Consider the following 215,533-nt stretch of genomic DNA (forward strand, 5'->3'; position numbering starts at 1 on the left):
TAGTATGTTGTTCAAAATTGCATAAAAACATCATGGTATAGTATGTCGTTCAAAATAGCATAAAAAGGTCATAGTATAGTATGTCATTCTAAATTGCATAAAATTGTCATTGTATGGCATGTCGTTCAAAATTGCATAAAAAGGTCATTGTATAGTATGTCGTTCAAAATTGCCCAAAAATGTCATAGTATAGTAAGTTGTTCAAAAATGCATAAAAATGTCATAGTATAGTATGTCGTTCTAAATTGCATAAAAAGGTCATAGTATAGTATGTTGTTCTCAATTGCATAAAAATGTCATAGTATAGTATGTCGTTCTAAATTGCATAAAAATGTCATAGTATAGTATGTCGTTTTAAATTGCATAAAAAATGTCATAGTATAGTATGTCATTCAAAACTGCATTAAAACGTCATAGTATAGTATGTCGCTCAAATTTTTTTTTTTTTTTTGGTTCAAAATTGCCCAAAAACATCATAGTATAGTATGTCGTTCAAAATTGCATAAAAAGGTCATAGTATAGTATGCCCTTCAAAATTGCCCAAAAATGTCATAGTATAATATGTTGTCCAAAATTGCATAAAAAAAGTCATAGTAAAGTATGTCGTTCAAAATTGCATACTATAAAAACGTCATAGTATAACATGTCGTTCAAAATAGCATATAAATGTCATAGTATCGTATGTCGTTCAAAATTGCATAAAAACATCATAGTATAGTATGTCGTTCAAAATTGCACTAAAACATCATAGTATAGTACATCATTCAAAATTGCATAAAAACATCATGGTATAGCATGTCGTTCAAAATAGCATAAAAAGGTCATAGTATAGTATGCCCTTCAAAATTGCCCAAAAATGTCATAGTATAATATGTTGTCCAAAATTGCATAAAAAAAGTCATAGTAAAGTATGTCGTTCAAAATTGCATACTATAAAAACGTCATAGTATAACATGTCGTTCAAAATAGCATATAAATGTCATAGTATAGTATGTCGTTCAAAATTGCATTAAAACATCATAGTATAGTACATCATTCAAAATTGCATAAAAACATCATGGTATAGTACATCATTCAAAATTGCCCAAAAACATCATAGTATAGTATGTCGTTCAAAATTGCATAAAAAGGTCATAGTATAGTATGCCCTTCAAAATTGCCCAAAAATGTCATAGTATAATATGTTGTCCAAAATTGCATAAAAAAAGTCATAGTAAAGTATGTCGTTCAAAATTGCATACTATAAAAACGTCATAGTATAACATGTCGTTCAAAATAGCATATAAATGTCATAGTATCGTATGTCGTTCAAAATTGCATAAAAACATCATAGTATAGTATGTCGTTCAAAATTGCACTAAAACATCATAGTATAGTACATCATTCAAAATTGCATAAAAACATCATGGTATAGCATGTCGTTCAAAATAGCATAAAAAGGTCATAGTATAGTATGCCCTTCAAAATTGCCCAAAAATGTCATAGTATAATATGTTGTCCAAAATTGCATAAAAAAAGTCATAGTAAAGTATGTCGTTCAAAATTGCATACTATAAAAACGTCATAGTATAACATGTCGTTCAAAATAGCATATAAATGTCATAGTATAGTATGTCGTTCAAAATTGCATTAAAACATCATAGTATAGTACATCATTCAAAATTGCATAAAAACATCATGGTATAGTATGTCGTTCAAAATTGCCCAAAAACGTCATAGTATAACATGTCGTTTAAAATTGTATGAAAACATAGTATAGTATGCTGTTAAAAATTTCATAAAAACATCATAGTATAGCCTGTCACTCAAAATAGCATAAAAACGTCATAGCATAGAATGTCATTCAAAATAGCATAAAGACGTCATAGTATAGTATGTCTTTTGAAATTGCATAAAAAAGTCATAGTATAGTATGTTGTACAAAACCATGAAAAAAATCATAGTATAGCATGTCATTCAAAATTCGATAAAAAATGTCATAGTTAAGTAAGTCATTCGAAATTGCATAAAAACGTCATAGTATAGTGTGGCCTTCAAAATTGCATAAAAACGTCATAGTTTGTCTTCCAAAACCATGAAAAAAAGTCATAGCATAGTATGTTAAAAATTGCATAAAAAGTCATAGCATTGTATGCTATTCAACAAACATAAAAACGTCATAGTATAGCATGTTGTTAAGAATTGCATAAAAACATTTTAGTATAGTATGCCCTTCAAAATTAAATTAAAAGTCACACTATGGTATGTCATCCAAAACCATGAAAAAAGTCATAGTATAGTATGTAGTTCAAAATTTCATGTTAGTATAGTATGTCACAAAAAGTCACATCATATTATGCCATTAAAACGTCATTAAAAAAAATCATAGTATTGTATGTCACAAAAACAGTCATAGTACAGTGTGCTAAAAAGTTTCCATAATACAGTGTCAAAAAATGTATTATATGTTCTAAAAAATGTGATTTTTAAAAAGTCACAGTATACTATGCCAATAAAACATGAAAAAAATCATAGTATAGTATAGTATGCCATAAAAATGTAATATAAAAATGTCATAGTGTAGTACGTCATTGAAAATTTCATGTGATGTTATAAGAAAAACAACCTCATTGTACAGTGTGTCACAAAAAGTCACAGTATACTATGAAAATGTCATTAAGAAAAGTTTTCATAATATAGTGCCACACAAAATGTCGTAGTATGTTTTAAAAAATGTGATGAAAGAGTCATCGTATGTACCACTGTCATAGTATAGTATGCCGATAGAATATGATATATATATCACAAAAAATGTCATAAAAAGTTACAATATAGTATTACCATACAATTTTCATAATATAGTCGGTCAATAAAAAATTCATAGTATAGTATATCATAAAGATAGAAAAATTCATAGTATAGTGCGTCATAAACAAGTCATGGTTTAGTGTACTTTTTTTTTTTTTTTTTTACAACAAGCTATAAAATACCTTGGGGGAATGGCCTTTAAGACTTTTAAGACTTTTTAAGAGTATTAATTGTCACTAAATTGTATTATCAAATTCCAATACTTCCTCAGACCCTGCAGACACCCTGTAACTTATTAAATGTTTACCTGAGCCTTTGCTTCCTTTGCAGTCAGTTTTCGTTCTCTAATGGTCCCAGGTTGCCACATCCAATCTTTAAAAGCTGTGAGAACATCAATTACAATGTTTATGCTTAATTAAATTTTGCTATTTAAATTAAGAATGTGCACTGGGCTAATCCATATTGCTAACAAGGGAAAAGACAAGAAACAACTTGAAACTGATTTTAAAACTCTTTTGCTGCCCTTACTTTCCTGTCCGTCCTGGTTTAAAACATTTAGAGTAGAAACTTTCTGCAGGTTCTGTATCTCAATAACTCTTGACTGAAGGGTCCCAGGGCATCTTAAGCAGCTGAGAGTCTTACCTGAGATTGCAACAGTAGTCTTCAGTCTGTTCCTTGGCTGTTGCAGCGAGCCATCTTGACAATATTTTCCTATTGAAGCGCTATGCCTGCTGTCATCCTACACACACTGGCACTGGCAGGTTCTGCATTGGTAAATATAGACGCACAGGGCTGCATTTGGCTCGCCTTAGTCTTGTGTCAATCCCACACGATGCAGCATGAAAAAATGGCCCAATGGGAGACTTTTCTCTCTTCCTTTATCGATCTCTCCGATCTCACTTTTTCCTCACACACCTGTGATGAGACAAAAACAGAAATGAAGGACTGTCACTGCATGAAATTCTTTTAAACGAGAAAAACAGGGAGAAAATGAAACTAAGGTGACATCTATGACTTTGATGAGAGGCATTTTTGTCTCATGGGACTGTGTGGTGGGCGTGCAGACAGGGAGAAAAGAGTCTGAGCCACATTTGAACCATTTCACAATAAAAATAATTGTGCGATACCTTATTGATTACAGTAAGGGAAACTCTCTGCTCATCTTCCCCATAAAAAGCAGGGTCAGCTGGGGAGCAGCACCTACTGGGAGTATGTTTCTCATTTGGTTGGAGGACAGTCCCTCTACCCATCAGGCATTTGTTTCGTTTGGTGCAGCCTTGGGTGGAGCCCGCAGTGAGGGAATCTAAAAGATTTATTGATGCATCAGTAAGACATCCACTGTGGTCTTCAGCACATCATCATCCATCTTTCATTTCCCCCACATGTCTTCTCTATCAAAGCCCGAACATATGGTGACTTTCAAAAACTCAGGAGCAATTAGAGGAGCAAACCTCACGGTCCAAAAACAGACACCCGAGGCAAAGTTCAGCTCATTCGGTGCCTCGTCTTCATCAGCCGCCCCCTCCTCAGTGGTGCTCTCGCTCTTCAAAGCCATCTTGAGTGATTCATGGGCTCCAGTTTACAACAAAGTACCCGTCCATTTTACAACATCAAGAGGTGTCAACCTTCACCAGAATTAGCTCCTGAGAGACTCAGAGGAGAACAAAAGACTTGCGTATGACATGTTCACTTGCTGAGACTGCTTTTCACCAGAAATAGAACAAAAGATTTTGATGTGTATGTGTGTGTGTGTGTGTGTGTGTGTGTGTGTGTGTGTGTGTGTTTGTGTGTCCTAACACAAGAGAGATGAAGGTGGTTTATTGATATAAAGAGGAAATCAAAAAAGACAATGCAGTGGTGGGGTTTGACTAAAATGTATATGTTTTAAAAAGAAATTGAGTGAGAGACAAAGATAACAGGTGAGTGTGGGACCGTTTTAGCTCTGTTAGATTCTGTTTCTTCTTGACAGGTGTGTTTCCTGCAGGAATACGAGAAAAGGTGCAGGAAAAGTAAAGGTATTTTAGAAATATAGACACCACAGCTCTTTAGCTATTCAAGCTCCCATAATTAGAAGTCAAACACAAGTTCTGGATGAAGTATTCCCCAGCTCACATTACTTTTTTGACAGCATCTTTCTCAAACTTTGACGAGTAAAGACCTGCTTAACGTCAGAAATAGGGAGTTTGCTTTCCAAAGTCAAGAATGGACTTTGAACCACAGCTTTTAATGGTTGAGTATGAGCATTTGGAGGGGATATATTGGCAGAAATTTGATAAAATCACAATATTTGCTTTAGTATATAATCACCTGAAAGTAAGAACTGTTGTGTTATTGTCACCTTAGAATGAGCCGTTTATACCTGCATAGGGAGCAGCTCCTTGTTCATGGAGATCGCCATGTTCACCACCATGTTTCTTCAGTAGCCCAGAATGGACAAACCAAACACTGGCTCTAGATGGGGCCATTCACATTTTTCGTGTTTTTGCATTTTGCTGCGGCCACTGTAGTTAGAAGCCCATCTGCAACGAGCAGTGTCGGATAAACACTGATTTGTAAAATGTGATCACCAAGTTCATTTATTTTTGGAAGACAAAAGGAGACCGCTGGATAATTCGGCTCCCGGTTAAGGCCTCCTGAACGTCTGGGTTCGAAGTTATCAGAGAAAAAAGGCGAGCACATATTAGCATATGGTCGACAAGCTGCCCGTCTCCAACATGGCAAATAGTGTCTGAGACACTGATTTGTAAAGTGAAACTACTTTATTTAGTGTTTTTACTGGTTTAAATCAGCCATTTGTTTTGGAGAGGAAGAGACACTCCTGATATAAACCTTCTGAACAATGAATACTGAAGGAATTCCAACCAGGAGAAGTTTCAGCTGGCTGCAATTCTCCAATCCTCACCACTAAATGCCACTAAATCCCTCTAAATCTTACACACTTAACCTTTGAAGGAGCAGAATGTTGGGTTTAGAGGCATCTAGCGGTGACGATTGAAGATTGCAACCTACTGAAACTTCTTTCATGTGCCAAGCATGAACTCCCGGTTAGAATTCCTTCAGTGTTTACCAATCAGGAAGTTTTACAGTTAGCTGAATTATCTGCAGAGGTCTCTTCCTCTCTAAAGCAAACAGACCAGGTTATTTAAACCAGTAAAAACACTGATTGATTAAGCAATATCACACAAGAGGGAGTGATGTTATACTCGTATATCGTCACGGCTGTGATTTGGTCATAGGCACGAGGCCGAAGGTTGAGTGCCGAAGACAATCAAATTTCGTCAGCCGTGACGAAATACAAGTATAACATCACTCCCTCTCGTGTGATATTGCTTTTATACAACAGTTAAATAAGCAAGGCTGATTAAGAAATGATGAAAAATGAGGACAAAATAGATAATTTAAGCATTTTATTTGTCTTCTGTCAACAAAAATAGTTCCCTGCCTTCTGATCTGACAGTATGTTGCTCCATCGTTTTCTGCTCTCCATGGATGGCTTCCAGTGGCTTTTTAAACGAGCTCTCAGACCTGCAAGACTAAACGTATATTTTAGGGCCCGACTGCTAATTAGAAGACTAACTTTACACATAGGCTGCGTTAAAACAACATCATACCTGTGCCCACTCACTGTCATGATCTCCCTAGCTTCAAGACCCGCACCTGACAGCTTCTGTATGGCAGTCGCCCTGAGGCTGTGATTGGTGTAGATAGCTGTTGTCCCCGCCTCTTTACACATCTTCGACAGCATCTGTGCTAGTGAGTTTATTCCCAGCGGAGCTTTAGTGTACCAGATATTGTCTGTGTGGGCTGCTGTCATCCTGGGCTTCAGATAAAGGGCATTTGCAACGCAACTGCTGACCTAACTGACACTAACCATCAGCTTTGATTTGATTGTTGATTGCAATCAGCTGTGAGGCGGAGTGATACATACACAGTGAAATAACCGTGATGTTGTACTCCATTATTGTCACGGTTTTACTGTCTCTCGACCAATCAGATTGCAGGGCCGGAACTAACTGTTGTATAAAGTAGTTTCATGTTAAAATCTGTGTTTTCCTGATGCTGTCTGTCTCTTCGAGGAGGGGCTGCTAACTGTAGTGGATTAAACTCAAAAACCAAATGGTCACATCTAGAGTCAGTGTTTGGTTTGTCCATTCTTGGCTACTGTAGAAACAGGGCAGACTCTTTTGATGAAGATTCGCTTCCTAGATATAAACAGCTCATTGTCATGTAACAAAAACATGACAATTCTTATTTTCAGGTGACTATTCACTAAAAAAACATATGTATTCCATTTCTACCATTACAGCCTCCTAAATACACACTGGACTTTTAAGCCAGAAAGATAGAAGTCCTAAAAGTGCTCTAAAAAAGAAGGAAATATAGACTTGCACAAATCCAGTAATATCATTGACAGTTCCAGAACAGCTCCATCTCAAGATAAGTTTTTTTCCTCAACTGCTTATTCCAGTGTCTAGAAAGAAGAGAGAAGCTTGTGTCTATTCGGCAATTGGGGATACAAATCAACTTGATTTCCTCTAATCTACAGCAGTTTTTCACTCATGCAGAGTGAATGCATCTTGGCAGAGACTGACTCCTCTCGCCACCCATTAGAAATGCATTAGTCCTGGTGCTGCTTGTATAACTCTTGTAAACACTGACTGACTGCAGCAGCGTCTTCAATCAATCACCCAACAACCACCAGCGAAGATAAGACTTTCAGATTCATTACTGAGATAGCTGAGATTAAGCAACTGTTGGGGTGGACACAGAAATCAATTTTAGAGTTGTATCCGTTTATCTAAATCACAGTTTCCCACTCTGCTGGGATGATCTTTGTCTGGGTTAATGCAATCATTTCGCCCTGCTAATCCTGGCCCAGGGCCCCAGGTGCTGCAGCTGGAGGAGCAGGGAGACACTGCTCATCTGCCTGTTCAGGAAATGTACCTACCAACTCTATGTTAAAGCTGTTAACATGCAACTTTTGTGTGTTATTTATCTAATTCATTCACATAATTATCATTAAAATACAAAGCAGAACTATCCTTGAAGAGTAACATAACACAAGGCTGAATATCAGGGCCCCAAACTAAGAGGGTTCCAACTATTCTAGTTTATTGTACCCCAAAATAACTTATAAAGTGCCCGCAAAGCACTTAGACAAAGCAACTGTATAGGCCTACTCTTCTACTACTTCAGAGGAAAGCATTGTACAAATTTACCTGATAGATGAATGTTACTGGTTACGTTGCAGATTCAGATTTTTACTTACAAAATACAGCAATTAAAATATGATGCATTATTATTCATTAAACTGTCCAGCATCATATAAGAATTAAAGCTCCACCAACAAAGTTTTTGAAAATTTAAGTTTGGGAAAGTATCGGGACTGTCTGGATGAATTTAGACATTGGATAGACATTGGCCTGAAACCAAACAAACAGCCCTCAACTGTGGTCAGATTTCAGACCAGTCACCAGAAAAACATCTCAGCATTGTATGTTTCTGCAAACCCTGGATATGTTTCATTTGTAGGTTTTACATGTATCTTATCAACATTCATAAAGTGATTTAGTTCAGACTACATGTATATGAGCTGAGTTTCTCATCAGGAGGAGGGTGGATCAAATAAGACAGGAGCAGCTGAGCAGCAGACAGAAGCAGACCACTGTTTCAGACCAACAACAAAAGCAGTTATTTCTAAAGACATGTTGGGACATTCCCAGCCATGTTTGTGGCAACATGATGTATTTCTAATCCTAACTGAATGACTTTTGTGCCTAACCCTAACCACATGTTAACCACAGCACTGTCACAATACCAATATTCTAGTGATTGGGTTGCAGATTCACATCATACCATATCGTATCGTCTCATCTCGTCTCGTCTCGCATCTTATCTCATCCTATCTTATCTGCTCAGACATTCATGACATGACCTTTTTCCAACTGAGCCTTACCACCTCAAACCAGCAAGAAGAGACCCGACAAATCAAGACCGAAATCTATGGAAATCTATGATGTGAAATAACCAAATCTGTTCTAACTTTGGAAAATGTAATGTCCGTGTACTACCACATTGCCCATTGTGACAGGCTGATTGAGAAAATTGATTTTTGGGCCTTTCCTGAGTGGCTTCATTCTTTCTTTTTGTTTAAATGAAAAATAAAAGACACAAACATTTGTTTATCAGTGGTCTAAATGTGAGTTATAAATCAATAACTCTCTGCCCAGCACCTGGAGGTGTCTGTCACATTGAGATAGAAAGTGCTGCACCCAGCATTGTTCTGTCTGCTCCACACTGACTGAAGAGTGTTGCTCTTGGGTCAGGTGAATAATAATGTACAAGGGATATGGATCTGTCCCGCCAGTAATCAATAACATCATGTAGCAGAGCTCCTCCCTGCGGTCTCTGATGGGTCTACATTGGACAAATGTCTCCTGTAATGAGAGACTCGGAGAGAACAAGCTGAGAAAACAAGTCAATACAAATGATGAGCAGGAAAACTTAGAATAGCTCTCACGTTTTTTTTCCCTTTCTGCCCCTTTAGCTGTGATTTTGGCACCATTAGATTTGTGATTTACTCCAGTAAGACGACATTTTGTCGATTGCACCCTCGGGGAATGGCTGAACTATGGCAGTCGATAATAAAAAGACGACAAACAGCAAGTATAGTTTCTTTGTTTGTGTTTGTTTCACCCTTAATCCTTCCCTACTTTGAAGATGCCTTGATGGAGCAGCAAAAAATCTTTAAAACGTGCACAAGCCTCCTGGCCTAAAGTCTGATGCTACTATAATGTAGATATAGAGGCAAGAAAGCAACACCAACCTGTACAAGCTCTATTATGGCTTTGAGAAGGGTTAATGGATTAGTTGCCCATATAACAGCAACAACAAAAACATGTTTTCAGAATTGGAAATTTGGTTTGAGATTTTGGTATTATTTGTAGCTGACACATCTGCTGCCTCTCCAGTATGGGAGTGAATTAAATTTTAAATGAGGCTCACACTTACAGTAATGAAAAACGAGACAATGCCCTGGATAATCCACAGGCCTCACTATCAATTGTTTTAATTGAAACTTGCTAGAAAGTCTTTCTTGTTTGGCTGAATTTGACCCTACAAACAATATCAAGTGGTCACTAACGAGCGCAGAAGGCGGACGAGTCTGGATGCCTTGCCAACTTGTCTGAGAGCCTGCTGTAGAAGAATGCGTGCCCATATAATCAGTTCAGGCCTTAATCTGATTTGATTAGTGTGTCCTGCTGGACGAGGAGAGGAGCTGCACCCTGCTGGCTGCAGCCCTCAGGCTGCTGTCACACTCCCTGCGTGAAGTCTCAGAGAACCTGTAATGAGGCCAGCCAAGTCCTTTTCTCTCCTGTCTTTCACAGGCGAGTGTCTGCATGGAGTCACACATACACACAAACACACACACATACTCACACACACTTGGAAACGAGTACCTCAGGGAATCAAGATATGGTAAGCACCTAAAAATAGCTACTTTGCCTTCACTGAAGCTTTGCAAGATTGTTTTCTCCAGCAGCGAAGAGCATTCACATTTACATACAGTTAAAACACACACACACACACACACACACACACACACACACACACACACACACACACACACACTTTGCCAAAGGATTCCTACAGTGACGTATAATAGGATTTCAGAGGTTAGTGTGTGTCAGACAATCTTGCAGTACTCGTTGGTTTAATTGACACCATCAAAGGTTTTTATTAAACAATATTATAGTCTGAATTTTCTTTTCCAATTCCAGTCTTTTTCCCATCCTTGGCATTATGTTGTGATGATCCTCTTGTCACATATATCAGCTCAGAACTGATGCAACAGCAGGTATGTGGTGTGTGTGATTGTTTTCACTGTCGATCAATCTGCTGCTTATTTTCTCAATTAATTGATTAGTTGTTCTGACTATAAAATGTCAGAAAATGGAAAAAATCAGTCCAATATTGCATTCAAAGGAACAGTATGTGAAATTTAGTGCGACTGGCATTGGCAGAGCAGTGAGGGCTGCAGACTGCAACCAGCTGAAACTTCTCCCAGTTAGAATTCCTTCAGTGTTCAATGTTCAGGAGGTTTTTACAATAAGCCGAATTATCCACAGAGGTCTTTTCCTCTCCTAAACAAATGGGCCGGGTGATTTAAACCAGTTTGTTAGGGATTGATACATTTAGAAAATCTAAAGTCAATCTTTTAAATAAAACAAAAATCATATTCAGTGCGCAACCTTTTTATTCTAAGTTGTCTTTGTTTTTTGTCTCATCTCTCAACAGAATTCCTCTTCCTCCCTCCTTTCTTTTCCTCCGTTGTTTTTCCTCTTACATCCTCGCTAACGAGTGGCTAATAGAGTTTAATCAGCTCCAGTGAGTAATCCACTTCACAAAGCGGCTCTGCTTGGCCCCCAACACACCACAGCTTCCCCTCACAGGAATGGAGCCATTTAAGTGTGACTGTTGACATATCTGCATGCTGTGAGCGAGTGAGAAGCGGGGTGAGTGACTGAAAGACTGGGTGGTAGGCAAGAGAGAAGTGTTTCCTTTTTTGCCCAAGAGAGTGCAAGACAGATGCTGTTAAGAACTGGCTTACATTTCTAATGAGCACAGGGGCATCAGTATCCATTGGTGAGTGAACAATCTTCCCCTGAAGACGATGCTCAGTGGAGGTTCCTGGGCTGGGTGGTAGATAGAGCCGTCAAGCAGGAAATAGTGTCACACACTGAGGAGTAAGGGACTGCTACGACCTGTGTGTGGGGGAATAAATATCCTGTGACACAGCCAGGCATGTAATGGGAAAACCCAGGCACCAAAACCCAAGGACACACACACACACAAAGGCAAACTGAGCTGAAGTATTCAGCAGAAAAACAAAGGCAGCTCCTTTGTTCATTCTGGGTCATCAAATCAATAGTGTCTGACAGATTTCTTTCCACATAAATATTTAAGATGACAGCTTTAGCAGTGAATAATTTGAGTTTGTCATTCAAAAACCTTCCCATAGTGTTGAGCGGGTTCTATGGATGAGACCTAATATTACCTTTTGTCCACTTAAACATGTTGAAAAATAAAAACTGAATAGATTTATATGGAGAAAATTTTGTTTTGATAAAGATGTAGGAGGATGTTTGAGCTTGAAGTCTGTTTCCAAAAAGTGTTAGTGTACAGGAGGGTGTCTTTTCAGAAATGACAGCCCCGCAAGTGACACAACAGAGGCGACATGAGGGCATTTTCATCAGACATGATTACGTTTTGTCTGGGCCTGCCGAGGCCAGTGCTGCGTTTTGTATTGCTTTGGCTAGAGGACACCTGCGGGCTGTAAAAGGTGGACAAAAGAAGATGAGCCTGAGGTCTCCGGAGGAGGAGGAGCAGGTGATGGGATGGTGAAGAAACTGTGTGTGATGAGAAGCACCTTCAGTGACCAGACAGTGTCTGTGTTCCCTGTTACTACAGACTGAATCAGTGAGCAGTCATCAGTGAACCACTCGGGCTGATGATGCTTTCTTAAAAGTATTTGATTTTTCATCTACAGTTCTGTAGACTTAGTTTAACTTCAGTTACTGTTAGCAGTGGATAAACTAATTTCAGGGAAGTTCTGAGTTGAGTTTGAGTTTCATAGGTGCTTTTTACATCTGGCTTTGTGCATTAGATTGGCTATGATTTACAATAATACCTGAATGGGTGCTGTTTGACCCAGGCCAAACAGCTAAACACAGACGATCCAGATGTTGACTGGCACTGACTGTTTGAAATTGCATGGGGTACGAGTGACAACATGGGAACATGGCAGATAATAATTTAATGTTTTTAGTTAATTATGTTTCTGTTGCATTTCTGTGAAAACAAAAGTGGATCTGGGTTGATTAAAATCCTGATTTATACACCATCTGTTACTCAACTGTCAAAGGGAAAATCTGTCCACATCATAGACTGTATTTAAAGATGGTCAACATGGGAGAAGTTTGCTTTCAAAATTCAAATTTACTAATTTTAACCCCAAACATGATTTTGTCCTTAATCAGTAGAACCTAACCTGGAAATCCAGATGCCCCGCACCCAGTAAATTCGAATTTGCTCTGCACGGGGATCTGGCCCCGATGAGCAGAGCCCAGTGAATCCCCATCGGACCAATCAGATCAGTCTATCTGACAGAGGCGGGCTCTGGGCAGGCGTAACGTGATGAAGACAGCGCTGCGCCATAGGAGCCGGAAAGTAAACAGCCAAAATGGCAGCTGCCGAAGGACCGCGTCCATTCAATTTCGTTTTGGAAGAAACACTGAGCCAACTACACTTTTTCCTTGAGAGAGGAACAGAAGACTGCCCTAGAAGCTTTCGCTTCCAGGAAGGAAGTTTTTGCCGTTTTGCTGACGGGATTCTGCAAAAGCATAATATATCAGTTAGCCCCACTGGTCGGCAAATAAATGGGGCTTACTGCAATGAATATGTCACCTTGTTTTTTGCTCTGATTGGCTGTCGTGCTATCCAATTGCGTGCGGCGGCATTTAATATGCCTCAGTTAGTGCCGCCCCTTGGGTAGGAAGGGTGTATCAGTGAGGGCCAGACTAAAAATCTTTCTAGAGTTGAGTCTGGATTTCCAGGCTATGTAGATCCCTTTCTGGCAGAAAACCCATGGATGTATAAAGAGAACTGGATACAGCGCTGGAGGTAGAGCTCTTTCATTCCTATGAAAGTTGTTCAGTTGCACATGAAGCCAAAAGAGTGTAAAATTACCCAGATCTTCCACATAGTTGGGCCCATAGAGCAAGAGCACCCGAGACTTCCGCCAGCCAAGCCCCTAGCTTGTGGTTTAACCCTTTGCTTACTTGAATGGGGATAAAATGGTTTAATCATACAGCTCCTCTAGATTTTCAGAATGTTATCAAACCCATGGATCAAATCCAGACGGGGAAAACTAGTTATTTCGTGGGGAATGTGACACTCAGTAAAATTTGTCCACTGATTTACAAACGTCTCTTACACAATACAAGTCTATAGGAAAAGGGCTTTTTGGGCTCAAAAGCATCACATAACGGACCCAGAAGCTGTATTTCCTCTGTTTGGCCACTATGTAAATTGGCTTCAAGGCCCAATTGACATCCAGATTGCCTGAGAAAGCCCTGAAGGAAAACTTATCCCAACGGCACGACACATCATCTCCCCAAAAGTGAAGTCACAACATCTCAATCACCTCCTGGTGGCTGGCTGCAGTATAAGTCATGTCGACAGATGGGACATGGGCCAAACTAAATGATCAAAGAAAACATTAAATAAATTTTCCTAAAGATGTTTGTCAGGCTGATGTATGTTCAAGTGTTTGTTTTTCTCACAAGTTATATAAAAAGGGTGTGTGGCATCATGACTGTGTCTGCCAATCACCATGGTTCCACCCACCGACCATTACTGCGCAGACTCTGGCTCCAAATGACATCACCAGCACAAGATGGCAGCGCCTGTATGTGGATTATTTTGGCTTTATTTTTGTACAGTGGGATTAAGTGGAGACACATTGTCCATGTTTATAGTCACTGGTCCACACAAATCAATTTTAATAGACAAATCAGCACAAACGACTCAATGCAATGTAACGGAATAATGAACATCAAACAATGTTGTGAGGTTTTTCTGTTCTTAATCAATGAATAACATTTCACGCTCATGTTCAAAACACCCGTATGATCCTGTGAGTGTATGCGATTTGTGAATGAAGAGAGGACCAGAGGGAAGAGTAGTTACAGTTCTTAAATCTTTAATGTAAACAGCAGTTTTGAGGGGCTTTGAAAAATTCTAAAGAAAAACATCTGAAGGTATTAAATAGGAAGGGGAAAATATATAAATCATACTAGAAATAACAACCATGATCTGTTTTTAAATTAAAAAAATACATAACTTTCAATTTTGTGGCCATATAGTCCTGAACACACAAAAAAAAGACAACTTCCCTTGACCAAAAACACTAACATCCTCTTTATATTACCGACCACTAGGCAGTTTCACAATTTTAAAATCCCTAAATTATGACCATCTTACAAATGATGAACAAAATAAGCTCAAATATTGCTTAGGAATGTTGTGTACAGCAGTCATTACAACGAGAGAGACTCAAATGAGGGAGAGACGAGTGTGTGTGTTTGTATGTGTGTCTCACAATGGTGGTGCTTTTACAGTTGTTTCTGGCAAAGCCACTGTGTAGGTGTGTACAATATGCAAGAAGCAGCGGTGGGATAGTAACACTTACATCAGGATATTTAAAAGAAAGGCTTTTTACTGTTGTACAGTGCCTTGAGTTTTGAGGATCGACTTATTCTAACAGTCTTCAGTATATGTGTAGCAGGACAGAGCGGATATAAGAGACTATTCTCATGAAGTATTCCTCGTAAAATGTACTTCAACCTTCCTTTCAGCCTCTTGGAGAACATTTAGCTGCCACAAATACTGTAATTGAGAATGTGACAGGAAATACTGCTGGAAAGGTGACGACAAAACACAAAACTCCGTCCCTCCCTGCTCCTGAACTACACAATCATCCCTCTCCCCACAGAAGCCCTGAGGAAAAATAATAAAGTAAACATAAAAAAAAGGACAACAAGTAAGCTGAATTTCTAAGCATTTGTCTACAACAATCTTCAAGCAAAATGACAGCGGGCGCCGCGGTCGAGAAGAAGAAGAAGTGAATGTCTCAAAACATCAGACACAGGAGGAGAGTGAGGAAAAAGACGCAGGACGACCAACGACCGGCCAAACAAATACTTCCTGGTTTCTCTTCTCCATGGCAACCTGATGACTCTGCATTGAACCCGAGTCCCCTCAAGTACAGCGAGCCTATTAATACGCACCATTTTCACTCTTATAAAGGTCTAGCAAGAAGCAAGAGGAAAATATCTCAATAAATCCTTTTTCTTTCAATCACAGTTCATGTTTTGTATAATACGGTTTTATTTTGTTTTTTTGTTCCAGTTTATAAGAAAAGGGGATTGGTCCAGTGAGTACAGTAGGTGCTGGGTGGGGTTGGGTTCGGGCTCGCAGGGGTCGTTCGTCTAGTTACAGTCGTAAACAAAGTCATAGTTGCTAGGTTCTTTGGGAATCGGGGGCGGGGCCTCGGGAATCTGGATGTTCTCTAGATCCAAGAGGCGGAGCTTCATCTCCATGGAGAGCAGGGTGTCCATGTCAGATTTGGTGTAATCGCTGGTCATCTCCTTTCCCAGGAGGGCGTTCAGACCATCTGTCCACACGCAGTACTGCAGAGACACGGACAGAGGTAGAGCCAAAATGAAATCAAATCATGTACCAGCAGAAAGGAACTGAAGTCATAACCACATAACTAAATACTTCCAAAATCTACAAACTATAGTTCAGCATGATATGTCTTTAAAGAAGCACGTTGACAGCGTACAGACTCCACCTGCTACTGAGGCATGCAGGCATAAAAGGAGCTAACCACAGAGGGAGGAAAGTTTGTGTACACTGTGACTCAGGAGAAATAGAGCAGGGACACCTTCTTCTCTTTTGTCCTAAATACAAACTTCTATGTTTAAAAAAATGTTTCTGAAAAGTTTCTGGAGTCAAGCACCAAGAAAAGGATGTGAATCCTTAGAGGAAGTCTGTGAGTATTATATATCTGTATGAAATATGTAATATTACATCATAACCTTCCCTTCTATCTGCCAAGCTGTCAGGCATTATAGTCATAAGGGAGGCTGTTTCAAAAAGTTTTGGGGGTAAACTCCAAGTTATGTCTTAATTCAATGAGACAAGTCAAGGTGGAAATCCAATCGAAATGTAAACAGGGTTGAGTGATATGACTAAATATACACTGTCAGACCATAAATTTGTCTACCACCACTGATTCTTTTACACAACTTACACCATGACGGATAAGCTTTAAAAGGGACAGTTCACCCCAAAAACAAAACAGTGCTATTCATCAATCTAGATTCTTTTTGTGTGAGTTGCTGAGTGTTGGAGATATCAGCCATGGAGATGTCTGCCTTCTCTCCAATACAACAAAACTAGATGGCACTCAGCTTGTGGTGCTCACAGCGTAAGAAAAATAAAATTTGAAAAACTCAACATCAGTGTCTCTTTCCAGAAATCATGACCCGTTACTCAAGATAATCCACAGACCTTGTTGTGACCATTTTCATGTAGGAACTATTTTCTTTCTACCAAACTACACCCACCAACCGTATCACTGCAAATAAAGAAGCATGCATCTACTGCTAGCTCACCTAGCACCACAGAGCAAGCTAATGTTACAGCTAAGCCAAAGAGGATGCCATTAATATTTACACCTCACGCCGTCATGAGCACAAGCCACTTATCATTGAGTAGATGCACTCTTCCTTCTGCGCAGTGATACAGTAGGCAGGTGTTGTTCAGTAGAAAGAAAACAGTTTCTACTTAAAACTGCTCACAATAAGGTCTGTGGATTATCTTGAGTAACAGGGTAATGGTTTCAGGAAAGAGACACTGCTGTTGAGTTTTTCAAATATATTTTTTTGGCTCTTTGAGCACCACAAGCTGAGTGCCATCTAGTTCCTTTATATTTGAGAGAAAGCACACATCTCTATGGCCGATATCTCCAACACTCGGCAACTCACACTTAAGCAATCTAGATTCATAAATAGTACTACAGGTAAGCGAGAAAATATGAATTTTTCATTTGGGGGTGCACTGTCCCTTTAAATAGTGTATTAAGCCATTACGGACAGTGTGTTGTAAATCAATGAGGAGAAGTGCTTAATGAAAATATTGGATTTCTCTCACTTAGATTTTCTCAAAATTTACTATATCATGATAAATATTGATACTGCAATATAAAGTTACAGATGCCATGATAAGTGATTTTCACCACATCCCAACTCTTAATTGAAAATTCGTCTGAATTCTTACTATTAAATGACACAGCAAACAGTTTCCTTTTACTCCTGTGTTAGGGTGTGAATTTTTATTTTATCTTTTTATTGCTTTCATGCTTTTTATTCATATTTATTTATATTAACATTTTGCATCTTGCATTTTTGTCTCCTCATTTTAACTTCATCTTGACACCTTAAATTTGTCTTGCTTATGTTTGGTAGGACTGTTTGGCTTTCTGTTGTTACATTGCCTTTTGAGTATCCTGTCTCTACTTTTGCTTTGTCTGTCAAAGCACTGTGTACACATTATTATCAAGTGTTTTATTATACATTGCTCAGACTAACACATATACATTTAAACCACTGTGTATGTGTTAAAACAACACTTAAATACACTGTAGTGATAATTTCCAGTACATATCTGACTCCTACACTATATACTATCATATACTATGCACTTGTACACTAAAGAAAAACCTCTTTCTTTGTGCGATCACACGTTCATTCTGTCTGACACTGTCAACAGCCGCCGGGTTGCTACTGTTGGCTTACCTCATGCTTGTCAGGAGCAATAAAGTTTAAATACTCGTCCGACTCATAGAGGACAGAGAAGGCCAGCTCTAACACCTCCTGGAGAGAGGACAGAATGAAAGGCAGAGAGGGAGGAGTGAAGGAGAGAAAACAGTGTGGAGACAGAGCAGGAGATGCAGACAGTGACAGAGCGGAGGAGGCGGGATGGAGAGATAGGAGAAAAAAAAAGGGTGCAAGAAAAAAAAAAAGAAGGAACAGGTGAGATTTACACCACAATGCTGCCATACCAATGCAATCTCTCTCTCCTCCTCGCGTCTTGTCACCATCTGTTACATCAGCCGCACATCAACTCATCGGGTATCAGCGAGGTAGAGCTCAAAGAGACGAATGCCTGGGATGCCCTCAGATGCTAGATATTGAAAAATGCCTGGGGAGGCTGGGAATATGATGTGATACGATTTCGGGTTCATTCCCTCAGAATCCACTACGGTCTAACTGAAGTAAATGAATTGAACGCAGCGTGAGGACGGAACTGGTACACTGACAGCCACATTTGTACACATGAAAGCAATTCATCAAATGCTTGCTTGCAATCTGCGTGAAATTAGCGTCTGATTTACCACGGCAGCAGGTAATTACACAGTCAGAGAGTGGGACTGTAGCCGAGGTGCACTCTGTGAGGGAGAGCTTTAAAGATGTCGTTCAGTGGTGGGATTTGTCTCAGATCAGGAGGCTCAGAAAAAAAGATGTAGTGATGCTGAAATGGAAATACTTATTACTGAAGCAATGGGAGTTCAAAACATTGAATGCAGCCAAAATTCAACTCAAGAAACACTTATTTGGACATTTATTCATCAATATATACACTTTTACCCATTGAAATGTTTATAAAACTGATGTTTTATTTTGTTTTTATTAAATTAGAGTGATGAAAAAACCATTAGGGACACAAAAGGTTGCACAAACAAGACTACATGTCCAGACACACTAAGTCGACAATTGTCTGTTGGTCAATGTTGGGCTGTCAGTGAACGTCTGTTGCCCTAATGTATCCAGCACCGTTGGCCCTAACCGGCCCTTGTAGCCTTTATTTTGGTTTATTCAGCAGGTTTATTCAATAGGTTCTGCACCCTAGTGAGAGTTATTGTCTCACGTATGTGGTAGTTGGACGGTGGCTGTAGCCGTTGCGGTGTGTTCAAGTGCAACAGTTTGTCGACACAGGCGACACATCAGTCAGGCTTCATCGCCGTTAGTTCTTCGATGTCTGCTTGTTGTGGCCTTAAAGAGACTACAGTCACGCCAGCGGCTCTGTGAGGGTGTGTTTAGGCACAGTGATACTTTCATTAAATGCTAACGTCAGCATGCTAACATGCTCACGGTGACGATGCTAACAGTCTCATGTTAAGCAGGTGTAATGTTCACCATCTTACTTTAGCATATCAAGATGCTAACATTTGCTAATAAGCACACAACACAATGTACAGTTTTGCAGTACTGTAACAAAGTATTGGTCAAATTAACATTCTGTCTTAATGATGAAGTCAGGGGATCACCAAAATGATTCCAGTTTATTCCAAAGGGGACCACAAATGTCCATGCAAAATTTCTCGACAATCTATGTTGGGATATTTCAGTCCCAACCACATTGCCACCTTGCCGCTAGCTTGGCTATAACCACATAAGGTGGTGGATGTAGATGATACCAATACAGAAGTCTCCACTGAGAAAACTGCAGCCAAATATGCTTTTGTAAATAAAACAAATGTAATCCCCACAGTGCATTACGAGTCTTGTTAGCAGTTCAACATTATGGGCATAAAGCTACTTATTTGGTGTAATAAAATGGATATTGTGCTCCTTTATCAATGCTCTTTTCAATGTTTTTTTTTTTGTTTGTTTATGAACTAATTAAGTGCAGCCCCCCCCCCCCCCCCCCTTCTTGCAGCAGTTTCTCTATTATTGAGATTTCAGTGAAATACTGCTTAATTAAATCTTCTATTCCCCGCTGCACAAATCTGAAACTGCTCTTTAGATGCAGAGGATTTTCCAAACAAATCGGACCCATTGCAAATTGCGTAAACAGTAGTAAAAAACAGCAGAACACATCATCCACACTTATTACATATCCTCCAGTCATCTGGGTGATGCTCCCTTTAAACGTATGCACAGCACAAAGCAGAAAGATGTGCTTCAGTAATGAGATGCAATGTGCCACACAGATGACAAACTGCACTTCCAGGTCGGTGCGCTTGCTTGCTAAATAACATGCATGACTTGAGGCACAGAAGGAGTCCGAAACATGGTAAATATGGCCCTAAGGATATATATGTGTAGGGAACAATTACAAAAAATAATGAATCTAAAGAATTATAGCTTATGATGTATACATTTAGAAGAATTTGGGAAACACAGTCAGAAAACGCTGCTCTCCTCATCCTGCTGCCTCTGCCTCAGTGTCCCACAAATGCACCACATGGCAGCTCCGCTCTGAAGCCTGCAGAGGTGACTTTGGCTGGCCTTGTAACAGTGAGTAATGAAATGTGCTTGTGTTCTCATTCACAAGGCTGGGACAGGCCTGCTAGACGGCCTGCAGACCCCCCTTAGGTCATTCTCCTAGACCTGCGCTTATCGACAAGGTAATAAAGGAGACAAAGCAGGGAGGAGGCATGCTCCTTTGTCTTCAAGGCTATTTATCCAACATCCAATATATCAGAGTCCCGGGGGGGGAAGGTTTGCAGAGGCAAAGTGCAGGAGAGGAAAGGCTGATGTGTACACAGACGCAGACAAGACGGCTCTTTCATCCTGGTTAAGGCTCTGCAGAGGACACGCCGATGTGTTACTTTCAAATTTAAACAGCAAAGAAATGATGGCGGCATGTTTTTGGCTGCTCGTGTGATTTGTGTCTGCACTTAAAGGACTATTCTGCGATTTCTTCCCCCCTGCACACTACCGCTGATGGACACGTCTCTCTGTGCTGAGCACTGAGATGCAAGTTATTGTGTTATTTCCCAAAGCAAAATTATGTAACTGACATCGTGTTATGCAACTCTCACGCACACAGGAACACATTCTCTCGCCTGGATACACACCCACCCACCCACACGTATGCACGTGTACACAGGCGTGTGCGCGCAAACGCATACATGCAGACACACACACACACACCTTGTTTTGCTTCAGGGCTCCCTTCTCCTTCATGTGAGGACAGTCTTTGCCGGTGATAACAGCTTTGATATCAGCCACAGGCACTGCAGAGAGGACAGAAGTGAGTTCACAACAACAATTACAACGGCAACAACAACAACAACATCCTGGTGACAACTGTGTCATCCCAGATGGGTGGCTGGTTTTTTCAAGTAATTAAAAGTTAAAAAATTCTCCCCAGATCTGTCACTGCAAGCAATGCAAGTAAAACTGATGTTAACACTGATTTTTATAGCCAGCAGTCAGTGTCAGTTGCTTGTCACTGCCCACACTGTGTTTGGGGGCTTCAGTGAGGACAGAGACTGTGGAAATACATATTTGAATGAATGCTGTGAGCTGCAATAAAAAAACAAAACACTGTATCAAAGTAGTGGGTAAAGACTATCAGATATTTCAGTTGACACTCACGTTTGTCCTGCAAAGAGTCATGGGGCACTTCGCCCTGAGGACTCTCCTCCAAATCTCCATAGTGCAGGACTTTATGATTCGGAGACAGACGGCAATACCAAAACTTATCTGGAAGAGAAAATGAAGAGAAAGGAAGCCAGAGGGGAGGAAAAGGAAGAGAGAGAGAGAGAGAGAGAGATTTAGAGGAGTTATGAAATAAGTCAGCGGCTGGCATAAGACATCATATGGGATTGCATGAGTCATCAACAAGAGAGAAAATTAGCATGGCAAAAAATCTGTGACAAAAAAGAAAACAGCCTTGAGGAAAATCCACAGATGGGCAATGATGCTCTGCATGAGGGAGAGATCTTGATGGGCAACAATACAGACAGTTGGCCTTCACCATTTTAATAATGATCCAACAACATTCCTCACGCTTGTGTCGAGCTCACAGGACAAAGACGTCCAGGGCTTCCTTCTCTGGCTCAGATGAGGCAAAGATGAAACCCTAACTGTGACATGTTGAAATGTATTTGTACCAGGTGCTCAGGAGCGCCGCGAGGCCCCAAATCCCTTCTCTACTGAAAGCACCAACTATTACTGAGATCAATTAATTAAAAAAAGACAAGTCTTTGGTGTTGCCACTTTTTAGTTTTAATAATAGAGGCTCCGTTTACAAGTTAATTAATGTGACCCCGAAACATTTCATTTTCATTTTTTGAGACTGGGTAGAAAGGTGAGAATGCAACTGTATGGCAATTTTGGTGACAGTTTTGTATTGGACCATGGGCAAGACGTTAAAGGTATACCATGCAGGATTGTCGGTTCCTGTGTGTAAACATGCTCACCAGCAAAACTGTAAGAAAAGCCGACCCTAGATTTACTCTCATTTGGCGTGTCACCTCACCATATTTGCGTTCCTTCAGAGCTATGTCTTTTGGATACCTGCTGCCTACTGTCTGGCACCTGGTCATTACCTTTTTATAAAGCCCTGACGTCACCTGAGCGCTGTGGGGGTACTCGCCCATAAACGTCTAAATACCGAACATAAGAAAATAAGAAAATACATGCAGAGGGCAGAGTCTCTGCAGAAAAATACACCACCACACACTTCTAGAGGGTCATACGTGATGAGTGAGCAGGATTACTTCTGTATGAGTTTTATTCTTTATGAAAATCCTGTGCAGTATATATTTAGAAAGAAACAAGGGGCACGTAAAATGATGTGGTCACAAGTTCATCTGGCTGTATTACTCATACCAGACTTGTAGCTATAACACTTTCACATACACTTCCTCAAATCAAAAGGAGTTTTGAGACGTTACGTGTTCGTGCCTCGACAAGTGGGGTTACTACAAAATGCCGCCAACTACTTCATGTTTCACCCAAGTCTAAGTTTGAGCAGCTCTTCAAACAGGTTTTATTATAACATTATTGGTTTTGTTGTAAAAAGCTGGGCAGAATTAGAGCAAGGCATCAAACGCTCAAAAATATGTAATTGCTGATCAAGTTAAGTGCTTCTCTCCTGGCTGCTGTGATGTGTAATCCTCCAGCAGCTTGTAACTACCAGCTGCGTCTGTAAAGCGCTGCTCCGCCGCCAGCCTCTGCGGCCAGCCCGGTGTTCTTTAGTGGTTCCCTGCCAAGGTGGGCACGGAGCTGCGCTGGCAGTGAGCGGGCACAGACTGGGGAGGTCTGTCTGGCGTGTGCATGGGTGGCACAGTCCAAATCCTAATTGCTGAAAATAGACAGTTGGCGGTGCCAGGCTGGTGCAGAGTGGCATCGGTCCACAGGGAGCGGCCAGGGATGTGTGCGGCGGCTGCGAGTGGAAGGGCGTTTTGGGGGAGGACGCCATCAAAATGTTCAGCTTAACCGATTTATGTGTGCATGTTTGTCTGCACACAAGCACTTATGTTCCTCCTTTGGCTTCTAGACACTGTATCTCTCTCTTAGATTGAATATCATGCTTGTATCTTTTTGACTATAGTTGCCTTAAAGGTCTAGTGTGTAGGATTTAGTGGCATCTAGCGCTGAGGCTGCAGAACTGAGACCCTATCCAGATCCCTCCAATTTTGATTTCTTCGTTCACTGTGGAGGCATGCAAGAATAACGATGTTGTCTTCACACATTCAAGGTAACACAGGGTGAGAAATTGATGTATAAATCATCATTTTGTTGGCCAAGTATTACTTTAGTCCAATTCAGTTGCCAAAACATGGGCGAACGGCACAATAAGATTCAGCAGAATCAGGACAAATACCCACGTTTACTTTTGCTTTAGTGCAGCATTTACACAAGGTACACTCCACTGAGCCCCCCGTGCCGTTACCTGCCAGCACCCTGCACTTTAAAGAGTGTACAGATAGTACTTTCTCTTCCGAACTCCACAACACCATCAACCTGAGCTTTTACAGAGAGAGGCATCCCCTGTAATGGGCAGAATGGCACTTTGGAAGGTAGAAAGAAGAGTCATCTGTACTGAAGTCAGCCAAATTAATATTTGATGTAGGTACTTGAGTCCCTGCAGGCTGGAGGACTTTGAAATAGTCGTACAAGATGCTGAGGGAGAAGTGGGAGAAGGAGAGGGAGGAGGGGAGCGTGTTTTTCGTATGTAGAATAAGACAGGACACGACACATAACAGTGGATTAAGAAGCATAAGTATTGTCAAAGTTTGTCTGAGTGCAAGAGACGAGAAAAAAATGACACTAATAAACCAAGTTTCGACATTACGTATGCATCACCCTGCTTTTGATTCAACGTCTCGTTTCATGTGATCCCCAAGTGGAAATTGAACTTGCTATAGGGCTCCTTTCATTCTTGTTCGGCTCGCTTAAGTTCTGCAAGACAAAGGGCTCTCCACATTGGATAGACACATGGATATACTGCATATACGTACCAACATGAGAACAAAGGCTCAGAGAGGAGAGGGCGGAAAGGATGCATGGGTGGAGGGAAGAGAGATGAGAGTGAGGGGAATGGATGGAGGCGGTTTACATTCACACATGCATGAGGAGAAAAATACAAGCAAACCAAAAAACCCCAGAAAGAAGTGTTGTTGAGAATGTCCTTGACTTCTTCAAGAGTCCTCAGAGGCAAAGACAACCGCAGCTTGTAGAAGGCAGACTACTTCCCTACAGTCAGCGTGCTGTTGCAGCAGATTAAAGCCAGTGTAACCCACAGGCTAGTGTGCTAAATTAAATCCAGTGAGGCTCATGAACTGCTTCATATATGACTGTGCGGGTGTACTGCTCCTGAATGCAGAATGCTTTTCTATCTGTTTAGTATGTGTGCTTGTGGCTGTATATGTCCTCCATTTCTTTGACAAGGAATCTAGGATCTCCGAAGTAACAACCGCGACATGGTAATATGAGACTTCTCGCAGCATGTCACTGCGTAAAAGCCAGACAAGCATAAATCAGCCGACCATATGCAGCGGAGACGATCAGACACTCAATCTGGGTGATGCTTTCCACCTGAACATCTGTCCTGCAACTCTTTTCTCTCTACACCCCCCCCCCCCACTGGCAACTCCTACTTTTTTCAGTTTTTTCTTTTGTTTCTATAATCGAGTTTTGACAACATCTGGGTGACAGCTGCCAAGACAAATCGTGATCAGGCTTTAAAATGCCAGAATGCATTGGTGCTGATTAGGAAAATCTCCACCTGATTTTGCTCAATTTGACTCGAAGTATTGGAAGCACAGTTCCTGCGGGGAAGCTGATGACAGTAATGTAATAACAACAAACCAAGTCACGACCTGGGCTTGGCGCTGTTTTTTTTTTATTTCACGCATTTGTATGTGTAGACGGAGAGGGGTGAGGGAAAGGGCATGAGGGAGGACAGAAGAGTGAAGGGATCAGGTCTCAACCGGTTTAAATCCTCTTTGACCGAGGAGCAGTATATTATACAGGCTAAATGCTACCACCGTACCCCTCTCTCTTCCCTCCTTCCTTTCTCTCTCGTGGCAGCGAGTGTGAAACACGATATTAGGGCGAATGATTCGAATGCGCTACTATCTGAGCTGGCTGCTGGGTTTTTACTCTCTATCCTTTTCTCACTCTTCTTCAATGTATCACTAAAGAGGAAAACCATCATACTTAGACTAAATCAAGTCAAGAGTATGTCTATAGACGCACATGACGTATGCTTTCAACATATCATGACACCACAGAAAAATCTGACATCCTCATGCTGGTACACACGAATCAAGACAGAATCAAGAATCAAGAATCAAGACAATCGTCAGCAAAGCTCCAATTTTTGATGATTTAAAGATCATCGTATCAAATTTTCCTTTGGTGTCAGGTATGTTAGGAGTGTTTTTCACATCCCCTGATGTGCTTCAAAGCCCATCCCAGCTGCACCGATTTTAAAAGACAAATATTAAACATGTTCAGAATCTATTTTATGAGTGAGGGAGGAGCCCTGAGGATTGCCTGCAGTTCTGTGGGTCTGAGAGGATTTAATGCGATATGGTATTCAATTGAGAATTTACTCACCTCCAGCTCACACAGTTAACAGGTACAGTCCATGTTCATGCCTTCTCCTTGACTTTAACCATATTTCTTTTTTGTTTTTCAGGGTTTCCCACACCGACATTTATTTGTAGCGGCCTGCCACAATATTAGCAATTGCCTCCACATATTGATTTTCTATTTTTGGGGCTGGAATGTTCATTAGGAGCACTGTTGGAACATATATGTACATAACGCTCCACACTCTCACAGTGCAGCACGTACTTTGGGCACAAAAACACAAAAACTCACAATGCTCTCATTTTAGTGTTGTCCATCATTTTTCCAACCTATTTTGGAGGAAAATGGCGTTTCCATAGAAACTGTGCCCCCTGCGGTCCAGCGCTGGGTGTGAAACTGTGCTGTTATTCGCCTCTGCAGTAGCTGCTCCTCTAATCTAATCCATCGATCAGATCAGGTCTGATTGATCCAACCACAAACCGATCGACTAATCAATTCTGTATCCCACGAGCCCCCCTAAGAACTAACAGCTAGTTCTTCCAACCCGTCATCTGCCAAGTTTGTTCAATCAAAAGTCTCGTTTGATAACAATATTTGCAAGATTTACGGTTTTGAGAGTCAGGATTATTAATGGAATCTGTTAGTGTATTTGTTGGGTTGTTTTGGCCAAATCGTTGCTCTCCACACACTACAGAAACAAAACTATTCCACTTATTGTTGCATGTCATTATGTGCGAGGTCTCACACATAATGTCACATGTGGGCCAGCCTTTAATGATGTGAAATGAACATCTCAGCTCTGAAAGTTGGAGCCTTCGACATCCACCATGACACAAACAGTCTGACTTGTAAATGTCTCAGCAAAGCATACACTGCTTTATCATTTCCACTACACCCTCCATACTGCACTGTAGAGCCCGGGGTTACCGCAGTCTGCTCTTTTGTTATTCTTTCATTTCTATTCTCAAAGCTTTCTCGAGAATTTATCGTGACAAGTGTGTATAAATGTGTGTTCACCGTGCTCTTTGTAATTCTTTGCATGGCTTATATCTGTATGCCGGGGCAAAGGAAGGGGAAGATGGTGTGTTTGTGCATCTCGGGAGAAAAAGAGGTGGTGTGTCACGTCGCTATATGTTTCTGTCTCACAGGCTGACAGAGACAGAAAAATGTGTGCGAACGACCACGACAGCAGATCCACAGCAGCCCAAAGCTTCAAAGATCCCCTGTGATATATATTTCCTGTGGGATTCTCATAAAGCAGAGGGAATACAGCAAAAGAAGGGGAGCAGGAGGGATAAAGAACAAGCAGGAGATAAGAAAGATGTGAATGTCGATGCCTGCGTGGTTACGATCTGCGGATGTATGTTAATACATGCGTGCATGCATGTGAGTGTCTCACCTTGCCTCCTGCGACTACTGATTTTCCTGAAGCAGGTTCCCTCACACAACCTGTTGAGCCTCTGCTGTTTGATCAGCTCCATGATCTCAGGTTGGATCTTCTCTCTCAGCTCCCTTTATTCAAACAGAAAATGAACACATTATTGGTTTAAGAGAATCATTTAAACTCTTATAAACCTCAACCTTGCAGAGCTTTAAGATCTGGAAGTGAATTATTTTACATTTACCAGGGTTTCTGGCAACGTGCAATATTCATCTGAATGACAAAATCCCCTGGATTACGACTGACAGGAGGGAACAGAGAATGCCAAATACACTTCTACACATGCATGCACATGTGCATAAAGTCAGAAAAATGTCGTATAGCATTCCCAAAAGGCTGATCAGTGGGAATCTGTGCTGCTTCAGCTCTCGCTGTCATTTATTCATGCGTCTACACATATGTGACTGTGTTGCATATGAATGTGGAGCACACAGCACTCGTCAACATGAATTATGTATATTATCTGCCCGAGCAGTGCTGCTGCTCTCCATCTTTTATTTTTCATCATAATACTTCGATCTTTTCCAGTTTACCTTTTTATTCTTTCTCTTTCTTTTGAAACGTCCAGACTTTGATGAGATTTCAGGTTTTTCTAGTCACATAAAAGCTACGTGTTTCTATCAGTTTCTAGTATGTCCCCTCGTGGGTGTTCTTGATCACATTTTTGTCCTTCTCTCTCTCTTCCTCCTCTCCTTCAGGCTCATCCGCTCCCATCTCCCTTCATCTGTCTCCCCGCTCACCCTTGCTGCCTTGTGTTTTTGCCTCATCAGTGACTCCAGTCATTACATTGATCTGTGGTCGGACCTTCACTCTGGCATCTTTAAAGAAGCAGCTAGTGGGGAGGGTGTGGCTCATCGCAGGGAGGATGGATGATGATGGCCGGGCTTTGCCGCCTCATGTGCTATCCTTCTGACTGAGCTCGACACACGCGAGACTGTTCTTGTCTGAGAGTTTCAGACGGTTTAGCTGCGCTGTGTTTTTAGGAAGTGGCTCCAGTTTCAATTTAAATAGATTCTTGCTGGCAAATGCAGAAAATCGCAGACAATTGAATCAAAGGGCTGAGGTGCTGTACTGGTAGACCTCTGTGAAAGGAAGCACTCTGGTTGGAATCAGGTTTTCAAATGATGAGAAATGTGAGTCACAAAAGAGCACTTCCAGCTTTGTAGAATTGTACATTATCTACAGAGTTTATCAGTGAATTATTGAAGCACAGGTTGAGAAGGGAATCAATAATGAATAAAAACCACTTTTCATCCTAATTTCCTGCAGACTGCATAAACATTAAGTTGTGTATTAGCGTTTTCTCTTCAGTGTTTTCTCAGCAGTTCTGAGCTGACCTGCTGCATAAATTCTTTATGTGGTGTTGATTTCATTTTTTGGTGTAAGCAACTTTTGGTAAGTACAAAACTTTCCACCTACATAGCAAAAAAACCTGCATTTTACTAATTATAGCAGAAACACCTCAAAGAGTCAACATGATAGAAAATATAAAAGACGCTCTACAGGAGACACAGCTTTGATCCGAGGCCATAATAGCTCCTCTTCACCTTCTTTTGATGTCTAAAGTCATTCTCCAAAATAATTGATAGCAGAAAACTGGCAGCACTTAGAGGAGGCGATACGGAGCTCCTTTAAATCTGCAGTCTGACATGCTCTGCTCATTATGTTTACAAGTCATGACTGTGGTGTATTGATTAGAGGAAAATTCCACCCTTGGGTAGTCTCACGTTGTTAAAGAGAAACTCATCAGCCTGCGATGTTCTGTGATAAAATGTTAAAATGAGCTTTTTCATTTCAGCATTTAATTCAGCCTGAACATGAGTGTGAACTTGTTGCATTCTGCTATACTCTTATTTCTCGTGGTTAATACGGGAAATTCAGCGCATTATACATAATAAAAGGGTTTATAATCTCATTCTAAATGCAAATAAGGTGACTATATCATTATAGGGTGCATTTTACCTCAACTCCTTTCACTTCTGTTCTGCTGTCTCCATCAGGATTAATTGGCTGCTAAAGTTTGGTCTCTACCCTTCCAATATCGATTGAATAAGCCCTTGGCTCAGCATTGATTACTGTTCAGAGGGACAAGCTCTCTCTGTGAAACGATTTTCCAATAGTGCTAGCTACTTCATTAAATACAGGCCGGACAAAACAATGTTCTCCATTACAGGCCCTGCATCCATGATCAGTCAATGAATGATCTATTACAGACTAGCTCTCCATGCTTAGTGAGCTGAAGGGTGGTTAATGGAGTATTCACTGGGAATGCCATTTGCAGAAAATTTGAATTTAATGCATACTTTCAATCACAAGAGGAGAGCGCAGATGCAACCTGCTTTATGCCAGTCGCTGGTGTTTGGTTGACAAATGGAGAGGGGAAAAAAAAAAGAAGCAATCACAAGCTTATTAATGACCATGGCTCTATTTTGTGGATGCAAATTGTGTCCTCATTTGAGTCTTAAGACCTGCTTAGGTGGATGAGGAGAGGGGAATATAGGAGAGGCAGAAAATGTCTTAATTTTCCTTATCACCAGAGTGGATTTTCCTATAAACAAAGCTGTCAGACCCACAGTATGCATGAATAAACTTTAAGTCGATATTATTCAGTATTTTGTTGCCTTCTCAACTTCCCTTTATGCATCACAGCAATGCAACCAATTGCCTCTCATTATTTAGAACATGTGTATTCGTTCTCCCCAATAAAGACATGAAACAGCAGAAGAAGACAATATTTCTATTAAGCTGTTTATATGGGTGATGAAAACGAATATAACAAAAATATTACCATTTATATGCAGCCGTGCATGATCCTATGCTCTAACATGTTGTTCATCATGTCAAAATATGGAAGAATGGAACGACTGGAGCTGCTTGTGCCATTTTGATTTTTGCATTAAAACAGGATTTTTTACCGGTGGTGGACATGTTGGACTGTGCAAACACAGCCGCCCTCTTGAGAAGGTTGGTGTTGCGACATTTGTGCACATCCATCAACCTGTTAGTGTACAAAAGTAGGTGTGTTTCTTTCGTAAGCTTTATTTTGGGCATGCTACCCAAGCCTTGTAACCTGTTGGCTAGTCGGTTTGGCACAATGTGTCCATGACAACACACAATGTGACAGTGAAAAGGCTATATGTCGCAATCTGTGGTAAAAACCCCAACTCAGACTGATATTCTGAATGTTCTGGAAACACGTCCAAAGAATGCTCCTAAAATCTGAATAACACCGGCATATTTCACGTCTTTATTGGAAAATGCTACATTCGGAAAAACACCTATTTCAAAATATCCAAATGGAATATCCTGTCTACATGACCTGTATTAAATTAAAGTGAAATACTAGAGTGTATGTAAGTACAGTGATTGATTTTTCGACTCACAGGATGGGGCGGGACTGGAAGTCTTCCTGATTCATCCTTTCAGACTGGCGTATCTTCAGGATCTCTGTGTAGCTCAGGTTCTGCAGGCGACTCTTGAACTGGTCCAGGGAATTAGGCTTGAGAGTCAGCGCTCGCATGATCTGCTCCCTCACCACCTGCATTACCTGCAGAGGAGAAGAGGCACAGGAGGGCGGGGTGAGATCATCATGGATGCAGGAGCTGTACAGGATGTAGAAAGTGTGTGTGTGTGTGTGTGTGTGTGTGTGTGTGTGTGTTGGCCACAGACAGTCGGTACAGCCAGGAAGTCAAAACTAAGCCCCTCCCTATTTGGGGAGATGGGGGTCAGGGGAGCATATAAACTTCTGTTCAGTTCCCGACAGGATTAATGTGTTTTTTTTTTTCAGAACTGGAGCCTGTAATCCAGTCTGGTGCACTGAGCCTTAAGAGGAAAAGAGCAAAGCAGAATAATTCAACAGTGGCTAGTCAACTGTTCGCTCCAGTATCATGCATCAGTGAAATGCATGACAGAACTCGCCTATAATACCCCAGCTGGCTAATACCATTAGTCTGACTGTGGCTGCAGAAGCATGACACGAGTGGTGTTCCAAGTCATCAATCCCACTTGAGGGGTCTTTGTGATCAACGGAGCTAACGCTACAATAGGAAGGCACTCCACAGCAACACATAAAACACTTCATGCATGTCTGGATCAATTAGCCTGCCGTGTATGCATTGCTGTCAGGAGATAATTAAAGTCTACACGCAGAACTCTCTCTCTGTGTGTGTGTGTGTGTGTGTGTGTGTGTGTGTGTGTGAAAATTAAATGATAATCGGCAGTGAGCAAACAATATCAATCCTCTCAACTAACATAGACCACAAACAGAGTGAAAGAAGATACCATCCTGCGTTCATGCAGATAAAAAAGGAATTAAAGTAGAAAACAGTGGTCAGCTGGTGAAAACCAACAAGGGGATTTGACATTCGCTCATTAAATCAGATGTGAGCAGACTCCCAGTTGCTATCAATAAGTAATACATGGTTAATGGATTGTGACTTTTTTTTAATCCTGACACACTTGCACAAATATTACTTCATATTTCAGTGTTATCTTACTTAAACTATGAAGAGAAATGATCGTCAACAACCTTTTTTTCTAAGACAAAGACAGATCTTCGATAATAAAAACTATGATGAAATGTTTTGTTTTTGATGGTAAGACATGGCGGTACTAAAATGTTATTGGTGGGCTATCAGGCATTCAAAATGCATGATATTTTCCCCCAGTCGTGCCTCTGTCAAAATATAATCAATGTCATCAGTTGGATTGGTTGAGGGATGTGTGCAGGTTCCCAGAATCCCAGCCATACAGGTGATGATGTTCCAAACAAACAGTGAGTTAATGGCGCCAACACGATGGCTTCGAGGGGACTGAAGAAAAAGGATCTATGGACACACTTTATTTGTAATTCAGCAGAAAGAAAAACCCAATGTACTCTAGTAACAGGAGACAGAGAGACACTCTGTGACTACAAATTAGGTGGATAGAATATATGCTATTTATATGATATCAATATATTAACATATTGCCCAGCCCTAACTAAAACTAATAAGCTGCCAAAATTAACACTGCATTTTAGCTCAGGTTTTTGAGCCATGAACGCTCAAACCCAAACCCAGCGACCAAACAAAACCAAGGGCCTTAACTGAGCTGTGCTTAAACTCATTAAGATGCGAAACGGTATTAAACTTCAGGTTGAGCTACTTTATGACAGGACTACACTGATTTCCACACAGTTAATGAAGCACTCATTCTTATCAAAGTATAAAATCTCCTCATCCTTCCACACACACACTTGAGCCTCCGGAAAATGAGTCCTAAGCTGAAATCTTCAGTGACAGCTGCTTCCATTTAGCTCTGCACTCTGACAATCTGATTTGCAGTCTGCATAATTAGAATTTGAACACTAATATAACTCAAAGGTAGATCTTATTTGTGAAGGCATTCAGCCCACACACAAGGGACTCGACTGAATTGCTAATGCGCTGAGATTGTTCAAACGCAACACCTGCAACAGTGGCTTCCCCTCAAAACTGAGAGCAGCTTACAGAGCTCGGGTAGATGTGGGCTTGTAAATCCTGCTGAGGCACTATATGTGATATTTGGCCATAAAAATAAACTTCAGAAGATTTCTCCAGCCAGGTTGAGCAGCGCTGTTCCAGTTAGTGCAGACGATGTGATGGTAGACGTGACAAGCAGCCCTGATTATGGATCAGCCTTGTTAGCAGCCACCTCCGGGGCTGCAGATGCTGATTCACTGGATGAAATCATACCGAGGTGACAGAAAAAAATAGACTTCCCTTCTGTTCTCTTTGATTTTACTCTATTGTGCTTCTCTTTTCTCTGAGTGCCTTGTTGATCAAACGCTTGAGGACACACGAGTATTTCCAGCCTCTGCAAACACTTCCTCACAGTGCGCTGACTCTCTCATAACGAGAGACAATAAGAGTTTAGTGTGCGTATGTACTCAGAAGTAGATGTTTTTGGACTTTCCTTGGTGTGTTCTCCTGTTCTGCACTATTCTGTTTCATCTGGGCTCCTCAACCTTAACAACCGTGCCAAAACCCAGCGAGCCAAGATCCCAAACATACTCTTACATAATATTGTTCTCGCTGTTTGCGTTCACTGCAAGGCGATTACTCATCAACTTGCTAACCTCTGAACTCTCACTAGTCAGACTAAGCCAGGGGTGAGAGCATTAAAAATAGGTGGTTTGAGCTGCCAAAAATGAAATATGAGCAGCATAAACCTCCAGCCGGCATCAAAAACCCAAGACGACAAAGGCGATCGAGGATAATCCTCTTGAATCAGCATTCGCCGTGTAAAAAATGCATTAAGAAGTGGCCTGGGCTCAAAGTTCCCTGTTTGAGACGCTGGTGTTTTACAGTGAGAGTGCCACAAAAAGGAATTAACCCATTTCTAATTCTATATCTGATAAGCCCTGAAGGTAACACTAACACACACACACATACACACACACACTCACACACACTCACACACATACACACTAAAAAACGGGGGGAAAAAAGTCATTTTCTCACTGATTACACAATTTAATCCAGGGATTATCTTTTGGAATGCAAATATGTTCGGAGGCAGTAATTACAGTGTATTTTCTAACAAACGGGCAACAAATTGACCTTGAAAAAACAAACACATGACAACGGCAACAGAAAAGAGGACTGTTAGGTCAAATGGAGGGTTATTTAGAGGAGCAAACATGTGGCTTTTTGGCACCAGCTGAGCTCTAAAATGATCTTTATTACCAAACATGACAACCCACTCGCATCCTCTGTTGATATATATCAAGAATCACTTGCGGAGTCTAGACTTTGACCCTGCATAATATATGTAGTCTGACTGATTGATATGTACCACACTGCACTGCAGTTATCACATATGTTACAAATCACAGAGAGTATAAATACCATGAAGGCTTATCTCCATTGTGGTCCTCAAATAAACACCTAACACACCACAAGATAAAACCAAGCAGCAATCTCCAGGGCTGAAAAATGAAGCCAAAAACTGCAGTTCCTTGAATGGCCACTTGAGGCTGGCTCCAGAAGCCATTCAATCCACATAGACCCCTGTGTTAAAATGGCTGACTTGGGGGCCCTCACCAGTTCACATTTTGGTAGGTTTTCAAGTTATGCATATTCAAGGGTGGGAATGATAGTGGCCACTGTCTGTGAGGCATCACTACATGCACATTTCTGGCACCAAAAAACTAAGATGGCGACGGCTAAAATGCTGAACAAGAGGCTTCAAAATGGCAGTCCACAAGCCAATAGGTGATGTCACAGTAGCCACGTCCATTATTTCATACAGTCTATTGATAAAATCAACAAGACATCAACAACTCCCTCAACATATCAATAAATAGCAGGCTCGGTAGCTTTGCCCGCATGTTCTTGCTTTCTTGGTCATAAAAGGTTAAAAACTAGAGTTGAATATGCTGCTTGGTACTTTGCAGCTGTTTATTTTAAGGCCACTTAAAATGTGCTCTGTGAAATACAGTTTACCTGCAACGCTCAGCCACAGACCCACATCTGTGCACACGAGGTGAGGTCTCGTCTTGTGTGATCCAAATCTAAGTGGCATTAAGGTTGATGCAGAACATCAGTGACTCAGCACGACTACGTTCTTCAAATCCCCTTTGACAGCGGCAGACAGAAGGTTAGATCATGATTTAAAAAGAAGCTATGCTCTTGGCCTTGTGTGCAGAATATTAACCTTTTGGAAACCAGTGTGTGATGGTCACAGGAAACGACCAACCACTAGAGGGCGAGGGTCGACACACTTTCCCCTCCCCTGCGGTCAAGACTTGTCTCTAAGTGACTACGTGCAGAGACTATGAGCCAAGAGGTAGACGTGTGGTAGGCAGTTATACAAAGGAGGATTTTGACTTTTTATTCATGCGTGTGTCTCTCCTCTCATCCCTCTATCGGTTTATCCATCTATAAAGACAGCTGTCCATTCCTCTCCTTCGCTGAATCAGCTAGGAACATATTTATGTTAACTCTCACCGCAAGGCTGTTGTCTGTATTCTCCCTGTAATATGTATGCCATATTGTCATGGGGAGAAACAGGTGTCCTGCTAACAGCAGATTTACAACCCTCAGGACCGGCCTTTCGGCCTCGGCCTCCCCTCCTCCTCCTGTTAGAGCTGAAAAATGAGCAGACAAATGGATGAAGCCACAGCTTGCAATCATGCTAAGAGAGATTCATCACTCCTGTCCACTACTTTTAATCACAACTTTACGGAGTTGCCGATCATAAATTTTCACAGACGCACCAACACACACATGCACGCGCACACGCGCACACGTGCCCGCACACACACACACACACACACACACACACACTCCTATAATCCTCATAATTAAGCCCCAAATTAATTTATTTTCCCATTAAGATTACAAATGGTCTGTCAGTGTGTCTGGAAGGAACACTCTTCTTTTAAGAAGCTATTTAAAAATAAAGGAAATTATATGACTGTATCACAAAGACTGAGCTTTGTTACCTTAGATCACCCAAATTATCCCCTGAAGTCACAAAAACAGCATGAAACTTCCATTTTTGTGCGTTTTAGTAGCAGATTTCGTCTTCACCTGCAGCCTGCTCCCCAACCTCTTCCTGTTCCCTGGAGACCGACCGCCACCCCAGTCAGGATGGCAGAGCAATCCCAGGGGAATGGTCATTAATATGCCTTGTTTGCAGTCATGTCTCCAGCAGGAAAACAATTCTGTTGGCCCATGTGGCTGCACTCATGCTAATTAACAGCGCGAATATTCATCACATTTAATACGAACACATGGTCCTTTCACAACAGGGTGGAGGGGCATGATGAATATTTTATATTCATCCTTCTTTTTCATCCGCTGATTGCTCAGAGAGCACCTTGGTAGAGGTGAGATGACGTCAGCGCTGGAACAAACTTTGCAGACTGAGCTCGGGGTGAATCTAGGCGCAGTTTTGGGCCGCGGTCATCTTCGCTGATCTAAATTGTTCATTGTCGGAGCTGTTGACCCAAGATTTATCTCTTCTATCTTGTCCACCTCTATTTCTGTCTTTCTCTACATTCCCTCTCACGCTCCCTAATCTCTTGCAGACAACAGGCCATCATTCTTTTCTTGTAGCTCTTTGGAAGGGAAGTTAGACAGCAGAGCAAGTGTCAGCAAAAGTAATTAAACGCTGTCCCATGAGCCATCGAGTACACGTAATGAAGAGCCAGCAACACAGACTTGTCTGCCACACTCCTCCACCCTCGCTCCCCTCCTCGCTTTCCTTTCAGTCTCCCCTCAAACGGGACAGTTGGGCAGTTCGTCTTTCCTGGAGTCGCCCCGCCATCCATCATCGACAACGCATCAGCCGTGACAAATTACCGTCCTCTCTCTCCTACCAATCCACTACCGCCGCTGCTCCATTTACCTAAGAGGATGCTAATGACATCATTTACCAGCTGTCAGTCAAATGCTCACCCGCCACTCAAGCCTGAGTGGGGAAATCTGGAGATGGTGCTGGAGAGGCACTTTGGTGGGCAAATAAGGCGGTAATCACAGAATAATGACTTTGCTGATACTCCCTGAAAGCAATCAAAAAGTCTATCTCACATGGTGATAATGGGAGTGTCGGTGGTGTGTTTCTGCAGTTAAAGCCCTGAAATGGACAAAACATGTATGCCTGCACACGTATAAAAGGATGCATCCACACACATGTTAGAGCACACGTTTATTTGTGTCAGAGTGCCTGTTTTTAATAAGCATGGAAAAAAAAGAATACAGGGAATCCATTTCCCTGTTATTGAAATGGTAATTATATTTTCCCTCCCTGCCACCGTGTTCAATTAATAATTATCTCCTTCAAAGTTGACCATGATGCCATTAAATATAAAACAATGCCACAGAGATGGACATGAAAGGATGCCTGTCTCTCATCATGCTGTACAGAGGGAGGAGTGCTGCTGGTACGGGTTGTGTTAAATTTAGAAGCAGATGAAAATGCATTGAATAAAAGATGCATAAAATGTGTTTTGGAAGCTGACAGGACTAAAAAAAAAAAAATGCCAAGCTGTAGCTGAAGATTTATGGCTCCAATACCAAACTTCAGGCAAAACTTCTGCTGTACTATTCTAATACATTAAACAACTGGGCTTACAACCAGGCGTACAGATACCAGAGTTTAGGCTGCAGTGAATCAAATCAAGCACCTACAAGTTTAAGACGAGCTGTTTACCTCTGGTTTCTGTTTATGAAATGACAGTGACACTAATCTGTGCCAACAATGCCAACTGCAGCACAGATCTCCGTCTGACGGGTGTTAGACAGCACACACACACTACGGCTGCACTTTGGTCACAACACAGTGCAGTGCTTCAAAGGCTTCCCACTTGAGCTATGGAAAGCTTGTTCTGAAACAACATGCTGCTCTGCATGTTAGCTGCTAGTTAGAGTGGTTACAGAGACACTGTACATGACATAAAGACGGGGTCTTCATTGTTTTTCAGGCCAAGGAGCCCTTAGCTGAAAGAGAGATGGAGCAGGGACCCTTTACATTATATACTGTATAAAACTGCATTGCAGGCAGAATGCCAAATGAGCCTCAGGCTGAAGTTTTGACCTGTATTTGCTTTTCAGGTCGATGAGGGGTAATAAAGATAAGTTGTTACAAAGGGCAAAAAAAATGGATAGATTTTATTGTGCATTTTCAGACATATTTTAATTATTGAAAATAAAAAAAGGGTAAAAAAAAAAAAGATCGAACAATATTTTTGCGGCATCCCTGCAGTAACTCTGAGGACTCCATATTGAAGACTGAGGACACAAAAGTTATGTCACAGGACAACCTTTATCTCTGAATGTCATATGCTGCCTTCAAAATGGAACATGATTACTGTGTTCAAGAGCAGAGTCCATATGAATGCTCCATCTTGAGGTATTCACAGCCTCCTCAGAGGAAATTTTCTGACCCGCTTGCTACAAGCCCCCAGGAACAGCGCTGGGTTTTGAAGCCAATTTGACGAAAGTGGCCAAAAGTGGAATTACAACGTCTAAGTCCATCACGTGATGCCATTGGGCCTAAAAAGACTTTCCCCCACGAACTTACATTGTGAAAGAGATGTCTGTAAATCATGGATATGGATAAATATGTTTGAGTGCAACAACCCCTGTAAAATGACTTTACTATTGAGATATGATACTTCAGTTTCCAGTGCTGTCTAGGGCGGCAGCCTGTTAGGGTTGCTCCTTGTCATCTGTTAATTCTGGTTGGTACTGATTTGTGAACGTTATTGTTGTTACTGTAATTTGTTTTACTGCAGTTGAAGCATTCTCTGGCACAAGAATTTCCTTCTGGATAAATAAAGTTCTATTGAATTAAACTGAATTTAATTTGGTCCGATAACATTTTGAAAGTCTAGACAGCTAAACCAGAAGTTAGCTGCTCAGCCAGTGGAAGTTTTATGTGTGCCTGCTCTTTGGGCCCCATGATGCAGAAGATCCAGGTAATTTAATTCTGTGGAAATCTAAGTGCCACTGAGCAACTTTCATAGGAACGAACAAAGCCCCGCCTCCAACACCACATCTATCTATCTATCTCCATCCATGGCTCTCTAGCTTGCTAAATTGTAAGCCTCGTTAGCTTCTTGAAGCCATGTTGCCGTTGCCTAGCAGCTCTGTTCTCAAGACTTAACCATTTAAACCCCAGGTATGTTGTGTACATGGCTTCCAATGTCGTAACACAAGCTCACAAGTTCCATTTGAAGGCAGTAGTGCTGCTATAAGCCGGGATGGGGACTGTCTAATGTGACAAAATCAATATAGATCACATAATAATAAGTGGCATGAACAGTAGTGGTCAGGATTATTTTAGAATATTATTATTTTAGAATTCTTTGTTTTAGAATCCTAGCTATGCGTACATAATGATTAGAGTTGAAATCATAAGTCAATTAACTGATTATTCTGTTAAATTAGCTGGTTGTCTTTAAAAATGTGAGGACTGGCTGCTTTTAATAGTTATAACATGAATATAACTGGGTTTTGGACTGTTAGATGAACAAGATGAGCAAGTAGAACCATCACCATGGGCACTGGGAAAAATATACTGGGCGTTTTTCGTTAGTTTCTGGCATTTTAAAGACAAAATGATCAATTGGTGATGAAAGTAATGGTTAGTTGCAACCCTAGTAATGACCTTTCACAGCGTAACGTTAAATCTATGTAATTTAGATATTTATCCGGTGGCACCTTCACACTGCTTGTTTTTATTGTATGAAATGTCAAACAAAAGACAGTCAGGGTGCCATTTTACAGAGGGTTGAGAACAAGAGGTGAATGCTGCAGACAGATTCCTGGATTATATTTAGTATATTCAGCTTTCTTGTTAGACTCTTCTGACAACCCTGCCATGGCTCTATGATAAGTCTGCTGAGAGCAACTAAGTGGAAAGGCACTACTTTCCTCCATTAAAATTTCAATTATGTATCTTACCCCCCACGGCTGGAATGTAAGGAGTCAATGTATCTGCCTATTTCAATAAAATAAATTAGAGTGGTATGGGGTAAATGTAACTTGAAAGTGCAGTGAAAAGCAGCACTTTTCTCTCTTAGCGAATGCCTCAGGGACCTGTTTGACAGCATTAGTGCACCGCAGGGAACAGCACACACTGTATTGTAGGCGAGACAGATATACACACTCTCAATGTACACACTTGTACTGTACACAAACTAATTCATTCCCTCTTCACATGCATTATACAACATGAACAAGCACCAACGCACACAAAACAAAACAAAACTATTCAATGTAAAATTCCAATATTCCCATGTACACACACAAACACAACATCTGGAGACCTTCCTCCATCTATCCTTTTGTTCCTTGACGCAGGGTCGACGTCGGCTCTAGCTGCTAGCTGTTGTTGCCATATTTAGAGTGCTAGCACTGCACGCCCAGACAAACTGTCAGAGGAGCTCTTTTTCAACAACCGGCTCCATGTGTGGTGCAGCGCGGCCCATATGGATGACTGGAGAGCAAAGTCGCCTGGGAAATCGCCACTTACTGAGAGTCAAGAAATGCTGATGAAAGCCAAGTGCTGACCTTGGCTTGTGCACAGCTTTGCATTAATGAGTGTTTTATTATGACACGGTTGTTGCAGGAAATATGAACATTCTGCATTAATTGTCCCAGAGGGATGAGTAAATTGGTTGTGATTAAACATCCATTCAAGGACATCAAAACAGGTATTATTTCATTATATCTCAGATACTAACACCCATCAGGGACGAACCCCATCCTAGAGTCTACCCATAATGCATTATTGCTGAGTAGATATTCTATCTAGGAAAAATTGGATCTGATTGAAGTTGTCTGAAAAACTTAAGTCAGTCAGGTTCTCCATGAATAATGCAAACAGCACCCATTTAGGCCAATTACGGGGCTTTCACACTTAAAGTTTGACATTACAAGTCCACTTTTGGTTTTGGGGAGAGCTGCACAAGCCAGAGCAGAGGACACTACGCAGATTTTCACCAGGTTTTGCTGCAAATTCACCGATTTCTGTAGCAGCAATTCAACTCTAAACTAGAACTGCACTTGGACAGTGCAGACCTCCGTCAAGGCCAATGGTCCAGTCTTCTATGATGTGCATCTGCACACGCAACCTTGGATATATTTCCAAATCTATCACAATTGCAACGACATGTGTGGGCTTTCCAGAGGGTTACTGGTAGCCAAGAATGTGGATTGCAGAGTCATTGTATTTCAACAACTGGTTCTGTTTTGTCACAGCTGAACTTTACAACCATCTACTGGCTTTTAAGATGTACGACATTTATTCCACTAAGGCCAATTGCCCTATCTTGCAATGTTAACCAATGTGAAAAATAGTCTGTCTACCAGCCTCGTGATTCAGATCTACTTAAAAATTCAATGTTTTTTTACCCATAGACTGTATGAAATAATGGACATAGCTATTGTGATGTCACCTATTGGTTTGTGGACATCAGTTTGAAGCCATAAGTTTGGCATTTTGGCCTTTTTTTCAGGGCCAGAAGTGACTGTATCTGGATGGGAGGATGGAACTGTAGAGGAGCGAGGCTTGGCTTTGACTCACAAACTGTAGTGACGCTTCACAGACAGTCACACTCAAGCAACCCCATCCTTAAATATCATAACTTAACACCTCAATAAACAGTTAATGGGTGAGTTTGACCCCCATACAGTCCTCATGAACAGGGAAATAAGCTATACAGACCAAAAACTTTTTTTGTACCAGGCTGTAAAATGTTTATTTGTGCTGTAAAGTTGGGTATTTTAACACAGGTATCTGTGAGGATTGACTCAGTTTTGTAGCCAGCCTCAAGTGGCCATTCAAAGAACTGCAGTTTTTAGTACTTCGTGTTAGCTTCATTTTTTAGCCCCGGCGTTTGCCTCTTGGTTCTTCCTTGGCCCGTGCTACACCTTCCCATCAAGTTCTACTGATATCGGGACCAGTAGTTTTTCCAAAATACTCTGAACCGATAACATAGTTCTCCTTCTACACCTCTTCTCTTTTAAGATAACATGAAGCTCTCAAGCATGGCAGAAAATATCAGAGTACAAAGATACTACAAAACTAATATTGTGATTACGTACAGTCTGATGTTGCCCTTAGCATCTAGTTAGCTGCTTTGTACAATTATGTTATGCTCTTTATTCTGCACAATGCCTTTTGCCCATTATTTGCTTTCATGTGTTTGGTCTGACACACTGAAGCACAACTCAAAGAGCATTTTAATTACACGAGTGTAGCTTTGACCCAGCTGACCTCTTGCCTTTTTGCTGCTGTGTGAAAGAAGTGGACCATCTAGCAACACCTTGACCCCCAGACAGAAAAGTACCGGATATCTTCCTTACACACTTCATCACCCAGACACAGACAGATAAAGTGCTTCAAATTAAACCAGATTCAAGCAGTGAAACATAAAAACTGGATTATCAGGTGATGCTAATGGTGAGGACGACAGCAGCCATATACCAGCACGTATCCATATTAAGACACACCCACACATGAGAGCCTTTATGGAGACTTTTCATTGTCTGCAAGGAATCTGAAGTATATACTGCCTGGACTGCTGTGCACAAAAATGATCACACACACATATTTTTATAACAGAAAAGCACACTAACATATCAATAAACCAACAGATGTAAATAAATGAAGCGAAAGATAAAAAACTAGATCAAAAGACAAGAAAACTTGAGTTTACTCGTCATCTTTTCCCCAGTGAGCTGCTGTGAAGACGAGACAACAGTATCATTATCTTGAGAAACAACAAAACAAAATGTTAGCTCTGCATCTCTGCTCATGCAACGCTGATGGTTTGATGTTAATGGCTGATGATCTCTCTGGTCTGATTAGTGAGCTTAGCTTCTGCGATCTGAGTGTGAACGGGCCAACGCTGCCTGAGATCAGAGATCTCCCCCCTTAGGCACACACACAAAGCGCACACTCATAAAAAACTAATGCACAGAGCAAAAAGAAACAAGGCCCCACGTAGAAACAAAGTACAGCATTCACACTCTGCTCCTGCTACACACTCATATACAACCCCCCATACAAACAAAAACAAACTCATAAAACCATACACACCCCTACAAGGACTCAAGGACTCAAACACAAACACACCAATTTGTTGCGACGCATGTACAAACACACATTCACGCACTGTCCGAGTGCGCATACACACGTGCAAAAACAATAAAGCAAACCTTGTTAAGGGAGTGGGAGGTGAGGCAGCCAGGCAGAAAGATATAAATAGCCTGTCTGAATTCAACAATAGAGGTGGAGGGGGGTCGAAAGACAAGAATGAGGAGGAGGAAAAGAGGGAGAGAGACCACAGGAGGGAGAGAAAGAGAAATGAGCTTTAAGGGACTGGGGGAAGGAAAGAGGTAAAGAAGGATCTAGATGGCTGTTGAGGTAAATAAAACCAGTATGGAATAAGAAAACAGCAGGTCTCATTGCAGGAGAGAGAGGAGTGGGGGAGGGGCCGGTTCCCTGTTTCCTGATACGAGTCATAGATGTACCGCTTCATGCAAAGCACGACAGCAGCAGTCACAGTTGTTGGCATATGGCAGCGCGTGCAGCGCTTTCACCAACTGTCCCAGGCTGCCAAACATGGCGTCCACCCAAAACCTTTGGCACCTGTGCTTGCATTATCATTGTCACATCACTTCTGACCGGACACACTAGCACCCATTTCATTAATCATGTATGCATGCATGTTAACCTTCTGGCAAAGTGGCAGAATTGTCCCATTGTTAAAGAGCAGAGTCAGAAGTCATTTGCATTGATTTGCATTAAGTGTCCTTAATTGATTTGCGGTGACGAGCCTGAAGTAAATTGGAATAGCAGCTAAACGGCAAGTCAAAAATAGTCTTTAATGGTAGCATACAGTGATGTGTGATGAGAGGGCTGGTCTGCTGCTGCTGCTGCTGCTGCTGCTTTTGAGGATTGCCACGTGAATAATCCCACATGGGACAGGTCAGTCTTCAACATGGTTGAACAAAGCAGATTATCTGCTCTCCTCTATCACCTCAGACCAGAGCAGAAATGTCAAACATTGATTTAAAAATAAAGGCTGTGCTTTACATCTGTGTGAGGGTTTATATGGCTGAAACGCTGGGTGACCAGGTTCAAGGTCTCTTGCTCAAGGGCACTTTTACAGGACACTTTTACAGACACAGACAACAATGTTTTTTCATTGTGACTGACCTTAGCTTCCATCGAGGGCAACTAATGTTAATATTTACTGTCGATTAAAGGAATAGTTTTACATTTTGGAAAACATGCATCATTAGCTTTCTTGCTGAGAGCTGGATGAGAAGATTGATACCATGCTCCTATCTGTCCTTTCATTATGAATCTTGAGCCAGGAGACAGCTGGGCTACATCCACACTAATGTGTTCTCATTTTAAAATGAAAATAATTTCCATACACACAAGCACCCTTTCAGAAATAATCTGTCCATACTAACATGCCTGAAAACGCATATCACATGATGATTCATGTACACTGGGTATGCACGTGCTGATATAAACAGGAAGCAGATTGTCTATTCTGCATTTGGTTGCTTTGTTACAGAAAATATCACGGAGGAGGAGCAGCAATAGTGAAAAGTAAGACCAGAGATTTCTTTGCTAGGGCCGACGACAAAGTGGAACTATTACTGAAAGTAACACATGAGTATAAGGCGTTGTTACAAAGCAAATATTAGAGCGATACATGGAGCATTATCCATCGCTGGGGAACTGATGGCAACGGGAAAGATGTCCCCACACAAGACCTAACTATAATGTTTTGGTTTGGCATGTTTTGACCAATTTGGGTGCATCATCATCTTTAAAAGTCTCCGTGTCTGCCTATCCAAACTAAAACACAACCCCAGAGTTTTAAACTAAAATGGGGTCAGCTGCGTTTTCAAAAGTCTCCATTAATGGGTTTGGGAATGCCATTATAGTGTAAAGGCTGGGCGTCAATACAGCAACAGTTAAACAACAGTTTACAACAAAAACGTGTTGGTGTGGATGTAGCCTTGGTTTAGCTTAACATAATGACTGCAAACAGCGAGTCTGGACTCGCAAAGAAATAATCCAGCACTCCAGTAAAACCACAATGGTGTCCTTTTACACTTTGGTTCTTTCTATAAATAAAACAAATGATACATTGGTTATTAGTGAGCTCAAGAGGTGCTGGTATAGGGGGATTTTTTTTTCACCTTTGGACAGAGCCACGCCAGCTGTTTCTCCGTTCCTCCAGTCTTTAACCTGCTAACCTGTTTTCTAGCTGTGAGAGTGGCACTGAACTTCTATTTTCTGCAAAAGTGTATTGAAACTATTCCTTTAATTTAAAATGGCCATCTCAACCTCCAAAGCCCAGGTTAGCCTTTTAAAAATGTTTAATATCATAGTAAATTGAATGCAATGCAGAGAAAAGCAACAAAACTATACATCTGAGAGGCTGGAACAAGCAAATGTTTGCATTTTACTCTTGATAAATGACTGATGATACTGCACTTGTAGTAAAAAAAATGCTGGAAAATATTTCTTTTAATTAATCTACTAAACAATTCAGCACCATTCAATGCAGCCAAGACCCAGTTCCTTCATACAAAGCCAGGTTTAAAAGCACAGCAAGTGGATGAAATTGTACTGTTTATTGTCCAAAACAAATGAAATCAGGTTCTGGCAGCGTTTCACAGACTCCCGCTCTACAGTCTGGGGCTGACCCCACTCTAATCCTGTGTCAAACCCCTCTGGCTAAAACACTGGTTGAAGCTCATCCAAGGCTGAGAGAGACGGTGTGGACTGGAGGAGATCAGTGGTAGTGGCATTGAATTCCTCTGGTGACAAATGGTGGGTGTTGGTGATGTGGAGTAATCCCATTCACAACAACAAAGCCCAACCCCCCACCATACACACACATACACTGTACACTGGAATACAGAGTGGAGTGTGATGGGGGGGAAGGTGTGTACACATGCATGTGGATGTGGGTCTGCGTCGGTGAGGGTGGAATTGTAATCCAGCAGATTATATGTGTGTGAGTATGAGTGTGTGTGTTAATGAAAAGGCTGTGATCTGGGTCCTTGTCTAACTTGCTTACGCCTCGCTGAGTCTCCACTGAGCCCCATCTGTCCCTCCTCTTTCTCTTCCCCTCTGCCCCTGTCCCATCTTCTCCATCCCTGCCTTTTCTTTTCCTCTCCTTGCACTCTCCATCCTCCTCCCTCCCTCCCCTCCTCCTCCTCCCACTCCTCCTCCGCAGCCAGGCAACAACACAAACAGTACCTCTTCCTCCTTTACTACCACCACCCCTTACTCCATCCAGCCATGCTAATTGAAAACCACTCTCTCTTTATCTTTCCCATTCTTGGTACTTACATGTCACCTCCATGTTTCCAAGTGAAGTGTGATACTCTCCACAGTGACCGGTGAATCCTCCTGCTTTTGCCAGAGAAGGACTTTTTAAGCGCCCGACGGGAGACAGGGATGGATGGCAGGATGGATGGAGGAAGCAGATGGCTCCTTGGAAGAGTGGTCTAGCTGATTGTGGACAGTTAGCTTTAGCGTTAGCCACAATAAGGGAAGACTCATCTGTCAACAGAGCTCGTGCACCTCCTCCTTGTGCCTCTTCCTTTCTAGGCTGTTCCTTCAGGTTTCCTGTTTGACTATCTCTTTTAGCATATTCCCTTTAAATAAATAAAAAAAAACTAAGAACAAACTCTCCCCGTTTTTTCTCTAACTCTCCCCCCCCCGGCTATAATATTTCTGTATGCCTCTCTATCTGCCTTCCTCCCTCCCTCTGTGACTCTAAGAGCATCAGCCAGGCTGCTCTGCTTCGCTTATGTTGATCTCCGGGCTTATGCCCTGATTGGACACACGCCACGATCAGAGACGCCAATGGTGGTGCAGCAAGTGGATCACATGATAAGTGTGTGTGCGTGTGTGTGAAGGGGGGGGGTGGGGGGGTTTAGACGGAGGGGGAGGGAGGGAGGGATGAGAGAAGAGGAGGAGAAGAAGGAGGAGGAGGGGTATCATGAGTGGCTGCAAGCCACTACATCAGTGAGGGATTTTTTTTCTAAGCAGAGAGAGATGGAGGCTTTTTTTTCTTCTGGTGGGGAGGTAGAGGAGGAGGAGAAGCTCTCAGCACAGACGTTTGGATGAAGAGACAACAGGCAGCCGTACAAGAAAGAGTCTGATAGACGCACACAATCACTGACGCAAATAAACACAAGCGTGTACACATGCAGCGGAGAAGTGGCTCCATCTTACCGAAACAGAGCCAGAGTAGTGCAGCGCAGCAGCGGTAATTGGACAGGGGTTGCTATGGAAACAGGGGAAACGGTTGCCTGACGGTCGGAGCTGTGCCCTGGGAGCATCAGACTTGCCTCCATTAAACACACACACACGTCACGTACACACAGCACACACACCTCTTGTTCTCTATAACCACTTCTTTACTAAACACTACAGTCAGAAAGCAAACAAGACAGACTGTATACTGGCTCTACATGATGTGTGTGTGTGGGGGCATCAGTGCCACAGTGTTTTTAAGCTTCATTTAAGCCTCTGTGCCTTTGTCTATAATGAGCATAAATTCATGTACAAGCCTGTGTGTGTGTGTGTGTGTGTGTGTGTGTGTGTGTATGTATGTTCATGTCTTTGTGTGCAGGGGCAGATGCTCAGTGAGCCATGAAGAGCCAGCGGCTGAGAGAGCCTTCAGCGTTTAAGAAATGCTCACACACACTCACAGGCCACAGCGCCGTGCACATCCAAATATCGATAAAACCCGAGCGAGGTGTTTTAGTATTCCACACCTCAGAATGCTCGGTGCTGTCAGTGTCTGGCAGTGACTGTGGGAGCTGCAGGGAAATCTAACCGTACAACGAGCCACGTTTTGAAGTGGACGCCCTCAGGATTATCCTCGATGCAGCTTATTATCCTTCCACACACCCCAGAGAGGATATATCCTCATTTACCGTATGTACATGAAGAATTGAATGCGGCGTTGCATTTACATTCACACACTAGAGACTAGTCCTTTTACAACACAAATCTGTCAGATTGTTGCTTACCAAACGCCAAAGCATATTTGTGTAAATCATCATTTCCTACTGATGACTAATGGCTGCTTAAGACTCATTCTTCATCAAGACCATACATTTCTTAGTCGACTGAGACACCAATAACCAATTACATGACTGATTGCCTAAGACGAGGCAGCTCAACTACAAAGTTCAATAGTCCAGTTTAAATGACCAATTGGTTGCAGTTAAAAGGACGATAACTGTGCTTCAAATCAGCGGAAGTGGGATGGACGGCATTAATATTATGTATTACTGATCCTAGCCTCTGTTCATAGTTATGCCTACACCATCCATCATAAGGCGAGTCAGCACTTTGTGTTTATATAAATCAGTATTATCTTTGACATTATTCCTCCAAACTTGCTCAAATGTTATAACCTTTGTGGAGATACACTTTCATCCCTTTAAGTTTTATTTATTCTCTCCTTCTTCCTTATTTCTATCCCTTATAGACACAGGAAAGGTTTAAAAAAAATTGTCCAGGTTCTAATCCCTGTGTCAAATGTTTAGTTATTTCTTGATATATTCCATTAATATGTAAAAATGAAAAAACATTTGGTAGCAAAACCATCCATTTTCCGCCTCCTGTAAAACGTTTAAATACTTTTGATGTCTTATTTTAAATTTTGGGCATATGCATTTTTTATCTTATCAAAAGTGATGAACTCACTAAACTCAGAGACGTAGGTGTACCGTGGCAGATGTGGGCTTCTGTCGGGAAAACATTTCCATTCCAAGAGAGTGTGGTTGTGCTTTTATTCAAAGCTGTAGTTGGTAACTTTTATAAAAATAAATCATTGTCATATTTGCTGAAACTGCCACTGTATCCACACAGCAGTAGATGAGATAAGAAATTGTGCTCCTCAAACTGTCAAACTAGGCAGCACTGATCAAGTATGAATCAAGATTCTGTTACTGTACTGTTTTTTCTCACCTAAAATGTTTTTGGAAACATATTTTAGTGTACTGTTTAGCTGTAAAATGAGAGAGCAGTTTGTTGGTGGGTGGTAAGTATCAAGTTGGGTGATGCTTGGTGCTTTGGACGACTGTTTTCAGCTTGGTGAATGGGTCACAAATGTTCTCATTGTACAGCTAAACAGTACACTAAAATATGTTTCTGTAAAAATTTAAGGTGATAAATAGGCAAGGCAGTAACAGAATCTTGATTCATATTTGATCAGCGCTGCTGAGTTTGACAAATTGACCACAGCTCACAAGCAGTGACTAATATGATTGACAGCTGTGTCACAGACTCCTTGGCTCTGCCTGGTTGTTTCTGATGCACCGTGGTAGTTTCTAGGGAACGCCATTAGAGGCAGGAGAGGAAGGAGGGACGCAATTTTTTTCACAGACTGACTATCTCATGTAATACTTTGTGGATACAGTGAAAGTTTCAGAAAAAAATGACAACAAAAAGTTATTTTCATAAAAGTTACAAACTGTAGCTTTAATTGATTGCTCCGCACTTTTGTCCAAACACGTCCGAAGGATTTAATCCAAAGAAATATTCTCTGACAAGTCATAGAAGAAAAGCTAAAGACACTTTTGTGATTTGCTTTTCCTTTATCCTCTCATTTAATTACTCAATTTACTGACCCCATGAAAGCACTTTGATTTAAAACTAATTTCTTCTTCTTGTCATTAAAAACATTTTGTCATTTAATGCTAATGCTCAGGCTTTAGATGGATTTACACTGCGCTTTCCCAGTGTGCGGAGAAGACATCTTCCTCCTCTCCACCTTCTACACATTTTGTTTTATAAAATGTGCAGTCAACGACTGTTTCAGTTACAGATAAACAACTCAGTTCCTTGTTGACAGAATTCGGTACAAAATGACAACTTTCAGACATCATCAGAGGGGCTGATGTCTCCAGAGTATTTCCAAGTTCATAGCGGATACAAACTGAGACACTCAGCGTTCGAGGCTGGAAGCGAAGAGCACCACACGCACCATTTAGCTGATAGGAAGCCCTTGAGACCAAACAGTCTTGCTATCGACAAGCTGCTGCTGAATTTCAAACTCCCAAGGTACCGTGTGATGAAAGATGAGGTCGGGGAGGAAAGAGGGGAGAGGGAAGGGAAGCATCATCTATCCCAACTCAATCGAAACTGACTCTCGCCTTCAAGGGAGGGGTGTGAAGGATGGGATTGGATAATAGGATCGCTTGCTATGGGAGGTGTGTGTACGGTACGTGTGTTGAATTCTACCCCAACATGAACTAGAGATACACCTCAACATGTGATGTGGCAGTCATCCCAAGCCTATTAGAGATGGTTGCATCCTCCCTATATCTATCATAAAATACATAAAGTGTACAACATGTAGATCATCAGACTGACAGACTGAGGTGACAAATTATCCGTTTTCGTCTCTAAATTCATTAAAACAAACATAAAACCATGCTCAGAAGTGATGCTACTACCAAAAGTTTTTTTTTAGTGACTGGCCAAAGTAGAAAAACAGATGGTGGTGAGGATTCAATAGACTGTAGGTGTGTTCAACCGCAGCGACAGTGGATGAATACATTTTTCTGTTTTTCATCTCCACAACAATATGTTATGATTCTCTATCTGTAGCCTCCTGCAGTGGATCAAAACGCTGTACCAAATCTCAGAACAACAACAACAATACATTTCAAAATCACTCAGTTATTTCCTTTGTGAAAGTTGAGAGCCAGACTTTATTCACAATCTCGCATCCGAGGAGTGTTTGTAACAGCAGACTGGCTTATGAAACCCACACTGCCGTCTTCCATCATTTTACTCGTAGTGAAATAACTGAGGATGATGCAACTCCAGCATCACTCCATTTATGCACATGAACCATCATTCCATTCACAAACAAAAATAAGATGTGCAAACTCCTGAAATTTCATTTTCCAGGATGCTGGAGGCTGAATAAGCTATTACAGACTCACTTTCATGTGGCACAATATGTGTCCATTTACTGTAGTGTGACATATTGGACTTGCAGAGCAAATGCAAGGGCGAGGACTGGCTCATTCATGTGTGAGGAACCAATTCATTGCTGATCAAAGCCAGTAAATGTGAGCAAAAGATTCAGACCAAAGCTTGGACACAGGGTGGCTAGTAGTTTGTGAAAGTAGGGTACTTGACACTGCAAGATAATCATGATTTGTTTGACAAATGATGGGAAAAGATACGGCATCTGTTGACTGCTACATCTGATGCCCAATTGAATACACAACATACAATATCTGTCATAAACACCTCATTACTATTGCCGTCTGGCAGTGTGCACACACTCATATTTCCTGTGCGAGCCGACTCAACATTAGCCAGCTTACAGGAAGTTTTTCATCTTCATCCAGACTCCAATGAGCTCCAAATGAAGATGTAGTAGCTTAATCAGGGGCTCAGCCAATAGAGGCAGCTAATGTTTCATATCCGAGAGGGGGAAAAAACAATGTGGGAAAAATTCAAATTCTGAAAAAGCCCCCGAGATGTGTATGCAGTTCCCGCTCTCAATCTGTGCCCTTAAAAAGGAAATGCCTAAAGCAAGTTCATCTGTGCAAACAGGGGAGAAAAACCCTTCCATGTCTTTGCGTTTTAATCAGGCCTGATATTTGCATGGGACTCTTGGCAATGCCATTCTAATAACTAACACAATTTGAGATATGATTAATACTGTTGTAATTATGACTGAGCTGTGCGGCTGTGCTTTCTGCCAGAGTCTACAACAGAAAGTCAAAAAAGCATGAAATCCTACTGTGCCTTAATTCAGTTTAGTTCACCTTAATCCTGGAAAAAAAACAGTTTGGTCTGCAGTGTCATTGACTATTAGGCTTCACTTTCAAGATTCAAGGGGCAGTCCACCCCAAAAACTTACCTTTAGGGCTATTTATCAGTGTAGACTGTTTTGGTGTGAGTTGCTGAATGCAGATATCAGCCCTAGAGATGTCTGGCTTCTCTTCAATATCATGGATCTATATAGCTTGTGGTGCTCAAAATGCCAAAACATACATTTGAAATCAGAAATCATGACCTGGTTACGCAAGATAATCCACAGACCTTGTTGTGAGCAGTTTTACGTAGGAGCTATTTTCTCTCTACCGAACTACATCCACCAGCCGAATCACCACGCAGAAGGAAGCGTGCATCTACTGCTAGCACCATTGAGCTAGCTAACGTTGCAGCTCTGAGATGTACAGTTATGAGCTGTGACTCATCTGAACCATGCATGTCATAAGTATGAGCCTCTCATTCATGAGTAGATGCAGGTGTAGTTCAATAAAGAGAAAATAGCTCCTACATGAAACTGCTCACAACAAGGTGTGTGGATTATCTTGAGTAATGAGGGTCATGATTTCTGGAAAGAGACATTACTGTTGAGTTTTTAAAATGTTTTTTTATGGTGCTTTGCGCAACACAAGCTGAGTGCCATCTAGTTCCATTATATTGGAGAGAAGGCAGACATCTTTACGGCCGATATCTCCAACACTTAGCAACTCACACCAAACCAATCTAGACTGATAAATAGCAACAGAGGTAAGAGGAAATATAGGTATTTTTGATTTTGGGTTGAACTGTCCCTTTAAAGCTCATAAGAGGAAGCTGTCCAGAACTATTAAAACAAATTTAAACAGTATTTGTTTGATAAGACCGTGTATACTTGTCAAAGCAGCTCAAATGCAAATGCATATACGTCCTAATATGGGGCATACCAGCCCCCCAAAAATGGATTTCATTGCAAAAAAAAAATCACGCTGTGATTTCTTGTAATGTTGCATCTTTTCCTGTTCAGTTCTTTTCATGTTTTTTTAATTAGTCAAAGACATGAGCTGTGTCCCAAATCAACAGAAAATTATATAAAAAACAAACTGCCAGGGATCAAACTGGGACTCCGAAAAAGCTACTGCCAATTTCAAATTTGGAAACTTACTAAAAAATGTTCCTGTCGCTGTCTAATCCGTGTTTACAATGTGTTTTAACTTTTTCCAGCTGCGAGGTGTCCATCAACAACACACTCAATAATCAAACACATTTCGTATGCATACTGGCACCAAGTGTACCCAATTTTGTCTCTTTCTAGTGTGAATGCACCACAAGCTCAAAACTGAATGATAATCAGTATGCCTCATGGAAATGACACACAGCGATGTTTCTCACTCATCTCAAACCTGCCATCTCCCAAAAAAAACACACACACACACGCTGTGTACCTTGTTGAAGTCTTCACTTGTGGCTCTCATCTCCTTCCAGGTTTTGTTGAGCAGCTGGATGCAGGTGCAGAAGAATTCCTCGAAGGAGCGATCGTGGGTGAAGAACATGGGGTGGAAGTCATGGCAGTTTTCACTGGCTGTGGAAACAAGAGATAAAAAAGTTGTCACCTACAGCAGCAGTTAAATTGAGACCTGATACCAATGAGTCACAGCCATCTATTTTATGGCAACACTTAAATTATCACAAGTTTAATTACTTGTTTATTTATACTAAACTGTAATCAGTGCCCTTAATAATGCTCTAATGGGTGTGACAATTACTTATTCATTCTATAATTATGAGGCTAGAACCAGTATTTATTGGTGTTTGGCACTATCATAAAGTTATTTACAAAGTAAATGGTGAGCGGTTGGTTCCAGCTGAACATTGTGTTTCCAGATCCAAGCAATTACAGTTTAACAGACATTGTCAGTTCCACCATTTTGTCAGATCTATGACCAAGAAAATATAAACAAGCATGATGGGATTATTTTTAGTGGTAACTTGTAAATTAGCTGTGTGTGTAAATTGTGTGAGAGTTTGTAAATGTTTTGATATAGTTTCGCTGCTGTCAAACACGGATCCCTGGGATCCATCAAGAATGTTCACTGTTTTTGTAACTGACACACAAATGGTCATTTTGTGGGCGAGGTATTCCTTCAACGTTGATCTCTATTGTTGATACTTGAGGGACAGTGTACAGTAACAGTGTTATCCATCTCCTCATTTAACTTACAGCTAGAAATCAAAAAGCTAATATCCCAAAATGACAAACCTTTCCTTTAACAGAGTAGTGTGTAGGATTAGGGATGCACACTGATATTGGCACGTCATTGGTATTAGTCAATATTGGCTTTTAAATAAAATATCAGAATCGTCCAACACCCTGATAATGTTAGTGTGTCATTGTTATCGGCCAATATCTGCATGGTATTTCTTAATTTGCACAATGAATGATTATTACATACATTGAAAAGTATAGTATAACATGTCTCCATCTGCTGGTTGACTACCATTATAAGAGCATGCATAATATGATGTTACTACTACAAAAGAGACTTCATGATCACTAAAATTAAGTGGGGGAAAAAAGTGGATATATAGATAACGGTCAAATGAGTTGTTATATATGCGCATAACGGATATCGGCAAAAAATACAATATTTTGCACATCCCTTTAGGATTTAGTGGCATTGCAACCCACAGCATGCCCCTCCATTTTCAAGCATGTAGAGGAACATATGGTGGCCTCACTTCAACATAGTGAGGTTTTCAAAAAAAACAAAAGGCCCTCTCAAAGGCTGGCGTTTGAGCTGTTCAATGCAACATTGCAGGCTCTGTGGAAGAGGACCAGATCCCTTTGTAGATATGAAGGACTTAATCTACGATAATGACAACAAAATGATTTTTAGTTTCAAGTGATTATATACCAATGTAAACTTATTATTATCAATATCATATTCCATTTCTGCCAGTAGATCCCCTAAATCCTACACACTGGACCTTTAATACACATATTGTATCAGTGACTCATCTGACCATAGTCTGCATTCTTTTATTTATTTGTTACCTCTGCACTCTCTTAATTAAAAGCTCAATGAATCTAATCCCAATAAGCCTGATCCTGCCTCACATCACTACATGTCCACATACACTGACATATAAATAAAACACGGCCAGTTGGACAGCAGAGGTCCATTTACTTTTTACCTCCTCCTCTAGAGCGACTCATGCCATATGGTGGCCTTCAATTTATAAATATGCAATTGGGCCTGAAGGAATGTAGCCTCGAGCCTGGACCTGAACACCTGACTAATGCACAACAACAGGCCCACACACACAGCGACTGCAGGTAAACATCACTTAGCTAGAAAATGTTACAGATGAAGTCATCAAATAGCTGCTGCTGAAAGGTTCTGCATCACACTTAAAGTGACAGTCTAATGATCAGACATGATCGTTCTGACACTGTGGCTTGAAAGAACAAATCATCAGACTTGTGCATACTGGAGTCACATTCATAACAGAGCATTTTCCTGAAGATAAAGTACAGACTGCTCATGAGAGATAATCTAACTAGTCTGGGAGGGATTTTCAGATTCTGCGTTACAGACATGGCAGAAAGTTGATGTGTTTATTTCACAGAAACAGCCACTGAGAATGAGATAGAGTTCTCCCGCAAAGGAAGGCTGTGTTATTGAAAATTTAGCTCCTCATCAACTTCAAACACAAAATACCCCTTGGAGACAAATTGTGACCAGCAAACACCGTTCCAACTGGATTAAGTTTAGATTTTTCATTTTGCAAAGCCAGAGGTGGTTTATTTTCTTTATTGGCAGTGCACTGAAGCGCTTCAATCCCCACTATTTGTGTGAGAGTGTGTTTGAAATAAGAATGAGAGGGAAGAGGGAAAGCAAGAGCTCTTCAGTGCCCAAACCATATTAACCAAGAGGTAGAATAACAAGGCTTGACATTCACTGGAACTAAATTCGTCTCCCTCTCGTCGTCTTGCGGAGATGAGTGGCAGCCCTTGAGCCAAAGGTTGGTTCATTTAAAGAGTTTCAGAGCAGAGCAGCAGGGGCACCGGCCCACCATGAGCAGCCATGAAATTGGATGGAAGGGGTCAGGCAGCAATTGAAACTTCAAGGTATAATGAGTGATGCCCGCAGGCCATGGGCACGGCGACCTGAGCCTTGATTTGGAGCGATGGATGGGAGATTAAGGGGAGGGCAAGATGGAAAAATCCGGAGGGATGTGCTACCGGTGCCGTTAGTCAATCAGGAAACTAATGGAGGTGAGCCAAAACAGATGCTGACTGCCTGCTTAGTCAACAGTACACTGCCCCTCGGGACAAAGCGAGAAAAAAAAAACCAAAGATGAAAGAGACAGGGTGAATTTTAAAAAAGTCAAATATCCTTTAGGCTGACTGGTAAAAGTTGTTGGGAAGGTTGAAGTTTGGAGTGACCTCTGAGCTAAATGGACTGTTTATTGATAGGACCAACAGAGCCCCGAGGTGTCAAGGTGAGGGGAATTACATGTCAAGGCTTATTTGGGAGATACGGACAGTGAGCGGTCTCATGTGGCTCGGCAGAAATTTCTCCATCCTCAGGTTTTGCAAGGCACGCTGACTCGCAGACAGTTTTATTACCTCTCACAGGACCCAGCAGGACCTGAAGCAGCACAGCGATGAGGCAAAAAAAAAAAAAAAAAAACAACAAAAAACATTATTGTGATTTGACGCTCAAAATAGTTCCCAAACATTGTTCTGCATTGTAATACTCTGATCGCAAGCCTACCCAAATGGTTACAGAGTGTGGATCACTGAATATTTCATCAAACAAACATAATTCATCCAAGCTGAGGAAATAATTTAAGAGGCGGAAATCTGGGCGCAGCTGCTCTGCATTTCAGCAGACTCCTGAGATGAAAACACAACAGTATGGTGGTGTAATACTTGTATCTATGGAAGTAAAATCAAAATATAGTCTAAATCACACTAGATTTCAAATGACTTGTAGACATTTCATTTTTACCTTTGGGGTTATGGACTGTATAAAAAGCGCTGCAATTTCACTGGTTCATTAAATGTTGATGCAAACACCTGCAAATAAAATCTGCTCTTTAACCTCGTAGATGTTGATCCTTTTAAATTCAATGCAGATGAAAACAGTCCTACCCAACGTACACTTAGAGACTGCACTGTATTTCATTGAGCCTTTCAGAATTACCAGCTGTTTGTATTGTTTTTGCAGAAGAATAGTCCAGATGGAGCAAAATATATTTTTCAGTACTTCCTTTTCCAGCATTTCAACTGCTTTCCAGCCAGCTGAAATGTCACATCTGAATCATTCTCACCACTGCACAAATGCACTTAAAATTATCCCCCTGAATGGAGATGGCACTGTGTGAGTGCAAAGTCATGTTACTGTGATTAGGTAACTATTGCTTTAAGCCTTACTAGCCTTAAATCTGCCCCTGTTTTGTTTTTTGTTTATTTTTTTTACTAAAGTGATGCTTCAGCATTATTCTGGAATAGAAACATCTGCTATACAATAAAATACTGCACCACCCATCACGCTGACTGATGGAGCTTAGTAGCTGGATTGGCTGTACTGAAGGAGAAAAAAAGGAAACACAGAACTCCTCGCTTCTCTTGCCCCAAATCGTTCAGCTGCACATGACCTTAATCTGGCTGAGCGCAGTCATCCTGTTTGTGTGTGTGAGGCAACAGGGAATCATTAGGAAACTTTCAGTAACGCACACTGTCATTACTGTCTTCACGGACAAAGAGATGAGTGTCACTTATATATAGAAGACGCATAACGAGAATGTTCTGCCTTTAGCAGAGACGCCATGAGCTATACCCATTTCTCCTCATTACATGCTATTACAGCCCTGGACATTCAGATAAATGAAGCTGATGTAGCCACCATGATGTCACCCAGTGGTTTGTGGACTCCAGATTGGCCTTGTAGCCATCGCCATCTTGGACCTTTGGAGCCTGAAGTGACCATATTTAAACAAGAGGTTGGAGCTAACTCTAGATTGGATGTCGCATTGCATTTACAGTCTGTGGTTAACTGTGATAATGAGAAAATTAAATGTCCTTTAGAAAAATTGATGATGTGACCCGTTAAGGCCAAAATACGCTGGTGGCGAACGTCAAAAATACAGCCCTGTTATTTTTTACACCAGCAGTGGCTGAGTGCGTGTCAGTGCTCCTGGACATGCCACCCCAGTGGCACTTTACCCCACTGTCCAACTTATTGCTGTTCCAGGAATTAAACGCATTTTTCCCCACTCGCTCTCTGCTTGTACGCAACAGCTCCCGTAGCAGCTCTTTTTCTTTGCTCCTATGGCAGCTCGACTCCTCTCCTCACCATTGATGCAAAGAGAACTCTGTTGCTCCGGCTCATGTGTGACAAAGAAGAGATAAGGGGGAATCGTTGAGGTCGAGAAATATTCAGAGCAAAACGACCCCCAATACCATCATTATAAAGACAATGGCCAAAAAGATATTGCCTGGTGAGTCATAACTCTGGAGATCATCTCTCCAGGTGAGGAATCACATTTAATTAGGGCTCGCCACATGATTTTAAGCTAATGCATAGGTGGAGGAAGTACAGATTCAGTAAAAGTAGTGATAACTTTGTGTGGTTGTCTGTGAAAAAGCAGCAACTGACACTAGGGGCTACACTCAACATGACATGTCTTAAGCTTTAGAGGGTTTTTTTAGGGGCCAAAATGTAACAATTATCTTTCATACACGGAAAACACACTGAAATAGCAACAGCTTTAAAAAACATAAAATAAAAAACCCCTAAAAACTAGAAACTGTCTCTCATGTAAGGAGTAGTAAATGAATGAATCAGTGAATGATTTCAGACACAGCGTAAAGTGGGTATACCGTCTTTGCAGTTAATGGAAAACTGCTTCTGTAACATCACTGATAGAGAGTTGACCACAGGAAGCAGTTTTCTTCCGGAGTTAAGATGTATTCTACCAGCACTTTCGTCTGGTCTTTTCCCACGCAGTCATTACTTAGAGATCTCTTCTTCTATGTGGAAATAAATAGATATTAAAAAACTACATCCTGGCATGACCCATGTCCCTAAAACAGGTTAGAAACCTGAGGCTAGTGCTCCTGAACCACTGTGATCTGGACTCTTAATTGGCTGAAACAAGGTTACGTAAAACCTCTATACCTTCCTTCCCTCCACTGAGGAACGGCCTTCTCTCCCACAGGCAGTCTAACATGGTGATGGAGATGGGGTGGGCGACTGGACGCATCGAGTGCCTGAGGAGTCTGACACTTCTCGATAGATGAGTCACGCAGCCAGGGACACGGACACACACACACACACACACACACATACACACACACACACACACACACACACACACACACACACACACACACACACACACACACACACACACACACACATTGTACTCTGCTTGTGACTGGATGACACGCCACGAAACAGCAGGGTAGAGTTGAACTCTCGCTCAATTTAAGTCACAATTTATGACTCTTTCTGGCCGAGCATATGGGACCACAGCAGACCCCTAAGATGGATGGAAAATGGGCTGCAATGAGTTTTCTTTGTCCTGTATGCTTTTCATCCATCTGCACAGCCAGATGTTCAGAGCCTGTACCTCCCATAAAGTCGGTAACAGGACACTGTGACGACCTGTTTAGGTTATGCCAGACCATATGCCCATATGCAGAACAACTTTTTTACAGTTACGGTGCAATACTTCGTGACCATATGTCACTAGAAAATGATGACGCATAGATGTGATTTGGTGGTACAACTGTTCACCTTTGTTCTGTCACTTCAGTTAAACAGTGTCACAATAGGGCAGCAAGAAGAAGGAAGTAATGATTACAATGAGTGTAACAGCATAAAGAAGCACTTTGTACTTTGAAAAATCACCAATAAAAGCTTATAAACACAACTGGACATGTTTCAGCAGGAATATAATCCGAATCTGGGACAAATTTTCCTTCGCTAAGTCCTGCCCCCAGACGCAGACTGGCCAATCATAACGTAGCATCAGCTGGCCCAGACCAGGGTCTGACAACAACACGGCTGCGCTCCATTGACTCTAATGCAGTAGTTTCAGATTTCCTTCAGTTTCAGGCTGGTTTTGTGGATTTGGAGCTAAATGTTGTGCCTGGGGCACGTCGTGTATTAATGACACTCTTTACCTGGAGAGGTTGGAAAAATATATACGTTTCTTCCCTGTTCCAAAACCAAAATCAAACCCTGAGAAGTGTAGGGTTAGCTAGCTAGCTACTGAAGATATAGCCTACTGAATGTATACACATGCTGCTTTTGCTTTTTAATGATTATAACAGTGAAAAAAAGACCGACCCTGCTGCATGGAAACCAGTGAAGGGAAGCAGGGAAACTCTGCTAATATTCAACCAGCTCCGCCCATCCGGCAGCGGAGGTGTAGGTGCTGAAAGTGGTACAGGGGTGAAGGCAAACACCGTTCATCTGCACACACTGCGATGCCACACAGCTGGTTCAATATCAGCAAAGTTTCCCTTTATATTCATTGTCTTCTGTGGTGATCAGCAGTGATGTGTTTGGTTCACTTTTACACTGTGAGCTGTAACCTATAGTTGGGCTTTAGCTTCTAACTATCTTTGTCTTTTTAACCTGTTGTTGCTGCTGAGTCAGTTTGACATCCTGGATATATCCTTCAAACACAGACTGTAGACCCCTCTGTCTGCTTCTCTTTGGAATAACGCTTTCATTTTTTCCACAAATATGATAATATTTCTTCAGGGAGTGCAGTTAGTTACAGTGTGGGCTCCATGCTTACTGCGACAGCTTGTTGGACCATTGCAAAGGGGCGGGGCTTAGCAAAAGGTCAATTAACAACATCAGCAACCAAGATTACATGTTTCCCTGACATTAGCATGTAGCTAAATGTGTCAGTTTAATGTAACACTTGCATTAGTGTGCCTGAAGCAGATGACCATGTAAAGAATGTTATAAGAGTGAGTGTGTTCAGAACGGTCTATAGATTCAGAATTTTGCTTACGGGGATTATTCGTACACATGTACATCTCATTGTTTGAAACTTGGCCATGTTTAATATGCTGCTTTCCACTCCTGTTGCTCATGACTATGATCTTAACAACCTGATGTGAACGCATCATAAGCTCTGTGGGCAGAGTGGAGTTTCAAGTCAGTTCCATCCATCCATCTCCTGGGACGTGTCTGGTTGCTCTGAGGTCAGGGGTCACTGCCGTCTCCCTGAAGTGACTCAGTTTATGTAAATGTGAAAGTATGCGTGACTGAGTGCTGGACAGCTGTCGTCTGTCACACTCTTATCAAAGTCCATTCAACGTGAGGCCTCTGTGACGTCAACTGAGAGCTAATTACACAACTGGCCACCACACAGATGAGTCCTGGAGATGGGAGAGGTGACTAAGCTTGTATGTCAAAAGAGTATGTGTGTGCAGCTGTGTGTCTGCGTATATGTGAGGATAAGAAAATAGAGAAAGAAACATGAGGGTTGAATGCCACCCTGACATCTGTCAAGGTCCGGTGTGTATTTGTTTGTGTGTATGTGAGTGTGCACAAAGTAAGCGAAACAACCCCCAGAGTCACCTTGCAGCTTTGCCACATGATGAATACACAGCAAAAAGTGTCATCCTCACTCTAATTACAATACCAGCATGCTCTGATGTCCAACAGTGACAAGGGGAGTGAGTGTGTGTGTGTGTGTGTGTGTGTGTGTGTGTGTGTGTGTGTGTGTCCAGCGAGCAGCGTCAGCACCATCTTTCCGGTCCAGTCACTGTTTGCATGTGTACAGGATGCCAAGGCAGCAGGTATACAGAGATGCAAACCACGGACAGCTAGATGACTTAGCAGGCTGACTGTGTACTTCTTATGCCACAGCAAACAACACCACAGATACTGGTAATGCATATGTGGCTTATCCCAGGCTAAAATAAGCTCATAGTAAAGTCATACATCAAGCGAACCAATCTATTTATTGTCGTTTTCACTGACTGTGCTGCTCCAATTGGGAAAAATCAGATACGTACAGTAGATGGCTCTCAGTGGGTTAGGATCATCCTACACCTCAGCATGTCTTCAGGAACAACGCTGAGCAATTTTGTCATAACAGCTACATATACAATTCCAGGTCATGTGACACTTTTGTGCACAAAAAAGACATTTTGCGTGCACAACTTTTATTGAAATGGGGAACGACCTTGGAATACTGCATCATGTTCAAAAATAGGTATTTTTCTTTTTATCTGTAGTGCTTTTTTCCAATCTAGTGCAGAGTGTTAAAGATTTCGGCTGTAGAGATGTCTGTCTTCTCTCAAATGTAATGGAACTAGAAGACACTCGGCTAATGGTGCTGAAAGCGCCACAAAATACATTTATAACAAAATTTAACAGCGATGTCTTTTTCCAGAAATCATGACTCGGTTACTCAAGATAATCCACAGACCTTTTTGTGAGCAGTTTCATTTAGGAACTATTTTCTTTCTACCAAACCACACCAGGTGACTGTATCACTGCGCAGAAGGAAGTGTGCACCTACTGCTAGCTCACCTAGCACCATCGAGCTAGCTACATGTTACATCTCAGCTAAGATGGACGCTATTATTGTACAACAAAACAATCTAGTTTAATACACAGCACTACAGGTAAGAGGAAAAAAATTGTATTTTTCATTTTGGGGGTGAACTGTCCCTTTAACAACACATAGAGACGACTCACACAGATGCTCAGTCAGCCAAACATATAAATTGGCTAGCAATACGAGAAGCACAACTACAATGAGTAGCCTGAGTTCAGCGAGGGAAACTAATAAGCTTACAAGCTAATTTATATCTTGCTGACCATGTTAGGGTAGAATCTGGGCCAAATATGTCACATTAAAATGTAATGTCTCTGGGTTTTGAAGTTTGGCATCTGTGTAATGATAAACCAGTTTATAATGCTTGGGTCACACCAGCAGTGCCGCTGGGTTGCGGTTGCTCTTCCAATTCGAGTATCTCTACCCGGAAAACTAATGATCATTATATAATGAAGCCAGAAGAATGAGGTCACTGGTTCAAGTTGCAGTGGAAGATAATATAATGCTGTGCAAAATAAACTATTTGTCCAAAGTAATGAATTTGTTTTTTAATCTATTCTGAGTTTATTTACACCAAGTATTCCATTTCAGGGAGGAAAAGAAGCATATGGAGAGACTTGATTAGATAAGGATGAAACCAGGGAGAAAGTCAAAGCCTTATATTCTCTGTGGTTTCTAATTACGTAACTAAACCATTTTAGCATGCAGTCCCCAACAATGGTCAAGATGCATTAGAGAACAGAGGGAGAGCAAGGGATAGCAGAGCAGCAGATGGAGAGAAGGGAAGATGAGACCGAGGGAGGCATGTAGCGAATCCATCAGCACTCCGGACTCAGACACGCTTCCAACAAATTTAGCATTACATCTGCTTTCACAGACTCGTGTTTCCGCAAATACAATAAGACTTGTGCTCCCGCATCAAGGGTTTTGTATCAAGTCAGAGCTGCCTTAGGTTGCATTTATTAAAAAACACTTAAACACAACTCAAGTCTCCGTACATCAGGTATGGGAGCAACACTATGGATTATGATATGCACATCATGGCAGATTCCTCTGAAGGAAAACCGCAGATCAGACAGTGTAAGTCATGCAAACAAACACACAATCTGTCTGAGTTTGCCCAAACAGAAAAACAGAATTGTTTAATCATAACAAAACAACAGAAAATTCTCTAGCTTATGTGCACATATGTGTGCGTGCACACGTACACATGCACATGACAGCACACAAACACAGCCTGTATATGGGCATAAATGATAATTATACTTTTAAACTACAGATGCAGTAGGAAATGTATACACAGGTACTGTCCTAAACCCGTTAAACTTAAAAACAGAGACTCAGGGATATGTCTTGGAGGTAAAAATGAAGCATGGGGGAGGGCAGGGACAAAGTAATACACTACACAAATTTCCCTCTTTGCATAGAAATGCATTTATTTAGAGTAACCATATTTTTGTTGTGTCCTCTATCAATACCAACCATTTTTCACAATTCTGGATAAATGACTCAGATGCAGTCAGTGTGGAGTTTAGAATGAAAGAAATATAGGAGCAGGACAAAGGTAACTGTTGGATAAATCGACTCCAAACAAGTCAGTCTGTAATATTTCTGGTATACAAAGCTCAGTAATGCTTCAGTTAGTGCTCCACGCAAATGGCCATGTTACTCTCAAATTAATTTATAAGTTGAATGGCAGAATTGTATGGAATTGGTCGAAAGTGTCAAACACATCTAAGTATATAACCACCATTTTCTCTGATGAATCAAATTGGGCTGGAATAAAATGTTTAACCCTCTGGAGTCCACGGAGGTGACGTAGCAGCAAGACGCAGCCTCGCTGAGTCTCCGTTTCAGCTTGTGTCGAAAGTGCGAACTTCAAATACATACTATTAAATTGTGTTGATAGGCCAAGTAAAACCAGACTCATGATAAATAATTTAAGCAATGCCTGAATTGTTGTCACGTTTGGTGCGCGTTTGGTGCAGAAAGAAAACGGTAAAAACGGGCTATTCCAACAAAAGTGATCGCAAGCAGAAAGTGCTTGCAAGCAAAGAAAAAACATGACACCCCCTTTCCTATTGGTGGTTTTTAAAAAACTAAGTTTTTAAGGTGAAATTTAAAGGTACAATCAAAAGTGGTCCAAAACAGTTAATTATACCCTTGACCACAAAGGGTTAAACCAAACTAAATCCTTAACTATCACGTGCTCCAAGTCTGGCTTTCTTTTTTATTTGAAGCATGGATAGTCTTAAACAAACCGACCAGTAACAGTGTTGCTTCCGTTCCTCCTGTCTGTCAACTTCACCCTGGTTAGCACTAAAGATAGCAGTAGATTTCACTGACACTTAGCCTACGGTCAGGTCTAAAAGGTAATATGCATTTACAATATCCAATCAAACATTACCTTAAAAGGGAAATTTCGGTTTATTTCAACCCGTCTCCTATCGTCCTAAATTTGTTTCAAGTGACTAGTGACATAAAAATAATAGTTGTATATATAATAGCCGAGATACGCATAGTAGCGTCAGACCTGTTAAAACGTAAGTGAACAGGCACACTTCAAGTGCAAAGTTAGTCCACTAAACAAGCTTTTTCTCCACAAAAACCGCCTCATATCGTTAAGATAAATGTCAGAGAACATATCGAAAACGACATGTAAACGTGTTGTCTTACCTTACCGGTGTGCTGCCATGTTTGTTTACCATCTAGCTCTGCTTTCCAAAGCGCGGCTGAAATATATCTTGCGAGCTCTAGATAAAGCCCAGCTGGATACTACTCCAGGTGGAGGTGTCTCGTCCTCGGTTACATCCAGACCTTGAAAATAAGGCTGCAACCGGTCCCATTCCTTGCAACAGAGGCATTGGGGCACAGCATTCACAGGTACACCACCAATCTCCAGAGCTACACAGCCTGGCAGCAGCCATTCCTCCTCTCTCGTCCTCTACCTGTTGCGCTTCTCTCTCTCTCCTCCTCCATTCTTCAATTTCACGAAGCTCTTTGTCAGTGTATTCTGGCTCAAATAAATAAGGGCGGCCATCAAACTCTACAAAATCAAATTCGTCCTCCACAAAGTCGAAGTCCGGCAAAAAGTCAGCCATTATTCTATAAATCTTTCATAAAATAAATGAATGAACTTTTCAGGCTACTGTCCGGTTCTGCCTTGCAGCTGCTGTGGCTTGTTCTCGCGAGACTTCAGGCACGGTATGAGATCGCTGCTTGTTCTCACAATATTTTGGCCACGCTTTGGAAAGCAGAGCTAGATGGTAAACAAACATGGCAGCACACCAGTAAGGTAAGACAACACATTTACATGTCGTTTTCTATATGTTCCCTGACATTTATCCTAACGATATGAGGCGGTCTTTGTGGAGAAAAAGCTTGTTTAGTGGACTAACTTTGCACTTGAAGTATGCACGTTCACTTACGTTTTAACAGGTCTGACGCTACTACGCGCCCCAGCTCTATCTAGGCTAACGGCTAACATGCTGACTATTATTTTTATGTCACCAGTCACTTGAAACAAATTTAGGACGATAGGAGACAGGTTGAAATAAACCGAAATTTCCCTTTAAAAATGGACAACACTTCCATATTCTATTTTTCTTAATGAGTGAAAAATCCGTTTTTCTACTGTAACACTGGCAAAACTGATCTAATCGTGCTTATTTTTGACTGCAGACTAAACTGTGGGGCGTTCCTCCTCTTGACTTCCTGCCAAGTTCCTGACTTTTGTATTACAAAAGAAAAGGTCTGTGTTGCAAACCTCCCCAATTCTTTGTCCCTGCTCTCCCTACTTCTTTATTTATAATGTACTGAATAAATAATAAATTAATCACAGATATTGCGTCCTTTGAATCTGTGATTGCAAGAAATGATAATTATCAAATGGAAAAGTTTGGACTCAGTTGCCCTTTATTGGTTTCTGTACCCAAATATATTCTGTTCTGTATCTGTTCTTAAATAATTTACTGTCAGTAATTTACTGCCTGCTAGTAAAGGGCCTTTAGGGAAAACAACTTCAGTTAGTTGAGAGCACAGTGTGTAATTTCTGGAAAAGGAAAAAAAAAAAAAGAAGTTTCAAGGAGACAAGTTGGGGAGAGTTTGATGGTAATTTACATCCAAGGAGCTCAGAGTACGGCAGCGAGTGGCAGCACTGTCATAGGCTGGGCGATGTTTCATCCACCGTGCCACTTCAATCCACCGAGGGTTGCTGAGAGCTGACAGGGGACATGAGCCTCTGAAAAACTCCAAGGATGCTGAAAACTTGAGATTCTCGAGCACCCATCTGTCAAGTTTGTTGTTATTTGTGCATTCCAATTTGAAAACATTTTTTGCTGGTGTATGCCTGAGGCTACCAAGTGGAAAACCCTGAAGACGGCACCCCTCCTTTAACACAAGGCTGCAACTGACAACTGTGTGAAGTGGTTGCTGACTGCCAAACAGATACTCATGTCACGACTTGAGGGATACTTGGGATTCTCTGCTTGGCCTTTTTCTCCCCTCGCCATAATCCACTTCACTTATGAATCATGGAAGGAGACCTACGGGAGGGATTAGCGCCCGAAACCTTGAGACTTTACGAGTCATTTTAAATGGGATCAGTTTTCAGGCTAATGTTCAGCTCACACTTATGTTAGCATACTAATGCATGATGTCGGATATAAATTCTCATCCTGCTGATACTTCATTAGTGGAAGCAACTGTTTACAGAGGGAGCTCACTGAATATAATAAATGAGACAAGACACAAACATGTTAAAGGTAAATTTCATGCACCATAATTCAGCATGTCCTTCCTTCGTGTTTCATAAAACTCTAAGAGGTGGCAGTGATTTAAAACAATATGGAAAATCAACATGAGATTTATTAAGGAAACTCTTAGAAAGTCATATCTTGGTTCCTTTTTTGTCCTAAGCAACTGCTCATGTATCATATCAATTACTGGATAATGCAATGACTTGTCAGCATGTGGGGAAGAAGTCTCTCCCTGTGGGTCAGAAATGTAATTAATCTTATTAAAGTGATTCTCCATTCAAAATCTATTGAGTGTGAAACACTAAGTTGCTATAGTCTTGAAAGGTGGATGTTTTTATATCAGTTATCTTGTAGTTATTGTGCATTGTTGCAAGTTTTAATGGCTTAAAAAAATGCTCATCATGATCCACACAATATTTTCCCCACAATCAGGCTGAATTCACTGCCACCATATCATAGCTCTCACTAGAGCTGCAACTAACAATTATTTTCATTATCAATTAATCTGCTCCTTATCTTAACAACTAATTGTTTTGTCGAAAAAAATGTCAGATCATAGTGTAACACGCCCTGTGCAACTTCCTAGAGCCCATGGTGACATCTTTAAATGGTAGGTTTTATCCAGCCAACAGTCCAAAAATCCAAAGCTACTTTTTTAAAAATATCATTTATGACAAAGAAAATGATCAAATCTCACATTTAAGAAGTATGCAACCAGTAAATGTTTGGCTTTTTTGCTTAACAGCATGTAAAGGCCCTGACACACCAAGCTGATGGTCAGCGGTCAGTCAAAGTTGGGTCATTGGTGAAAGTCTGCCCTCTGTTGGCCCTTGTTGGCACTAGTTGGCCTTTTTTATGCCAATGTAGCATGTTGAATCAGGGTTGGCACAGTGAAGCCCGTCGGTGAATGAAATTTCTCTGATTGACAGTTCAGTTCAGCACACAAGAAGAGAAATTAAAGTGAGGAATGTAAACAAAAAGCTAAAGTTGAGAGGGAGAGAGATCAAAACAAACTTGTTATATGAGGTAAGACTGTCTAGACAGTGAGCTCTTCAGCAAAAACATTTCGTGATGGTTTGTGTTATTGTTCACTGGCACATGAAATATGCGCTTTGTTCTTTCAGCATTGGATTGTGTTGTTAATATGCTAACTGGCTAACTAGCTTTAAGATAGTCTTCAGGTTTCCATTTTTGAGTGACTATTACAGATGACCGACGTCTGCTGGTATAGAGGGGTAAATCTTTTCATGCAGACGCAGAACAAATGCGCTTGTTGGTGATTTTTGTGTGTTCATGTGCAACTTTTTGGCTGAGACATGGCGAAGAGAGGCAACACAGCAGGGGACTCTTGTCATCGCTAGTTCTCTGATGTTGGTTTGGTGTGTCTGAGCCGTAAGTTTTAAGGGGATTTAGTGGCATCTAGCGATGAGGACTGCAGATTGTAATCAGCCTAAACTTTTCCAAGTTAGAATTCCTTTAGTGCTCTTTGTTCAGGTGGTTTCTACCAGGAGCTGAATTATCCACAGAGGTCTCATCCTCTCCAAAATAAACGGACCCGGGGATTTAAACCAGGGAAAACACTAAGTAAGAAGGTTTCACACTATAAAATCAGTGTTTTTGCAACACACTTGTCGTGGAGAGGCTCCTAACTACGGTGGCTGATGTGAACACACGAAAACGCGGACTGCCCTATGCAGAAGCAAGAGATAAGATAATGACACTGGAAAGATAATGTGATGCATAACTATTTTAAAACAGTGTTTGTATCATTTCTTTAACCCATTTAGATTGACACATTTTTAAACTTACAACATAGTCGGAGAATCTGAGGTGTGACATTTTCAGGTTGCTATTTACTCTTCAACCCCAATGTACATCATGACATTTCATTTTGACCATGACTGTGAGTGTGTACAGAACGTGTGTGTTAAAACTGTGTCTCAGTGACGCACTTTGGGCCAGTCCAAACACATCACAGCATTTCGGTCTCACACTGTGCCATATCTCAGATGTGTGTGTGTGTAAATGAGGTTTTGTTGTTGTTTTTATAGCAGCACAGCGGGCAACGCAGAAATGTCATTACAGGGGGAGTTGTCCAGTTAATGAGTTTGGATGACTCTGAATCACCTGCTGGGTTTGGACATACTGTATACACACATGGACCAGCCACCCAGGAACACACACACCAATGACATAAAAAGACACACCATGACAGTGCCAATCTTGACCAGTAGCCCTAAAGTGGGACTTCCTGCACACACTGAGCTGTAGATTTTAGAAATAGCAGGTCATGGGATTTATGAAGTCTTTGGAAAAGAATAAAATCCCCACTATTGTCAAAAGCCAAAGAGGCAACAGAGAAAGTGAAGAGGGATCAGAGGGGACATTTGCAACATCCCATTTTTAACTTGCCTGTGTCCAGACCTTTGAATTCGTCTACTCCATAGAGTTGACTGATTTGTCTGGCATGGTGACATGAAACAGCGGTTTCTCAGTTGAAAAAGCAATATATCCAATGAGCACCACAGAAGGGACTAACACCATTCTCAAGCTGTTGACAAGCTTTGTCAAGCTGTGCCAACATAACCATCGTAGTTTGTTTTTCCTTTGCTCTACTCAACGTTAATACCCTGTCAAAACCAGCAGGCTACTGTGGCACAGCTACACATCAGTGTGGACTAAATGGCAAAAACATGACGTTCGATTTGGCCAGATAGGTTGGTCTCTATTGGTTAGGGAAAATCAACCCCCCCCCGCCCAGAAAACTGACAGGACCCTGACAAACCAAGCCAATGGTCGGACATGAGTTAATGTCAGGCCATCGGTCAGCAACAGTCACCCTAGCGTTTGTGGTGTGTCCTGCAGTGTTGGCACTAGTCTGCCCTTGTTGGCTGTTTTTTGACTAATTTAGCATGCTGAAATGACAACGGAGACAGCAAGGCATGTCGATCAGAGAAATCCCTCCGACTGGCCGTTCAGCTTAGTGCGCAAGTGGGGAAACAGAAGTGAGGAAAGCATACAAATGTCTAAAGTCAAGAGGGCCAGAGATCGATCGCTTGTTATTACGTGAATTTTATTTTGTTTGTTTTTTTTTTTGCAGAAATGGTGCGTAATTATTTTCACACGGTAATTTTGTTCTTTCAGCATCAGGTAGTGCTGTTAATGTGCTAATTGATTAACTAGTGTCTTGTATCCGTCCTGTCCATCTTCCAGTTTCCCTTTTTTAATGCCAAATTCAGACTAACCCTGCCTGCTGCTATGGAAAGTTATTTCCTCTCACAGGCGCAGAACGTGCATACTAGTTGGCCGTTGGCTATAGTTTGTGCGACATGTTCAAGCGCAAATTTTCAGCCCAGACACAGGCAAAGTAAGGCGAAGTCGGTCTTCATTGCCATGAGATCTTGGATGTTGGTTTGGTGTGTCTGGGCCTTGGGAATGGAGGCAATGTCAGACTGAAGATGGAAATGGAAACTAACAAGTTGGCTTTTCTGTCTGATATCAAGCAACTTTTTGACAGAAAGCTGTGAGTTTATAGAAAATGTGAGAAAGAAACAAAGATACCATTGGCGTAAGATGACTGCTATAAATCGTGTCAGTATTTATCTTATTTGTTTATAGTAATTACAGAAAAAAATCAGCTTTATATGGCACTGTCAGACTGGTGTGTAAAGATACTAAATATAGCACCTTAGTTCTGACAATACAATTCTGTCTCCTCTGATCATGTAAGGCTTTTTAACGAAGCAACAAAAAGGAAGAGATAAGCCTTAATACTGTGCTCAAGGAGAGAATGTTAAAAAAAAAAAAAAATCAATAAATACAGCCAAATAGAAAATCAATCCAAATATTCTGCATGATGTCTTGCGATCATGAATTTAGATGCACAATGGAGCTGTCTGTGGTGCAGAACATGGGTCTTTGTTCTGACCTTGGTTCTCAAACGGGAGACACAAATATGAGGACATCATGTGACATCAGTTCGGAGCCTGCCCAGATCTGCCTCTGTGTGTGTGTTTCTACATGGCCGGGTCTGCTCTCCTTTGGTGTTTCATGTGTGCGTCTGTTCGCATATGCGTGTGTCCATGCCTGGACCTGCCATGGTTCACCACCCAGCTCTCCATCTCAGCAACGACATGCCACACCATGAATCACCAAGCAGGGCCATTACTCACGATGCTGGCCCTTCCCAAATAACTTCATAAATATTCCATGGGCCCGCTTAAACAGGAGAGTCTGAAAAGCCGCGGCTTGGTGCCTCACCGACGCAGATTCCATTAAGCCCGGTGCTGCAGCAAAAACATGGCGGGACAATTAATCTTTTAGGATCTGAAGGAGGGCAACAACAAATGCAAGAGTGAGAGAGAGAAGCAGAAAAGGTATGAATTAATGGAAGAGGGTGAGAGAGAGGGGAAGCTGCCAGAGAGTGACACCTGGATGGATTTATGAATTATGTAGAATCCAGCAGCATTGACAGCTGATTCAACCAAACAAGCTCCCTTACCTCCTTCCTCCAGACCACGTCTACATAGAAATTATATATCTCAACAGCAACTAAAAGGTAAAATGTCAAAACATCTCAGAACGAGGACAGCGTTCAATGGAAAGAGCACTGAGACGACTGTCGTGCAGGATTCTTGAGTGGTGTCTCTGCCATTTATTTGAAAAATGCTAAGATGCTACTTGCTTGTGTTTTGGTGTCATCGTTTTTATATATATATTTATGGGCCAGAAAAAGAGAAATCCAAAGCATGAAAGCCTGAGAAAGGATTACAAGTCTGAGAGGGACAGATGTTCTTTAGAGCCACAGAGAGAGGGGAGAAAAAAAGACAAAGTATGAAAGAAAGAGCATGAAGACCGAGAAAAATTAAGCTGGAGAGAGAGAGAGAGAGAGAGAGAGAGAGAGAGAGAGAGAGAGAGCTTGAAGAGGAGAGCAGGGAAGAAAGGCAACTTCAACAGCCACCGGCACATCTAGAATCCCTCTGTGTTTTCATCCCCGTGAGAAAATAAGAAGAGTGTTTGGCCTCTGCCAGAGCCGTACTGGCATTTCACACAGACAGAGAGAGTAAATGAGCCACTAAGACATCAACACCGTCACCATTAATCTGCTGTCTCTTTCCTCTGCTTTATACACAAAGGGATGCGGAGAAGAAAGGGGGAAAAATGTAAAAAAAAATAGGCTCAGATGAACTTTGTTTTCCACACAAGGGGTTTGGACTGCTTTAATAGACTGTGTCTGAAGAGCAACCATGACTTGTTATGGAGAATTACAGAGTGCGTGTGTTCTGGTTTGCTTTCATAAAGTTTTGGGTGTCCACTTGAAGCTTTGTGTCATGGTTTTCTATGCACATTCAAAGCATATCTGTGATTCAGAGTCTTATTAACATTGTCTGCACACGGCTCTCAACATGGAGGCTGCTGAGCTGGTGGCTAGCAGCTAACAGAAATTACTTTAAACAGCGCTAAGGAAGGCAACAATGCTGACAGAGCTTAAAGTGTTAAAGTGGAGGGAACTAGAGGGTGGGCGCTACACTTTAACGATGATGCTGAGGGTCAGGAAGGCAGTTTAAGCGGTAACCACTGTATGAACATTATGCAGAGCGGCGGAGATTAGCTAGCCAGTGGGGTAAACACGCCAGGACTCACATGCACTAACATGCACGCGCAGTCGGACCCTCAACCTCAACGAAAACTAGGAAAGCTCAGATTACAACACACACACACAGAGTGTGACTTCATTCTCTGCTCAGGATGCCATTACTATACACACACGCTATATCTTTACACCTTTACATAGCGAATAGTTGTTTACTGATATATTAACGCTCTGAATGTCGTATACATCTCCTTCAAACATCTAAAGGGTGCGGCTATACCACCTAGCTCTTGCATGCTTTGTATTTCCTGCAGCATTCACAAGATTCCCGATTACAATCAAATCTGTTAAGTTTCAATAATCAGAAGAGTCTTCAGCCATGCTAACATCTCTGTTAGGCTGCACTTAGGCTCAGCAGGGCTTTGAGCTTAATGCTAGAATCAGCATACTACACCATGCTCACAGTCACAACGCCTTAATGCTTGTGTTTAACAAGTTTACTAGGTTCAGCCTCTTTGTTTGTCGTGTCAGCACGCTCACATTTGTGCTAAGTTGAAGCTAATCACAATGTCAGTCAATGACATCAATATTTTGCCTTGTAGATGGTGCTATATGAAAAGTCAGAGGATCACCAAAGCTGTTATACACAAAGGTAAACTCTGCAGCGATTCACCCAACAGGCCTTTTCCCACAGAAGACACTTGACATGTTACAGGAAGAACTCAGGTGTCAATAATGAAATCAATGATGGATGACCCGCTTTTAGCTGAGCATGCTGGCTCACTGTCACACTCATACAGAACAGAACGGAGCTGTTACTAATGTTATTGGTAACACCTGTGCTTTTCTTAATATCACTATAAAATGGCTGCTGTAAAAAACGTCTGTTGGTTACATTGACTAGGCACAGTGGATAGCCGACACGGCATGGGACAATATGAAAATGTCATGTCACGATTTTCTTAGCCAAAATAATTGCGATTCACAGTATTGTTTGATAATTGTCAAAACATGCTATAAACTCTTAAAATGACACTAAAACATGCTGGAATCACTTTAGCTGACATTTTGTTTAGAAACTAACATCTTTATTGCATCACAGAGACAACACACATCTTTTTTATAACTAAACAATCTTAAAAAGCCAGACTTTTCAACTAATTAAAATTGTATCATATCTTTGTATATGATCTACACTGATGTTTTATGAAGATCTTTTGCGTTTTTTGAAGTTGCAGCCTGTTTTTGCAGTCTCTGTTATTGTTGGCTGCCCTGCAGTCTCGTTGGTCACTGCTGGACACAATATTCAAGATTACCCAAATAATGGAAGTTTACCACAATCAACTTATTGTCTGTGTTTTTTTTTTTTGTTTTTTGTTTTTTCATCATGATCCTCGATAAAATTGTATGTCATCCCATTCCTCATCTTTTCAAAATTAAAAGGGAATCCATCACACAGTTGCTATTTAGGTCTAAAGTAGAGTGGCGGACCGACCAACTGGCTAAAAATCATTTCAAGGTGCTTCATATGCAGAATGAAACACAAAAGAGCCTGAAATGTCATTGTTATACTTCAAGTTATTGGGGAAATAACGCACCACACTTTCTAATATTATTCTGACTCAAATACCACACTATCAGTACTGATAAAACGATACAGACACACAGACACACCCTCCAACATTCTCATTAGTGTCAGGTATTTCATTGCTTCGCTGTTGAAAGGTCAACCGGATGATGACAGTCGGCGTGGAAGCAGAGACTCATTTCTCTCCCTGCTTTCCTCTGGGAAAACGTACACTCGCCCTTACATTACACACACACACACACACACACACACACACACACACACACACACACACACAGGTATACGGTTTTTCTAACCACCAGCAGTTACTCACAAAGCATTTACAACACCTGCCTGGCCCATATTACATCCATCCTACTCATACATTCATTAGTGCATGTTAATATACGCAGGGCTAATGGGATGTGTGTTGAAAATGCACTTAGCTCTCCACAGGAGATGATGCAGTGCGGCTTATGACTACTCTAAGGCACACTGGCTTCCTCCCATAAGGGCGAGACGCATATAATGCACTGTGAGTGCTCGTGTGCGCAAATATTTACTGGAGGTTGTGACAAAGACAGATGGGAACATAAGGATTTGGGACACCGTAAATAAGAATATATCAAAAATGTCATCTTTCCTCTCCTGTCCCCAGTGACTCCCTGCATGGATTTGTTTTATTTTATTCCCTTTGCACGTAATTTTTTTTTAACCGTGTGCCCATAGATGACCTACTTGTGTATATGAGAATCCTGTCAGGTCTTAAACAAGGTGTATGTGCGTGTGTATGTGCTGTTATTATGGCAGCGGACAGTATCTGTACAGATAAGTCATTCTCGGCAGGTTATAAATTCATCATCCCCTCATTTCACACAGACCCACACACACATAAACACACTATGCCACATCATAAATATTAATGGTAGGTTTAGTCTCTCTGGCTAACCGCCTCAGTAAAGAGGACAATATACAGCCACTGGGAATAAAAAGACCCAGAACTATAAGCCAAGGTCACTGCTACGGATTTGACTCCAGCATCTAGTATTGCAGAGAAATTTCAGTGTCATAACATAACGCAATCCCCATCTTAATAGCAACAATAATAATAATACAAAATGGTATTTGCTAATGGAAAAAGTTTGGAAAATGTTATCACGCAAACGAGGGAGATTACAATATGCTGGGGCAGAATTTGTGGGTCGGGTTGCATATTGTGCTCAATAAATCCTGCGCTCGCCTTGGCTCTATTTATTTGAACAAGCAAGTCTCTCAAAAACAAAGTCTTATTCGTAATGATGGCCTGGCATTCATCCTGGGGATTTAGCTCTATTGCATAAGCCTTCAACTCCATGCTCAGAAAAGCCGCAGAGAGATAAAGATGTTTCCCCATTTTGGGACAAGTCTGGTTCTTTAATCTGCATTTTGATATGAATGAGGTCAGAGCGATATTTCTAAGAGGGACTAAAGGTAAGCAATTTCAGTCCGCTAAGAGAGAAGATCAAAAGGGCATGTGCATTTGGATGGAGACTAATGAGACACTCTGGAAAAGAAATAAAGCCCTGAGACACACTGCACGGAAAATAAACATAACAGACACGAGTAAATGCACAGAAACGCACAGAAGAAGGAAGAAAAGAGCCACTAGATCAGAGACAACACTAAAAGCTCAGTGTGTGTGTCTACATGTCACACAGCACCACAGGAGACATTACACATCCCGCTCACCTGTCCCCTCGGCTGAACTACAACCCTCTCCTCACCCTCCCTGTCTCTCCAGGTCAAGGCACTCCTGTCATCTCACTATATTTCTGTAATAAAGTGGTGTAAACAGCATCTTTGTGGTGAAAATATCTAAATCCATTTGCCTATGTGCTCAGAATTTGATGTGGAAGGTTGAGACAGACATTCTGCATTAGAGCCGTCTGGAGGAGATAAGAGCATATTAAAAGAAGAACAGGGAAATTACAATATACTTAGAAGGGTTAAGAAAGTATTACCGCACCTTCTTATCTTGTATTGAAACTTAGCTCGGTACTTTTATCAGCAATGTTAAAGACAGATGAGAGACTTTGGATGACATTTCTTTGAGTACTTTTAAAGGCACAGATACAGGAATGCACACTATTCTTTCATGGACTTAAGTCTAATGTCCCCTCGCTGCAATTTGCAGAACAGTATAAAGAACCCCGCAATACAGCCAAGTTTAAATCCTCTGTGAAAAAGAAAAAAAAAAAAAGACGAGCAGATGAAAAGGGCACATCAGTTTAAAACTGAGCTAAGAATGCCGTCTCCCTCCCTACAGGGAGCAGCAGGGGTCAGTCTGGAGCGGAACTGAGACCAACTCGCCCATTTAAACAAGTAAAGACAAATGAAAAGGGCACATCAATTTGGAGTGGACGTGGGCACAGCATCTCTTTCTCTGCGCAGTGTGCCTCCCAGAGGCGGTATATTAGGCTGAAAGGGGCTCGATGGGGGCGAGGTGCATCACTAAATAATGAACTCCTGGCGGCACAATTACTGAGCATAATGACTGCTTTCATCCTAACAAGGGGGGATGTGTGCATTTCTGATTATGTGTGTATGAGGTTTGTATTTTTGTGCACGTAAGTATATGCATCACTGTGGGTAAAGCAGTCTCTGAGCTCTTTCGTCTACTGTCTGTGAACTCGTCCTGAGGATACTGTGAGCAAAGGTAGTGAGATGGAGAAGAGCAAACAATAGTGAACGATAAGTCGGCAACTAACGATTGTTGACTAATCTGTTGATCATTTTCCTGATAAAGTACTCACTGATTGGTCTATAAAATGTCAGAAAATGGTGAAAAATATCAATCAGTATTCCCAAAGCCCAAGACAATGTCCTCAAATGTCTTGATTTGTCCGCAACCCAAAGATAGAGTTTACTGTCATAGACGAGTAAAGGAAACCACAAAATATTTGTGTTTAAGAAACAGGAATCAGAGAAGTTTGACTTCGGATTAATCGATCACCAAATTAGTTGTCAATTAATTTAAGAGTTGACAACTAATCTATTTATTGTTGCAGCTCTAGCAGACGCAGAGTGGAAGGTGTGTGTGTCTGGTTGCTGATTTAGACTTACGAAGCTCGCCCACTTTGAGAATCTCACAGAGCATCTTGGTCAGCTCGATGCTGCTGCGGCCAAACGGACACTCGTGCTTGTCTTCTCGACTGCTGTTCTCCAGGACGATCTAGAAACAAATAAGCAAGACAAGAAATATCAGGATCATATCTCCTCAGGGGTAAAACATGGTCAAATATTTGATGACATGACTACAATGGCTAACAGCATTAGTGACACCAAGGTCTCATAATATTAGATACATATATGGAAATTCTTGTCCGCACTATGCATTAATTTTGTCCATTTTTGTGCACGTTTTCTTAAAGTTCATGGATATGGATGAAACAGAGCAGCACCACCACATATCGTGGGGGCAGTGTAGGGCGGTTCAAGCCAGATTAGACCTTTAAAAAAGGCGGAAAGGAACAAATCAGTAATATAATGCAGATAATTGTCCGTCCACCTCTTTTAAAAGGTGCAATATTACAGCCTCCTCCACTGTCGCCTCATTTGTTGTTGTGTCAAACTTTTGATTCTGCCCTCTAGTGCCATTTATTGGCTCTATATGCCACCATGAATGATGCATGGATGTATGGGGGCAGTGACATTTACAACGTTTGAAATGGACATATCTATTTTTGTATGTGAGGGGAGTATAAATCAGCCTGAACACTGACACTGAGAAAAACAGCTTTAAAGTTTTTTGACTGTCCAGCCAAATGTTAAAGATAGAAAAGAGGTAATAAACTAACAGCTATATCATTTACGCAAAAGCAAAGTGCAATAAATACAATATTAGTTTCTTATCTCTTTCAGTGTAAGCAAAACTGTTTCCAGGGTTTTCGTTACGAGAAACATTTCTTGTTATAACAATATAACCGATCAGATTATATAGAAAACAAAAATTATGGTATAACAAAAAAGAATTTTGTTTTATAACAAGATAAATAGTATACTGTTAAAAAATAAAAGTTCCTTGTTAGAATGTGAAATATCTTATAAAATCAAACCAAAAAACCCCATCTTGTTATGACATTGAACTTTTCTTGTTATTATCTGCTACCGTGTTTTTATTTCCTAGCGTGGCTCCAAGATGCCTCCATAGATTTAAAAGTAGTAACAGCGAAAATTTTAAGCAACCCTCAAGTATTATTTTGTTGTAACAGTCATTTCATCAGGTTTCACCTAGAGTACGATTACTTGAGGTCATCATATTCATCACTGATCTCGCTATGGTCACTGTCATGTTATTAAAATATTTTTCATTGGCACCATCGTCCTTCTCATGTTCACTTAATACACACGCTGTGGTTTTCCATGGCCTGATAGAATGCAGTTAACGGAGTCAGAGTTAGCTTTTTGGTTGGATTTTATAGTTACTGCAGTTTCTACAAGCTATTTTCTCAACATAAAAACAAGATCAACCCAGGACATTTTTATCACAGGACAGAACAGATATCCAAAGGTTTAATTTCAGTCATAACTCAGTTTTGACCAACACTGTAGTTACTGTCATTAGCCTTTGAAGGGCAGTGTGTTTGAGTGTGTTTACTCTCTGAATACAATCACCAATGTGCCTGCGAATGATGGAGGTGCTCCTGTTGCCTAAAAACTCAAATAAACATTCTGAAAATGTGGTGCCAATTTGGCAATAGATCAGTCAGTGGCAACATTATACATTCAAATTGCTATGATATGAGCCAGTGGTTATAAATCTGACATTTGGCTTAGCTAATTCTTCAAAGCCATACTGTTACTGAAATTTAGGTATTATCTGGATCCAGATGTAGATTAAAGCCTCTATGTGTACAGTTTTTCTGCGATATTGCATCATGCTGCTTTCATCCCATTCATTCTCACTGTCACTGGGTGGTAGAGGGACACATTGGTGTCTGCCACAGTACCTGGTTTGACCTTAAACTGTATACATTTCTATATAAGTTTTGACACTACAACTAAGTACTGCCAAAGAGAGAAATGCTCAAAAGTTTGCAGCTTTAAAGATGTTCAATCATTTTATATTAAAAATAAAAAAAAAGAGTATTTTGAGCTCTTGGCAGAGACATGACCTCTCAAAATGCTTTGTGGTTATAATATATGTAAAATATGTTTGCATTAATGTACAGTGGCTGGCCTGTCACATTGAAGGTCATTTCTCATAAACATTTTCATTATGGCTGAAACTATCAGTCATTATTTGACCTTATCTGACCCTCGAAACTATCAGCCTGGAAGCCAGAAAACATAAATTAAATCTGAACAGCAAAAAAATTCACTCTAATTATATGGATGGTGGCGGGGCGCCATGAATGAGGCCATCAAGGTCCCAATCATTTTAGCTGGTGACAGTTTAATTTGGAAAATTGTAGGCTGTGTTTCTTCCCTATGGTCGACTGATAAGGGCTGAGTTGGCATTACTGAGACATCTCTTTTTTTCTCATTCAAGTCCAGAGACTATCAGAGCCGCACACTAACATTATGACAGAGTACACACACACACACACACACATGCACACGCACAAAGATTTGCAGGCGTGATGATTAAACTGCTGCATGTGTACAGTTGAAAACACACAAAAGATTAATTACAACAGAGTGCTGGAGCTGCTGTAAAACGGATCAAACTAACCTGAATGATCAAGAGGAAACTGGAACACACTAATAACCAAACTAGTGAATCTCAACCTATTACAGACAAACACTTTATTTGTACTAAATCACATGAGTCTGTTACCCAGGAGTGTAAAATAATGTAAAATAACAAAAATGCTTAAAGCTGTAGCTGGTAATTTTAATAAAACTGTCACTGCATCCACACAGTAAAATGTTGGACAGATAATCTGTGAAGATAATCATGTTCCTCTGCCTCCTCCTGGTACTTCTAATGGCATCTGCATGAATCCACTGCAGCTCAAGAAAAACAACCAATCAGAGCCGAGGAGTCTCTAACACTGTGTCCTCACCGCAAATGAACGTCTGACTATTGGGCCGCATCGTGTTACATCGAGCATTCTCTGTCCACACTGAACTCTGACAGGCAATACTATTGCACTGAACTTGCTGCAACCTGTCAGCAAACAATGTAGCCAGGGACCTTGATATAAATTGCCACTGGAGAATATACCTGCCTTCTCCTTATTCATATTCACAACAATACTACTGCAGGTATAGATGTTGTTGTAGCTTTGTAAAACAAGCTAGCTGGCAAGAAACACAGTGAAATGAGAAGGCATAGATAAACCATATAAATCAGCTACTCCTTCTGCACTGCGGTGCTTTCAGTGTAAGTGACAGGAATAAAATAGAAACGAGGCATCCGACAAAAATTCAGCTCAAACCAGCACGCCACATGTTTTGTCAGGCAGCGCTGATTAAATATAAATCAAGATTCTGTTACTGCATTGCCTATTTGTCACCTCAAATGATTTCACAAACATTTTTAGTGTACTGTTTAGCTGTAAAATGAGAAAGTTTGCGACCTGGCTGCCATCTTGAAAACAGTCGAACCAAAACAAAGCACTGCCCACAGGCCGGACCAGCAGTCTGTAGCATGATTGACAGCTATGTTTAAAGGTGCAGACACACCAAACCAACATCAAAGAACTAGCGGCGACGAAAGCCAACTGTTGCGTTGTCTACATCGCCTCATGTCGCCCTGTGTCAGTTGCATTTGAACACACTACACGGACTACATCTGACGGCCAAGTAGCACGTACGTTCTGCGCCTGCGTGAGAGAGAGCGGAGTGAGAGAGTGGTACCAAGGTGTTACCTATCTGTGCAGCTGAGCACCGCAGCACCTCCACGGACTATAACATCCAGACGGGCCCGGTGTGTCCTCTGCAGGCTCCACCTCACTCAGCTTCACTCAGCTGCCCAACAAACCCGCTACTTCTTCCTGCTTCAACCTGAATAACAAACCAGGGCTCGGTGCTCTGGTTGGATCCAAACGGAGAGCCGGGGCTAGCTCAGAGACTAGCGGAGGCTAACTGGCTGTGCTTCCCTCCGGTCATGCTGCAGCTAACGCTCCGCTAGCTGCTTCCAGCTAGCTGCGGTTTGTTATTCAGATTAAAGTGGGAAGAAGCAGTGGATCTGTGGGGTAGCTGAGTGAAGTGGAGCCTGAGGAGGAAGCACCGGTTAGTCCCGGTTTCACTACAGGCAGATTCACTTGCTACAGGGGTGAGGAAATAAAACCTGAACAGCCAATAAGAGTGATCTCTCTCACCGACAAGCTCCGACGCCGATTCAACATGCCCAATCGGCCGAAAAGCCGCCAACGCCAATGCCAAAGTGCTAGCGGTGCGGGACACACCGCAAAAACTAGGCTGACAGACGCTCACCGACGGCCCGACTTTGGTCGACGGCCGACCGTCGGCTTGGTGTGTCAGGGCCTTGAGATTTCTCAGCTTTGATTGGCTGTTTTTGTTGAGGTGTGGTGGATTCTTGCAAAATGCCATTAGAAGCACGAAGAGGAGGAGGAACATGATTTTTCCACAGATTATCTGTCTCATGAACCACTGTCGGAATATAGTGAGAGTTTCTGCAAATAGGCCAGTAGCTTCAAAGGTATTGAAAGGACTTGAATCATTTCTATCACCTGAGCGGAGTTACTTCATGAAATGCATTTTTAGCTGCGATAACATTTGGGAACAAGCCAGAAACTACAAACAAGTGAATGAGCTGGAGGGAAGGTGGTTTGGTAGGAAGCGGAGGTGACGAGGAGAAATATAACACCACAGAAATCACTGAGCAGTGTGTGTGTGTGTGTGTGTGTGCTTGTGTGTCTACATGGAATAGATCTGTGTATGAAAGAGTTTGTGCATGCTCACCCTGATGTAGGCGTCCTGGTGGTGTCTGGCAAAATACAACATGTTATCCAGAGCCAACATGCCTGGAGGAATCTGGGTGAAGTCCACAGCTGGATTCACATGGTTCTGAAGAGACAGAGGAGGCGGAGGGTGAGACATGTACTTAAACGCATTCCACCAAAGATCCTTTTTTTAACCTTTATTCTTCGAGGTATAATCCACTGAATGTGCTATTTTTCCTGGCACAATGCTATAGTCAGGCAGTCACACTCTGAGTAACACAGTTCAAGAAACACACACCATAAACTGCAGTATTCCTGAACATGACTTTAGTGTTTGACCGACCGTTCAGTTCACTGATATGAATATCAACTTGTAATGGATTAAGTTTTTTCTTGGAATAATCCATCCGGTGTTACATCATGGGTACGTTGTAGCATTTTAAACTTTTTAAAGCCACTGAAAGCTTGTTTTAATCCCTGAGTTTTATTTAATAACATTAAATATTATTAAAAACCAACAATCAAAATGAAAGTATAGAAAAGAAAATCATCCTTTTATTAAAAATGTAACACTCCATCAATCTTAGTAATCAGGACTGTGTGGGTGTGGTTTGATCAGATTTGACTGACAGTGCCCTGGCACCTAAAGTACACAACTTCACAACTGTGTGCACATTTTAATTCACATATTGATAAATCTGGTTGTTGCACACAAGAACAGCTTTTTCCAACATTTTCCCACCCACCTGAAGCTGTCAAACAAAGACACAAACAGAAATAAACTGACAATGTTCAAGCTTTGTCTTAATATTTTGTACAATGCTCGTTGGAAAAATAATCTTTCGGGGCCTTCAAGACATGCTTTATTTCACAGTGTCCATGTTTGCTTTTAGTTTATTGTAATCCTTTTCAGTGTCAAATCTGTTGGTGTCAAAATGTCACTGAATGCACCTCTAGCTGAAGTGCGGTGATGAAATGACTGGCTTTTTAAAAAGCCAACAAATCATTGACGATGATGGATTATCTAGCAGCTGCGTCCAGAAAACCATGTTGAGGTTTTTGGCTAAAATAAAAATTCAGCGTTCGTTTGTAGCATTGGGTAATTTTTCCTGTCACAGGCACCAAAAACCAAACACTAATTGTTTGCCTCTGCCAACAAGTCATGTTGCAGTGTACACTGATACCTGTCCAGACTCATAAAAGAAGTTAAGACTTTGAAGGAATTTAATAAAAAGTATTGAGTGGTGGGTTTTTTTTCTTTTCTTGCAAAATAGAAATTCTCATTGTATTGACATGTATCATTTCAGTGAATAATTTCAAGTGTTTAACTTGCTGTCTTCTCTTAGAGGCTATTTTTACAGAGGAGAACAGAGGACAGAGAGCTTCCTCACATGGTGCACCAACAGAGGATATTGTTTGCGGTACACACTGTGAAGCCCCTGAGGCAATCTTTTTGATTTATGATATAGTTGTATAAATAAATTGTTTTTGTTGAGCTTTTTTTTATTCTTGTTCTGCTGCTGTACTCCGCTGTATGTCTATGAGTATGCAAGTTGACAGAGTCAAATTCCTTGTTAGTGTGGGTGACCTCTAGCTTGCCTGGTGGAGCATGCACCCCATATAGGCTGGGCCCTCTGCAGCAGCTCAGGTTTGATTCCAACCTGTGGGCCTTTGCTGCGTGTCGTCCCCCCTCTTTCTCCCTCCTTTCCTGTCTATCTTAGCTGTCCTATCAATGAAGGGAAAAATCATCCAAAAAATAGTCTTTAAAAAAAAGAAAAAAAAGAAAAATCCTTGTACGTGTTCACATGCTTGGCCAATAAAGAGGATTCTGATAGAACACAAAGTTACAGCCATGACAGCAGAAGATGCTTCAAATGTGGATTTTGGTGCAAAGAGGCCACAAATTCTAAATCATGGATGCTTCACACACATCTGCAACACGGCAGTGACGTTGTATTATGGCCAGAAAACATTATGATGTCAGAGCAAAGTTTACCGTTGACCTTTCAAATACAAAATATCATCACTTCATCATTGTATCCTGTTCGACACGTGTGAAATACGTCATAATTAGTGTGTGAAATCGTCCACAAACGTTTTCTTTGAGGCCACAGTGACCTTTCACCACCAAAATCTCATCAATTCATCAATGAGGCCAAGTGGGCGTTCCCTCAAGATGTTCCCGAGGCATCACGTTCATGAGAATGGGACAGATGCACAGACATTATCCAGATATATGTATAGACAGATGGAAAATCTGAATCGCTTTATTGCCACGTAGGTTTTCACATATAAGGAATCAGCTTTTGTGTTTTTGTGCATAACAAAAAAAATAAATAAAAAATATTGTAAAAATAAAAAGAAATGAATACAGGATATAATAAAGTTATAATAAAAATATGTGTACAGACGCAAAAACATAATTCCTCTGGCCACGGCTGTTGCCAGCACGGAGTAATAGAAACACTGACATTTTGGAGATGCCTTCCAAGCTTTCCTTGGATAGTGACGATATCTATAAGCTAATTTTAAGTCTCTGCAAGTTTGTTTTCAAAATGCAGTGAAATGAATAGAGATTGATGGCTGCCTGACAGGTACAGCTGTAAATCCCTCTAAAAAGTTACATCACCGTTTGCAAAAGGGTCAGAAATAATTTCAAATATACACAATATTTCACCAAAATGTCAAGAAACAAACACAACATCTTGCAATAACATTCCCGCCTCCTTGCCTCTCCTCTACCGCCTCCCATAACATCTGAATATTGTATGAGATATGCAGATATATGCTGCCTGTGCTGTCACAGCCCATCATGCTTAATTCCTCGCAGACACTGCAGAGAATTCAGTCGACTAATGATTAAATCCGCGGATACACATGCAAACACATCGCTCTGAAACTCGTCTCGAGTGTAAAAGGTGAGACAGGATGTTGAAGAGAAAAGCGACAGGAAAAGAAGGAAGGGAAGGATGAAAGAGGAATGGAGGACACTGAGATCTGGCTCATCAGTTTTGTAATTCTGCCTGACAGGAAGCAAACTTATAGGCTTTAAACAGAAACAGACACTCGGGGACATGCATATCTTAAAAAATACCCTCGTGTGGACAAGTGAAAAATATTTCAGCATGTGCAACAATCCCTACTTAGAGAACCTGGAGGCATTAGAAGGCAAACAAATTATCTGAGCAGTGATATGGTCTATGTAGAGAATTATGGCTTGTGTCTGTGTGTGTGTGTATGTGTATGTGCGGTGTTCGTGTGGCTGCAAGCTGTCTAGCATGGAAAGCAGACTAAGGATTTCAGGGTGGGTTTTCTCCACACTAGCGGAGACAAGGCAGTCCAATTGTCCTTATCTTTACTGAGCACACTGCAGTGGGAGTGTGGATGGGAAGAGCTGCGAAACAGCTCTGGGCTTACACCAAGCCACAGTGGGTTTAGTTCAAGTTCTTATGCTATAGTTAGACCACGGAATACAACACACACTCACACACACACACACACACACACACACACACACTTGCAGATACAGTACATTAAAACATGCATGCCTAAAGGTTGGGAGATGAGAAAGAAAGTAAACAACACATTTTATGCAGAATGTGAGTGAAAGAATATAAAGCCTAAGAATGAAATACAGTATAATAGGATTAGGGACGGGTATCGGTACTTGATACCTTTAAGGTATCAACCGAAATAACCCGGCACCAAGTAGTATTGAAACTTCTCCTGTCAAACAGCACCTGCATTTGATCCATTTTGTACAAACATCTAAAAGAAAATACTATTTGTATGGTTTTGCTTGCAGCCAAATCACTGCAAGCGTTCGTCGATTCAAAAAAGGTACCAAATGAAGTACACTATTGGCATCATTATAAAATTAGGGTATCAGTATGGTAACTTTTTAAACAGTACCCAGCCCTTAACAGGACGAGTAAGACTGATATATGGTTAACATAAACAGAGAAACACACAAATCAGTGGTGGAATGTAACTAAGTACATTTACCTTAGACCTATACTTAATTTTGAAGCACTAGTGCTTTACTTGAGTTACTCCTCTACATATCCTCCTGAGACTCTGTGTCCTCATATGAGGACATCACATTTTGGGTTTACTCGACCGTATACTGTATACTAAACTTAGACCTGTTGTCCTCGTTCATGGTCACTTTTTGTGCCATCTAGTGGTAGTGAGAGCACAATACAATAATCCATGTAAAAAGAAGATGGCAGACATCCCTGACAAGTCAGTCTGCAGCCGATCCGGACACATAAACCTGATCACATTTTTGACTGAAACTTGATTATGTGGTGGTAGCTAGGATGCTAGTAAGCGTAAGGAAGTACGACTGGACAGTGGGACTTTATTATCATTGACAATGCTGAGTTTTTTTTATATTTATTGACTCCTACTGATCCCAAATAGCTAGGAAAAATTAAAAATGCATACCAAATGAAAGTACAGGTCTCATGAGGAGATAAGAGGAAAATATTTGCCAAAACTCCACTACATTATCTGAAGGATTAAGTCACTTAGGTAGTTATTTTTCAGATTACCATTTACAAACTATTGACAAAGTGCACCCCTTTACAAAAAGCAGTGTCTACTTCAGACTCGTTTGTCATATGTTTCACAAATCTTTGAGCTGTTTTCAGTAACACCAAATGGACATGTCCCATTTAAACTTCTCAGATGGTTTCATTTAAGTAAGTGATTGAGGCTCAAAGACCAAAGTCTCCTGTACTGCACAAAAGAGAAAATTTAAAAAAATAAATAGCAAAATGTTTTTTCTTTCCTATCACATTAATCCTTTCATTACCCCTCAGATATATCATATGCCTTGAAGCATCAGCATTAAAGGAATACTACACTCACAAAATGATCATTTGTATATTAATTGCTCACTCCATGTTACGTTGCATTTGTGAGGAAGACAAGCATGCCTCCACTGTGAACGAAGAATCCAAAAACAGAGGGAATTCTTGAGTAAAAGGGGGTCATGTTTAACGTCTCATTTATCCAGCTGTATGCTTGGTTCTTTCAACACATGCATTTCTGTCACAACCTTAACATTTAACCCTTTGAACCCTGCAGCGACATCACTTTTCTTGTGCTGCTTTCAGATGCCTTTCGCAAGTATTTAAACCTTTGAGCCCTGAGCTAATTAATGCGATTTCTGTCAGAAACATGGGGAATAATGCCGTGAGCAACTTGGTCAGAAACGTCCCACAAATTGGAAAAAAAAACAAAAACATTTAGAAATTATTATTAAAAAATATGGGAAAAAAGAAAAAGCTGGAGAAAATCTATGATTACAACTATTACTATTACAAATTTAAAATTATGTAACAGAATTTCCTTGTTTGTTCATTTTTAACTTTATCTTTATTGTTTTACACTAGTTTTTTTGTTTTTATCTTATCTCTTTACTAATTTCTTCTTTTGTTGCTCATTGCCTTCTTCCCATGTTTTGAAAGAATTTGCTCAGGTTTCAAAGGGTTAAAACACTTCCTCATAAACAGTGTATTCCATTGGGCAGCGTTTAAATGCACACACTCGCTATTCATATGTGGAAATATTTGAAATAGTAAGGTTTAACTCAAAATGCATGTGTTTGAGAAGCATACAACGGGATAAATTACACTTTAATTATACTGCATTAGTTGTGTGAGAGTTTGTAAACCAATGTCTTGATATAGTTCTGCTGTTAACCCCCTGTGACTTCAATTCATCAAGAATCTTCCCCAGTCTTTAATGCTTAGTTCACTGTGGAGGCATAAGAGAAAAACAAAGCTTTCTTCAGAAGTTCAACACAACACAGAGGTGTGAGTAAACGATAAACAAATGGCTATTCTGTGGGTAATGTAACAATCTAATGATGTCTTATAGAGGGAAATATGAGTCACATGGGCCATGCTGCTGATAACCTTTTAACTGGTAGTATATTTTTAATTGTTGTATTATTACTTATACTTAGGCTATGCATATAAAGGATGTTAATACTTTTTCCACCACAGTGCAAAACCAATTTCTTCGGGCATGCCAAGACCGATACACACACGCTTTAATCTGCAGATTTTGAAGTGAAAGACAGTCATATCCAATTAAGAGCTGTCCCATGTGGCCAGACTGGCTCGAGTTTTCCTTTCTGATCTCAGTTTTCAGTTGTGTGTGCGTGTGTGTGTGTGTAGTAGTAGTAGCCAGAGAATGTCATTAAAGAACAAGTGAATTTATGAGACCCTTTGAAACACATGCCAAACTCACAATGAAGCCGAGCTTCTTGTAGTCACGGGTGTACATGGACTTTCGTTTCTCGATGCTGCCGCTGTTGTTGGGCTCACACTCCACATCGAAGGCGATTCTCCGCAGCTCAAAGATGATGTCCCTCTGAGCCTGCACACGCAGAGAAGAATATTAAAGTGCTGCTCCTAAGTCCATCTGTCTTTTCTTCCATTCACCATTTTATAATTTGAGAATGCTTCAGCCTCATCTCCGCTGTCTGGGGTCTTGCAGCGCCTAAGGCAATCTGGCCAACAGCCATGTCTCTCCACTGTTTTCATTACTTGGCCAACCTAAAATAACTGTTTCTTCAAAATCAGCCGGATCAGGTCCAAACTGCCCACAGAGTGCCTCTTTTATTTCCTAAAAAGGTTTCTTGAGTTACCTGTGCAATGTAGGCTACAGGCATGTTCTGACTGCTTACTATTTTCTCTTGCTAACAAGACAAGTCTGGTGATATTCAAGATCTTTTATACCATCAACAAATCCCATAAAAAGACCAAAACCAACAATGAATTAACCTGACTAATGTCTGTGTAACCAAAGCCTGATATATCTTGCTCGCCTGTGCCATAGAGTTTTATTGCTGTCCAAAAGCCACAATGTTGCACGAGGCGTTCTGTGCCAAGGACGCCCAAATAGCATTAGCTTATGGCTGAGGGACACTTTTGCGAGATGGAAAACTCATAGACACTACGAAAGCAAATGTAAGAAAAACCCACAACTTCTAAATATAATTTCTATTTTTTAATAATGCAATAATAACTTGTTTATAATAACTATTTTAGGTTTCTCCCTCATCTTCCCTTGTGTTTTCTGAGCTCCCCGCTGGTGCCCCCTCCGACTTTGAAAATCACTGCACCAGCAACATGTTCCTCTATTATGATAAACACGGGCGCTATAGTCTGCTTGGCTTTGTCCCACATGAACCGTCTTGCTGTCAGACTTTTCACAAAAGCACAAAATGTGCATCAATACGCAGCTGAAAATAGTCCCCAATAAATGCACCATTTTCTCCTGTTTGAGTGATGTTTGTTGAAAAACTACAGTGCCCAGCTGTTACTGTAAATTACTCAGCCTTTTCAGAAAATAAAACGACATATTTGTGACCTGTTTTGAAAGACAAACGTCTTAAGTTGAAGCAAATGGTTGCTGAGCTGAGAAACAGACAGACTTGATGGATTTGGTCAATAGGATTTGTTGAAAATAAGAGAAATATAAAATATCACCAGCCTTATTCTTGAAGTTGTTACATGCATATTCTCTCTGTTGGTTTGTCACTGATTGCTAATTAAGTAGATCTGGATCACTTTCTCTGTAAACTCTTTTGAGGCATGTCTGTAAAATAAAGTACTGCTAGTTAACTAGTGACTCTATAAAATACGTGTTTATCAAATGCCTTCAGGATAATAATGTCTCCTCCTTTCCCTTTGTAGCATTTCCCCATTCGCCCATCCATCAGTCCTTCAATTTGTCACCCATTCCTGTCTGCATCATTCACCGTGCCCCACCTGGTCCTGGGGATCCATCTTGGTCATCATACGGTCCTCCAGCAGGTTGAAGGTGAGGACCTGCAGGACGTACAGCTGGTGGGCCATCTCATCGTTGATGGGTGTGGGGCCCCGGATCACATTCTACACAGTAAAGGACAAACAGAGGAGGAACAGGAAGCAGGGGGGGGAGGCAGAGGAAAAGGGGAGCAGAGGTGTTAGATGTGCAAAGAGAAGGCGAAGACGAGAGGACGGGTTTCGGGGTCAGAGAGACGAGACGTGGATTTTGTTGGAAGACGGTGCGAGATAAAGGAGAATAAGAGGATTTGAGAGTGAATCACGAGGATTATAAAGAACAAGTCAGATCGGGGAACAGGAGAGGGAGAAATGAGATTTAACACAAGGGAGAGGATGAAAGAAAAAGGGAAATAGGTGTGAGACAGTAAGTACAGTAGATAATAACCAGCGACATGAGACAGAGGCAGAAGTGGCAGGTGTCATTTTCCTTTTCTGATATCACGCTGGTGCAGAGGCATAAACCTGAACTGAGATAAAGACAGACAGAGGAGACAGAGACAGAGGAATACTCTGGAGACGTAAAGAGGAAAAGGGCATGATTAGACTTACACTGAGAATGATGGAGCGCAGCTGTTTCTGGGCGAGAATATGGGCCATCTCCTATAAAGAGAGAAAGAAAAGGAAGAGGAATAGAGATAGGAAGGAAGAGCAGAGAGAGTGAGAAGATGAGACACGATAAGATGACAACAAAAAAATATTTTTTAGGATTTTTCTTCTACGTTGAAATGAGGAATGAATGCGGGCAAAAGAAACAAAAAACTGCCACAGCACACTGCAGAGTATGCAGCGACCGGCTGCAGAAAATAAGAAAGCCATCCCAAGGAAGAACTTAATCTTAAAAAGGGATACTAAATGCCTTCTACAGTGCAAACTACAAAGTGTGCTGATCAAGGGTGCACTTACTGTCAGGGGACAATTTAGGATGTCCACAATGTGCTCATCAAACTACCATATCGTGTGCAGTGAGGAAACAAAGTCAGAGACAGAGAGACAGAGAGGGTGAGTGAGTGAATGTGGAGAAAAAAAAGAGTCTGAGAGGAGGTTAAAAAAAATCATTTTCTGTCAGTGGTGCAGCTTGCGGAGGAAGGGGGGGGGCAACGGAGTCAGCAGAATGGTGGGAGACTGGGGGATCATAATAATAGCTTTACTGATGGTCGAGTCCTTACCACACACACACACACGCACACACACACACACTGCCACCTCTACTTTAAGACACACAAGCAATGAGAACCAAAACAGTGTCATTAGCCCCTCTTGTGTTTTAAAACGTGTCATCTATGATCGATCTGCGCATAAAAGAACCTGGCATGATGATCAGGTGCCGTTCTGTAACATCACATTATAAAAGTGCCTCTCTGCAGAAATGTAACTGTCTGCTATAAACTTATATTACCACACATGCCTGCACCTGAGCAAATGGAGACATTGTTCAATCATCATCTAAAACAGCCCAATAAAGTCGCTTAAAATTGCTGCCAACCGACCACATGAATCCAATTTGATCAGACCCTTGTCAAAATGGCAAAATGTGCACATTGGGCCTCGGCGAAAGACGCACTGCAACATCTGAGTGTGCTACGATCTGTATGCAGTGGTGCTGTGCAGCTTATTTCTGCCTAGCGTGTCTTCAGCTTTGTATGCTGCATAGGAGAAAAGCTGTGGGTTAGCGTCATTCATTATTAATGTCAAAGCACATCGCCGGACCCTATAGTGTCGATTCGAGGGATCATGTGATTATCTACGGGGCAAGTGTGACATAGGTGGGAGAGCGAAGAAGAGAGATGAGTGGAGAAATGAGAGCATGGTTGAGCAAAAATGTCTGCAGAGAGGAATGAAGAAAAAGATGAGTAGAGAACGAGGGGGTTTGCTGGGGGTTTACTCCCCACTGTTCCACCAGTTCATACTGTTACACTGCACTGTTCACGAGTTATAAACACACGACACAAAGATACACACAAAGTACACTGTTACAGTACAGAAATGCTGATGTGTTCACATGTCAATGTACCATGTAAAGCTCACCACAGCGTGACAACTATGTACAGCACAGTATATACAGTAAGTGCTGTGTGTGCACTCTCCAGCCTCACCTGTCTCTTCTCCTCAGGAGCTTTGAGAAAGAGAGCATTGATGACAGCAATAGTGTAGGTCTGAATGTCTTGATCAGTCCTGGAATTAGATAACAGAGCACACAAGAATATTAACTATACATGTAAGGGTAAAACTTTATGTTAAGGGTGCAGTGTGTAAGATTTCGGGGGATTTAGTGGCATCAAGCCATGAGATTGTAACGAGCTGAAACTTCTCCTGGCTAGAATCCTTCCTTCGGTGTTCACTGTTCAGGAGGTTTTTACCAGAAGCCAAATTATCTGCAGAGGTGTAAAGGTCGCAGACTGCCCGCTCGCCCAGCACCAGTGTGCTCACCTATTTTCTGTGTTAACTCAATGTGTGATCACTCTGTGTCTGATACAGAGGATCAGGAGGATTTTACCAAGAGCCTAATTATCCACAGAGGTCTCCTCCTCTCTGAAACAAATGGAGCAGGTGATTTTAACCTGTAAAAACACTGAATAACGCAGTTTTACATTACCAATTAGTGTTTTCCAAATGCAGTTCAGATCCTCAGAGACAGGCCGCTAGCCCAGCACCTGCTAAGGTCCAGACATTAAGGAGGTTTTTAGCAGAATTACACACAGAGGTATCTTCCTCTCCAAAGTAAATGGACCCGGTGATTTAAACCGGTAAAATCACTGAATAAAGCAGTTTCACATTTAAAAAAAATCAGTGTTTTCCATTGCTGGACAGGAAAGGTCTGGTGACCATAGTGGCCGACGCGAAAATGCAAAATATGTGAATAACCTTATCTAGAGCCAGTGGTTACTGGAGAAACATGTTGATGCAACATGGTGACCTCCGCTGACAAGGACCCCCTCCCTATGTCGATATAAACGGCTCATTCGAAGGCAACAAAACCCAACAATTTTTATTTTCAGGTGATTACACACTAACAAAAACATGCCATTTATATAATATTCCATTTCTGCCTATATCCTACACACTTAACCTTTAAAGGGATAGTGCACCCAAAAATGAAAATTCAGCCATTATCTACTCACCCATATGCCGATGGAGGCTCAGGTGAAGTTTCAGGGTCCTCACAACACTTGCGGAGATCCAAGTGGAGAGGGTATAGCAACACAACTCCACCTAATGGAGGCTTACGGCGCCCCAGATTCAAACGTCCAAAAAACACATAATTGAAACCACAAAATATCGCCATACTGCTCGTCTATAGTGATCCAAGTGTCCTGAAGCCCCGACATAAAAAGTTGTTTGGTCATTTGAACTCTGTTTTTAGCCTCACGTTCACAATTTTCCAAACAACTTTTTATGTTTCGGCTTCAGGACACTTGGATCACTATAGACGAGCAGTATGGCGATATTTTGTGGTTTCAATTATGTGTTTTTGGACGTTTGAATCTGGGGCGCCGTAAGCCTCCATTAGGTGCAGTTGTGCTGTTACCTCCTCTCCCCTTGGATCTGCACAAGTGTTGTGAGGACTCTAAAACTTCACCTGAGCCTCCATCGGCATATGGGTGAGTAGATCATGGGTGAATTTTCATTTTTAGGTGCACTATCCCTTTAAGGTACACATATTCACCCCTAACTAGTTGCTTATTAGCATGCATATTAGTAGAATATTGGCTCTTTATTAGTCATTACAAAGCACCTTTTAATGTCTTATTTTGGATGACCATATTCTACAACTAAGAGTTTTTCCTCAATAAACTCCTAATTACTGCTTATTGACGGAAAGTAAGGAGGCTGTTATACATGACTTAACAATCTTAATTATCTTTGCTCAGTATTTGCCTTACAATGTTGTAGTACTGCAAGACTGATCATTCTCTCTCAATAAAATTTAACAAATATGGCTTAGTCTTGTGTAACAAAACACAAAAATATCAATAGTGTCCAATTAAGTCTAAATGAATTATTTCTGACTCAGAATATGTTCCTCATCTTAAGTGGGGTCTTGCTCAGGTTTGCTTTTCTATAGCTGTCTCTTCTTCACGCTTGGTAAATCCATTACAGCACACAACTACTGCAATTAACAAACCCTGTTCTGCAGCGAGAGGTTGAAATAAGCAGTTCATTAGCACCTATCCATGTGGTTTGAAATGTGTTTATCAAGGCGTAAGAGTCATTGATAGAATCAACCTAATTAGTGTTCAAACATGCAGCCTACTGAGCCACTTACCCCTGAAGATGTGGGATGAGCTGCCCGATGGTGATCTCTTGCGCCACCTTGTGGTAAAGATCCTGACTGTTGAGCACCATGGACTCCAGGATGGCCAGAGACCGCTGCAGCACTGCTGTGTCCATGGCCGACTTGTTCACGTAGCTGGCAATCTGCAGGAAGGGCAGAGGGGCAAGGGAGGTAAAGAATCTGAGAAAAACACTAAATAAGTTATGAGATGTTATGCTTTAAAGAGATATACAAAATAAAAAGACATAATAAAAAATAGATAAAACTTCCTTTTGGCCCCAGGGAATACAAATTTAAGGGAAAACTGTGCTTTTACTTAGTTGTTGTGACGTTACATATAGTGTAAAAGCTAATTATGTTTCTTGCATGCCTTTGTGGTGAACAAAGAATCCAAAAACTGAAACAAATCTTGATGAATTTAAGTAATAGGGGCCCGCATTTAAAGTAAAATTCCTTTATGCTCTTTTCAAAGCCAGACTCCATTGACAAACACAGTAATTTTACCTCACTGAACACAGGAGCTGCTGCTCTAAAACTACATCAGTCGGACTGTTTGTGTTATTGTGTGTTTTAAAGAAGAGTTCGGATTCAGCAAAGCTATACGATACAACTACAGATCTGGGCAGCAGCTCCTGTGTTTAGCAAGGTAAAACTACTGTTTTTGTCAATGGAGTCTGGCTTTGAAGAGGGAAAAGACAAGCTTCACTTTTAGTTCAGTTCCCCCTGGACAGGGGTGTTTGTTTGGCAAGTACTGAGTTTTTGGATTCTTTATTCATGGATGCATGCGAGAAAAACAAAGGTTTCTTCCTAAATTCAGCATAACACAGGGTGAGTGACTGATTTACAAGTGGTCATTTGGGAAGTGAAGTATTCCTTAAGAAATGTCACTACTTGGCTTTAGGACTGTGTCAGGAGAAAATACAAAACTTTGAATCTTGTGTCTAAAGATATTATGTGCCAACAGATACGCAGTATGACAGCAGGATTATATATCTTTAAAAAAAAAAAAAAAAGTCCCCCTTGAATCCCTGCCCTGTTAAATGAGACGTTTTCTTGGCTGACCTTCTTGATGAAGGCCACAGAGAAAGTGTCCCAGGAGACGATGCCGTGGTCCATCAGCTCCACGAAGGCCGTCAGAGTGAAGGACAGCAGGTCGCCAAAACTACAAGACAACACACACACACACAGACACACATAGACCATAGGAAACTTCTCTCCAGCAGATGGCTTGGAGCAGTGCAGAGCTGCAAAGCCCAGATGGCTTGGAACATAACGAGGAATAAGCGGTCAGCAGAGAGAGAAAGAGAGAGAGAGAGAGAGAGAGAGAGAGAGAGAGAGAGAGAGAGAAAGGGGTTGCGGAGAGGGGACAGAGAAGCATAAGATCAATGCTGCAACCAGGCTTGCTGGGAAAAAAAAGAAGAAAGAAAAAACAGTGAGGAAGAAATGGGAAAAAGGTTTGCGATGCAGAGCAGACAGACTGGCCTTCAAGAAACAGCAGGGGCTGTCAGAAGGCCAGCGGGAGCCGGGCAGCACAGTGTGGCGTTCAATCAGGACCAGAAAGCTACATAATAGAGTGAAGTCATGCAGTTACACAAATATCAGGAGAAATAAATCACTCTGCTGAAGTCACAGGAGGCCAAAGCAGGGAAAACATTAAACTGCTGCTGTAACCAAGACATATTACTGCTGCAAGTACTTAATGAGAAATTTAGAAATCTTAGTTTTAACTTGCACATAACTCGAGTAGACTCGACAGTTTGAAGTTATTTCTGCTATTTTGAGTTAAAAACTGTTCAGTAAGCTTCAAACTTTCATTTTATGGCTTCACTTATAGATTTTACAATACTGACCTCTACTGCTAAAGATTGGCATTGCAGATCCACCCTGCAGACTTTTCTCTCGTCATACTTTATGCACCATTTATGTTTTTTACTGTTGTAGTTGCACATTAAGTCAAGGTGAAAGGGAAATATACAAAACCTATGGTGCTATAACCAAGGAAAAATGTTTCCAGCTAAAATCTCCATTCTAAATTTTATTTAGAAAGCAATAATCTGTTGATACAGTTTGATATTTCCAGGGTTCCCACACCTTTTTAAACATCAGATTGATTAATCTATTACCGTTATAACACTGGGAATTTTTACAATGAGACACAACAGGCTTTACAACAGCTCAGAGAAAACAATTCAAAAGAAGAAGAGAGGCTCTATTGTGCTGTGTTACAGTGATGGCAGACTACGTGGTTACTTGCTGTCTCTAACAAAGCACAACAAAACAATACACACTAATCAGCCACAAGATTAAAACCACTGACAGGTGAAGTGAATAACACTGAACATCTTGTTCTGCGTGGAAACGGTGGGTTCTGGCATTCATGTAAATGTTACTTGACACTCACCACCGACCAAACACCACTGCAGACATAGTATATCTCTCCGATGGCAGTGGCCCCTCCAGAGAGACTCTGGCCATGTCACACTACAAAGACTGCTCTGGGACGGCCCGAGGACCATGACAAAGAACTGAAGGTATCAACTATATCCTCCCTGGAGCATTCATTGGATGTTCCGGTACCTTTGAGGCCCTGGGTCCATGCCCTGACAGATCAGAGCCAAGTCCAATCCATGGTGGATCCTCTGACTTGTTAAGGCATGGACACAGGACCCCTGGGGCGTCCTGTGCTGTCTGGCACCAGGGTGTTGGTGGCGGACCCTTTGAATCCTGAGGGTTGTGAGGTGGGGTACCAGCATGTTCCTTGGATGCTCAATCAGAATAGGATCTGGTCTTGAGCTTTTTGTCACATTACTCAGGCCATTCCTGAGCAGTTTTTACTATCGCTACTCATTATCTTAAAAGCTATCAACTGATACAGCCAAGTAGCAAGTAGTATCGAAACCAAGGGTCAAGGGTCTGGTGAAGTCAAGGGTGGTGTATTTGTCGAAATTAGTAGCTCAGTGTGCCAAGACGCCACTAAAACATTCGAATTTATTGCTACTGGTATATAGCATTCTACTGGGTACTGCATGATGTTCTCTATTGGTATCGGTATTGCTTTTAGGGTATTGGTATTGGTGCTAGTATTATTATTTTTAGTTACCAGCCCTAGTTTTTATGGTGTGGTAAGACATCCTGCCCTTCTGGGGAGGCCACTGCCATGGGGGAGTGCTGTTGGCATTAGAGGGTGCACTTAGTCTGCAACAGTAGTTTTCATGCTGTGGCTGATAGGTATATCAGCTGAGGTACAGAGACAGACAATTTCTATACTTGCACACAAATATATAAATTCAAGCATTTTTAGTCTACATTTGTCTAAAACTTTCAAGGCCTTCCTTTCTTTTTACCTCAAATTCACAAACTTTCGAGGACCCGTGGGAACCCTGTATATTTCAAAATTAATTTTTAAGTTTGCAGAGCTTGAAAATCTCCAAATTCATAGAGGAAACAATAAGAAATTGAAGTTACAGGCTTTCAGGACACAACTATTCCTACACTGGATCAACAGAGATCATCATGGGTCAGTGCTGCTGCACGGCAGGTGATTAGTGAACAGTCAAGTGGACGATTAGTAACCCACAGCTGAAGGATGAAAAGACTTTTGCAGATGGTACTGGGCATTTAGATGACATACTGTAGTTATCTACACAATGCTACATGAAATCATAGAGGATAGATTAGATCAGCGTAAAGGAAACCTTCTTGATGGATGGATGGATGATGTTCCTGTGGTGATAGAGGCTATTGTCTAATGATGTTGAAAAGAAAGTGAGAAAAGTAGCTGAATAACCCTTCACAGCAGATAGCCCACAGACAATCCCCTCACCCTGAGCAGCATTGTTTTGTAAAGAACACCAAGATTTAATTCAGGGTGACTTGTACTGAAAGAAATAACAAATCACTGACTTTAATAAATGTCTGATTTCATTAGGTTTTTAGAAATAAATCTTGGCTTTCTTTCAGTCTGTGTTGAAGAATTCAGAAGTCGTTAGAGTTGTTGAGTTGCCCAAAACCACATGCAAAAAATTAAAGAGCAACACTTATTTTAGAAGCCTGGAAGTGGCTGTGTTATACATGTATATAATCTCCCATAAGGCACTGGGGCTAGAGTCTTAATCATGCAGACTCGGCCAGCAGGTTAGGAAGAGCACAGAGCCAATGACGTTACCCGGCCGGGGGGGAAGGGGAGGGGCTTACCAGGGCTTCATTATCTTCTGTAGTTTCTGATAGCGTCTGCAAAGATTTGAAAAACTTGGGTGTCAAAGGAAGTGAACAATCAAACCTTTTAGCCAGTACAGAAAAGGGACAACACACATCACACTCTGCTGTCAGGAGACCAGACTCCAAGCAAGTCTATTACACATCATAGAAAATTATTTCTTTTTGTCTGAATTCAGACACAAGCATTTCAAAATTAAATATCAATATTTCATTTAACATAAACTGTCGCACACTGACCTATAGTGAACACTACTCAGACATTAAAAGCATGCCAAGCAGAAACAGTTGAGAAAGCAGTTTGCTGCCAACCTTACTGTCACACAGCAAGCTTGGCTAGAGCTGACAATGCACAGAAATAATCACACAACAGCACTTTCACTTAACAAGAAACGATACATAATGCATTATAAACGAAATGCTAAAGCAATTAAGTAAAAGGCAAATGGAAATTACAAAGAAATAAAAGTAGGTTAACTAGAAAACATCATTGAGAAAACTCAAACAGAGCTCTGTCCTCTCAGAATTGGGGTCCCCGTTACTCTGTATAGTCTCTTTTCATTGAGACCATTTGTTCAGCAGAAAGCGGTTTCAATTAGGGCAGGACGATATGGAGAAAATCAAATACCACGATATTTTTAAGGCAAATACCTCCATGAGATTTCTGATAAATAATCAGTAGGTAAAGACAAATGAAACAGAAAACTTCTGCTGAATTAATTTTCTAAACAAAACTGCATTCATCTCCATAGTAATTGAGCAGCAGCACATCTCAAAACCTGTGCAAACACAACCAAATCTGTCTGTATGGATCAAAATTACTACAAGTAAGGGAGAAAATGCGCTTCTTTACTCAACTGAACTTTAAAGGTCTATTGTGTGGCATTTAGCGGCACCTAGTGGCTGAGATTCCAGATAAGAACCAACTAAAACGGTGTTGACACAAAAATGCAAATTCCCCTATCTAGAGCCATTTAGTCTGGTCTGGGCTACTGTAGAAACATGGCGGACTCCATGGTAGAGAGCCCAGGGTAGATATAAACTTCTCATTCTAAGGTAACATACATAGAACGATTCTTATTTTCTGGTGATTATAAACTAAAGAAAACATACTTATTATATTCCATTTATGCCGATATATCCCTCTAAATCCTACACACTGGGCCTTTAAGACAACAATATCCCTCTCTGCATAATTTTGGAAATTAATAACACCTCTGAATACGATGGTTTGAAGTTGCACTGTGCATTCAGAAGACCGACTGAGTCAAAGCACATTAGATGCTCCACGTTTTGGTCAGTAGAGGGCGTTATCTGTCTTTGACTCATGGTGCTTGTGTGGGCAACAGCAGCAGCCTGCCAACTTATTTCCACATGAAAACAGTACAACATCTCTGGCAGAAGCATTAGATCACAGCAGCGCTCTGCCCTCGAGAGTCTCCAGCACTGAGCCTCTTGAATAATTACAGTTCACCAAGTTGGTTGGCAGGCACACTAATGAGTGTGTGTGTTTGTTGTGTGTGTCAGACACTGATACCTATCTGCGTGTCCGTGTTTCATAAGCTCCTTCTGTTGAGATGGAAATGCAGCAGAGCCACTTGCTCCCTCACACACACACACACACACACAGACAGACACACACACACAGACAGACACACACACACAGACAGACACACACACACATGCACTCTCAAAAACTCCAGTACTGAATAACTGATGTGATGGTAATCTACATAAAAACATATTTAATGAAAGAGCCTGGAGCAGAGTGGAGTCAACATCAGTGCTGCTGTGGTGGCTCCGAGCAGTAAGATCAAACAAGGGTCAAATATTTGCTAATTTGAACATTATTTGCAAAAAGGACAAGAGGCTTCAATGATTTCCTGTCCAGCAGTAAAAGTGAGCGCGATGCTGGAGGCGCTGCTGTCTCATCCCCAGAAACAGGAGATCATTATGTGGTTTCTGCTGAAGAGAGGACATTAAATATCTGACCGGAATTTGACCCTCTATGCACATACAGTACAAAACAACTCGCAGCATTGAAGGAGAAGTCATTCAGTTCAAGAGAGGTTTGTTCAATTTAACAATCCAGCACAAATAATTGTTTGAAATTGCTTTGCAGAGTTCCCTCAAGTGTCTCACAGTGTGTGCTGCTTGTGTCTTGCTCTCAAGTGTTTGGGTTCTTACCGTGCTGTAGTAAGAGCATATTTGACCTTGTGTGAGTGTGTGTTTACAACATGAGTGGAGCAAACTCCTTATGCAAGCAAACAATTCTTCAATCTATCTTTTCTCTCGCTTGGTAAAAAGGGATGAATAATGAGAGTTGCATGAGGCAGAAAACAAGTGCGTACCGGATGGCTGGCTGCTGCTGCCCTCCCTGCCAGTTTGCTCCGTATGTCTGCTTGTGTGCACGTGTGTGTGTGTGTGTGTGTGTGTGTGCGTGCGTTCACACTCCTACTGTAACTTTCCTCTGGGTTTTTACTCTGGCCGGAGCCTTGCACTCACACAGTATGCTCCTGGCACACAAACACACACACTTCCCACTGGCATCACGGCTGAGAAATTCCACCTCAGCGAAAAATGTCCTCGCTTTAACCTTCAGTTGAGACGGTCTCCAGGGCCCCATGCTCCCAACACACACACACACGGACGCACACGCGCGCGCGCACACACACGCACACGGTGAGTTTTTGGATCTGCTGAACAGTCAGAAACCAGAGCAGAGCGCTCAGCTGTGTGTAATATCATCATAATGGTTAAAAAAAAAAAGAAAAAAGAAAAAAGGGGGCGAACAGGAGCCTCTGGGCATGTTCTTCACAAGGCTAGTTCTCCTCTTCTCAACTTCTGGATGACACCTTTAGAGTGTTTATGGGATTATGGCCTAGCTGTGGATCCTGTGCAGTTAGCCTCTGTAGCTATGCCACAGGCTTCACAGGACATAGCCATTGTCGACCTCCTCAAAAACTTAACTGTGCACAGCAGAGATGCTACATGGAGAGAGAAGGAACTCTGACTAGTTTGGTCAGGTGTCTTGTGTTTTGATCGTATACCTCTCTTTTCAGCGGCTAAATAGGACAAAAGTTCCCATTATCACTCATGTTCACAGGGTGAATGTAAGAATGGAAACAAGATTACTTCAGGAACATGGTCTGATAATCACACATCTATGTAATGTTGCAGTGGTGCCATGAAATACTAAAATATGCTGAGCTAAAATCAATGCTCACTCTCACTTTTGCTGGGGACATTTCAACCCCTAGATGTAGCTGCAGAGTGAGCACTCCTTGCTTTCACGCTGCTCTCCAGTACAGGCAGCTGTGGACCCAGACCCATGGTGAGTTTGAGCTGGACTAAGGCACTTGCCTGGAAGAACAGAGGCTTTACCTGGTCAGGCTACAAGATAATGTTACCTTCTGCCCTCTGTATAGAAGTGGTGGATTTACAGCTCGTAGCATCTTAATGCATTCTGTTGTTAGCGTAGTTAGCACGCATTAGCTCAGAGAAATAACCTGGCTTCTTTACTGTATAACGTGACCGTTGCTGTCACCCTGAACCTGTGCGCCGAACAGGTGCCAGACTGTAAGCAGCATGTATCCAAGAGGAAGCCATGAAAATCACAGAAATAGCGCCGAAAACAGAAATATAGCAAATAAGAGCGAATCTGGAGTTGGCTTTCACTTCGCTGGGGATACCATTTACAAACAGTAACCCACAATTCCTGCACAGTATACCTTTAACACAATGATTTGAGGAGTGTGACTAAATACTGCGTTGACCTTGAATGCACAGTGCAACTTTAAAGACCCCCTGGATTCTCACTGACCTCAGATCTGTGTACATGGGATACTATTAAAACTCCACCTGATCACTAAGAGCCCACACTCACAATCAGCTTCAGTCAGGTTACATCAAACATCATTGGCTGAGTATCAGAAACCCCTGGAAGCCTATATTCTTTCAGTCATCTTACCCATCAAATTCATCACACAGAGGACTGACTAATTGTCTGAGAGTGAGAAAACATTGCAGCAACGGAGGAAATCAAAAACAACAAAAGAGACGGAGGGACAGTTGACTTACTCAGTCCCACTCTCCACCATCTGAGTGAGCAGGGAGATGCCATCCAAGTTGATGAACTCTTGGGCGAAGGTGATGTCCCGCGACGCGTTAGCCAGGTCCTTCAGAGACTCCAGCTTGGCATCCATGCTGGATGACTGGATCCGCTCATGAAGCTGGACTGCAGTTTGGTACTAGAGTGGAAAGAAGTGAGGAGGAGGAAAAGTAATTAATAAAAGATGCCTTGAGATAATAAAAACAAAATTTTCTCTCTGTGCACCCACAATCACCAGAGTGTTCATATGCGCTTATAAGGACATTTTGCAAAGAAATTAAACTTACAGGAGAGGTGGTCAGGCGCAGGATTGAACCATTCTTAATGTCATTGCGATTCTGTGGATATTTACCAAGATAAAAGCAGAGGTTAGTGAGCACTTGAGGCACATTTTTACCTTGGACACAGCTGCCTGGAGTTAAAAATAGATAACCAAACCTTTTCTGTAATGTAGAAATTTGTGGCATCGGCAATCTGCAGAGCAAAGTTTTCATGGTTCCCCAGGGACCACCTAAAAGCCATCGGATGGAGAGAGAGAGAGAGAGAAAAAAACACTGCATAATTGGTGTTAAAAGTGGAGAACAATCCATGTAAAATACAGCTAATAGGATTTAAGTATGGAGATCGAGAGAAAGGGCATTTTCAAGAAGCCCTTGGAGAATTATTTTCAAATCCAAAAGGCATGCAGACACATTAAAAAGCCAGACTTACCCCTCGCACACTTCTTTAATGATGGCTGAGAGAGGCTTTTTCTGTGGAGGAAGGCAAAACTACATTTAGTCCACAGTCCAAGCTCGAGTTCCGAAAACAGCGGTCAACTCAGAGTGAGCTGCAATTACTTTATATTACAGGACTGGCACAATGAGAGGCTGTTCTTCAGGAGCCTGTGTTTAAGTGTCCAACTGCTGATGTGGGATCGCTGACCGTGTGTTGCACCATTTCATTCAGTGTTACTGTACAAGAAACTGCTTCCAGATAGTAGCTGTGATATTCTGCTCCTCAGTGGTGGAGAGCAACTCAGTAGCTTTGCTTGAGTACTGTACAACAATAAGTTTAAGGTACTTGTACTTGTACTTAGTATGAGCATTACCTCTTTATGCAACTTTATACTTCTAGTCAACTTCATCTCAGAGGGAAATACTGTACTTTTTATCCCACTACATTTGTCTGACAGCTTTAATTATTTTTCAGATTACAATGTTTCATCCCCTTTCTGTCCAGTGAAAACACTCCCAGTAAAATTCCCTGATAATCTGAAGGATTTAATTTTCCTTTATGTGTTGAGAAAATCCCCTGCGTCTTAAGCTAAATTAACTGTACACAAATCCCTCTTGGATCAGCTGGAAAATGCATCGTCACTAAGCAGCTGTTTTACTGACACCATGAAAAGCCAACTTTTTAGAGACATGTGGCTCTAACAGGACAGTGACGCTACAAACATAGAATATGATGCATTTCTGTAGATTAAACTACCCAACAGTATATAAAGGAGTTATAATCAGCACTAAGTTAAACGTCATCTACAGCGGTAAAATGCCCACATGCAAAAATATTAATCAAAAAACATGATACATAATAGTATACTGCACATTGAGTACTTTTTATTTAAGTACTTTCGGTACATTTGTCTGCTAATACTTAACATACTTTTACGGAAGTTAGGTTTTGAGTGCCTTGACTTTTACTTATAATGGAATATTTTCACAGTTGGTATTCATACTTTAACTGCAGTAAAGGATCTGAAAACTTCAACCACTGAAGACATATAATCTGTTTCTAAAATATTATATATCTTTATAGATTAAACCATAGATGTACATTTCTGGGGGGATGCAAGGGACACACTCGCCTCAATATTTACAGCATGAACATTTTCTCTCCCCAGTAAAAACATGAAAGTAGCACTTTTATAGTTGTAAAAGCTATTTTTAATTGCAATAAAGTGCATTAAAAATTCACCACGTCTCAAAGTTTTTGGTGGAAGGACCTCCTAACCAGTGTTGGGACGGTTATTTTTAAGACGTATTCCACTACAAATTACTGAAGACATGCTAAAATGTCATTTATAATGTATTTAATCAGATGACTCAAACTGAATAACGCATTTTTGAATACTTTGGATTACTTTTGCAATATTTCAAAATCATCTTGTGGAGCTCATTCGTATGAATCAGTCACCAGTCAGAAACTTGTAGCTGCCTGGCGTTCTCCCTCACCAATCAGAACAAAAACAAATACATTAATCCCTTCAAGTAATCTATATTTAAAGACAGTAACTGTAGAATACCACCAATTAAACTGTAATGGAATACCGTTACTCATGTCTTGCATTTTAAATTCATAACCCTGTTACTTCTATTCCGCTACTCCCCAACCGTGCTCCTACCCGTTTCATGCGTCCCCCACAATGTTGAAACAAAACCTACACCCTTGGATTAAACTACAGTAAGCCTGGTTTGACATTTTCGATTCTATGCCAATGTAATACTTGAGTTTGGGTACCAAAAAAATGATACCTTACTTTGTGGAACATAATGATGTTTTAACTGTTTTGTCCATGTTCAATAAAATATGCCAAACTTCTTAATGGCTCTGTGCCATGTGAGAAATCCAGTATTTTAGGAGCTTGACCCGTACTCAAGACTATAAGTCAGGAAAGCCGGCCTCTGCTGCTCCAATGCTACCATTGTTTTTTTTTCCAATTCTGTCATCTGGGAGTCTCATAACTTTATGAACGTACAATGCTCAATCTCTGGAGTACCCCTTTAAAACTGCTGTACACTACAGCTACTTTTACTCAAGTAACAGATCTGAGAACAGGACTTCAGTCAGAGTCTTATCCACCAGTCAATGTTTGTTTTGAGGGATGAGAGTGTTTAAAGGCTGCTTATGAGTCTCTTATCCCCACTGTGGCAAACACAAGCTGTTTACAACACACAGGCACAAGCATGTGCACAAACTCACACAGTCACAGCTATGCACATTAACATTCATGCATAGCAATTTAATTTAACATTTGTATACAGTCACAGCGTACAGTGTGGATGATGATGTTGCTTCACTGAGGATTACCCTCAGCACTGAGAGAGGCTGCTGCTGATTTACAGAGGGAAGATAATGGTGACAGGATGATGGGCATACAGTACATGACAGGGAGAGAAAGGCAGAGAGGTGACAGGCTTTTATGTGAACAGAGGATAAAAAAAAGTGAAAAATAGGCAAACTGAATAAGATGAAGGGAAAACAAGAGCAAACACAAGAAGTGGGAGAGTGGATGATAACAGTGAGAGAGCAGGGGAGAGCGGCTTTTGAACAGAAAGAAACAGGGGTTGTAGGAAAATGAAGCGAGCGAGCAAAATACATATGGAGGGATGAGGTGACAAATATAAGGAGCGTGTGTGCATAATGCCAGGCAGTATTAACTTAATATCTGCTTGCTCCCCACTGCTTTCATCCTCAGGCTCTTGGGGACCTTCAGTGTGCAGCCAGACTACAGTGAACACACACACATCCAATAGTATTCCACACTACAGCAGGGTATCTGTGGCTTTCATAGAGTATTCTACTAATAAAATACCAACATTACATGATAATATGGTTCACAAACATGCATGTAACACCTGCACACTTACTCCACCCCAGGGAGCCAAAATATCCAGCCCAGAATCGGCATGAAGTCGGTATGCTGGATGAAAATAGCTAGGCCACATGTAGTTGCCTGACTCAGCTGAGACTGGCCATGAATGATGCCCCAGAATGAGGCCAAATCAGCAGCCCAGCTCCGGCTGCCAACACTGCCATCACTCAGCCATTATCAAAAATGACCTGGCCCAGCTTCAGCTCAAACTGGGCACACTGGAAGAAAGAAATCGGGCCACATCCGGTTGCCAGACTCGGCTGAGACTCGCCGTGAATGACGCCCCAGAATCAGGCCAAATCAGCTGGTTAGACTCCGGCTGCTGACACTGCCATCACTGTTATCAAAAAACAACCTGGCCCAACTTCAGCCAAAATTGCCCCCCCCCCCGAAGAATAAGCCGGGCCACATCTGGTTGCATGACTCAGCTGAGACTCTGCATGAATGCTCCCTAGAACGGGGCCAAATCAGCGGCCTGATTCCAGCTGCCGACACTGCCATCACTGGGATGCCACACAACTTTAATGAAGATGGTGTTTTGATCGTACTTGGATCTTTGTCAGGTCAAAATGTTTGAATTTGATCTCACCATTTTTAGAAGGGTGTTTTAGACAAAATTTCTGTGCATGTATTCGAGATTTCTTTTGTTCTGCCTTTAAGTTAATGCAATTTTTAAAGCAGGTGATGTGGTATGACAATTTTTATATGTTTTACAACTTAAGATATATGTCTGATATTGCATTATTGCTTTTTTCTCTACGTACTTTTTTTGTATGTAAGTTTCTGTGTAATTTATTGAATTGTTGGCTGCCAATGGTTTCACTACTCAGTGCTTTAGATTGTAATCCACACCTGTCACCATAAAGTTTGTGTGGTGTGGTTTCAACTTTTAAACCATATCAACCTGACAAAGATCCAAGTACGATCAAACTTTGTCTTCATCAAACTTGTGTGACACTGTATGCCGTTTCTTTTTTGACAGCCTTGAACCTACATTATGTGCATTTAATTATTCTTTCTCAACTCTTAGAAACAAGCATGAATATGAATATTGCTTGAATATAATCCAGGTTCCTACTGCATATGTTTGGTATTTCTTAGTGCTACTGTATCTTTTTTATGAGCAAATTATTAATATGCTCAATCAGCAAAGAAACAGCAAAGGTTTGCAATATTTTAAAAGACATTAAATCACTTGAGAATTGCTCGGAGCGATTCCTTCTCTCATATATGATCAAAGCTTTTCCCAGTTTTGAAGTGTATTATTAATAAACTCATACACTTAAATAATAGAAAAAAGGTAATAATATATTACCACATGTGGTTTTAATAACTTGTATTAAGGAAGATGGTACTTTGAGACTGTAAATGTCTAGCCTCTGTATTTCCACTGCAAACCTTGAGGCCAATCTTATACATACTGTTCAACAGTTCAACAGTTACTGTGGCAAGGACTCCTAAATTGATTCACATCAGGTCACTGACCCCCATTTCATTAGATTTTGCTTCAGGGACCTCCATCTGAAAACATTTTGGCTGTTAGATATAAGACCAGAATTCTATCGGCGTCAACTACAGTTGAGACAGACTGTCTTCATTCCCAGGGCGTTAAATACTGCTGATTTGTAAGCAGCGGTTTTGATGCCAAAGGTTCGCTTCAGTATCTTTATGAGACACACCAGACTTTCAGTTAACTCCAATGTAAACCCATGCGGGGCAATACTTAACACTGTGTGGAACTGGTGCAGTTTAAAAAATAATAAAGTCCATGAAGGTGGAGAGGAGAGCAGGTGGATGGGTCAAAGCAGACTTTCATCCAGGAGGACACACTTCACCAAAAGTCAGTGTGCAATTCACGTATGGTTGTACATGATGTATTTACTTCACGTTACATAATCAAGATACTATTTTAACCCAAAACGTGATCGTAAACGTAGTTTTACCATTTCACAACATTAACCACATTAGAAAATGTGTTTCAACTGTTCATCACATAGATAAGCTAAAGCGTGGCCTGAGACAGCGACGGACGTGACATTAGTTTAAGACATGGGAATAAGAACAGAATGGTTTAGGAGATAACCGTGGACGAAGTGAAAGCTGTGATCACAACAGTCACTTTCATGACTCTTAGTCACATTAGACTCACTTCTATGGTGAATAATTAAATAGTGAATATAAACTCTTCCTCATTTTTCTGGGGACTCCCTGAAGGACATGGATTAAGTGCTAGAGCTGTGCATTCAATGTTTTCTTCCCTTAGAAGTATGCTGTTTGAGGTTTTTTAAAACTGTGCTTGTCTCTTTTGACATAGTCCATTACTTCTTAATTGTACTTCAACTGAGATTTAGCTTGTTTAACATAGATCTAAATTATTAACATCATCATACACTGTTAGTTTCAGTTTATAATTCATATGAACTGTTTTGGTTGAATTTAAATCTACATGATTTCTTAATTAATTGATGTTCCCCCAGTTATTCTTTCTACAATTCTCCTCTCCTCGTCTAATGGCCTCCATCTTGTCCTTTTATCTCATTACCTCTGAGGTGGAAACGCATATTGCTTTTTGCCGACCCTTTCATCATCCAGGAGTTACACAGCCTCCACTATCCCATCTACTTGTCCCCTACTGCTCCGTCACATTTCCCTCTCTGAACTCCCACATCTTCATCTCCTTTATTATGAGCTCCGATCAGCTGTGTTACTCTGATCCCGTATCTTAAGCAAGTGTCACGACCTTGTGCACTGGCAGAAATGTGAAAAGCAAAGCTGTGGTCTACAGTATGAAAAATTATATAAACCTGGTGTTTAGTGATTCTATACCATCTGTGAGCTCTTGAACCCATTATATGACACAACACTCTTCTGTCTAATGTGGGGGATAACAAGCACACTTCCTCTTTCTGTCCGATGTCATTCAGTTATACAAAAAGCAGAGTTCACCGGCTATGGCTGACTGATGGTAGCATTGTCTGAGCATCCATTACATACATTTTAAACCATTATTTCACACAAGGATACAGTTTCCCTGCCTAAATATTTAATTTGGCTGCTATTCTAGAGTCATTGTGTGTGCACAAAAACTTCTCCTAAAAAAGTCTGCTTCATGCATATGTAATCTATGAGTTATAAAAAAGAAGTATATTATGAATAAAACACACACAGACCATGGTAAAACATGGCAATCTATATAATCTAAACCACACCTTTAAGAGAAATGCAGGAAAATTAAATCTACAACAACAGAAAAAGAAGCGGTAGACTCCCAAACACTGTCTGCACAAAACGAATAAAGCTGCTAAAACCATTGTTTTTAATATTAACAATGGATCCATCAACTGTGTATGTAGAAAGGTGATGCTCATAGTGATGGAGCCACAGATAATTATCATCCAACTCTGCAGTTTCCCGGAGCTCTGCACAGCGTTTGAGCTTCTTTTAACTCATCCTTTCTGTTTTCCAGCTGTACCTTTGTTTCGATTCACTCAGCGTTGTCACCTCGCTGCAGTGAAAAAGCTCAAATAAACCCACTTCATACTACCTGTTCAGTGTCACCTGTCACAGTGTCAATTTTGTTTAAGAAAACTATGACTACATATATTCTTTAATGACCTTTTTTCCATAGCCAAGACAAGACGATGATGAGACAGCAACATCATTAAACACTAACTGTGACTGTATCCACATGCAATGTTGTTGACAAAAAAGACAATACTACAAAGCAGTTTTAAAAATAAAAACTTCAGTAAAATCTCACTTTATTTCCGTTGACGAAAAAAAAGAAGAAGGACTCCGCTAGGTGTAACTGCTCCATGTTCTAGCTATGACACGGCCACCAGAGCTGATTGCGGCCACTCTAATCAATGCTTGTGATTTCACCAAATGTGCCACAGTGTGTTTCAGAAGCGTGCTCAGAAGCAGCTCTCCCCTCTGTTCCATTAAAAATATGTGCCTAGTCTATGACACTCAGAGGATCCTATTACGTAAAAGTTAACAGTGACAACAGAAAGGCTTGGGATATTTGAGCCCATATTGGAAGTATTCCTTAAAGTGAAACTGTCTGACCACAAGACAAGACACTTTCTTCAGAGCTGCATCATTCAATCTTTAGTTTTTCTTTAGATGATAATGACATAAAATCATATGACTAAAATGACTAAATTATTGGCTATGGCTAAACTAGATTGACTGAAATGATCAAAATAATCTGATGACTACAAAAAGCCCTTGGTTGGTCGGAAGACTAGAAAGGCACCACACAAGTCCATCCAAGTCTATTTTAAAAGAGACTATAATGTTAAGAGTTTTTATGCTGAAATTACAGTATGGTTAGGTACGGTTTTCTTTGACTAAGAGAAGACTAACAAACCTTTAGTCAACTAAAACTTGACTAAAAAAAGGATGAGGTTGACTGAAGGTGCTTTCACCCCGAACCAGTTTGGTTCAGTTACAACAAACTCAAGTCCGTGTGTGTGGTTAGTATGATTGGTTTAGACTGGTTTGGACGCAACCCAACAACCAAACCGAGAGCACTCGAAAAGGTGGGTCTTAGTCTGCTTCCAAACAAACTCTCGTGCAGAAAGAAACAAAGAAAACAAACCAACTACAGGATTTCATGATGGCGAATGTGTGATTTAAACATGTTTTTTAACAGCTCATCTAATAAATCCATCTGCTGATTGCGGAATCTATCCTCCATCTTGTAACTGATCCTGATAAAGGCCATGTCTATACCTATTTGTGCTAATACATACATGTAACCATGGCAACACATTTACACATCAGTGAGGATATTTTCCCTGATTAAAAAGTGTGTGTGTGACTTTGATCCCACAGTATTAAAACCTGAATCATTACTGTACAAGACGGCTCCTGTCCACCCTGTCTCTATGATGGTCATTATTCATAACATGCAAGTGATTTGGAGTCTAATAATAGCCTCCCAATAATGCTTACAATCAGTTATTTCCCTATGAGCTCTTTGTGAAACCACGGAACATAAATATAAAACACTTTAGAAGCATTAAAGTGCAGCTGCATAAACGTCTGTCAGTCACCAGATTTTGATTTCTCCAAGTGGGTCCTGATGATGCAAAATACAAAACTGTCCAATCACAGAGCGACCTGTCAGTTGCTAGAACTTCATGTTTACTTCTCTTGTTGCGTTTGAAAAAAGTCAGTGTGCACAGGAACCAGAACTGAAATGTAACAATGAATAATTTTTTCCATCTGGTGCAGACCAAATGAACCAACATACAGGTGTGAACGCACCCTAAATATGCTTAAATCTAACAAGGACATTTGACACAAGACTAAGACAAATATGTATAAGATGTATTTGGTTTCATACTGCCACACAGCAGTGGTGTATATGGCGGTATACCCACCTATTAGCCAAAAAGCCACTGGAATATCTAGAAGAGTATACACACTTCCTCTACCTCATTAACTGCCAACACACCACAGCCTCACTCCACACTGTATCAAACACCATTACAGTTTGTTTCCCTGTGGTTTCACTTAAACTCTCCTGCTTGTTTCTGAAACTTATTTTCTACCTGCAGACATCAACAGCCCTTCCACCTTGTTCTCCCCTGTTCTCTATTACATTTCTGACAGGCAATAACAATGAAATGCTTATTACAATTGTCTGCACTTGTACCAATTCCCCAGCGTTCCAACACAAACATTGGACTTTGTGCCTATGGGGCATTGAAGGTATTTGGAGAGATACAGGAACCATAGTGTGATTTATGCACACACGCACGCACGCACACACGCACGCACGCACGCACGCACACACACGCACACACACACTGTCAAACTCACCCTGCAGAGGAGCGCACACACAAACACGGACAGAAATCAGAGAAAAAGAAAATGAATCCCCAACAAATGGATACACACATACACAGAGGTGTCAACACATAAGCACACACACATGAATAGTAACAACTATTCATGTTGCCACACAAACACACCCACGTACTATTTCACTTATGCAGAGTTGTACCCACGTAAACAAACAAAAAAAAAATACACGCACGGACTCGGATCCATGCGCACACACACACACACACACCAGAGAAACACACTTTCTCTAGGTCTCAAGGCGGTGCGAGCAGCTGAAGCCCACTCCCCATCGCATGACTCAGACAGCCATATGCCGCCGCAGGGCCTATTGTACAGAGGAGATGCAGAGGGAGGGGGGAAGAGGTGGGGGCTGACGGTGGAGGACAAGAGAGGAGGAGGCACAGCGCAAGTTTCACAGTTACAACAAAAGACGGGGAGGAGGAGTGAGAGGGGGAACAAACAGGAGAGAAAGCAAAGGAAGACAAGGAGGAGGAGGCAACAGATAGGAGGAACAAAAGAAAGATGACAGGGCGAGATAAGGGAATGAGAGAAGAGCGGAGGAAGGGGAGGAGGAGAGGTGGATTCCGAAAGACGAAAGAAAGACCAAACCGGAGCTAATGACAATTCAGACTGAGAGCCCAGCTGATGAGGAGGCATTAAATACCAAAAACTGTGTCCTTTAATCTACACTACAGTGTCTAATGTCCTCATGAAGCACATGTGCTCTAGTGCAGAGTTCATTGTTTCATTCACCGGTTCATCCATTGAGAAGGGCAGTTGTGGCTGCAGTTGCCACGGTGACTCATGGCTTGTACAATCATTAGCCCATCCATGAGTCACAGATGAACAGGCCATTTTACACACTGTATGTGTAATCAAACAACGTAACAGTAAACATGTCATCCCCCTGCCACGGGTTAGTCATTGTTTGGGCTAATTATTTCATTAGCATGTCATCCACTGTTTGTTAGACACTGATGATTGCTGACATACAGTATGGCCTTTATCTGTGGATTCATATTTGAACCGTGTGCTGACACACACACTCTGATTAGCAATCAGCAGCAAAATTTTAACACCAGAGATTGCATTAGTTTCATCAAAATATCACTGGCATTGTTGGAAATGTCTCCTGTTCTGACCCTGAATAAACACATTATGTAAATCAGTGGATTTTTCAGAGATGCACTGGAAGTTTGAAAACAAAAAAAAAATCCGCTATGAAACTCTTCACCACTTCAAATCTAGATGAAGCTTTTAGCACATCTAGGGAACTACAGTTATAAAAAACAAAAACCGATCTGTTATCTACACAAAAACACTACAGTTTTGAGAAGCAGCCTAATTAATGTTTGCAAACTGTAGCTACAACTGGAAAAGAGAGCACCCTAAGGTATAGACTGTTGATTACATACATATTTATTACATTCAATACAGTGTAACAGGTGCAGCCTACTCATTTTAACAGCTTAAATACTGAAGATACAAAATAAGAACTATTAAGTCTATGAGTATAAAATATTAATTTGGTTTCCATTAAAGTTTAATTCTCCTGAAATTGATGCAACACCATTAGCCAAATAATTTCTTAAACTACAAAGTGATGTGTCTTTTCCATGGATGTAGAAAAGTATGAATAAACTGGATACAGCACTGGAGGTGGGGCCCTGTTCATGCCTATGAAAGTTGCACATTAGGCCACAAAAGTTCAGCTTCCCAGGTGTAAAATCAAAATCTCTAGCTTACACTAGAGACTTTACCAGCTGAGCGGCTACCTTCCAGTTTAGCGCTTAGTTAAATTTAATGGGGATAAAATGATTTGATCCCCTGGCTCTTCTACATTTTTGTAATGTTATCGGCCTAAAGGGATCAAATTCTGATGGTAAATCGAAGCATTTCACAGGGGTTGTGACACTCAAAAAAATGTATCCACTGATTTACAGACATCTCTGAGAATTAGTCTTTTTGGGTCGAATGGCGTCACATGATGGACCTGAAAGCTGTAGTTACAAAGTTTGGCGACTATGACAAATTGGCTTCAAATGCCAGCGCACTTCCTGTTTTTCCACTCACGAATGATCTTTAGCTGAATGCAGACACCAGCTTGCTGAAAGCTCCTCAATGAGACAACAGCCAAAAATGTTCACTTTAGCCGTTACAGCTACGGCTAATATAAACTTCCCCCTGTGTCATTTTAGCAGGTGAAAGTTAAGACATCTGCAGTTAAAAATATTACGACTGCTACCTGACTGATGCCATCTATACGAAATTCGTCCATCTCATCCCAGTTGTGCTCCATTTCTGAAAGCTTACAGACAGACAAAACCAAGCAGTACCACCAGAGACCGTGGAGGCAGTGTAGCATAGTTCAATCGAGATACAACCATCGGAAAAGACGACAAAATTGGAGGTCCTAGTTGCGGAGTCGGGCCAGATCGAGCTAAATGCCAGAATGAAACAAATCAGTAATATAGTGAAAAGAATTCTAGAGTCAAGATGTATGCATAAGGGCAGCACAGACCACTGCTGTCGACAAAGCTGCCTCCATTCAAAGGTACATTATTACGACCTCCTCCACTGTTGCCTCATTTGCTTTTGTCAGACACATCTGACTCTGCCCTCTAGTGCATTCTACTGGCTGTATCTGGGCTATCAAAAAGCACGCATGGAAGTATGAGGACATTGACGATTACAACGTTCGGAAACTGATGCATCTATTTTCGAACTTAAAAAAGGAGTATAAATGAGCCTTAAGGCCATTAATTACGGAGCCTCCGCCATCACAGTCAATGTAATGTCTGTGAAGTTCTGTCAAAGCTTTGACTGTGTTGACCGTTAAACATCTTTAATTAAGGCTCTTCCTTTTGGTAATTAGCGTAATTGTTAGGAACAAACAGAGATGCATCATGCCCTGATCACATCCGCCTGCGTCCTTCAGACCCCCCCCCCCCACGCACATTTGAACCACTTTCAACTGTATACACAACAGCAGATTACTGTACAATTCTGTGTGTGTGTTTTGTCAGCATAACTTAGGCTTAGTCTGGATTTAAAGGGCAGTCATGTGTGTTCATAATAAGTCTTGTCAGTGCTCAGACACCTACCTGGTCTATCTCCATGAGCTTGGGGAAGGCCCCCGGCCACTCAATGGCCACCTTGACGATGTCTGCCGGTGGCGGCATGGCTGACGGGGATTTGGTGGTGTGGGTCTCGCTGCCTCACACCTCTACTACTACTACTGGAGGTAGCTCATCCAAACCTGCAGGAGAGGAGTGAAGGAGAGGAGTGAAGGAGAGATGAAAGAAAACAGAAGTGGATGGGAATAAGAAGAGAGGAAAATGGGGCACATTAGTCAAGAACTAGGTCATTATTAGAGTTGTTTGCTTACATTAGCATCCTCTAAACTCAAAGAATTTTATATATGATTGTGGAGAAAGGGCAACAAGAGCGATGCTGAAAAATACATGTGAAATGTGCACGGTGCAGCGCTCGGGAGACTGCTCATCAGCAACTTACAAATTCACATTGGCAGCAGGAGCTACTGAACAGCTCAAACCAACAGTTCACTTTCATGCAACATTTAAGGCGGAAACATGGTGCGTTCCATTTGCACTAGAAAGTCGAAATTAACAAGTTCCCACTCAGAAGTTTCACCTGGGAGCCCCCTGAAGTCAGATTTAAAAACAGTGAACTACACCGACCCTGACCTCAAAATCGAAGATGGCTGCTGTGTGCATCAACAGCAATGAAGCCATAGTAATATACTGTTTATTAGCACGTCTGTCTTATTTGTTTCTCATTTAAACAGACGTGCAGATAGTCCTGTCCAACTTCTATCGACGGACATGTTGCTACAGTGTTTGTATGTGCAAAATATGGCGTAATGCATTATCTTGTGGTATCGCTAACAATGGCTAACCTAGCTTGAACTGGTGTTGCGAACAATATCTTGGTTTTCCAACTTGTTGAACTGGAACGTGATTACTCAGTTGTGATATCATTCCTAGGTCTGGCAACTGACCTCAGAGACAAATGGGACGCGGCAACAGACAACTTCTCAACCCCCCACCCCGAGCCTAGCGTTTCCAAGTGATTGGCGCCACTGTTGCAAAGACATCCGGATCGCTTTCTGTTTTCGTCGGAGCTTAGCAACTACCAACAACACAGGACACACTGCATTTTGTTCTCCACAGTTGCTTTAGTTGTTCCACTGTTGGTAACTGCAAAGAACATACATTGATTCTCTTTGGTAAATGGGGATTGCTACCGAAATTAAAGTGCTATCCTCTTCCTGTTTTGGTTTCACAGTGGTTGACATACTTCCTTTGTGCCGGAAATCAAGCCTTCACTTTCCCAGGAGGTTGTACCCCATAGCAGACAGAATTGCATAGTGATAGCAAGGCTTATAGGAAGCCAATCTGAAGACAGATGATGCCATTATTTATAGCCATTCCATTGAGCAATCAACATTGACTTTATAATGATAAGTTAGAGCAAAGGCACATGTCTATTTCCACATTAAATGTTTAGAGGAAATAAATCAATTGACCTACTTACTCCAGTTCACGGTTATTTGAGCAGACACACACAAAGTATGCACACTGGCCTCTTATATTATCATTACCATCTGAGGTCAGGTCTTCCAGCCGCAATGCATAAGGGTTTATCATTAGTGCTAGTATAGAAACCACACATGCATTACCTGCCATCTCTAGCCATTAGCCCACATTTAAAACACGCTCCTCTGTCTGTTTTACGGTTAACCTTAGAAACCAAGCACTTCATGCAAAGTTCTGCAAATACCAGTGCTTGAAATAGTATTCAAACACAAAGTTCAACTTCTCACACTCACGTACACAAACTAAAGCAGACAAACAGATTTTTTATTTGTCCTCTGAGATGACTTTTTTTTTTCCAGCGGTAGTCTAATTTAATTTGCAGTTGTTGACACATAGAACATTAGTACATGCCGGTGGGGCGGATTCACTCACGAGCTTAATTCAAATCAAAGTTTAACTGCTAATGAGGTCACAGCAGGTGAGTGAATTGAAAACTTACAACATTTTAAAAGATGTACGCCGTTTCACTGGGACGCAGCCTCAGCTCAGTCATTTAAACACAGCAGAAAGACACAAACCGTTCCGGCAGCATCTTGGTGCGACTTTCAGAGTGAAATATGTGATTCCTTTTAGACGTTGTCACAGTAATAACAGCACAAGAGTGCCTGCAGTTTGTGAGATAAAGCAGCTCCATCTCTCTTTCACAAAAGTGATGTAGCAGCACTTTAGCCACAATAGCCACTTTAGCCAGTAAGCATGCAGGACAGCAGCAGCTTAAGCAGGTTAGTAATACAGAGCTTCTTCTTCTTCTGGCATATTCCACTAACTTAAAGGGGTATTTCTTCAATTTTACACATAAAGGTCACTTTACTCATCATGGGGAGCACAAAACAGCCTTTAAGAACATTTGAGCAAATGTCCTCTGCGGGTCTGGATGACAAATCTGAGTAAATTACTCAACTGACATCACCCAGATGTCTCAGCTGGGGTCTGAAGTAAAACATAACTGATAAAGCAGCTGGACTGATACATCTGCAGACATTAGCATGTCGCAGCTATATCATATGTGCCAGGTGATATGCAACAAGAACTTGCGATAAAATAAATGCCAAATACATTTTAAGTAATTTAGAGACAGTGCCTCCATTGCATAGTTTGTCCACCAGAGAGCACCGACAAGTTTATTTTGCAACTTCACAATGAAATTTTCTTAAAAATACACAATGAAGGGTTTTCCTCAAACAAACAAAAAAATGTATACTCATTGAGAAGTAATCCCTTTCAATCACCACTTATGACCCACTAGAAGTGTGTGGCAGTGTATTTGCCTGCAGATACTCTGTCCTCCGCCTGTATTTTCATATTTTCTTATTTTCTGTGATTGGGAAGTTTATGGATGTGTTCCCCCGCCTGGTGTGGTCGGGACGTAAAACCTTTGAAATCTGAGCAAATGTGGTTTCATTTCTTTTGAAAAAATTGGAAAAGAGGTGACCTTAAAATTAGTTCATAAAAAGAGAGAGAGTAAATTATTAGATTTTTTTTTTTTAATTTTCTGATAACTTTTTGCATTTTTTGTGCAAAATTTCTGGTAACTGTCTTGTTTATTTTTTTTTTTTTTTTTACCTTTTTTCTAATTTTCGGGTAATTTTCTGGTAACATTTTACATTATTTTGCTAATTTTCAAATATTTTTCGTGGGGTTTTTTTTGGCTAATTTTCAGGCAATTTCCTTGTTTATTTTTGTTTTTTTTTTACTTTTCTTTCTTTCTTGTGCTCATTTTAATTTAATTTTCTAGTAACTTTTTTCAAATTTCTTGCTGATTTTTGGGGTAATTTCTTGTTACGTTGCTCACTGCCTTCTTACCATGTTTTTGAAAGCTATGAAACCAGTTCGTTCAAGTTTCAAAGGGTTAAAAAAGGTAACTTACAGGTAGGCAGGCCAGCAGGCATTCAAGAGACACAGTGCCAAAAAAACGCAATGAGGCGAAATGCCAAACAAGAGTAAATCTGGGGTTAGCTGTTACCCTCACTTTTATTGGTGAGCATCTTTACAAACAGTAACCAACAATCCCACATAGCATACCTGTGAGTTTTCAAATATCAAAATTGGTATCAGCCTCAAGAGTCCAGTATCGGTCAGGCTGTAATTGGAAGACTACACCGTTTTATCAGAAACCCACTTTACAAACTGGAGTGTGAAGTTTGAAAGGTGTGGATGTCTTCAATTATTATTTTTTTTTTCTTTCAAGTTGCCAAACTTTATAGTTTCATACCGAAACAGGGGGCAAAAGCAATAGGCAGAGAGAAGACAGAGTGAAAAGTGATGTAAGAGCATTTTTTTGACATCCATTTTCTGGTGAGTCACGTAAGTGAGGAACTCAGAGACACCAAACACCATGTTTATTTTTCAGTTGTAAAATGCCTCACTCAGAGGTCTTTAATTTAAGCAATACTGTATGACCAATTAATATTAGCAGATTTATTGCAATCAGATTTTCTTATGTTTGCAAATATCAGCCTTAAGAATCCAGTATCAGCCAGGCTTTTGTTTGGAGACTACAACTTTTTAACACAAAACCTACCTTACAAACTGGAGTGTGAAGTTTTAAAGGTGTGGGCGTTTCTAATTAATTATTTTTTCTGTCTTTCTTTTTTTCAAGTCCCCCAACTTTATGGTGCAATACCAAAACAGGAGGCGAAGGCAATGGGCAGAGAAAGGACAAGGACAGAGTGAAGAGCAATAGAGGAGCTTTTATTAAATCTTTTTTTTTTTTTTTTTTTTTTTTTTACTTTTATTTTCCAGTGAGTCACATAAAAGATACTAGAAAAAAGGCCATCATATCTTTCAATGGCCAAAACACAACTCAAAAACACAAGCAGATACTGAATCTGAACAACCCTGGTCGCCCTGATTTGAACTTGAAGTTGAGCAATGTATTAACTCTTTACAGTTTAAAGTACTCTTAAATATATAAATATGAATAAATAGAAAACACTATTGGGGGGAGGGCCTAAACATTTGCCTGGTTTGCCTCTCCTGACGATGCACCCCTGGGTTCACAAGCATAGCAACAAGCAGACCAATACTCTTCTCTTTCACACCAACACACACGCTCAACCACTGGTCCTGCAGCCCCTCCCTGGCTTCTGTCCCTCTACAGAGGAGATATCTGACAGAGGAACAGGCAGCCGACTTGACCCGAAGCCCTGTGGCTTTCTAAAATAAGCCAGTTAGAAGTCCCATGGTGGAAAAATAGCCAAATCACGGCTCCTCTGAGCCACACAGGGGGAGCTGGGTAAAGCCACTTCTGCATGCTTGCGGGGGGGTCTAATGAAACCCACCACTGCACAGTTGTCAAGTGGAAAATGCACCACAGATATCCCCAAAACCCACTGAGGAAGGCATCAATAATTTACCTCCCTAGCCTGTCTAGAAAGCTTGGATCATCCCAGTTCCTGGTTTAGAAGCCTGTTTACATATTTAATCTCAATCCATAATGCATTCAGACTGGCTCGGAGTAATTCCTGGGAGAAAACTATTGAGCTGAGTAGTGTGTGTGTTGATATATACAGCATGTGTGCATGAACACAGGCAGAATGATGAAATGTGTGCGCGCACAAACACTGACCAGAATGTTTTTTGTGTGCATGTCTGGAGTCTGTGTGCTGCTGTACAGTGTAAACAGCAATGTTTGAGTATTTATATGTATGTGTGCGTTTAACGAGCAGGTATTAATTTAAAGATAGTTTACGTAATGAGACTGGCCTGGCGTTGTGTGTGAGTCACCCCATAATGATCCACATAGCCTTTATTCAAGGGCCCGTTGCCATGGCAGCCACTGCATCAATAGCTCGAGATGTGGATGCATCTTTCTTTCCAAAGCGCGTGTCATACTCAAGTCACGTTTGTCACAACTCCCCAAAAATGACTCACTCCACCCCTCTGCTTTGAATTTCAACCCTTGAAATATGACCAAGTGTGTTTACTGAAGATTAGAGTAGTTTCATAACGTATGTTAAATACTTTGCGAGGCGCTTTGCCTTCAGTGACATTCAGCATATGCAGCTGTGTATCTCTCCGTTTCCCTCTCCCCTGCAACCTTATGCAGAGAAAATATCGCTTCTGGTCACCATTCTTGGAACAGCAAGGTGGCGAATAAGATGTGGGGAGAGGAAAATGGAAAGAAAACACTGAGACAGATATAAACATCTGGCACAATCCTGCACACATTACACTTCATGGACTATTTGCTGAAACAAACATATAGTTTGAAGAATACAAGCAGCACCATCCTGTTTAGAATAAAAAATGTGTCTCACAAGCCTTACTTTACATACGCACAGAATGTGTGAATGAGTGATTCATTCAGTCATATTCTATAGATAACAGCATGTTAGTCATCGATGCCCAGATTATCATCCCTCTCAATACTGATTGAAGACATGGTGAGGCAGTCAGCGAGAGCTATAAAACTGCCACTCTTGAGACAGGCTGTCAAGATTTTTAACCATGCTGGAGCTGCGTGGCTGTACAGGGATTTCAGTGTCGCTCTGTTGCTTATTCTGAAATATCACGACAACTATTTGATGGATTGCTATGAAATTTTGTACAGATGTTCACGTTAACCTCAGAATGAATCCTAATAACGTTAGTGATCATCTGACCTTTCAACCAGTGCCATCATGAGGTTCACATGGGGTTTGAGTGAAATGTTTCAACAGCTGTCAGAGTGTTAGCATGTTCAGCACAGCAGTCCTTTAGGGGTGGGCGATATAACAACAGACTGGGTATCGTCTTAGATTTTGAATATTATAATACTGTGTTGCCTTATCCTCATTTTGAAGAGTGCATTATTTAATTTTCTGAACTTACCAGACTCTTATAGCTGTGGGTGCGCAGTCATTTGTCTTTACTCACTTTATCATTATATCAACATTATTTGTGATTATTTATCAAAATTCTCATTGTCTAAAAATTTTGTGAAATCACCAGTCGTCAAATCTACAAAATCATTGCATTACTGGTATTGAGGTATTTGGTAAGAAAAAAAAAAAAAAAGTGACATTAGATTTTCTCAATATCACCCAGCCCTTGGCGAAATGCTAAAGTATAGCTACCGCTTCATAGACCCGGTAGTATTGTTGTAGAGCCTGTATCTTGTCTCAACTGCAAAAGAGAGCCAACCTAAAGGATCATTTCAGTTTATGTTAACTTTTGTCTTGTTTTCGCAGTCTACTAAAACCGTCACCAAATAACTTGGTGTCACCGTCACCAAGTTAAATGCTGAGGCCTAGGAATTCGGCGCCAAAAGTACAACTTGACAATGAACATGAGCAGAGAGATTTTAAACAAACACTCGGATAAGCCAAACTGATTTCGAAAAAAGAACAAAGGTAAACAATAAAATTAATACCCAAACTGTCAGCTGTAAACAAAAGCAGTTCAATAAATTGGCTGGAATTATCTATCGGTCGATAGTAGTTTCATCGCAGATTAAGCAAAATCTGGGTACGTTGTTGGACGAGTTATGTGAAACTGCAGTGAAGAAATGATATATTTGAAAAACAGTGACATGCATCAGCATCTGACCTGGTGGACTGAAATCACTCAGATTGGTGGTTCAGCTCAGTGCCCAAGAAGGGAAACAAAAGTGAGGAAAGTAAACAAATAGTTGAATTCATGAGGGTGTGAGATCAAAACAAACTTGTTTTTATAAAGGTGAGATTATTTCTTTAGCCGTTGAGTTCATGATCAGAAAAGGTTTGTAAATGTTTGTGTCATTGTTCGCTAGTGCAAAGTAAATATCCTTTGTTCTTTTAACATCAGGTTGTGTTAGTAATGTGCTAACTGGTTAACTAGCGTCTTGAATCCTTCCTGTCGGTCTTCTGCTTTCCCTTTTTGAATGACAATTACAGACTAATGCCACCTGCTGGCATGGAGAGTTATTTCCTCTCACACAGGCACAGAACGTACGCCCTAGTTTGGTCATCGGCTGTAGTCTTTATGGTGTGTTCGGGTGCAACCTATTTGCTGAGACACATGGAAAGTGAGGCAACCCAACAGTCAGCCTTTAACACAGCTCATTCTTTGATGTCTGTTTGGTGTGTCTGGGCCTTTAAATATCAGTATTGCCTTCTTGATTGAGCAATACTGTAAACATCTATTAAAATTTAGAGTCTAACTTCAGACTGGTTCAACTCTGACCTCCATACTTACTGCATTTGTGAAGGCATGCAATCTGTCTTTGCAAAGAGTGACTAGTTTAGATAAGCTGGATAACCTGACCTATGTTTATGTCTTGTCTGACTGCCTAACTGGTCATTTTCCTTGCCCAGTCAGACTTTGTTGTAGCACAAGTTCCAAAAATAAGTCCCTAGATGCAATAAAATAGAAAGTGGAGGGTTTGTCTGTGTGAAGTCAAAATATAAGGCTATCCTCCTGACTGAGGTTTTGCTTTGGTTTTCCAGTAAAGACAGCGAGTGTGTGTGTGTGCCATTGTGTCTGTATGTGTGTATTCCGAGTACCTTGTCATCATCTTCCGAGAACTAGATGACTGAGATGGACGGCCTTGAGGCTTATTGATTGGAGACACACACACACACACACACACACACACACACACCAATCTCATTGCTGACAGCCACGGTAAATCCCTTGAAAATGGGCTCATATGTAATTGAGAGGCACAGCGGTTCAACACACCAGCACACCATGACCGGAGCTACAAATGGTCCAGCACTCATTTGATCAACATGTTTTTCCTGCGATGGACACACACACACTGCTCCAGGGAACGACTTCAGAGCAACAAGGTTTAACACTAAGATTCCTCTCAGGTGTGTGTGTGTGCTTGGCTCCATTTATTCTCTACATGTCATCATGTGTGTTTACTATAGCCTGGGGGGGGGGGGGGGCTGTGTATCAATTCCCAATCTGTCGCTCTGGCATCTCATCACAACTTCTTTACAGTGTAAATGGAACCTTGTTATCGAGCTAGCTGCTGTCAGAGCTCATCATGTCAGAGCAGGTGATTTGCAGCAACCTGGTTCAGTTGAGTGTGAGCGAGCATGTGTTTATTTTTCACTCCGCCAGAGGGTTAAACAGACTAACGGGACACAGAGCTCACTCCATCTTTTATATTTGGAGGCGAACATTTTCAGGATCTGACCTTTCCTTCCTCTTTTCCACCGTTCATTCATTTTGTCTACCACATCTGAGGTTTCCCTGTCTCTTGCCAAGTCTCCTTCTCCTCAGAACATATCATTTTGCAAAAAATGACCACAGAGAACATAAATCAGGCGATGAAAAACATTCAACAGACTCTACAATCTCTTTTTTCCGTTCATTTGACACACATTCATAATCCTTCCATTGTTTTAATTGCACTAATGTACTGTACGCAATAACATGCTGCCAAAACCATAACACTACTAGTCCAACTGGGCTCCAGTCCAGCAAGGTATTGTAATCTGTGAATGTGTGCACAAGTTAATCTGCATTCAAGCACTCGCCCACCTGGCGCAACCTGAGAGGCATGTGCCGCCGGGTTACAGCGGCCATAATTCCTCAGGATTTGCTCCAAAAGAGTGGGGAAAAAACTAAATCTCATGTTACCCTGTGATCTGATCTGATGCCAGAGGTCAAAATTAGGGAGCAAACCATCACTAAAGAGGGGAGAGAGGGTAAGAGGAGAGGAACCAGAGAAAAAGAGGAGGCCTGTGATTTGTTGGGCAGCAGACGAGTGCTGGGTTTCACCTCAATAATTCATGATATGTAATGTGAGGGTCACATCGTCTCCAGAGGGAGGAGGGAGGGAAAGAGAAAGCCAGGAGATGGAGCGATGAAGGTGAGAACTGCAAGTAATGCCTGGTTCGCACTACATGATGTTGTTGTCTGTTCTGTGGATTCAGAAAATCGTGCTGTGACTTGGCCGACAGACATGACAGATTACACAATGGTCCACACCATCCATACCCAGTCATTGGGTGACTCTATTTTTATTATTACTATTGCTATTACTTCAGTCACTGTGTCTGTTCATGTGCCAGCTGAAATGTTATTGTAGTAATGTAATAAGCGTCACCAGATGGCAGGAGCTACATTTGAAGTACCGTACGCAAACATACAAGTCACTGAATCCTCGACAACAAGTTCCTGCAAATGTTTCACAATAAAAGCCTGTTTAGAAAATGAAGTGATTCTCTCAACTGAAGTTATAAGGGGCTTTTAATTTTATACAGATACAGGAAGTGTTGAGTTTGAAATGATGGCGTGATGCATTAACTTTATCAAGGCAAACGGGAGCGGATAAAAAGTAAAAATATAAAAATACAGAGGGAATAATAAATAACGGCCCGTTGAGTAAAAGCCACTATTTTTTAAATTTTCTTACTTTATGTCCGTCTCCATTATGAAGAAATAACATTGTTTGCTAGCTTGATGCTAATGACAGTAACGTTAACTCAGCGGGTTGCTAAAGTGCCTCTGCTGTTTCACACCATCACTTTTCCTTTTTTACTCTGTTATGGTAACGTCCCTAGAGGAAATATCATAAAGTCAAACATGCTAGACTCTCTGTTGGAACATCGTGAGGCGACCCAGATGTGGCATTGGTTGTCGTCTACAATGACACACTACACCAGATGAAACGACGGATTATAGCGTACGACATTCATTGTCGTTCACGATCCAAGCCAACACCGTACAACGCTGCATCAGGCTATAATTGGGCTGTTATCGTGTAGTGTGTACCCAGCATAAACATGAGCAGGCATAGAGAGGAAGGAAGGGAGTGAAAAGTGATAGAAATTAAAGGATGGCAGAGAAATACCGTGATTTAATTACATACAATGTAGATTAAGGTCAATAGAATTAATACAACAGAGGATAAAAAAGCAAGGCAGGTAGCGAGAGGAGGAAAAAAGCACAACAGAGCAAGTGAAGAAAAACATTGATAAAAGAACAAAAGATAAAGATGAGAGGACAGAATATGGGGAAAGAGAGAAAAAAGCAGCAAAAGTTAGAAAGCCAAACTCCCTAAACTTTAAATGGAAGAGAAATTAAAAACAACTTAAGCAAGATAGAGAAACAAAAAGCTGGATGTACAAATAATCTGCACAATAAATCAATACATCGGGGTGTCGGTGGCTTGGTGGTAGAGCAGGCGCCCCATGTACAAGGCTGTTGCAGCAGCGGCCCAGGTTCGAATCCACCCTGTGGCCCTTTGCTGCATGTCACTCCCTCTCTCTCTCTCCCTCTTTCACACTTGTCTGTCCTATTGATTTAAGGCTTAAAAATGCCCAAAAGATAAATGAAAAAAAAAAAAAAACAATAAATCAATATATCTCTGGAGGGGTCACTCACATATGGCATTTGTCTAAATATGTTTCCAGCTTTGCTAAAGACTCCATCAATGCTACTCTCTAATAGCAAGCAATGGCTTTCAAAGAATTTTAATTAAAGCATCCCCGCATAACATGGAAAAAAATGAATATGCTCATTTGCTCTATTTGAGGGATTTTAACACTTTGAAGTCTAATTAAAACTTTTAAGGGCTCGCTGATGGAGAGAGAGAGAGGAGACAAATAGTGGGACTGAAGGCATGAATATCAAGAGGAACACGATCTCAGCAATGCACATCCTTTCCTGCCAGTGCCTCCTGGGACCTTTTACTATGAACCCTAATGGTGTGAGAGAACATGAGGCAGCAGTTTTTACAGACAATGTCAGTGTGACCAAAGAAAAAGCCTCGGTTAACACATTCACTTAAGTGTTACCCTTCGGGGGGTTTTTTTTTTTTTCAAACTATGTCAACATTTAAATTGTAGATGATTTTATGATGACCTCAGGCTTCTTTTGCATTTAACTGGCACTTAATTTGAAGCACTCTGAGCAGCCTGATGCATGCTAAACACCATATTTCAGACCTTGTGATCCCCTATGGGCTCTCGCTGAGTAATTTTGACACGATACACATGTCAGACCACAAATATATTGTATTGATGCATCTCTCCCGACTTTCTCCTGTCATATCAACTTCACTGCAACCAGTCTGTCAGGCTTTCGACTCTGATCCTGATCAGAATCCTCTAATATTGGGTATCTCTGATACAGAGTCTGATCGGACACTTACATACATATCTAATATGAACATTTAGGTAAATATGATACATTGACATAATTGTTGCAGCTACTAAATCTGGCACCTCATTTTAGACAAGCGACTTGATCCAAATCCCGCCACCCCTGACAGAAACTCTAAAGCTGAGAAGCTGAAATTACTGATATGAATGAAAGTTTAACGGAAGTCTTCCTTATAAGAGTCACCGATGCAAGGTCAAACGTCTCCCTCGCAGATTCTAGCTTTTGACTCATCTCGCTTCTACAGTTTGAAAAAAACAACAATAAATTCAATGCAACCTCAACTTCCTACAGAGGACCACGTGGCAGCTGCCCAAGGCTCAGAACTTTTTCAACCTATCTATAGTCGTGCCACTTCTGGTGAAACCCTGACTGACCCTGACTATTTGAAATCATTTTATACCCAGTTTCACGGTGTAATTATAATGTGTTTCAGAACATTTTCATCTATTATTGTCATAAACAGCAACATCATGTAATCTCATGCGGGGAACCAAACATGCAAGCAATAAAAAGTCCTTTTAAGCCCCTTTTACCCACTCATACCACAAAACAAGCAACAAAATGAGGCCACCCTATCGATCAAAATCTTTTCTCTCAGACTTTCATGTGCTTTAAGTGTTTCAGCGAAATCAAGTTTTACAATATCATGCACATTTTGGGTGCATGTACTCATGTTTTATCATATGCAGACATCTGTGTCTGTGCCTGTGTGTGGATTTGTCAGTATTAACCTATGTGCTAGGGTGGATTTCAAAAGAACCCTTTCTAGCTCTTCATCTGATGCCTCTACAAAGGGCCCGCCTCGCCGCAGGGGCCTATGGGTGTGTGTGTGTGTGTGTGTGTGTGTGTGTGAGTGTGTGTGTGTGACAGCCTGCAAAAAGAGCACCATCCTTTATCTGAGAGCTGATACAAAAGGCCACCGACATGGTGCTGAAGACTGAGTTATTGTTGCTCCGAGCACGACGCCTTCACACGCCTACGTGCACGCTAGCTGCAGGATGGTCATGTTACACCCTTGGGGAGAGGTGTGTGCCTGAGAGGTGTGCATCTCTCAGGCACACACACACACACACACACACACACACACACACACACACACACATACTTAAAGAGTAACTTAACACCAATCTGAAAGGCAGTGTTTTACTGCCCTCTGTGAAAGTTTAGAACTTATCTAATGTACCCGCACAGCCCTGTCAGATAAACTCAAGGAAGGCCACATCAACACCACCCAGCATCAGAGATGGGACCAAGTCATTGGTTTGCAAGTCACAAGTGTGTCTCAAGTTTCTGCACTGAAATCACAAGTCAAGTCCGATGTAAAGACTGACAAGTAACAAGTTAAATCCTAAACAAGTCACAATGCGCTTTTGAACCAATGTAATGCCATTTGAACAACAATGTTATAATTTATTAAGTTTACAAAAATCCTGAATGCTTTTGAAAGTTTGCACTTATTTGTTAAAACAAGTTTGCTGGAAGTTGTTGCATCTGTCTGGAATTTTCAACCTGCATGTTTTGCATACTGCAATCAGTTTTTTGTTGACCACCGCCCAGTTTCTGTATGCAAACGAAATTATCTTTGGAATTTTTTCCAACTCACCTTACGCTCAGTAACATAATATCAGCTCTTCACGGTTCTCCCTTGCAACTTGATTGAATGTCGTCACACTGGATATGGGGAATTTAGTGACAGCTTGCTGGGGAAAGGTATTAAGTATTTCCAAGCCAGAAGGCTTAAGTTCAAGTGAAGTCACGAGTCATTGTTGTTTAGGTCCAAGCCAAGTTGTGTCTTTTTTAATTTTTTCAAGTCTAAAGTCATCAAATTTGTGACTCCAGTGTGACTCGAGTCCAAGTCATGTAACTTGAATTCACATGTTCCAAATGTGTGGATTCTAACACTAATTACTTTTCACTACTTCACCCATGTATCATTTACTTTTAACTATCCATTTCATCCATGACTTCAACTGTTCAACTGTTTTCTATCTTACAGACTCTTCATAGCAACATTGCTCAGGTGTAAAAGTTGACTCAGCAAATCCATATTTTCTTCATCAAATTCTGTTTCAACAAATTAGCTGAGCTGATCCACAAACTTTACACTCACCACCTGGCAGCTGCAGAAGCACCCCCTGGAGTACATGCACCCCTGGTTGGGAATGGAATCGCTGATGTAGAGTATTAGAACAAAAGCACACTATGGTCCCGATAGTAAAAAATAACAAAAAGAATACACTGAAACTAAGAATCTTAAAAATGCTATTGTGTTGTGCCCAATCCCTCCCAAATAGACACACACATACCCAACACCCAGCCCACAGGAAAGCTGCTGGCTGTAAGACAAAGGGCTGGCAAAACAGCTACAAATAAAGGAAGAAGACAAAAGGAAAAGGGGGAAGGCTGAGGTCAGGGTTTAGAAATATGACTTCTAGATTTAACTAAAGGAGGAACTGCCAAACTCTAACAGACTTAACATGCATGTGTATACAAATAATATGCCAAGAAAACAGTGACAATGTTCCTTAAACAACAAGGCATCTAAAAAGGGCATGGTTGTTTTAATCTTAGTTATGGCATGCTCTAAAGTTTGGAGTTTGGACTGACAAGCATCACAGCAGCCTGGTGACTTCTCTCTGTGTGCCTCTTAGCAGGCCTCTTTTTTGTGTCAAAAACCCGCCCTGGTTCTCACTAAAATGCTGCAACCAGGATATCCTGTCAAATGTCGGTACCAGCAGCTCGTAACAACTCTCCTCAGCAGCCAACCAATCTCCCGCGGAGGCGCGAGCCAGCTAAGAGGACCCAGAGCGACTCTTGTGCACATACTGTATGAATCTACTGCATGTGTGTCTAGATACATAAATATGCACACACACAGGAGAATGAGTGAAGCATGGAGCTACAGGACTGCTGAACAAGGTACAAGCGTACCCTAAATAGTGTGTTGTGAGCGGAGCAAGCCAGCAATTTGAGGTAAACAAGTGAGTCAGAAACAATTAGAGGTACTTGGATGGCATTCTGCAAACCCAGATAATCAAAACACTGGAACATTTAGAGACAAGGAGACAAAAAAAAGACGACACTTGCCAGGGGAAAAGAAAATACAAGGCAAAATTAGGCCCGCAGGCGCACAACTAATCCATACTGTATATTGTGAAGGAATCTATATATTGCCAAGTAATTACTTTCCAACTCAGCAGAATTATCAGCAGTGTAAGTATGCTCTTGCTTTATCCTTTCCAAAATCATAACACCACATTTCCATCCCCCCAAAAACCATGAGGCCACAATGCTCGCTGTCTTAAAACACATCCGTTCTTTGACATTTCCATTCTTCTTTGGTTACATGTGGAAAACCCACATATAGTCCCGTCTTGGATCAGCCAACAAGCATGTACAGTGCGTACCAAGACATTTACTACTCCATCTAACCACAATGCTCATGCCCACTGGTGACACATTGGAGAGGAAAGGAGGCAGGAGAGTGCACAGAGCCGCACCCAGAGGCCTACTGCATCCTGTGTAGCGTAAAGGAAGAGTTAAAAACACCACGAAGACGTGAGGACTCACCCGGAAAACTTGACAACCAACAGGCTTGTTAGTTCTTCCCCCAATCAAGCTGCTTCTTGTGCAAACAACTACTTCAAGGGAAGTGAGGAGGCAGCTCTTTTCTAAGCAACTTCAGTCTCAGTATCTGCCTGCAAGTGAAGCGCCTCCAGCATCATAAGCCATAGACAAAGACTTCACAACGGTTTGTGCAGTGCTTCGCCTCAGGCTACACAGAGTGCTGAGAGAGACAGACAGAAGGAGGAAGTAGGCGTTTGTCGAGAAAAGAGGAAACAGGTCTGCAGCCGAAAAAGCGGCAAAATTCAAAGATAAGAAGACGGCGAGACAGAAGAGACTCCGGAGTTCAGATTCACAAACGAAACCACGCTTCCATCCCTAGAAATTTAAAACACACTTAATTGAGCTCAATGGATTAATTAAGGGTAATCATATCTCATAAATATCTCATTAGTGTTCCCCTCATCCAGTGCATTGCTGTGAGATAAACTACTGGAGCTTTAATCGCAGGTTATCTTAGCACTGGAAACAGTGGGAAACAGCTTGCCTGGCTCTAAACAAAGGTAACTAAATCTCACTAATCATTTTTTAATCTTGGTCGTTTCGTGCCTGACTATTCTCTGGCTGGGCGGAGTAACTTTCTGGAGCAACATTTGTACACTAAGGTGTTAATTAGTGAGCTTTAGAGGTGCTGGTGGGGTTTGTACAGAACAAAGTTTGTCGTTCCCCATCTTTCAAGTCTTTACACTAAACTAAACTAACCGGCTGCTGGCTGTAGCCTTAAATTTGCTGGACAGACATGAGGGTAAATAAGTGTATTTCCCAAAATGTTGAACTTTTGCTTCCACCGGTCTTCCTCACAGCATCTGTCAAAATAATTGCAATATGACTGTTTTTGCATATCGTGCACTTACGGCAACAATCAACACTGATAAATAGCATTACAGATACAAGGGAGAATATGTATTTTTGATTTTGGGGTGAAATGTCCCTTTAATGATTTACCCTGAAAACAAATTCCACCCAAGTCTTATTCACAGCAGACACCTAACATCCGAGAGACATGACGCACACCACAGGGGAAAGAGTCAAGGGGGAGAGTCTCAAAAATTCCTCCAAAATCTACGCTTCAAACTTAGAATTTGTGTTACTGCTTTTACAGCCAAGTTAGATTCAATGATGCATTTAATACTGCTGCTGAAAGACTGCCAGAGAGCAGGTGATTACCACAAACAGCACATGCTTTCACTTCTCCCCAAATCACCGCTGTTGCAACAGAGTCAGAGCAGTCTACATCGAGCGCCAACAGAGTGAGTCAGACAGCTTACACACTGTCACAAATGACCAGCGATTGTGAGCTAAGAGGCTAAATGCCCAAAAGAAACATTTACTTTTTTTAACAGGGTGATGACATCTTCATTTCAAACTGAGAGCTCAACAGGCCATCTGTGCAAGTGTCACACAAAAACAGATGTTTACTCCACCCATGCTGAGGTCAACTTTGGTCCGTATGAGCCTCGTAAATGCATGCATCCAGGACTTTCAGTTCTGACTCAAACTCCCTTAGAGCCTCAGGAAGACAAGTATCCAAGTAGGAAATAATTTCAACGCTATTGAAAAAACAACAAGCTAATAGAAACATATCATTTCCTTTTTGAGTTTTTCTCTTGTGTGAAAGAAGACAAGGCGGAGCGTGACAAGAGCTGTCACGTGTTGAGGTTTGGCCTCAACAAAATGATCGAGACCTGAGGAAGTGAAAAAGTTTGCAGGACCTTTGTCACCAATGAATCCTTGTGAAACCGCTACATTTTTTGTGTGTGATCCAAACACAACTTTCTGTCAAGGAAGCTTAAAGTCTGCTGAGTCAGAGAGCTCACTGGGGACTCTGCTCAACTCCATGTCAAGGCTTTAATAATCTATCCAAACTATCTCAGCTCCCTTGTGATTAACCCTGCGTCTGTGCTCTCTGTCAGCCCCACTGACCCATCCAGGATGCTACACTCTGTTTCAGTCGACAACCTTTCAAAATCCCCCTCGTCACTCTCTTTAACTCTCCTGCTACGACTGCTGCCCTTGTCAAAATTCACATCCTGCTGAGCATCCCCTCACTTTATCAAAGCCATCAGCTACCCCTCCATGTGATATATAATGAAAAAGGTGTAACGTGAAATTGTATTGACAAACCCACTGACCCTTGATCACACAGATATACCCAGAGAAATGAATTATAGTATGTTGTACTAGTAACAATTCAACAATTCAAGCTGATTGCAGTTGCTATTCTCCATAAACAAGGATCAAACTACCAACTGTTGGCTAGCTTTAAAGCCTGGAAGTGCTAGAACTCCTTAGAAGTGATCTGTCATCATGACTTGCTTGTGTGTGTGTTTACGTGTACGTAATTTGTTCTTGTTCTATAGACTCCATCAGCAGATCTACATGTTTATTTATTTATTTTTGACTTGCTCCAAAAGCAGCAGATTGCAGTTTGGTCAGTGCTTTGACCTGACTGTTTAGGCTGTTTGTTGTTTCAATTAGGAACTATTCGTTATGCAAGGCAGGTTGTGTTGAAAGTGTGTTTGAAAGAAGTGTTAGACACAATTACTACTAGCAAACACAAAGGCTTTAGATTTTGAAAAATCAGATAATATTTTATGGCAAAACAGGAAGTCTTGCATGCTGGTGCAGCAGTGATATGAAGGCAACTGTTTTATTAACAATGCAAGAGAAAATAAAATTTGCAATAAACCACATTGTACAAGTGTATACTGTATATAATGTGGTGGAGTGTGGTATACTGTAAACACACTCTATCGGTCTTGTCTAAACCTGAAAAATTGCATCTTTGTTGACACTTTCTTGAATGACTGAGTGTCAAAGGAATCGACATTTGGGAGAATAAAACATTCATAGAGAGTTAGATGAGAAGATGGATACAAATCTCATGTCAGTCACACATGAAGCTACAGCCAAAAGAGCTCAGCACAAAGACAGGAAGCTGGAGAAACAGCTAGTCATGGCTCTTGACCTGTTGCTTAAAAGTTCAAATTAGGGATGTCAGTTTCAGTTCAGTTTGTTTTTGACAGCCTGGCACCCATTTAGTAGAGACCAACCAGTTAATTTTTAAGAAAAACTCCATTGCACTCCATTGACACAGTGAGCTTCAGTGGCATTTCAAAGTGCTATCCATTTAGAGGTGTTGAAGTTTTAATGTCTTGCCTTTTATTTTATTTTCTGTTGGCTTTGCTGACAGACAGTCGGCTGGACGCATTAACATGAGGAAACATAGTGCCCACTGCCCACCCTTCTGGGTGGGTAGTGGGCACTAAGTGGGCACTGGTTAGCTACCATTAGCCTTGGCCACTCTGCACTGCGCACCACCCATGGATGTATGAAGAGACCTGGATACAGCGTTGGAGGCAGGGCCCTGTTCATTCTTATTAAAGTTCTCAGTGGCTAATGAAGCCAAAAAAGCTTTATTTCCATGATTTGAAATTACACGGATCTTCTGTGCTGTGGGGCCCATAGAGCAAGCACACTAAAAACTAAGCTAAGCATAGCCAAGCTCGGGCAAGTGGCTAACTTCCACTGGCCAAGTGGGTGACTTCCAGTTAAGCGCCCCACCAACCTGACCGGTAATACAATGATTCAATTGTTTAATTGTGTGGCTCTTCTAGATTTTAAAAATGTTATTGGAGAATGGATTATATGCTGATAGTGAAATAAGTCATTTCATTGGGGTTGTGTCACTCAAAAGATGTTACCACCGTCTCTTTCCTACTGTAAGTCTATGGGGAAAAGTCTTTTTTGAGTCCACATATTTCATGTGATGTTCCTGGCTGTTAATGCCCCTTTCGGCCACTATGTAAAATTGACTTCAAAGCCTGACGCTCTTCCTGGGGGCTTGGCACCACCTGGGTCGGATGGGAACTAGCTAGCCTTGCTGCTCATTCAACTTTTACTGCTGGTAACCACTGCGGAAAAATAAGCCCCTTTTACATTGCCTCTTAAAGGTGGGAATTTCACGCTGTTGCGTGGTCTCACTATTCTGTTTAAAAAGGTACAATCGCGTAATGGAGGCACAGAGTTGTCTTGCCTATGAGGCAGCATCAGAGGTAGTAACAGTGCAGCAACAATATCTGTAGACAGCCGGCAGGATGGGATCATGGGCTGCATGGGTTTCATGTTGTGACGACATGTTATGCGTGCAATGCACTACAGAAGATTTAAAAAGTGGCTAGTAGCAGTTAGCAGCTTAAAAAATGTCCACAAAAACAATGAGAACAATGACGGAAAAACGATAAGATTTGGGAGCTCCTTACCCTCAGAGCAGATTGTTGATTGTTATTGCCACGTTAATGCCCTTGTTGTTGTATAGAAAGTGCTGCTAATGCGTATGTTACATGTCACACTAGAGGCCGACGCTGTTGGGTTACATGTCACGCCCGTCATACCTCTTTATCCTCCTGTGATAATGTCTAAAATCACACACTAGCGGCCCTATAGCGCAATCTCTGTGTAAAAAGGGCTATGGTGGCCACCCTATGGCCTACCCTCAGGTAGCCCACTTAAGTAAGAAGCTTCCTTTAAACCGCAACACCACTTGAGCATTGTTAGCACCACAAGCCATGCTGACACTGCTAATGACCCTAACAGACCACCATTAGCAGAGCAGAGCAGGCATTACTTGGCAGTTACTGGCAACTAGCTCGTATTACACCCAACTGATAGGCAGTGCAGTAAACTGAAGAGTAGCAAACTATTGTCAGACAGCAGTCACAGTTCACATCCCTCGTTCAAATAAAAAGAACAGATAAATTATTGATCATTGTAACAACAGACAAAACAATGGTGATTTTTTTTTTTGTGCACTTCAAGAGACACTACTATCAGTCAGCTGTGACTCTAAACTTGGTCCACACTATGACAAGACGCTAGAAACTTTGGTGATTCAGAAATTTGAGCTTACGGTTCCACTCAGCTCTCAGTGGCTCTAGATGAGAGTGTCAGCTGAAAAACCCAAAATGTAAAAAAATGTAAATGCAGATGTTGAATAATAATATCACACAGGTGTTGACGTCATACACTCTATTAGTGTTTTATAACCTTTATTCTATTATTCAAATTTTCTTTCCCCATTTTTAAAATATGAATTGAATCTGCACATTCCCTCAGTCTGCCTGCAGAGGAGGTTGTCAGGCAAAGATAATTCCACAACACCTCAGGGGATCATCTATTATTCAAAACCACATCCAAATGTATTCCACTTGAAGAGGAGTAACATGCTTTACTTGTAATCATCAAACTCCAGTAGTTATGATCCATGCATTTCAATTTAGGTGGTCTGTGTTACATATGGTTACCTAGACAGAAATGGGCCATGTCTTAGTTTCCAAACAACTGCACATCATCTTGCAAAACAACACCTCTGAAGTAGGTGTATGATCACACAATATTCTGCTTCCTAAAACAACACAAGCTCTCATAACAGAAAAGTAACCATCTCCTTTCGCCTTATTCAAGAAAACAACTGCCTCTAGCTGACTGCTCAGTTAAAATATGCCAGATGTCTTCATACAAATGAATAAACACACAGTATTGGTCTGTAGAAATGCAGAGTCCCAGTATATTCACAAAGAAGAGGATACTCAAGAAAGCCAGACTTCCTGCTTGGTAGAGTCTGAGGAAGATTAGTCTTACTGAGGGACTACATGTAATGCAATTATAATGGGCCATATGTAATAACAGCAGCAGATTCTTCCATTAAATTGCAGTTTGGAGTCTAGATCATCATCATCATCATCATCATCATCATCATCATCAATGCACACACTTGTGCACTGGTCAGACAGTCTGCAAACCATCAACACATACAGTAACGCATGATTGGATTACAGATATGTCAATTTAAAACACTGTAATGAGAACAATAGAGATTTCCAGAGATGGTGCATGCATGAGGCATAATTTACCTCCTGTATTTTTTGGACGAAAAATTGGACAAACAGAGAAGTTGAGACCAGACCTCCCCCAGTAAAATATGGTCCAAATTGTACCTTTCATACAGAGTAAATAACAGCCACAGCCTGCAGTGAAGACCACAGAGGCAGAGTTAATAGGTACACAACCTGCTAGCTACAGCAGCTACTTAATTGGACCAAACACTCCTGGGACCATCTTACTGCATGAAATGTCAAGTAGAGTTACACTGTTAGTTGGGTCTTACTGCCCACGGGTTGTGCAAGTAGCTATCCTCTCATTATCCTCTGTGATACTTTATAATAGCAATAATTGGAACATGGTCATACAGGCTAATGTGCTGCTGCTTGTCTCACAATAGTTTTTACACCATATTGGTTAAGTGAATGAACTTTGAGGAGATATGTAAACCTGCATGGAGGCAACAAAGCCTAAAACAGCAAGCTTATACTGACCGTGCTGTGAATATTATGCTTGGGTAATAAGCTGCCAACATGCTTATGAACAAGGGCAATTTTTCACATGTATTACTTCAATAGAGCAGGGCAGAAATGAGGCCTCAAACCAGGAAATGAGTTCCTATTTTTGCACTTTTAGCTCCCTTGTGTTGAGGTCAGTGGGTTTTTTACAAGGTCTGTGGCTCACACAAGATTATCAGATTGTCAGGTTTTGCTCTATGACATAAAATACTTAAGTAAGTAACCCATTTGTGAATTTTAAAACTTTTACGTGCTTTACAAATGTTGGTAGCTAACAAGTGGCTAAATGAAGGTGATGGTGGTGATAATGAAGTCACACGACTGTAGTGTAGTTCGTTTGTAAGCTGATAGCATGTATGCTTCAAAAATCCTAAAAATGGGGTTCATTTGCGAGGATTATTTTGCTTATCAAAATGCAACAGTGTCATAAATTTTTGTTTGCCACACTGCTTATTTTCTGCAATAATCAAAAACCCAACGGAAAAATCCTTGTAGCTTTTTGTCGAGGGAAACACAGGGTAATGCCAACTTCCAGAGACATCCAAAAAAATGTCCCTGCAGCATTCTATTCAGGGGTTAAAATAAAACCATTTCGGGGACACTTACTTGCTCTCTTGCTGAGAGTTATACTGTATGAAAAGACTGATTTTTTTATGGTAAAATCATGGATGTATAAAGAGAACTGGAACGTAGGACCCCATTCATTCCTATGGGGGTCGCTAGTGTGCGCATGAAGCCAAAATGTTTTAACTGCCTGAGAGTAGGTGTTTCTGTGATTATCTGGACAATGCAAGGATGAGGCCAATCATGGAGTTCTTTCTTAATGCACGTTTATTACGAGCTCAGATCAACATTGGCTACATGCAGAAGCTATGTGTGATACATGAACAGAGAGACACAGCTCATATACTAGGATGGTAGCACGTGTGCTTGTAGCTGTCCTGGTGGAACATGATCCTCAGGGGTTGTTTGACCTAGTATCCATTGGTAAGTGAAAATGTAAAATTACATACTAACACTACCGCATATAAAATTACCGGCAATGATCAGTTTGGTGCTCCGCTCACTTGAATACATATAAAATAATTTAATTGTGCAACTGTGCCAGACTTTAAAAATGTTGTTGGACTGAATGGATGAAATCCTGATTGTGAAAGTAATCATTTTGCGGGTTTGTGAGGCTAAAAAAATGTATCCACTAATCTACAGATATTTATTTGCCATGTAAGTCCATGGGAAAAAAGTCTTTTGGGGCCGCAGGGCATCACATGACCATTACAGCATAGTACTGCAATATTTTGTGCGGCAACATCGTATCATCACAGGGTGCCAAGAATACACTTTTTAATCATATAAATTATTAATATGACAAACAGACTAGAATAACTAGAATATTATAATCAATTGCTTTTTCTGTCCACTAGATAGATTTTGCTGCTTCAAAAAATGGCTGAAGTGAGATGAACAGACTGAAAACTTATCTTATCAAATAAAAAAGGCAATACACTGCAATATAATCTCAAAACTCAGCACTGGATAGCAGTAATATTGTATCATACCTTCAGTATTGTGATAATATTGTATCATGGATCCTCTGGTGATTCCACCCCTAGTAGCCATTTTTCTGCCATGGTTCACATCCTGTAGGCAATATTTTTGTGGGTGTGTTACACCAAAACCTGTTTCCCCCCGGCAATATTTTTGCAAGCGCACTGTTGCTGTGGCACCGCCCAGAACGACTGTGATTGGTTGAAAGAAATATAAGCAGCCGGGGCGTTTTTTTCTCCAATCTTAAAGTGAGAGTGGGCCCAGCCAGACCTTTCTTTTCTTGAGAAAGGTCTGGTGAGTGAGACTACCTTTGAACTGAGCCAGGCTAGCCCATTCCCCTTTTTCTAGTTATTGTGCTATGCTAAGCTAAAATAATTAACTGGCTGCTGGCACAAGCTTTATATTTACTGCACAGATGTGAAAGTGGCATTGAGCCTCTCAACTATTCCTGTAAGTAATATAGGATGATAATAATAATACAAAAATGTACACATAAACAAATGGGCCTAGTGTTAAAAACAGAACATCACGACAAAGTGGTCAATGCTGATCACTGATAAAGATGTTTGGTGTTTGACAGCCATGTGCCATTATCTCATTATCAACATCATGACAGATGACTGAATTCATTTGGATATTTATTCTAATTGACTTGGTGTTTACAGCATCAAACATCTGAGTAACAAAATGTCGAGAAGTGAGCAGACAAACATGGTGACACATTGCTCACAAATGAGGTTCATCGCTGCTCCCTGATCAATCAACTCGTGATATTTTAGGAAATGTAAGTGCTTACGAAACATTACCTGTACCATTAAAATACCCCAGTGTGTGTATTTTCATCCACTGCACTCACAGCTTGTGTATTCAAGAGTCTTATGTAAGGTGACTATTACACATGTTGTTTTTTCCTCCATCGCCTGGCTAACTGAAACACAATAGGCTATGTGCTCTGTTCAAACACAATCTCCTTTCTCTTTAGATTTAAAAATAACATGCCATCCTCCCCCATTACATAACTCAATATCAGTCAGCATCAAGGTCGGCAGTGAGAGCTTAAAAACAGAAAACAGGAGCACAATTAGGTGTTTACCCTGGAAGCCTTTTCACTGCCAGTTAGGAAAAGAGTGTGCGTTCGTGTGTATGTGTGATTGTGAGCGAGCCCACAGGCTGAGTGAGTCACTGACAGTGTGACCTTCTGCTCCCAGGCTCCTCAGCCCTGTTAGAAGCAGCCTATCCAGGTCAAACACTCACTCTCCGCAGTGTTATTTCTTCCAAACTGACAGATATGGTAAGATTGAGTTATGGAAACACTGCCTGATTCAATGATGTCTTCAAAAGTCAACAGCAACTTGGAAAGATTTCCGCAGCAGCAGGAAACATTGCATGGGATTGTGGGATTCTAGCTGTGCTGACAGCAACCAATGTACCATATTGTGCATACATGCTGACTTGTGCAATCAGCAAGTAGACATTAGTATCTATTTTAGTTGTGAGCAGGCTGAGATTCTTAGGAAGAAGGATTTGCTGCATCACAAACACGGCTAGAGTTACCATGAAAGACACAGCACCATTACAGTTTCCTCCCAAAAACTTCAGCGCAGTCGACCACTAGTCCATTCTGATCTTCACCAGAAGGCTTTTATGGACCTCAGATTAAATTCTGAGGCTGATAACAGCGGTTTCTAAACCTTAAATTACCTCAGCTAGAGATGTGGGTTAGGGAGATAAAAATGTTTGCTATGCTATGTGCGTCCCCAGACGACTCCACAGTGGCTGGTCTGGCTGCAGGGTCTTTGGTGTAATCAACTTAGCTACATAGCTGGACCATTAGAACGAAGCTGGAGAGAAAAGCCTGAATGCTTAAAGGAACAGACTGGACTCTTTAATGTGACTGTCGCAATACTCAAGACAGCAGCAATGTATGGATCTAATCATCATGCAGACTATGAAGGGCAGTCAACCAAATGTTTATTGTGGTTTAGGACTGAGGCCTTGTTTACACATAGACGGGCAGCTTTATCTATGCGTTTTGTCCTTTTGTCCACACGTCACTAAAAACTGACATTTGTAAAACTCTGTCCAAGGTGAAGATTTTCATAAACAACACTGACAGAGTTTTTAGCTTGTGACATTAGTGTGCGCTGTTATCTTCTTTGTGATGCGTCACAAAAGAGGTGACATTTCGTGCAATGGCGGACGTGACCAAACAGCGCTGGTTCTAACCTTGCTTACAGGAAGTTCATGCATAAATGTAGTTACTCTTCCACTATATCAAGGAACCGAGGCGTCAGAATGCACTATGGTAGCCAGGTAGCCTTCCTGTAATGGCTTTATTTCAGGCTTCTGATTGGACAATATCATCTCCTTCTTTGCATTGCTTTAGTGTTTGGGTTATATTGCCGCATGTTAGCTCTCGACAGTACTTATGTTGTGTTTCTGTGTTTTCATTTGGACAGAGATTTTTTTTTTTTTTAAACAGTGGACAGGATTTATTTTGAGAACGAAGGAGTTCCAGTTCCTCTGTTGTCAAGGCGCTTGGCCCACTCCCTCGATGGCTGGTTCTTGTGCCGCTCCACTATCACTGTCGCTCTGTTTTAGTTTTTTTTAGTAATTTACTAGTTAATTAAGTTACTAGTTACTTGTTAGACAGTTTGGGCTCGCTGGGACGCTAACAGAGCAGGCATGGAGCTCTGTGGCCGGCTTCGTAGCACTCCCACCTCCACACTTAAGTTGAAGCTGGCAGCTCCATGGAGCTCTGTGGCTGGCTTCAAGGCTTCGATGCACTTTGAGGCAATTCCACCTCTTGTCTAAACCCAGCATTTTCACTGAGATGCGCTCTCAGGCATCTGTTTTCTGCGAGATTTTATTAAAAACAGTGGACAGGATTTATTTTGAGAATGAAGGAAGGAAAAATACTATTTCAAAAACCTTGAGCTGGGGGATTCCAGCTCCTTCTGTTGTCAAGGCGCTTGGCCCACTTCCTCAGTGGCTGATTCTTGTGCCACTCTACTTTTTACTTTGTCCGCTTTTGTTTTGTTGTATGTCTTCATCTTACTTTAGATAATATCTTTGGCTGTTTATGTTCTGTGCTTGTCTTCACTTGTTCTGTTATCACCTAATCACAAAATAAAATTAAATTAAAAATTCATTAAGAAATAAATTATTTATTTAATTATTACATAAGGAATCAAATACAAATTGGAAAGTAGTATGAAAACTTTTACTTCTCTAAACTTGGGAAATTCCGAGTATTACCATGGTCCAGGTAGTGCAGCGTTTGAAGCAAAGACTTTGGTCCAGTCAAACAAAAGGGTATCCAAGAAATACACTTATTCGCTTTTTTGCCAAAAGTTTAATGGAAAAAACTGATACAACTCTCTGCGTGTTGGGCAAAGCAAAAGCACTGGAAGCAGCTGATTCTGTCCGAATTTAACGAAATTCGCCTACCAGGATCTTTTTAAACCCACTAATTAACACGTTAGATCTCAGTCATTTAACCTGAACAAAACCTGCGGTGTTAAAAAGTTGCCAGGCAACCAGCAGAGACTCCAGAAAGTCGCTGAACTCAACCAAAACTGTCTGACTTACATCTCCCACAAAACCACAGCTTGTTGTGTTTACACTTTGTTTGTTTGTTAACAGATTACAAATACAAGGTATCACATGTTAATTAGTGAGTTGACAAGTTTTTTTTTGATAAACCAGTTCCAGTCTGAACTCTTGTACTGCTACCTGTGTTATAAACATAAATGAATATTGTATATCCATATGTTCTCCTTAGCAAGCTCAAATCAAAGTACTATCTCTTAATATTACCACATGAGAGATACAAAAGATTAAAGAGTAGTAACAAATAAAGACAATTCCTGACTGTGAGATCTTAAAACTTTCTCTCCTTTGTCATCAAAAGCAAAGCTTAAGTCCCTTTTTTACGTATCATGAAATATCAAACGAGAGCTAAAATGTGCAGCGTGCTCAAGAGAGTCAAAAGAAGCACAACAAAAGTGCGCTTTGTTTCCAAAGACACAACAGTTTGTGATGTAGATAAAACAGAACATCAAAGTGCGATTCTTCAAAAGCAGCGTGGGGGGAGAGAGACCGGGAATGGTTTGACCAAAGCTTCCCCCTGACTGATCACGGCAGACAACAATGATTGGAGCCTCTGGGGCCACGCTTCAAGGAACTAACCATCCTGAAAAAGTTCACTGGACCCCTCTGTGTGTGTATGTGTGTGTGTGTGTGTGTGTGTGTGTGAGTGAGTGAGGATGTATGGAGGGGATGGGTAGGGACCACACAAAAGGTCACATGACCAAGTCGGGGATGAATGGTGCTTTTTGGTTGGCCAGAAAGGGAAGTCATGGAAACAGGTCTATAGTCCCATTGTCTAACTGTGAAGCCTATATGTGTGTGTGTGTGTGTGTGTTTCTGTGTGTGTTGGAGGAGGCGGGAGGCGTTGTAGCATCAGGAGAGACCGGCACAGCATTCTTCATTCACAAGCAGAAAACCGCCTCCATCATAATATGACCTTGACTACTCTAGCAGAACAGCGAGCGCATCAGAGCTCTCACACCCCCTCTCATTCCAAGTGGGTGCATTTCAGAGAACAACCACATAAACATAAACTGCCTTTTGTCTATAAAAACACTGACACAGTTCATGTTATGAAGCCCCTCCTTCCTAGGAAAAAAAACAGCCATTAAGTTATGACAAGCTCCAGTTTCTACATTGTGTAACTAATCAAACTGTGCTGCTGCAGGGCAAATCAATAACTCTTCTCCAACACAGCATCATGACAGGCATGTTTTATCCACCACATGCCTGCTAGTCTGCCTTATGCAAGCTCTAATGGGGAAATAAAAAATAATCTGAACAAAAGCAACAGCTGGAGAATCGATTTGCTTTATGCTCAGTTCTTTAAAAGAGGGAAAAAAAACAATCTTAAAAATCGACAGCCTTTTTTTACTATATTTTAACTGGCCACTTCCAGTCCATTCAGCAGCACAAGCGTCTTTCGATTCTCTTAGACTTTAGAAATGCAAAAAAAAGACTGAAATCCCACTTCCTCAAAGTGCTAAAATTACACCCCAGACAGCAGTGGGGAAAGAAACTACCAGACAAAAGGTTATAATGGAAAAGATGCTCACACAACCACAAGTGTATACACAAGCAAAGGACAAGAGAGGAAAAACTCCCCTCTGCAGGGCTTCTCATTCATAAATCACACACAGTGGTTATCGCATCCCAGCTAACCGAATACAGCTCTTGAGGAATCTCCCCTCCCTAAACTGGATTATCGCTGTTCACGAGGAAGATAATGATGCCATGTCTTGTGTGTGCTAATTGAAAACCAAACTGGGCAGGTGCTTTGGGAAGTTACTTCCACACACCCACGAATCCACAAAAAGAGCAGAGCACTCTGCCGACCGGGCATGAGTTGTGTGGAAGTCCCAGAATAGAGCAGTGAGGATTATGCAAGAACAATACTGTAGCTAAAGGCTTAGTTCCACTCATTTTAGAGAGAAAAGACAACTTTTCCATGACAGAATGCCGCAATTACTGCAAGTGTCAGGCTTCATATATTATGGTGCCCATCTTAACGTCTCTTTTCAAAGTGAATAGACACAGATGGAGGGATTGTAACCAGGGTGACAATGCTAGGACTTATAGACCAAAAGAAAAACAAGTGCTTTCACTGTCTGAGTGCTTTCAAATGTTCTTGGCATGCACATACAGTATGTCCCCACCAATCAAGATAGGAAAATTAAACTAATTTGCCATAAAAAAAGGTATTCAATTATGAAGCCTGAGCAGGCACACTCAATGATCCAGCCCTAATCAATGCTTGTTGAGGAGGCTGCAGCATCACTTCCCTACTGACATGTCTTAAGACTTCTATAAATATGCTTGCTTGGAATTTGCATCTGACGTGGTTTTCCATAAAAAGTTCATATTACGGAGTTTAAAAAAATCTTAAAAGTACATCTACTCTTTCTTCCTCATTAAAAAGCCAGAATCTATGAATATGTAAATACTGTTCATTTCAAAAGTTTGTGTACTGGTGGTCTCAGGTTCCCACATCACACTCCTACAACCTATATATTGGACCACAATTCAATTTTAAATTAGCTGTTCATTCAGTTGTTCAATTTCTGTAACCGCTTATCCTGTTGGGGTGGGGAGAGGGAGGCTATCCCAACTGATGTTGGGCGAGAGGCAGGGTACACCCTGGACAGGTCGCCAGACTATCACAGGGCTGACACATAGAGACAGACAGCCTATTTAGAGTCACCAATTAACCTGCATGGAAGCCGAAGTACCCAGAGAAAACCCACAGCAACACAGGGGCAACATGAAGGCTCAATGCAGAGGAGCTACCCCATCCCAGGTTTGAACCAATAACCCTCTTGCTGTGAGGCAACTATGCTAACCACTGCACCATCGTGCCGCCCTTTAATAGTTGTGATGTCACTAAATCCTGCTCATACTGACACATTTTAAGAGATTTAGGTCATGTTTACACGAAAACGATCTCCTGAAAACTGAATTGTTTCTCGTTTTGATTTTGAAAAAAAAGTTCCAGGTTCAGACAACAACGTTTTGATAACAATTGCTGTGCACACAGATCCACAAAAATGACCAAAAACGCTGCAGTATACATGCCAGGCCAGTAGTTGGTGGTGTGACTTTGTAATGAAACAACACATGCCTGTGAACATGCATTCGTTCTACAGAGTGGTGATGTGATAAATTCAACAGGGTGAGCAGCACAAACAGAGCTCGGGAGTCCGCCATTGTTGTTGTGATGGTCGACTTTCTTGCGCATGCTTAGTGACTGGAACCATAATGCCCATGTCCGAAAAGTCTCTGTTTTCAGAGGAACTGCATATTGCAAGTTTACATAACAACGGAGACGGTGCTGTTCCCAAAAAAAAAAAAAAAAAACGCACAATGGAACGGAATCCCTTTCAATCATCATTTATGACCCACTAGAAATTTGTTTTTACTTTTATAGATTAACTATGTTGTGTGGTAAAGTTCACCCCTGGAAACAGCTAACATGGATGTTTTAAATATCCACCAGCCATTGTTACATGATACACTCAACATTTTCTTGTTACAGGGTACTACAAAAAGCATTAATGTTCTACCTACAGTCTTAATGGGGTTTAAAGCTAAAAGGCTACTGGTTCGCTGATGACTAAAAAGCTTTTTCAGACCTGCTTTGTTACATTATAGGAGCTTAACTCCCTCCGCTCACAGCGCTGGCAGGGCTGGCATGTGCTCCATCGAGTTAAATGGGATGTGAAGGATTGGGCATCCCGGGTCAGGGAATTTCCATTGCAAATGATTGCTGAGACACCAAGGCCAGGCTTTCATTTTGCTCAGCGTTTAGACAAACATACACAACCAGAATTGCTTTCAGACGATTCGGTATCAGGGAGAGCCATACAGTTGTACACACAGGAAGGGGGTGTATATCATGCCAAAGCGTTTGTGTTGCAGTGCAGATTTTCCCATGAAACTCCAATGCACAGACAGTTTCTGATGTGTTTGGCGCCATGTGAGAACGAGGTCAACACAGTATGACAAGGCCTATAAAAACACTCAATACTGCTGCTGTGGCAGCGCTCCTGCATGCCATGTGACAGATATTATAATTTTCTCTCATGATTCTTTGGCAGGTATGGTCATGATAAGATCTCATTGGCGTAACGTGATGGTATAAACATGTGGTGTTACCCTGCACTGCTGCAAATATGGCAAAACATTAGTGATGCCATCATCATCTTTGAATCCAAAGCACAAGAGGAACCATTTGTTGGTACAACCACAATGTTTTTGATCAAAAATTGGTCTATGCATGAAATTGTTTCTGTTTTTGTTTCTGCCCGTTCTGCTTGTGAAAAGCTTGTCATGCGACAACAGTTTTGTCATTTGGTAATTTGACTTAGGAAGAAATTAGGAATGCTTGTTTTGATGCAAAGGAGCCCCCTGCTGCTCTCTGGAAATACTTCAGAGTTATTTTCATGTAAGAATTTCATGTAAGATATGAATAGGACGAGAAATAAATAAATCATGGAGTCCTCATGTGCTCCGTCCAATAGGGTTGGGAACCGTTCACATTTGAACAGATACCTGGAAGACTTTGAATTTGCGACGGGTACCCAATGGTACCTTTTTTGATACTTTCTCTGTTACAGTGAGAATGAACCGGTTACAGGGGTGACACAGAAGACTACAAACCAATGTCTGCTGCTCTGCTCTTTTCTAATCACACATCTTCTGTCTCTTTCTATTCAATGTTATTTTAGATACAGACGCCGAGACTATTGCTGCAGCTCGATAGTTCTGGCTCGTTGTGAGGCCAACAGAGCAGGCATGGAGCTCTGTGGCCGGCTTCGGGGCGCTTCCACCTCCGCATTTAAGTTGAACCCAGCAGCTCCGTGGAGCTCTGTTGCAGGCCTTGGAGCTCTGTGGCTGGCTTCAAGGCTTGGATGCGCTTCGCGGCAATTCCACCTCTTCTCTAAACCCGGCGTTCTCACTGAGACACACTCTAAGGTATCGACATTTGTCACCAATGGATTTAACGTACCCAACCCTTCCATTGAGTCATTAATATTAGGGCTGAAGCAAGCAGTCTAGGTGTTGCCGCCCTTTTAATATTTTACATATGAAATACTGGTGATAATTTGTAAGTATTTTACAATGTACCACAAAGATTAAGAGGATGCTTGTGTTACATGCTAGTGTTTGATCTCTTTTGGTTTTTTTAGTGGTATAAATACTCTACATAGAAAAATACTCTGAAGATCTATGATTGTTCTTTTCCTGCCTGCTGATAAGCACACACTGCTCTTTAGCCCTGCAGGTCTTTCTGTGCCATCTCTCTTATTAAGTCACACAACACACTTTACAGTATGTGACATTTCTGCACTATCAACAATTTGGTCTGCTGTGAACTCCTGCTGCAGCGTTGTACACATCATATACTGTATATCTCTTAATGGAAACATGCTCTCCACTTAGCTAAATTCAATAGCTTAGAGGATTACCATCTCCGCTGAAGCATGTAATAACCAAAAGGTCATATCATCATCATAACTCAACAAACCGTAATCCGCCGCTGCCTCTTTAATGGCCTTTAAAGTGTGTCAAGGCCCAGATCACTGCTACCAGTCACATTTTTAATGAACATGCCCTCCTCTAAAGTGCCAGTCTGCCAGTCATTCTGCCCAGCTTTGAATGCCGTGTCACTCTATCCCCTGTTGGGTTGTGCTAGCCTAGATCGAGATGTGCGAAGAGCCTGAGAACATTTGGGATTGATTTGAGGCTATTTTTACTCGTCCTACTTGAACTAAATGGTTCAGACACTCAGAGGGAGAAGTCAGGGGCTGAAAAGGCTTATTGAACTCCTGAACAAAAAAATAGCTGGAACGCTAAATGGGCGGTAAGAGAGTAGACCCTTTAGTGTAGAGCTTTCAGAGACAGAAAAGCACCTTTTAATAGTAGGGAGGAATAAGTGCTATGAGTATATCCGCCATCTATTGCTCTATTATTTACAGGCTACTGGCATTCCAAGGAGGAAAAAATTAACGTGCTGAGAAAGATAAACGCCCGTGTGAACGCGCGCGCCAGACAGGTTTAATAAAAGAAAGGTGGAGTAAGCTGTCTCAAGTGACCTTACACCTTGATAGACTCGACGCACTCGGTAGCAGGCATTTCCTCCAGAAGCCTCACAGGACCACAGCGCTCCTCTCCGGCACAGCAAAAATTACTCCTCTTATTAAACCATAACTCAGGAGGGAACACAGGCCCTCAACAACACTCATTACCTAAGCATATACCGAGCAGGGTGTTGCTGGGCGCCACAATTATGTTCGCACTGATGACTATCATCACAAGCGTAATAAGTGCTCTACGGGTGCACTGACATTATGGAAGATGGTTATGGGCTATCTTGTGGAAATCTCCTGCTGCCATTGCCAGCTCCCAGTGGTATAGACTCACACACACACACACGCTGAGGAGGGAGCTAGTGTACCGCTAGACTGTGTATCTGGTCTAGGTGACTGTGAAAGGATTCAGTCACTTCACAGACCAGCCATCTACTCGCTGTGACTGGCACAAGTGAGTGGGAACAAAGGAGTCACTGTGGTTGTCACACTCGCTCCTCGTTACGCTCACCCTTTGCTCTGCCAGCTGTCTCTCCGTCCCCTCCCACAGTTCCCCTCCACCCCTCCCCAGCTGTGGCTATACATCAACCTACCGTTGATTCCACGCATGCAAACACACCCACTGACACACATGTCTTGGGTGACTTCACCAAAACACACTCTCTTCCTCCCCGCTGGGTGCTCCCTTTGCCCGTCCGCCATACTGACTGACGGCACCGTTGGAGGCACAATGTTATTCATCACAACCATCAGCTCATCAGTATCACACCGCTGCACACAGCCACAACACATGAGCTCATGCTTGCTGCAAATAATATACCGGCACTGATATTCAAAATATTTTCCATGTAATTCTCCTGGTCTAGAGTAGGGGAGATCGGGGATGGTTGTAACGTGGGATAGTTGTCATATTTTTAATTTCTCCCACCTGCAACAAGCTACGAATCACTGGATTCACTCTGCACATGCTTAGTTTAGTCCTTATTCCTCATTGCCTGCTTTGTCTGTGTAGATGTTTTTAGTCCTAATGTTTTAGCCGTTAGCTGCAAGGTAAGCTAGTTCAAGGTTCTCTACTGTCCGATGAACTCCTTGTGTCTGAGACCAAACAATGCATCTTCAGCTACACCACTTATTAGCAGACATGTAATTAGTTTGTATCACATTTTGAACACAGTGGCCTAGAAGAGCTCCAAGATACATCAGACAGTGATAGTGTCACAAACACTACAACCATCCTCTGTCTCCCCTACTGTCTCACAGCTTGTTATTGTTCTCCTGCTCAGTCCTGCCCACTGTGACTCTTTGCCCAACCTCCACTTCTTGCATGCCACACCCTGTCACCACAGTGCCCTCCCCTCTCCTGACAGATGCCCCGTGCCCAGACTTTGGGCTCACCCATTAATTTGCTAACCCCTAAACACTGCCCTCGGCCTCCCACTCTCCACAGCCTTCCTATTATTTATTTATCCCCTGTGTCTTTTTTTTTTTTTTAACCATATGCTACACCCATGCCCTCCCCTCCCTATGTTTACCCACTGACAGGCTCCAGCCCTGCCTGCCTGGTCAGTCACGAGCCAGCTCCGATGCCAGCTCAGCCTCCACCCTCACAGTGTGGTGACTGGCCGCTGCTAAAACACTTTCATCCCTCCTGCGTGCCGAGCCTGAATATTTCAAAGCCATTCATTGAGGCTTTGCTCGTGGTTGCCTTATTATTGTCAAGTTATAGTAAAGCTGTGGGTGGGGGCTTTGCTTGTGGTGCAGAGGCAGCAACAGGCAATGAGGCTGAAGTCGTGCTATTTATGGACTGAGGCATAGGATTCAAAGAAGTTCATTTTTGCCTTTTATGGGTTAATTGCATGTAAACCACATTTATGTGAAACAGAGAGGCGGCGAAAAGGGGGGGAAAGAGGGAAAGAAAAACACAAGTGGAGGGCATTCCTCAGGCCAGGCTTTCATTGCTGTGGGTACGATGTCATTGGATGATGTAATCGGCGCATAGCAGCCCCCCATGCATATATTCACTGAGGACATGGAAACAGACATCAGACACGACATGTTTCACTTGTCAGCCTGCCCTGTAATTGATACTGAAAAACATTAACCACATCGCATCGGGTTGTGCCTGTGTGCCTTGACCTTTCTTGTCACACGTTCTGTCAACAGGAAATGGATTGGTTCACATGCAGATACCGGCAGGAAGTGGCTCACCTTCCACCTTAAGTTCAGAACAGGAGTGTTCATTCTTGCTAAAAATCTACTTCTGAAACCTTGCGCTTCATACGTAGCAAACTTTCACCACATGTCTTAAGACTGATATGCATCCGGTAGCTCTCCCTTTGTTGGGAAAATGCCATTGGTATTTCCTGTGCCTGTCTTCTATGGCAGTGTCTGGGCTGTAAAATGCTGCCAGACAAGTTGGACACGCACACACAAAAATACAAACACAGAGTGTTAAGCTTCCCCTCCAGACAACAAAAGAACAGACACAGCAACAAGCCCTGAAGGCAACATTAAACCCAGCTTGTACGCCATTACAATACCCCTCTTCTCTCAATAGAGAGCCATGCTGAGCCCAGCTGAGCTGAGCTGCACCGTGTTATTCTTCAGTTTTTAACATAGCTGGGAATAAGATAAGGGCAACGTGTAACATCCACAGGAAATGGAAAACACTGATGTGCGGCCAGCATGGACCAGCGAGGGTGACATGGGGTGAGGCAGGTGGTTTACAGATGGGGAATCTGCTCAGGCCACAAAAAGCAACAGAATCCCGAGCTCAACACAATGGAACGATTGAGTCCGAGAGACAACAGCACACTCCTTGATGTTTGATCTCAGATGGTGGAGGAAACCTGTGTGTATAGACACAACAACGGAGCCAGCAGGAATGGCATGAAGTAAAAACACTGATAAGTCTAAAACAGGGAGAAGAAAACTCAAGTGGTTGTCCTATGGGTGTCTTCACAACAGAAATACGCTTACGTTTTACTGTTAATATTGGTTTGAAGCGAGTCAACGGCCTCATCAGGCAGAAAAGGGACGAATAAAGGTTTGATGAGTTGTCTGTATGTGTATATAAACACCCATTTATACGTGTCTGCCATGCCCGATAAGGGAAATTAAAAGAAAATAATCTAAAACCCCCATTTTCAAACACTGTTGACACAAAATAGACACAACGGCATACTGAAACATGGTTCCTGGCACAGAGTAAAGAAGCTATCTGTGAGCTCTGGTTAAGCTTCAACCGCTGACCTGTTGATCTTTGAAGGCATCAACATCCCCCTGAGCGAGGCTCCGGTGAGCCCGCGAGAAGTCTTCTCCATTCAGTGGTTGTTTTCCAGATAAATTACCCCGCCACAGATCACATTAACTCGTTGCCAACAGGTGATGAAATGCAGCGTCGGGGTGTGAGAGTGATTATGGCTTGTTTCTACTGGCTGGTTGGAGCCAACAGAAACAGACTTCAGGCTGCTACTGAGCTGTAGCAGCAGGAGAGACAACCACTGGAGCCTTGTGTAGGTCGATATATTCCAGATGCCCTGCCTAACACTGCTGCTGCCGCTGCTGGTCAATGTGTGGGCAGCAAGGGTCAGGAACTGAGCAACATGTATATGCAGAGTCATTTAGATGGAAATTTCCTATGAGAACATATAAGTGAAGGATGGAGAGGAAGCAGAGAAGTGATAGATGGATGAGAATGTGAGGCAAAAATGATAAATAAAGGGGGATCAGCTAGTAAAGTCTTACAAGTGGGGAATGAAGACAGATTTTGAGAGCAAAAGAAAGAGCGAGAGAGAGGTAGATATTAAAGTGTCTTGTTTCCGAATGCCCCTCTGTGTTTTGATTTATTCAGAGACTCAGAGGCAGCCCCGACATAAAGCAACACACCTTCAATCCAAGGCCCGCAGATCCCCAGCCGGAGAGACCGAGCGAGCTGGTGACCTTGGCATGTTATGAGAGGCCCTCCACTCCTCCTCAATCTCCACTCTCTAGAGAAAGCCTTGACTAGTCTCACGGAAAACACTGCTGTGGCACGATGGCATCGCAGAGGCCTGCGTCGTGACAGAATGGGTTCAAATCCTTAATCTCAGCCCGTCCATTAATTATGCAATACGTTTAGCTACATGTTATTGCACCGCACGTCTTCCGCCTACCATCAAGTCCTCTGAACAGAAATAACTTGAAATGAATAAGCTTACTGCAGCCATAGGCAAATGGGTAAAGTATCTAAAAAGAAGTGTATTTGTCGTGAAGCTTGTGAGGCAACAACATCATCAAAAATATCGAAGGTAACTAGGGCTTGGTTTCGTTAAAAACGATACCAATACCAGTTAAAGTGATACAGATACAAATAAAGTACTTCACTTGATACCTTTTTTCTTTACTTCCTTTTATATTTATCTTGTGAATGGAGCATTCAGTAGGGTAAAATACCACCAGGTGCCACAGTATAGCCACACTTTAGAACATTTTGATGGCATCTTGGCATGCTGGACTGTCAACTTCATCAAATACACCCCCAGAAAGTGTGCTGAGCTTTGAAGCCAATTTTTGTAATGGCCAAAAAGTGGAGATGCATCTGTCACGTGATGCCCTGTGGCCCAAAAAGACTTTTCCCATGGACCTACACTGCAAAAAATGTCTAAAAAATGCCCCCAAAAATGTATCTACTACACAGCAGTTTTTTCAGCTTCATGCATCACTGAGCAACTTCCATAGGAATGAAGAGGCCCCACTTCTAATGCTGTACCCAATTATCTTTCTACTCATTATACCACAGACTGTATGGGTTGTAGCTGCTGCAGTAGTGCACCAATCACACTTTCCAATCAATCGATGGCGACTGGCTGCGAGCAAAACAAAAAATATCAAATGCAGGCATCGTTTGACTGGAGAAGTTCTGATACTACCTGGCACTGGGATATTTTGGTCGAAACCTTCAAAGGTTTCCAGTACCGATAACCAGCCTCAGAGATAACGTACACAGTTTAACATTTTGCCAGTGTCTTTCGTGTATTTTTGCTTCCCTACGAGTCACAGCAAGGAATAAATCAAGTCTTAACAGAGTCATTTTCTAACCAATACATAAATCAAAGCAACTTGAGACTCTATAATCACTGCTTAGATGGACTCCTAAAAACAGAGAAAGAAAAATGGAGAGAGGGAGCACAAGAAAACAAGGGAAAAACAATACAGACAGAGTGCATGTTGGCAATTAAAGGGTAAAACAAGAAACAAATAAGTCTGTAAGGTTTCTTAGAAACAGTGTCACACCCCCTCTCCCATACCCAGCAGAACAACAGGCTAGTTTTATTTCCGCTCCATCTCACTGAACTTCCAGTCATCCGTATGTGCTGTCCACTCTCATCATGGGACTGCGTTGACAAGATCATAGTTGTGTGTGCACCTGTGAGACGCAGGGAGACAACATGGGGCCGACCTTTTGATTGACCCTGGCTTCAACATGTGACTCAGTCAGACCTTTCCTTTTCTTGGAAAAAAAAAAACAAAAAAACCTCCTTTTAATCTCCCCTCGTGTCTCTCTGTAGTGGTGTATTGTACATGATAACCGAACATGAGAGACTGAACTGACTTTGCGACCAGTCCCAGTGTCCACCCTGACCTCTGAGCACCAAACTGTCAAAGTCGTGTTGTTTTATCAATTAAAAACAAATCAACGTGACCATATTCTACTCCAGTAAATATGCTGTTCTTAAGTTTTCAACTTCAACAGCTTGTCATCCACATTTTTACCATAAGGGCAAGAATTGTGGGTTATTCCCTCAAGCGAAGTCTGCAGCATTTACAGAAAGGGCACATGTAAAAAGGCTCCAAAAGTCAGCCAGGGAGTCCTTAAGCACTTGCTGATTTTACAGGGCGACAGCCCTAAGCCCTCAAGGACTTATCAGTGCTTCACTAAAGTAGGGCCCACTCTTCACTTCCATTACTGTAACTGCTCTGCCTAACACACACAGTACTGGGAGTTAAAGGCACAAGCCTGGAAACTTTCGGTGCTCCGCCAATTTAGCATTTAAACAGTCAGACTCACAATGGACAGCATTGTTTTCCAAACACTGACTTATTTGTGACAGCCCACCACAATATTTTTCTTATTTTTACTATTAAAAATCCAACAGTCAATAAAATCAATTAATTGAAAATGTGCTACACTGGCTTTGATGCAGTGGCCTCTCTTAATCTGTGGTCAAAACTCTGTAGCGTTGCTTAATGTCCTGCCACAGCACTATCTGATTGGTTACATGTCACAAGTAATGGCTTATCAACAATGACAACAGCGTGCAAAGATGAACAGAGACAAGAGCTGCTCTGGTTAAAGAATGGACTTGAAACTGTGTTTAATGTAAGACAGCAGAAACACTGAAGTTGAGAAACATTCAATGTTTCAGCTGGTAAGATTTTGCCATTAGAAATAATAGTTACTGGATTTAACTTCAGCTGTATGAGTATGAGAACTGCAAAGAGAGAAAGGAGGAGTGATGCAGCACCTGGACATAGGTGAGATAAAGGACAAGATGATCATAGTTCATAGAAAGGCAGCGCAGTGACAATACAGACATTTCATACACATGACCTGCTGATGGGCATGTAACCCTTGTTGGATCATTCATTGTATGAGTGTCGTTCATACACATAACTGAGCTACCGCCACAGGTATAATCTTAATCTGTGGCAACACTGGACAGTTTCATCATCTTTTTACATCCAAGCCTCCTTCTTCCTTGTTAAAACCTGGCGCCTACATTATCCACAATGCAACCCAACCATCAACAATTCTGTTGGAGTCTAAAGCCTCAAGCAGAGATGAGGAGCAGGCTACAGAGGTCTTGTAAGCTCACTTAAAGTCCACACTTCCAGATTCTTTTTTAAGTTTCCAAACTTGTAGTCTTCAAACCCAACCAACTCTGCCTCAGTTGATATCACTCGAAGCACTTTATCAGACTTTGCTCAGCTCCTTCTGGAGCCACAAAAAGCTTTATCTAACTTAATTCACGTATAGTACACATGACATGTCCACAGACTTTGGTGTGAAATTGGTTGACTTCCCTTTAATGAGTTTACATCAGTTATAAGATGAAGGTAAAATGAACCTGCCAGAGATTGTTATTTAAAGATGATGATGCCTGTTCCCTTCATGTGCACTCCACCCCACCTACTTTGGTACTTTAATGTAAGTGGAGCAGAGCAGTGAATCTAATTTACTCCTTTGGTTGTTCCATGCTTCTTTTCTCAGCTGTTTATACCACAGAAGGTGTGCAGGTATTTTCTGTTAAGCAGGGAAAAAAAAGAAATGCTGTGACATTTCAATTTTTTTCATAGCAAGCATCATGAAGCATGACATAAATGCTCCGGGGGACATGACAACGTCTGCCGTTGGGTGTAAGAGTAAGTTACTGTTCGTCTCACACTAACAGCTCATAAACTTTCTCTGTCATACACAGTGTGAAAGATTACAAACAACACTGTGGCAACGTCACGATAGAGTGCTTGAAAAATATGACATACACAGAGCGTTCATCAGACATCAAACAGAAAACTCATCACCACATGAGACAAACACTTCCCTGAACTAATGGTTCGACATAGATACCAAAAGTCAAGTGCACACTTTGGGCAGAGCAGCGCAGGAAACTAGGGCACCTCTATTGACTCACACTCACTGAAGACAGTAACGAGCCAGACTGTCAGTGGAAAGGCACATCGTAGGGCCAGGAGGGATTCACGCTGATCATGGAGGGATTTAGCAATGATCCATTTGTGCACCTGATCAAGCATTGGTAGACCACCTGGTCGTATCTTCATGGACAGGGAGAAAGATGATGAAACACAACGGATGTATGGATGGATGAACTCATGGATGAATGGATCAAGAGATACATACATGTACAAATGAAAAGAAGATGGATTGAGTGTCAGACATGTAGGGGACTTTGACAGCAACCATCCATATATATACTGAGACACAGATCAAGTGGAGACCCATACATGCCTCCTAAAGGGCTGAGAGACAAACACATACATGCACATACGCACATGTGCAAGGGAAAAGCTGTAATTAGTTTACAGCTGAAAAAAACCTGCATTTAGCACCTGTGTCATACTCAAATACCAGCATGCAGCTCCTGTGAAAGAGATGAGCCTTGGTGAAAAATAAAACAGATACAGCAGCAACACAGCACTGAAACTCAGCAGATCTCTGCAGCACATGTGCAAACATGCCATAAATCATATACTGTGTGATGTTAACACTGCTGACACATAACGCGCAATCCTACTACAGCAGCTGCGCGCGGTCTAGTCGACCCTGCATGTAACTCGACAATCCTTACAAAGTACCAAACTCTAAGTGTTAAGTCAGTTCAAGCCTCTCATGCAGCTGGAGTGGGGATATACTGGTTAGACAACCTACCTATTTATCCTACTGGGTCAGTAGGCTCAGGGACTGAGTGCCTCTTAGTTGAGAAATGTTAAACACCACAAACAGACAGAGGAAGAGAGCTGGCTAACCTCTCACTCAGTATTTACAAAGCTCTGCGGCAGTACCACAGCTGGAATGCAGCGGGCAGAGCGAGCACGCAGGGGGAACCGTATCAGTTTCTGGGTCATCTAGGGCAGCTTCACTCCGCATAAAGTCTAGACTTGGACTGAAAAACACACCCGCAGATGCTCTCTGCTTATTCATATTCTTAGAACGGATGGACTCTGCACTTGAACAACAAAACACATACATTTATAGAAGCACGGGGGTAAAGGGTCGTAATACATTCATGAGCATATTCCCATGCGCAGCCGCTACAAGATCACCATTCCTCATAAACCAACAAGTTCTTTTAAACAGTTTCTCGTCTTTATTGCATGTTTTTTTTTTTTACAAGTGAAAGAGCTGTTTAGCTTTGAATTCAGCCCAAGGCAACAATCAGTAAACTAAAGAGCAGAACATGGCAGCAGTACCTATGAGATCTCCTCTCACCCACCTATGTCTGTCTGGCTGTCTGGCACCTTCCCATCGCACCTTCGGTACCTACCTGCTGTTTTAATTAACTGTGTACCACGGGGAGCAATTATGCAGGCAACATTCATCTCATTTGGAACTGCAAATTAATCTAACCTCAAGCTGCCAAAGGACAGGCGCACCAGTTTTTCTTCTATAAGCTTTTTTAATGGCTGTTAGCACAACAAGACCTAAAAAGTGGCAGAGAGATGACAGGAAACTTTGGGCCTTCTGGTTTTTGGTGCTACCTGAATGACACAGTGCTTAGCTTTTTGGAGAAAAAGGGGGAAATGAGTTCATTAAGATGGACAGATAGCAGGCCGGGCCTACACATACATGAAGGGGAAAACAATTTACATACCTCCATTTCCCTCAGGGAGCAAGAACTGAGAGTGAGAGAGTGGATGGGGGAGTACGCTGCAATGTGAGAGTGAGCAAATGAGAAGAACGTGCGAGAGATGGGGAGGCTAAAATGAGAAAGACGGTAGGATCGCATGTGTGAGAAAGCAAGTGTAAGAGAGTAAGCTAATGAGAGGAGGATAACAAGCCGAGAGGGGAGGGGAGGGGAGGGGAGGGGGCTCTGACAGGCGAGAGCAGACAGAAATTGGCAAGGTTGCACTTCAGGAGGTGGTGAGAGGATGTCAAACAGTAGGCTGTGTCAAATTGATACAACACCAGGATCTTGTTGCAACTCAAAAAGCGAGGGCAGGCACCCATCCTCTTCCAAAAAGTACTCGGAGCTGCCTCTCATTCTCTGCCTCTTTGTGCTAATCTGATTTCCTGGATTATGTTTCACTATTTAAAACAAAGCAGAAAAGCGCTCAAGTTTAATTCCATCAGCTTGTTTTGGCTTATGTTGCAAGTCGAGGCTGCTGTATTTTACCTTCTCACTTTTCATCTGCTCTTGTGTTGCAACACTCCATTTCTACCGCTGATGTTTAAGACCCTGTAGGGATGAAGAAATATTTATTCGGGCAAGCCAGCTAACAAGAAATGGAGGTTTGCTGTGGCTAATAAAACTTGTTTTCGCATGTGTGTGCATTCCTTTTGACATGTAGGTCCCTCTGGTGGCTGTAAAACTGAAATATAACGCTTCTGGCATGCTCCAGTTCTGGACTGGACAGCTACCGGCCAACGCTGCGCACACACTGAACCTCACATGCCGGTTTAATGGAAGAGTGCGCTTCAGTTCGTGGTTTGTTCCAAAGTATGAGTTGAAAATTGCGTTCCTTGAATGCTGAGGCTGTGCCAGACCTGAATCTAAAACCAAACATCAATCTCTAAGCCACTGTCGACCACAGCTACACAGACAGGGTGCACATATAGGCCAAAAGCTCACAATGCAGCACAGAATCTCTCAGTTCAAGTTTGTCACTCGCATCAAATAACACTTGATATCCTCATGGACAACTACAGCAAGGAAGAACCAGACAATAACCTCCAACTTTCTACTTGGATGACAATCCCAGAGTGGCACTTGAAAACAAACCCCCCCATACATCCCTTCTCGACAAGCTCTTGAGAGCTGCCCTTATGTCAGTGTCTGAGACATGGCTGCTAATGTGCTTCTGTATCTAGGCTACTGTATGTTTGCCTGTGTTTACTGCCGAGTTGACACCGTGATGCCGGCACGCGTGCGGTTCCATTACAACGGGGATATCTTTGGTGGCTAACAGGGCATGTAAATGGGCTCTCACTCCATCAGAAGCTGCCTGGAGGGGCAGAGGGAGCAAGAGAAGACGACAGCGTAGCCTCGGGGCTTCGCTGATGTGAGGAGGAGAGAGCTGAGGCACGCTGTGTGCCACAGAGCAATGCTGTTGTGGTCTCTTACTGGTTAGTGAGTGATCACTGAGGAAATATGGAGGAACGGTTCTCAAAGTGGGGTCTACTGACAACCACGGGCCCTTTAAACACCACTGTGGGACTGAGGGCATAAAGAGGAGTAGTTCTCATCTACAGCAGTGATTCCCAACTTGTTTTGTCCAACGGCCTTATCAGGCCGGCTCCAGAGCCTTTTTGATGGATGGGGTGGCGTCATGAAAGTGCTCAAAAATATTCTACTACAGAGAAAACACAGCAGCTGTGACTGCACACGTAAATCCATACATAGATACACGACATAGTAGCCCTTGGTGTTGGCTAAGTTTACACTTGCACGTCTTGGAGTGTCAGAATTCAAACTTTAAACACTTAAATCATCACTTTTAGCTTTCGATTTTGATACCCTAAAATGCAAATTGACTCAACTGGTTGGTTGGAAACTTGGCCTGTCGTAGCTGTTATGTTATTGTGGCAATAAATGTACTTTAATTCAAGCATTACATCAATGTTGCATGTTCATTTTCCTCATAGACACAATAATGTGCATATCTTTCTTTCAAATCAAATCTTTCGTTTTCAAATTAGTTGAGCCACTCCACCATGTTTCTATGTACCCCTTGGTTACGGCAGAAGCACCCCCCGGGGTGCACCAACCCCTGGTTTGGCACTGCTGATGCACAGTATTAATATTTCTGGGATTTTGTTGGAATAAAAATAACAAAATGCCTAATAAGAGAGCAACTCAGAGCAAAATCTTGTCAAACAGAGTGCAGTGGTTTCATATCTGAGAGTCACGTCTGAGGGGTATCAAGACAACAAAGTAGAAACAGTCAGTATTATTAAATGCCAAAGGAAGAAGATCAGCCTTTGGATGACTAGTGTCAACCCGCAGACAAATGCAACCTGTGCTGAGGGGTCGCAAGCCACAGAAGTTTGGGAAAGACTGTTATGAATTAGGGGTCACATGTAAACTTGTAGGCAGACCCTGATGTGCAGGAGGTGTGTTCAGTGACTAGATGAACTGTTGCCAGATCATAATGCATCTTGCATCTTGATATCTTTTCATTTTCTGGTGGCACAGAGCTCAAACACTGCTGCCTTTAGCCTTCCCTCTTCTAATCACAGGCCCACGGTGTGCCCATGCATGCTGGGCTGGAGTTACACACCGCACACCATTAAAGCAGCTCTTTAATTAGCAGTGGGGAGAAAACGGAGGCATTTATAAACGCAACACTTTTTTTTTTTTTTTTGCATCAAGCAAACAGCATGCACTGAACAAACAAGCCGGGGAGCAGCAGCAGCAGCAGCCTCGGCGTCTTCTCTGTATATCTGCAAACACAACTTGCAGCTTCAACGCACACTTGTTTAACAAACCACAACTGCAAATAAAAGACGGTGAATTTGATTTTCACTGCAGTTCAATGTCTGAAAGCGGAGCTGCGATGCTCCCATCAGACATGTCAATAATGAAACAGAGCAGCGCCCAGAGCCGCTATGGCCACTTCACAAAAGTAAAGCCAGAGCAGAGGAGACATACACAGAGACAAGGCAGGAGGAGAAACACAGTATTGTCTCGCTGCAATGTAACACACACCGAAACGCTTACTGAAGCTGAGGCAAAGCGAAGCCCTCAAACATCGCGAATCCTCAACATGAAGCACAAAACGCGGAGGAAGTGAAGCTGGGAAACGCGGCTCAACACCAACATTAGTGCAGGAGAAGAAAGCTTTGACTAACCTGACGGAGCGAGGACACTTCTTCCACTAAAGCGCTGATGTCCGGAGTTTGCGTGTGTGCGTTGTGAGTGTGTGTGAGTGTGTGTCACTCTGTGGTGTTTTCTCCCTCCCTCCTTCCCTCCCTCTCTTTCTCTCCTCTGCCGTATAGAGATAGTGCTGATGTTTCCACTTCCTCTTTTCTTCTTCTGCCGTCTGCTGGCTGGCTTGGTGATGCCAGACAGAGGATGCATGCATACATGGGAGCCCCAGCTGCTCTCACTGACTCACTGGTGAACGAGTGAATGGAGACATGTCATCAGATTTAAATTAAGGAGTCAGTGAGATACTTTTAGCAGCTCTTAGGCCAGTTAACAAGCTACAAACGGAATTAAAATAGCAGGTTGATCATTTAATTTGAACACCATAGTGTTTGGTCAATAGGTCTAATAGTTTTCCTCCAGGTGTGAGTGACGTCACCCAGCCACCTGAAGTTCAACCTGTACATTAAGAAGCACATGACACATGAAACATGAAGTGTCTCTTAGATATGTTTCTTACCATTTTTAATACGTGCAAACAAGTTGTGTGTTGTTAATGTTATAATATGATGAGTGCAAGCAGTGGCACTGCCAAGGGGTGGCCAGAGGAGGCCACCACCTCTCTACAGTGCTGTACACATGCCACATCTTTAACACACCTGGAAAACACAAGGTCAGGCGCTGGGTGCTACTTTTGCACCTTTTTTGAGACAGCTTTCAAGAGTGCGGCGGTAGATTACGTCTGAGGTTGCTAAGTAACCTTAACTAGTAGGGGAGACCGGGGATGATTGTAACACTTTTTGTTTGAGCAAGTGTAACTCAGTGGGGTTTTTTGTTAGAGCTCTTAAATTTTGATACATGCTACCCATATTTGTCTGCTATAAATAACACACACTTTGACCTCTATTACACCATCACAGATTATGGAAATGAATGTCAAATACAAAGAGGTATATTGTTACAACGTACCCCAGTACCGGGGTGAGTTGTAACACCAGATGGGGATGGATGTAACAATTAAATTATTGTGCTTCAAAAGATTCACAGTAGGCTAAATGTATTCAAGCACTTTAATGAACAATAAAGAAGGAACAATAAACTTGTAAAAATACAATAATTATAATATTAAAATAAATAGAAATGTATAACATAAATACAAAAATAAGTACAATAAAATAAAGAAAAATATATAACATAAAATAAATAAAATCAAGAATAATAAAGTATTAACCTCTGTGTGTGTGTGTGTGTGCATTGTAGCCTGAATGAGGTTGACGTTTGAACAGCATTTTAACAGTTGAACAATAAACACTTTCGAAGAGTTACAACCCTCCCCATGCCTAGCAGCCATGAAAGAGCTAACCGTTTTTAGCATTTAGCTTCAAAGCTAGCACTGATGAAACATATCAAATGAAACTAGAGAAACTACTACTTGAACCTATGTAAGTGAAACAATTGTGCATACAACACAATGGACACTATGCAAAAAACAAGTGTGATGAAAATGTTTGGTGTCTCACCTGAAAAACTGTTTTTTGGCTCTAGAACAGACAAATTTTGGACTCAGAGACATGCGGCTTCACCGGTGAGCTCCAATTGTAAATGGGCATGGATTATGTTGATGATGTCACCACAGCTCGTTTCTAATTGGCCAAACTGAGAGTGTCACAACTATCCCTTTGTTACAACCATCCCCGGTCTCCCCTACCATATCATAGCCTATTTACTTGAAATCTGGAGCGCAGAGCTGATCTTTCTCCAGGCGCTGTTTTTGTGTGGGCATATTGTCTGTGTGACAGATTAAAAGCTCCAAAATGATCAACTTTCCCATATTAACCATATACTGATATAAGGGAAAGATATCTGTCAGCTGTGATTGGTTGTTCCTCGTCATATGACATGTGGTACCTGCTGCTGTGTTCCAAAAGTTGAACTCGGCTTATCTCAGGGCGCAGCCAAAATGCCCTGAAAAATAGGCGCTCAGGAATGCATACGCGCCGCAACAGTGTCATTCTGGTATTTGAGTGTGCCTGCCGTGTAGCGTTATTGAAAACAATGTATTTGAGTGCACAAAAACCGAGGCATGTACGTCCCCTGGGCTGCTTTCACACCTGCTCTCTTTGGTTCGGTTCAATCACACTCAAGTTAATTTGCCCCCTAAGTGCGGTTTGTTTGGGCAGGTGTGAACACAGCAGTCGCGCTTGGGTGCGCACCAAAACAACCACACCAAGACTTTCTTGAAGAGGTGGTCTCTGGTGCACTTTGTTTGAGGTGAGAACGTGTTCAGACCTGGATCTGAACCAACTGCAGTCACATGACACATTGTTTGGGTTAAACATGAGCATGTTACAGCACAGTCCTGGAGGATTATTAATGTGCACCTCCTCCTGTACTGCCTTAATATGCACATTCAGCACATCCAGTGCATCAAAACATTGTTTTCTAGTTGGAGCCGCACCTCGTTTTCAAACTGTATGGTTTGACTAAAATAAACAATGACAGCAATATAGTCCACGATGAGCAGCGCTAAAATCAACCTGCATAGTTGTCCCTCCACTGTGACATTAGAAAGTGTCACATTTATCTCGCTTCTTCAACGTTTTGTTTACTTCCTGGATTTTCCTGCATGGAAATTCTGACCAATCGAGAGCAGCTTTCTCGCACAGGGCATTTAATCTGGTCCGCTTGTAAATGCTTCCGTGAGAACACGAACCAACTCTAGGGAGTTATGCAACTTTGTAACAAAATGAGTCCCTGATTTGGACTAAAGCAAGACAACTCTAGGTCTGACAGCACCCTTAACAATCACTGACCCCATTAAAGCTCATTAAAACATACCTGTGTTCAACAGTGGGACAGGAACATTTAGTGGTCTTTCTGTTATCAGGTGCCAGGTAATGCAGATGTGTGTGTGTCTGTAGAGCCTCTTGCAACTGCTGAAACATGCCTGTTCTGTAGTTCTTCTGTAATGGAGAATATATTGTCTCAGCAGACCCTGCATGTAAGAGAACTATGGTGGCCATTATGAAAATGCAAATGATCCCTTTTTAAAGCCAGTGTCTAGTTTGTCTACTCTGGGCTACTGTAGAATCAACATGGCGGACTCTGCGGAGGAGAACCTGATCCACATGTAGATAAACAGCTCATTCTAAGATAATGAAGCACAACAGTTCTTATTTTCATTATTATAAACTAATGAAAACATAGTTATGAATATTATATACCATCTCTGCCAGTAGATGCCCCCACATCCCACACACTGGACCTTTAAAGCTGTAGGCTAGATTTGTCTTTTTCAAGGGCAGGAGCACTACTTGAGTTTGTATATGGACGTTTTAATATAGTTTTGTTGTCATGTCATGCATCTCCCCTGGTTTTTGGATTCCTTGTTCACTAAGAAGGCATGCGAGAAAAATAATGTTCTCTTCCTGAATTCTACATAACATAGGGTGAGAAGTTGAGATAATAATGGTAATTTGGGAAGTGAAGTATTCCTTTAAGAAAAAGGAAAACTACCCATTTGAGGAACAATGAATCCCCCCACAGATGTTTATACAGATGCATAATACATTAAAACAGGATTGTTGTAGAACCCAAAATGTTAACTGTACCAGTTTTAGTCTATACACATCAGATAATAAAAAATATTAATTCTAAATATATTAACCAAAATCAGTATAATATATTAGTGTATTAGGATTCCTTAACTCTCATATTGACATTGTTTTCAACAGACTGTTTACTGTAGAATTCCAGAAACTCAGTAATTGCTCATTGGTTTTGGTGGGCCACTCCAAGATTTGAAGTAGCCCCATCTGGCCACCCCTATGAAAAATTTCTGGTAATGCCACTGACTGAAATAAGAGCACTTTAATCCTATATATATTTAGGATTTTGAAATAATATATAATTACAGTGTTCAAAAATTAAATTGCGGAAGTTAAAATGAGACATTTCTGCATGTTTTTAGTAACTTAAGTCCCTATATGTCTTTTAAAAATTAATAAACGTGTTTCTAAGTGTTGAATCATCAGTGTGGGAGTGCCAGACCACTTCCCAACCACATCCCATTTATCCAGAGCACAGCGGAGACTGTTTTCACTTGAACTGCTGTTTTCACTGAACATCTGAGCACCTTTTTTTTAATACCAAAAAGAGATGTGTAGCCAAGTTTTGAAAGATAAATTTGCAATTTGTTGACTGATTTTTTAAGAATGTGGTAATCCAACCTATAGATTAAAATGTTGCCCTGAGCTCCCCTGGTGGATAGCAGCCTTGCCCACACTCTCTTGACAAATGTGTACCAGAGAAAAACGTGGATATACAATAAAATCTATCTGAATAAACGAACAAACAATTGAAGGCGTCTTTTCTCTCTACAGTGAGTGACACAAAGACCTGACTGCCTCCAATCTTGCAGCCAGACGGCGAAGGCAAACAGGAACAATGACTTCAATAATTCATGGTTATTGAACGCTCTGGTCTCCACACACACACACACACATACACACACAGAAGTGTTTGCAGGGTATGATTATGACCTTCTGGTGTTACATTATAACAGTGGTCCTACACAGCATAATGTTACACTTTCACTGGATTTCATTGCACAGGACAGGACGCAGGACTCTATCACAGAGCACAGCAGCATCGAGCCCCATGAGGCCACTTCCCTTTAATTCTTCCAGTGATGACAGACTGTTTCTGATATTAAACCCAGAGTGTGTGTTCCTGAGTGAAAGAGAGAGTGAACAGTGTATAGCAGACAGTCCTGCAGCTCATCCTTGTCTCCGCTCAGCAGGAGCAGCAGGAGGAGGATTAATACAGGAACACCGTCCATCCTGATAAATAATCTGGAGCGACACACCCAGTAGAAATCTCTTTGTGTTTTTCTCTCTGTCACGAACACAGGATACAAACCTCTGCCTGTTTAAATGACAGCCTGTGTCCTTCACTTAATTCTTAAATTGACTACAGTACACATTGTACATTGGCTGTGATAGAAAAATAAACTGATTTAACTCAGTGTGACATTTAAGTGCAGCAGAACATTTTGGTAGTAAACAAAAATACTAGTTTTAAACAAGTCTTTGTTTCAGCACTTGAAGGTCACATTAGATCCAACCAGTTGAACAAAACCCTTTCTTTTTCCTTTATTCTGCTCCCATCATGGAGTTGTGGCGACTTTTGCACCTCTGACTTAAGGGCAGCTCGAAGAGGATGTAATCTTTGTGCCTGAGAACAGCAAAGAGGCAGTGGAGTGGTTCAAAGCCAGCTCATATGGTTTAAAAGCACTGCTGCACAATGCATTCATTTAAGTGCCAACTCACAATGTACCCCAGCATCCAATAAAATGCAAAGTCACTCTTGCCTCTTGTTGTATCTCACCGGGTAAGCCTCGGATTGTTTTCCCTTATGCATGGACTTTTACCTCACTTGGATTTGAACGCAGCTTGTTTCACAACCACTGCACATCTGGTGTGAAGATGATATCACATTACCAAAAGGGAGAGAAATGTTGTTCCTGCATCTTTTCTGCAAAACATTATTATTCATGACTTAAGTGTAGTGCTCCAGTCATAAAGATTTAATTATCTAGTGTTCTGCAAAATCTGCTGGGCCTCTCTCGAACACAACAAGTCTGGCCTGGCACTCAATCTGACCTGTCCCTTGTCCAAGAAGACAGAGTGCTTCAATAAAGACTCTCCGCTGACCAGATTCTCTCTACGTGGCGCAACCTCCCTCTGAGCAGCTTGTGACTGAATCTCATCTGGGAGATTCATTGTTCTACTCGGAGAGAGAGAGAAAGAAGTCAACGTGGAGCAGACTGTTTCAATGAAGCTGATTTATCTTGGGTTATTGGTGAAAGCACCGGAGGAGGGATGGATGGTGCAGCCATGACAAAGAAGATGAGAGAGAGGAGAGAATAAATAAGCTCTCGATCAGCACTAAAATGCTCTCATGGCTGTGTGATCCGTCACTCTTTGATGGAACTGTAATTTCTTACATAAACAACTAACACTCCCCGTAGCATCTGAGCTATTCGGAAAGCTTAAGACACAAATCTAAATGGAAATCTAGTTTGCTTGTTCCCCGCAGGTCTACTGTAATTGTCTCTCTATCAGGGTCATTAGGAAAAGGGAATGTTTCAAGTTCATTCCCACAGGGAGTCATGCTCAAAATGTGCTGCTCATGGAGGAGAGGAGCGCCAGACTTCCTCACATGTGGCCTAAAGGGCAAGTCTTGTGCGAAGCAGCAACCGTGAAGCTGCTGGTCTGATGAGTTGTTGATGAGAGCTCAGCACAGAGAGGGAGAATCGCTCTGCATTGTGTAGGTTACAGACTGTGAAATGATTTTTGAGAAACACTCTCTGAAGTATCCTCAGACTGCTGGCAGGACAAGATCAAAAGTAAAAAATGTTCTTCGCCTCTTAGTAAGGTCACAGCAGTACGGTGCTGTGCACTTTTTAATGATCAGACTTCTGCATGTGAAGTTTCACCGCGCCGTCTTCAAAAGATTAAGTCGTCATCAATATGAAAAACAGTCTCGTACACATTAAGTCGAGGCCAAAATTATTAACATCTTTGTTTTTGCAGGCTTGAGCCGCGTAAACATTGGAGAAAGAGAGCCATCTTTATTCTCAGAATAAGGGAGCACATTCACATACATTCCTTCCCCATGTCTGTGGCTTCTTCTCAGAGCATATGAGCATATTCCAACCTCAAATCGTTTCAAATATTTATGTACAGTCACAAGCATTCAAACATTCGGGCTTGTGTGGAAGACAAGTTTTAACTTTACTCCGACGTTTCATTTTTCCCCCCACCTCTGCGTTTAACACACTCTACAATCAAAGTATTTAATACCAGCGAGATGGCAGGGATACAAAAATATGGTGGAAAATACAATCTCTTAATAACACACTGTATTTGCTGACATGCTATCTCTTACACCAGCGGGCTCATTTCATATCACTTAAGATTCATTACTCATGCGGCTAATGCTTCTTGACAAACATATGCACCAAGGCACACATGCACACACTTACTTAAGCAGCTGTGCCGTATGACCCAGTGCTGTACAATCTAGTGGAGAGGATGCAAATGCAAGTTGTCACCCTGGAGACGATGAAACGGCTGGGAGAAGTCATGCGTACTGGACTTGCAGTTTTAGAGTTTCAACCTGCAGAGAAAAGGCTTACAAAGGTCTTCAGAGTGCAGTTCTTGCTGAGGAGCTCTGCAGAACACACTTGCTCTCTTTGTCTCTTCCTACGTTTAAAGCTCGTGGCGTGTAAGTGCATATATCAGCAAGTTCCAGAGAGTCAATCTGAATCCGAGCAATCAGTAGTTTTGGAGGACTTGTGCTTTCGTTTCCTTTTTCTCTTCTTCTTGTCTTTCTTCTTTTTGTCCTTCCTCTTTTTCCTCTTCTTGCTGCGATGGTGATCGGAGGAGGAGGAGGAAGAGGAAGAGGAGGAGCTTTCTGAATCGGAGGAAGTGGTGTCCTGGAGCATCTGCTGCAGCTGCTGGATCCTAGAAAAAGGAAGGGCAGGGAGGAGAGGAGGAGAGGAGGTGGGATCAGAGTCAAGTACAGAGAGGAAACACAACTGATGCAGGCTCAGACACCCGCGTTGGCAAGAATCTGAAGTGTCCTTGACGACACTGTCTTTGTCCAAGTACCGGCATTTCAGAGCGAGGGCCTAATTGTGTTTTATATTTCCAGTAATTGCGAACAGTGCTTAAGTACCTGTTAAATCTGCAGGTGTGTGGAGGATTGTCAGATCACACTGGGACACACCTGGATAATGGGGTCATCCTCTTGCTTAATCTTAACAGAGGTTGAAGAAGTATTTCACCACTGGAAAGATGATCTTTTAAGAAAACTGAGCCGTCTTGGTGCTACATGACCAGAGACAAAAAGGGCTGTTGCATTTGGTTTCGCTCAGGAGGTAGAAAACCTACAACTACCAGAATGCACTGCACCACAACGGACCAATGAGCGATCCCACTGGTGGATAGGGCTGGACGACATGGACAAAAATTCATATCTCGGTATTTACAGGCTGACTGGCGTTACACGATATATATATCTCCATATTCTCTATGAAATGGGCTACATGTTCAGTTGTAAGTCAAAGCCACATTTGAGATGTCGCACTTTTATAAACACAGACTGTGATCAAAATAAAATGGAAATACAGGGATTTTTTCCCTGTTTGAAAATATACAGTTGCACAACAAGTAAATGAAACATGATATAAAATAAATAGCAGGGCTGTGCGTTAACATTTTTGTGCACAGAACTGAAGCTACAGAGGTTCAAAGGTTTGCAGCACAGGACACAAAACTATAACACGAGTATATAAGTATCAAGTGGGCCTAAATCCTTTGCAGTCTGGAACAATGAGGGAGGGAAGGAGCGAGAGACACTTTGTCCACATTATATACATCTTGTATATAAAACATCTGTGTTGTCGCTGCTTTTTTAAAACAGACCTGTCACCTGCATCCAGGCGCTGTCTCCATGTCACAAAATAGACTACAACTACCAACACACGTCACACACAAACTAGCAGTACAGCACTGTTTTGCACAGGTGCTGCGGTAATTCCATTTACCTCACACACTGATTTAGCGTAGCACGTGCAACATATAGACCGATGTCACACTGCAGACTAATGAACAGACAGCTTAAACAGAGGAGCAGCTCTGTGTCTCTCTGATGGAGAACTTGTGAGTGAGTGAGTGGGGCGGAGCTGCGTGGAGAGTGTGAGAGAGGAGAGATGCACACTGGTAAAACATGTTTCTGAAAACATTTTAGGTGAGAAATAGGCAGAATCCTGGTTGGTATTATAATTATTAATTACCATTATTTCATACTCCTTGGGTCGGTTGTGCCAGGCATATGAAAATGCAAAAGTACAATCTGCAGCAACAACCCCAGAGCCAAGATGAGGAGGGAGATCTGGGTGCTGGTAAGATGGAGGTTAAGTTTACCATGTTCATTTACACACACTACCCACATTGTTGTGACACAAACTGGCTGAAAATCTGCAAAGTAACTCAGCCTGCACATTCTGAATGGTTCTGACAATCCTGGAGAAGTCAACAGTGAAGTCAGCTACTTAAACATCTGTTAAATATCTGCGTATCCACAGCTGAATAAGGCTCAAGAAGGAAGATTAACACATCAACACATCACAGGACGAGTGAAGGAAACATCACACTGCTCAGTGAAATATGAAACATTTGTCAGAAAGGGAAGAAGAAAAGAGATGTACAGGAGGCATCTGGAGTACATGGCCTTAATGAGCTCAGAGAAGTGAGCCGGCACACTTAGAGGGATGATATCATAAATGTACAATTTTTCAGGGCGGCCAGAAACTGTTAACCATTCAGCCATGAGAGTATTTCTCTGAGAAGAGGTTGACATGTTCTTCTGAAGTGTCCATCAGGCCTCATTATGGCGGGGTTGATCTCCAGAGCAGAATGATCACCTGAGCACTTGGGATGTCACACGATGCCTTAAAGCGTACCTCCAGTCCTCAAAGTGAACCACATCATAAAAGCACTTCATAACCTACAGATGAATTATAAAACCGTCTCTTCCCTCGGCTCAAATACTTCGGTTTCTTTAAATGCACTTTTGGAAAAAAGGTATCATTCCTGCAAACTGGCAGCACTGGAGTTTATTCGAGACAATGTTTTAGTCACTGACCTTCATCAGGCATCAAATTCACAATGTAACAATATGTCGTTTATACTAAAGCCACAGGCACTACAGACACCTGAGACTATTACCACATTCATAACTGATAAAAATACCCCCTAAAAGAGACAAAAAATACGTAACAAAATCTGTGGAATACAAATGAAAACAGAAATAGGGAAGAGAACTCTGAAAGATTGGATGTGAGATGCATAATAAGCTGCATATCAGAAAATAACTGGTCTGTGTCAGATATCCAGCTGGGAATATCTTCATGTCCCTGGAGAAGTGCAAAAAATTAACTTTCAAAATAAAGATGCAAGTGCTAATAACAAGCTCATTTCCACAATTTCATCATTAAATGTTCCCAAGGACGACTTCAGACACAATACTGTAAATGCAATTGGAAGGCGAGCCGGGAAAGGTTGGACTGTTTCACTTCCCTTTCAAAGAAGATGCCAAAATTAATGTGGCACAGACACGCAACTCAGGCTTCAAAGAGCAACTGGCCTTTGAATAACCTTTTTGTAATGCATGCAAAAAAACACACACACACACACACACACACACACACACACACACACACACACACGTGTGCTGCTGCTCTGCACGCGCACACACACACACACCTTGAGTGAGCCTTCATAGTAAACACACCTCAAATTCAAACACCCTGGTGTCAAATACTGTTTGCTAGAAACCGGCACAGAGAGCCAGCCACCATGAGAGAGTTTCCAGGTCATCTGAGATTGTCCGACTCCGACTGTCAGAAAACAGTAAAAAACACAAAAAACCTGCAGGTTCTCAAGTTTATTAGCTGACTGTCTGAGTGCAACCCAGTAACAGTTGTCTGGCTGCCACTGTTTTGAGAAATAGAGATTACTGGCCATCATTGGCAACCACTTTTAAATACACCAATCAGCTCAAACATTAAAACCACTGACAGGTGAAGTGAATAACTTTGATTATTTTGTTCCAGTGCATTGTTCTGCTGGGAAACATTTGGTTCTGGCATTTATGTGGATACCACCTGACATGTTCCACCCACTCAAACACTGTTGCAGACCAAGTACCCCCCCTCATGGCAACAGTACTCCCCAATGGCAGTGGCCCCCCAGCAGGATAATGCACCATGCTCAGGAATGGCCCAAGGAATGTGACAAAGACCTCAAAGTGTCAACCTGGCCTCCAAATTCCCCAGATCCCAATCTGAATGAGCATCTGTGGCATGTGCCATTAACCCACCTCACAACCCACTGGACTAAATGGATCTGGTGCCAGACACCGCAGAACACTCCCAGAGATCCTGTGTCCATGCCTCGACAGGTCAGAGCCAAGTCTGATCCAAGGAGGGCCCACCTCAGATTAGGGGTACATCTGGGGTACTGGCACATCACAAGAACCCTTGAGCAGATTGGGACCTGGGAAATTTAGAAGCCAGGTCGACACCTTGAGCTTTTTGTCACGCTCCACAGGCCATTTCTAAACAGTTTTTGTAGTGTGGCATGCTGATTTTTTCTGCTGCCACTGGGGAGTACTGTTGCCATGAGGGGGGGTACTTGGTCTGCAACAGTGTTTGAGTGGGTGGAACATGTCAGGTGGTATCCACATGAATGCCAGAGCCAAAGGTTTCCCAGCAGAACAATGCACTGGAACAAAATAATCAAAGTTATTCACTTCACCTGTCAGTGGTTTTAATGTTTTGGCTGACTGGTGTATATATATTAAAGAAAAGGTTTAACAGGCGATAAACAAGTTGAGGCTGCAAGAGCTGGCACACCCGTTGACGGGTCGAGGAAAACTGCCATTTGCAAGATTAATGCCGCCAACCAGGAGATCTTTATAAAACTTTTCAATGCCACATATCATGTTCTGTAAATTAGGAACCCTGTACGTCCTTACCTCGTCTGCTGGATCTTCAAATAAAGAACGGATTTGGTGCGACTGACAAACTACAGGTCGGATCAGACATTGAGGGGAATATAATGCCAGCGTGGACCGTTGTTTGAGAAGCAACCTCAGTACACAATGCGATGTTTGTTTGTTGTTGATGATATTATCTTGTTTTTGGTATGTTTTCTGTCGGATTTAAGAACAGGCTGCTGAGCTATTGTTAACCTGACAGCGCCATCATCTACCACAGAGACAGCATCACACCAACTCCATTAACAAATGGTCAATTAAACATTTCTCTCAAGATGAGCGGAAAGATTTCTTACACTTTGGCAAACTGTTGTGTGTAATTCAGTATGTCTTGTCCCCCAAACAGAGTTTAACTTATATTATACGTTAATTTACAATAACACTTTGAGGATTTACATCTAATCTTAGTATCTTATATGGTCATGTTTTTGTATTATTAGTGCTATGATTTCTGATAGCATTCACAGACTGGTACATTTTGTTTTATGAAACAACAGGCAGATATTTGCCATATTTAACCATTTTTGTCTGCTATAATCCCCATTTCATAAAAACAATTAACTACCTCACATGTGACCCCTCTTTATCAGTAATATCAAATTGACACTTGATCAACACAAGGTGCTGAATAAAACTGGAATGTTCTTAAAAACTTCAAAAAATATTCTCTCATATCACATTTTCATTATTAAGCTGACATATAATCGCATAGTATCTTAATTACTCAAAATATAAGGTGAAAAATGGTGTAAAAATGGCAACTACGTTTTACATTTTGGCAACTGGAAGCTGATGCTTCGTAGCCAGCCTTTTAAAAGTTAGAGCTGAGCCCAGATTTTGATCTACTAAGCTTTAAAAATCTGACTCTTATTCAGTGAAATTATCGCAAAGGATGCGAATGATTAGAAAATGAGTGTACGTACCTGGTTTCTTTTTCATTTCTTTTGTTTTCCCGAATGATGTCATACATCGGGTCTTCATGAGCCTAAAAGACCAAAATGCAATCTGTCATTACCGACTATAAAGAGAGGGAAATGAAATTATACAATAAGAGTTGCTACTATTCACATTAGATCCAGAGAATTATCCCCTCCACACACTCCAACAGTTGCACTGACTCTAGTGTTATATCAGCATTTTTTTTAAAAACCTCCCTGTGACAATACGAGGCATGAAAATATGACACAGTTGCATTTATGGTAATCATTGCAGAGGCTGTGTGTTCCTGCAGTAGTTATTGCTCCATTACGGGCACATTGAAACCGGCTGTGTGAAGAAGTCTGCTGCCCACATGTTCCCTCAGTGTAAACTAAATATGGCCCGACTCTGCTGTTAGCCTCAGCCCAGTGGCTTTCACACGCAGACGTTTGTCTCTGTCGCAGCTCCTTGACCTTGCCACAACCCAACCTACATTCTTTGAGCGTAGGCCATTCTTTGATATATTCTCTAAATAACTATGGGTGGGCTCTTTTTTTCTCCAAGCAGTTAACAAACTCACCACTCTGAACTGCTCTAGTTTCTGGTTGCCTTTGATGAAGAACGGACACTCCCTGTCTCCTGTCCTGTGGCCGTAGCGCTTACATCTCCAACCTGCAGTGAAGCAAACAAATATGAATCTATGTAGCTGGGACAATAATCTGTAGTGAGGATATGTCATTGCTATAAATTAGATCAAATAGGGCATGAAAGTACATTCTTGACCTTGAAAACCATCTCATGGCCTTCATCTGCAAACAGAGTATGCTCAGTTGTCATGGTGTAAGTTCAGTTGTTATGTACATCCATATACACATACAGTATGTATATGTATGTAGAACCACCTGTTATCATGTGATCATACTTCTATACTGTCAACATAACAAACACTCTAACAACTAAGGAAACTGTTCACTGATGTAGAGGCTGACTTGCAGTTGAAAACTCTGGAAAAAAGCTACTAAGAGTTGAGATTTTTTTTCACTGTAGCTTCTTTCTTGAAGGATAAATTCGCTATTTTCCAACCTAGATCCTGATTTCAACGATTTTTGTGTCTAAATGACAAATGGGAACAACAAGTTGTGAAAATGGTCCAGTACTGACTGAGAGCGCTGCAGCCGGCAGCGGCAACACATGCTACAAGAAAGTGCACGGAAGCAGGTAGCTGCAGCAGGAGGCGACGACAAAAATCCGTGGGCAAGTCAGACACTTTCCTGATAGTTTCCAGCAGCCTTCAGTTCGCACAGGAAGTCACAGAAACACTTACATCCTGTCAGATCTGATGCAGATGTATTAAAATATTATCAGACTCATATATCAGTTTGTTCTCTGTCTCCAATTGTTTTATTTATGATAGCTTGAGTTATTAAAATGCTTTACGGGCGATCTGTAATTTATGTTCGTGGTTCAACCTTGATTTTGAATAAAAATTCTCATGTACATCAGCATCATTTACTTTACTGCTGCAGAGCAGATGTGTCCCCTCAATTACATAAGCTAAATAAATTGTGTTTGACTATTAGATTAATATTTTAAGAGGAAAAAAAATACAAGCTTCCATTAAAGATCAGTCAGATGTAGTCAGGGCTTCAGGGTTATTTTAAGAATCCTCAGATCCCACTGACCACCAGTCTTAGAATAAATCTTCAAATCAGACAATTAACATCTAAATCTCTGGAATTCAACGATAATGAAAAGTTTATCTACCACGTTGTATTGTTGAGTCAACATCTAAACCAATCAGCTGTTAGATCAACTAAGAGCCAGACACTTGTCACGAGATTATCGCTGTCCACTTTTGTATGACAACAGAGCAAATCAGGATGAAGTCGGACGCAAATTTTACCAGCATGCATTGTGCTGTGATCGCGAGTGATCCAGGCCTGGCTCATCTCGAACAAGCCTGATGTAACCACTCAGGGAATGTTTGCACCATCAGTGTACGTCCACTAAAGGTGCTTGTTACTGCCACTGACAGGTATAGATTAGAAATCGCCATCCCTAAACTCACCAGACTCCATTTAAATAAACAGTAATTTTAGTACAGACCCAGCACATTTTCACATCTAACTAGGTGAATTAAGGGTTTATTTCAACAAGATTAGAGCTGATGATTGTTGGAACAGTGGAACAATGAACCAAGAAGTTTCTTGTGAATTTTATTTTGTTTCTGTTGAGTTTGAGTTAAGTGTGTTTTACGATACTAAAATTACTGTTTCATTAAATGGAGTCTGGTGGGACTGGTGACAGTGATTTCAGGGCTGTTTCTGGTTAAACAAAAAGGTCTATTTCTATAGGGACACTTTAAATAATAATGTGAACATGTCAGTGGCATAAACAAGCTCTTTCAGTGGACATAAAGTGACAGTGTGTACATGCCCTGAGTGGTCACATTGCAGCCTCCTTTGCCACTGCCGTCTGCAGCGGTCTCGCTCAATACAAAACCAATTTCAAAAACTGTTGTTCCCATTAGTAATTCAGACAGGAAAACATGGAAAAGTAGAGTTGAAAAAAATACTGAAGTTACCCTTTAACCCTCTTCCTTTTAAGCAGCATACAGGCCCACAGAAAAACATTTATGTAGGGCAAAGTTTGTGGAATTCAAAAAGCCAAGGAAGCGACTTGGAGACAGCCCTGCTCATGCAGTGATGCATTGCACAATATAAACGACCTCCCTGAACAATTTCTAAATCATCACTTGTGACTCCTTGTGTCAAATTTTCACACTGTTTTAATTTCCAACACGTTAAGTGGCAGCGCAGTCGCTCTGAATAAGTTGAAAATCTCTGTAAAGTGAGACCACACAAAGTCTCTGTGTATCCTCTAAAAGTAGCTGCGTGCTTAAGCGTTTACTTTAGCTTTTCCATGTCCATATCATCCACTGTGACGTCTCCCCGTTCCTTTAAACAGGATGACATGTTCAAACATTTTCTCAAAGGATTAAGCGGAGAAGGCGATGCTCAGATTCTGCAGAACAAATGCCAACTTGTGCACAGGGTCCGTGTGTGTATGTGAGTGTGTGTGTGTGTGCGCGCGCTGACTCCCTGAGTCCCTGGCTGTTCATGCAGCATGAAAATGAGTGGGACGAAGGAATGAATGGACACTGAATATAAGGACAGTCTTTGTCTGACCAGAAAAACAGAAGGTAATCTCCACCAACACCCGTATTAACCTCCAGCAATAGACGTGATGTTAACTGTCGAGTTCTCTGTCACCTATTAAGACCTCCGCCCACACTGACATGGTGGATATTTACTCCCACCTAGAGTTTCTAAACTATAAGTGCTGCTGTTACTTCTATAGCTGACAATAAACTTTATTACAGGGTGGCTGCTATATCTACCAGCATAGTTTGAGACCTTTCTAGAGCTTCTTCATCATAATTCAATAAATATGAGGAGCAGAAACAAGTGTGAATCTGTGAGACAACACTGCATACTGTTTTTAATTTAAAAAAAAAAAAAAAAGCAACCTAGCAACTCTATCTTGAGCTGTAAATCTGAGATGAAAGTGTGCATATTAATGTCACCAACAACTCTTTCAAAAGTAATTTAGAGATGAGACTTGTTAAAAAAAAAAAAAACTGTTACATTTCATAAAAACAGTGGAAGAAAAAGGTCACAGTAAGGGGCTTTATTAAGGCAAAGCTTTCCTCCTAAAATTAAAGATGAGCATCACCTTTGACATTCACGCCTCACTTCTGTAGCTGTGTGAAGTTTCCCAGAGGTTTGTGAGATGTGTGAATAAGCCGCAGTCTCAATTTACTAATACCCTTTTTCCCCCCTTAAAGACAATCTGTCTTTCAAACACCATATTGAGTTTTACGAAAAAACTCAGGGTGACGTTGGGTTTGTGCTATAGAGACATTCCTCATGCTTGAGGAAAAAAATAATCCAGGCAACAGTTTTATCTGCAATCGATCATGGTTCTGTATTTGTCTCTAATTTGGATTTTCGCACACATCATTTGCCGTCTTTACACAATTTTATTCATAAACCTATATTACACAACCTGCCTCCTTATTTATGTTCTCTACTGACTCCTTAAAACTAATAGTAGCTGCAACCTTCAGTCACACGGACAAATGATGTACTTTATTCCTTGAACTGGCACTGTCTAAAAGTTTTCGCACCTTCATTTCAGTGTCAGCTACAAAGTCACCTTAAACCAGATTATTTTATAAACATGGAAGATTATAAAAACAGGATTAGGGATTATTTGACCACTGCATGCACATTGCTGGTTCAATGTTTGATGCAATTTGCTGTTTGTTTTAATTCAGTTGCTTCTTTCCTCTTTGATAAAGCTTATAGTTAGGGCTGGCTCAGGCTTGCCTTGTACCAGCCCCTAGTTAGGCTGACTTCGGCGTAGTTTGCCGGGGGACCTCCTATAATACACCGGGCACCTTCTCTCTCTCTCTCTCTCTCTCTCTCTCTCTCTCTCTCTCTCTCTCTAACACTCATGTCCTATTACTGCATGTCACTAACTCGGCCGTACTGCATGTCACTAACTCGGCTTCTTCTCCGGAGCCTTTGTGCTCCACTGTCTCTCAGGTTAACTTACATCGCAGCGGTGCCTGGATAGTGTGACGTATGTGGTTGTGCTGCTGCCGTGGTCCTGCCAGATGCCTCCTGCTGCTGCTGTTATCATTAGTCATACTTCTACTATTATTGTACACATATGACTATTGTCACACATGTATACTATCAGATATTAATAAATACTTTCAACATATTGTACCACAGTAGCCAGAACTATAACTATAATATTATTTGTTTAATTAATGTTGTTGTAAGGTACTGTCATTGCTGTCTGTCCTGCATCTCTCTCTCTGTCTCTCTCTCTTTCTGTCTCATTGTGTCATACGGATTACTGTTAATTTATCATGTTGATCTGTTTTGTACGACATCTATTGCATGTCTGTCCGTCCTGGAAGAGGGACCCCTGATCCGTTGTGAGGGTCCAAAGGACAGAGGGATGTCGTATGCTGTAAAGCCCCGTGCAGCAAATTGTGATTTGTGATATTGGGCTTTATAAATATAATTGATTGATTGATTGATTGGGGCGGCACAGTGTGGTGGTTAGCACTGTCGCCTCACAGCAAGAGGGCTGCCGGTTCGATCCCGGGTGTGGGAGCCCTTCTGTGTGGAGTTTGCATGTTCTCCCCGTGTCAGCGTGGGTTCTCTCCGGGCACTCCAGCTTCCTCCCACAGTCCAAAGACATGCAGATTGGGGTTAAGGTTAATTGATAACTCTAAATTGTCCGTAGGTGTGAATGTGAGCGTGAACGATTGTTTGTCTCTATGTGTCAGCCCTGTGATAGTCTGGCGACCTGTCCAGGGTGTACCCTGCCTCTCGCCCGATGTCAGCTGGGATAGGCTCCAGCCCCCCCGCGACCCTCAAGAGGATGAAGCGGTTAGAAGATGAATGAATGAATGACTGATTCTTTCTTTATATGTGATTTGTTAGGCTGTTTCTCTTAAGTGTTTTGCTGCTATCTTGGTCAGGACTTTTGGGGTGCCTGGGGCTCAGGAGGTAGAGCGGGCCATCCTCTAATCAGAATATCAGCCGTTTAATCCCTGGCTCCTCCAGTCCGAATGTCAAAGTATCCTTGAGCAAGATACTATTGCTCCTGATGGCTATTCCATTGGTGTGTGAGTGTGTTAAAGTTTTGCAGCAAGTTACACTTTGTACAGTTGCCTCGGCCACCAGTGTGTGCATGAGCGAACGTGACTCATTGAGTGGTCAGAAGACTAGAAAGGCGCTACACAAGTGCAAGTCCAATCTTTGTAAGAGAGAGTTTCAAATGTAGTATTAATGGTAAAATAGATATTGCTGATTTAAGTGTACTCACACTGCATCACCTTCACCTCCTTCCCCAGAGGCATCCACAGCCCCTTGGTGGGGGCGTGTGCCAGGAAGCTCCTCGCTTCTTCATTTCCTGGTTCAGCAGGGATACAGTCCTCTGGTTTGTCCTCATGCTCCTGCAGCAACAACTGTGTCAACTCCACACATTCATGTCACTTAAACACATTGACCAAATATATTTTAAGGTGGATAACGTTACCTTAATGAGTCCTGGTGGAGGCTTCTCATAGCTGCATGACAGAAAGATAATATGAACTTGTTTTTTAAATGCAGAATTAACTGTGTCAAACTCAGCTGCCCTAAAACTGTACGACACAAAGAAAGTTAACTGCTCACATAACAAGTCTGGTATACTTATTTAAAGTGTGTATTACTTGCTGTAAAACTGTATTAACATGTATAATTTATGCACAAGTTTGTAAGGTTAAGCAGACCAGCTCTCTGTGATATTACTCACAACGTCTCGACGTGTTTCAGCTGTTGCACTTTCTGGTTGAGTTTTTTCGATTGTGTTTTGAGTTTCTCCAAATCCTGTTTGGATGACTTGTGTCTCTTGTGGTCTCGTCGGTCCTCCTTCTCTGTCCTTCGCTTTCTGCTCGACATTGTCCCGATATTCACACACCGCGGCCCCGGAAAACCATTAAGTTATACACAAAGCTGCATTCAAGGTTAATTTGTTCGCTTTAAGGGGAGAGACATCGGCGGACGTGCTAACCAGCAGCTAACTAGCAGCAGACATGTCTGTGGTGCTGCTGGACTTCCTGTGCAGCCTGGTTGGTTAGTTAAAGTCCAGCGACACCTGCAGGACACAAACGGTAACACACGTATGACAAACTATAAACAACTATGACAAAACACATCTTTACTTCCTGTAACCATATAATTACTTTGACACTAAATTGCACATTTTGTTCAGTTTTTTACACTGTATAGCCTGCTTTCATCAATGCAGTGTTGGAAAATAAATAAGTATATATTTACTCAGTTGAAGTACAATTTAATCTAATTCTGTGTGTATGTATGACTGTATCACACATCTATAATGTGCAATTTCCTTTGTGTGCAATGACATTTACTTTTCACGGTGCAATTATATTTATAGATTTTTATATTTTCTAGTGCATGTGTGCATTACAATTGTCTTGTGCAATTATCCATCATGGCCATACAGTATCAGTGTGAGTGAAGAAGAAGAAGAAATCCACAAGGGGAAATTTATTTTCTTCACTCTGTTGTCGTATACACACAGGCTCGAAATACACACACATGCACAAACAGGACCTATACATGCATCAAATGAAGAGATGTCAGAGTGAGGGCCTTGGACAGGCACCCCAAGCAGTTGGGGGTTCAATGCCTTGCTCAGGGGCACCTTGGTAGTGCCCAGGAGGCGAACTGGCACCTCTCTAGCTACCAGTCCACGCTCCATGTTTGGTCCAGATGGGGATTTGAATTAATCTAACCCAAGTCCTTATGGACTGAGCAACTGCCACCCCAAAAAAAGGTATAACTAGTGTGCATACCTTTTGTTTTACTTCATTTGTATTTTTGTCCTGTTTCTATCATTCAAATATTTTGCTCCTTTTCCTTTGCTTTTGACTCTTATGCAGCTCTGACAGGTCAGTTTCTCTGTTGCAGGATTAATAAAGCTTTATGTGATCTCTTATCTCAACGTATTTGTAATTGAGGCTTTTCTTTTTTGCTACTTAATACTTCTACTCAGCTTAAGTTTTGAGACAAATATTTTACAGTTTGCTCCACTGCTTTTACTTTATAACTTAAGTTAATAGTTTGTTTGTAGATTAAGATCAATATTACAAACAATAATCAATAAATAGATTATGATGGACTGTTATGGGTAAAAATAAGACGTGAAATTCACAATCCACCTGGATGTATATATAGAAAAAAAGTAAGATCTGCCTTCACCTGATGCAACGTTAAAGTAATGTATATACTAATACATAAATAATTATTCAGTGGCATAATATTCATTATTATGAAATATGTCATTCTGCACTTCTTTTTAGTATTTTCATACTAATACTTTTGTACTTTTACTTAAAGTGGCAGTTCACCCCAAAACAGAAATACATATTTTTCTTTTCACCTGTAGTGTTGTTTTATTTGTTGTTTTGTTTTGTTGGAACTAGATGGCACTCAGCTTGTGGTGCTTAAAGCGCCAAAAAATACACTTGACAAACTCAACAGCAATGTCTCTTTCCAGAAATTATGAGCTGGTTACTCAAGATAATCCACAGACCTTGCTGTGATCAGTTTCAGAGGAACTATTTCTTTCTACCGAACAACACCTGCCAACTGTATCACCACGCAGATGGCAGCGTGCATCTACTCCTTGCTCACCTAGCACCACTGAGCTAGCTAATGTTACAGGTCAGCTGAGGAGGATACTATTAATATTTACATCTTGCGTTTTCACAGACAGCCTCTCATGAATGAATGCTTTCCTCTGCATGGTGATGCAGTTGGCAGACATAGTTTGGTAGAGAGAAAATAGTTCCTAAATAAAGCTGCTCACAACAAGGTCTGTGGATTATCTTGAGTAACCAAGTCATGATTTCTGGGAAGAGACATTGCTGTTGAGTTTTTCGAATGTACTTTTTGGTGCTTTGAGCACCACAAGCTGAGTGCCATCTAGTTCCATTATATTTGAGATAAGGCGGAGATCTCGAACACTCAGCAACTCACACCAAAATGATCTAGATTGATAAATAACACTACAGGTAAGAGGAATGTATTTGTGATTCTGGGGTGATCTGTCCCTTTAAGTAACATTTTGTATACAGGACTTGTAAGAGAAAATTGTTGCTGTACTGCAGCAATGAAGCTTTTAATCAACCTTTTACCTAGAATATGATGATTTCTTCTACCTCTGCATTCATACTTTGTCATTTTTAATTTGTACCTTGTTTAGTTTTACATGCACCTTAATTTGTTCTGTTTTATCTTACTACATATATATTGTTTAATGTTACATCTTTGACACAGCATTTTTCTTTGGGGTGTATACAGGTCTGTCTAAGGTGTAAAGACTCCTTAAACATCCCCAGTAAATGCAGCTGGATGAATCAGACATTCTACATCTGTATCTGCGGAGACATGGGCATAAAATCTGCAAGACTAAAGTTGCAGCAAAAGACATTTTCAAGCACTCATTTCACAGTGAGTAAGAAACAGCTCAGGTTCTCAGACTGGAAAGATTTTTATTTCTGAGAAACACGGTGTAGGTGGAATACAAATGTGAGGTATTTTAGGATCTAAGCACAAACTGTACATGGAACAGCTAATGGGAAAACAGGTAGGTAATCAGGCAGTACAAAACACAGCAGATATATTCAAATTCCTGCTCTTAACAAAAAGATGAAAAGAGGAACCTTTCAAAAGCACACAGCCAAAGAACATATTAAAAGAGAATGTAAAGTCTTGGCAATATTGATTTTCAATAAGTCTTTCTGTACAGGTATTCAATGTAAACAGCAACTGATGAGTCCCACTTTAGATGATAATTACAAATATCTGATAACAATGCACAGCTTCAAAATCATTAGCATGCACATACAAAAATGCAACAACATACATAAAGCACGTTTGTCTATCTGGTGATGTTTAACTAAACTGAATGAATTTACAAAAACACATCTCTCCACTGGAGAGGGCCAAGAAATAAATAAATTAAAATACAAAAGTTTTGATATCAAATAATATGAAATAGTTTCACATAAACGTATCATATAAAGGTGTACTTGTAACTTTAGAAAAAAAAAATGGATATGGATATTGGCATGTAAACCAGCTCGTCATGCCACAAGCGCCACCTTGGAACACAGTGGGTGTTCCTGTGATATTTTCAGCCCTTTAACTCAAACTAAATAACCCCTCAAACGCTCCACTTAAAACACCATCAGCTCAGTTCAGGAGACGACACACTGCATGTGCTAAATTAGACAAAGAAGCATTCTCCTCCAACTGGCTCAGCGGAAGATGCAGTAACCCTGATTAATAGTTGAAATAGCCAGCCCAGCACTCCCAGTTGTTACATTCAGGATACCAGGAGTGCCATTCCAAACAGCCCGGCAATAGCTGTGTTGGTGGGCAAACTGTAACCTTTCCCACACCGGCTCGGAAACCAATCACTCAGCCTTTGTTGTGAGCAGGTTACAAACATGGCTCTAACACCTTGTTTTTTATATAAAGACAAGAGAGAGATTCAAAGTGAGGAGAGAAAATCTTTCAAGCCCCCCTTCTTGCTGCCCGGGTTGTCCTCTCGCATGAGTATCTTGCTGAGGCGCTGCACGACCCAATTTTTAGGCTTGGAGGAAGACTTGGAGGAAGACTTGGAGGAAGATGAGCCTGACCCTGGGGTGTTAGAAGAGGTGGAGGACCTGCGGAGAGAGAGTTGGAAAGGGAGGAGGAAGAGACGCAGAAGGTCAGAGGGATTATAAGTAAAGACACAGTAACTTGAGATTTTGTCGGTCGGCAGGAAATGTAAAAAGTATGCCGTCAACAAGTATATGATCTGGCAAGCATGGATACCAGCACGTACCACTCGTTAAGCTAGCTCGAGTTCTCTAAATGAAACAGAATCATTTGAATGCAAACATGCCTGACATCAACCTATCGGATGTCTGTGGTTGTAGAAACTGACCAATGCCTGAAAAACCTTTGTTTCACCTGGTTTGTCTCCCCTCAGCTCGGAGGATATTTATATCAGCCTGCTCAAAATAACTTACCTAGGTGTATGAGCAGGTGTCTTGTCTTTGCTGGGAGTCTTGGGAGTTGACATGTTGGCTCTGTTGGTTGACTGTGGGGTCTTGTGTTTGCCGGCGCTCCCTGGTGTGCTGTGGGTCTTGGCGAGGGTAGCTATAAACTCCCTGTTCATTCCTTTGTGTCTGGATGTCCTGTTGCAAGTGTGGCAGGTGGCCATCTGGGAAATGGAGAGGAAAGGAGCATATGTATTAATATTGCATGGCCTGCATCTATGTATATTTCTCTCATACATAACGAGGTTGTGAGGTGAAGGCATGCAAGTTTTCTAAAAGGTCCTCGAAACTATAATATATTTACTAATTACTATATATACTATAATATAATGTAATATATTTCTATTGACCAACTGATTTAAATCTTATCTCTGTAAGGGAAGGTTTGACACACAGGAGTTTGTTGTAACTTTGTCTCGACATCAATTGCAGTGACAGGATGCTTCAAGGGACACAGGGAGCAGGACTAGTCGCTGTTGTGGCAGGCAACAGGGCTGTAATGAGAGGTGCTCATGTGCCCTGGTTGACACCGGCCAGCCTGAAGCCTCACAGACACATCTACTACCATCTCACAGCTGAGGATTGGTTCATAACCGGAGTGCAGGAAGCAATTCATGACAGGAGATGATTCCCTCAACAGCTGAGGCTCTTCTCATTGGCCCTGTCAAACATCCCCAAAATAATCTTACCCTCCAATGTTTGTGCACATATGAAAACAACTGGATTAGTTAAAGCAGGATGGGAAATATTGGCATGGCCTACGAGCGGGCAAGGTGGGGCTGTTGCCATGCAGTCTCACCCATTCATGGAATGGACGCTACAAGAGACGTCAGCCAACTTTTCCAGTTCACCTCAATGACCTTTTTCTAACAATTACCTTGGCATGTCAGTGGAGTTTATACTGTACTGCGCCTTACATGATAAATTCTAATCAATCTGACATGGATTACGCAAGAGCCTATGTTGGGCCAAGAATGCACGCACATATGAGAGTTACAAGCCCCAGCTGCTGGTTCATGAGATTCTCATGATTCACGACAACAATTGGCATCCCAGACTCCTGACTATTACTGTCATGTGTCCCAATAAAAAGGTACAATGCATGTGTCCAGAATGTAACTGGGACAAACTGAGGTACATTCTGTCACGAGGTTAGTGACGGACATGAAGGTACATTCCCAAACAGATAAGAAAAACCCAGCAGCTATGGTTTGGCTGATTCTCTTCTGCCCTGTATTCATAGCTAACCACTTTAAAATCAAGAGGCAATAACAGTTTGGAGATGAAGACATCCTCTTAGTGATGAGCTACAGAAGATTAAACCAAATCAAATACATCATAAAACTCTTGAACAAGAGAAACTTTCCTCTCTGCAGAAAAGTGCTATTTAGTTTCGACTGAGGACTTTTCTTTCACATTCCTCCCAACCGTCAGTAACTTAAATCCCATTAAGCCATCAAGAGTTGCACAAGGTTAAAACTGGTCCAAACAGACCACCACTGCAGACGTCAGCAAGTCTGAGCCGAGCTGTTGACAGTCCTGAATGCTGAAGAGATGGAAAACTCACCGACACGAAGGTAGCCATTTCAGAATCTGACAGGTGTCTGTTGGAGAGCGTTGAGTTTCGATGCACTGAGAGTACACAGTTCCTCTTTCTTTCTACGTGACCGTGTGTGGAGTGTTTACTACATGAGCCTGCAGCTTTATACAGAGCAAGCCCCGCAACTGACCCACCCATCTTTGCACAGGGGTGTGGCTCAAAGGAGGATGGACCAATGCCCTGTCAAAAGGGTCGACTACTCTGTGGGACAGCCAGCACTCTGCTGCTGCTTCGTCAGTGGGGACACTTAGACCCAAACTGGACTCATCTAGAAACATCTTTGCTTACACACAAGGTTTATCTCATGGGATTAAGAGTCAGACTTTCATCTATGCATCTCTGAGCACAGGAAGGTATTAATGAAAGATACTGTTAGAATCCAGGACATTTTTTCCATAGAATATCTTATGATATTGTTTGTGTGTGCAAAAAGACATGATTAATTGTTCCCATGTGTGCACTGCTTGTTAAAATCAATAGGAAAAAAATCAAAACGGATAAAGGATATTATTTATGGTGAAGCACACATGCAACAATTGGATGAAAAATACTATGTAAACAGCTGAGGTCATCATTTTGACTTTTTTTTTTAAGTATTTTCTTCATACTGTAAATATGCAGCTCTCTATCTTCTCCATAATTTAGTTAGTAAGTTAACACAGCAAGGTGTTCCATAGTCTAAACATCAAAGCATCTATGGATAAGATTTAGATAATATGTAAGATATTTTTTACTTTCCTGTGTGGTTTCTGACTTATTGTGATCATGTAAATGGTAAAAAAAAAAAATCCAAAAGGGATGGCCTCTATTTCTGCAGCTGAAGCTTCACATTGACAGAGAACATGTTAATAGCAGAAGCCTTTTCATCAAACTCATTATCTCTCCTGAACTCGAAAAAATGAGCACTCTTCTAAACTTAGCAAAGCTCAAACCAATTCTGATTACAATCACTGTAATAAAAAAGTTGTAATAGCTCAAAGCTGATAAAGCCCTCAATCCACTAAGGGTAAATTTGACAGGAGATCATAAAGTCGTTCAGACTTATCATACAGGAGCACATTTTCTGCAGGCTTTTCTTTTTGTCTTTTAATATGTTTTAACATTGCAACAACATGGCAAGGGTTGTTACGCTCGAACCACTGTCTGGTTACATAGAGGTACTTCTGAGAAACAGATAAGAGTGTGGTGGTCTATAGTGAGTGGAGTGGCACTCGAGGAGCTGGGTTCACATGTATAGGAGGAATTATCTATCCTCCTATAGACCGTTTCATACTTGACAACATAAATGAAAAAAGCCACCGCTCATCCGTGGGCAAGATTCTTCTTAGAGGTGCTGGAGCTGAGCTAAGACACTTGAAAAAACAAAAACAGCAACCGCACACTCACAACTCTGTGCAATCATCCTTCATACTTGACAACATAAACATTCTAAATGGGTCCCTTTGTATTTCCTGTTTGAATGTATGTTAATGCAGAAGCTGACATGAAGTGAACAGGGACCAAAGTTGTTGCCCTAGCAACAGAATAGTAATGAAATGGTCTTTAGTGTCCATAAGTCTTATTTTGAATTTCTAATTTTTCCAAATTGTTCTGTGCAGAGTTTGCATGTTCTCCCCGTGTAAGTGTGGGTTATCTGTGGTACTCCGGCTTCCTCCCACAGTCCAAAGTCATGCCGCTAAATTGGTGACTCTAAATTGCCCGTAGGTGTGAATGTGAGTGAACGGTTGTCTGTCTCTATGTGTCAGCCCTGTGATAGTCTGGTGACCTGTCCAGGGTGTACCCTGCCTTACGTCCAATGTCAGCTGGGATAGGCTCCAGCCGTCCCGTGACCCTTAAAAGGATAAGTGATACGGAAAATGAATGAATGAATGAACACCAAATGAGTTACTTGAGAGTATCAAAGACTCAGTCATGCAGGACTGATCCCCCCATCCAGACTACATACTTCAATAATAATCAAAATGTCTTTTGAGAGTCAGAAACAACTGGGGAAGAGAAAATAAGCTTTTCCTTGTATTAAGAAAATCTCAAATTAAGTGTGTGCATGCACCAACTTTAAAGAGTTTTCAAAAATCTTGCAATTTGACTTTGACATGTACTGCAAGATCATTTCCATGCTGCACTGAGATTAAGGGAAACTAAATTCCCCCAAAAGGAAATTTTAAACAACTGCCAAATGAAGAAACTGATGCAGAACATAATATTTGTAGGTAACAGGCGAAATGCACTACTTATCCTTTAAGATTTGAGAGAAACTGACGCCTGTCTCTTGCTAACAACTTTTGGCAAAGACAGTTACATGCAAGTCATGTTATATACAGTAGTTGCACAGCTGTGGCTATGGTAAAAATAAAAAAAAATGCCTGGGCTGAAAAGCTGTGTTTAAGTAAACAATTTCAAGTCAGACATCTATACCTCATTCATTTGTTTAGTCTCCACCTGATAACATGAACAGATAAGACACACTTACATTTAATGATGCAGCGAGCCAGTGATGCACACATTTCATTAAGTGCATCTTACATTTTGCACGCTGCACATGCATCTCTCTAATTTCCACCTCATTCCTTTTTCCATGTATCTATCCATCTGAATATATTTTTAAAGTGTTGTGATGAGCAGTCTTATTATACTTCACCCTTTATTTGCTTTATTATTATTAGAACCGTGCCATCAATACCGCCTGTTATTTCCTGCTGCAATTACCCAATTTCCTCCTGTTGATCATTAAGTTTCATCTCATCAAATCTTAACAGGAAACTGGAAGGGAATACTCAAACAAAAACTATTTGTTCCCCAGTTGTAAATGCCGCTATGCCCGCAATTGTAACACGTACTGTAAGCAATCGGGGCTGTGGACACTTGGGTGACAGCCTAGTTTGCACTCAGTGACTATCTAATGATTGCAACACACCTTACAAAAAACAGAAGCGTGTGGCTCAAAGTGAAGTGGATCAAACACAGACAGCTGGTTGCAGATGGATGTTTACAATTCGAATGACCTGCTTCTGTTTATCCTGTTGTCCTCTAGTTACTACTAGTGGCCCCTCCATCATCAGCTGGCTCTCACTGAGGCACTGAGATGACAGGCTCTAAGAAAAGAAACCTTTCCCGGAAAAGGTGTGTGTGCACGTGCATGAAAAATCACAGTGCAAAGACTCATCAAACTTGACAGTATGAAGGAGTCAAGAAAGTGACACTGTCCACTCCACGACAACAGTGACGTCACGGCTTCTGTATAGCAACAAGTCATGATAACCTGAAATGAAAACCCATCCATCACGTGTACCTATCTAATTTAAACTAATCCTTAAACATGTAGTGTATGCACTTGGAGGGACACACGTGAGCCCGCGCCACACATGGATTTGATTTCTTATCTGTTGATCCTGGGAGCAGACAGACCTAAACAGTGGCCAGTCGAACATATGGCACAAGCGACATGTTGGAGATTCAGGGTATGAAGAGGATAAACCTATACACAGCTGTGGGGAATATTAAGGACAGTTGTTTTTTGTAGAAAGTTCAATTTCTGATAATGAAAATCCAGGTACACCATATGGTCAGAGGAAGACAGCATGACTTGTGATTACACTATTACAATGAAATCCTCCAGACAAGAAACAAAGTAAATCACAATCTAATACTGCCAATGGTGCTTATTGTATAAGACGTATATTTTCACACTGACTGGTTCAGCCTTGACCATTTGTCCAAACAAAAAGAGGAGCCTTTTGGTTGCTGTCTGACACCCTATGCAGGCTCGTGTTTGTATTTAACATGAACAGACAGCCACAGTTACAAATATACTCAACCTTTATCCCATGCATCACAGCTGTTTAGCTCTGGAAAATCATGCACGGTGCATGGAAAATCAGCATGACGCACTATTCATCCCTTAAATCATAAAAAGACCTAGCTCTCTTACAGCCCACTTAAACAGCTTAAGCGTCCTTTATGCCATTATGAAGACAGAATAAACCAATCTGCTAATCCTCATGGTGTCTGTGCGGTGAAGGCAGTTTAAAGGGACAGTTCACCCCAAAATCAAAAGCACATATTTTTCCTCTTACCTGTAGTGCTATTTATCATTTAGATAGTTTTGGTGTGAGTTGCCGAGTGTTGGAAATATCGTCCGTACAGATGTCTGCCTTCTCTCTAATATGTTGAAAGTGATGGCAATTGTCTTGTGGTGCTCAAAATGCCAAAAAACATAAAACAAACAAAAACTAAAACATTTGAAAAACTCAACAGCATGAGTCTCTTTTCAGAAATCATTACGTGGTTACTCAAGATAATCCATGGACTTTATTGTGAGCAGTTTTAATGTAGAAACTATTTTCTTTCGACCAAACCACACCCAACAGCCATAATGCCACGCTGAGGGAAGCGTGCATCTACTGATGGAGGAGAGGCTCATGTTCGCGACAGTGCGATAATGTCAACAATAACAGCATTCTTCCTCAGCTGAGCTGTAATGTTTGCTAGCTCACTGGTGTTACTGTACGTTCAAACCAACAGCAACCAGAGCTTCCAAAACAGTGGAAGTCATTAATTTTCAATGAGAGCCCGGTGACTTGGGCGACTTGGGCGACCAAAGTGACCAGAGTTGGTCCGGAGGGGAGTTAAAACTAGTTTAACTTTATGGTAATGAGCTCTGACGCAGTTTGGCGACAACCAATGCCGGAATGCCAACGTGCTTCGATGAAGCAGGTCCCAGAGAACAAGCCATGTAACTTTGGTTCCTACAGTACACTTGTTCCGACAATGGGTATCGAGAAGTTGATTACTTGTGTTCGCGGCCATTCAGTCCTGTACAATGTGTCGCTGTTCAGTTACAGAGACCAAAATAAAAAGAATGAGGTTTGGGACCGCGTTGTGGAGGTAGTTGGTTGGTCTGGTGAGTTTTAAAGTGTGTAATGTTAGTAATAGAGGAGAGAATTGCAGGCTTTATTGTTTAATTATGACCTTTTTAGGTGTTCTTCTTTTTGACTGGACAACAGCAAGCAGCAACTACGCTGCTTTCAAGCCAGTAGTCCACTTTGCTGCTCCTTTAAATTGACAAGCACGAATGAACGTTCGAATGATTCACGTGATGAGTGACTAGAGCGACCAAAACTACCACAAATATTTTTGACAGCCGTGCTTCTTGGGCGTCTGCGAGAGACTTTGCCTCTTTGGAGGCTTCTGGTTTGACCGTACAGTTAGGTGAGCTAGTAGTAGATGCTTGCTTCCTTCTGCGTGGTGATACGGTTGGTGGGTATTGTTAGGTATTCAGACATGAAATTCCTGACAAGGTCTGTGGATTATCTTGAGGAACAGGGTCATGATTTCTGGAAAGAGACATTGCTGTTGAGTTTTTCAAATGTGTTTTCTGGGGCTTTGAGCACGACAAGCTGAGTGCCATCTAATTCCACTGTATTAGAGAGATGCCACGGCCAATATTTCCAACACTCCGCAACAATCTAGATTGATAAATAGCACTACAGGTTAAAGGAAAAATATGTCTTTTTCATTTTGGGGTGAAGTGTTCCTTTAAAGGCAGGCACAAATTACCACATATGCTTTTAAGGTCTTGTGTGTACGATTTAGTGGCATCTAGTGGTGAGGTTGCAGACTACAAGTGAAAGTTAAAGCATGTAGGAAAACTATGGTGGCTGACACAACTACTGTAAAAACAATATGACAGACCCTGTGGAAAAGGGCTCGCTCCAAATATAGATATTAATGTTTAATTGTAAGTTAACAAAACCAAAAGGATTCTTAGTTTCAGATGATTACACACACATGAAAACGTAGTTATTCATATTATATTCCCTTTCGGCTCTAAATCCTACACACTGGAACTTAAGTCTACAAGCTTTGACATGCATGCTTTTAAGTTTACATGAATGTTCAGAGATAAAAGTCTGATGTTTAAATGAGCAAAAGAATGAAGGATAACTCTAAACACAACAACTATCCATGAGATTTTGCAGCTTTGTGTCATGCAGCTAAAGCTGTGCCCGGTTGACCATGTGTAACCTAATACTGTGGCAAATGAGAGGAGAAGGGTCATGACTTTAACACTTTTAAGGAGTCATGCTTCCGCTGTCTGCGACCTGCTGGGTCTTTCATGTCACACCCAAACATGTACACGCATGCTTATACATCTCATATGTGTTACATTGGTCCTGAGTATTAGAAGGTAAATTGCATGTGAAACAGCGACACACAAACACAAACAGAGCCACATAAATCAATTCCACAGATGGACCCTTGCCACTAATAATAGCCCCTGCTCCAGAAATACCTCCCTTCCTGCCTCTCTCTTTCTGCTATTGGAGGTCAGCTTGTGTTGGTTAATTTGACCTAGGCAGTTCGACACCGCCCAGGGGGGAAAGATGAGCAGCGAAACAGAGTGAGTGACAGAATTAAGTGCTTGTAAGTGCCTCCGCACTGAATATAAGCCTGAAAAAAGTGTTGAATGTTGATTGCGCGACTGAGTTTTCAAAATGTCCTTGTGTGCGTGTACTCAAAAGCACAAATATCTGCGCGCACTGTGTGTGAAAGTCATTTGAGAACACATCAATACAACACAACAAAGCTGAAAGCAGAAGAGCAGTTGGGGGATCAATACGAGGCAGGCCGTGATGTTGCAGGCAGCCACTTAGTCACACTGTCTGGAGGCAGGCTGCCCGGTAAATACACAGAGACACCCGATCTGAATGCAGAGCTGCTACACACTGCCATTTAAAAAAAAGAAAAACATGTCATATCTGTTCTTTTCTTTCTTTTTGCCTGTTGGCGCCGATAAAGGTCACATTTAATCCTGAATCACACCAGCAGGTTTGCCTCAAAACAAACCAGAGCAACGGGTTGGAGGAAAGGTATAAACATTTTAAATGATGATTTATCCAGTTAGCAAGATCATATAAAATGTTACTCATGATGCTTTGGGTCCTCTGTTGCAGTATTTTACAAGTTGATGAGTGAAGGAACATCTGGAGCCAAATGAATCAGCGATATCTCACCATGGAAAAACTGTCACTTGATAAGGTTCTTTCAGATATACTATAATAAATATCCAGAGATAAACTGCGAGAACAAATGCTTCTTCCAATTTTTCAGATATTATCTGTGGAAGCATTCTCCAGGGCATGCTGTCATGGTTTGGATTAAATTTAGAAATGCACCCCTGCTTAAAGGCCTAGTGTATTTATGACATTTGAAAATGCAAACATAAATGTCTCCACTGACGACACTGTCACATTTTATTTGCATTTAAAGCAGAGACACCAAAGAGTCTTTGCCAATGTCACTCGGTACAACAGACTAACACAAAGGTTAAATTAAACGAAACCTCAGGGGGCGGATGCATTAAGTGTGCATATGCACAAAAACAACGTGTATGCCATTTCTCATACATAAAGCTGATATTCACGGAAGAAGAACGTGAGGTGAGACTGTGAGCACCTCATGCATACTTTAGACCAGGAATACACAACATTTTTTTTAGACATAGCTACGAGTGATATGATAAAGTGGACATGAAATTTAATGAGAGAGACATAAATTTATTGTTACATTGTGGGAGTAGAACTTAGGCATGTGCATATGTGCCCAGTTCCACAATGACTGAGATTTATAAAACAGAACCAGGGGTACGTGTGGCTTCATAAATCTGCAAATAATAATAAATAATGCATACACGTAGCTCTATTCGTGCCTACATACAGTTTGAGTTGTGAATCTACACACAGTTTTATGCATCTAGTCCCCGCATGGACCAGCTGTGCTTCAGGGTGCAGCTGCTCTGAGCACAAGTAGAGTTTGGGGGGTTTAGGAATAAACTAGAATTACAGCCATGTGACTGTGTGGCTCTGTCAACCAGTCACGTTGCACTTTACACTCATGTTTGTCAAGACTCATATGTAGTCATGACAGCAGACAATGCTTCAAATACGGAAGGTAATTGTGAGACATGGATGCTTCACATACTGTAGATCTTCAACCCGGCAGCATAGAAGATCTATACAATCGGCAGTCAATCAGTTTCAAGGTGGACACAGATTAGTGTCACAAATTCAGTATCAGACCAAATGTCCCCCCTTCTGTTCCTGAGATATAGTGTTCAATAATGGCCAGAAATGTGTTTTTGCAGAACATTAATATGTCACAGTGAAGTGGACCCTTTGGGTATAAAATGTCATCACTTCATATTTGATCCTGTTAGATATGTGTCTGAAATTTTTCATAACAAGCATGAGTTCTAACCATCAAAATCTATTGAGTCCAGGTGTACGTCTGCGCCAAATCTAAGAAAATTCCCTTAAGGTGTTCTTATCATGTTCCCAAGAATGGGACAGACAGACGGACAACCTGAAAAGGCCAGTGCAGAGGCATTAAAAACAGCCTAGAGACAGATCTGGATTCGGAGCAGCTCTGCGTCCATTATAAAATGTGACTTTATAAGAGATACGCTATGAATGGCATCAATGTGCATACGTGCTGTCAGAATCGGTTACAGGCGCGGTATAAATGCTAGTGAGTAAGGATCCAAAAACTGAACAGTGGCGGCTTCCAAACCTTGACACATGTGCCAACTTACAGTTGAGCCCATAGTGGGGATTGCCAAGTTCCAGAGTAGGCTTTTAATAGTAGCGAGGAAATGAAATGAGGAGCGGAACAGAAGCTAATTGACAGATGACATGCTGTAATGGAGCAGCATCAAGTTCTCTTTATGGGGTTTATCCTGCTTGTGAGCTGGGCAACAAACGTGATGACAGAGGAGAGCAGAAGCTGATCCCAGCCCAGGGGTTATTGTGTGTGTGTGTGCTAAACAAACCAATATGCATTGATTCTGAATAAGTGTGTCTTACACTCTGCATGTTTTCTTGTGTTTATAGGCTCTTCAAGGTTTCCAGCGGATGTCAGTCACGAACCCAGCATTGACCAGGGCTCCTATTACTGGTGTGTTAACTTGCTTAAAATACTTCAGTACACACTTTGTTAATTTCGGACACACGTGAGATATGAGTGAGTGTTTCCACTTCCGAGCAAGTCTCTTGTGTTTGTATCTAAAAAGCTCAAGGCGACAACCACTGGCCTTTCTCTTCCAAGACACGTCTCCCTTTTGTCATCCTGTCACTCGCTGCCCAACCTCGAGGTGTCAAAACCCTCTGTGGAGCCTTTCTGGTTCCCTGAGAGCAAACAGAGGCAAATAACCAGCCAGACATCTCTGTCTCCTGTTTCCTGTCATCTCTTTAGGAGGCACATTCTCCAACGACATTACTCCAGTAAAAATGGATGGATTGAGGTAAAATGCATGAGAAAAAGAAGGGGAGGGATTGGAGAGTGCAAGGAAAAAAGAACAATAGGGGATGAGAGGATGAGAGGTGGCCAGTGAGGTCAAGAAGAAGTGGTGACATAAATTACAAAGAAATACTGGACTCAAGTCAGGAAGAAATGGCCCTTCTGGGAAAAGGGAACGATTTTTCAACCACTTATGTTCTGTCACTTTGTTTTTTCAAGCCTGGTTCATCTGTTATTCTGAAAGCAAGTGTTGTTTTCAGAGTAAAACAAGTGTGGCAAAACAACACTTGTTTAACAGCATCGTGACTGCACATTCAGCAAGTGTGCCTATTCACCTGTTTGGTGAACTATCAGGAAGAATCACTTTTTATTTTACTGATAAGTAACTGCTGAGTTTAGGCTCTGGGCATAGATTTACCTGCAAAACATTAATGTATACAAGCCTAAACTCAAAACTTTTTTCTTGTAATAACAACTCTGCTGGGAAGTCTAGACTCAAGGAGGAAGAACAGAAGAACAGAGGAGGAGAACATGCTATCCTTCACTCCATTTAGGGTCTCTGCTTCTCTTGTGGGGCTACATTCCAACTTATTTCCATATCCGTTGCTAGATAACCTGCCCAGCATGCATAAACATACCTGATTTATAATACCTCTAAGACATAGCTTCATAGAGCTGAGTAAAGAGTATCATGTGCCTGCATCCATCTAGAGGGCGACACATATATCCTACAGGGATAGCAATAAGGTGTGAAATGAGGGGGATTTACACCCTGGAGTACAAATAATGCACACCTCCCATGTTTATGAGTGTGAATATGCATCTACAGGTCATGTTATATTTTTGCTGAGACAGGGACATGTTTTATTAAAGGGGACACACCTGCTCATTTTCAGGTTCATACTTGTATTTCAGGTTTGTGCTAGAACATGTTTACATTCTACTGTGAAAAATAAAAGCCTCTTGACACAACACAAATGTGCCAGCAATAATATGATCCAAAATCATGTAGAAATTAACAACATAAGGAACCAAGCTGACATGTTTCCCTGATGTTAGCATGTAGCTACATGTAGCATTGTACCTGCAAGCAGGGAATGACCATAATGGAGTACAGTGGCACGTTCTACCATGAAAACCAATAAAAGCTTCCACACCAAAATCTTCACATTTCAACATTGGTGAAAAATTAACAACAGCAAACAAGATTACATGTTTGTATGTTTGTAGCATCTAGTTACATGCAGCAATGTAGGCTACGTAATATCAACATTTGCAGTAACATGCCAGGAGCAGATGACCATGTAAAGAAATCCGTCATGAGCTGACGTCAGCTTGGGGCGTTGGTAGCGTAGTGGATAGTGCAGGATAGTGCCCCATGTATAGAGGCAATGCCTTGCTGCAGCGGTCGCAGGATCGACTCCGGCTTGCAACCCTTTGCTGTATGTCAATCCCCACTCTCTCTCTCTCACCCCATTTCACTCTGTCCTGTTCATTAAAGGCAAAAAGCCCCAAAAATAATCTTAAAAATGTCAGCTTGACATCAGCTTGTCTCCAAAGTAGTGCTGCACAATTAATCTAATCGCAATCGCGATGTCAGGCTGTGCAATTACATAACCGCATAAAAGGCTGCAATTTAATGCAAATAAATGTTAACGTGTGTGCCTGTGAATATGACTCCTCTCCTACAGTGTGTGGAGTTTGTTGACATCACGCCCACAGGCTATCCTGGTGTGTGCAGCACATATGCTCAGGTGACCACCCGGCATTCAGCAGTGACCAACATAGACACTGAAGAAGAGCATGAGCACGACCATGAACAGGCTGAGTTGGTGGCGAAAAAAACCCCAATGTCTATTACATGGCCATACTTTGGATTCAGCTATGGCGATGTTGAACAGAAAGAGGTGCTGTGTAAAAGTTTAAAGTTAAAGTTGCCACGTCCCGCAACAACACGACCGATCTATATCAACACAAGAGACAGCACAGAGAAAAGTAGGAAGAAGCTTGTGAGAGAAAGCCAAGCCGTGTAACGTTAAAGACAAAGAGACAACTGAAAGCCGCCAGAGCCTCATAAAACAACATCCAAGCATAGTTACACAAACATTTGCAAGTGTCACGGGGAAATCACAGACTCCATAACAAACTATATAATAACAAATGAAAAATTGAGCAATTTTGAGAAATTTTTGCTCACAGGGATTACTTTTGCATATGTTTATGTATTGATCATCATATATGATCATTATTTGAAAATGTTGCCACGTTTAATAAGGACTGAGACATTATATATATATGACTTTTATACATGACAGAAAATGAGTCAAAGCATAATAGAGTGGTACAGGGATGACGTTGTTTTGTATGCCCATGATGATGTCAACTACATCAGTATGGTTTCCTTATTAAAAAAAGCCCTCAGGATTTTCCAATGTATTTTGAATTATTGCAGAAAATAAGCCCTGTACCTAACTTACTCGTGTTTTAGCAAGATGATTTTCACAAATGAACACTACTTTTTTGGTTCTTTTTAAGCATATACACTCTTCAGAGATATCAAGCTAATGGTTAAAAAGGAACTTGACCACGGTCACATGACATAATGTCCCCACCACAATAAGGCTGTAAAGCTGTGCTCAGCGTGATGACACTCTGTAGTCTCATTTAGCCACTTGTTATGCTGTTTGTACTGTACTTGTACTGCTTTTTTAAGACACCTAAAACTTAAAATTAAATTTACCAATCAGGTATTTACTGATGAAATTTAAAACCTGAAAATCTCTAACGTCCGGGACACACTGTCTGCGTGAGCAGTGGGTGACGGCTACCCAGCTGAACTGCTGTGGCTCGCACATCAGCGTTGTTCACACAGACAGTATGCTGCCTGTTGACTGTTTTTCCCACAATAAAAACCGGTGCTCAACTCATTTATGGAGCTGTGAAAATTAACATTTATATTTTTCATGTCTGTGACAGATTAAGACATTAAAAACTCTGCTGAAAGGTGGCATGATGTCAATATGATTATCAACAGACGATTGTCATGGTCTATTTTTGCTGAAAACCACACACGTCACATTAAAAAAAAATAGGCAAGACTCCTATTCTCCTGCTCCTGTTCTCCAGATGTTCTGCAGCTGAGCAGCAGCCACGCTGCACCTGAGCAGCACTGCTCACACAGGCATTGAGGCTGCTCTAACCCGTTAGCATGGGCGGCAAAAAAGAAACAAAAAAAGGTCCCGTGAGCCACATGCACTACTCACACAGGCAGTGTGACCTGGGCATTAACCTGTGTTAACAGGCAAAACCCATTCAAAAAAATCCAATGACTTTGAGACAAGGGAACCAGAAGTGCGGAAATGCTTAGTCATTTCCATATTGTAGCACTCATTCTTGCAGCACTCTAAATGACACTAACACTTACTGTAGATACGGTATTAGGTTAGGTTACTTTATTCATACCCGTAGGTAGATTTGTTTTGCATTGAGTTGACATCCATTCATCCATACATACAGTACAGTATGTCAAAAAGGATTAGTATAGAAAATGCCACATATTACAGTAGTACGCTGTATACATATTGTTTGGAAGACTAAACATTTAGCTAACGAAGCTGAAAAGACTATGAATGCAATTTAGCCTTGAGAAGCTACTTAATCCGAATAGGAGATTAAAAAAAGCAGTCATAAAAACAATTAGCTCTTCAAAGCATCCCACAACACCCTTCATCCAGAGCAAGATCCCAGAATTCTTTGGCACTTGGAAGAGGACTAAGAACAGGAGCAAACATGGACGCCTGCATCTGCAAATACTCGCACCTTGTTTTGAATAAACTGTCTGTCTAAGCCTGCACACAGGGAGGAATGAATGGGACAATAAATTTATACGACAGCATGTTTTGATTATCTCTCCAATAAATCCTCCGCCTCTTCCTGCAGGGTACTACGTGACTAACGGTAAGAAGAGCAGAATATTGTGTACACAGCCATAACACTCAACTCTGGCATGCTGAGTTAAAACAATAAAATTATGAAACACTGACAAAAACAAATTAAGATTTCATGGTCACTGTGGCACATTATCTCACTCAGGATGTTTTCAAGACTGTGGACATTATTTTTTTCAAAACCAACAAAAAAATGGGAGAGTAAAAAAAACCCAACAACTTCTATTACATCTGATAATCCAGTTATCCTAACTACCCCACGCTATTATCTTTCAAGAGGAGACGAGTGAATGCTAATCTCATTATCCAGGCTCTCGTGCTGACCCCCTCTCTCTGTCAGGGTTGCTGTGGTCTATTCATCAGCATAGAGCCAGGCAGGCAATGACAGGAAAGCAACTCCACATTCCTCCTCTTATCTCACCACTTCACCACTCTGCATTGTAAGGGTATCGTCTCACTATTACCCCTCTGCCAAGCACAGGTGTATGCTGCAGTCTCACATATGCGGCTTGACATGTTGCCCCTTGAACCGACAGTCTATGACAGGCGAGTGACCATGAAAATAGAGGCTAAAAATACCATGAAGGACATGCTTGGGTTGTATAGGTTTACTAGGAAGTCACGTGATGACCAAGCATCAACATTCTCCATCGCGACCAAAACACTGTTGTTGACACATGAGTAAGAGGAGAGGTGCTCAGTCACAACTCAGTGTCTGTTAGAGAGGGCTTCAGGACACAACACACAACATAGTTATGTCTGACTAAGGGTGTGTGTGATGTGCTACACAGGTCCTTGTTTATAATTTTGAAGTCCAGGATGTCCATCAGCAAGTTTGTGTCAAACGTCCTTCCCAAGGACTGGGAAGCTACTAGCTAGTTGTAAACTAGCAATTTAAATGGGTTTTCTTCTAAAAGCCAATGGCTACAGTTACATGATGGCTTCTCATTCGGAATGAAATGAATCTGAATGAAATCATTCGGAATTAGAGTGTTTCCAGGTAGTTTACATGAGAAATATTCATTCAGAATGAGGGTTTACATGGGAGATCAGTTCAATCGCCTTTATTCAGGTCTGCGCAAGGTTTGGGTCAGGGAAGGTTTCTGATTGGATAGGGGGCGGGGTGGATGTTACGTGTTTACGTTTACCGGAAGAAAACACTGTAGTCCTCGATCCGGATAACAAGATGCTTGACGACGCCATTATTAGTGCCTTTTTCGGGCGTGTTTTGCTTATATTCTTGAAGCAGCAGTACGACAACAACCTTGGTCTGCTAATGCTTCATCTGTTGAGCAGGAGAAGGGAGGCAGAAGACCGTGCTGTGGCGAATGGAAACCGGTGAGTGCAATGAGTCCGAATGCTCTAGCTCAGCCCGTTGCTATGCAGCCCGTTGCTATGCGCGCTATATACGTCATCGCACCAGAAGGGCAAGGAAACGAGCATGCGCAGAAAGACCGGAATGAACTCAAAGAGGAATGAGTGTATACATGCACACAAAATTCTTTCATTTGGAATGACAAACGGATTAAACCACCCCCTTTAATCGGATTTAATTTTCAATCGGAATGACCATTTTTCAATCGGAATGACCGTTTACATGACCACTTTTAATCGGAATGGCCGTTCATTCCGATTAAAAGTGGAATTAAACTGTCCATGTAAACGTACTGACTGTGACATGACACCACACAGAATTATGTAACATTTTAAACTAGGATTGCTGCTTTGTGGGGTTGTATGCCTCCAACAACTGGTCAAGTTGCAGTTTAGATCCATGTCTGTCCAGACTCATATGTAGCCATGACAGTAGACAATTCTTCAAATATGGATGTTGCTGCAAAGAAGGTACAAATTTGAAAATGCGAACGCTTCACACACATCTTCAACCCAGCAGCACAGATGATCGACACAGTCACCACCGTTCAGTTTGAAGGGGGGCAACCAAGATTGGTGTCACTCAGTATCCAACCAAATGTTTGTTCTACTGTTCCTGAAGTATGGCGTTAAATAACGGCCAGAAAGTTGTTTTTACAGACCATTATGATGTCACAGTAAAGTTGACCTTTGACCCTTTGGATGTAAAATATCATCACATCATCATTATATTCGATTGACATTTGTGTGAAATTTTGTCACAATTAGGGTATGAATTCACATTTGTGCCAAAATTGAGGAAATTCCCTTTAAGGCATTGCTGAGGTATCGCGTCCATAAGAATGGGATGTACAGATGCACAGACAGACTCAGACAGATTCCTTCAAATTATTCAGGTGGACGTTTGTGCCAAATTTGAGGAATTCCTTTTGAGGCATTGAGGCTTTGCGTTTATAAGAATGGGATGTACAGATGCACAGACAGACAGACTCAGACAGATTCCCTCAAGTCGTTTAGGTGGACGTTTGTGCCAAATTTGAGGAAATTCCCTTTCAGGCATTGCTGAGGCATTGCATTCATGAGAATGGGATGTACAGACACACAGACAGACAGACTCTCTCAAATCACTTCCTCCAGATGACTTTTCTATCTGACCCTGGATCTGACCAGTCCACAGAAGCAGAAAAGGAAAGAGCACACACCCACTAGTTCATACAAAATTATGTTACTAGACGACAACTTTTTTTCCTCTCGCAGTCCATCATTTGACTTCTCCTGTTCACCTCTGTAATCTATCTGCCTTTCACCCCTGTGCTTTTATTCACCTTGTCTGTTCCACTCTCCTGTGTTATTCTCCTCCACTTCTCTCACTGCTCTTATTATTGCTGCTCTCTCTCCATCTGTCTTCCTCTTTGCCCTCACAGTCAACTGATACATACTGAGATAGAGTGGGTTCAGAGTGCCTTGCGTGGTGAAACCTGCATATTAAATGAACCCAACCAGATTTTAATGAGGCAGCAGCATTTCCACTAGAGCTGCTCTTCATTAGGGCTGATGTCAGATCACCAGAGGAGCTCTTCAGTGGTTGTCTTCTATCACAGCTCTCTGATGTAGGGGCAGGGGGGGAAATGACCCTGTTGCCACAAGCTCGACCACCGGTTTCCTCATCTAAATGGGCTTATCAGTGGAGGGAGTGGGTGCTTGCCAAAATAAGCTTTCCATTCTGTCTCTGCCTGGTGCCGTCCATTAAGAGGACAGTTGAAAAGGACCACTATAACAGTTTAGGGGCTGTGGGAGGGAACAGGATGAGTGTTGACAAAGCACTGTCTGGCAACATTAGTTCTCTTACAGTTAAGCTTAATGGGACCACTGTAACGACCGTAATGATGAGTTGAGCACCATAATGAAACCAGGCACTTTCTGTGGAATGAATACAAATGACTTCATAAATCTAAATGGCAACAACGGCTGGAGGCAATACGTTAAGAGACAATGCAAGGCTTGTTATGTTATAATAAATAATGACGTGATACAGTTTTGATCACCCCAGGGAAATTCTTTTATGCCTCTTCTCCTTCATAGGTCAGAGGTCAATCCCAGCTATAGAACAAGTGTTTAGCTCAAGGGCTCTTCAGTGTGGCTGATGTTGGCTGACAAAAATGTGTTTATGACCAGTAAGCTCAACTGAGACATCAGAGGAGCAGTATTATTAGCCAACAGTGGCTTATCACAGAAACACCAGAATTACAAAAAAAGGACATAATTAACATTTAGATTAGAAACTGTGACAACTTTTCCAGCAGGTTTCATTCCTAAATACTAATATCAGCATCTGCCAGGCTATAAAACTACCGCGCTGCCCATACCTTCCCCTAGCTCAACACCACTACAGCTGAGGACACAATTCAGCATATGCCCCTGGTGTTTTATCTGCAAGGACAATATGCTGCAGTGCAGTACAATACATAACCAGGTCTGCAGGGTTGTAGTGTTTTGTCTTCTCACCAGTACGGAGGAGGACTTTTGGAAGCGTTGCAGCAGATTTCTCTGCGCTAGGCTGAGTCGTTTGCCCCTGGCCTTCCTGCGCAGGACACTCTGCACCCGTGCTGATGGACGCTGCTTTGGCCGCATCCGCAGCCGATGATTGCCAGGCTGCAGCCACTGATAACAGTACTGACACATCGAGGCGCGCTGCAGCAGACTGGAGTGCTTCGATGGTGCTGAGAAGAGGAGAGAGAAAGTCTGAACACTAAATGGCACAGCTACCTATTGATGTGGTTTTGGCTGGCATGGACCTAGTGTGTGTGTGTGTGTGTGTGTGTGTGTGTGTGTGTGTGTGTGTGTTTGATCCCACCAGGCAGTCTGCTACAGACAGCTGGCTGACTCAGTGTGTTTGGCTGAGGGTTTATTGAGGTTTATCAACCTTGACAAGCCGGTGACAAAGTCCTACTTACTACTGTGCTCAGCTCTTTGTGGCTATTACACTTTAGGGCATCGCTGATGGAAACATGGAAATATGAAAACAGGGCAAAAATTGTCATTAACGTAAGATTCGTCAAGGATGTGCAGGTTTCTCAACTTACCTCTTTCTTTCACAAGCCGCTGCCTAGGGAAAAACACACAGGACCCAAGATCAGAAATTTTGAAGAGATACTTATACCAGATAAGAGTAAAATTAATCACTAACTGAGTTTAATACTGAAAACCATTAGTGCAAGTTAATTATGAAGTCAGTCTCCAATAATGACAGCCTCTTTTTAACAGATAAAGTTTTTGTTTCTCTACAATCCTGAAGAAAAACATTTATAAGTGATTCAACATGCAGATTAATTATTTCAAAATGTCCTTCTCAATTTGCATTATAACAGCTCCTTTCACACCGGAACAATGTGGAGTGACAAGGAAAGGATATTCCACAGAGTTTTCTACTTAATTAATTTAGTGAAAAAAACTGGCAGTTAATAATTCTGTTAAAATAAAACCATGCAAATAAACTCATCACAAGATGGAAACACCACTTTGGAAAAAGAGTTTGTCTTTCCATTGAGCACACTGGAAAACAGGCAATCGGAAAATCAAACAGGTCTCTCCCAAACAATATAGGGCAACCCACACCCCCCACGTGGCTACCTCTGCGACCGCTAGGCTGCCTCTAAGTTTGGAACGCCTGCAATGACATTTGTGAAAACATTTTAACTAAGCCGTGGCTAAGTCCTGCTAAAATTAGCCCTGGGCTTAAATCTATGAAGGGAAATTTACTGTCCAGCTGCACGTGTGGCGGGGAGAGGCAGGAACGCGGCTGGCTGTTTGTGGAGAGGAGGAGGGGGCGTGAGGTCAACTTTAATCTGGAGTTGACCTGCTGGCTGCTGCTGCGTCTGGCGGCAGCGGTTTGTTGACGCTCTCCACTTGCATTCTTAGCCGCCCCATACGTGTGTTGGTGCTTTATATTGCTGGATGACGCTGGATGCGGCGCAGGGTGGGGAGAGATTTGCAACATATCTGCCATCACTCATCCCACAGCCTGAGTCACTGTCCCTTGATCCCCCCCAATTTAATAATCAGTGACTGGATTAAACTGTCAGATTATATAGAAGCCCTGTCAGAAAGTACTGGAAATGAAGAGAAGTTGTTCCGGACGGCGTGGTGGAGTGTGACTCTGTGGAGGACAGACAATGACTCACAGGTCTTGAACAATACCCGAAAAACACTTTTGTTAGTTGCTGTGAAAGCCTTTTTTCATCACTCTTATCTCGTGTAAATGTCCCCTTCAGAAAGTTAGTAGGCTTTGAATTCAGTTTCTGAGGCGACTGCTTCACTATTGATAATCAGTGATCGTTGGTGATCTTGACAAAGCTGACATAAACATCCTGACTACGTAAAATCTTCTTTATTACTTTGCAGAAGTAAAAAAGCAAATTCTCTGTCAAGGCTATAAATCAAGGTTGAACTCACTGTGATGTCACCAGTTGGTTTGTGGACTGCCGTCTTATAGCCTTGAGTTACACAGACATTATTATTGACATATAATAGATGAGCTGACAGATAATTGAAGTTCCCCTTGGGGATGAATAAAGTTATTCTTATCCTTATTACATTTTTTGGCCGTCACCAGTTTTTTGGAGCCGGAACTGACTATATTTGGATGCGAGGGTGGAGCTCTGGAGGAGTGATGGATGGATCTGACCGAGAACCTGAGGACACCACTGTGGTAGCGACTTGTCAATCATGAGATAGGCACACCCAAGTATACCCTGCTTTATCATCTATTTTACTCTAAATGGAACCATAACTTGATGATGAAGACTTGAAACTAGCAATTGAGACCATCAACCCATCAGGAAAATGTTTACTGAGGCACTAAATAAAGTGAAAAGTAGGGTCATTTTCTCAGAGTTGCTTCCTGTTGGCCACTAGAAAGAATGGATGCATATGGCACTTCTGTTTTGGCTTCACTTTTTAGCCCCAGAGGCTACATCCACAGTCTATGCTATGAACAGACCACTGATGACTCGAGTGTAGAGTAGCTGGATTCTTTGGGAATTTTGTTTTCCCACAGTCTCTCTTCCCGCTGCTCCCCTGATGAGCCAACTCTCAGAAATGGCACACCGCAAAGACCTCTTCCACTGCAGTAATCTTATTATCATACTTGTCATGCATCTCCTTTTAAGTGCACACTTAGTTGTGGTGATGAACACTGGAGATATGGGGCCTAAGAAGATATGGGGAGTTGTGTTGGCTACAATGTAATTAGAGACAGAAGTGCTGGCTGAGGCAAAGTGCATCAAACGAAAAGCACTATGAACATTTTTATTGCTACCATCAGGGAAAACAGTGCAACTGCTGGCATAGTCTGAAAAACCCTCACCGATGCTTGTAAGTCATAGATATTTAGACACAACAGCCGGGCTCAGGTAGCGGTGTGGTCAGCGTCAATTAGTGAACACTCTAGATACTGTATCCTTCTATCTACAGCAAAGACCAGCAGGGTTCCCATTTATCAGCAGGATGTGACAGAGCAAGAGGCCAGCAGGTGCCTCCCAGTCTAGAGCTCACTTGTACAGGCAGAGACGTCTGCTGGCTCCTGCTGAGAGGAGCCGTAAAACGAGAGATACAGTACGAGGAGAGATGAAAGCAAGTGGTTATATAAGGGGGGTGACGGCTAAGAGCTCTTCAATGGTGCTGACAGTGGGGTGGAAGAATGTAGTGACCCAGTTTGATAAAAATCAAAATGACGGTGACTGAATGAGTGAATAAATAAATGATTTTAAATGATTTAGGGCAAACGTCAGTTCATTTGAATTTCTGCTTTGATTTATAACAACATAGCTGCAAAACAAATGACATTCCCATCCTCATCAACTGTACTTTGTGTTTGATGCTAATTAGCTAATATTAACTCTCTAACGCATTAAACTCAGATTGTACACATTATAAACATTATACCTGCTAAACATCGTCATTGTGAGTAGGGGTCAAGCGGCAACCTCCGGGGCTGAGAAACTAAGCTGACGTGGAAGTCCCAAAAACTGCAGTTCCTCCAATGGCCACTTGAGGCCGGCTCCAGAGGAGAGGCAAATCCTCATTGACCCCTGTGTTAAAATTCCCAACTTTACAGCAGAAATAAACACGCTTGCAGCCTAGTACAAAGAACAGTTTTGGTCTATTTGGCTAATTTCAACATTCATGATAACTTTACGGAAGGTGAATTTTTATATAAATCACCCATTCACATTTTATTCAGGCTGATAGTTATATATAATTAAGGTCTAGCTGCTTGAGTGACAGGCTGTCTGTGTCACCACAGTCTATGAGTCAGATCTACCCCTTGCTCCTCCACAGCTTCACCCTCTCGCCCAAATACAGTCACTTTTGGCACCAAAAAAAGATGACAATAGCCACCATGCCAAACTTTAGTCCATAAACCAGTGTGTGACATCATGGTGGCTACGAAGATTATTTTATACAATCAATGGCAGGGGAGCAAGAAAATATCTGTCCACTTTAGTATCTCTGCATTACGTTTTGTGATACTGTATTGATTTTCGAAAACACTGTATTAGTTTTTAATTGTTTACAACTTCATATTTTCTTGTTTTGTTTATCTAAAGAACACTGCATACACTTTTACTTTTTTCCAACTGATATAAATATATGATAATTCCTTTGCCCAGATTGCACAAAAAGTAGTGCTACGATGTTGGATGTTTCTGGGACTGAGATAAATACAAATACAGATTCTACTCATGTGACTCTTTTTTATGCATATGGTGTTGTGTTCTTTCTACTATATACTATATACAGTTTTCCTAAAATTACATTTAAAAATATATTAAATAAAATATATTTCCTTGCTTACGAGGGTTGTACCATATGTTTTGAAGCTTCGAAACTTCATTAATAAGCTGAAATTCAATTCTAAATCAACATTTGAAAGCTGTGCTGCCTTTTTTTTGTTTTGTTTTGTTTTGTTTTCTTTGCATGTCCATTCTGTTTAAACCTGGTATTTCTGCACAGTTGCATACAGGGATAGACTCAGTGGAGCCCACAGCGGAAAGCAGACTTGTATGGTTACACACTGGAAATGAGATTTACCAGCACAGGCCCAAAGACTGGTCCTGCTGCGATGGATCAACCTCCGGTAAGCAGGTTAGGTAGCCATGGTTTCCTTCCAGTTGGTGGTGTTTGTGGTGATAACGCAAAACAGCATGCTGTTCCCGTTAGCTAGTTATCTCCCATGCTAAAAACAAGCCTGGTTATACTAGCAGCAAATCCATAGAAGGTTAATTTAATTTTAAAAAACTATAATATATGGAATCATAACCCACGATTCATTATATGTAACGTATAGCCAGATTCTTGCCGCTATACAGCCCTAATTGTAAGCATCAAAGCAATGCTGTGCCGAAGCAAACATGAGCTTCACTGATATATCAGAGCTCCAAAGCCATTGGCTGATATTCGATTATCACAGATACCGTACATCAGTATCAACAAAGACAAAATGCTGGTCTCTAGGAGGAGAAAAACAACATAATACCTGATGTAGAGCAAAAGCACTTGAGGCTATTTCAAAGCTAAGTCACTGTGACACTGTTTGTCCAGCAGACATCCTGCATATTTTGGTTATCAGAACACTCAGTGAGGCTCTGGTTACCACACACACAACCATGATTATGAACTTACTGGAAAACAGCTTCACTAGTCCGGCAACATGAGCCACAATAAAAGTGACGTCAGTTTGCATCCAAGGACAAAAACACACACATGAAACAGGTTGTCATGTTCACTAAATACGCTCCTAGAAATACACACACACAGACCACTAACAGTTGACTGACATAATTTAGTGAGAGCCTTTAGTAAAAGTCAACACTGTGACATTTTTGCTGAAACCAAAAACCACAAAAACACTTAAACCTAAGTGTAACCATGATGCAAACACACACACTCACACAAGCACATTCAGTCATCATCAGCCTGACAGAAGGTGAAGACGGTGGCAGAAGGCGAGTAACACGATCTCCAACAAATATGTGTAGTAATGTGTATGAGTACACCCACGACACAAAACACTCCAGTGACGCAGAACGAGAGCCATAACTGGAGAAAGCGAAGACACTGGAAACCCCCAGAAGAACACTGCAAGACAGTTGTGGTTCATTAGGACTGAATACATCATCAATGCACACTGACCACCACATATGCCAGCTATTTGAGTGGATGCTGACAAAAACATTTTCATTTCCCTTCGGTTAAACGACCAAATGTTTCCAAGACCTCGATCTTAACAGTAATTCTTCATCCTGATATATATTGCATATTATCACTCTGGCTGAAGATCACATTTATTCGTCAATTAGCTCATCATACTTAAGAGTGAGTTTTGGCTGTGGCTGCTAATTGTGTCTTCTTTGCCAGGCTCTTTGGCATGAAACCAACCAGATCTTTCAACTAGTGGTCCAAACATTCAGGTTCGTGTCTTTTCTGCTTGACAGCCGGCGGTCATAGTGAAATGTGGTCAAAATGTTCCCTACAACCGCAGCTCATCATAGCCAGGGAATCTGTGGAACAGATCAATGCATCAAAATAGCAGCGGGCTCGCACATCCGTAAAACGACCCGGACTTTGGGGTTTCACCATTAAAACCTCTGTTTTTGTTTCCATTCATGGTTGTGCCCGCAGATTTCCTGGCTCAGGTGAAAGTAAAAACAAGCCGGAGAATACAGGGACATGGCTGGAACCCAATTCAAACACGAGCCACAAAAGTCTACACACACACTTTAAATGCATTAATACCGTATAATCTATGACAGAGAAAATCTGAGCGCAAAGAATGAACACCTGTGAGCGTGCAGGGCTCACACAGACAATCTATTTCTCTTTCTTTCAGGCATAAACACACACACATACACACCCAGACTAAGGCTTAAGAGGATTTCTCCTGAAATTACTTTCAGTTTCCACACAATAAGACAATCACCACTATGTGGGATACACCATCAGAGGAAATGCTAATAATTAATAATAGCAACTAATAATTCCTATGTTGGCAGAAGCAACTAAACTGAGTCAGTGAGCTGTAAATAATGAAGCAATTTAGAAACTTGCATTAATTACTGTTGTACTTAATTGTAATACGGATAAATAAACCTGATGACCGGAGGCTAATTAGATAAAGACAGTTGAAGAAGACACAGAGGTTCTCTGTATGGGTCCTTTTGACAATCTTGCAGAAGATACAAGAGAAGAGGCGAGCTTTACCGACTGACTGTCTGGCTCTCCTATCCAATGATTAGAGGGATTGTCTTTGCTTGCGGCACTGTGTTTTCCTGGTATTGTTCTGCTTGTTAGCAAGGCGCTGTTTTGACCTCGCCTGTGAAATCTATTTCACTTTGCAAATGCATAAGGCTGAATTGACAGTCAAGTCAAGCTGTATGCGTCAGATGAAATAGCTCACACATGCTGCACGAATGCGACACCATTTTAGGGGAAAGAATCTGTATGTCTCCAGTTCAGACAACACAACATTCAAACTCCAAGGACAAGCTTTCTTCACTCCCCCAGGAATGCTGACTAACAAGTCTTTAGGGATATTTACAATATTCTGCAAACAGCAACAACTAAGACAAGAAGAAGACACCTTCTGTCCTACATGGCCACTAAACCAGACCACTGACCCAAACCACCTTTGATTCTCAAGATCTCCAAGAGCCAGAGATGCAAAGACCAACTTTAATCCCGTTGAGAACTCTGATCTCCACTAAAACGTAGTTCGGGTTTTGTCTAAGGACAACTGAGGTAGTGTCTTAGTACTAAATGTGTATTGACTGATGTTTTCTTGTGCATGCATCTCCATCACTCAGAGGTCCAGTGTGTAGGATTTAGGGGCATCGATTGGAAGTTGTGTTTTTCTCACCTTAGAATGACCCATATATATCAACATACAGTGCTGGTCCTCTTACATGGAGTCTGCCATGTTGTTCTACAGTAGCCTAAGACCAACATGTCAAACACTGGCTCTAGATAGGGCTGTTCATGTTTTCACTTCGGCCACTGTAGTTCTCCTACACTCTTGGCACACAAGAGATTTTTCAGTTCTGCCCTCTCACCACTAGATGCCACGAAAGCCTACAAACTGGACCTTTAACCTTGGAGGCTTATGCCCTTGCAAAATCATAATTAAGATTAATTACAAAGATAATTCTAACTTACCTCCTCTCTTGTGTGGCCCACAAGGAGGAATTTATCCTAATTATTATACATTTTCTACTATGAGTCATGCCGCTGGACGAATAATTTCATATTTGAGTCGTGCAAAGTGATAATTCATAATTCCCCTTAAAATCACACAACAATTCGAGTGCACAAATTCCTACGACCTGCACATGAGCAACCACTGGACACAACTAGCACGTGTAATACGAAGAGCCACTGAAGCTACACAAACAGTCATCCCTCACAATAAGAACAACAATTCACTGCTCAAACAAACAACAATATCTTGATAGTGTGTCATCACTTAAGGCACCAGCCAAATCTTACTCATAGGCTAAGTTGTCTTTTTTTTTTGGAGGTACAAACACAATGATAAACCAAACAGTGAATGCACATCAGTCACTGATGAGCTGTCAACAAGATGGATGTGACACATCCTCATATCGGCAAATTTACAAAAGGAGAGAAGCTATGAGCGTGACAAATAATCATATTCGAATTTAAAATGTACAGATATGCGGTAAGATGAGCAGCTTTGTAAACAACCACAGACAATTCTCTAACAAATGTATATATTCAGTGCTTGTTCTGCTTATCACTCTTAAATTGATGGACAGGTATTGTAAGGCACAATGTAGCAGCACAAATAGCAATGAAATCAGTTACAGATGCTTTCTAATACATATAAAGCTCTGATAACAGTTATTTTTATTTGTTTACACACCAGTAAAACAAGCCATTAGTGCCGTTATGACCACAAGAAAAGCTGACTTCTCGTCTCTAAGTCAAACCGGTCAATTTAATGTATAGACATTGCTGTAAAAATATAGCACCTACAGAGGAACTGGAAAGCAACAGTAAAGGTGTGGTACAACTTCTCTAAAGATGGTGATGTAGCTGTCTGGAAATACTTGCAAAGCAAAGATAAGTCAGGGATCTAGCATTTTTTTAGAATCTGTTGACAGTGTATAATAATGTTGTACATTGTTTAATAAAGTTATATATTTAAGAAAGCAGCCTTCTAAGTACATTTTGCATAGTCATATTGGTGCAAACGTTAGTGCACAATCCACATAGGAAAGGTCCTCTTCCATTCTAGGTCAAATATTCAGTATATCGGCCACCATATCCGTAATCTGTGAATTTTCCCATCTAAAATTGGAATCAGTTTCAAAGACCCCTTATTGATTGGGCACTAGTATATTTTAGATGTACGGGAATAAATCGATACAGAATAGTATCGCAATATTTTGCATGACAATACTATATCAATACACAGATGCCAAGTATCGATTTTTTTAAATGTAAATTATTAATATTGCAAATACACATTAAGCTTCTGGTAGTATACTAGAAAAGTAAAATCGATTACTTTTGCAGTCCACTAAAAACATATCACTGCTATAAAAATGACTGAAGTGAGTTGACAGACTGAAAACTTTTTCTTATTAGATAAAAACAGATGTTGCCAAAGTTTTCCTTTACAGATTTGCAGTTGAAAAACAGTAATAAATCGCAATATACGTTATCCCTCAGTATATCGCAAAACATTTAAAATTTGATTAACATTGTATTGTGACAATATCGTATCAGGGGGCTTCTAGTGATTCACACCCTATACACCGATGAGCCAAAACATTAAAACCACTGCTGGGTGAAGTGAATACAGTTGATCGTCTTACAGTGCAATGTTCTGCTGGGAAACCTTGGGTCCTGGCATTCATGTGGATGCTACTTGACACGCTCCACCCACCCGAACACCCTTGAAGACAAAATAAACCCCCTCATGGCAAAGGCACTTATCGATGGCAGTGCCCCTTCAGCAGGACAATGCACCCTGCCACACCACAAAAACTGCTCAGGGATGACCCGAGGAAAAGGACAAAGAGCTCAAGGGATCAACCTGATTGAACATTTGAGGGATGTGCTGGTACCCCAGAGGTACCCCCAATCCACGGTGGGTCCTCCTTAGACCATATTTGGCTCTGACCTGTCAAGGCATGGACACAGGACCTCTGGGTGGTGTCCTACAGTGTTTAGCATCAGGGCGCTAGTTCCAGATCTTTTGAGTACTGTCGGTTGTAAGGTGGGGTATTAGCACGTCCCACAGATGTTTGATCAGATTGGGATTTGGAGAATTTGGAGGCCAGGTCGATGCCTTGAGCTCTTTGTCCTCCACGTTCCTTGGACCATTCCTGAGCAGTTTTTGTGGTGTAGTACGGGGGCCACAGCTACCGGGGAATGCCGTTACCATAATGCGGGGTACTTGGTCTGCACTGGTGTTTAAGTGGGTGGAGCATGTCAGGTGGCGTCCATGTGAATGTCAGAACCCAAGGTTTCCCCACAAAACATTGCATTGTAACAGGATGATCAATGTTGTTCACTTCACCTGTCAGTGGTTTTAATGTTTTGGCTGATCGTTGTATATGGACTGAAAATTACTGACTAGGCCTGTAACAGCTGTGCTTTGCTCTACTGTGTGTCACTGGAGACATGTTCTAAGTAAAGCAGCCATTATTTTTCAGTGGCACTTTGTACTATCAGCTACAGAATGAATTTAAATAATGTATTTTTCATTTGGACTATCTGAAGCATTTAGACACCACTGTGGCACAAACTAATGTCAGAAAATAAAGCTTTCAGTGTGATGTCACCACCATCAGTTCATAAACACAGCTATCATCACGCTGGCAGAAAGTCAACGGCTAACACTGGTCGAGCTCTTCCACCTAGCGCCGCCATGTTGCTATTACAACAATACAGCACAGACAGTGAGGACTCAGCTGTTAGTCACATTCATATAGGGTTTTAAACAAAGTTTCTTACAGTAAGAACCGTGATAGCTCCGGGCATTTTTCTTTATACAGCACGGACGCGTTCAACAGAAAGCTGGCTGTTCTTTCCTCAAGAGTCTTCATTTCCACACGGCACTGCTGCGGCTCGTGAAGAACTGGAGCTCCACGGAAACACCGCGTTTGAACTTCTTCCGGAAACGTTAAAGTGGCTAACGGGGTGGAAATGGAGGATAAAAGACGTTCACACACACATTATTAAAGCTGTGGCGGTTGATAAATGTTGTAAAGGTGTTAAATTAAATCTAGAAAAAGCTGAGAGGTCGCTGAGTAACTGAAAATGCACGTTGCGTCGCAAGACTCTGACGTAGCTCGCGGTGCATTGTGGGAGTTTGAGTAAATCAGACGGACACTGCGGTGCGACTGTATTGTGTGGTAGCTTACTGGTATTACTGTGACAGATCATTCTCATCCACTTACTGGTTAGTCCTTAAAATATAATCTCAACTTTAATATTTTTTTTTTTAATTAACAATAAAATAATAGATAAAAAAATGCTTTACTTTGCATAATCTGATTTAAGGTTAACTTTTAAAAGGCTTGTTTAAGGCTCAGGTGTCAGGAATTAGGTTACCATCAGCCCCAGTCTGGAGCCAGTGCATGTGGTAATTTATCTTTCAGTAATGTTGCAGTCAAAGTTAAATTCTCACCAACTCCTGACTGCATTTCCGAGATAAGTTATTAATTTACTGCAACCTATCTCCATTGAACAGATATCCTTTGATGTCATCATTCCTTAGATCTTATTGGACAGTAAGAATTACCAATGTTAGACGACAGTGGTCTATATTGACATCATTATGGCTGTATCCTGCGCACTAACCAGCCAGGTTTCTTGAGTCCAGAGCACACATTAACCTATGCCATCCGACAAGGACTCGAGGAATCGCTTGAGTCTCAAAAACCCCTGCAGGATCCAGAGAAATTATTGCATCGGGGATCAGAGGGAATTCTGCTGGGAGGAGGAAGAAAAAAAAGCTACAATGTGAAATTGGATATTTTGAAGCAGCTGGGAGGGAGAGCCTACTGAGTGCGCACCGCGGGTACCCTCTGGGGTACGGATATCAAATGAAGCAACCCGGTCAGACACACGCCCGGTGACACGGGGATGACAAGACATAAGTTCCGAGGAGGTTTTGCTCGACACAATAGAGGACTTCAGTCAGCACTGGCGACAATACACACACACACACACACACACACACAGCTCCTGCTCTGCTCGTCTCAGGGTGCCCAAGGACTGATCGCCGGACCGGTGCGTTTTACGCACATCTTTTCCGGGAATATCCACCCTCCTTAACGGCAGGTTAGTCGCATTATTTAAGACAAATGCTGCATTTTTAGTCAAAGGCAGACAATTATAGCCCATTATAATTTATCATAGCCCCACGTGAACCTGAAACAGAAATAGCCTCTAGAGCCATCCTTTCAATTGTAAAGTGATCATTTTCATCCTATTATGTTGCTTTTTGGAACTTTGGCACACTATATAGGGCATTAATACACACCACAAATAGTCTAATATTCCTCTTTTGACAGTGAGTTATGATTTCATGCTTATTTACAGTCCAATTCCATCATTTATAGTCTCGTTTCCTTATTTATAGTCTTCTAAAATATTGTTTTTTATAGGTTATACTTCTTTCTTTGTAATGCATGTGTGTGCGTCTGCGTGTGTCCGTTTATTGTGGGAGGGAGGAGGGGTGGCTGCCACCAGACACTGAAGAGATATTAAATCACCGGGCCAGTATAGAGCGCACAGAAACTGATAGAGTAAGCTAAAGTGTGAGGGATTGCTCCTCACTTTGTCCGCGAGTAAATCTTCACTTTATCAGGCGCTGTCAGGCAGGCGCTTCCTCACAAGATTGAAATAGCCAAGCGGTGCAGCTCCTCGTAAGTGTAGTCCGCGGATAAACGGATTTTCCCTCACTACCAGGACTAAATTGACTCGCGATTCCGAGGGAGAGAGAGAGAGAGAGAAAGAGAGAGAGAGAGAGAGAGAGAGAGAGTCAGACAGACAGACAGACAGGCAGACAGAGAGGCTGATGCTCAAAGTGCGACCACATCCTCATCCCGTCTTCCCTGCTGCCGCGTGCTGCTGAAATGAAA

General features: G+C 41.5%; 3 protein-coding genes across 6 annotated transcripts; all 3 read right to left on the reverse strand.

Moving 5' to 3' along the window:
* Window positions 1-15,052: 15,052 nt before the first annotated feature.
* elmo1 (engulfment and cell motility 1 (ced-12 homolog, C. elegans)) lies at window positions 15,053-161,021 on the reverse strand. 4 transcript variants are annotated; one of them, XM_049601787.1, is made up of 23 exons: window positions 160,876-161,021; window positions 115,463-115,617; window positions 103,577-103,617; window positions 103,304-103,376; window positions 103,153-103,203; window positions 102,835-103,004; window positions 98,734-98,769; window positions 95,602-95,701; window positions 94,531-94,682; window positions 92,360-92,438; window positions 91,170-91,211; window positions 90,816-90,866; window positions 90,210-90,332; window positions 88,684-88,812; window positions 82,439-82,543; window positions 77,630-77,738; window positions 53,451-53,587; window positions 31,080-31,243; window positions 27,655-27,767; window positions 21,804-21,911; window positions 21,357-21,439; window positions 18,213-18,290; window positions 15,053-16,040 (listed from the first exon to the last, which is right to left on the reverse strand). In XM_049601787.1, exons 2-23 carry the CDS (start codon window positions 115,538-115,540, stop codon window positions 15,840-15,842), a joined length of 2,223 nt encoding a protein of 740 aa, XP_049457744.1. In that variant the 5' UTR covers window positions 115,541-115,617; window positions 160,876-161,021; the 3' UTR covers window positions 15,053-15,839. The 4 variants fall into 4 exon arrangements, with proteins under 4 accessions (XP_049457744.1, XP_049457743.1, XP_049457745.1 ...); XM_049601786.1 differs by lacking the exon at window positions 160,876-161,021 and adding an exon at window positions 130,631-130,842; XM_049601788.1 differs by lacking the exons at window positions 91,170-91,211; window positions 160,876-161,021 and adding an exon at window positions 130,631-130,842.
* A 6,480-nt stretch (window positions 161,022-167,501) lies between these two features.
* Window positions 167,502-180,137, reverse strand: rp9 (RP9 pre-mRNA splicing factor). The gene is made up of 6 exons (XM_049601816.1): window positions 179,819-180,137; window positions 179,561-179,591; window positions 179,348-179,477; window positions 174,018-174,109; window positions 173,443-173,504; window positions 167,502-168,420 (listed from the first exon to the last, which is right to left on the reverse strand). The coding sequence occupies exons 1-6, from the start codon at window positions 179,962-179,964 to the stop codon at window positions 168,213-168,215; spliced, it is 669 nt and encodes a 222-aa protein (XP_049457773.1). The 5' UTR covers window positions 179,965-180,137; the 3' UTR covers window positions 167,502-168,212.
* A 2,428-nt stretch (window positions 180,138-182,565) lies between these two features.
* On the reverse strand, window positions 182,566-213,714 carry lg17h18orf21 (linkage group 17 C18orf21 homolog). Its single transcript, XM_049601815.1, has 5 exons — window positions 213,399-213,714; window positions 203,441-203,463; window positions 202,863-203,077; window positions 184,113-184,306; window positions 182,566-183,764 (listed from the first exon to the last, which is right to left on the reverse strand). Exons 1-5 carry the CDS (start codon window positions 213,488-213,490, stop codon window positions 183,590-183,592), a joined length of 699 nt encoding a protein of 232 aa, XP_049457772.1. The 5' UTR covers window positions 213,491-213,714; the 3' UTR covers window positions 182,566-183,589.
* Window positions 213,715-215,533: the final 1,819 nt, after the last annotated feature.

The sequence above is a fragment of the Epinephelus fuscoguttatus genome, linkage group LG17 (genome assembly GCF_011397635.1).
Source record: "Epinephelus fuscoguttatus linkage group LG17, E.fuscoguttatus.final_Chr_v1".
In the NCBI taxonomy this organism is placed as follows: Eukaryota; Metazoa; Chordata; class Actinopteri; order Perciformes; family Serranidae; genus Epinephelus; species Epinephelus fuscoguttatus.

What these genes read in the sequence shown, in the direction of transcription:
- elmo1 (XM_049601787.1), bottom strand. Translation starts at nt 115,540, where the DNA reads ATGCCGCCACCGGCAGACATCGTCAAGGTGGCCATTGAGTGGCCGGGG. An exon ending in ATTTCTACATTACAGAAAAG is followed by an intron (nt 103,204 to 103,303) that starts GTTTGGTTATCT and finishes AAATATCCACAG; the next exon opens with AATCGCAATGACATTAAGAA. An exon ending in AGATGGATCCCCAGGACCAG is followed by an intron (nt 88,813 to 90,209) that starts GTGGGGCACGGT and finishes CTGCGTGTGCAG; the next exon opens with GCTCAGAGGGACATCATCTT.
- rp9 (XM_049601816.1), bottom strand. Translation starts at nt 179,964, where the DNA reads ATGTCGAGCAGAAAGCGAAGGACAGAGAAGGAGGACCGACGAGACCAC. An exon ending in CTGAAACACGTCGAGACGTT is followed by an intron (nt 179,592 to 179,818) that starts GTGAGTAATATC and finishes TCTGTCATGCAG; the next exon opens with CTATGAGAAGCCTCCACCAG. An exon ending in AGAAATGAAAAAGAAACCAG is followed by an intron (nt 168,421 to 173,442) that starts GTACGTACACTC and finishes TCCTTTTTCTAG; the next exon opens with GATCCAGCAGCTGCAGCAGA.
- lg17h18orf21 (XM_049601815.1), bottom strand. Translation starts at nt 213,490, where the DNA reads ATGAAGACTCTTGAGGAAAGAACAGCCAGCTTTCTGTTGAACGCGTCC. An exon ending in GAGCTATCACGGTTCTTACT is followed by an intron (nt 203,464 to 213,398) that starts GTAAGAAACTTT and finishes GTTTTTCCCTAG; the next exon opens with GCAGCGGCTTGTGAAAGAAA. An exon ending in GCGGCTTGTGAAAGAAAGAG is followed by an intron (nt 203,078 to 203,440) that starts GTAAGTTGAGAA and finishes TCCTCTTCTCAG; the next exon opens with CACCATCGAAGCACTCCAGT.